We start from the raw sequence: 213987 nt of genomic DNA, 5'->3' as shown, positions 1-213987 counted from the left end.
AGAGACTGTAGAAAGCCCAATGATGGTAATGTCTGAGTCAAAGAGGAGGGAGACATGGGAGACCAAGAGTCCCTATTAGATGCCTGAGTCAGGTCAAGAAACAGACAGGAATATCTTTATGGGAAAAAGTTCAGAAAGAGTCTATGAAAGAAAGTCTAGTCAGTATAGCTCTAGGAAACAGTTGACCACACCCAGTCTGTATATAAAGGAGGGTTTTTGGGTAAAGAGGTGTGGAGTTTCAACATTCGTCATGGTGGAGGACTCAGATCTGGAGTTCCAGAACTGCCGTGCTGAGAAACTGCTGTGGCTCCTTTAAGTCATGCAGAGATGCCAATGAGAAAGAAAAGAAACCTGGAGATCTGTAAGGGCATGTGTGTGATTTATGGACCTTATCTGAAGGAAGAATGTGCTAATTAGCTCTGCCTCTTGGCTAACAGCAGTTTGTTATCTCTTGGCCAATTTGAGCAGGGCTTCTGCCAACGTGAACTGATAAATCTCTCCTGTCTGTACAAAGCATTTTTAACTACTGTATATAAAAGTGTTTGAATTGAATCCTTTGTGGGCGTTTCTTTGTTTTGATCCAGTAGTCCCAAAGCAGAACAGATTGAGTGGTATATAACATTCACCCCCTTATTTGGATGACATTAGAAAACAAAACCAGGCAACAAGGGGCTTGTTCCTATGTCGTATTTTTTTCCACTGGATGAGACACTCAACAGGTGTTGCATTCTCTTGGAATAAGTACACTTGAAACATGTTGGCAGAATGTTCCAAATCGATCTATTTCACTCAGAACTGTAAACAAAAACATTTTTGTCTATGCACAGCCCTACCCCCTCCGTACTGCAGGCTCACCCAACTGCACCCAGTTTAAAACACTCACTTTTCAACCTGAGTTAAAATGTATTTTAGGGGTTTTTTTCCCTCCCCATCTGGCTCAGAACTCGGGAAGCAAATTATGCTGAACCTTCAGCCTTCTTAACTCAGCACTTTTGGTTACCTCCTCTCAACCTTTGCTCCTGCAAAAATGCTAAAGGTTGAAAAAAAAATCAATTATTTTTGCAATACGAAACTTTTAATCTTGACACTTTCTCGGTAAAGACAGGACATTAATACCTCTCCTTAATCTTTCCCCCTACCCCCGGACTTTGATGATAACAAATGAAGCAACGACTGTACTAGATAAAAAAGAAAGAGGAGGAGGGAACAAAAATGTAATTTTAACTAACTCTACAAAATGAAGGCTTCACGGTCAGTCAGTGGTAGAGCTGTTAGATTATGCCTGAAAAAATATTAAATTCTGGGACAGAGGAGAGGGTATCACTGAGGGTATCAATTTTTGTCTCCGGATCCATACTGTTTCTTCATGTCCACCTCCAGTATTTGAAAGAAATAGCAGTCTATGTGCAAAATCAATATCCATCAATAAAGTATACCATCCAGAAAGGCTCAAAGCAACAAACCAATCTTACTTTTCTTCCCTTTTTCCAGTCTGACACAGGGGTTTATAGCCCGCCCCCCCCCCCCAAAGTCAGCTGGCTTTTTCTCCCATTGGCATCAGTTAAATGAAACTGTCCCAATGTATGGCATGACTCAAATATCAAGTCCGGCCAAGCTTTTGTTTGGGAAGGTGATCTCAAAAATGGCATGCTTTCTTTTTTAAAAAGAAAGAGATAAAAGGGGTGGGTGGGTGTTAAAGAGGATTTAAAAATGGTTTCCTTGGCAAAAGGCGGCGGATCGTAGGACTGGGAGAACTTTGCCAGATCTTGTAGGTGCAAAGAAGAACTTGAGATGCTTAGATGAACGGCAACGATTTGAGTTCAACCTAACTTTGAACACGTCCCTAAGAAAGATGGGATTTACAGACGGATTTAAAGCTCTGCATGCATCATAAATCCCCTTTTCCTAGTCACTGTTTGGTGGGAATCGTAGCTAGAAGCGAGAGGTTGCCATCTTCCTTCGGGTCCTGGTGACTATCACGAGAAGAAAATTTCCGGTCATCTGAAAAGGGATATTTGAATATATAACGAAACTAACCTCCCCACCCCCACCCCGGTTCCATTTGTGTAAGAGTTGTTATTTGTCCTCTTTGTGCATCAACTCAATGGCCAAGGTGTTGCATTTGTCTTTGGGGGCCTCAAGTGGATTAATTAAAATGAAACTTGAAATGAAAGTTCCCAGAGCCAAAGGGGTTAAATTCGGATGCCCACTGGTGTTGATGTCCTGATTGTTGATTCTCCGGATCTAAAGGATCCTCGCCAGAGTCAAATTTCTGTCGCATTTCTAGAAGGTGAGGAAGGAAATAAGAGAATAACAGAATTGAAAAGGGACCTTGGAGATCTTCTAGTCCAACCCCCCTACTCACGGTGGAGAGCCTATGCCTGTTCTGACCTAGGCTTTCCCCAAACCACGAAGCAGACTCCTTGTCCTATCAAAAAAAAAACCCTTTCATTAAGTTACTGCAAATTCTTTTTATTCATATCCAGCAAAGTCTTTCAAGGGTAAATTTACAGTCACAGACCTTAACTATCTTGGAGAACTGTTAGGCCAATATCTTCAAAGCTTGGCAAGGAGTCTCTGAGAGTCACAAACCAATTGTCTCCTGCAAACTTCCCTCACCTTTCACTCCTCTTTTATTCCCTATGGGAGGGGCCATTCATTCTCCACTTGTGGCCTTACTCCCAAATTAACCCATGTTGCTCAGCTGTCCCCTTCGTCTGGCAACTCTGTACATGCACACACTAGGAAGATGCTCCAGCTGTTCCTCTGCCTCACTGATGTCTGACTCCAAAGGCAACTGATAACTGTCAGAGTGCCCTGGCCCCATCTCTGCCTATGATGCAGAGCATTCATCAGAGTCTTCCTCTGACTCCAGGATTGGCCTATGTTCTTCCTTGACCTCCTCACTGTTCGAATCTGCTGCCAGATCTGCTGGCTGCTAGTGGACCAAAACAACAGTTTCAGACAAGTAGTTGTCTAACTGTCCCTTAAAAACCTCCAGTGATGGAGCACACAACAACAACCAGCTGAGCAGATGTTAGGGGTGGATGGGAAGACCAGGCTCCAGAAGATGAACTTAGTTTGATATTGTCAGCTCTCAACCTGATGAGACAGTTCTACTTTGTTGTAAGGCTATATCAGGGGGTCAAATTCAAGGGTTGTGGTCCGGATCCGGCCCATGGAGTGCTTAGATTTGGCCCATGGGGCCATCCTGGAAACAGACGTACGGAGCCTCTGCCAGCTAAAACAGAGCTTGGGAGGGCTGTGAGTGGCGCTTCCAGGCTCTGTTTTCATTGGCAGAGGATTGCAGGAGGCCGTCGAAGACAAATACGGAGCTTGGGAGCCCCTTTTCTCTGCTAGAGTGCTTGGGCCACCATAGGTGCACCCAACACGAGTGATGTTGAGTTGGCCACTCCCCTGCCTTCCTACCCAAGGTCAAACGCAACCCTGATGCAGCCCTCAATGAAATAAGAGTCTGAAACCCCTGGGCTACATTAATGGAATTGTTGTAAGTCTGAAAATACAAACCTCCCACCATCGGCTTTAACAATTAGGGAGGGTCCTTTTTAAGCTTCTTTCTTTGCCCATTAAGCCGTTGTGGATTCTTCCTGCTCTTATCTGATCCTTCCCTAGGCAGCATCTTTCCTCCTTTCCCATGAGGTCATCTCCACAAACCATTATAGATATTTACCATACCTACTGGTAGATTTTTGTCTGCTTTTTTCTGCTCTCATCCCAAAGCTGCTTTTGACTTTTTTTTGGGGGGGGGGGGGGCTCGAAGACGTTTCTCATTCAAGAAACTTCCTGAGTTCTGACTGAATGCAGGGCAATGAATGCTGTATGCTCCATCATTTGAGCTTTATTAAGAAAATATGAGAACATTGCTTTGGCTTCAAATCCCCCCACTTCTGAAATAAAGGAATAAGAAGGCAATAAGTTCATGCATTACCTGGATCTGTCAGGACCTCTTTAGCAGCTGCAATGTCGATGAATTTTTTCTCAGCTTCCTTTTTCTCATCTTCTGACTGAAAGTTGTCCGGGTGCCACTGTTGAGCCAGCTTTCGGTATGCTTTGATTATCTCTTGCTTGTTGGCGTTCCTGGGGAGGGGGGCAGAAGATAAGGGGCCTGTTTAGCATAAGGGAGATCTAAAGCATCACCCCTTGAGGGCCAAAATTTAGCTCTTTGTTATGAATAATACCCAGGAGAAGTTCCATTTGTCATCCTTCTGCTGATGAGGAATATGGTTGGCAGGGAGAATGGCAGGTTGCAGGAGGCAAATTAAAAAAGAAGCAAGCGAAATTACTCCTTTTGCCAACAGTATGTTCACAATGCTGTAATTATTGGAAATTTATATTCATACACATACATCTATTTTTAACTACACTCCCATAATTGAGTTTAGAGCCCAAAAGGTGTTTTTTTCCTCCCCTTCCTTCAATTTCCTGAATGGTGATGTAGTAGTTAGAGTACAGTGTGCAGGTTACTTCTGCTGACTGCCGGCTGCTTGCAATTTGGCAGTTCGAATCTCACCAGGCTCAAGGTTGACTCAGCCTTCCGTCCTTCCGAGATCAGTAAAATGAGGACCCAGATTGTTGGGGGTGATATGCTAGTACTGTAAGCCACATAGAGAGGTCTGAAAAGCACTGTAAGGCGGTATTCAAGTATTAATACTATTGCTTCTTACCCAATATATATAGTCCAAGATGGGGAACTTACAGCGCTTCCAAAAGTTGTGAACTACAATTCCCAGCAACCAGCAAGATCAGAAATGGATGTTTGGGAGTTATAGTTCAGCAGCAGCAGGGGCAAGTGCAATGGCTTAGCAGTTAAAGATGCTGAGCAAATTTGAGATTGAGAGACCTAAGTGCCATGTGATGGGATGCGCTTCCATCCTCGCCCCAGCTCCTGCTCACCTAGCAGTTTGAAGGCAGGCAATTGCGAGTAGATAAATAGCTACCACTTCAGTGGAAACAGCATTCTATGCATGTCGGCGTATATTTATGCTGCCACGTAAGCATAGAAGTGTCTTCGGACAATGCTGGTTCTCAACTAAGAAACAGAAATTGAGGACCATTCCCTAAATTCAAACACGATTGGACGGGGGAAATCTTTACTTTTAGTTCAGAGGTATTTGAGAAGTTCTCATTCATACAGGACTCTGCAATTCTAAATCATAATGTGGTCCACTTCTTTGGGGCTATATTTGAACTTACCAGTTGTGGCTTGGGTGAGAACAGGCTGTTGTGGCTTAGTCAACAAGCTATGTTTTTTTAAAAAAAGGCTTTGACTGAACGTGTTGTTCATTAATGTCAATAGATTCTTATTATTATTATTTCCTTGTAGAAAGAAGCTTTGAGGTGACAAAAGTGCGGCAGCTGTTCTGGCTTCCCAAAATCATTAAACCAGGACTTCAACCTTCATGGTTATAGAACAGTGCAGCTTTTAATGTTCTATTCCAGGGGAATTCCTCTCAGCAGTTTTAATCCTGGATTGTGAAAGACATTGGATGCCAAAGATGAACCTGCTCACCTCTGAATTCCAAGAATTTTGTAATAGTTCCTCTTCTTGGACTGCTTCAGCAGTTTCTGTGCCCTCTCGAGTCCGTCTTTTAATTCCTCGTTTTCAGAATCAAATTCTTTTGCTTCTTGATAATCTTCAATAGCTGGAGATTTAAAAAAAAGGCTAGTTTTGATTATTTCACCATGGAAGCTCCTTTCTCCCCAGCTTTGACTATTTGGTCAAAGATTTTTATATTATCCAGTTAAATGGAAATATGCAGCCTCCATCTACAAGTAGCAAATACTCTGCAGGTTATTAGCTATTCTCCAAAAATAGGCAGGGGCAGGACTCATATTTTAGACACTCTGTGGGACCTAACTGGTCACTGGGATTCGTGCGGCAGAAGGCGATCCCAGAGATATTCTGGTCCGATGCCATGAAGGGCTTTATAGGTCATGACCAACACTTTGAATTGTGACCGGAAACTGATCGGCAAGCAATGCAGACTGCAGAGTGTTGGTGTAACATGGGCATATTTAGGGAAGCCCATGATTGCTCTTGCAGCTGCATTCTGCACGATCTGAAGTTTTCGAACACTTTTCAGAGGTAGCCCCATGTAGAGAGCGTTACAGTAGTCAAGCCTCGAGGTGATGAGGGCATGAGTGACTGTGAGCAGTGACTCCCGGTCCAAATAGGGCCGCAACTGGTGCACCAGGTGAACCTGGGCAAACGCCCCCCTCGCCACAGCTGAAAGATGTTTCTCTAATGTGAGCTGTGGATCGAGGAGGACGCCCAAGTTGCGGACCCTCTCTGAGGGGGTCAATGATTTCCACCCCCCCCCCCCCCAGGGTGATGGACGGACAGATGAGATTGTCCCTGAGAGGCAAAACCCACAGCCACTCCATCTTATCAGGGTTGAGTTTGAGTCTGTTGACACCCATCCAGACCCTAACAGCCTCCAGGCACTGGCAGATCACATCCACTGCTTCATTGATTGGACATGAGTTTAAAGTTGCCGACCCCTGGGGCTAGTCATACACTTTAAGAAAGGAGACTGTGGGGCATCACTTTGGAAAAGTCTTGCCAAAAATCTGGTAGAGACTTGTCCAGGCAGTTCCTGAGAAGTAAACATGACTGAATGGAAGAAGAAGAAGAAGAAAAAGCAAGGTTGTTAGCACTGGGATGGAAGGAGGAAGGAATGGATCTTCATGTAGTAGTAGCAATGAGTTGTCTCGGATGCTGACCTTTCTCAAATTCTTCATTAAGGATGAAGGCCTCTGCTCGGTCGCGCAGGATGAATATATTTCTGGGATCAAGTTGATGGGCTTCGCTACAGAGATCTATTGCTTCGGCAGTCCGTTTGCTCTGCAACAGGAGGTAAAGTGTATTTTTTAATCAGGACAATCTGGTCTACCCAAATATTGGACGAGCATACTGTTTACCCTTTTGCCTTTCGGCCCCAATCCAGGAGCCTTTGCAGGTAGTTGCTTTCGCAACAAACTATTTTTTTCTGTTGAATTTATATTTTACCGGCAATGAAATAAAAGGAGACTACTATAGATCTATTTCAAGCTAGTATTTAGCCCGGATTCGAATCCCAGAAGGCTAGAGATAACAGTGAGAGCTAAATAAACAAGAGCTCCCTTTATTTCTTAGTTTGTAAATATAAATTTAACAGGAGGTAAATGAGAAGTGCAATGTGTGGTGCTCTTTTGTTGACTAACACATTCGCACATCCCTTCCTGGACCTGATCATTTGTTCCAATCTACCTCCTGCTCTCACAATGGGGCTCTAATAACATGCCCTTGGGTTAATTCTACTTGCCATATTTGTCGCTCCATAAGACTCCCACTTTTAGCCTCCGTGCCTCCATTAAAGTCGCCAAAGGCTGAAGGGTGGGGGCCAGCGAAAGGCCGAAAGGTGGGTACTGGCGAAAGTCATGAAAGGCCAAAAGTGTGGGGGCCAACAGGTAGGCGGGGCTTCAGCAATATTCACTCCATAAGACACAGACATTGCCACTCACTTTTGGAAGACAAAAAAGGTGTGTCTTATCGAGCGAAAAATCTGATAATTGATCATTTTAAAGAAATGCATAAGACTTCCCATATAATAATAATAATAATAATAATAATAATAATAATAACAACAACAACAACAACAACAACAACAACAACAACAACAACAACAGAGTTGGAAGAGACCATGGAGGTCTTCTAGTCCAACCCTCTGCTTGGACAGGAGACCCCACACTACTTCAGACAAATGGTTATCCAACATCTTTTTAATGTTGGAGCATTCACAACTTCTGGAAGCAAGCCATTCCATTAATCAATTGTTTTAACTGTCAGGAATTTTCAACTTAGTTCTAAGTTGTTTCTCTCCTTGATTAGTTTCCACTCATTGCTTCTTGTCCAACCCTCAGGTGCTTTGGAGAATAGCCTGATTCCCTCTTCTTTGTGGCAACCCCTCCAATATTGGACGACTGCTGTCATGTTTCCCCTGGTCCTTTTCATTAAACTAGCCATTCCCAGTTCCTGCAACCATTCTTCATGTTTTATCCTCCAGTCCCCAAATCATCTTAGTTGCTCTTCTCTGCACTCTTTCTAGAGGCTCAACATCCTTTTTACATTGTGGTGACCAAAACTGAATGCAGTATTCCAAGTTGCTTCTCTCCTTGTTTAGTTTCTACCCAAGACATTATAAAGTGGTATTAACATTTCATGTGATCTTTATTCTATCCCTCTGTTCATGCAGCCTAGACCTGTGTTGGCTTTTTTGGCACCCGATGACCCTGGAGGTCCCTTCCAACTCTATGATTCTATGAACACAACACATGACCTCTAGTACAGCCACAGGGAAAAGCCCTACTGAGCTTCTAATGGGCTGGAAACTCCACTCTGTCCTTGACAGATTACACCCAAGTTACTCAAATGAGAAGGAAAGTTTCAATATGGTGAAAATAAAAATATTGGAAACAAATGATCCAGTATATACTCACAATAACCAGGGGTGGGGCTACTGCTCGCACCAGGGGTGGGGGAATGCAGTGCGGTAGCAAAAACGGAGCTCCACCCCAGAGCACCCATTTTGCACTTAAAGATGTTGCAAGAAAATGCAAGGCATCCTGCATAAGTCACATCCACAGTGTGGTAGTAAAAAAATTGGTAGCCCTTCACTGACTATAACCAATAAAGAGCTGAAATCTCACTGCCAGGCTCCTGCCTCTTCAGTATCTGAACTCAATCACAGCTGCATCCAACCTCTTTGCAATGTGGTCAGATGAATGAATAAGGCTGATTTAAAGTGGAGTGCAAGCCTCATAGAAATCTTTGCAGGTGCTATTGGGTGGGTGGGTGGGGAATGGCCTCAATTTTGTTCAGTTTGAAATCCTTTCAAGATTTTTTCTTTGCAGGCTTCACAGGATGATGATGATAATAAATGTCCACTAGGACTCTAAGATCCCGCTCAGTTACTACTATTGAACAAGGTGCCACATATACGTGCAAATCCCAAGATTTTTGTTTTAAACAAACACAGTGGTTGTAAGGCAGTTTCCCAAAGAGGAAGCTGGTTAATCAACAGGCACCCAAACCCAGATTCCTTTCAAAGGAGTTCCCTGGATTTAGCTTTACCTTGGATAAACAGTGGCAGATCCGTTCTTTCGCTTTTATGGTGTAGATCTCTACATTGGGTTCAGTATTCATAGTGGCTTTGTACTTCTCGATAGCCTCTGCGTACCTGTTATTAGAGAACAATAGAGAAGAAACGAGGTTGGACACAGGACACAGCTAGTGAACGTTAATCCAGCAATAGCATTTAGACTTACAAACCGCCTTCTGCTGCACGAATCCCAGTGACCACTTAGGTCCCACAGAGTGGGCCTTCTCCGGGTCCCGTCAAATAAACAATGTCGTTTGGTGGGACCCAGGGGAAGAGCCTTCTCTGTGGCAGCCCCGGCCCTTTGGAACCAACTCCCCACAGAGATTAGAATTGCCCCCACCCTCCTCGCCTTTCGTAAACTTCTTAAAACCCACCTCTGCCGTCAGGCATGGGGGAACTGAGATATTCTTTCCCCCAGGCCTTTACAATTTACGCATGGTATGTCTGTATGTATGTTTGGTTTTTATAATAAGGGTTTTTTTAGTATTGGATTGGATTGTTACATGCTGTTTTTATCATTGTTGTTAGCCACCCCAAGTCTACGGAGAGGGACGGCATACAAATCCGATAAATAAATAAATAAATAAATAAATAAAAATTAAAAAAAAACCAGCACTTTAGAGAGCAGGGGTGTCAAATTCAGTTTAGAGAGCAGGGATACAGCAATGGCATTTAGACTTACATACCGCCCCACAGCACTTTAGAGAGCCCGCGAGGTGCTTAGATCTGGCACTCCGGACTACCCTGGAATCAGCAAAGCACAGGCCCGTGGACGTGGCCCTCCCAGGCTCCATTTTCGGCTGCGACAGCCTCCTGCAGCCCTCTGCCAAAGAAAACGGAGCTTGGAGGGGTCTGTGCGCGGCAGAGTTTTTGCTGACAGAGCACACACCAAACACAACCTGATGCGGCCCTCAATGAAATTGAGTTTGACACCCCTGCTTTAGAACGCTCTTGGAGTGATTTACACATCGCAAACTTTTTTTTCTGCATCCCTACAATTTGGGACGTAAAAGAGGTGGGCATTCTTTTGGCCCATTCCTGGGAGGCAGGTACAGTCCATTGTGTCTAAGTCAGTTGTGTGGCTTTTGTGTTGTTTGTGTGTGAAGTGTGAAAATTGGTTTTTGAGCTTATATGGCCATGACCATCAAGCCATGTCTTCCAAGCCAAACCCACAGAACCAGTAAGGAATTTTTTTTAGATTTCACCACTGGGTTAAGGCCAGTGAAGGGCTACAAAATTTTTTACTACCACGCTGTGCAGGTGGCTTATGCATTTTCTTTCAACATCTTTCAGTGCAAATTGGGCGTTCTGGGGTGGAGCTCCATTTTCACAAACCCACTGCGTTACCTCCTGTCCGGGCAGTAGCCCACTTTTGATTAAGGCCCAAGTCAGCTTAGACAGGGGCATCCAAGCAAACATAAAACCCAGGATGGGAAGATCACCTCTGAGCTTTGATGTGCTCCTCAGCAGATTCCAGCTGCTTGGTTAGCTTCTTCACTTGCTTGTAGTGGGAAAAACAGTTCTTGTCATCTTGATCCAACTTCAAGCACTCCCTTACTTGGCTGTGGAAAAAGGTTGAGAATGAGAACTGAAAGGGGGAAGATGTTTAAAGCCCTCCAGGCAGGGAAACTGAGGCAGAGAAAAGCCTTCTGCTAAAGGAGTCTTTTAGCTGAATAATGTCCAAGAAGGGATAGCTGTATTCCAGTATCTGAAGGGCCACCATAAAGAAGGGGATCAATTTATTTTTCAAAGCATCACAGGGCACAATAAGAAACAATACACAGAAAGAAATTAAGGAGGAAACAACATGGATTTAAGGAGAAACTTCCTAACAGTGAGGACGATTAACCAGTTCTGGGTGCTTCATCTTTGAGGTTCTGGGTGCTTCATCTTTGGAGGCTTTTAAGAAGAGACTGGACATCCACTCCAAGCTCTATTGTGAATTAAAGCTCAGAAGAAGGAAGATAAGCAGACAACTCAAAGAAATTGAAGCCATAACAGAATAATGGAGTTGGAAAAGACCTTGGAGGTCTTCTATGGTCCAACCTCCTGCTCAGGCCAGAAACTCTATACCATTCCAGACAAATGGCTGTCCAAGCTCTTCTTAAAAACTTCCAGTGTTGGAGTACCCAGAACTTCTTAAGATATTATTAAAAACATAGAAAAAAATATCCTCTGTGGAAGCACAATCCATCTTTCTAATAATATAGCCATTTTGAAGGCCCCCACACTACCAGATTCCCAAGCAAAAGGGTGACCAAAAGGGCAGGAGACAATCAGAATCCGGATAAAATGGTGCAGCAAAGATGACATATAGCTAGTCCTCAATTTAAAACCATTTGTTTAGCGACTGTTGTAAATGACGCCATCATTAATAAAAAGTAACTGCAGCATTCCCATGGTCTTGTGATCAAAATTCCAGCACTTGCCAACTGGCATGTACTTATGACTGTTGCGTTGTCCCGGGGTCATGTGATCATCATTTTTAAACTTCCCAGCTGGTTTCCAACAAGCAAAGCCCGAGAGAGGGAAATCTGATTCACTTAATGACTACACAATTCACTGAACAACTGCAGTGGCGTAGAAATGGGGCACAACTCACTTCCTGCCTAGAAAAGAAAGTTTAGGTCTCAATTGTAGTCATAAGTCAAGGATTACCTGTATATATTTTAAAGTCGGGGAAAGAAACTACATTAGATCTGTTGATTTGCCAATAGTTTCTGTACAGGCTCAACTTACGACCACAATTGAGCCCAAAATTTATGTTGTTAAGGGAGACATTTGTTAAGCGAGTTTTGCTCTGTTCTACGACCTTTCTTGCTTCAGGTGTTAAGAGAATAGCCTGGTTGTTAAGTGAATCTGGCTTTCCCCTTTCACTTTGCTTGTCAGAAGGTCACGAAAGGGATCGTGTAACCCCAGGACACAGAAATGGCCATAAATATGAACCAATTGCCTACCATCTGAATTTTGATCAAGTGACCATGGAGTTGCTGGAATGGTTTTTAAACTGTGAGAAACGGTTGCAAGTCACTTTTTTTTAGTGCTGTTGTAAATTTGAATGGTCACTAAGCAAACTGTTGTAACTGTTGAGGACTACATGTACTGTGAGATGTCATAAACTCAACCCCACCTGTCTTTATCCCCTGGGATGGTATGTAACTGACAAGAATATGGACATGTTTGGAAAGGAAAACATATAGGTTCATGGTACACTGACTCAACCTTCCAAATTTTGAAATATAAAATATAATATAAAATATTAATAGTAGAAACCTTCAAATTTCTAGGTTCTATCACATCTCAAAAGAGCACCTAACATCAAAAACGTCATCAAAAAAGCACAACAAAGAACATTCTTTCTGTGTCAACTCAGGAAGCTCAAACTGCCCAAAGAGCTGCTGATACAGTTCTACAGAGGAATCATTGAGTCTATTATTAGTACGTATTATTATTAGCATTATTATTATTAGTATTATTGTTGTTGTTGTTAGCATTGTGAAAAACGTACATTAATCTAGACAATACACTGTCCACAATATGTATGTATGTATGTATGTGTAACATATTTTGCTGATAATGAAAATTATATACAGGCCAAAATAGTGCTAACCTAGTCTCCCTTAATTTTAAGAAATTCAGCAAAAATAAAAGAATACGGGTATGTCTGGGAAAGAAACCCAGTTTATTCATGGTACACTGACTTGGGCTCCCAAATTATGGTAAGCCATCATGTGACTTCCCTAATTTGGGTTTGGTGTGTGTGAAGGAATGCAGATTTGGCCTTGAGAACAGGGAAGAAATAGCCCTGCCATCAAAGGGGAAGTTTCAGAAAGGATGAGTCAGTCTGTGTGAGGAGGAGAAGAAACTCAAGATGACCTCGCCTTGAGTTTATTTGGCATTCAAAAGGAGCGGAGGAAAAAACCCCCAAAACCCCTTTTGGTAGGCTGTGAAAAGGCTGTTTTTCTAGCCTATATCAACGAAAAGCATTCTGGGAATTTTGGCTGCAGACCTGGCCTTCTTTGAAAGGCTAATAGAATGCTATGGTGGCTCGCAAACCACATTTTAGAGCGTCACATCCAATCAACTTTTTCTCATCATGTACATTTATACATCCGAACTCGACTGTGTTTTTTCTGGGTCATACAACATATGTAGATATATTCTTTCTGTTTTTTTCTCTCTCTCTTTTTCTTTCCTTTTTTCTTTCTTTTCTTTCTCTCTTCTTCCTTCCTTTTCTCTCTCTTTTCCTTTTCTTTTTCTCCTTCCTTCCTTCCCTTCTTCTCTCTTTCCCTCCTTCCTATTTATACACACATACATACATACTTTTTTCATGTTTATGTGTAGTGTATATAGAAGGTAGCGATTAATGTATGCTGATTAGCATACATTTAAAGTGACAATAATGTTATTCTAAGTCTAACTATGACTTATGCTATTTTTTTTTTTGCTTAATTTATTGAAGTCTTAAAGCAGTGGTTCTCCGGAGTGGCCTGAGACCCGTTCAGAGGGTCCGCGCATAAAAGCAAACCCTTTTTTCGAGGTCCTCTTATGATTTTTGACAAGTAAAGGGGTCCTAATATTAAAGGCTTGAGAAAGGTAAAGATAAAGGTTCCCCTCACATATGCATGCTAGTCATCCCCAACTCTAGAGGGCGATGCTCATCTCTGTTTCAAAATTGAAGAGCTAGCGTTGTCCGAAGACATCTCCATGGTCATGTGGCCAGCTTGGGGTCATTAGATTCTAACCCCCTGGCCAATGAATGTATAGTGGGCTTGTTTGAATGGACATGTGTGTGTGCTAATAGGCTTTTTTAGTTTTTAAAATGTAATTCTTAATTTTATAATCATATTTTGATGTATACTGTTTTTATATGTTGTAAGCTGCCCCGAGTCTTCGGAGAGGGACGGCGTATAAATTTAATAAATAATAATAATAATAACCTTTCTGATCGACAAGCTCAGCGTCTTAGCCACTGACTGACTTAAATAAGCAATTGAAAAATTTAGGCATTCCTTTTGTGGCTTCGGACAGACCATGGAGTGATGCCCGCACTTTATTTACAGAGTCTTCCTTTAACAAACACCCTTGGGACCAGCATCTTGGTTGTTAAGTGAAGCAGTCACTGAATGAAACCACAACTGTGCTTATGACCTTATCTCAGCTCCCCCTCTCCCAGTTTTCCTTTAACAAACATCCTTGGGACCAGCAACTTGGTTGTTAAGTGAAGCAGTCACTGAATGAAACCACAAATGTGCTTATGACCTTATCTCATCTCCCCCTTCTCTCATTGTAAAAATGGGGGAGGGGGAGGTTGTTAACAGGTTGTTAAATGCAAGGATTGATTATAAAGGTTCCCCCCCCCCCCCACATCACCTTTGTAACTCTGAATGGTCGGTAAATGAGACAGCGGGTAAATAAAGACTAACTGTACTAAGTTAAGATGACTAAATTCACCTTCCTTCTGTCAGATCTGTGTTGCTTTTCTCATTCATCACGGAAAGGGCTGTGGCCAATTTCATACAGATATCCTCAACTTACATCCATTCATCTAGTGACCGTTGGGAGTGACAACAATGCTGAAAAAAAGTGACTCATGAATGGCTTTCATGCTTATGACTTAGGCTTATGACTTAGGCAGCCTCCCCAGGGTCACCTGATCAAAATTCACACCTTTGGAAACTGGCATGTACTTAGGACGGTTGCATTGTCTTGGGGTCATGTGAAACACCCTATGTAACAGGGGTGGGGTCTAACTTACCTTGCTGCCAGTTCACTTCCGCCTGCACTGCTTGGCCATGTGCGCATGCACAGTGCCAAAAACTTAGCTTCTGCGCATACACAGAAGCAAAAACCAACCAAGAAAAGGGGGAGGGGGAAGGCCAAAACTAAAATGGCGATGCATGTGCAGTGCTGAAAACTTGGCTTCTTGCACATGCACAAAAAGTAGCAAAAAAAACTGGGAGGAACCCACCTCGGAAATTGGGGTGGGTGGGGGAGCTTAATAACAATATGATTCGCTTAACGACTCTGGAAACACAATTGTAAAATGGGGGGCAAAAGACACTTAACCACCACCTTGCTTAGTAGAATAAATTTTGGCCTCAATTGTAGTCTACCCCAGCACTCATTTGAAAAATGGAAAGTGGGAGGCAAATTGCTTCCGTTTGCACATTGCATTCCAACCTTGGGATGCTGGCGGTCTCTGGAAGAGCATTGTTGGCGTTGTCGGTGATGTGTGTGTTGCCCACATGCTACGTATGCATACCCAGAAGCGTGTGTGAGCATGTGTGTGCGCACACGCACACACACACAAACAAACACACCATTGCATTTGACATGGCTGACTCACGTTAAAGACTCCTCATGTTCTCCCAATTTGTAATAGAGCTTGCTGAGTTTAAGGAAGGCGGCCCTGTTGTCATTCCGTAGCTTGGTGGTGGGCTTCAAGTCCATGATAGCTTTGTTGTAGTCCCCAAGATGAAGGTAGCACTCAGAGCGCAGCTCTTTGGGTTCTGGATGCCAAGGGGAGATCTGAAAGAAAACCGGCAATGGTTTTTTGTTTTTTAAAAAAATATTTTTATTAAATTTTTATTACAACAAACAAACAAACAAAAAATCTTAAAGAAAAAGTGCCCAACACCAATAAACCCCACCACCATTTAGGGGGTTAAATTATTTACAATAAATTTCAATTTCTTCCTTGGCTCCGGTTTACATTTCTTTACATACAAAAAGTGATTGGAATTTATTTTTCACATTGTCGTCACAAATTCTACTTAAGATATAATTTTTCACCTTATTCCATCGTGCCATCAGCTTCTCCAATTTATTTCCATCAAAGTTATTTAATCTTATTTCCATAATTTCGAAGTGGATGTGGTCCACCATATACCAGGACCAATTCTGGATTGTCCATTTATTGCTATCCTTCCACCCTAATACCACTACTGCTTGAGCGCTTTCCAAAGCTGCTGTTTTAACCGGCAGTGGTTTTACCTGCCTCGTTATGGTAACATTAATAGCATCGCTGGAAGGGATCTTGAAGATCTTCTAGCCCCGGGGTGTCAAACTCGATTTTACAGGTCCATCTCATACTGGGCACCCCCTTTTTTAAAACTATTACCATCTGTCAGACGGTGCAGGACAATAAGAACAAGGACAAATAGGCTGACAAACAGTTTGTATCCCAGGGCAATAACCATACTGCACAGTGTGATTTTAATGCACTATCAGGGGTTTTTAATTCAATTGTGTGGAATGTGAAGGATGCACACTTTTGTTTTTTATGTGCAATGTACACTGAAGATGGCATTTAATTTCACAATGACGCTAAACTAAACAAAACAAAACAAAACCAGACCAAGTTAGCTTAGAGAAGATGAATTAAGAAGGTACCTCAATGACTCGGTCTAGAAAACTGACTGCTCCTAGATAGTTTTTTTTCTGAAAGGCAGTCTGAGCTTCTTGCATGGAAAATTCTTGCTCAGTGACCCTGGACAGCTGGTTCCGGGCTTCTGCATCATCCGGATTGCTCTTAAGCTGGGAAAAATGTTTGATTTTAATTTTTTAAAATTAAATAGAAAAAGGTTATGTGATACGTAGCATATAAGAAGGATGCACATTGTTTGCATTCCTTTATGGCATATGTTAAAAGAAAAATGCTCAGTTCAAACAGATCTGGACAGCGGTTTGTTTATTTAGCAGTGTATTCTATTCCACCCAGTTCCAGAGACGCTGGGTAGCCAGCGGAATAATCCAATAGAAACTTGTAAAACAATGATAAACATGGCACAAACGAGGATGGGATCAAAGAAGAAATGTCTGAAATGCATAAGGTAGAAAAACAATCGTCATTCTAGCTCTTAAGTCTGCAAACTTTTTTCATTTAGAAACCAAGGCTTTCTTGCTACAGGAAAACATTGGGGTTTGGGTACCTTATGGATTTCAAGCTGCTGAATATTCCACAGGAATAAGCATTTAAAATCCCCCCAGCCCCACTTGAGATGTCGAGAGAATGACAGAGCACCATGTATGATACATCAAAATGGGATGGGTAGATTCCAACACACGGTATATTTGTGGCTGAAGAAACACTCAGATTATCTAGTGCAGAGGTTGGCAACCTTAAACATTCAAAGAGCCATTTGGACCCATTTCCCGCAGAAAAGAAAACACCGGGAGCCACAATACACTTCCCGTTCCTGCCTATTTGCTGAGAGGCTGTTCTGAAACTTTTATTTTCTTGGATTTATCCATGGTTGGCCTAACGGGGCTGAAAAAGCTCAATAAATCATGTACCAGCGGTATCACACATTGGTGGTTATGACACATATTTTGAAAAACAGGAAGCCGCAGCAGAGGGATTAAAGAGCCACATGCGGCTCCAGAGCTGCGGGTTGCTAACCCGATCTAGTGGGCTGATAATCTTGGCCACCCCTCCTTCCCTATTTTAAAGATATATTTTCTGTAATTTATTTATTTTATTTATTGGATTTGTATGCCTCCCCTCTCCGCAGACTCGGGGTGGTTAACAACAGTAATAAAACAGTATATGACAATAATCCAATACTAAAAACAGTTAAAAACCCATTATATAAAAACCAAACATACATACAGAAATACCATGCATAAAATTGTAAAGGCCTAGGGGGGAAAATGTATCTCAATTCCCCCATGCCTGGCGGCAGAGGTGGGTTTTAAGCAGCTTACGAAAGGCAAGGAGGGTGGGGGCAATTCTAATCTCTGGGGGGAGTTGGTTCCAGAGGGCCGGGGCCGCCACAGAGAAGGCTCTTCCCCTAGCTCCCGCCAAGCGACATTGTTTGGTTGACAGGACCCAGAGAAGACCCACTTTGTGGGACCTAACTGGTCGCTGGGATTCGTGCAGCAGAAGGCGGTCCCTGAGGTAATCTGGTCCGGTGCCATGAAGGGCTTTATAGGTCATAACCAACACTTTGAATTGTGACCGGAAACTGATCGGCAACCAATGCAGACTGCGGAGTGTTGGAGTGATATGGGCATACTTAGAGAAGCCCATAGTTGCTCTCGCAGCTGCATTCTGCACGATCTGAAGTTTCCAAACACTTTTCAAAGGTAGCCCCATGTAGAGAGCGTTACTGTAGTCGAGCCTCGAGGTGATGAGGGCATGAGTGACTGTGAGCAGTGACTCCCGGTCCAAATAGGGCCGCAACTGGTGCACCAGGCGAACCTGGGCAAACGCCCCCCTCGCCACAGCTGAAAGATGTTTCTCTAATGTGAGCTGTGGATCGAGGAGGACGCCCAAGTTGCGGACCCTCTCTGAGGGGGTCAATAATTCCCCCACCCAGGGTAATGGATGGACAGATAGAATTGTCCCTAAAGAGCCACATGCAGCTCCAGAGCTGCAGGTTGCTAACCAGATTTAGTGGGCTGATAATCCTGGCCACCCCTCCTTCCCTATTTTAAAGATATATTTCCTGTAAAACCCTGATTTTAATCCAAAAACCCAGGCTGTCAGCCAACCATGTTGTTCACTAACCAAATTTTTGCCACTAAGGAATGGTAGCAAAAGAATGACACTTGCATATCTTTAAACCCTACACAGCCAGGGATGGAATATGAAGGTGATTCATCAAAGGTTCTTGAAATAGGTATTTTCCTTACCACAGCTTCAAAGTCTTGTTTTGCTTCCTGGGTATAGCCTTGTTTCAGAAGGATATTGCCTCTCTGAAGCCGGGCCTGTGGAAGTGGAGATGATCAATTCCTTCAGAGCCAACCAATTTCCCCAAATTAGAACACAGTCTGTTCCCCTCCCCCCCTCTTAAAGACCAGTCCAGCACCTTGGGAAAATCCCATTTTCCCTTAAGAGTCCCTTTTCTACTTAATGAAAGCTTGGACAGAGGTTGAAAGTAAGAAGAACTTACCGCAAGGAAATCTGGCTTCAGTTCAATAGCTTTGGAGAGATCCGGCAATGCTGATTTAAACTTGCCCATCGCCAGGTAAATGGTGGCCCGTTTGTAATAGGTAAGGTAATTTTTCGGATCGATTTCTGAGGGGAGGAAAACAAATCGGCCATATATCAGTGTCAGCTGCTACTTCACACTTGCTTGTGCTTCGGTGACATTTTGTGACTCAGAGGAGAGTGGATTTGGGGGGGCGGGGGGCGGTGGCGAATGCTTGGGAAAAGTGAAAGCAACTGCTCTATGTCCAGGAGAACTGTTTTTAGTATTGGATTATTATTATATGCTGTTTTATTATTGCTGTTAGCCGCCCCGAGTCTCTGGAGAGGGGCGGCATACAAATCCAATAAATAAATAAATAAAATAAATAAATAAATAAATGCTACTTCAAGGCAGTGTTCCCTCTAATTTTTTGGGGGGCTGGGCGGAAAAGTATAGTGTCTGAGCGGCAGTCCCTTCGGGACTGGGCGGCACAGAAATAATAAATAAATAAATAAACAAACAAACAAACAAACAAACAAATAAAACCCCCACCCTGTTTTGCCTCAGAGAATTTCAAAATAAAATACTGTTCTGTGTGTCTATAACAGTGAGCTCATAATAGGGCAACTCTATCAATATCAAAATGCCACTTAAATAGTTGAGCTAGTTTCAAACTAGATTTTGATTTTCTTTCTCTCTTCCTTACTCCCATTCTTTTCCTTCCTCTCTTTTTTCTATCTGTTTCTCTCTCTTCCTCTCTCTCTCCTTCCCTCTCACTTGTTCCCTCTCGGCTTCTGGGCAGGTTTGGAAAACTCTGAGTTGATGATGATTTTTAAGTGAGCGATTGCTCACTGCTCAGCTTAGAGGGAACTATGCCTCCAGGTCACCTTTCTGGGAGAAGAAGGCAGCTGCACACCAAAGTTGAAGTGACAGTTCTGAAAACATTTTAGTTGAAACTTGATTGGTCAATGGGGTGTCTGTGTGTGCCAACAATAGGAGACAGTGCCTGTCACCGCCACGTCCCTCCCTCCCTTGACTGCCACAGAAAGAGCGGCTCACAGCCTCCGCGCAGGCAGCCCGGAGGAGCTGAGCCAGTCCTTTTTTTTAATGATTATTTTTTTAATTGAATGTTTTAACACATAAAGCATAAACAAACATAAACAAATAGTAGACATATTGTAAAATACACCATATTAAGAGTTTGTGGTAATTTGTGCATTTTGAAATAAAGTTGTTTTTACATTGCCTTTTCTACATCGTCCCTTTTTATTTTGTCTGGTTATTCTGTTTCCATTTTTTTCCATTTGTATAATTTTCTCCATATGGTATAATATTCATTTCCCTGTTTATATTGCAATTCCAATGTAATTTTATTCATTTTTGCGCATGTAATATCTTTCTGATTACCATCCGTCTTTTTTCCAGTTTTGTGCAAAACTCAATCTTGCCGATGTAAGTACGTGGATTATTAAATATAAATTTGCCTTTTTGTGATGCCCACTGACAATACCTGTAGGTATATTCCCGGTTTTAGTTCTAGTTTATAATTTAAAATTTCTTTCAATTTCTAATCAAGGCCCAAATTTTTACTGCTTCTGGGCACGTCCACCACATATGGTAGTACGTGTCATGTGGTGTTTCGCATTTCCAACATTCACTGTTTAAATTATTGCAGATAAGTCTTGCTGGGGCATAATGCTACTGGTAGAACATCTTATAAAGATTTTCTTTATAAGGTATAGATATTGCCAGTTTGAAATTTAATTTATAACGTTGCTCCCAATCTTCTAATTGTATGTTGTAACCAAAGTTGGCCATCCATTCCATCACGTTTTCTTTCACAGATTCTTCTATATTCTCAAAATTTAATAAATAATTATACATTCTAGTAATATTTTTTTTTTCTGGATCTATTAAAATTTTGTCTATTGTATTTAAGAACTGAGCCGGTCCTGCGAGGATGCACGTAGTCACCTCTCACTTGCTCTCTGTCTCCTGGTCAAAAGAATTCCCAGGACCAACTCCTGGCCTGGAGAGCAAGAGCAAGCCCCTTTGGCTCTACCTCCTTCGCTCGTCTCCCACCACCCCTTCGCTTTAAAACATACTCCTGTCTGCACGGAGGCAGGAAACCACTCTTTCTACAGGAGAGAGACATCTTATATGTCTGCTGCCTCTCGGGGCTAGAGTCAAAAAAAGGGTGTGTGGGACGAAGTCTCTGTGAGCGAGGGGTGGCTGTGAGGGCAGCTAGAGCAAAGGTGGGGGTTAGGAGCTGTGTGTCCTCCCAGTAGGAGGTGGGAAAGGTTTGATAGTCACCTTCCTGATGGGGCTCCAAAGCTGAGGGGCGATGGAGCAAACCCTGAACAGCTGACAGCATGGCTTTCACCCATCTGCTTCTGGGTACAGACAGCACTTGACTTACCTTCCTGGTGAGGCTCGGAGACCGCCCAGCATGCCCATCCACTGGCTCTCCAGGCAGTGCCACTTTCTCCCTGCCCCAAGAGCCCCGCCGGCTCGGAGACTGCGTTCTAGGATGGCACATGATAGGGGATATAGTTGCCGCCACCTCCACCCTTCTTGCCTTTCCGGCTTCAGCTCCGGGACCTTTGTGGGCCGGGAAGCGTCAGGGCGAGCACCTATGGAGCTCCGCTGGCCTCAAGGGTCCTCTGTCCTCCGGGATGGTAGGGGCCTTGACGGGGTAGGGAGAAAGTGGCGGCTGTCTGGAGAGCTGACGGATGGGTGTGCCGGGCGGTCTCCGAGCCTCGGCAGGAAAGTAAGCCGAGCACTGTCCAGAGCACTTTCTTCCTTCTCCCGCTGCCAAGAAGAAAGAAAGAGAAAAAAAGAAATAAGATTGGACCACTTCCCAAAACAGCACAATGGCAAACCGGAAGTGCGTTTTTTCAAACTTCCGGTTTGTCCACTGGGCATTTTTTTTCACCTACCAGGCTTTAGAAAGGTCTGTGTGAATGCACAGGGGGGCAGCGTGTCTCGGGGTGCGAGCATGCACGGTGGGAGGGGAGGTCTGTGGGCATGTCACTCATGCTAGCACCCCCACCCCGCTTTTGGCATGTGAACCAAAAACGGTTTGCCATCACTGCTCTATGGCAAGGGGCAGTTTTTCCAGTCAGTTCCACAACTGATAGGGCTTTTCGTTAGGATAGGTAGAGGAAAAAAGACTCTATGGTGGGGGAACCGGACTTCTGGTTGGCTTCAGAATTGAACAGGGAGCTTCCGGTTAGGCCTTTGTGGCTCTTTGAGAGTTTAAGGTTACTCCTACTAAGAGATCTGTCAGTGCCTTTTAGCAGCTTCTTACCCCAGAGAAATTAGACAGTGCCCCAATACAACTCTTTTTTCCAAGAGGCAGCTGGCTTCTTGAACTGATATTGCAAGGCTGGTACTCACCCACTGCCGAATGGTAGTGTGAGAGGGCTTCGGCCAGCTGCCCAGCAGCCAGTAGCTTCCGACCCATTTCCAGATGGCTGTCAATCTCGGCTTGCCCGGCAGCCAACAAACCTGGCAAGGATGAAGTCATTCAGGATACCAAGAGTTAGAATAGTGTTTCTCAGTGATGGCAATTTCAAGATGTCTGGACTTTAACATCCCTGCCAATAGCATGCTGATACAGAATTCTGAGAGTGAAGGCTTCTTATGGTAGCTGGGAAATTTTAGGAGCTGAAGTCCTCATATGCTGGCTGGGGAATACTGGGAGCTGAAGTCTGCTGGCTGGGGTAGTTGAAGTCCACACAAATTAAAATGAGCCGGGGTGGCGCAGCAGGTAGAGTGCTGTACTGCAGGCCACTGTAGCTGACTGTAGATCTGAAGGTCAGCGGTTCAAATCTCATCACTGGCTCAAGGTTGACATCCTTCCGAGGTGGGTAAAATGAGGACCCGAATTGTGGGGGCAATAGCCTTGCTCTGTTAAAAAGTGCTATTGCTAACATGTTGTAAGCCGCCCTGAGTCTAAGGAGAAGGGCGGCATAAAAATCGAATGAATGAATGAATGAATGAATGAATAAATAAAATGGCTGAGGAATTCTAACCTAGATCCTTGGTTCTTAGCAAGCTGGTGATACAACAAATTATTTTGCAAATACTAAACATGGCACCTCACGTATGTATGTATGTATGTATGTATGTATGTATGTATGTATGTATGTATTTATTTCTCTCCCTCCCCTCTCTCCCTCCCTGAGGAATCTCTTTCCTTTGAAAGTGACTCTGGGTGCCTCATCTGTAGTAGAAACTAATTACTAAAATAAGAGAATAAAAGCAGCGACATTAGGGACAAAAGCAGGCTTAACATTACTGTATTGGGTTTGTACACTGTCTTTCTCCAGTACTTGTGGAAAAAGACTGGCTTAATTAACTTTAGTGAGATTGAGGCCACATGGATTTCGGAAGGATGCTACTGAAAGGATGAAAAAGCACCATATTTTTAATTTTCAGATTGCTGCTCTTCCATGAAAACCAAAGAGCTCCTGTCCTTTTTCGACTAACTGAGCAAAATTTGAAAAGCTAGGAAATAATACTCAAATGTGCTCAAATCCCGAAAACCATTGGCTATAATGTGAACATACCTTTCATACTACAGTATTTGTTTTTTCTACCTTCTCCTGCATTTGCTCCCCACACTTCTGCCTTTCTGTTTTAGAAGTCCACTGAAACTTTAGATCAAGTTTCTAAAGTTTCTAATTTGGATTATTCTATTTAACTTGACTATAATAAATTAGATGTGTATAGTTATAACATCTTTGCTGCTTTTAAATGTAAAATATTTACCTGCTTGCTTTCCCTCTACCAAGGGTATTCTCCCGTATAGGTTTTGATGTGTCTAAGTTATGATTTGGTTTAGTGAACATTTATTTATTTCCCCCCTTCCTGGGTTTTTAAATAATAACTACAGGTAGACCTCGACTTATGAACATACAGTACTGTATTTCTTTTGCTACATGAGACATTTTTTTAGTGCCGTTCTAACTTAGAATGGTCACAAAATGAACTGTTGCAAGTCAAGGACTACTTGCATAAGGATGGTCGAACAGAATCAGAGGTCAGTCTCTTCAGGCAGAGAGATCATTGAGGACTAGTAACATGCTAAGGTTTAAATGGAAGAAATCAAAGGAGGAGGGTTGGGGAAGCTGAGACGAAGCCAGCCAATCACGTTGGCCAAGGGGAGGGTCTCTCAAGGAATGGCAGGGCTGAGCTTGTCAATGTAAAGGGGTATTGGGAGCAAAAAAAGATTGACAGGAAACGACTGTGGCAACAAAGGGCGGGGCCAATGGCAACTCGGTTGCTAAGGTCAAAAAGAAACGGAGGTGGGCTCCGGTTACTATGGTTACCTGGCAACTGTAGATCCAGCAAGACGCAGAGCAACGAAGCGGCCCACAGTAGCCTCTTTTCACAGTTGCCCGGACCGAGCCCGGGACCCTCCGCGTTTCGGCCAAGCAGCCCCAGGCTGCGCCACACCGGCTGCTGCTCGGACTCCATGTCCCGGCTCCGGAATCCGCTCACTTCCGCATCCGTGTTCAGGTTGCTGACAGTTCTTTCCGGCACGCTGGTCGTCTCTTTATTGTTCGAGTGCCGCTCTAGGATGATCATTCTCTCTCGTCGGCACCCAACGGCCGTCCATAGGGTGGGAGGGAAGATGGGAAAGGAAGAATGGAGCCTGCTCGCCAATCAACGCCCTCTTCTTGGAGAGCCGTAGAACTTCCCTGGCCAATCAAGAGCCAGGCTAGGCGCGGCGGAGATTCGGAAGGCGGTGCTTCTTTGCGGGGAAAATTTGCAGAATTCGAAACGAGGTGAGATTTTTTCCCCAATCTTGTGGTGCGAAAAAAAGTGGAATTCCTGATTGAATGGCGGGGCTCTTGTTATTTGCAAGGGCTTTTGCAAAGTGGAGGAGGGGGAATTACCGTATGCATTGCTTTAATTAACAGCCAATGATCATATTTTAAGGGTGCCTTATTGTTTCCAGCAAGGGCAGAGGAATAGCACTTGATGCAAAATGTAGTTCCTGAGCCTGTGCAGAGCGCCACTCCCGTCTTCTCTTCAAGACGCTTCCATTAAAAGCCAGTCATGTAATCAGAAAAGGATTAGGAGCCACTAGAGATCATTCTTAACCATGCACAGTATAAATAATTAAATAAGACGTGCAGTTCTTTTAAAGTTGGCCGTTCATATTTCCCTCTTTTTAAACAATATAAATTAAAAAAAAACCTTTTTCTTGGAGTTATCAGTTAAATCAACCAAGAGTTGAAAGGCCATAGTGCCACTACTGGAATGAGGGTTCTGTGTGCTCTTTTAAGTTTTAAATTATTCTTTTAAGTTTTAAATTATTATGGAATGAATGGGAAACAAATAATTCACCATGCATAACCATAGCTCTCCTTTGCTGTTCTTTAAAACAGCCCCCATCTTCCACCTGGGATCACATGACAGCTTTCTGGAGCTTCCCTGTAGTCTGGGGGCGGGGTGGGGCAGGACAGAGATCATGGTTTTAAACTTTAAAAAATATAAATTCAGCCTCACGGTGAGCTACATGACAAATTAAACAAATATTTTTTTTAAAAAAAATTAAAATAGTGGCTGCATTTGTGTCTATCCACACATCATATAATCAAATCTGAAGTCAGTTCCCTCGATTTTCGCAGCTTAGAACTTCGCAAATAGCCTATACCATGGTTTTTCAAAAAATATTAATTAAAAAATACTTTGCGGGGTTTTTTTCTATACCACAGTTTTTCCCGCCGGATGACATCATACGTCATCGCCAAACTAATAATTTTTGCAAATAAATGACAAAAGAAATAATTATTGTTAATAAATTATTGTGTTTATAAATATCAGGATCACTAAGTGTATTATTCAATGGTGAGTAACAGTAATAATGGTGAGTAAATGGTTGTTAAGGGAATGGGAAATGGTAATTTAGGGGTTTAAAATGTTAAGGAAAGGCTGTTGTGATACTGTTCATAGCTAAAAATGGTGTATTTACTTCCGCATCTCTACTTCGCGGAAATTCGACTTTCGCGGGCGGTTTCGGAACGCATCCCCCGTGGAAATTGTGGGAGAACACTGTAATCCACGGTGTGATCAGGACACAGCTTGCTTTAGATCTTATAAAACTACATAATGTTTAATTTTTTGTTTCTTTTTCACATTTCATGAAGGAAGGAGAAGATTGGAGGGAAGGTGAACAACGTGAATAGGGCTTTAACGATCATCCTGCATTTAATTTTGGATCATCTCAGTGTTCCAATATTTGAGGGGCTGGCACCCAGAGGAGGGGTTTGAGCACTCCAAAGTGCTAAAGGAATAATGGATGGAAACTGGCCAAGGAGAGATTCATCCTGGAAATAAGGAATTGTTTTCTGAGCGTGAGAACAATGAACCCATGGCACAACTTGCTTTCAGAAGTTATGGGAGCTTAAGAGACTGGACTGTCAGAAATGGTGTAGAGTCTCTTGCTTGGGTGGGTAGGGGTTGGACTAGACACTAGATGGCCTATAACATCCCTTCCAACTCTGTTAATGTGTTAACAATCCCTTTCGTTCTCAGAGAATGTGACAAGGGTGCCTGATGGAGCCTGATTCCAAGAGACTGAAGAGAGCGGAGCCCAATGGTGCCTCTGCTTGGGAAGTACAGCCTGTACTTTCGGAGCAGGAATCTCGGGATGTCATGCTCATGCCTGTCTATGCCGCCCCTGTGCTGGATAAGAAAGAGACCTGTCGCCTGATGAAAGAAGTCTCTGCCATCTACCCGTTGAGTGACTACCCTCATTTGAAGCGTATCCGGGCCTGTCTTTCCGCAGGCAGCCCCCACCCGCTGGAGATGATCTTGTGCCTTGCAGGCCTCAACGGAGAGCAGGACGGCTTGCGATCTCTCGGTGAACTCTTTCCCAGCGGCGAAGTAGACCTCTGTGGCTTGGGGAAACCTTTCTTGGCCCACGTGCCGGCTTATGCGCCTTTGACTCGCCCCCAGTATGAAGAAGCTGCGTCGCACTGGCCTGTCTCCTTCCACGAAAACAAGCGCATCAGCCAAGCTCTGAAAGGCTGTCTTTTCTGCTCCCTGGAGAAAGATCGCATGCAGGGTTACATGGAGTTGGCCATCCAAGCGGCCCAGCAGGGAGCCAGGCAGGGTATGGAGCCTGTAGGCGCTGCGGTGGTGGACCCGGCCACTGAACGAATCCTTGCTGTTGGTCACGACTGTAGAGAGGGCTCCAACCCACTTCTCCATGCTGCGATGGTCTGCATTGACTTGGTGGCTCACAGCCACGGAGGGGGAGCTTATAGCTTCAAAGATTACCCTGCTTGCACATTTCTTCCTGGGGACAATACCTCCCAGCCGCCGCCTTCTCTTGACGATGGCCTTCCGTACATTTGCACTGGGTACGACATGTACTTAACTCGGGAACCGTGCATAATGTGCGCCATGGCGCTGGTGCACTCCCGCATCCAGCGGGTGTTCTACGGGGTGCCGTCTTCTCACGGGGCGCTGGGCACAACGCACCACATCCACAGCAGGAAGGATCTCAACCACCGCTATGAAGTCTTCCGAGGTATTCTGGAAAATCAGTGCAAACGCTTGGCACGGCTTTCGGATCACAAGGAATCATCGTGAGAGAGACGATGGTGGGAAGGTTCTTACTTCTGATGATTCCAGGGATGGTATTTTGCAGGGATCCCCAAATTTTAAGATTTATGGACTTCCAACTTCCATAGCTGGCTGGAGAATTCTAGGAATTTAAAGTCCACAAGGCTTAAAGTTGTCAAGTATATACCTCTGGTATATACTCTGGTATATTGCTTATTTTTCAAAGAAACTATATTGGAAGGATGGTTTTGTGTTTGTGGTATAGTTTGTTTGTAGCCCTTGACTTATAACCATTTGTTTAGTGATGGTTCGAAGTTAAAAACGGCACTGAAAAAAAGTGTGGGAAAAGTGTTTTCACACTTACGACCGTGGTTAAATCCTCTTGGTTACAGACACTTGCCAACACATTCATGTTAATGACGGTTGCAGGATCATAGAGGTCTTGAGGTCACGTGATCCCCTTTTGCCACCTTCAGACAAACTAACAAAGACAATGGGAAAAGCCAGATTCACTTAACGACCGTGTTACTAGCGATGGCACTGATTCGCTTAACGGTGGTAAGAAAGGTCATAAAAATGGGGCCAAACTCACTTAACAACAGTCTCAGTTTGTGACAAATCTTGGGGACGGTTATGGTCATAAGTCAGGGACTACCTGTAAAAGATTGGGTCTTAAGCTGCTGAAAGAGCCAAAATATAGGCCGCCATAATGTATAATGCATAAAGCCAATTTGTTCTAGTCAATAAAGCACCAGGTTAGAAACTGGGAGACTGTGAGTTTTAGTTCTGTCTTGGCTATAAAAGCCAGGTAGTGGACTGTCCCTCTCTTTCATCCCAACCTACAGGGCTGTTGTAGAGAAAACAAAAATAGGAAGGAGTATTGGATTGGTTCACTGGCTTCAGTTATTGGCAAAAATTATAAAGATGGGATACAAATAAAAATAAAAATAAACATGATCATAGCAATGCTAAAATAGGACAGGATTTTGCAAGGCCTTGAATCTACGGTGGAATTGTTATTGTTTTTATTTTGCTTTCGATGCATAACAAACGGTGGTTTTGTTAACCATAAATATAAATTGTAAGTAAAGTCTTTCTATCCTTGTCCATTTTTTGTTGGTACGCAATTAAAAAATTATGTTAAATTTTTATCATTGCCTATTTTTGGTGAGCTGAGAACCAATTGCTCTATTTTCCCTAAAAAATATCACTTCGCTGTTTTGAAACGATCGGCTATTTTGTGAGATTTATTAACCACACCACCCAAGACCTACTCGTACGTAACTGCTGCTACTCACCCAATACAGATATGTGCCTGCTTGCTTTAATTCAATAATTGCAATGACCTGGGATGACACTGTTGGGATTGTATAACCAACAGTGCTGGTGTTTTCCATTTTTCCCAGGACAATCTCTCCGGTATAAGCCGGAGTTGTAGAGCTATTTATTTTGCTTTCTGCTTTTATTATTATTAGTGTCAAATATATTTTAAAACAGACAAATAAATACCAACAAAAGACAGACAAAGGAAAAACAACAACAATAACAAAAAACAAAAAAAATTGATATCAGCAAACATTCAGTATTTCTGCATTGCTACATCAGATATGTCATTAAATCCTATAATATACATATTAATTACAGTAATATTTGTATTATTTCGTACAATCACAAAGTCCCTATTCAAATCATTCATATTTACATATTTCTTTATTTTACTAATCGTTATATATCTTTTGTGATCTTTTTATTTCTATTTCTTAACTCAATCCATTTGTGCCATTTTACTGTGTTCGGAAACTTCAGATTGTGCAGAACGCGGCTGCGAGAGCCATCATGGAGCTTCCCAGATTCGCCCACGTTTCTACAACACTCCGTGTCTTCCATTGTCTGCCGATCAGTTTCCGGTCACAATTCAAAGTGTTGGTTATGACCTTTAAAGCCCTACATGGCATTGGACCAGAGTACCTCCGGAACCACCTGCTACCGCATGAATCCCAGCGACCGATAAGGTCCCATAGAGTCAGCCTTCTCCGGGTCATGTCTACTAAACAATGTTGTTTGGCGGGCCCCGGGGGAAGAGCCTTCTCTGTGGCGGCCCCGGCCCTCTGGAATCAACTCTCCCCGGAGATTAGAACTGCCAGCACCCTCCTTTCGTAAACTACTCAAGACCCACCTATACCGCCAGGCATGGGGGAGTTGAGACACCTTTCCCCCAGGCTTTTTATATTTTATGTTTGGTATGTATGTGTTATTTGGTTTTTAAATATGATAGGGTTTTATATCCTTCTTTTTAATATTAGATTTGTTTTGCTAAAATATTGTTTTTTATTATTGTGAGCTGCCCCGATTCTTCGGAGAGGGGTGGCATACAAATCTAATAAATATTATTATCATTACTCATATTTTATGATACTCAGAATCTTTTTGGCCCCTTAATTCAAGCAGACCAGCACTGACTGGGTCGACCATGTCATCGTGATGTCACTTGCGGATCGCTACTGGTTTGGGCAAACCGATAGGAACCAGGAAGAACCCACCCCATGATTTTCTTTCTTGGTTAGAAAATAAACAAAATGATAAAGCAAGAAGGCAAAGATTAAAACCAATTATTTAAAAATAAAACATGAAACAATTAGGGCAGCTGATAGGGAAGTCCAAGAAAACCGATAAATCTAATTTGCTGACACCAGGACAGAATAACCTTCCCACCATTAAGTAAATATTTAACCCAAGTATTTAATATTTAAATATTTAACCAAAATGTTTGATGCAGGTAGTTCTTGACTTATGACAACAGTTGAGGCCAAAATTTCCATTGGTTTTTTTTTATAATTTTTTTTTTAATTGGTTAAGGTAGTGAAGTGAGTGACCCTATTTCACGATCTTTCTTGCCACGGTTGTTATGTGAATCATTGCAGCTCACCCCAGGTAGTAACATGGTTGGGAAATGAATCGAGCTTCCCCATTGACTTTGCTTGTTAGAAGGTTTGAAAAAGTGATCACATGACCCCAAGACCCTGCAACTGTCATAAATACATGCCAGTTGCCAGGCCTCTGAATTTTGATCCTGTGACCATTGGGGAGCCATTCCTTGGCGCTAAGTGTGACAACCGCCATCTTTTCCAAAGCTGTTGTAATTTCGAATGGTCACTAAGCGAATCGTTGTAAGTGGAAGACTACCTGTAATTCAGCGCACTCATTTTGAAAACATAGATGCATTTCATGTCAATGAGCGATAGAGCGGAATCCATAATTCACACCTTTCTTCCTATTTCTTTCCCAAATGAGCTTCTTGCTTTAAAAAAAGGCTATTTATTTATTCTGCGCAGCAGCAGCAGCGGGGATTCGTCGCAAATGTGTGCCTTCATAGCGAGATATGTACATCTCTTGTATAGTTACAATGGGTCAATCTTAGTTGCTCAGTCAAAAGTCCTGTTTCCTGTTCTTTTTCCTTTTAATTATTATTAATATTATATTGATGGTCTTTGACTGTAAATTAAAAAAATATTGTTATTGTTATTGTTATTGTTTTATCTATCTATCTATCTATCTATCTATCTATCTATCTATCTATCTATCTATTTATTTATTTGACTTCTATGCTGCCCAACACCGAAGAACTTGGGGCGGCTTACCATAAACAATACAACTACAATACAATACAAAAAGAAGTCAAATATAAAATCTAAAACAATAAAACCCTCATTTAAAAAACCCTTCATAGAACTGTCAAAACAACCTGCATACATACCATTCATACCATCTGGCCATAATGGCTGTTAATTCATGGCTCCCATGTCTGCCGGCAAAGCCAGGTCTTTGTGGCCTTATGGAAGGCCAGTAGGGTGGGAGCAGTATGGACATCGGGGGGGGGTGGTGTTTGATTCTATAGAGCCGGGGCCACAAGAGAGAAGGCCCTCCCCCGCGGGCCTTTCTTTGTAAATAAAATTAGAAAGTTAAAGAAAACACTGCAACCAATTATTTGAAAATTAAACAAGAAATAATTATGGCGGCTGATGAAATAATAGGGAAGTCCCAAGAAAAGGGAGGCAAACAGATAAATCTAATTTGCCAACAGTGGCACACAATGACCTTCTCTCCATTAAGTAAATATTTAACTGAAGTATTTCATATTTAACTTAATATTTAACCAAAATATATCATATCTGGGAGCTGAAGTCCATGTATCTTAAAGTTGCTCTGTTCCAGAGACGCTTGGTTTTGGTATTTGTGAATTAGAATCCTATATGCCTCTCCCCATTTATGGTCCTCGACTTACAACCATTTGTTTAGGGACTGAAGTTAATCACGGTTTTTCATATTTAACAACCATTGCAATATCCTCACGGTCCCTTGGTCAAAATTAAGACGCTTCGGCAACTGACTTGGTTTATGACTGTTTCAGTATCCCGGAGTCACGTGACTCCCCTTCTCATGACCTTCTGACAAGCCAAGTCAATGGAGAAGTTGGATTCACATAACTCCCCTGTGTGACTAACTTAACAACTGCAGCAATTCACTTAACAATGGCGGCAGGAAAGGTCGTAAAATGAGGGCAAACTCAGCTGTCTCACTTATTGACAGAAATGTTGGGCTCAATTGCAGTCGTTAAATTGAGGACCACTTGCAACGGTAACTCCTCGGCAGTGAAGGGCTGCAAACCTTTTTACTACCACACTGGGCATGGCTTGTTTTGTGGGTGTGGCTTGCTGGCCATGTGACCAAGTGGGAGTCGCTTGATCATGTGACCGAGGTGGCTTAAAGGTCATATGACTGGCTTAAAGATGGTCAACTTCACATCAGTCACATCAAGGGTTTGAGTTTGGGTTTTCCTCGCCTGAAAGAGATACCATTTCCCTATCGATTTACTATTACTGAACATCCAAAAAATACTATTTAATTCTACGTATATATGCCATATGTGTACATACATATTACACACAGCCACACAAAAATATACATTATCCACTATATAAACTGTATGTATATGTATACACACACACACGCATGCACAGCTCTACTAAAATTATACACATTCAAGTTCAAACTCATTTACCGCAATAGGAAAAACATACTCAGAGCCCAGAAGGGAAAAAAAGAAAAAAAATTCAAAATTTTTCTGCCAGTTCTGCATATATGACTGTACCGGTAGGAGCCTATCACTGCTCTTCCGCCTTTTAAAATTTTGTTCAGGGTCTTTGTCAGGGATTGGAAGAATTCCTTCTCAAAGTCTTTAGCACAGTTCCTTCTTCAAAATTGGCCCCTTTAAAAGACTAGTGGACTTCAAGTCCCAGAATTCCCCAAGCCTGCATGGCTGACTCCCTAGAATTGCTGGCTGGGGAATTCTGGGAGTTGAAGTGCACAAGTCTTAAAGGTGGCCAAGTTTGGAGCAACCCCTACCCCCTTTACTTTATAACAGAGGTCTTCAAAGCTGGCGACTTTAAGACTTGTGGACTTCAACTCCCAGAATTCTCCAGCCAGCATTTTAAAATTGCTTTGGGTAGCTATGCTGGCTGGAGAATTCTGGGAGTTGAAGTCCACAAATTGTAAAGTTGCCAAGTTTGGAGACCCCTGCTTTATAACATTAAGAAGTAGAACGTGGCTCTATTGGGAAAGCTGAACGTTACCTTTTAAAGAGTTAAGAAAGGATTTCTTACAGGAAGCAGAGTGGCGCAGCGGAAGCGTGCTGGGCCCATAACCCAGAGGTCGATGGATCGAAACCATCCTCTGCTAAATGTAATTTTTTTTCCTTCTCCTTCCCCAAAGGGAAATAAAATTAAATTGCAAAGCTGGCGACCTTTGGATACTAACCTCATTTTTTTTTTTGGCAAAACTCGCCTTCCCCGCCCCGCTTGGATTCCAGAAAATACTGTATAGGAAGCGAACTCTTTAGATGATGCAAAATCTTTATCTGTCAATCATCCTGACTTGTGAACCTTAAAGCCTGCTAATTCAGGATAGGAGAGATTTAGCTTGAATTGCCAATTTAAGGTTTAACAGAAGAAGAAAAAACCCCGGGGGAGAGGGAAAGCTAGCTGGGTTTTAAGGAAGGGTGGGGAAGATGGGAATTGTAGTACCAGGTTTCTGGGTTGCAGATTTGAAAAAGGCGGAGCCTGGTTAAAAAGAAAAAAAGTGGGCATTTTATAATCAATTGGATGATTCCTCAAGGATTTCAAAGACTTCGTTGCAGAGGTTGGAAAAGCTAATTAAGATAAAGGCGTAAACCAATGTTTTATGGAGAAGGGTGAAAAAAAAAAAAAATTCACCGCCCGAACAGGGACTTGAACCCTGGACCCTCAGATTAAAAGTCTGATGCTCTACCGACTGAGCTATCCGGGCTCTTGACAAAGGTGGATTTCTGCACTCCTGTAGTGTAACTCAAACTCCCGATGTATTTTCACCCTCCCGCTTTTTATTTTTTAAGGCAATAGAATACATTAGAATAGAATAGGAAAAATGACAGGGCAGGAAAGAATAGAATAGAATAGGATTCTTTATTGGCCAGGTGTGATTGGGCAACACAAAGAATTTGTATTTGGTGCATGTACATGAAGAGAATTAAATACATTCATGAAGAATAAAAAAGTACAACACTTAGTGATAATCAAAGTTATTAGTAAGCTATCAAATCATACTAGGAAACAAAAACAATATAAATTGAAAGATACAAGCAACAGTAATATAGCAATAGTAATATTGTAATAACTGGGAAGGAATAATAATAATAATAATAATAATAATAATAATAATAATAATAATAATAATAATAATAATAATTTATTAGATGTGTATGCTGCCCCTCTCTGAAGACTCCGAATACATAATAATAAGGAAGATAAGAACAATAGTAATACAGTCTTAGTAAGTGCAACAAAGAGGCTTGGCGAAATGGTGGTAGGTTACTCCTATTATGGCTGATGGCTATGTCCTGTGTTAGATTTTTTGGGGGGTGAGGGGCTGCCTGCTCTAATTCTTGCTTTCGTTAGCTGTTGAAATTGCTGGAAAGGGTTTTAAAATATCCTGTCTTGAATGGACTTCTGCTGGTGGTATTTGCTTTGCTTATGAATGGAGCCATCTGGATAGTTGGCTTCCTTTTTAAAAATAAGCTCTTTATCTCCTTAGGTGCTGTGGGCTATTAAGAAAGACTGGGAGCTGCTTTCTGCTTCTAAGAACATGTTTCTCCATTTCTGCTTTGGGGAAATATAATATTCTGCCTCTTAGTAGTTACCCAAAATATTTCATGCTTCTAGTGCTTTGGAGAGTAAATTGACCTCATTGTAGCAGCTCTGGAAAAGGATCTTCTCTTGTAGCAAATACAAGGCATTCTAATATTGAGATAAAAGGCAAAGCTTTTAGTTTCCACTTTAAATTCGAGAGCGAATAAAACTTAATTGAACTTTAAAAATACTAAAAGCTTCTTTTGCAGGCTTTATTATAATTCTGCAGCAAGAAAGCTGAAAGGTAGCTAGGACAACTCTGGATGAAAATCAGAGGGTTCAAGGAATCCGGATTGAATAACGGAAGACAATTATACAATGTCATTTAATATTTAGGATTACAGTACAGTATATCGAAACAAACAAGTTTGGGACGCACCAAAAATTTCCCGTTCAGGATTACAATTCGACTCGATTGGATTCATTAAGAGGCTAAACCAACTACTTCCATAGGTGGCCGGTTAGCTCAGTTGGTTAGAGCGTGGTGCTAATAACGCCAAGGTCGCGGGTTCGATCCCCGTACGGGCCAACGAGTATTTTTCTTTTTAGAAACGATGAAAAAGCCAAGTAAAGAAATTGAAAATTGGTTATGAAAGATTGCTTGCTAAAACAGGGTTTCAAGTTTCAAAATTCAAAATTTTAAGCATAGCAGGCAGCGGGCCAGATTTCTTCTGTTGAAGCACCCAAATTTTTGCAGATGTTTTTAACAGATTAATACAGCTGGAATTTGGAAGGAACGTTGTAGGTCATCTAGTCCAGGGGCAGATTCTCATTACCGCCACTACCTGTATGTATATATGTATAAACATGTGATACATATATGTATATGTATATGTGTATATGTGTATATGTGTATATGTGTATATGTGTGTGTATGTATGTGTGTGTGTATATACGTATATGTGTGTATATGTGTGCATACATATATGTGTGCATGTGTGTATGCATGTATGTGTACATGTATGTATGTATGTATGTATGTATGCATGCCATTTGTGGCCAGCTTTTAAGTGCCTAATACACCTTAGCTAATTTACATGACAAATGTTTATATGACCTTGTTTATTCCTTTCCCTAATAGTATCAAACTGAATATAGACCTCACAGCTTATGGATTGTAAGTTTAGTAGTACTGACAATGCATAATCGATAGACTGGGTTTTATCACGGATTTTATCTGTTATTTATCATTTTATCCTACAACTTTTGGCTGTGTCTTCACTGAGTGTTGTTATTTGTTTTGGTCTATGGCTGTAACAATAAATTTGATTTGATTTGAATCACCAGCTCTGCACTGTGCGCAACGCTTCTGTTCTCCTGCATGCGCATGGGTGCATTCCAGCATGTTTTTGCTTCTGCACATGGGCAGGAAGCAAAATATCACCAGGGGATGCACACGTGTGATTTTGGCAAAAAAATTTTTGCTTCCCCGCATATGCAAAAGCAAAAAATCACTGAAATCACTCTATTATTATTATTATTATTATTATTATTATTATTATTATTATTATTATTATTATCATCATCATCATCATCATCATCATCATCATCAATCATCATCATCATCACCACCACCACCACCATTATTATTATTATTATTATTATTATTATTATTATTATTATTATGTCAATACAACACAGCAAACGAGATCACTATGTTGGATTTCATATTTCATCACTGGTCAGGTGCTTCCCAAGCACCTAGGACTGCGTGATGTAGGGGCGAATTATGTGTGCCGATCCCAGCAAAGCGGCCTTTTGCAATTGACAGGTGGAGATTTTGTCAATTCCGATGGTTTTCAAATGTCCGCTGAGATCCTTTGGCACTGCACCCAGCGTACCAAGTACCACTGCGATCACTTTCACTAGCTTTTGCCAGAGATGTTGCAGCTCGATTTTTAGATCTTCGTATTTCACTAATTTCTCTAGCTGCTTCTCCTCAATTCTGCTGTCCCCTGGGATTGCGATGTCGATGATCCATACTTTCTTTTTCTCCACAATTACGATGTCTGGTGTGTTATGTTCCAATTATTATTATCATTATCATTATCATCATCATCATCATTATTATTATTATTATTATTATTATTATTATTATTATTATTATTATTTAGATTTGTATGCCGCCCTTCTCCAAAGACTCAGAGTGGCTCACAGGATACAAAAGCAACAGAACAACAAATCTAATTCATTAAAAATTACTATTAAAATCCCATATATAATAAAATCAGTCAGCCGATTCATTCACAACCACACATTACATCTCGTAAACAGAGGAAGGGGGATTGATCTAATTACCCCATGCCTGGCAACATAAATGAGCCTTGAGGCTCTTAAGGAAGGCGAGGAGGGTGGGGGTAGTGCAAATCTCTGGAGGGAGCTGATTCCAGAGGGCCGGGGCCACCACAGAGAAGGGTCTTCCCCTGGGCCACGCAGACGACATTGTCTAGCTGATGGGACCCGGAGAAGGCTAACTCTGTGGGACCTGATTAGTCGCTGGGATTCATGTGGCAGAAGGCAGTCCCGTAAGTAATCTGGTCAATGTAGGTTGGCGGGACTGTGGGGGAGGGCCTTTTCTGTTGCTGCCCCAGCTCTATGTAACCAACTGCCCCCCTCGATGTTCGCACTGCTCCCATTTTACTGGCTTTTCGAAAAGCTGTTAAAACCTGGCTTATGTTGACGGGCCTGAGGTTTATGAACTTTAACACCAGACGTGCCCGAATCATGTTTGTTTGGTATGGTTGTTTTTTAGATTGTTTTTTGGGAGCGGTTTATAATTTGTTAGGGTCATAGGGTTTTACTTATTGTTGTTGTTCGACTTCTGTTTTTATTATTGTACCATTGTATTGCTGCCCTGAATCCTAGGGGATTGGGTGGCGTAGAAGTCTAATAAATTAAATTAAAATAAATATACCAAAGTATCAGGTAATTTAATATATGTTGTGGTTAGCTCTGGCCCAGCTCCTGCCCCAAGGACTGTGGGTGTGGGGGGAGACATCCACATGCTGTAGGCCTGTTTTGCCCCCGGTGGAATCTGATGATGAAGGCTCCTCTGACCAAGAAGACATGAGTGACAGGGAGGAGGAGAGTGTGGCAGACAGCTCAGAAGGAGATTAATTATCTAGCTCCTCCTTGGATTCAGAACAAGAGTTAATGATACAGTCACGCATGAGGAGAGAGATGCATAGGCAGCAACAACTGAGAGATTATTATCAAAGAAAATGAGGCCACCTGTGGTTGGGTGGGGCTGTGGTAATTAGTGAGGCTGCTATAAATAGCAGCCTGTGGGTTTGGCCATTGTGGAGGATTATCTGATCGTTGTGTTTCGTGACTGCTTTACTGACTTTGACCTTTTGTGTGCTGATTTTTCCCGCTTTGAAACTAAATCAGAGCAAAGTGTGTGTCACTTTGTGAAAGACGAAGGACTGTGAATTGCCTCACAGCTGCAAGCTAAGTATCACAGAACTGATAAGGGACTTGTACAAATTACCAGTTTGTTTGGAGACTAGTGCTCTTTGCTATACCAAAAGAGGGCTTAGGTTAAGTGACTTTTCATTATAAAGAACATTGTTTTGAATTTTCAAACGTGTGTGTGTCTGAAATTTGTACCTGTGAATTTTTGGGAGGATTCTACTAGAGAGCCCGACAGAACAATATATATACTGTACTATTATTTATGTACATTTAGTCTAGTCCAGGGGTCAGCAACCTGTATGTAGTTCTCTCATCCTACTGCCAATGTTATGCTCCTATTCTTTCCCATAATTCTTCCTATTTTTCCCAATTGTATATTGTATCCAAAGTTTATTTCCCATCCACCATTTTTTCCTTAAATCAGTGATGGCGAACCTATGGCATGTGTGGCATAGGTGGTGCCCGGAGCCATATCTGAGGGTATGCAAAGTGTTGTTCTGTAGACCCGGGAAGAGTTCAAAGATAAGCAGAGATCATTGTAGGAGCGAAAGAAGCCAACTTTATTTCTACCAGCGAAACAATCCATCAATCAAACCCAACTTATTATTCCACCCAGTTTTTTTTAATAGGGATGTTATCGCTATGCCCAGTATTACATGATGTGGTAATTCATATAAAATGAACAGTACAGCCTCCATAATGTTACAAATGCAAGGGCAAACTCTAGGAAAGTCTTGGCAGCAGGCTTTGAGGTGTCAGCAAATGCACTCGGGTTACATTTTGCTACAAGCTAGAATTTCCCCAGGCTAGATTTTCCCCAGGCTACAATTTGCCCAGAGCTCCATGTTTGTAAAGCCTAGAGTTCAAAACTCATGCTAACTTATGCTAATAGCTTAATGTGGCTTCGTGTCACACCTGGGCTTGCCCAACCATGTGATCTTAGACCTATACAAGGAATACTAAATTGCTCTGTCAGGGGTGGGCAATTAATTTTGCCATAGGGCCGCATGAGAAATTGGGATGGTTTTAGAGGGCCGGACTAATATAATTAACTCAGTTCTACCCAATACTGTATATTATTGGGTAGAACTGAGTCTTCGGAGAGGGGCGGCATACAAATCTAATAAATTATTATTATTATTATTAATATAATAATCATTTTATTTATTTATTAGATTTATATGCCGCCCCTCTCCGTAGACTTGGGGCGGCTAACAACAATAGTAAGACAATATAAACGAATCTAATATTTAAGTTAATTTAAAAACCCTAATTTAAAGAGATCAATCATACATACAGACATACCACGCATACATTTTATAAGCCAAGGGGGGGAGGGAATATCTCAGTTCCCACCATGCCTGACGACAGAGGTGGGTTTTAAGGAGCTTACGAAAGGCAAGGAGGGTGAGGGCAACTCGGATATCTGATATCACAATCTCCCTCTTCCTGCTTGTTATACCTCTAGCTATGCAGCCAAGCATTCTACTTGCTTTCCCTACTGCCTGACTGCAATCTTCACCCATTTTGAGACTGTCAGAAATCACTACCCCTAAATCCTTCTGAAGTTTTTGCTAACACAGAATTGCCAATACGATACTCAGATGAATCTTGCTATCGTGTACCCCCGATTCTTTTCATCAAATCAGAAATACCCCAATTCTGCAAACTCTTTGTATGGTTTAACCTCCAGTCCCCCCCCACCCCGATAATCCTTCCTGCGCTATGGACATAAGAATCCTGGTAGCTAGCAGCTCTTTCGGTGATACGGTGGACGGCTCTTAAAAGAGCCTTTGGGTCTTTCTCTCCTCGTGCCCCGCTTTTACTTGGAGCTGGTGTACTTGGTGACGGCCTTGGTGCCCTCGGAGACGGCGTGCTTGGCCAGCTCGCCGGGCAGCAGGAGTCGGACGGCCGTCTGGATCTCCCGGGAGGTGATGGTGGAGCGCTTGTTGTAGTGAGCCAGGCGGGAAGCCTCGGCCGCGATGCGCTCAAAGATGTCGTTGACGAAGGAGTTCATGATGCTCATGGCCTTGGAGGAGATGCCGGTGTCCGGGTGGACCTGCTTCAGCACTTTGTAGACATAGATGGAGTAGCTCTCCTTACGGGTCTTTCTGCGCTTCTTGTCTCCTTTCTTCTGCGTCTTCGTCACGGCTTTCTTCGAACCCTTCTTGGGCGCGGGAGCGGATTTAGCTGGATCAGGCATACTTGGTTGTAGATCTGCTAGAACGAAAGCACCTGAGGTTAACGGAAGCCAGCTTTCTATTTATAAGGAACCATATGCAAATGAAGTCTAAAATGCTCCCCTTACTATTGGCTAACATGCGCTTTCTTTTGATTGGGCAAAACCAAGAGTTTTACAAGCGGTGTTACTCCCATTGGCTGACCGCTAGGCACCGCCTCCCCACTCTCTCCCCATTGAGTAGTTTAAGCAGACGTCTTTATGTGATTGGCTAGTCTGGGGAGCTCTGACTTCATTGGAACTTTGGAGATTCAAGCGGACCAATGAAAAATAAGCACTCGCAAGACCTTGAAAAAGTATATAAAGGGCAGGACCCGGCGGGTTTTTCATTCAGCGACTTCAACAAGGGCTTTTTTTTGGAAAGTATTCCAAACTTCAATCAATTGATTCAGGATGTCTGGACGCGGCAAGCAAGGAGGCAAAGTCAGGGCTAAGGCCAAGACCCGATCTTCCCGTGCCGGGCTGCAGTTCCCCGTGGGCCGCGTGCACCGTCTGCTCCGCAAGGGCAACTACGCCGAGAGAGTGGGAGCCGGGGCACCCGTCTACCTGGCGGCGGTGCTAGAGTACCTGACGGCCGAAATCCTGGAGCTGGCGGGCAACGCGGCGCGGGACAACAAGAAGACGCGCATCATCCCGCGCCACTTGCAGCTGGCCATCCGCAACGACGAGGAGCTGAACAAGCTGCTGGGCAAAGTCACCATCGCCCAGGGCGGCGTCTTGCCCAACATCCAGGCCGTCCTGCTGCCCAAGAAGACCGAGAGCCACAAGGCCAAAGGGAAGTAGAAGCCTGCAGGCTCCCTCGCTGCCCACCACGACGACACCCAAAGGCTCTTTTAAGAGCCACCCACCTTTTCCTGGAAAGAGCTGGGGAAACATTTTTTGAGGGGTGGTTGGGTAGAATTTTAAAAGTCGAGATCTGGTTCCCCTGGCAATAATACAATTTAGAGCAGAGATCTTCAGACTGGGCAACTCTTAGAATTCTCTAGTCCAGTCTGAAAATTGCCAAGTTGGGGGGCCCTGATTTAAATGAAAAAGCTGAATTTTGGTTCAGAAATGTCGCTTCGTTTTTTTCTTTTTTGTGTGCCAAGTGAAATAATTTAGCTTGCTACTTATTGTCTGAAGATTTACGGACACTTCAATTTTCCAATTGTGTTTAAAATAAATCAACTTTTTCCTTGTTTCCCATTATTTGGGTCATAATTATCCCAAAGGTCCTTCCCACTCTGCCAAGAGGCAACTGGACTTTCTCGTTTGTCTTCGAAGACGTTTCTTTGACCAGCTAACCTTGCAAGGAATAGAAATCCATCCATTCCCCCCCAACATCCAGTCCAGAGCTGAATAAATTTATTGGATGAAAGGCGAAACATCTTCAAAGAGAGAAGCAGAAAGTCCAATTGCTTCTTGGGGAAAACAAACCCAAAAGCCACCTTCCGAATTAATAAAGTTAAAAAGCCATTCATTTAATCATTTCTTTGGCTTTATTCTGAGACAAACTCGATCGCCCAGAAGTTTAACGATTGATATTCCCCCACTTCACCAAATTTAGCTGATCTTATATTTTTAATGGTTCCTTTAATATGATTTGATTGCTTTTTTTGTGCCCGGACTATCATTAAGTCTTGTACCTTATTCTTGGCGAACTTTTCTTTTATATGCAGAACATATATAAAAAAGCAAAGACAAATTCCTTGTGTATCTAATCACACTTGGGCAATCAAATTCTACGCTATTATTACAATACGTGGTGTCATAATTTGCCACAACCGGGAGGATAGATGAAGTAATTAAAGCCTTAAAAAGCGTCTCAAAAATGTGTGAATTCAACCCATTGTCAAAGCGAACTTAAACGAGTTTGACAAAGCGCTCAAAACGCGCTTTTCGAACCAATTCGCCCAGTTTAGTAAGCAAAGCCCGGGGGATACAACTTTTTGCAACCGATCGGAAGTTTTTGGTTGCAACTTTTCGACGATAGCATTTTAAATCATTTCTTAAAAGCGTAATGAGCTTTCAGTTTCTTTGAGAAGGGAAAAGCGCTGGTTTGAATACGCTTGAAAACTTTCCACCCCTTGTTTCAAAATCGTCAATTTGGCGCTTACTCAAAGGAGGAATGCCATTGGCTCCCGTCCAGCCGGCGCGGGAGTTTTTGAAAAAGAAATTTGAGCCAGTTGCTTGCAAAGCGCGGGAGTTTTGGAAGGGGGGGGGTTTTAAATAAATACACCCCGGGTTAGGACAAATGCACGAAGGAGGGAGGGAGGGGAATGGGTCGGCTATCCTTCACTGATCAAAAGAGGCATTTTGAAAATATTTTGGGGTGACATACAATTTAAAAAAGGAAAGATAGCTTTAAAAATTCAGCAGTTTTAAGATGTGTGGACTCCAATTCTGGGAGTTGGAATCCGTGAATCAAAGTGGCTGAAGATGAAAAATGTAAGAGGTAATACAGATCCCTCTGCCCAGGATTTGCACCAAAATAGAATAGAATAGAATTTTATTGGCCAAGTGTGATTGGACACACAAGGAATTTGTCTTGGTGCACATGCTCTCAGTGTACATAAAAGAAAAGATAAGTTCGTCAAGAATCATAAGGCACAATACTTAATGATAGGGTATAAATAAGCAATCCAATCATAATAGGAACCAGTCAGTATAACTTGTAAGGATACAAGCCACAAAGTTAAGTCATACAATCATTTGTGGGAGGAGATGGATGATGGGAAGAGAAAATTAATAGTAGTGCAGACTTAGTAAATAGTTTGACAGTGTTGATGTTATAAAATGTACTATTACTGCTTTTCTTTCCTATTGAATCCTATGATAGTTAAGTTTCAGATATCAATACCTTGGCTTGCTACCTATTCATTTGGATTGATTTGGTTAAAGGTACAGTATTTTAAAAGCTAAGAGCCTGATGAACTAGCGTCCCTCTATTTCTTGTGCTGTCGACAACCCTGTGAGGTAGACTGGACTGATATCCAATCGAGCCAAAATCCACCCAGGGGTCCTGATAGTGGACTTGCATTTGGGGCCTTTCTGATTCTTTTGATTGACATTTTAAAATTATTTCTTTTGATATTAGAAAAGCTGTAGCTCCTGGGTCTTTTTGAAATGAGATGGGCAGCAACTAAAAACCATAAAGAAAATTTATTTATTTATTTAATTGGATTTGTGGCCCATAATATTCATTATGGGCCACAAAATGGTTTTTAGTTCCTTAAAGAATGCCTCGATGGATTTCAATCCAAGACAAACTGACTTTTAATTTGTTCTTTCAAAGCTCTCAACAGTTTTTTCTCTCTCTGTGTCATATATGTGGGTATGTGCATAGTTTTGTATTTATTTATTTATTTATTTAGTCATGTTTACGGAGTGTACATTAGAGGTGGAGATGCTTCAAGAACTAGATGCAGTGAGATTGCATTTTAACATATGCTAATTAGTGTACCTTCCAAATGACAATAAAGTTATATTATTCTAAATTCATTAATATTGATTGTTGCTATTCATTGTCCCCTTGTCTTCCCTTCTTCTCTTCCCTTTTTCTGTTCTTCTTACACTTTCCCTTGTATTAGAATACTTTCCAGATAATTAAGACTTTGCACACTAGATTCAAAGTTAAGATAATTTCAACCTGGTCTTTTGCATCACAGCTTTGAGTTGATTCCTAATTTCATCTTTCCAATTCTTCTTTGCCCCTGATTTTTTTAAAAAAAGACATCTGTAGTTGATGACTTAGACGAGAGAATAGAAGGGGAACTTACCAAGTTTATGAATGGTGCTGAAATGGCAAGAATAGCCAACATGCTTAGATGATAGATAGACCTTGACAGAATTGATCACTGGGCCCTATCTAACAAATTGAAATTCAGTGTGGAGAAAAGTCAAGTCTTGCACTTAGGCAAGAAAAATCAAAATTGCACACATAGACTGGATGAAATCAGGCTTAATAGCAGTAACTGTGAGATGGATTTTGGAGTCTTATTGGACTATGAGCCAGCAATGTGCTGCAACTGCCAAAAAAGCCAACATAGTTCTAACCTGCATAAATAGAAGGAGAGACTTAAGATCACATGAAGTGTTAATAGGTTAAAGCACGTGAACGGTTGCAGAAACTGGGCATGGATATAGTCTAGTGAAGAGAAGGACCAGGGGAACCATGATAGCTGTTTTCCAATATTTGAGGGGGTTTTACAGAGAGGAAGGAGTCAAGATATTTTTCAAACGACCTGAAGGCCAGACGAGGAATAATGGATGGAAGCTGAATAAGGAGCGATTCAACCTAGAAATAAGGAATTTTGGAATTTATGAAATAAGGAGGAAGCCCTGCATAGCTTTAGATCAGGCTATTAACAGGACTGTCTTCTGCCACATGACTCCCAGCAGTCAACTAGAGCCCACAGAATTGGTCTTCTCCAGGTCCCATTGGTGAGACAATGCTGATTGGTGGGGCCACGGGGTAGGGTCTTCTCTGTGGTGGCTCCAGCTCCATGGAATCAACTCCCTCATACTGAATGAGCTATTTTTTGGGGTTTTTTTTTTTCTTAAATTGCTTATTTTACTATTGCTGTTTATTCTTATTGTTTTTATCCTGTAATTACTAATTTTATTATGCTTGTAAGTTGCCCAGTGTCCGCAAGGAGTTTGGCAGCTTAAAAGTTCAATAAATAATTAAATAAAATTAATAAAATTTCTGTTCCATTGGAATCAACCAATTGAACAGAAGTTGCCTTCAGAAATTGTGTGAGTTTCATCACTGGAAGCTTCCAATAAAAGAATCTGAACTGCCAGGTGTAAAAAGTTATAGGATCTCCCACTTGGGTGGGGGGGTGGACTAGATGACCCACACGGTCCCTTTCATCCCTGTTAATCTGGACATTGCTTCCATTATAACGACACTACCACCTGTGAACTGCCCACAAAACAATAAAAAGGACAGGAACTTCCAAATATAAATCAATTAAAAAGCTTGAGGGAGGGGGGTTGGACTAGATGACCTGCAAGGTCCCTTCCAACTTTGTTAGTTACTTCTGTTACTGTCATTTGTGAGTGCAAAAGCTGAGAAATAAACGCCACCAAGGCGGAGGAATCAACGTCCTCCCAAAAGCAGCTTAATTAACCTCTTTGCTTCCAAAAAAATAGAACACATCCTCCAGGTTAAGGATGTCGCCCTCTTGCAGCATGTGCCTTCTTAGCGCAGTAGGCAGCGCGTCAGTCTCATAATCTGAAGGTCCTGAGTTCGATCCTCAGAGAGGGCAGAGTTTTTTTCCTTTTAAAGAAGGGTGCGTGTTGAATCTTTCTCTTTTTTTTAATTAATTTTTTAAAAAATATTATTTTAAAATTTTATTATTTTTAAAATGAATAAAACAAAATGTTTTATTTTTATTTATTTTTATTATTTTTTTATTTTTATTATTTATTTTAATTTAATTTTATTTATTTTATTTTTTTAAAATGAAATAAAATAACTTGCGTTGGGGGGGGATTGCAGGACACAGGTCCAGTCTTCTAAAAGCGAGTTTTGCAAGTTTTGGATTGGGGGGTGGGTGGGTAGGAAGGGGTTGCTGAGAGACACACAAGCACACACACACACACACACACACTTATTGATTGGGGATCTTGTCCAGGCTTTTGCAATTTGGCTGCAAATAGAAATGAGAAAAAGATGCAGCTGCTTCTTTTAGATCAGGAAGTCTCCAATCTTGGCATCCACTTTGTGGACTTCAAATCCCAGAATTCCTGAGCCAAGCCAAGCTGGCCAAGGAATTTTAGGAGTTTGAAATCCACAAATCTAAATCCTTATTAACTTCTCGCTGCAATGCACTGACCAATGCATCTCCTGCGGAGTAAAGATATGTAAACCAGCTAGGCTCCCAACTGCCCGGCTAGCTCAGTCGGTAGAGCATGAGACTCTTAATCTCAGGGTCGTGGGTTCGAGCCCCACGTTGGGCGCTACTGCTTTTTGGGATTATATTACATATATTTTGCTTTGCTTTCTGAAACTAGCAGTCGTTTTCCTCTGTTTTTAAATAGCGACCTTCAAATGTGTTCTAAAACAACAACAAAAAACCCCCCAGACTTTATCCAGGACAGGTCGCAGAATAAATAAATTGTGTTCTCTGCAATTATCAGGCACCAGCGATTGTTTTACAAAACGGGAACTTCATCTTTTTGAAGGTGGAGTGTTCAGAAACGGAAGGCAAGAGCTAAAACTGGGTCGGGAATGAGTTGCAAACAAAATAATAGTAATTTTTTAAAAAATACTCCAGGATCTATGGATGGAGATTAAACAAACAAACAAAATGTATTAGCAGAGGATGGTTTCGATCCATCGACCTCTGGGTTATGGGCCCAGCACGCTTCCGCTGCGCCACTCTGCTGGATGCAGAGGGTTTTTTTCTGTTGAAACCCTTCAAATGAAGCTGTTTCTTCCTGAGATTATCTAAAAAGAGAGAAAAAAGGCTTTTTTTACCTCTGAAATTCCTGAAAGGAAATAGCTTCGATTGCTCTCCTTACAGAGGTGAGGTATTCAGAGGAAAATCAGGATGGAGAGAGGTTTGGGATGGGAATATGACCAAGCTGCTTCCCCCTTTTCCATATATTAATGTATGTCAATTAGTGTACATTCAAAGTGACAATAAAGTTTCTTCTGTTTTGTTCTACTCTCATTCTGTTTTGCTCTGCTCTTTTCCTCTCCTCTCCTTTATTATACCATTCCTATCCCATCCCATCCCCTATTCTTATAATTCTAATTCTATTCTGCACCTCTTCTTGTCAATATTATGTATCCATACATTGATTTTAAAAGACCCTGTCAGATTGAATATTGATTGATTGATTAATTGATTGGACTTTATCCTGCCCCTCTCCGAGGACTTGAGACAACTTACAATATATGAAAAAAAATACAATTCTAAAATCCAATAAAACTAAAACAGTCTAAAACCCCAAATTTAATCTAAAAACAGTCATATTCAGTCCACTAACATACTTTCCATTCAGCATACATTCATTCATAGGCAGGGGCTGTAAATATTAGTGTCCCCAAGCCTGTCAGGACAGATGCAAGAAATTATTTATTTATTTATTGGATGCGTGCCACATCTACCGGCACGTGACCCTAGCCATTACCCTAGCTCAGGGGTAAGCAAAGTTGGCTTTTCAATGACATGTGGACTTCAACTCCCAGAATTCCTGAAACAATCATGCTAGCTCAGGAATCCTGGGAGTTGAAGTCCACACGTCATTGAAGAGCCATCTTTGCCTACCCCTGCCCTAGCTCAATTCCAGCGTGCATGTGCGTGGCGGCCAACTGTTTTTCGGCTTACATGGAGGCACTGGAAGGGCATTTTCAGCTTCTGGATTGTCTCTGGGAGGATGGGAGAGGATGTTTTTGCCCTCCTCAGGCTCCAAAAAAGCCTGGGTAGGGTGAAAAGCTGTTTCTGGCCTCCAGAGGGCCTCTGGGGAAGTGAGGGAGGCCATTTTCGCCCTCTCCAGGTGTTGAATTATGAGTGTGGGCAATCATGCAGGCGTGATAGCACATACACACACAGTTTTGGCACCCGATATAAAAAAAGGTTCGCCATCACTGCCCTACACCCCTTTCTTGATCCTCTTGACAGCTGTTTTTCTAAAAATATTGCTATTTAAACTCTCCTCTCCTTATTTCCTCTCCATTCTTCCCTCCTTTATTTTTCTTTTCTTTTCTTTCTTATTTTCTCTCTCCCCCTTTTTCTTTTTCCCTTCCTTCCTTCCTTCCTTCCTTCCTTCCTTCCTTCCTTCCTTCCTTCCTTCCTTCCTTCCTTCCTTCCTTCTGCCTGCTCTCCTGCCTGCCTGCTTTTCCTTTCTTCCTTTCTCTCTCTCTCTCTCTCTCTTTCTAATAAAAAATAAAATAAAATTTCTCACTTAGCAACCGAAATTTTGGGCCCAATTCTGGGCTATCTATTTCATTGATCATATCTCAAAGATGTTATGGCTAGGATGTTGATTTAATAGGAAGGGATAAATAATGGTAGATAGGTCAGTTAATTTAAAATTGTCTAATGTCACTTATAATCTCCACTGCTTCTGCCATTGTCTTGCATGTATATAAGCCCTGGTTTACTTTTGCTTAGGTGATCTCAGTAAAGTATTACAAAGGCTTTGCTGGGGATCCAGAATGCAGTGTATTATTGCTGGTAGGCATTGTTGGAAGAAATATCCTTCTGGGTTCAGTTCCAAGTGGGGGTAAAGACACTGCTTTCATGGAAGTTGCTTGGAAAGAGGATTTAATGTTGATCAGGAGCATGTGACATGAGTTCCTGAACAGAAAAGGTGGATTTAACCGAATGGGGGGAAATTTGCAACATACTGTACTGTAAATTACAAATTAACCATGGCAATATCCTACAAGGAAAACTTGTATAAAATGTTCTATTAATGGCATCTTCCTCTGGTGCGAATGGCCAGAATGTTTCCAAAGCTTTCAACTAAATGTTGAAAATGCAATATGGTTATTATTATGTCAATACAACACAGCAAACGAGATCACTATGCTGGATTTCCTATTTCATCACCAGTTGGGCGCTTCCCAAGCACCTAGGACTGTGTGATGTAGAGGCGAATTATGTTTGCCGATCCCAGTAAAGTGGCTTTTTGCAATTGACAGATGCAGATTTTGTCAATTCCGATGATTTTCAAATATCTGCTGAGATCCTTTGGCACTGCGCCCAGTGTGCCAAGTACCACTGGGACCACTTGCACTGCAGCTCGATTTTTAGATCTTTGTACTGTATTTCACTAATTTCTCTAACTGCTTCTCCTCAATTCTGCTGTCCTCTGGGATTGCGATGTCAATGATCCATACTTTCTTTTTCTCCACAATCAGGATGTCTGGTGTGTTATGCTTCAGAATTCGGTCAGTCTGAAGTCAGAAGTCCCACAGTAGTTTTGCTTGCTCATTTCCGACCACTTTTTCGGACTTATGATCCCTCCAGTTCTTTGCCACTGGTAAATGGTAGTTCCGGCACAAGTTCCAGTGGATCATCTGTGCCACAACATCATGTCTATGCTTGTAGTCAGTCTGTGCAATCTTTTTGCAGCAGCTGAGTATGTGATTGACTGTTTCATCTGTTTCTTTACAGAGTCTGCACTTTGGATCGTCTGTTGATTTTTCTATTCTGGCTTTGACAGCATTTGTTCTAATGGCCTGTTCTTGTGCCACCAGTATTAGTCCTTCTGTCTCCTTTTTGAGTGTTCCACTTGTAAGCAATGACCAGTTTTCTTTATCTACTTTGCCTTCAATCATCTCCAAGAACTGACCATGCAATGCTTTGTTCCGCCAACTGTCCATACGACATTGAGTTACAGTTTTTCTATACTGGTCCTTGGTTTGCTTCACCTTGAGAAGCTTCCTATTGTTGACCTCTATCAGCACTGACTCTTTGCTCTCCTTCACATAGTCAGCTAATGCATGTTTTTCTTCTTCCACTGTCTGCTTCACTTGCAAAAGTCCTCGCCCGCCTATTTTCCTTGGTAATTACAGCCTGTGCATTATTTTTGAGTCTGCATGTTCTTGTTTCCATAATTGGTACATCCGTCTTTGATATCCATGTTTTTCAGGCTCCAAGTTGTAATAACACTTCATGATTGTGCGATTCTCTGACATTGAGAATTTCTGCTGCTTTTTGATTTGTAAGCTTTTTTTGTTTTGTTCCTGTAGCTCATTTGTCGATGGCTGCCCAGGTTTCACAGCAGCCACGACGGTCCTTTTTATCCTGGGCGACGACCGAGCCAGTATGGACTTCTTTTTGTTTTGTCTCTCCATTAGTTTAAATGGGTTAGGTACATTTAGTCCGGCTCCTCTGCAAGGTTAGACCTACCAGTAGTTTACACTACTGCCGGCACAGCTCTCAGCTTATTATTATTATTATTATTATTATTATTATTATTATTATTAATTAGATTTGTATGCCGCCCCGGTCCGACAACTCGGAGCGGCTCACAACCCCCCCCAGTACAAATCCAATATTTAAAAAACAGTTTAAAACCCTTAACATAAAAACAATCATACATCTCATGCAGACCATACAAAAAGTGGAAACGTCCCAGGGAAGTCAATTTCCCCATGCCTGACAGCAGAGGTGGGTTTTGAGGAGTTTGCAAAAGGCAAGGAGGGTGGGGGCAGTCCTAATCTTCAGGGGGAGTTGATTCCAGAGGATCGGGGCCGCCACAGAGAAGGCTCTTCCCCTGGGTCCCACCAGACGACATTGTTTCGTCGATGGGACCTGGAGAAGGCCAACTCTGTGGAACCTAACCAGTCGCTGGGATTCGTGCGGCAGAAGGCGGTCCCAGAGATATTCTGGTCCAATGCCATGAAGGGCTTTATAGGTCATAACCAACACTTTGAATTGTGACTGGAAACTGATCGGCAACCAATGCTGACTGCGGAGTGTTGGTGTAACATGGGCGTATCTAGGAAAGCCCATGATTGCTCTCACAGCTGCATTCTGCACGATTTGAAGTTTCCGAACACTCTTCAGAGGTAGCCCCATGTAGAGAGCTTTATAGGTTATAGGAACTTACTATCACTCACTATAGTGGACTTGTCCCAAAGTGAATTCTTTTTGATAAAGATAAAAAATTGTCTTAAACAAAGCACAGCACAAACTATTTCCTCGAAACCAGAGCTTTTTCTTCTGGGCATCTTTTTTAAAGAGAATATTATAAATGAGGAAAATTATGTAATTTTAAATCTCTTAACAGCGGCCAGAATACTATATAACCAAAATTGGAAAATGGATTCAACTCCACCTACCCTAAATTTTGTCAATAAAGTAGAGGGGCGGCATACAAATCTAATAAATAATAATAATAATAATAATAATAATAATAATAATAATAATAGTGTGTGGAATTGACCAAAATGTCTTTGGAACTCCAAAATAAAATTTGGGAGAGGTAGTATAATTGATGGTACAAAATAATAATCTCAAATTATAAAAACTATAAAATGTGATTTAACACAACATAAAGAAGAATTAATCTCTTATCCCCCCACATGAACTGGAAGGAACTGAGTGGAAATATGTACATTTTAGAAATTAACCAACAAATAAATAGATTTGAGCAATCTACTTGTTGTTGAACTGACACAAAGCAAAAAATGAAAGAAAAAGTTGTCTGAAATCTATACAAATAATGTTTCAATATAACTAAATAAAACTTGAATTGCACCAATGGTGACATGAATATCTAATTTTACAAAACAAGTAACAAGTAAATAATTTTAAGTAATTTATTTGATGTTGAATTGACACAAAGGATAGAATGAAAGTAAGTTATCTGAAATGTATACAAATAATGCTTAATAGAATTAAATAAGTGTATTAACCTAAACAAAAATACCATGTATACTAAGGGCATATAAAATAATTATATGCTATCGATTGTCTGTAAAGGATTAGGGTCAACAGGATGGTTGACATTAATGTTGAATGTCTTAGATATACACATTTATGAATATGTATGTATGCATGCATGTATGTATGTATGTATGTATGTATGCATGCATGCATGTATATAGACATATACACACATGACAAGACAAAGTCAGACATACAGACACAAAAATGTAAATATAGTTGTACATACAGATACACACACACACATGTGTGTATACATACACACGTGTGTGTGTATATCTGTATGTACAACTATATTTACATTTTTGTGTCTGTATGTCTGACTTTGTCTTTTTAATAAAGACCAATAAAGACTATTTAAAAAAAGAAAATAGCTGCACATATGTATCCAATTAGTATTTGCTTGTCCCAAATTTAATCTTGTTCTTCTATTTCTTGTGTATTAAATGTTCCCTAGTGTTTAGTTCAGGCCTCCATATAATTACATAGATTTTGGGGGTGAAGATGCATCCCAGTAAACCAGCACCGGAAGACAGGATAGAGAAGATCTCCACAGCCACCATGTACTTCCCTTTGGTGCTCAGGTAGGTGGGGACAAAGGTCAGCCAAACGCTGCAGAAAACTAACATGCTGAAAGTAATGAACTTGGCTTCATTGAAACTGTCTGGTAACTTCCTGGCCAGGAAGGCTACAGTGAAGCTGAGAAGAGCCAAGAGGCCCATGTAGCCCAAAACACAGTAAAACATGATGAATGAACCTTCATGACATTCCACTATGATTTCTCCATGGAGTGTCACCATGTCCAAATCTGGAAATGGAGGAGAAGTACTCAGCCAAAATATACAAATACCTAGTTGAATGAAGGAGCAGAACCAGATAATAGAATAGGCCAACTTTTGCCCCACCCATTTGTGGAATAGGCTTCCTGGCTTTGATGCTAGGAATGCTATAATGACCGTGATGGTTTTGGCCAATATAGAAGAGATTGCAATAGAGAAGATGATGCCGAATGTTGTTTGTCGGAGGAGGCAGGTTGTCTTGTTGGCCTTTCCAATAAAGAGAAGTGTGCAGAGGAAACAGATAAAGAGAGAGATAAGTAGAAAGTAGGTGAGGCTGCGATTGTTGGCTTTAACAATGGGAGTGTCCCGTTGCTTAATGAAGATTGCAAGGACAAGAACTGTGGAAAATGAAAAGAGAAGAGACAGAGACACCAGAGTAATGCCCAGTGTCTCTTCAAAGGAGAGGAAATTCATTGTCCTTGGAATGCATTCATCATGAGCTTGGTTTGGAAACTGATCCTCTGGACAACAGTCACAATTCTCCATATCTGAAAAGAAGAGTTTTTGAATGGAATCAAACTTGTCCCAAGTTTTAGAATTGCTTGTCTGGAATATCCCTACAATCTGATCATTTCCTAAAACCAGCAGTGGGCTACTAGCCGGAGCGCTAAATTGCACTCGTCGCCACGGCTCATAAATATTTGCGGGGCCAGCACGATTTTGCTTCTCCACAGGTGCATCTGTGTTTTGGCATGCACGGAAGCAAAACAGGGGCGCACCTGCGGCTCCATGTGCGATTATCCATCCATCCTTTTGTTTGCCTGCCTATCTATGTATCTATGTATCTATGTATCTATGTATCTATGTATCTATCTATCTATCTATCTATCTATCTACCTACCTACCTACCTACCTACCTATCTATCTATCTATCTATCTATCTATCTATCTATCTATCTATCTACCTACCTACCTACCTACCTACCTACCTACCTATAATCTATCTTTCCATCTATATCATCTATCTATCTTTTAAATGTCTAGTGACTATTAAAACAAACATTTTCAGTGTTTGATTTTGTTATTCAAGCTAGGGCATGAAGAACAAGCTGGCTTGAAGTGCACCAATGAAGCAAGAAATAATATAGAAGATATTATTTTTATCCAGCTGCAGAAATAAATTTTCAGACAAAGTTCCATTGAGATGTTATGAATCTTACCCATTTGTCTGGATATCATATTTTCAGGACACAGAGCACAATCATAGCAGCAAAATTTCCGCCCTTCTATCTTGTTCTTTATTTTTCCAGGAGGACAAGGCTTATTACATAATGAGAGAGGTGGTAGCTATCCCCAAACAAAGAAAATAGTATTAACCTTTTTAAAATAAAAAAATCCTTTCTTAGATATTTTTTCAGAGGGTTGAAAAAATATTTACAAACTATTACATCCTGGTTATGAACTGTTTCAACTTCTCTTTTCAAGATGCCACTATAGGACATTGTATACTGAAACAACTAAACCCAAAGACAAACAGCTAAACCTTCCCACCCCCTCATGCCACATTCTGCTAAACACCTAATTCCAACAGTACTGTCTTATGCTTAATGTTATTTATCCATTTAGTAGGGCTGTATTGTTATTACAATAATTAGGCGGGGCCTAGGGGAAGAGCCTTCTCCGTGGTGGCCCCAGCCCTCTGGAATGAATTCACTCTGGAGATATGTACCTCACCCACCTTCCTGGTCTTTCGCAAAGCTTTAAAAACCTACCTCTGCTGACGGACATGGTGGCCATGAGTGATGAGATTGTCTCCAGCCGATACTATGTGCAATTGCATTGGATGAATGCATATACAGTAACTGTATATGTGGTTTTTAAAAATACTCTGATTACTCTGTTGCTGAAGTCAGATTTTCCGCAGTAGAGTTTTGAGCAGTTTGCATTAAATTTGAATTGATTGTGTGCACATGTATTGTCATGGTTGAAGCTGATGAAATCATTGACAGGTAGGACGTTGTGGTAAATGATTTTGCATTTTATAATGTAGATGAGCCAGGATGGCGCAATGATTAGAATGCAGCACTGCAGGCTACTTCAGAGAACTGCTAGCTGTAGTTCAGCAGTTCAAATCTCAGGGCTGGCTCAAGGTTGACTCAGCCTTCCATCCATCCGAGGTGGGTAAAATGAGGACCCAGATTGTTGGGGGCAATATGCTGATACTGTAAACCTCTTAGAGAGGGCTGTGAAAGCACTATAAAGTGGTATATACCGTATTTTTCGCTCCATAAGACGCAGTTTTTTTCCTCCCAAAGTAGGATGAAAAATCAGCCTCGTCTTATGGAGCGAAGATGCAGGCAGGGAGGGGGGGGAGGCTGCGAATTCGGAAGCGCCATCCCGCTGGCTGGCTGGCTAGCTGCTGCCTGGCCCACCGTTCCCCGTAAGCTACGCCCGTGAGCAGGCGTGCACCCCCAAATACACCCGAGCGCCCTTTTCCACGGGCGCGTGCTCCCCATCCCCCTGCCAGCCCGCGGGGAGGTGGGCGGGGGCGGGGAGGTGTGGCAATAGGAGTAAAGGGAGCTGCGGCCGCCCCTGCCTCCCCACGGTGCCTCCGGCCAAATGCGCCCCTGGCTTCTCCACGCTGCCCTATTGCCCGCCCGATCCGCCTCCTCTGCCACCTCCTGCGTTGGGGCGCGATCTGCCTCCTCTCCTCCGCTGCCTCCTCCTGCCTTGGGGCGCAATCTGCCCCCTCTCCAACGTCGCTGCCTTCTGCCTTGGGGCGCGATTCGCCCCCTCTCCTCCTCCGCCGCCGCCTTCTGCCTTGGGGCGCGATTCGCCCCCTCTCCTCCTCCGCCGCCCCCTGCCTTGGGTGAGCAATCCGGGAGTCTGGGACAGGGTGGCTTTACGCCATGAAGAGAAAACGGCCGACTTTTCCCTGCTGCCGGAGCCGTTTCCTCTTCATGGCGCAAAGCCACACAGTCCCGGACTCCGGGATTGCTCGCCCAAGGCAGGAAGCGGCGGAGGAGGAGAGGGGGCGGATCGCGCCCCAAGGCAGAAGGCGGCGGCGGCGGAGGAGAGGGGGCGAATCGCGCCCCAAGGCAGAAGGCAGCCATCTGCCCAGACAGAAAGGAAACAAGAGAGAGAAAGTGAGAAGAAGAGAGAGAAAGAGGGGGAGAGAGAGAGAAAGAGAGAGGGGGAGAGAGAGAAAGAGAGGGAGAGGGAGAAAGAGAGTGGGAGAGGGGGGAGAGAGGGGGAGAGGGGGGAGAGATAGCAAGAGAGAGAGAAAGAGAGAGGGAAAGGGGGAGAGAGGGGGGAGAGAAAGAGAGAGGGAGGGAGAGAGAGGAGATAAAGAAAGAGGAGAGAGAGAAAGGAAGAGAAAGAAAGAAAGAGGGATAGAAAGAGAGAGAGAGTGAGAGATGCTCAGTGAGCCTTTCTTTGAAGTTGCCTTTCTTTCTTTCCTTCTTTCTTTTTCTCTCTTGCTCTCTTGCTCTTTCATTCTTTTTTCTTTCTCTTGCTTTCTTTCTCTCCTTCCTTCCCTCATTCCATTTCTTTCATTCCCCCTCTCTATTTTTATTACTCTTTCATTTTCTTTCTTTCTCTCTTTCTTGCTTTCTTTCTTGCTCTTTTTCTTTCTCTCCTTTACCTTCCCTTCCTCTATTTCTTCTTTTCTTTCTCCTTCCTACCTTCTTCCCTCCCTCCCTTCAGTCCTTCCTCTCTTACTCTCCCCTTTCATAAGTTTCCTTGCTTCCTTCCTCTGTTCCTGTCCCTTCCCCCTTTCTTTCTTTCTTTCTTTCTTTCTTTCTTTCTTTCTTTCCTTCCTTCCTTTCCTCCCTCCATTTCTTGCTTTCCTTTTCCTTCCTCCCTTCTTCCCTCCCTCACTCCCTTCTTTCACTCCTTCCTCTCTTCCTCTCCCCTTTTTGGCTCAAAATATTTTTTTTCTATTTTCCTCCTCTAAAATCTAGGTGCGTCTTATCAGCAGGTGCGTCTTATAGAGCGAAAAATACGGTAAGTCTAAATGCTATTGCTATTTTGTGAACTACATTTAGATCAGATCGAAGGCGATGAAGTTCTAGGCTATCTAAGTCCAAAATTTCATGTCTGGTGGAATAAGGTATTCTGTTGTGAGCAGAAGAGTGGAGAAGCCTTCTTGTGAAATATTTTTGGACTTTCTTGAGTGCATTGATATCTGATATGCAGGGCGGGTTCCAGATGGATGAGCTGTATTCAAGTCTAGCAAATGTTTTTCATGTTCTGGTTAGTAGATTAATATTGCCAGAGAAGAAGCTACCCAGGATTAGATAAAAACTCTTAGTGTCTTTTTGGCAATGTTGTTACAGTGGGCTCTGGCACTTAGGTTATTAGGTATGAGAACTTCAAGGTCCTTGACTGAGTGAGGGTCATCTATAAGGTTGTGTCCTCCATTTGTGTTCAGATTCTTTTTGCCGATGTGTAAGACAGAGCATTTATTGGTTGACATTTGAAGTTGCCAGTTGTTTGACCATTGTTATTTATATAACATTATATAATATATAATATTATTGTTATGGTACCTGAGTGAATTCATGATGCCACTGGATTTTGTCCTGATGAATGAGGAAAGATTTTCTTGGAGGTGCTTGTGGATCTATTTCTCCAACCAGGATGTTGACGTAAGAGCTATTTGGAAATGTGACCAGGTTTACAATGTCAAGTCCAGCTTGCAAAGCACCATCCTTATTTAATTTAATTTCATCTCCAGCATTGTTATTGAAGGAAATTCTCTGCAGAAATGGGTGGAGCTTGCAGAAGAAACAGCTTAACTGTTAAACAGAAACTGATATGCTTCCTAGTAGCTTCACACAATACTTAAAAAAAAAAAATTGGAGCCTTTCCTCACCAGAATTAAAAAAGGATGTAGGAGTGCAGTCACATTAGACCATATTCCACATTCAATACTAAAATATTAACCTTAACCCTAGAGGAATATAAGGCTTAAAGAGAAACTTCTCAGTGCTCAAAAATAACACCCATTTTTAAAATTTGGTGTCTTTATGAAGGACTGTAGCCGTTTGATTGTAATTACGGAATCATAATCTATGCTAGGTACTAAAATCTGTTCTAACGCTCCATGATTTTCCTCACTGATGTTTAAATATTTAGATAGCTCCCCTATCTTATGATTTGTTGACTCATTAACAGAATAATAGAATTGGAAGGGAGCCTGGAGCTCTTCTAGTTCAACAAATTGATTTTCAAATCTATTCCTAAAAAACCTCCAGTGTTGGAGCACCCACAACTTCTGGAAGCAAGTTGTTCCATTGATGAATTGTTCCAACTGTCAGTAAATTTCTCCTTAGTTCTAGGTTGGTTCTCTCCTTGTTTAGTTTCCATCCATTTCTTCTTCAGGCAATTTGGAAAATAGGTTGACCCACTCTGTTCTTTGTGGAAGCCCATTAATGAATCCTGCATTGAGCAGGGGGTTAGACCCGATGACCCTGAAGGTCCCTTCCAACTCTATGATTCTGTCATGTCACCTTAGTCCTCCTTTTCGTTAGACTAGACCAGGGGTCGGCACTCTTAAACATTGAAAGAGCTACAAAAGTCCTAACTGGAAGTCCTTCCCCCCATTCAATTCTAGAGCTGACTGGAAATCTGTTTCCCCCATCATAGAGTCTCCTCTTAGCACAATATCCTTTTCCCTCTGCTGACTGGAAATCCGGTTCCCCCACCATAGAGACTCCTCCTAGAGTGGTATCCTTTTTCCTCTGCCTACCCTAACCAAAAGCCCTATAACTGTGGAGACAACTGGTGACAAGAAGGCACAGCAGATGGGTGAAAGAGCGACATGCGGCTCGAGAGCTACAGGTTGCTGAACCCTGGATTAGACCTACCCAATTCCTGCAACCTTAATTCATATTTTTAGCCTCCAGTCCCCTAATAATCTCTGTTGCTTTTCTCTTTCTTTCCCTAAGTCCGTCCACTCTGCTGCAATCATGAATAATATTAAAAAAAATACTTTGATAAAGAAAAATCTTACCTGCCAGGCTTCTATTATCTTTGATAGCACATGATTCCTGTCCTTTTGTGTATTCTGAAGTGTCATAATTGTGTGGGCAGCATGTAAGGCTTGAACCAAAGCATAGACAGCATTGTAGATACTGTAACTATGGCTAAGCATACTGGTTTCAAAGAATGGCGCAAGAAGGTCATCCAATCTTTCTTCGCCAGTACATTCCCCATCTTCAGGAACATCTTTATTTGATATTGAGCAGCCAAAAGCTTCCTTCCAAACATCTCTAATAAAGCCATCTTGACTTGCCCTGGAAGGCATGACAGCCTGTATATATTGTCGGAAACCTGGAAGTTCCTTTTTGCTAATTGAGAAGGAAATGGCCCCATGGAACATTTGCATATTGACAGATTTTTGTAAGGAATGTAACGTGAAATCATTTTGGGCCATTGTGATCCACACTTTCCGTGTGGAAATTTCCTGTGGAAAATCAGAAGTTGTCAGAGGAAAATATTTGGTCACCAGTAGTGTAGAGGCCAGCCACATAAAGACTATATTTTCTCCATGTATAATCACCGCATTTGCAGTTTTCTCTGTGAACACAGCGACGTGACTCACCGTTCGTTCAACCATTGTTGTGAGTTCATAAAAATGGAAATTTCTGTCAACCCTATCAGTGAATTCGGAGCAGATTTTGTTTCGAGAGAGCATTGGTTCCAGAGTTTCTATGAAATGTTCTCCATGTTTGTCATCGACAATGACAAATCCTACCCATTTCCATTCAAAATACAGAAGGAGCTGAACCAAACCCTGGTACTGGAGAGCTTCGTCGGGGGCCATGCGATAAAAAGGGGGGAAATGCCATTCATCAGTTGCTGCCAATTCAAATGAGCCATATGAAATCTAAAGGAAAGAAAGGAGAAATGAGTAAAAGAGAGAATGACAGAGAAAGATATATTCCTTTTTTATTGATTGAAACCACTTTATTTTTAAAAAAATGGATGCTCAATATTCATTTTGTTTAAATCTCTCTCTCTCTCTCTCTCTCTCTCTCTGTGTATGTGTGTGTGTGTGTGTATGTAACATTTTTTGCTGATAATGAAAAGGAACGGAGACTAGCATAGATCTATTTCAAGCTATTTAGCTCTCATCAGCTAGCCATACCCTTACCGGGATTTAAATTTGGGGAGTATCTTTAATCTCTAGACCAGTGTTTCCCAACCTTGGCAACTTGAAGATATTTGGACTTCAACTCCCAGAATTCCCCAGCCAGCGAACGCTGCCTGAGGAATTCTGGGAGTTGAAGTCCAGATATCTTCAAGTTGCCAAGGTTGGGAACACTGCTCTAGATCACAGGTTCTCCTTCCCTCAGCTTGTACTAAGGGAGAGTTATATGTTTTTTCCCCTGTCAAAATACACTGGTATACCTAAATATATATGGAGGGTGGAGAGGATAAATGATAAGGGTGTGTGTGTACATATACACACACATACAGTACATATATACATACATACATACCCTCATCAGCTAGACATACCTTTATGGGATTTGAACTTGTAGCCTTCTGCATGCAAGGCAGGATATTAACCTCTTAGCCATAAGCTCGCATCCGAATCAGATTTTGTCTAACTGATGAGGCCATAACAAGGCCGAAATAGATCTAGCCTCCCTTCCTTTTCACTTATCAGTAAAAATATGTACCCATATAAAATTATAGTTTGTCAAGGATAAAAAAAAAATCTGCCTTGGAATGGCCCTTGCGTGAGACCAAGAGGCAAAAGGCAAACAAAGGTGCTTCCTCTCATATTTGGGAATATTAGGGTTATTTCGACAGAAAACAACTCTCTCTCTCCCTCTCTCTCTCTCTGTATGAGGCAAAAAGTAAGCTGTGATGCTCCTTCAATATACCAGGGTGACTGGACAAATATCACTCATAACCCTTCCCTGGTACAAGCTGATACAGGGGATGAGCCCGTAGCCTAGAGGCTAAGGCCACTGCCTTATAAGGCAGTACCTCAGGTTCAAATTCCAGTAAAGGTGTGGCTACCTGACGAAGGCAAATAAGTCTGAAATAGATCTATAGTAGTCTCCCTTTTCATATCTTTTTTCTTAAAGGTAGTCTAAGTACAGGTAGCCCTTGACTTACAACAGTGGCTTAGTGACTGTTCGAAGTTACAACGGCATTGAAAAAAATGACTTATGACCGTGTTTCACACTTACGATAATTGCAGCATCCCCATGGTCACATGATACAAATCCAATTGCTTGGGAACTGACTCAAATTAACGCCCATTGTAGCATCCTGGGGTCATGAGATTACCTTTGGCAACATTGTGACAAGCGAAACCAATGGGAAAACCAAATTCTCTTAACAGCCCGGTTTGTAATCTAACAACTGCAGTGTTTCACTTAACAAATGTGGCAAGAAAGGCCATCAGTGGAGCAAAATTCATCTAATAAACATTTCACAGCAGTATAAGTGTTTGTAAGTTGAGGACTACTTGCATTTGAATTTAAAGAGTTAAACTGTTCAGGTCAATATATCTTCCACATGTTGTCTTATAAAACCCAGATGTTTGTGCACATTGTGCTTAAAATGTATGAATTGAAAGATCAGTGAGGCAGTTAATGATAGGTATCAAAAGCCTTCAGGTTTAAACAACTATGCACTTAAATTCTGGATATCTTTATTATTCTTACAGAAATCAGTGATATATATTGAAGAGAAGCATGGATTAATTAAAGCCCACCCTTAACCCTAATTTCTTTACACTCTAATTTCTTTACTAGTAAATCATCAACTTGCTTCTTGAAGGGGAATTCAAAAGCAGATCATGTGTGTGATTTTCCTAACTTTGACATCTTTAGTTATGGCTCCAACCTGTGGGATCTTGAAAAGCTGCAAAATTTCTGCCACGCGTGTGGAAATTTCAGAGCTCATCCCTCCAATGATTCCCACAATTTTCTTTTCAGTCCCACAAATATAGTTGGGGACAATTTTATGTAACTTAAAAAGCAGGTCCAGAGTGGTACGATAGGTCATTAGTGCATCAGAGTAGCTGTCATAGATGTGGAATCCAAGAGTGATGTTGGGCAAGATGTGAGGATCCTTGTTGATCTCTTTCACGGCAAATGCTAAAGCCAAGAGATGTTGGTAGAACTTTGTGATCACACTGTAAATAAAGTGACTTGCTTCAAAATAGTATTGTGTTATGCATTACGCCACTAAGGAAAAGATATCTAATCAGTGAAGGGCTACCAAAATTTTTACTACCACGCTGTGGGCATGGCTTATGCATTTTCTTTCAACCTCTTTCAGTGCAAATTGGGTGCTCTGGGGTGGAGCTCCATTGTCCCGTTGCTTAACGAAGATTATAAACACCAAAACTGTAGCTAGGGAATAGAGATAGATTAGATTAAAATCAGGTAAGGGAATGGTTTCTTACAATGGGAGGTCAACAGATTCCTCAAAAGGATGTCTCTTGAAATTAATTTCAGGGAACAAGTAATGGATGTGGGACATCAATCCACCAACAAGAAGTTCTCCATCCTGATACCATTCCTGTGGAATTTTAAGGGCTTCCTCTCCAGTGCACTTAGAAAGTTGTACCTTCATAGCCAATTCTGGAAGCAGTAATATGGCAATAATAGCCAACATTCCTGCTCATTTGATCTAACCTGTACTGCTATTCGCAGAAGCCTTGATTCAAACAGGATGCTATAGACAATGAAACAACTGCTTGATATCTTAAGAATATGTCATGCTTTAAAATTGATCTGATCCTGTGTCTTAACCTCACCTATGTCTGAATGTCTCAATGCTCAAAATTGTGAAAGAGCAGAGTTGCTCTCAACTCTATTACTGTACCTAATTTTTCACTCTTTCTTAACTCGCAGTTTAAAGGATCAGCAGAAATCCTTGGCTACCATAATATGGTCACCCAGCGCTGAATTTCATTTGCCTTACACAAATTCTCACAATACAGTTGAACTGTACTGTTGAACTGTTGAATCAGTGATCTATCATATTTGTGTGAAGTCATATATCTCACATATATGAAAAAAGGGAGCTAGTCTAATTTATTGAAATCAAAGAGAATCTATCAGCTGCTGAATTGACTTGCCACTGGCTGATCAACAGTTTAAAAATATTAGCACAAAAGCCACAATGGCTATATATCTATATATCTGTATGCTATGAAAAGCAAATAGATACAAAATCTTAAGAATGCATTTGATGGCAACAGTTCTCTAATTGACCTTGCAATGCTTGGGGAACACCTTTTGAGAAATGGCCTTCATCAGAGAACAATATGTTGGAGATATATATCTGGTCTGGGATTTGCCTGATAATTCCTTCAGAAGCATCTTGAGAGCCACTGGAGGATTGATTTGGTGGTTTAATCATAGTGCCTGTGTTAACTAGAGATAGGGCAACTTTGCTCATGGAAATGCTGAAGCAAACATATTTGTAAGATGCCACAGGTAGAGTTTTCCATATGCTTTGAGGAACTAATCTTGAGATTTATAATTACGCAGAGGGGCCTGTGGAATCAAAAAAGAGGAGAAAGATAAAACTTTTCTGCTGTAGTTCACATACAGTAGCAGTCAAAATTAGTTTTACCTGCACCTTTAGTAAGCCAACATAATTTGGAATTGTTTTTAATTTCTTTCTTCAGTATCTATTTGCATTATTTGGTCAGCAGATGCCATGAGATAGTAAAGATCGATCAAGGTGGGAAGTCATAATGCTGCTAAGCTAGGCTGTCCATTTTTTAAGAGGGGGATACCTCACACATGTGGGATCCAAAGTTCTTGACAAGAGAGGATATAATTAGATAGAAAGGCAGTCTAGATGCATCTCCCCATAACATCTGAGAAGTCAAATCAGAGGTGGTGTTCTGCCGGTTCAGACCAGTTTGCCCCGGCACTATTTCGTCCTTTTTAGGTACCAAATTTTTTGGATTATAAGATCTGCTGGAATATAAGATGCACCTTAGTTTTTAGGGAGGAAAAATAGGAAAAAAGTACCTACCAAGTATTCTTCTGATCAACTTAGTCTGATCAACTTCAGCACATTATTTTATCCCCTGATTAGGGCTGAAAAAAAATTCTATGGATGGAGTAGCAATGAAAACAAGCCTGCAAACTTAGGGCTGGAAAAAAAATTCTTCAGACTAGCAATGAAAAATACTGCAAGCTGTGAAGATTGTTAGCACCTCGATAGAGCTGAAAAAAACTTTTTTGAAGGAAGTAGCAATGAACACAAACCTACAAGCTAGGAAGAGCCCAGAAGATTATTAGCACCTCTTTAGGGCTGGGGAAAAAAAGCTTTGGGGTATAAGATGCACCCATATTTTCAGTCTCTTTTAGGGAGGAAAAAGGTGTATCTTACACTCCAAAAAATACAGTATATTTTTAAGCTTGGGTGCATATGAGAAGGTTTTTAAGCTTGCACTTGCTCAAATTTGTGAACTGATAGGGAAGGTAAGTATCACCGCTGAGTCGAATAGCTTCTTTCAGAAGATAATGTGTGGAACAAGGCAGAACCGTTTGCAATGGTTCTCAGAAGGTTTGGGGTACTGCAAAAACAATCTTCCATTCTTTTGTCAAGATCCAACTTGATAATTGGGAATGGAAATAGGAATTCTAGTATATTTAGATGGTTCCAGAAATATTCTGATGGCAGTGTAGAAGATTAGTATCCCATTCCTCTCCTAGAAGAATGAAATATTCTAGAAAATATTAAAAAGGCAGAATATTATTGTCAACGAGCCAAATAGCATCTGAGAAATAAATCATATTCCACTCCTGTGCTTTTACACAAGGTTCGATTTATTAGCTTCGCCATGTTGGATTCGTGGCCGTCATCTCACATCCCCACACCCACAAGTGCAATCACGTGGGCCAATCCTGTGCAGGGATTCACTGGCTTCTTCATTTGTTCAGTTGACCTTGGACTCTGTGTAAGGAATGTGTGGAGGTTATCAATGTCTCTCTCACCCCTCCTGTTTCCCTATCGCTGCTAACTGTGGCAGGTCCAAAGCCTCTAACTTCACATAATGGCTTTGGACCTGACAATTATATTTCCCTGGATGAGAAAAGGAGAAACATGTTTTTAAAGACAAAGGGCAGCTCCCTGCAACTCCTGCCCCCAGCAGACATTTGGTGCCCATTGAGGAGGACTGGGCCAGCCTATCTACAAGACAAAAGCCCTTTAGCTCCAGGAGGATGGGATTAAGACATGACCCTCCAGGACGTTATAGGATTATCTAGCAGCAGGGCTCATTGCATTGTGATATCGCCTGGGGACATTACATTAGCCCAAGGTTCAACCAAACTTGGTTCAGACAAATATAACTCCACCTGGGAGCCTGACTACAGCCAATAGAATACATATTCTTGCACAGGAACAGTAAGTTCAAGTGAAAAACCCAATTTGGAAATACTTGTCCACAGGGATATATTTCTTTCTTACACTAAAAGATCCCTCCTATCAAGAGCTGTCCATTAACATAATTTCCCAAAAGTACCATTCAGCTGGCAAACTTTCTGGATTGAGTTGAGGGTCATGCAGAGAGTTCGGTAGTATATATATACCTTTGGAGAAAAACCCAATTAGTCAATGCTTTTAAAGAAGACAGAAAAATCACTCAAGAATCTAATGAATCTTGAGGTTTATTTACAGACTGTTCTTTCTAATGTCTAATTTGAAAGTGACCTAGTTCTCTCCTCTCCCCAATCTGAGAATTGATATGTGAAACATTGAAAACTCCCCCCCAAAGCCCAATGAGAGCATACAGAGAATTGCTTGCCTTGAAAAAAATTAAAGCACTTATATCCCCCCAAAAAACCCACCACCATCTACTGTGAAAGAAAGACAAATTTATTCATACTTTATTAGTTACATGGCTAACATGTCACCTAACAGATTTACTTTTGAGTTTGGACAGAAAAAATCAATGTGGTTCCATCAGATTACTTATATCTGAGAAATACTCTATATACACATCCAATTAGTATTTGCTGGTAAAAAAAAAGATCTTGTTCTTTTTTCTATTTCTTGTATGTTAATTGCTCTCTAGTGTTGAGCTCAGGTCTAAATATAATTATATAGATTTTGGGGATGAAGATGCATCCCAGTAAACCAACACCAGAAGACAGGATAGAGAAGATCTCCACAGCCACCACATACTTCCCTTTGGTGCTCAGATAGGTGGGGACAAAGGTCAGCCAAACATTGCAGAAAACCAACATGCTGAACGTGATGAACTTGGCTTCATTGAAACTGTCTGGTAACTTCCTGGCTAGGAAGGCCACAGTGAAGCTGAGAAGAGCCAAGAGGCCCATGTAGCCTAAGACACAGTAAAACATGATGATGGAACCTTCGTGACATTCAGCTATCATTTCTCCATAGAGTGTCTGCATGTTTAAATCTGGAAATGGGGGAGAGGTACCCAGCCAAACAATACAAATAACTACTTGAATGAAGGAGCAGAACCAGATAATAGAATAGGCCAACTTTTGCCCCACCCACTTGTGAAAGAGGCTTCCTGGCTTTGATGCTAGGAAAGCTACAACAACAGTGATGGTTTTGGCTAATATAGAAGAGATTGCAATAGAGAAGGTAATGCCAAAATTTGTTTGTCGGAGGAGGCATGTCATCCTACTGGGTTGTCCAATGAACAGAAGTGAGCAGAGGAAACAGAGAAAGAGGGAGATAAGTAGAAGGTAGGTGAGGTTGCGATTGTTGGCTTTGACAATGGGAGTGTCCCGTTGCTTAACGAAGATTATAAACACCAAAACTGTAGCTAGGGAAAAAAGAAGAGATAAAGAAACCAGAGTAACGCCCAGTGTCTCTTCAAAGGAGAGAAAATGCAGTGTTTTTGGAATGCACTCATCCTGAGCCTCATTTGGAAATTGATCCTCTGGGCAACCATCACAATTCTCTGTGTCTAAAAAGAAGAGAAGAGTTTATGAACAGACTTTAGTTTTTCATAATTGCTTTTCTGGATTTACCTGCAATGTGTTTTCTAAAATCTTTTGTAACTCTCTATTCAACCTAGATTGTAATAATGAGTACTGAAGGTCAAGACAATTTAGATTTTTCTACATATCAATGTTGTTGGAGTTTTATAGCATTTCCACTGATGAAGTGGATAAGGCCATGGGAGCTCTTAGCTCCACCACCTGTTTATTGGACCCATGTTCCTTCTAACTGGTTCTGGCCAGCAACTAGATGACACAGAACTGGGTCCAGGAGATTGTCAATGATTCTTTTGGGGGACTGGTCCATTCTGGCTTTCTGCAAGGAAGCATCTGTCCCCTCCTTAAAAAGTCTTCCCTGGACCCAGCTGTACTTAACAACTATCATCCTGTCTCCAACCTTCCCTTTATAGGGAAGGTTGTTGAGAAGGTGGTATAGCTCCAGCTCCAATGGTCTTTGGATGAAGCCAATTATCTGGCCCTCAACAGTCAGGGGTGGATGGATGTTAACAGGCTCAGACTCAACCGTGACAAGACGGAGTGGCTGTGGCTTCTGCCTCCCAAGGACACTCTATCTGTCCATCCATTACTTGGGGGGGGGAATTTGGCCCCCTCAGAGAGGGTCCACAACAGAGTCTGCCTTCTCCAGGTCCCATCAACTAGGCAATGTTGCTTGGTGGAGGCTAGGGGAAGAGCTTTCTCTGTATTGGCCTCAGCCTTCTGGAATCAGCTACCCACAGAGATTTGTACTGCCCCCACCCTCCTCGTCTTCTGTGATCCTTGGATGAAGCTGATTATCTGGGCCCTCAACAATCAGGATTCAGGCCCAGCTACAGTATGCAAATTGCTTTGGTCGTGCTAACGGATGATCTCTTGCTGCATTTTACTGACACAAACTAAATGTAAACTGCTGCAAACTGGACTGCAGAAAATATGACTTCAGCAATAGAGTGATTAACGCCTGGAACACACTACCAAACTCTGTGGTTTATTCCCCAAACCCTAAAACCTTTAACCTTAGATTGTCTACCGTTGACCTCTCCCCGTTTTTAAGAGGTTCGTAAGGGGCATGCATAATAAGCGGACCGTTGTGCCTACCCTCTCTGTCCTACTGTCCTACTGTCCTATTATCTTCTTCTTTTATCTTTTAACTAATACATGCTTAATGAAATAAATAAAAATGAATAAAATAAAACAATTACTTAGTGGAAGACTACAGACACAAAAGAAAATTAAATCTAAGAGAGGATATAATTTTTAAAATATAGAATGACTGGACATTTTATTGGCAACATCTTGAAAAGGCCTTTTTTAAATGCTGAAAACATTGGACTCTTTATTAGGAAAAAGCGAAAGAAAATTATTTGAAGAAATGGGAACGCTGTTAGATTAAGTGTCATGTTGAAATTTTAGATGATGATGCCAACAACTGGTGAAGGAAAGGGAAATATACCATATTTTTATAAGGCTGGGAAGACCTTGGGATAATCTCTAACACTGAGTGGTGGTATATTGCTTTATGACTAAGGAGGCAAAAATTCTGAGACTCCTGAAGATTGCTAATTAGAATGGTTCATAAACACCTGGAACTATTATTGGAATCCAAGGGCTTGCGAGGTGACTAATGAAGACAAGGGAAAATCTGTAAGTAGTAATATGATTGGTGGAGGACTATAAAAAATTATAAATATCACATACTTCAAGAATGACTCTAGGACTGAGTGAATAGTTTTAAGGCAGGCTCTTTGATGTAACAGACAACTCAGAATGTGGGATTTTGATAGATTTGTGAGTAATTTTTGGATGTATTAAAATAAGATAAAATGCTTCAACAGGAAATAAAAAGCATATTTCAAAAAGAACTCGCATCGATGTTTAGTCATCACTCTGCTAAACAAATAATTCCCTCAATGGTATCAAACTATTAACTAAGTCTGCACTACTATTATTACTAGTTTTTCTCATCCTTCCTGTCACCCATTTCCTCCCACTTATGACTGTATGACTGTAACTTGTTGCTTGTATTCTTACAATTTTATTAATATTGATTGTTTCTTCATTGCTTATTTGACCACTATGACAATCATTAACCTCATGATTCTTGACAAATGTATATTTTCTTTTATGTATACTGAGAGTATATGCACTAAAGACAAATTCCTTATGTGTCCAATCACACTTGGCCAATAAAAAATTCTATTCCATTCCATTCCATTCTACCCCACTCCACTCTACTCTAAAGTATCTATGAAACTATAACAAAGAACCTCTTGAAATGGTCGTTCAACCCCCAAAGGGGTCCCAACCCCCAGGTTGAGAACCTCCCAATATAAAACATGTTTGTTTGTTTGTTTGTTTGTTTGTTTGTTGATTGATTGATTGATTGATTGATTGATTGTTAGAGTTGAAAGGGACCATGAAGGCCATCGAGTTCAACCCCCTGCCCAAGCAGGAACCCTATAGTACACAAGTCAAGTGGCAGTTCAATCTTCTCTTAAAAATGTCCAGAGTGTTGGAGTTCACAGCGTCCGCTGGTAGGTTAAGATCAGCAGTTCTGTATAATGTTGCTAGAAAGATGTGAGTACAACTAATGGAAGGTGATAAAAATTGTCAATTTTATTACTATTATTGGATATCAAAATTAATACCCAGAAGTCATACTGTTCATGTACTTAATATTTGTATACATTTAAAAAACTTACATAAAAACAAAATACAGGAAGTAATAAATAGAAGAGATTCTTGTTAACTGGGATATAGGCCGGTTCCATTGGAATGCCATGAATCTTACCCATTTGTCTGGATATCATCTTTTCTGGACACGGAGCACAAGCATAGCAGCAAAATTTCCGCCCTTCAATCTTCTTCTTTCTTTTTCCAGGAGGACATGGGTCATTACATAATGAGGGAGGAGGGATCTTTCCCAAATAATGAAAGAAGTCAGGATTAACCTTTTGCTTATGTTTTTTTCCCTAACAGCCAATGAATAAGAACAAGGCTGTTGATAGTCACTTTTGCCATGTAAGAGACAATAAAAATTCCAAAATGTTATCAGAGCCAGGGACATAACTGAAGTTGCATTTTATTTGTATTTTATCTAACTGAAATTTAATTAATGAAATGCTTTTTAATTAATGAAATTTACTTTTACATCTAAATGTGGATTATTTTTCCTATTCTTTTCCAGTCAAGGCTCTGGTTACTATCTTTAAACCCAGGAAGACATAAGGCCCGATTATATCATGGGCTACCTGTTCCACTGATCATTGTCATAGGGTTGGCACACTTCAAGTCCCATTAATTAAACAATGTCATTTATAGGGACTATGAAAAAGGTATATTTTCTGAATAGAATACAATAGAATCAGGGATGAAATGCTCCTGATTTGCTTGTGTCTATCAGTCATTGGAGAGCCGGTAGTGAAGAGAGTGTAAGGCTCCACCCACCTGCCTGGATGTTGCCATTTTTACCCTCTGCACATGCACAGAATGCTTTGCACATGTGCAGAGGGTAAAAGAACCCAAATGGTGGCATCCAGGTGGGTGGGCAGAGCCTCGCACTCTCTTTACGACCGGCTCTCTGATAACTGATAGACACGAGCGAACCAGGAGTGCTTTACCCCAGAATAGAATAGAAGAGAAGTGAAGGGGCCTTGGTGGTCTTCCCTTTCAGCCCCTGCTCAAGCAGGAGTGTCATGGCACAACATATAGCATATTTTTCAGATTATAAGACACACCGGTGTATAAAACACACCAAGATTTCAAAGAGGTAAGTAAGAAAAAAAGTTTTTGTCCTTTCCGCTTCCAGGAACACTCTGCAAGACTCCAAATCCTCTGTGTACCCCATTCTTTTTACATAAATGCTTCCATTCTGAGAAAAATGTCTCCCTTTCATCCATTTTTTCAAAAAATGGGGCACGCAGGGTGTTTGGGCAGCCTGCAGAGTGCTCCTGGGGGCTGGAAAAAGCAAAAGTAAAAAAGTTACTCGCCGCCCTGAGTCGCTTTGAGAAGGGCAGCATAGAAGTCAAATACATAAATGAACAAATAAATAAATAATTATAATAATAATAAATATAATAATAAATATAATAATAAATACAATGAATATAATAAATATAAATATAATAATAATAATAATAATAATAATAATAATAAAATAAAATAAAATAATAAAATAAAATAAAATAAAATAAAATAAATAAAATAAATAAAATAAATAAAATAAATAAAATAAATAAAATAAATAAAATAAATAAAATAAATAAAATAAATAAAATAAATAAAATAAATAAAATAAATAAAATAAATAAAATAAATAAAATAAATAAAATAAATACAATAAAATAAAATAAAATAAAATAAAATAAAATAAAACCCGCTCATGTTTTTGTGAAAAACAGCTTGTACTTTGCCTTTTTTTTTTGTAAAATTGAGTGGGCACAGGGTTTGGGAGGCTTGCAGAGTCCTCCCAGGGGAGGGAGAAGGGGAAAAACACCCCCCTTTTTGCAAAAAACCCACTGTTTTCTGCCCATTTTTTGCACAAAAACAGGAGTATTTTTGCCTTCCCCTAGCCCCTAGGAGCACTCTGCAGGCCTCACAATATCTCTGCCCACCCCATTTTTGGGCATTTCACAAAAATAGGACATGGGGGTGGGGCTTCTGGAGGCCAAAAATGTGTATAAGACACACCAAAATGTCTACCCTCTTTTGGGTAACTTTATACTGTTGTTGCTCTGTAGCACCATCCAGTGTCTAGAGAAACAAATATGCCCAAACTCTATTGTTTTGATCTGACACTGTCCATTTACCCATCAGCCCGCACTCTCAAATCAAGCTATACACTATTTTGTGTGACTTAAATGGTATCTTTGTTTTGTTCCTTATTTTTAAATACTTTTAACAATTGATAAAATGTACAGAATGACTGTCCGTCCATCCATCCACCTACCTACCCACCCGTCCATCCATCCATCCATCCATCCATCCATCCATCCATCATCTATGTGTTTGATAAAATGCCCAGAATGACTGTCCCTCCCTCCCTCCCTCCTCCACCCACCCACCCACCCACCCATCTACATCCATCTATCCATCATCTATGTGTTTGATAAAATGCCCAGAATGATTGTCTGTCCGTCCATCCATCCATCCATCATCTATGTGTCTCTGTCTCTTGTGTCTGTCTGTTTATTTTTCTCATGTCCATTTTTCTGTCATCTGCCTTTCTGTCTATTTTAAACTGTATAATCTTTCTCTATCTCTCATCTACCTATCTATTAACCGCCATCTGTGCAAGCGCCGGGCATGTGAGACTCAGCTTCTGCGCATCTGCAGCAGCCTAATCTTGCCGCCCCAGCCAGCAGCAACAGTGCCACCTGATAGGTGGGCCCAGATAGTGCAGCGGGCATGGGGTACCTCTGCCACCGCCGCCGCTGCTGCTGCTGGGGCCTTCCAGAGGCCATGCGGCTGGGTCCTGCAAGGCGAGGCAGCAGTAGCAGGCAGTCCCAGCCAGGAGCCACCAGCAGGAAGAAATCCTCCAGGAAGGTTAGCAGCTTGTCAGGGAGACTCTTGTAGGTGGGTGACTGGGGCGCAATAGGTGGCTCCACCAAGAGCAGCATGGTGCTGGCTTGGCCGCCTTATGTGCAGCTCAGAGCGGGAACGGGCCGTCCCCACTCTGGCTGCAGTGGGGTTGTTTGAGCTGGCAGGGTGGCAGGTGCATCTCATGGCCGAGCAGCTCGGTGAAGCGGCCAATGTAGTGGATGGCCAGGTGCAGTTTCTCAATCTTGGTCAGGCTCTGGCTGGCCTGCACCACCGAGGCAGGCATGTAGTGGCGCAGTGCGTTCATGGGCCAGGTGCTGCATGCGGAGCTTCTAATGCTGGCTGGTGCTCTGCCGCTGCTAGGCGCCTGTCCCACCTGCCCTCCAGGCCTACCCACCTACCTGGCAAGGAGCTACAGCAATCCAGGGAGGAGACTGGTGAGGTGCTGCTGGAGCCCAGGCCACCTTCGGCTGGGCACAGGCAGCAGGAGGGCTGCAGGAAAGCAGGGCTAAGGTAAGGAGAGGGCAGCTGCTGTGATTGCTGGAGGCCACGGCTGGGGCACTTTGGGTCTGGGCTCGGTGGAGAGTAGCATGCTGCTGAGCTGGGCCTCCAGTGCTGTGATTTTGGCCATGATTCACTTGGCTGCCCTGAGAGATGCCTGCTGTGGTGCAAGAGAGTACAGCCCTGAGGACAGAGCTCGGGTTGGCCGCTGCTGTTGCTGTAGCTGTAGCTTTGCTCGGCATTTTCTTGCCTCCAATGCAGAAGGAGCAAAATACCAAGTGAAGCTCCAGCAACAGTGGCGGCCAGCCTGAGCTCAGCTATGCAGCTGTACTCTCCCACGCTGCAGCAGGCATCTCTCAGGGTGTCAATAGGGCAGCTGAGTGAGTTGTACCATCGCTGTGGCGAGAAATGCTTGCTGTGCCATGGGGGATCACAGCTGCACGGCCAGAACTTTGGGGGGACACACACCGCTGTTCAGTTGCTTGACATTTCCTTGCTTCTGTGCTTGCTCAGAAGCAAGGAAATACTGAAAATTGGCAAAATGGTACACACACGCTTTGGCCGCTGTGTATACGCAGGAAGTTGAAGGGTGCACACACATTCATGCACACATGCACCCCACCACACTGGAGCATTCAAGTAGGGCCGCCAATGGCTGCCTTTTACTGATCAGAGCCATATTATTGTTATGGTACCTGACTGAATCCAGGATGCCACTGGATTTTGTCTTGATGAATTTGGAAGGCTCCTCCTTCCAGATCTAATCCCCCAACTGGGTTGTTGATATAGGAATTGTTTGGGAAAGTAACCAAATTTACAATGTCAAATCCAGCTTCTAGTGCTCCATCTTCACTGAATTTAATTTCATCTCCAGCACTGTTGTTGAAGAAAATTCTCTGCAGAAATGAATGGAGCTTGCAGAAGAAAAAGGAATACGATTGAAAGGACACAGATTTGCTTCCAAAATGTCTTCCAACAACACTGCTTTTAAGTTTGGAATCTTTCTTCCACAGGAATAAAGAAAAGTATAGAGGACTGAAACACTGTAGTTGCATTGGCCTTTTTTTCAGTGACATTTCAGAAAGGTATTTGGATAAGAGCAAGAAGAAATTATGGGAAGAAATTCTATAGAATTTCGAGGTGGGTAAAATGAGGACCCAGATTGTGGGGGCAATATGCTGGCTCTGTTAAAAAGTGTTATTGCTAACATGTTGTAAGCCACCCTGAGTCTAAGGAGAAGGGCGGCATAAAAATCAATCAATCAATCAATCAATCAATCAATCAATCAATCAATCAAACAAACAAACAAACAAACAAACAAACAAACAAATGTTATTAGGGCTTTAAAAGAAATTTTAGCTAAATTAATTGGATTTTAGATATTCATTAATTGGATTTCTATGCCGCCCCTCTCCGAGGACTCCAAGATATGTATATTGTATATTGTTTTAGCAGTCCCGAGTCCTCAGAGAGGGGTGACATATACATCCACTAAACCAACCAACCAACCAACCAACCAACCAACCAACCAACCAACCAACCAACCAACCAACAAACAAACAAACAACTCGGTAGTTAAAGTCGTATTTCCTACAGTCAAGTTTGGAGCAGATTACTTTGAGTTTATATCTGTGTCTGTGTATTGTTGTGGTTGAAGCTGAGGTAGTTGTTGTCAGGAAGGATGTTGTAGCAGATGATTTTATGGGCTATGCTTAGATCGTGTTTAAGGTGATGTAGTTCTAAGCTTTCTAAGCCTAGGAGGGCTCTTCTCATAAAGTATCTCTGGATGTTTTCTAATATTTATGTCTGAAAGGTGGTGTGGGTTCCAGACAGATGAGCTGTATTCAAGGATTGGTCTGGAGAAAGTTTTGTATTCTCTGGTTAGTAGCATAATATTACCAGAGAAGAAGCTACGTAGGATTAGATTAACAACTCTTGAAGCCTTTTTGGCGATGTTGTTGCAGTGAGTAATGTTTGCAATATTGCCCACTGCAACAACATATTGCAAATATTTTACAAAATATTGCAATAATTTTTCAAAAATATTTTACAAAAAATATTAAAATAAATATTTTAATAAAATGTTTTAGCTAAAATATTGTATTAAATTATTTAATACAAATATTTTATTTTAAATATTTTAATAAAAATATTAAAAATATTTTACAAAATATTGTAATAGTATTTGTATTGCATGAATCTTGAAGAAAGATGAACATCAGTGATGTTTAGATAGATGGTCTACAATGATCTCCTGACTCATTAAGTCTTGGAACTCTGTTGTAATCAACATTTCAAAAGAGTCTTGACAAAAGGAAATCTTACCTGCCAGGCTTCCACAATCTTTGATCGCCCTTGATCACTGTCCTTTTGTATCTTCTGATAAGTCCTCACTGTTTGAGCAGCTTGTAAAGCCTGAGCCACAGCATAGATTGCATTATAGATACTGTAACTATGACCAAGTATTCTGGTTTCGAAGAAGGGTGCAATAAGGTCCTCTACTCTTTCCTCTCCAGAACATTTCTCAAATTGGTAAACATCATGATTTGGTGGTGAACAGCAAAAAGCTTGGCTCCAGAAATCTTTAATAAAGCCATCTTGACTTGCCCCAGATGGTGTGACAGCCTGTATAAATGGTTGGAAACCTGGAAGTTCTTTTTTGCTAATTGAGAAGGAAATAGTCCCATGGAATGTTTGCATATCCACAGCTCTTTGTAAGGAAAATAATGTGAAATCATTTTGTGCCATTGTTATCCACATTTTCCGTGTGGAAATTTTCAGTGAAGAATCAAAAGGCGTTGGGAGATAAAATTCGGTGGCTTGTAGAATAGAGGCCAGCCATGAAAAGACAGTATTTTCTCCATGTACAATAACTGCATTTGCTGTTCTCTGTGTGAACAAAGTAATGTGCCTCATACAATGTTCAGCCAAATCTAATATAGTTGTAAAATATAAATTTCTATCAATTCTTTCTGTGAATTCGGAGCAGATTTTATTTTGCGAGAGCCTAGGTTCCAGAGTTTGCAGGAAACATTCTCCATGTTTATCATCTGTAATGACAAGTCCTACCCATTTCCATCCAAAGTACAGGAGGAGCTGGACTAAACCCTCATATTGAAGATCTTCCTTGGGGGCCATGCGATAAAAAGGAGGGAAGTGAGATTCATCAGTTACTGCCTGTTGAAATGAGCCATAGGAAATCTAAAAAAAATAAGAAAAAGAAAGGAGGAACAAGAGAAATTGATAAAGAGAATGGATGGATTTTATTGATTTAAACAAAGATATTATTCAAAATATGGCTGTTTAAAATATAGATATGGTTCAGAAATCGATAATGCTAATGATAATAACAACAATATCAACAACAATAAAAATAACAACAACAACATAATTGTGATGCATTTTTAAATGTCCAGTTGACTGAGTTTCATGTTTAATGAATAAAATAAATAATGATGATATGATGTTGATAACAACAACAAACAACAACAACAACAACAATAATAATTTGAAGTCATCTTCTTGAAGATAACCTAAGCATTTGAATTTAAAGAATCAAATATTTCGGTGCTTCCTAAGTCAATATTTCTTCTGCCAGTATATCTTGTGTTCCCCATCTTTAATATTAAGCCTACATATTTGTTCACATTATCCTTAAATTGTATGAATTAAAATCAACTGGCAGTTAATGACAGCTAGCAAAAGCCTGCAGGTTCAAACAACTAAAATTATGTATGTCACCATTCATCTTACTGAAAACAGCAATATACTGAAGAGAAACAAAGTTCATCCTTTCCCCTAACTTCTTTACTGCTCTTTAATACATCTCTTTATTGACATATCTTGTTACTGATAAAGCAACATGTTGCTTCTTGAAGGGGAATTCAACAGCAGACAATCTGGGTGATTGTCTTGTCTTTGAGATCTTTAGTTATGGCTCCAACCTGTGGGATCTTGAAAAGCTGCAAAATTTCTGCCATGCGTGTGGAAGTTTCAGGGCTCATCCCTCCAATGATTCCCATAACTTTCTTTTCAATCCCACAGATATAGTTGGGGACAATTTTATGCAACTTAAAAAGCAGGTCCAGAGTGGTACGATAGGTCATTAGTGTATCAGAGTAGCTGTCATAGATGTGGAATCCTAGAGTGATGTTAGGCAAGATGTGAGGATCCTTGTTTATCTCTTTCACAGCAAACACTAAAGCCAAGACGTGCTGATAGAACTTGGTTACCACACTGTAAAAAAGTCACTTGTTTCAAAGAAGAACTCTACTATGCATTGCATACTAAGTAAGGCATGTCCAGTGATAAAAATATGATGAGAAAGACCCAAAGAACTATGCTGAGTCTCATAATTTTATGATTCAAGGGTCATATCCAATATTAAGTGGTTTGTTTGCTCATATCCTTTAATATATACTTAAACAAATAACCCCAAAAGGATGCAATGGAAAATGATAAAGGACTTGATTGAATAAAAAAGTAAGGCATTCCCTTGGAATAATTGGAGGAACTGTGAAAAACTTTAGAGAACAAAGACAGGATAACATTCTAGAAACATCTGTATAGTTGTCATGTAGAAGAGACCTACAGAAGAAATCCCATTTTTCTGCCCTTAAAAAGGAGAGACTTCATGTAATTATGTTAAACTTTCCATTCAAATTTTGGCCCCAGTTCCATAATGTCCCCCATCCCCCCAAAAGAGGATTTCCTGCCTGAGCAGGGGTTGGACTAGAAGCTCTTCAAGATACCTTCCCACCAGCAGTGGGTTGCTCCCAGTTTGGACCTGTCCTTATAGCTGGTAGCGCTGGGTGGCAGGAGGCTCTGCCCACCCAAATGGGATGCTCCTGCACATGTGTAGAAGTGTCGATCAAACACATGTGAACCAGTGGTGAAATATTTTACAACCTACCACTTCTTCACATTCTGTGATTCTGTTAAAACATTCATCTTATAATGAAACCAATTCCTTTACAATCAGCTCAAGAGCGTCCAGTGTTGTAAAAACCAAACATTATGCTCCTTCATATGCAACAAAATAATGGATTGTAGGAATCATTAAATACTCCATAAGAAAACTCTGAAGAGAAGATAGATTACAAAATTGGAGGAAAGAGAATGGGTTCATTATTTAAAAAATGAGAATCTGATTTGAGTGGAACTTATTTATATTACAGGGGGAACTCAGTGAGGAGAAAAGTATAGCTGATGACCATCGCCACATGTTTAGAAATTTATTTTTTCTTCAACGGTCAACTCTATTTGTTCTTAAAAGGAGATGGCAATTTCTATTTGCAAAGCTTTGTGTTACAGCTTTGCATTTTGATTTCAAAGATTGTGATCATTTTAAAATAGGACAGGTGGATCACCTAAGTAATACATGAAAAAATAGAGACACACCATTAATAACTAGTAACAGAGAGTCTTGGGGGTGCAGTGGTTAGAGTACAGTACTGCAAGCTACTTCCGCTGATCACTGGCTGCCAGCAGTTTGGCAGATCGAATCTCAGTAGGCTCAAGGTTGACTCAGCCTCCCCTCCTTCCAAAGTAGGTAAAATGAGGATCTAGATTGTTGGGGGCAATATGCTTACTCTCTGTAAACTGCTTAGAGAGGGCTGTAAAGCACAGTGAAGTGGTATATAAGCCTAAATGCTAATGCTATTGCTATACTATTACCACAAGGTTTTGGAAATGATTTTTCATTCCACAGTCAATGCCTATATTTTAGATATTATAATGCCTATTAGATTATGGTGAATTAGTTGGAAGTTGGAAGATATTTCAGTTCTCAAGAGAATAACATCTTGTTCTGGTGCAGGAATCATAGACACAAAGACATGATTTCTTAAGCAAAGCTTGTCTGAGTTAGGAAGAAATCTCTCTGAGCTGAGCAGCTCCTGTGTTCAGAAGTTCTCTTGCATTTATTTTTTATAACATTTTTGTCTACAAGTATAAAAGATTAACATTACTATTTTAGTAACAATGCTAAATGGTTAATGTACTACATATAATATACAAATAGATCATGTCAAAGTGTGTTTACTAACTAAACAGAAGAGCTGATTGAATAAGTAGGTTACTTAGTTCAATATCAATCAGAAGGGCATTCCTTATTCTTGGCAAATATTGATAATCAACATACATTCTGATCTATCAGATTTTGGTTTAATTAGAAAAAGGGTTGTTGAATTAACAAATAATTCCTATTTACCAAGCTGCTGTTAACCTCTCTGTTTTACAAAGATGGAAAGAAAAGAACAGGTTTAGACTGAAATAAGCTAAGAGAGCGATTTCTTACAATGGGAAGTTAACCGATTCTTCAGAAGGATGTTTATCGAAAGCAACTTTGGGAAACATGTAGTGAATAAAGGACAGCAATCCACCAATGAGAAGGTCTCCATCCTGATACCATTCTTCTGGAATTTGAATGGCTTCGTCTCCAGTGCACTCAAGAGGCTGTACCTTCAGGGCTAATTCTGGAAACAGGAAAATGACAATAATCCCCAACATTCCTGCTGATTTGGCTTCTCCTGTATTACTTTTGCCAGCAGCTTTGTTTCAAACAGGATACTATAGATAGTGAAAGAAATGCTACTTTTGTTGAGATCTGTCTTACAAATATGTCGTGCTTCATTCATTGATCTGATCCATTCTTTTCGGGCCTCCCTTATGTCTGGATACTCAAAGTGTAAAGGACACAGTTGACCATTGAGTCTAATAGCTAATTATTAGCCTCTTTTTTCATTTGTAATTCAAAAGAGCACCAGCTATGAGAATTTCAATGGTTTTGTACAATTACTCCAAGATGGTGATCAGTGTATATTTCACCTGTGTGGAGTAATGTAGTAAGTTTCATATAGAGAAATCTGGAATAGTCTGTCAACTCTGGAATTGAGTAGGTATTGGCCTGATTGGCAGTCTAAAAATATTGGCATAAAATCCACAAGAAATATATATTTATGCTATACTGACCTGTCATGATTGGGGAACACTTCAACCAGTTTTGAGCAAAGGTCCTTAGCAGGGAACAATATATTGGAGAGAAATATATATCTACTCTATGATTTGCCCCTGCTGGTTCTTTCAGAAGCATCTTGAGAGCCACTGGAGGATTAATCTGGTGTCTTAATCATCATGTCTGTGATATCTGGAGAGATATCTGGAGCAAAACATGTTTGTGAGCGGAGACCTTTTTCTGCTTGCTCTTGGGGATTGAGGAACTGCACTTGAGGTCTATCATTTGGCTGAGTGGTCAGAGTTATATACATGAAATTTATGGCCATATACGTTCACTTAATCAATCAATCAATCAATCAATCAATCATCAATCAATCAATTACCTCTCACACACAAACACACAAAGAGGCTAAATGTAGGCTCCTAGTCTTTCACATATTGTTGTAGTAAAATGGTTGCCTTTACTACCAAATGAATGAGACGCTGCTAATATATACTGTATGAACTGCTGAAAACATGCAGAACAATCTGGACTGACCCAAAGTGGCGACAAGGACTAGACTTCAGGAAAAATCTCTGGCTTAGAAACCAAATTGTTTCTATTCACTGATCATAAGCCCAAAATAGTATGACTAGTGGTAGGAAGGGATAAATCATATAATGGTCACTCAGATGGATTTCTTTAAAATGTCTATGGAGAGTCTCAGTCATCCAGGTCATAGCTGTTTTTTCACAAGGTATGTGGATTGTATAACAACGACAACAACAATTATGCAACGAGTTGACTTGGGTGACATCTGTGAAAAAAATCAGGGGCTCAGGCCTGAAAATTTATTTATTTATTTATTTATTTATTTATTTATTTATTCATTCATTCATTCATTCATTCATTCATTCATTCATTCATACCTCTATGCTTCCCAATGCCGAATGTCTCTCCTAATGTGCCACTCAGACACTATACTTTTCCGCCCATACCAAAAATTTTTTAGAGGGAACATTGAATTTGAGATCCAGATCAGCTGAACTGGTAGCGACCCACTGGTGATGTCATGGTGAGTGCTGGTCTGGAACTCTTTTTTTGACTAGAGAGGCATTCAGGAAAGCCTTGCTGGCTGCAGGAAAATGGGCCGAGGTATGCGAAGCGTGGTTGCAACGATCTACAGGTAAGTAGTAGGGCAGCTCCACTTCCGTTTTGCTCACTTCCGATTGGCCTGTTTTCACTGTCCCCAGGCTTTAGGAGCCTTTCCTGAAAGAGGAAAACAGCCCAATGGACCTACTGGAAGTCCGGAAGCTTCAGTGAAGCCTGTATGCATGCAGTGAGAGGGCAGAACAGGGGGTTGTGCGCATGCGTGGGGGGCAGCATGGGGGTTGTGTGCATGCAGAGGGGAAAGCATTGTTATGGGTGTGGGCACATGCATGCATACAATCACAACCAGATTACCTTCGGGACCGTCTCCTGTCTTATAATCCCAGTAGTTGCTCAGATGCCATAGAGTTGCCCTTCTCCACATCCCATCCGCCACACAATGCTAGCCGGCTGGGCTGAGGGAAAAGGCCTTCTTTGTGGTGGTTCTGGGCCTCTGGAATCAACTCCCTCCCTGAGATATGCACTGCCCCCATCATCCTAGCCTTTCGAAAGGCTTTAAAAACATGCCTTTGCCAGCAGGACTGGGGCCATTAATATTTTGCTTTCAGCCGGTAATATCTTAGTGGTATTGAATGGCTTTCTTCATTGAAGGGTTTTAAAAAAGATTTTGTATTTGTTTTATCCTGTACGCTGCCCTGAGTCCACTGAAGAAGGGTAGCTTATAAATTTGAATAGTTTAAATAAATAAATAAATTTCATTGAGGGCCACATCAGAGCTGTGGTTCACCTCAAGGGGTATGTGGGTAGGTGTGGCCAACTGGGTGGACATGGCCAACTTGACGCCACTACCCAAACTTCTGTCATGTTTTCTCTTCACACTTGGTACACCAGGCTGAAATCACACTGGCTTGCTGTTTCCTCTTCACATTGGGTAGACTAGACTGAAGCCTTGCTGGACCAATGTTTCTTCTTATGTGAGGTAGCCTGGGCTAAAGTGATGTGGGCTGCCCCTTACATTTTCCTTTACATTTTGCATTGCGGTCTGAATCTGGCCCACAAATCTTGAATTTGACACCCCTGATCTAGTGAGAATCAATAACATTACAGTGGAAGGGTCTTTCTAAAATATTCCAACATCATATATAAGTTTCACTGTTTCAGCCTTTTTCTGTATTGTGCCTTTACACTTTAAAAGGACAAAGGTACTTAACAGTAATGGGGAACCTTTTTTCCCTTGTGTGCCAAAATCTTGAGGTTTATTTACAGATTGTTCTTTTTAATGTCTATTTTGGTAGGGATCTAGTTCTTTTTTTTACTGTAAGAATTGGTATGTGAAACATTGAAAACTCCCCCCCCCAAAATCCAATAAAATCTTATATAGAACTGCTAGCCTGAAAAAAATTAAAGCATTTATATCCCTCCCCCCACATAAACACCACCATCTATTGTGAAAGAAAGTAAAATTTATTCATACTTTATTAGCTACATGGCTAACATGTCACCTAACAGATTTACTTTTGAGTTTGGACAGAGAAAAATCAATGTGGTTCCATCAGATTACTTATATCTGAGAAATATTCTATGTACACATCCAATTAGTATTTGCTGGTAAAAAAAATAGATCTTGTTCTTTTTTCTATTTCTTGTGTGTTAATTGCTCTCTTGTGTTGAGGTCAGGTCTAAATATAATTATATAGATTTTAGGGATGAAGATGCATCCCAGTAAACCAGCACTGGAAGACAGAATAGAGAAGATCTCCACAGCCACCACATACTTCCCTTTGGTGCTCAGATAGGTGGGGACAAAGGTCAGCCAAACATTGCAGAAAACCAACATGCTGAATGTGATGAACTTGGCTTCATTGAAACTGTCTGGTAACTTCCTGGCTAGGAAGGCCACAGTGAAGCTAAGAAGAGCCAAGAGGCCCATGTAGCCCAAGACACAGTAAAACATGATGATGGAGCCTTCATGACATTCAACTATCATTTCTCCATAGAGTGTCTGCATGTCTACATCTGGAAATGGGGGAGAGGTACCCAGCCAAACAATACAAATAACTACTTGAATGAAGGAGCAGAACCAGATAATAAAATAGGCCAACTTTTGCCCCACCCATTTGCGGAATAGACTTCCTGGCTTTGATGCTAGGAATGCTACAACAACAGTAATGGTTTTGGCTAATATAGAAGAAATCGCAATAGAGAAGGTGATGCCAAAGTTTGTTTGTCGGAGGAGGCAGGTCGCCTTATTGGGTTGTCCTATGAACAGAAATGAACAGAGGAAACATAGAAAGAGAGAGGCAAGTAGAATGTAGGTAAGGTTGCGATTGTTGGCTTTGACAATGGGTGTGTTGCGTTGCTTAACGAAGATTATAAACACCAAAACTGTAGCTAGGGAAAAAAGAAGAGACAAAGAAACCAGAGTAACGCCCAGTGTCTCTTCAAAGGAGAGAAAATGCAGTGTCTTTGGAATGCACTCATTATGAGCCTCATTTGGAAATTGATCTTCTGGGCAACCATCACAATTTTCTGTGTCTAAAAAGAAGAGAAGAGTTTATAAACAGACTTAAGCTTTTCATAATTACTTTTCTGGATTTACCTGCCATGCTTTTCTGGATTTACCTACAATGTAAGTTTTTTTCTAAAGCCTTTTATAACTCTCTATTAAACCTAGATTGTAAAAATGAGAACAGTGGACAATTAAGATTTTTCTACACATCAATGTTTTTGGAGTGCACTAGGTTTTATAGCATTTCCACTGATGAAGTGGACAAGTCCATGGGAGCTGGGAGCTCCGCCACCTCTTTATAAGTAGAAGAAATCAGAAATTGGGGATTACTACAATGGATATTGTTATATAAAGTGGTTTTCAACCTTTCTAATGCTGTGATCCCTTAATACAGCTCCTCATATTGTGGTGATCCCCATCATAGGTCTAGTGCCAATTCTCCCAACAGAGCTTTAAACTGATTGGCAAGAAAGTCAGAGGGACACCCCCTGTTTGGTCATATTGTAAAAATGTGTTCCAAGGTGCCAGAATAGAAGCTTTAGTTCCTAACACCCCGTGAAATTTGTCTTTTCCCATGGTCTTAGGCTATCCCTCTGAAACGGCCATTCAACCTCCAAAGAGGTCCCAACCCCCAGGTGGAGAACCTCTCAATATAGAACATATTAAAATAACCAGTTCTGTACGGTGTTGTTAGAAAAATGTGAATATGACTAATGGAAGGTGATAAAAATTGTCAAGTTTTATTATTATTATTTGGTATCAAAAATAATACTCAGAAGTCATATTGTTCATGTACTTAATATTTGTATACATTTAAAAAACTTATACAAGAACAAATTCAGGGAGCAATAAATTGAAGCGATTCTTGTTAACTGGGATATAGGCTGGTTCCATTGGAATGCCATGAATCTTACCCATTTGTTTGGATATCATCTTTTCTGGACAGGGAGCACAAGCGTAGCAGCAAAATTTCTGCCCTTCGATCTTCTTCTTTCTTTTTCCAGGTGGACATGGGTCATTACATAATGAGGGAGGAGGGATCTTCCACAAATAATGAAAGAAGTCAGTATTAACCTTTTGCTTATTTTTTCCCCTAACAGCCAATGAATAAGAACAAGGCTGTTGATCATCATTTTTGCCATGTAAAAGACAATTCAACTTCCAAAAGGTTATCAGAGTCAGGGACAGAACTGAAGTTGCATTTGATTTGTCTTTTATATAACTGAAGTTTAATTAATGAAATGCAGCCCACATTTACATCTAAATGTGGATTCTTTTTCCTATTCTTTTCCAGTCAAGGCTCTGGTTACTACCTTTAACCCAGGAAGTCATAAGGCCTGATTACATCATAGACTACCTGTTTGACTGATTGAATCACTATCATAGGGTTGGCACAATTTAAGTCCCATTAATTAAACAATGCCATTTATAGAGACCCTGGAAGGGTATCTTTTCTGAATAGATTAGAATAGAATTGAATCAGGGGTTAAATGCTCCTGATTTGTTTGTGTCTATCAGTCATCGGAGAGCCAGTAGTGAACAGAGTGTAAGGCTCTATCCACCTGCCTAGATGGTGCCATTTTTACCCTCTGCACATGCACAGAACACTTTGCCCATGTGCAAAGGGAACTGAAATGGTGGCCTCCAGGTGGGTGGGCCGAGGCTTGTGCTCTCTTTGCGACTGGCTATCTGATAACTGATAGACATGAGCGAACCAGGAGCATTTTACCCCAGAATAGAATAGAAGAGAAGAGAAGAGAAGAGAAGAGAAAGGGACCTTGGTGGTCTTCTCTTGCAGCCCCTACTCAAGCAGGAGTGTCATGGCACAACATATACCGTATTTTTCAGATTATAAGACACACCAAGATTTCAAAGGGGTAAGTAAGTATTTTTTTTTTTGTCTTTTCCACTTTCAGGAGCACTCTGCAAACCACTAAATGCTCTGTGCAGCCCATTTCTTTGCAAAAATGGACCCATTTTGTGAAAAACATCACTTTTCACCTATTTTTTCAACAAATGGGGTATGCAGAGTGTTTGGGCAGCCTGCAGAGCGCTCCTAGGGGCTGGGAACGGCAAAAATGCCCATATTTTTTATGAAAAACAGCCCGTTTGTTATCTTTTTAAAAAAATTAAAATGGGGTGGACAGTGTGTTTGGGAGGCCTGCAGAGTACTCCCAGGGAGGGGGGAGGCAAAAACATCTCCCTTTTGCAAATTATTTGCAAAAACTGGTATTTTTGCCTCTCCCCCAGCCCCTAGGAGCACTCTGCAGGCTTCCCAAACTCTCTGCTCATCCCATTTTTGTGAAAAACGTGCCTATTTTTAGCAAAAATGGGACATGGGGGTGGGGCTACTGGAGGCCAAAAATGTGTATGAGATATACCAACATGTCCACCCTACTCTGAGAAATACGATAATTTTATACTGTTGTGCTGTATCGCCATCCAGTGGGTAGAGAAACAAATATGCCCCAACTCTATTTTGATCTGACTGCCCATTTATCCATCAGCCTGCACTCTCAAATCAAGTTATACACAGCATTTTCTCAACCATCTGTGTTCTTCTGACTTATTATGGTGTCTTTGTTTTGTTCCTTATTTTTAAATACTTTTAACAATTGATAAAATACCCAGAATATCCATCCATCCATCCATCCATCCATCCATCCATCCATCATCTATATATTTCTGTCTTTGTCTCTGCCTGTTGTCCTTGTCTCTCTGTCTGTTTGTCTTTCTCATCTGTCTGTCTCTCTCATCTGTCAGTCTGTCTATTTCAAACTCTGTAATCTCTCTCTCCCCACCCTCATCTACCTATCTATTAAATTCTGAAGTATACAATTGTCTTTCAGAGCCATATTATTGTTATGGCACCTGACTGAATCCAGGATGCCACTGTATCTTGTCCTGATGAATATGGAAGGTTCCTCCTTCCAGATCTAATCCTCCAACTGGGATGTTGATATATGAATTGTTTGGAAACGTAACCAAATTTACAATGTCAAATCCAGCTTCTAGTGCTCCATCTTCATTGAATTTAATTTCATCTCCAGCACTGTTGTTGAAGAAAATTCTCTGCAGAAATGAGTGGAGCTTGCAGAAGAAAAATAAATAAGACTTAAAGGGACACAGATTTGCTTCCAAAATTTTTTCAAACAATACTGCATTTTAAGTTTGGAATCTTTCTTCCAAAGGAATAAAAAAAGTATAGAGGACTGAAATACTGTAGTTATATTGGACTTTTTGTAAGTGACAATTTGTAAAAGAGCAAGACGAAGTTATGAGAAGAAAATCTATAGAGAAATATGTTAAAGACCAGTTTTGTTGATGTGGAAGGAGGAAAACGTTGACATATAAGGGGAGACGATGGTACCCTTAGTGGGCCAGTTTATTTTATTTATTTATTTTATTTATTTTTGTCAAGTATGCATTGGTAGTATACAAACAATAACAGAGAAACATTAGGACAGGGACGATAGACATGCTGGTGCACATTCATGTCCCTTACTGACCTCTTAGGAATCAGGTGAGGTCAAAAGTGGATAGTCTAAGGGTAAAGTTTGGGGGTTAGGTGAAGATACTAACTACAGAGTTTGGTAGAGGGTTCCATGTATTTATTCCTGGATGAGGAGGCCGACCTGGCTTTTGTGACTGAGAACTGACTGGGCCCAGAGGGAGGGGTTCCTCTCTCTGAAATGTGCCCAGCTGGGTTTCAGGTGTGGCACTAGCCAGACCCCAGGGAAGGGGGGGGAGGTATGGCTATTATAGCCAAGACGACCTTTAGCCTACGCAGACTTGTTGCCCTTGAGATTGCAGGTTGTGAGTCCCTCTTTGTGAGGGTGGATCTAGGGTACAGATGGGCTTGTTGCTTATCTACCTGCCTCTCAACTGCATGCCAAAAGCCCTGCCTGTGCTACTTGAGGAGATAGCTGGGTTGGTGGTGGAGTTCCGCAGAGTCATTGTGTTGGGGGATTTAAATCTACCATCACTCGGTGAATCCACTAGGTTAGCGGTAGGGTATTCTGTTGCGAGTGGAGGAGTGGAGGGCTCTTCTCGTAAAGTATCTCTTAATATTTTCTAAAGTATTTATGTCCGAATAAAGATGAGCAGTATTTGTGGATTGGTCTGGTGAAAGTTTTATATGTTCTGGTTAGTAGAGTGATATTACTGGAGAAGAAACTATGTAGGATTAGGTTAACAACTCTTGAAGCCTTTTGGCGATGTTGTTGCAGTGGGTAGTATTTGCAATCAAGGAGAACATTTCAAAAGAGCATTGACAAAAATAAATCTTACCTGCCAGGCTTCTACTATCTTTGATTGCCCTTGATCACTGTCCTTTTGTATCTTCTGATAGATCCTCACTGTTTGAGCAGCTTGTAAAGCCTGAGCCACAGCATAGATTGCATTATAGATACTGTAACTATGACCAAGTATTCTGGTTTCGAAGAAGGGTGCAATAAGGTCCTCTACTCTTTCCTCTCCAGAACATTTCTCAAATTGGTAAACATCATGATTTGGTGGTGAACAGCAAAAAGCTTGGCTCCAGAAATCTTTAATAAAGCCATCTTGACTTGCCCCAGATGGTGTGACAGCCTGTATAAATGGTTGGAAACCTGGAAGTTCTTTTTTGCTAATTGAGAAGGAAATAGCCCCATGGAATGTTTGCATATCCACAGCTCTTTGTAAGGAAAATAATGTGAAATCACTTTGGGCCATTGTGATCCACATTTTCCGTGTGGAAATTTTCTGTGAAGAATCAAAAGGTATTGGGAGATAAAATTCGGTGCCTTGTATAATAGAGGCCAGCCATGAAAAGACAGTATTTTCTCCATGTACAATAACTGCATTTGCTGTTCTCTGTGTGAACAAAGTAATGTGCCTCATACAATGATCAGCCAAATCTAATATATCTGAAGAATATAAATTTCTATCAATTCTTTCTGTGAATTCGGAGCAGATTTTATTCTGTGAGAGCCTGGGTTCCAGAGTTTGCAGGAAACATTCTCCATGTTTATCATCTATAATGACAAGTCCTACCCATTTCCATCCAAAGTATAGGAGGAGCTGGACTAAACCCTCATATTGAAGATCTTCCTTGGGGGCCATGCAATAAAAAGGAGGGAAATGAAATTCATCAGTTACTGCCTGTTGAAGTGAGCCATAGGAAATCTAAAAATAAGAAAAAGAAAAAGAAAGGAGGAACAAAAGAAAGAGAAATTGATAAAGAGATGGATGGATTTTATTGATTTAAGCAAAGGTATTTTTCAAAATATGGCTGTTTAATAATATATATATCTCAATAGGGAGATATCTCAATAGGGAGATATCCTTTCTGAAACTTGTCTTTCTGTCCATCAATAATAATAATAATAATAATAATAATAATAATAATAATAATCTGAAGTTATCATCTTGAAGATAACCTAAGCATTTGAATTTAAAGAATCAAATCTTCCACTGATTCCTACATCAATATTTCTTCTGCCAGTACATCTGGTGCTCCCCATATTTAATATTAAGCCCACATATTTGTTCACATTACCCTTGAAATGTGTGAATTAAAATCAATGGGCAGTTAATGACAGTTAGCATAAGCCTGCAGGTTCAAACAACTAAAATTTCATTTCATTTCATCTCATTTATTAGATTTGTATGCCGCCCCTCTCCGTAGACTCGGGGCGGGTCACAGCAATAATAAAACAATGTACAATAGCAAATCTAATATTTAAAAATATCTAAACCCCCCTTATTTAAAAACAAGACATACACACAAACATACCATATATAAATTATATAGGCCTGGGGGAGATATCTCAATTCCCCCATACTTGGCGGCAGAGGTGGGTTTTAAGGAATTTACGAAAGGCAAGGAGGGTGGGTGCAATCCTAATCTCTGGGGAAGGCTGGTTCCAAAGGGTCGGGACCACCACAGAGAAGGCTCTTCCCCTGGGTCCCACCAGATGACATTGCTTAGTCGATGGGACCTGGAGAAGGCCAACTCTGTGGGACCTAACTGGTCGCTGGGATTTGTGCGGCAGAAGGCGGTCCTAGAGATATTCTGGTTCGATGCCATGAAGGGCTTTGTAGGTCATAACCAACACTTTGAATTGTGACCGAAAACTGATCGGCAACCAATGCAGAGTGCGGAGTGTTGGTGTAACATGGGCATACCTCAGGAAGCCCATGATTGCTCCCGCACCTGCATTCTGCATGATCTGAAGTTTCCAAACACTCTTCAAAGGTAGCTCCATATAGAGAGCATTACAGTAGTCGAACCTTGAGGTGATGAGGGCATGGGTGACTGTGAGCAGTGACTCCCGGTCCAGGTAGGGCTGCAACTGGTGCACCAGGCGAACCTGGGCAAACACCCCCCTCACCACACCTGAAAGATGGTTCTCTAATGTAAGCTGTGGATCGAGGAGGATGCCCAAGTTACGGAGCCTCTCTGAGGGGGTCAGTAATTCCCCCCCCCCAGGGTAATGGATGGACAGATGGAATTGTCCTTGCGAGGCAAAATCCATAGCCACTCCATCTTATCAAGGTTGAGTTTGAGTCTGTTGACACCCACCCAGACCCTAACAGCCTCCAGGCACTGGGACATCACTTCCACTGCTTTGTTGACTGGACATGGGATGGAGATGTACAACTGGGTATCATCAGCGTACTGATGACACCTCACCCCATGCCCCTGGATGATCTCACCCAGTGGTTTCATGTAGATATTAAATAGCAGGGGGGAGAGGACCGACCCCTGAGGCACCCCACAATGGAGAAGCCTAGAGGTTGACCTCTGATCCCCCACCCACTGTGACCAACCAGAGAGGTAGGAAGAGAACCACTGAAGGACAGTGCCTCCCACTCTCAACCTCTCCAGCCGGCGCAGAAGGATACCATGGCCAATGGTATCAAAAGCCTCTGAGAGGTCGAGAAGCACCAGGATAGGATAAACCCTTGTCCCAGGCCCGCCAGAGATCATCCATCAACACGACCAAAGCAGGTTCCGTGCTATAGCTGGGCCTGAATCCTGACTGCTAGGGGCCTAGATAATTGCCTTCTTCCAAGGACCGCTGCACCTGGAGTGCCACCACCTTCTCAACAACCTTCCCCATAAAGGGAAGGTTGGAGACTGGACAATAGATGTTGAGAATGTCTGGGTCCAGGGAAGGCTTCTTGAGGAGGGGGCGCACAAGTGCCTCCTTGTAGGGAGCTGTAAAGGACCCCCTTCCCAAAGAAGCATTGACAATCTCATGGACCCAGCTCCATGTCACCTCCCTGCTGGCCGAAATCAGCCAGGAGGGACATGGTTCCAGTAAACAGGTGGCGGAACAAACAGCTTCAATGGCCTTGTCCACTTCATCAGGTGTCACCAGATTTAACTTTTCCCAGACAGGTGGACAAGTCGACAGAGAGGGGCGGCATACAAATATAAATAATAATAATAATAATAATAATAATAATAATAATAATAATAATAGTACGGGCCCCAGTCACCTCGACTGACTTGTTGTCACTCGACTCTGTTATCCAATCGGAGTTGAGTTCTGCTCGGATCCGAGCAATTTTATCAGCGAAAAATGTGTTAAAGTCCTTGTCACTACTCTTTAAGGGCTCCCCAACTCCCCCCTGGTTAAGAAGGGAGCGGGTCACCTTAAACAGAGCGGCTGGACGAGATTCCACTGATGCAATCAAGGCGGCATGATATGCGCATCTTGCCGCATTGAGCACCACTTTGTAAGACTTAATATGAGCTCTTACAAGTGTTTGATCAAATTCAGACTTACTCTTCCTCCATCGCTTCTCTAGATGTCTCTTCTGGCATTTCAACTCTTGGAGTTCCTCGTTGAATCATGGAGCTCTACGGGGTCTAGTGCCGTGGAGAGGTTGCAATGGCGCAATCAAAGAGCCTCCACTGCAGCCTTGTTCCAGGCTTCAGCAAGAGACTCTGCCGAAATGTGGATGTGTGCATTTGGAATAACCCCAAGCGCCCTCTGAAAGCCCTCTGGGTCCATCAGGCCTCTGGAGAGGAACCATCTAGTCAGTTCTGCCTCCCTGCAGGGAAGGATTGGAGCCAGGAAGTCAAGCTGCAATAGAAAATGGTCTGACCATGACAAAGGCAACACTTCTAAGCCCCTTAATCTCAGACCATTGCTCAATTGCTCAGAGAGGAATACCATGTCGGGGGTGTGCCCCCCCCTCGTGAGTTGGACCCTGTACTACCTGAGTCAGGTCCATGGTTCTCATGGTAGCCATGAACTCCTGTGCTAGCCCAGAGGTTTCACCGAGTGACGGTAGGTTAAAGTCCCCCAAGACAATAAGTCTGGGGAATCCTACTGCCAACCCAGCTACCTCCTCAAGCACCACAGGCAGGACTGTTGACATGCAGCTGGGAGGCAGGTTCGTGAGCAACAAGCCCACCTGAACCCCTAAGTCCAACTTCAAAAGGAGGGACTCACAGCCCACAATCTCTGGAGCAATGAGTCTATGCAGGCAAAGGCTCTCTCTGGCTATAATAGCCACTCCTCCCCCTCTTCCCCGAGGTCAAGGCTTATGCCATACCTGAAACCCGGCTGGACAAATTTCAGAGAGAGGAACTCCTCCCTCCAGGCCCAGCCAGGTTTCAGTCACACATGCAAGGTCGACTGCCTCATCCAGGATCAAATCTCAGATGAGGAGAGCTTTATTCACCACTGACCTAGCATTGAGTAGCAGCAGCCTGAGCCCAGGGCCACAGTTACACTCGTCACCAGTACCCTGGGTTGAGGTCATGGAGCTGGAACAAGGGATCACTATTAAGCAGTGATCTCTCCTTCCCCTGGAATGGCTAGCTCCTGTATGTCACCATTCATCTTATTGAAAACAGCGATATACTGAAGAGAAACACAATCCACACTTTTCCCTAACTTCTTTAATGCTCTTTAATTTCTTTACATCTCTTTAGTGATGTATCTCTTTACCGATAAACCATCAAGTTGCTTCAAAAGCAGACAATCTGCATAATTGTCTTGTCTTTGAGATCTTTAGTTATGGCTCCAACCTGTGGGATCTTGAAAAGCTGCAAAATTTCTGCCATGCGTGTGGAAGTTTCAGGGCTCATCCCTCCAATGATTCCCATAACTTTCTTTTCAGTCCCACAGATATAGTTGGGGACAATTTTATGCAACTTAAAAAGCAGGTCCAGAGTGGTACGATAGGTCATAAGTGCATCAGAGTAGCTGTCATAAATGTGGAATCCTAGAGTGATGTTGGGCAAGATATGAGGATCCTTGTTTATCTCTTTCACAGCAAACACTAAACCCAAGACGTGTTGATAGAACTTGGTTACCACACTGTAAAAAAGTCACTTGTTTCAAAGAAGAACTGTGCCATGGGTTGCATATTAAGTAAGGCATATCCAGTGACAAAAATACAAAAGAACTATGCTGAATCTCTTAGAACTGTAGTGCTGGTGGCAGGAGGCTCTGCCCACCCAACTGGGAATCTCCTGTGCATGTGCAGAAGTTTTCACTCAAGTGCACGTGAACTAGTGGCGAAATAATTTACAACACTCCACTTCTTCACACTTTGTGAGTCCATGTGGAGTGAGTGGCATATAAATGCAGTACACAAACAAACAAACAAACAAACAAATAAAAAACATTCATCTTATAATGAAAACAAGTCCTTTACAGCTCATGAGTGTCCAGTGTTGTAAAAACTAAACATTTGCTCCTTCATATACAACAAAATAATGGATTGTAGGAATCATTAAATGCACCATAAGAAAACTCTGGAGAGAAGATAGATTACAAAATTGGAGGACAGAGAATGGGTTCATTTTTAAAAAAATGAGAATCTGAGATGTGTGGAACTTATTTATATTACAGGGGGAACACTGAGGAGAAAAGTATATCTGATATCCATTGCCACATATTTAGAAATTTATTTTTCCTTCCACAGTGAACTCTTTCTGTTCTTAAAAGGAGATGGCAAACAGGAAAGGTCCTATTTCTATTTGCAAAGTTTTGTGTTACAGCTTTGCATTTTTATTTCAAAGATTGTGATCATTTTAAAATAGGACAGATGGATCCCTAACACCTAAGTGATACATGAAAAAATAGAGACACAGTATTAATAACTAGTAATAGAGAGTCTTGGTGGTGCTGTGGTTAGAGTGCAGTACTGCAAGCTACTTCTACTGATCATTGGCTGTCAGCAGTTTGGCAGATCGAATCACAGTAGGCTCAAGGTTGACTCAGCCTTACGTCTTTGCAAGGTCAATAAGATGAAGACCCAGATTGTTGGGGGCAATATGATTACTCTCTGTAAACCGCTTAGAGAGACTGTAAAGCACTGTGAAGCAGTATATAATTCTAAATGCTATTGCTATAGTGTTACCCCAAGGTTTTGGAAATGATTTTTTATTCCACAGTTAATGCCTATATTTTAGATATTATAGTGCTTATTTGATTATGGTGAATTAGGGTTGTTTTTCCTCCAAGTTGGAAGGTATTTCAGTTCTCAAGAGAATAACTGCTTGTTCTGGTGTAGGAATCATAGACACAGAAACATGATTTCTTGAGCAAAGTTTGTCTGAGTTAGGAAGAAATCTCTCTGAGCTGAGCAGCTCCCGTGTTCAGAAGTTCTCTGCCTCTCTCAGACTTGCATTTATTTTTTATAACAATTTTTTTTGTCTACAAGTATAAAATATTAACATTACTATTTTAGTAACAATGCTAAATGATTAATGTACAACATATAATATACAAATAGATCATGTCAAAGTGTGATTACTAACTAAACAGAAGAGTGTTTAACTTTTACCCTAGACAAACAGAAGAGTTTTAATTAACTTAGATAAATAGAAGCTGAGTAAATAATCATTTCCTTAAGCTGATATAAGTAGGTTGTTTAGTTCAATATCAACCAGAAAAGCATTCCTCATTGATAATCAACCCATATTATTGTTTATCAGATTTTGGTTTAAATAGAAAAGGGGTTGTTGAATTAACAAATAATTCCTATTTACCAAGCTGCTGTTAAGAATACGTCTATGATATATTTATATTCATTAACAGATGATGATGGAACCTCTCTGTTTTACCAAGATGGAAAGAAAAGAACAGAGCGATTTCTTACAATGGGAAGTTAACCGATTCTTCAGAAGGATGTTTATCGAAAGCAACTTTGGGAAACATGTAGTGAATAAAGGACAGCAATCCACCAATGAGAAGGTCTCCATCCTGAAGCCATTCATGTGGAATATGAATAGCTTTGTCTCCAGTGCACTCAAGTGGCTGTACTTTCATGGCCAATTCTGGAAACAGTAAAATGACAATAATCCCCCACATTCCTGCTGATTTGGTTTCTCCCGTATTACTTTTGCCAGCAGCCTTGATTCAAACAGGATACTATAGATAGTGAAAGAAATGTTACTTTTGTTGAGATCTGTCTTACAAATATGTTGTGCTTCATTTATTGATCTGATCCATTCTCTTCAGCCTCCCTTATGTCTGGATGCTCAAAGTGTAAAGGACAGAGATGACCTTTGAGTCTAATACCCAATTATTAGCCTCTTTTTTTCATTTTCAATTTAAAAGAGAATCAGCTATTAGAATTTCAGTGGTCTTGTACAATTACTCCAATATGGTGATCAATGTATATTTCACCTGTGTGGAGTAATGTAGTAAGTTTCATATAGAGAAATCTGGAATAGTTTGTCAACTCTGGAATTGAGTAGGTATTGGCTGATTGGCAGTCTAAAAATATTAGTACAAAGTCCATAAGAAATATATATTTATGCTATACTGACCTGTCATGATTGGGGAACACTTCAATCAGTTTTGAGCAAAGATCCTTAGCAGGGAACAATATATTGAAGAGAAATAGATATCTTTTCTGACATTTGCCCTTGCTGGTTCTTTCAGAAGCATCCTGAGAGGAGGATTAACCTGATGACTTAATCATCATGTCTGTGATATCTGGAGAGATACCTGGAGCAAAACATGTTTGTGAGTGCTTGCTCTTGAGAATTGAGGAACTGCACTTGAAGTCTATTATTTGGCTGAGTGGCCTATTGCTCAGAGTTATATACATGAAATTTATGGCCAACCAACCAAAGCAACCAACCAACCACCAACCAACCATCAATCTCCTCTCACATACAAACACAAAACAAGGTTAAATGTAGGCCCCTAATCTTTTACATATTGTGGTAGCAAAATGGTTGCATTCACTATCTAATATATGAGATGCAGCTAAGACATTGAGTCCTTTGGGATTGGGCGGCATAGAAGTCAAATTTATTAAACAAGCAAACAAACAAATAAAAACAAAAACAAAAAAACAATATAATGTATATATGCCTTGCAAGAAAACATGCAGAATAAGCTGGACTGGCCCAAAATGGCAACAGAGAGTATACTTCAGGAGAAGCCTGTGGCTTAGAAAACCAAATTTCTATTTGGTTCTATTTTGTTTTTATTCACTGATCATAGGCCCAAAATAGTATGACTAGTGGTAGGAAGGGATAAATCATATTATGGTTACTTGGATGGATTTCTTTAAAATGTTTATGGAGATTCTCCGTTATCCTGGTCATAATTGCTTTTTCACAAGGTAAGTGGATTCTATAACAGCAACAACAACAACCACCACAACAACAACAACGAGTTGGAAAGGACTTTGGAGGTCTTCTAATCTACCCTGCTGCTTAGGCAAAAATCCCTACAGTACTTCAGACAAATGGTTATCCAACATCTTCTTAAAAACCTCCAGTGTTGGAGCATTCATAAATTCTGGAGGCAAGCTGTTACACTGATTAATTGCTCTAACTTTCAGGAAATTTCTCCTTAGTTCAGAGTTGCTTCTCTCCTTTATTAGTTTCCACCCATTGCTTCTTGTTCTACTCTCAGATGCTTTGGAGAATAGTTTGACTTGTTCTTCTTAGTGGTAATTCCTGAGAGATTGGGACGCTGCTATTATCTCTCGCCTAGTCCTAAACATACCCAGTTTCTGCAACCATTCTTCATTTGTTTTAGCTTCCAATCCCCTAATCATCTTAGTTGCTGTTCTCTGCACTCTTTCTAGAGTCTCAATGTTTTAACATTGTGGCAACCAAAACTGAATGCAGTATTCCAAGTGTGGCCTTATCAAAGCATCAAAAACTAGTATTAACAATTCACGTGATCTTGATTCTATCCCTTTCTTAAGGCAGCCTAGAACTGTGTTGCCTTTTTGACAGCTGCAGCAGCTGTCAAAAAATCCAACACAGTTCTAGGCTGCTGGCTCATATTTAAGTGGTTGCCCACTAGTACTCCAAAATCCCTCTTATTACTGTTGAGCAAGGTATCACATGTAGTGTAGAGTTTCCTGTCTAAGCAGAGGTTTGGACTACAAAACCTCCAAGGTTCCTTCCAACTCTGTTGTTGTTGTTGTTGTTGTTGTTGTTGTTGTTGTTATTATTATTATTATTATTATTATTATTATTATTATTATTATTATTATATAGACAGTGCCTGTGCATTTTGTTTTTCTTGCCTGAATGTAGAACCTTACTTTTTTCACCATTGAATTTCATTTTGTTAGATAGTGCCCAATGTTCAAGTATGTCAAGATCCTTCTGTATCTTCTGGAGAGTTTGTGTCATCAGCAAATTTGATGAGTTTGTTTGAGGTTGAAAAAGATGTTTCACTTTTCCTCCAAGAACTTTCATTAGTTCTGACTATATGGTGTAGAAAAACATTCCAGTTGCCTTTTGAAAAAGTATCTTTGATGTTTCTTTAAAATATTCCAATGTCAACTATAATTTCTTCTGCTGCCACCCTATATAATCCAGTAACTGAATTTAAACATGCCTGGGATAAACATATATCCATCCTAAGATAATATACAGGAAATAGTATAAAGGCAGACTAGATGGACCATGAGGTCTTTTTCTGCCGTCAATCGTCTATGTTTCTATGTTTCTATATAAGCCCTGGTTTACTATTGATTATGTATGCTCAGCAAAACGTCAAAAGCTTTGCTAGGGATGCAAAATATACTGTGTTATTGCTTGCAGGCATGTAAATAAAAAAAAGTTTTATCATCAAAGTGGTTTTGTAGCTTTTACCTGTACCTAAATTTGCTATCTCACCCTTTTCTAATCTATGTGACAAAGCTATAAAAAGTCAAAGAATTCCTCTGGATATACAGTACTTATTTTCACCTAGGCAAAGAAATCTTTATGTGTATGTAAAGCTTCATGGCATCAAGAATTGCCCATTAAAATAATTGTTCAAATGGTATCATGCATCTCCCAATTTAGTTGGGAATGATGTAAAATTTCATAATGACTGTATTTCAGCTTCATTGGCAAACATTAATTTATCAGTGGTTTAAAATAGGTTGGGAAGTCAGTCAAGAGTCTTCCAAGAATCTCTAAGTTTGTTCTTTGTGTTCCTTCTGATGTCTATCTTGATATTAACCCAGTTGTGGAATGTGCAATGGAAAAGATTAATTAAATCATATAGAAAATTGTTTGATGAAAAATTAATATATCCTATTGCTCCAAAAATACATAATCCTCAAAGACTTCTGAGAGGAAAGACAAATTAAGTCAAATATGTATGTACAAACACAAAAACAGAATTCCAAGTAGTATTTGCTTATTCAAAATGGAATCTTGTTCCTTTTTTATTTCTTATATGTTAATTGCTCTCTAGTGTTGAGCTCAGGCCTCAGTATAATTATATAGATTTTGGGGGTGAAGATGCATCCCAGTAAACCAACACCAGAAGACAGGATAGAGAAGATCTCCACAGCCACCATATACTTCCCTTTGGTGCTCAGATAGGTGGGGACAAAGGTCAACCAAACACTGCAGAAAACCAACATACTGAAAGTAATGAACTTGGCTTCATTGAAACTGTCTGGTAACTTCCTGGCTAAGAAGGCCACAGTGAAGCTGAGAAGAGCCAAGAGGCCCATGTAGCACAAGACACAGTAAAACATGATGATGGAGCCTTCGTGGCATTCAACTATCATTTCTCCATAGAGTGTCTGCATGTCTACATCTGGAAATGGGGGATAAGTACCCAGCCAAACAATACAAATAACTACTTGAATGAAGGAGCAGAACCAGATAATAGAATAGGCCAACTTTTGCCCCACCCATATGTGGAAGAGGCTTCCTGGCTTTGATGCTAGGAATGCTACAACAACAGTGATTGTTTTGGCTAATATAGCAGAGATTGCAATAGAGAAAATGATGCCAAATGTTGTTTGTCGGAGGAGGCAGGTTGTCTTATTGGGCTGTCCAATGAACAGAAGTGAACAGAGGAAACATAGAAAGAGAGAGGCAAGTAGAAGGTATGTAAGGTTGCGATTGTTGGCTTTTACAATGGGAGTGTCGCGTTGTTTCATGAAAATTATAAACACCAAAGCTGTAACCAGAGAAAAAAGAAGAGAGAGAAACACCAGAGTAATGCCCAGTGGTTCTTCAAAGCAGAGGAAAGTCATTGTCTTTGGAATGCATTCATCATGAGCTTCATTTGGAAACTGAAACTTTGGACAACTGTCACAATTCTCCAAATCTGTAAAGAGGAAAATAATTTCTGAACAGAACCTAATTTTTACCAAGTTTTAGAATTGCTTTTCTGGATTTTTTTCTCCAATGTATTTTCTAAAACATTTTGTAACACTTAGGCCTTCAGAAATTTCATTAGTTGGTTAATTGACCAGTATATAGCAGAGTGATATGTTGACCTAGAGTTGGAGCTCTCACCTCACAATTAGGAGGTTGTGATTTCAATGCTAGGAAGAGGCAGGTATTTTTCTCTCTGGGAACAATGAGAATATATCTGCTGAACAAAGCTCCTCATTGATGACAGGAAGGGCACCTGACCATTAAATGCTCAGCTAGCTCTATTCAATTGCCCAGACTTCAACCTGCAGGGGATTATGAGGTCACTAAATGATGATGATTAGTTGATCAGAAAATACAATAAAACACAATGAAAAATAAAAGGAGGAGAGATAAAAGGCAAAAAGGGAGTGTTGAGTAGAAAGAGGAAATGCATTGACTTTCATCTCTTTTTAGAGGATAATAACATTACTGTATCTTCATATAACAGCTGTAATAACATTACAGATGCAACTTTTATTCTTAAACTGTACATTTCTCCAACACTCTGAGGCCTGCATTGGTTGCCAATTGGTTTCCAGACCCAATTCAAAATGTTGACTATGACCTATAAAGCCCTTCATGGCATGGGAGAAGAATACCTCCGAGACTGCCTTCTGCCACATGAATCCCAGCAACCAGTCAGGTCCCACAGAGTTGGCCTCCTCCAGGTTCCATCGACCAGACAGTGTCATTTGGCAAGACCCAGGGGAGAGCCTTCTCTGTGGGGGGCCCGGCCCTCTGGAATCAGCTCCCCCTGGAGATTTGTACGGTCCCCACCCGCCTTACCTTCCACAAGAGTCTGAAGACTCACTTATGCCGCCTGGCCTGGGGCCATTAGATCTTTGCATTAGATTAGAATGCGTGAGAGAATGTGGAGTGAATGGAATGATTGGGTTTTTTTGGGGGGGAAGGGGTTAGATTCTTAGTTAATTGGATTATATTATGCATTGTATATTTTATATGTTGTGAGCCGCCCCAAGTCCTCGGAGAGGGGCGGCATAGAAAATAAACAAACAAACAAACAAATAAAGGAATGAATGAATGAATGAATGAATAAATAGCACCAAGGTCGCAAACACCTTTTCACCCTCTGAGTATGCATAGAAGGCTTTGCGCATGCTTTGAGGTTTAAAAATGAAAATTGCGCCCACATAAAAGAAATGAGTACTGAAGGGAAAAAGTATTTACATTTTCCTATATCACAATCAGAGGAGATATTTAGTCAGTTTGGACCACTTTTGGATGAACTGGTATTAGTGACCTGTGGGTTGAGGTGAGCCCATAGATCACTAATACCTTCCTTACTAGAATGCAGATGTACACATGCATTCAGGCAGTGGGATGCATGCGTGTGGCCAGTGAGAAGAACAGGGTAGCGACGGAAGTGACAGGCATTCTTCAGGCTTCTTTTTTCAGCCTGGAGGTTTGGGTAGTTTTTGGTGTACTCCATTGTTTGCCAGCGTGCATGCATGGCTTCAACCTATTGCCAGACCGAGCCAGGAGAATAACCTGCTGTGCCAGAGGGATGGTGTCACAGTGGAACTGCTAGGGTGGCAGCTGGACTGCAATGTCTTTTTAAGATACTCTGATGTTTGTGTGTGTGTGTGGGGAATGAAAGACCATAGAGGGACAAGCCGTGAGAGCTGCCTTTTTTACCGGTTAGAAACATAGAAACATAGAAGACTGACGGCAGAAAAAGACCTCATGATCCATCTAGTCTGCCCTTATACTATTTCCTGTATTTTATCTTACAATGGATATATGTTTATCCCAGGCATGTTTAAATTCAGTTACTGTGGATTTACCAACCACGTCTGCTGGAAGTTTGTTCCAAGGATCTACTACTCTTTCAGTGAAATAATATTTTCTCACATTGCTTTTGATCTTTCCCCCAACTAACTTCAGATTGTGTCCCCTTGTTCTTGTGTCCACTTTCCTATTAAAAACACTTCCCTCCAGAACCTTATTTAACCCTTTAACATATTTAAATGTTTCGATCATGTCCCCCCTTTTCCTTCTGTCCTCCAGACTATACAGATTGAGTTCATTAAGTCTTTCCTGATACGTTTTATGCTTAAGACCTTCCACCATTCTTGTAGCCTGTCTTTGGACCCGTTCAATTTTGTCAATATCTTTTTGTAGGTGAGGTTCTCTGGGTATGGCTTGATGGGCAGCCAAAATTTTTACTGCCAAACTGTGGGTGTGGCTTATTTTGTTTGTGTGGCTTAATAGTCATGTAACTGGGTAGGAGTGGCTTGCCAGCTATGTGATCAGGTGGGAATGGCTTGAATGATCATCATCGTTCAAGTAAACTGTTAAGTCCTCGACTTATAACCTTACTAGTGCCACTTTGACAATGTGTTTTGTTTTTCCTGTGCTCTCTCCCCCCCCACCTCAGGCTGGATAGATGGGCGAATGGGTGCTGCCAGAAACATAAATGCTGTCAGTGCCGCTTCCACCCATGCCTTCTGCTTGCACCTCAGGCAGGAGGTGGCCACATGGAACTGGAGGGGAGCTGGGCAGGAGAGAGGGAAGCTCGTCCGAGGTCAGGAAGGAGGAAAGAGGAAAAAAGCAAGGAGCACAGATGCAGCAGCAGCAGTAGGGGAAAAAAAGGAGAGCTGAGCTGAGATCAGTAATCCAGGAAGTGACAGCCTCCGATCAGCTGGAGCCGCACACACATCTTCATTTCCGCCAGTGGAACTGTGTTCCAACCCATCCTGCCTGCTGCTCACCCCTGTTTATGGGTATGGCTTGGTGGAATGACATAAAGTTGGCTACGCACACTAGACCTTGCTGTGAGCTACATCCAGTTGACCATGCCCCCACTCAGTCACATGACCCCCACCAAGCCATACCCACCATGCCAAACCCACAGATCTGGTAATAAAAAAATGTGAATCCCAGCACAGTATATGTTGTACCTCACTCAATCATTTAAATTGGACAATCATTTAAATATGAGCCAGCAGTGTGTTGCAGCTGCCAAAAAAGTCAACATAGTTCTAGGCTGCATGAACAGAGAGATAGAATCAACACAAAGTGTTAATACCACTTTATAATGCCTTGATAAGGCCACACCATGATGTAAAAAAACAACATTGAGACTCTAGAAAAAGTTCAGAGAAGAGCAACAAAGATGGTTAGGGGACTGGAGGCTAAAACATATGAAGAACAGTTACAGGAACTGGGTATGTCTAGCTTAATGAAAAGAAGAACTAGGGGAGACTTGATAGCAGTGTTCCAATATCTCAGGGGTTGCCACAAAGAAGGAGTCAAACTATTCCCCAAAGCATCTGAGGGTGAAACAAGAAGCAATGGTGAAATTAAATGAGGAGAGAAGCAACTTAGAACTAAGTTCCTGACAGTTAGAACAATTAATATCTGGAGCAGCTTTCTTCCAGAAGTTGTGAATGCTCCAAATACTGGAAGTTTTTAAGAAGACATTGGATAATCATTTGTCTGAAGTTGTGTTTTCTCCATAAGCAGGGGGTTGGACTAGAAGACCTCCAAGCTTCCTTCCAACTCTGTCATTCTAACTCAGCAATTCTAACTAAATAAAGCGAACAAATTCCCCCCATTAATATATATATATATTTTAGTACAAATAATCCATTTTCCATTAAACAGTGGATCTGGGTACAAATGTGTTTGCAATAATAGTTAAAATTTACAATCATATTCATTATTTAATCTATTCTTAGCTTAATACCAACCAATACATTAATAATCTTCTTAGATTATTTAACTCTATTAGCTATTTTCTCTATTATACTCATCTACTTTTATTTGTAATTTTTATATTTATCTGCTATCCATCTATAAAATGTTTCCCATATTGCATAATAACTGGTTTATTCTTTCTCTTTAATAGAAAGCAAATGATATTGAAGAGATTCTTATTAACTGAAGACAGAAATGAACTTTCAGGCATAGGTCCATTGTGATGTTATAAATCTTACCTGTTTGTCTGGATATCGTATTTTCAGGACATGGAGCACAATCATAGCAGCAAAATTTCCGCCCTTCAATCTTGTTTTTTATTTTTCCAGGAGGACAAGGCTTATTACATAAGGAGGGAGGAGGTAGCTGTCTCCAAATAAACAAAGAGATCAATATAGAAACATAGAAGATTGATGGCGGAAAAAGAACTCAGGGTCCATCTAATCTGCCCTTATACTATTTCCTGTATTTTACCTTAGGATAGATATATGTTCATCACAGCATGTTTAAATTCAGTTACTGTGGATTTACCAACCACGTCTGCTGGAAGTTTGTTCCAAGCATCTATTACTCTTTCAGTCAAATAATATTTTCTCACGTTACTTCTAAACTTTCCCCGAACTAACCTCAGATTGTGCTCCCTTGTTCTTCTGTTCACTTTCCTATTAAAAACACCTCTCTCCTGAACCTTATTTAACCTTTTAGCATATTTAAATGTTTTGATCATGTCCCCCCTTTCCCTTCTGTCCTCCAAACTATACAGATTGAGTTCATTAAGTCTTTCCTGATAAGTTTTATGCTTAAGACTTTCCACCATTTTTGTAGCCCATCTTTGGACCCCTTCAATTTTATCAATATCTTTTTGTAGGCGATGTCTCGAGAAACTGAACACAGTATTCCAAATGTGGTCTCACCAGTGCTCTATACAGAGGGATGATAATCTCCCTCTTATTGCTTGTTATACCTCTAGCTATGCAGTCAAGTATTCTACTTGCTTTCCCTACTGCCTGATAACACTGTTAACCCATTTTGAGACTGTCAGAAATAACTACCCTTAAATCCTTCTGTTCTGAAGTTTTTGCTAGCACAGATTGAGTGCTAGCAAAATACGATACTCAGATTGAGGATTCCTTTTGCCCAAGTGCGTTATTTTACATTTGGAAACATTAAACTGTGGTCAATATACATTTTTGCTTACAGTCAATTAATAAGAACAAAACTGTTGACAGTCAGTGCTGCTATGAAGCCGACTCAGTTTAACCTCAAAAAATATCAGATCCAGGCAGGAATACAACTCCTTGCTTGAGCAGTGTGAAGCTATCTCTAGCATTCAGCCTACTCCCAGCCACACCCTTAGGCATGTGGTGTTGGGACTCACAACCCATGACCTGGAACCGGAAATTGCATATGCGAGGGTATTTAATTTAATTTAATTTAATTTATTTAACTTCTAAGCTGGTGTACAGTCACGACTTTAGCAACTGAGTGGTCAATGACTGGAATTCACTACCTGACACTGTAATTTTGTCACCAACCCCCCAAAATTTTACCCTTAGACTGTCCACTGTTGACCTCACCTGATTCTTAAGAGGTCAGTAAGGTATGCACATATTGTGAGTTGGACTAAGGAGATATTTATTATTTATTTATTTTATTTATTTATTATTTAGATTTGTATGCCGCCCCTCTCCGCGGACTCTTGAGACTAATCAGGTTGGCCATGCCCACCTTGTCACATGACCAAGCCACACTTCACCAAGCCATGTCCACCAAGCCAAGCCTACAGAACCAGTAGGGAAAAATTTTGGATTTCACCACTACTTTGAATAGATCTGAGAGTTTGAGGTTCTTAATTGTTTATTTCACAGGAAGAAAATATTAAATATATCATTGAAACTTGACCACATATAAGTTCCTTTTCGGAATGAAAGTTAAGATATCAATACTTCCTTCATTTGGGCATGTTATTGTAATTGCTCCAGTCAGTGAGAGTAGAGCAAAAGTTGGAAATTCTAAATAATTAGAATGTTCACCATTAAACAATCCAATAATACATTTGTTTTTGGACATATTTGACAGAGATTGTTTGAAATGTAATTGGACCTATGCATTAATTGTTATCAAAGGGCCAAAAGAAAGTCTAGGCATGAGAAAAGGAGCATATATGAAATTGTTCCTTTAGTCCATATTGTGGTACCTGAGTGAATTCATGATGCCAATGGATTTTATCTTGATGAATGAGGAACATTCTTCCTGGATGAGCTTGCGGATCCATTCCTCCAACTGGGATGTTGATGTAAGATTTGTTTGGGAAAGTAATCAAATTTACAATGTCAAATCCAGCTTCGAGGGCTCCATCTTCACTGAATTTAATTTCATCTCCAGCATTGTTGTTGAAAGAAATTGCCTGCAGAGATGAGTGGAGCTTGCAGAAAAAACACCAAAACTGTTTAGAGAGAAAACAATATGCTTCCTAATGGCCTCATGCAACAGCCTCTTTTTAAATTTGGACACTTTCCTCACCAGGAATAAAGAAATATACTGTAGTTTACAGCAGTTTAATTGTTATTATTGAACCATATTCCACATTGGACATTAAAATATCTTTTGGTACTCAGTAATTTTCTTTTAGACATAAAGTAACTTTATTGTCTCTTTGAATGTACACTAATTGGCATTCAATAAAATGAAATTTCATTGCATAGAGCTCTCAAAAGGCCACCACTTTCAATAGATACTACATAAGCATGGCAAAATAAATAAAAACAAAATTATGATATACCTACATATATTATATGACACAGAGATTTGGTGTTTTTAGACAGCTAGAATAAGAAGAAACAATCAGAAGAATACAGTACTGATTTGAACTAATCATTTTAAAAAGTTGGAAAACAACAAGAAGCAATCAGAAGAATACAATACTGACTTGAACTAATCAAGGAGAGATCCAACCTAGGAGAAATATCCAAACAGAACAATTAATCAGTGGAATGACTTTCCTCCAGATGTTGTGGATGTTCCAACATTGAAGGTCATGGACAACCACACAATGTCTGAAATGTTGTAAAGTCTACTGCTTGAGCAAGGTGGTTGGAGTAAAAGACCTCCAAAATCCCTTCCAATTCTTTCTTTCTTTCTTTCTTTCTTTCCTTTCTCTTTCTTTCTTTCCTTCCTTCCTTGTTTGCCAATCAAGTATAGGATAGTAGTTTATATAAACATAACATAGAAAGTAATGATGAAAGAAGAGAATAGGACAGAAGGACAGGGACAGTAGGCACAATGGTGCGCTTATGCATGCCCCTTGTAGACCTCTTAGAAAAGGGGAGAGGTCAACTGTAGACAATCTAAGATTGAATATTTTGGGGTTTCTGTTATTTACACAGAGAACTAGACAGGCAGAAGAAGGTTAAAAAGACTAGTTGAGTTGGTGTGGAAAGAGGGGAAAAGCTGAGATGTGTAGGCAAAGGACAATAGCTCCCATGGGTAAATATTTCCAATGCATGAATGTCGAACAAAGGTTAATGTTTATGGCCTTTAAATAATTGACCTACAATGATCCATATAGTTTTTAAGTCCTGGCACTTTGTTTTAACCATGGAGAATCTTTTTAAAAAGTGCCAAGAAGAAGAAATCTTACCTTCCAGGCTTCTATTATCTTTGATTGTATTTGATCCATGTCCTTTTGTGCATTGTGATGTGTCCTAATTACACGAGCATCATGTAAGGCTTGAGCCACAGCATAGATGGCATTGTAGATACTGTAACTATGGCTAAGCACACTGGTTTCAAAGAAGGGTGCTGGAAGATCCTCCAGTCTTTCTTCTCCAGTACATTCCCCATCTTCAGGAGCATCTTTATTTGGTATTGAGCAGCTAAAAGCTTGGTTCCAAAAATCTCTCATAAAGCCATCTTGATTTTCCCCAGAAGGGGTGACAGCCTGTATGTATTGTTGGAAACCTGGAAGTTCTTTTTTGATAATTGAGAAGGAAATTGCTCCATGGAATATTTGCATATCAAGCTCCCTTTGGAAGGTATGTAATGTGAAATCATTTTGAGCCATTGTGATCCACACTTTTCTTGCAGAATATTTCTGTGAAGTATCAAGAGCCGTTGGAAGAAAAATTGGAGTCAGTAGTAGAGTAGAGGCCAGCCACATAAAGACTATATTTTCTCCATGTATAATAACTGCATTTGTTGTTTTGTTTGTGAACAAAGTAATGTGCCTTACACATCGTTCAACCAAACCTATTCCATCATAAAAATGGAAATTTCTGTCAACCCTTTCAGTGAATTCAGAGCAGATTTTATTTTGTGAGAGCCTGGGTTCTATAATTTGGATGAAATGTTCTCCATGTTTGTCATCTGCAATGACAAATCCTACCCATTTCCATCCAAAGTACAGGAGGAGCTGGACTAAACCCTCATACTGGAGATCTTCCTTGGGGGCCATGCGATAAAAAGGGGGGAACCGATATTCATCAGTTGCTACCAATTGAAATGAGCCATATGAAATCTAGAGAAAAAAGAAAAAAAGGAAGAAAGGAAAAATAAGAGAAAGATAGGGAATAGTAAAGTCCATTGCACCTACCATCTCTGTCCTATTGTCCTATTGTCTTCTATCATTACTTTTCATCATTACTTTTCTAATGTTTTATTTATACAAATTACCATACTATAATTGTTTGACAATATATATTATATATATTATATATTATATATATAAAATAAATAGTGAAAGCATCAATGGATACATTGTATTTTTATTTATTTAAACCATTTTAAAAATATGGTAGTTTAATATTTTAATTTAGTTTAGAGTTTTCCACAAAAGGGAAAGTCTCTTTTAATATATCTTTGTTTCTGCCTTTGTCTCTCTCTCTCTCCAAACACACACACACACACACACACACACCTATGTCTATGTCTGTCTGTCTATCATCTATCTACTGTATTTTTCGGTTTATAAGATGCACCATTTTCCTCTCTAAAAGAATCTGAAATTTGGGTGTGTCTTATACTCTGAATGTAGCATTTTTTTTCAGTCATAACTAGTTACTAATGATCTTCCCAGCTCTTACCTTGCAGACTCTTTCATTGTTTCTCTCTGTGAATAATGTTTTCCAAGTCCTAAGTCTTTGCAGGGTTTTTTTCATTGCTCTAACTTGCTCAGAGTAAGTTTCTTTCCAGCCCTAACCAGGTGCTAACGATGTTCCCAGCTCTTACCCTCTTGCAAGCTTTCATTATTACTCTCTGCAAATAATGTTTTCCAAGCCCGGTCTTTGATTTTTTTCATTCTCTACTTGCTCCAAATGTTTCTTTCCAGCCCTAACCAGGTGCTAACAATGTTACCAGCTTGCAAGCTCTTTCATTGTTACTCTCTGCAAAGAAGAATGTTTTTAAAGCCCTAAATTTTTGCAGGTTTTTTTTCCATTGCTCTACTTGCTCAGATTGTTTCTTTCCAGGTCCTAATGATGTTCCCAGTTCTTACTGGCTTGCCAGCCTATTGCTTGTTACTTGTTACTCTCTCAGAATATAAATTTTAAGCCCTTAATCAGGGGATAAAATAATGTGCTGAAGCTGACCAGACTAAGGATGCTATCCAGAGAAATACCTGGTAAGCAGATTATTTTTCCTGTTTTCCTCCCCCAAAACTAAGGTGTATCTTATATTTCGGTGCGTCTTATACTCCGAAACATACGGTATTTATTTATCATCTGTTTATCAATCATCTATCAATATCTATCTATCAATAAATTATCAATAATCAATCAATAATCTATCTATCTATCATCTATCTATCTATCTATCTATCTATCTATCTATCTATCTATCTATCTATCTTTGTATGTGTCTATCTATCTGTCTGTCTGTCTGTCCGTCCGTCCATCTGTCCGTCCGTCCACCCACCCACCCACCCATCTATTTATTGTATCACAGCCCTTTTCGTTGAAGCTAAACGAATAAATTTTTTTAATACATCCTAGTCTACATTTCTTCCATATTAAAACAAAATGCTTTTATACATTATGCTTAAAATATACATATTGAAATTTCTGAGGCAGTTAATGGTAGCCAGAATAATCACAAATATTCAAACAAATACTGTAAGTGTGGATTCTATTTTACAACTTCTCAAAGCAGTTATATATTGAAATGAATGTATTTTACACTTTTCCCCTAAATTTATATCTTTTTACTTATAAATTATAAAATTGCTCTTTCGTGGGAAAACCAAGAGCTGATAATCTGTATGTAAATACTAATCCCACAATTCCTCCCATCCTAATCTATGCATCCAACCTGTGGAATCTTGAAAAGCTGCAAAATTTCTGCCATGCGTATGGATGTTTCAGGGCTCATCCCTCCGATGATCCCCACAATTTTCTTTTCAGTCCCACAGATATAGTTGGGGACAATTTTATGCAACTTAAAAAGCAGATCCAGAGTGGTACGATAGGTCATTAGTGCAGCTGAGTAGCTGTCATAGATGTGGAATCCAAGAGTGATGTTGGGCAAGATGTGAGGATCCTTGTTGATCTCTTTCACAGCAAACACTAAAGCCAAGATGTGTTGGTAGAACTTTGTTATCACACTGCAAATAAAGTAAGTAGCTTCAAAAGAGAATTTTACTATATATTATGCTACTAGAATAGTACAATACAGTATAGTATAGTATAGAACAGTCCAACATCCTGCTCAAACACAAAACCTATATCATTTCTGACATATGGTTGTTCAATCTCTTCTTAAAAACTTTCAATATTGGGGCACTCACAACTTCTGGAGGCACTAACCAATTGTTCTAACTGTCAGGAAATTTCTCCATAGTTCTAGGTTGGTTCTCTTCTTGATTAGATTCTCTCCATTGTTTCTTGTCTTGCCTTCTGGAGTTTGGAGAATACCTTGACTTCTTCTTTCTGACAACCCCTTAGATATTGGAACATTGCTATCATGTCATTCCCCATCTTTCTTTTTATTTAAAAAATACCTCATAAAGAAAAGAAAATGACATGCAATATGTTTTGATTTTGATTTTTCTAGACTGCCTTTGTATTGCGTATATTAGAGACATTATGGAATTTTCACAATTTGACTCTTAAAATTCTAGATTCACATATTTACATAAAATATTTAATTGTACACCTAACAGTTTCTTCAACTGTGATAGACCAATACAAAGGAAAGGAAAGGAAAGGTCATCTACATAATAGTAAGATATTTCAGATTAATTGGAGGAACTATGAAAGACTTTACAGAGGGATTTCATTTCTGAAATATTTGAACAGTTGTTATGTAAAAAAAGGTCCAAAGGTTTGGGAATTTTATAAACCTTCATATTAGTTGAAACATCACCTTATCATTATAATTAGCTCCTGCTCAATCAGATTAAGCACATTCAATGTTGTAAAAACCAAGGTTTTAGAAATAATCTTTTATTCCAGAGTCAATGCATTGCTGGTTCTAATGGTCTAAGAAAAGGTTGAGGATAGAAAAAGACATTTTTACAATATTATAGAGCCTTTTATGTTATGGTGAATTAGTTCTTTCCCACCTGTAACTGGGAAAAGATTTATTGTCTGGTCGATCATCTTTTGGTTAAGTTAGAAAATAAGATGTTGAAGAATAAAACATTTCTATTCATCAAGGCTTTGTAAACAATACTTGTATATTCTTTAGCACATATTACTGTTTTACAGAGATGGAAAGAAGAAATCAGGATTAGATTAAAATCAGGCTTGAGAGTGATTTCTTACAATGGGATGTTAACAGATTCCTCAGATGGATGTTTATTGAAAATAATTTTGGGAAACATGTAGTGAACATGGGACATCAATCCACCAATGAGAAATTCACCTTCCTGGTACCATTCCTGTGGAATTTGAATGGCTTCATTTCCAGTGCACTTAAGAGGTTTTGCCGTCATGGCCAATTCTGGAAGCAACAATATGGCAATAATTCCCAACATTCTTGCTCATTTGGTTTCTCCTTGGTTGTTGTTGCCAGAAGCCTCGATTCAAACAGGATGCTACAGACAGCAGAATAACTGCTACTTACATTTAGATCTGTCTTGAAAATATATCATGCCTCAATAATTGATATGGCCCTTTTTCTTAATCATCACTTAAGTATGGAGGCTCTTGATCTGAATGCCTGGTCTCTTACTTCACTAGCCCTTTAAGGTATTTTTCACAGGGGTGGTAGAATAGAGAAACAATCAATAATCTGATAAATATTAGCAGAGAATTAACTATATATTTGTGCTATGAGCAGGAAATAAATTACAAAATCCTGTGGGAACACTATGCAGGATATCTTTTATCTTATTGACCCTATGATGGTTTGGGAACACTTCAAACAGGTTTGAGGAGTGACCCTCAGGTGGGAATGATATATGGAAGGTTTTTATCTAGTCTTTGATTTGCCCCTACTATTTCCTGAGAGACATCTTGAGAGTCTCAGGGGGATTGATTGATCTGATAATTTAATCATAATGTTTGTTATAACTGGAGAGTTGATAACTTCGCTTGTAGAAATGCTGAAGATGGATACTGTTTGTGAAATGCCACAGGGAATTTTTTCCACTTACTTTTGGAGCTTGAGGAATTGAGCTCTGTAATTTGGCTCAGTGACCTATTGCCCAGAATTATGTATATGAAATTTATGGCCATGTATTCGTTCAATCAATCAACCAGCCAACCAACCAACTAACCAACAAATTTACTTCTCACACAAAACCACACAAAGAGACAAATTTTAGACTTCTAATATTTCACATATTGTGGTAGTAAAATGATTGCATTCACTACCAATATATGAGATGCCCCCAATACATAGAAACTGCAGGAACCACCCATGGAAGACAATATTCAGGGTATTGACAGAAGCAAGACTTAATCAGAAATATGTGCAGGGGTGGGTTCTAAGTTACCTCACTGCCAGGTCACTTCCTCCTGTGCCTCGTGGCCTCCCCTTAACAGCACATGCATGCTCGGTGCAAAAAAATCCAAATATTTTTTAAAAGCCAAAAACAAGGCTGTGACGCATGTGCAGTGCAGAAAACTATTCAAAATAAATTATTTTTTAAAAAAATTAAAAAGAGATGGTGATACTCATGGACTAGTATCAACCAAACCGGTTCTGCGATGTCATCATGATTTCCCCAGAGAGTGATTACCAGTTTGGGTAAACCAGTCCAAACTGGGAGGAACCCATCTCTGCTCCAGTTCCTCTCTATTAAGCAATGACATCTGGTGAGATAGGCAGCAACATACTTTCTCTTTTGTAGTACCAGCCTTATACAACAGATTCCCACCATGCCTCAATACTACTTTTACAGAAGGGCACAAAGAGTTGGCTTTCCTCCAACTACGGGATCAGGAACTTACTGATTAGTGTGGTTTTTATTGTGGGACAGTGATGGCATCTTAGTTATTGTGATAATTATTTATTTATTTATTATTTATTTATTTAATTTTGTCCAATACACAATAATACACAATGAGGGTAGTAGAGGGCACCTTCAAAGGAAAAAAAAAGAAAATTAGAGAAGGAATAGAAGAGAGAGTATAAGATAAGATAAATCAAAGAGAGAATAAAAGAAAGATAAATGGATAGAAGAGAAGATATATGGTATATAGGAGAGACAATAGGACAGGGGTCAGAAGGCACTCTAGTGCACTTATGCATGCTCCTTCCTGATCTGTTAGGAATCTGGAGAGGTCAACCGTGGACAGTCCAAGGGCAAAATGTTGGGGGTTAGGTGATGATACTACAGAGTCCAGTAATGAGTTCCACACTTCAACAACTCTATTACTAAAGTCATTTTTTTTACAGCCAAGTTTGGAGCAGTTAATATTGAGCTTGAATCTGTTATGTGCTCTAGTGTTGTTGTAGTTGAAGCTGAAGTAGTCATTGACAGGCAGGACGTTGCAGCATATGATCTTTGGTATGTCCCAATTTATTGGAGGATAGCTCTGCCCACTGGAGAAGGGGTGTTGGTATACACTGATATGCCCTTTCTCATGGGCAGAGCTATTCTCCAAGGCCCACCCTGATCTAGGGCCAGCAGTGGTACATGATTTTTGGACTAAAAGTCTGGAGTTAGTATGTAAAATCCTTATTTCTCTCATCGAAGAAGGGTGGTCTTGGAGGGTCCTCTCCTTTTGTACTATCGATTCAGTCCTTATTACGTTATTGGAACCTTGCTTAGCATTTTGTTGATAGAATTGTTGTTGGAATTGTGTATTTATTTTCTTTGGTTCTGTATACTATATTTGTATTAATTTGGGTATTTCTGAGAAAGGTACGAGTTCGGTTTTAGGGGTTTTACGTTCCATCAATTTATGGTGCAGTGTTTCTACATTTTCATTATGTTTGGAAAAGAAAGGAAGTGTCTAATTTTACTTTTCACTAGATTTTTAATGTATTTTTTCTGTTTGAGCCATTTGTACCAACTTTCCTATATTTTGTAAAATTCAGATTTATTTTTTTCCTGTAGCTCCAAAGTCATTTTAGTCATTTCTGCACACTCAAGGACCTTAATTATGAAGTTTAAAGTTGTGGGGGCTGTTTTGGTTTTCCAATTTTGTGCATATAGTAATCTTGCCACCATTATAATGTGAAAGATTAAGTATTTAGCGTCATTTTAAAATTTCTGCCTTCCAATACCAAGAAGGGAAAGTTAAGGTTTAAAAAGGATTGTCTGTGCCACAATTTGCTCTAGATAGCTTTTGATTTTGTGCTACTCTTCTTGACTTATTAGCTCCAACTTCTCTCTACTATTTGATTCCTCCTCCATCCCTGTTAGTTGGTCATACACATCTTGGACCTTGTCTAGGTTATCCACTTTAATTTTCTTGCCTTCCCAAGTAATTATTATTCCTTCTAAGATGTTTCTTTTATTTAGGAAGGACATCAAAAATAGATAGTATCTCCTTTATTCACGGACCCATCTTTGGACTTATTTCAAAGTGATAACTTCTTTCTCTTTATATATCAATGATTCTTCTCTCGTAATTTTGGATATGTTGTCTCAGACCTTTTTCCTTGCAAATCTGAGGTGTACTTTCTAGAGTAGGTGATGGCGTTTAGTCCAACTCATTTACAATTTCTTGCTTATCTCTCTGTAAGGCAGTGGTTCTCAACCTTTTTAAGGCAGCGACCCCTTAAAACTGTTCCTCGTGTTGTGGTGACCCCAAACCATAAGTCTAGTGCCAATTCTCTCAACAGAGCTTTGAGCTGATTGGCAGGAAGGTCAGAGGGATGCCCCCACTGTAAATGCCTGATTGGTCAGATTGTAAAAATATGTTCCAAGATGCCAGAACAGAAGCTTTAGTTCCTAATACCAGGGGAAATAGTCATTCGACCCCCAAAAGGGTCCCGCCCCCCATGTTGAGAACCACTGCTGTAGGGTCTCAGCTATAATTTCTGCATTTATTTATTTATTTGTTTGTTTGTTTGTCTAGATTTATAGGCCACCCAACTCCTTACGGACTCCTTATGGATTATTCCCCCCAAGTCTTCTTCCTTGGTTCCCATCACATTTTGGAACCACAAATAGAGGTAATATCAGTCAATCTCTAGATGTATCAAAGAATTTTCAAAATCCTTATTTACTGTTGACAGTTATTGGCCCATCCATCAATTGGCAACCAATGCAGTCCGCGAAGTTTTGGAGAGACATGGGTATATCAAGGGAGACCATGACAGCTCACATGGCTGCATTCTCCACGATTTGAAGAGAGCATTGCAGTAGTAATCATGTATGTATGTATGTATGTATGTATGTATGTATGTATGTATGTATGTATGTATGTATTTATTTATTTATTTATTTATTTATTTATTTATTTATTTATTTATTTATTTATTTATTTATTTATTGGGATTTATAGGCCAACCAACTCCTTACAGACTCCTTATGGATTATTACCTCCACGTCTTCTTCCTTCGCTTCCATCACATTTTGGAACCACAAATAGAGGGAATATCGGTCAATCTATTGATGTATCAAAGACTTTCCAAAATCCTTATTTACTGATGACATTTTTTGGTCCATTCATTGCCATTTTATTTCTGTTTTGTTAGCCTTTGTTTCCACCAATTTTATATGCTGTTCATTTTTTTGGATTGTTTCTTAATCAAACAAATCTTATTGTCAAATTTCTGAATATTTGTTTTTAAGTCTACATGATTCTTTGATATCGCTTCCTGTAGCTTCACCATAGTTTCCTGCATCATTACTAGTGTGGAGTTCATTGTTTGTATTACAGATGTAGCTTTTTTTGAAAGTCAACATCTTTTTTATTAATCATTGACTGGCTGTCACTATAGTGGGGTTAGATGTTGCTTTCCCCCCTGCTCTTAGTGATCTTGTAGTGATAGTAGTCATTTCCTTTATTATTCCATTTTGTTCCACCAAAAATTTTTAAATCCTCCCCCAGATCACCAATAATTTTTATGCTACTGGTGTTTTCCCCCTTCTAAGTTACTTTCTCTATATCTATAAACTTAAATATGACTATATACAACTTTCATTAATGAATGTAGCTTAAATGTAATTTAAGTTGTATAAATCCTAAAAATATTGCTAATCAATTTTATGTAGTTTCCTATTTGTTATTCACTATTTTCTATTCCCCCCTCAATATTATAATATCTATCTAAAATCCAATTAATATGTTTAAAGTTTAGTTGTAAATGACAATGTGGTAAATATTCCAAATGTAATATACTTAATCTCCAATAAATATTGACTATATTATAAATAGATATCCTTAAAATATCATGTGTTCAATATAATCTATACAATAATTAATTATATTAATACAACTGTAGATATATATTTTAAATAAGAAGTTTAAATAAGAAGTTAATAGTATAAATGTTATAATCTATAGAGAAGAGGGAATAGAAGAAAAAAGAAAAGAAAGCAATTTTGCATAAATGTGCAATATTATCACATCAATCAACAATTTAACTATTAATTATTCAAAAACAAGCTCTGTACCACTTCTCCAATTGTATAAATATTAAACTTCAAGGTTATTCCAAGTTTGTAATGTTACTGTCTCATTTCCAGCTCCGTCTCCATCAGACCTTTTGCTTAGTCATTACTACCAGTATTCTGCTCCTTCATTTTTTATCCTCACTTCCTAATCTCTTAACTTTCACTCGTGGACTCTGGATTGTTTTGGACTTTCACCTTCAGTTGGTCCTGAGATTAGGTTTGTGTCTACTACACTGCATTCTCTCTTCTCTCAATTAACTTATTCATCCTTAGTTGTCTCGACTCGGGCAGTCTCTAAGCTCCCTGGTGTTTTTTCCAGTTTAAATCACCTCCATCTGGCCTCTACCTGGATCACTGGCTGTCTAACTACATGTTCCACCCTCATCTTTTTTTCCCAGGCATTGTTCACCATCTCTCTCCATACCATATCTCTCACACACTCGCTGTCAATCTCACCTTCTATCCAAGTCCTTCTTTTTATTTTTTCTCTCTATTGCCAATTGTTCTTCTAGTTTCTTGCTTTTCTCTCACAATCACAGCTAGGTTTCCCCTGGAGCTTCTTTCTTTGCCAAAATTTTTGAAACCACTCATTTTGACAGTTCTGTCCACAATGAATATAGGATGCCCATACTGTTTGAGTCAGGCATAGACTGCTTACATAATTCTTCTACCAATACTCTTGTGACTAGTTACGGCTTAGGATTTACCATGTCAAAATAACATGACAGAATGTTTTCACACCAGATTAAAGAAGGTGCCCTTCATTCCAGTGGGTTGTTGCTCTCCACCTCTCTGTTTCTCAGGATGCCCCTGTGTTTCACAAAATCCAACAAATTTTTTGTGCCTCAAAAAGTTTCCAAGCACAAAGAAAAGCAGAATCAAATGGCAGGTATCATCCTTCTCCCTCTGCACTTCCCCAATGTCACCACTGGAGGTCCTAGTCTGTTTTTTTTCCTAATGTCTGTCATGGTAGTGACTGTGTTGTTTTCTTATTACTATTCTAAAACCCAATGAAGAAATTTAATTAAATCATATGGAAAATTGTTTGATGAAAAATTAATATATCCTATTTTCTCCCCAAACACACAATCCATAAAGAATTCTAAAGGGAAAGACAAAGTCAATCAAAGAACATATACACACATATAAACACACACATAAATTGCTTGTTCAAAATTCAATCTTGTTCTTTTTCTATTTTTTATGTATTAAATGCGCTCTAGTGTTGAGTTCAGGCCTCAGTATAATTATATAGATTTTGGGGGTGAAGATGCATCCCAGTAAACCAACACCAGAAGACAGGATAGAGAAGATCTCCACAGCCACCATGTACTTTCCTTTGGTGCTCAGATAAGTGGGGACAAAGGTCAACCAAACACTGCAAAAAACCAACATGCTGAATGTAATGAACTTGGCTTCATTGAAACTATCTGGTAACTTCCTGGCTAGGAATGCTACAGTGAAGCTGAGAAGAGCCAAGAGGCCCATGTAGCCCAAAACACAGTAAAACATGATGATGGAGCCTTCATGGCATTCAACTATTATTTCTCCAAAGATTGTTTCCATGTCCAAATTGGGAAATGGAGGAGAGGTACTCAACCAACCAACACAAATAATTACTTGAATGAAGGAGCAAAACCAGATAATAGAATAGGCAAATTTTTGTCCTACCCACTTGTGGAAAAGGCTTCCTGGCTTTGAGGCTAGGAATGCTACAACAACAGTGATAGTTTTGGCTAATATAGAAGAAATTGCAATAGAAAAGATGATGCCAAATGCTGTTTGTCGGAGGAGGCAGGTTGCCTTATTGGGCTGTCCAATGAACAGAAGTGAGCAGAGGAAACAGAGAAAGAGGGAAACAAGTAGAAGGTAGGTAATGTTGCGATTGTTGGCTTTGACAATGGGAGTGTCCTGTTGTTTAATGAAAATCGCAAGGACAAGAACTGTGGAGAAGGAAAAGAGAAGAGACAGAGACATTATAGTAATGCCCAGTGGTTCTTCAAAGGAGAGGAAATTCATTGCCTTTGGAATGCACTCATCATGCGCTTGGTTTGGAAATTGATCCTTTGGACATCTGTCACAATTCTCCTTATCTGGAAAAAAAGAGAAATGAGTTTTTGAACAGAATCAAAGTTTTCCCAAGTTTCAGAATTGATTCCAGGATCTCCCTCCAAAGTATTTTCTAAAAAATTTGTAACTCTTGGGACAGTTTTTTGCAACCCTCTGCCAGTGAAAATGAAGCTTGGGAGGGCTGAGGGCACGTGCTCTGTTATTGCTGGCAGAGGCACTGCAGGTCAGTCATTTGCTTTTTCTAGAGTGGTCCCATTGGCCAGATCGAAAGCACCCCACAGGTGGATCTATCCCCCAGGCCTTGAGTTTGACACCCCTGACCTACATGAAAGAAATGAATACTGAGAAGAAAAACTATTTAGATTTTTGTACATCATAATTGATGATTTGAGTGAACTAGATTGAGTAGCATTTCTGAGCAAGAGAAGAGCATGCCACATTTTCTAACCAATTGCCATCTTGTGGGAAAAAAAAGGAGAAGCTTTAGATCTGGAAAATAGTCAGAATCACTAGGGGATAGGAGAATGGGAAGTGTCCCAGGGGTAAAATGCTCCCAATTCACTCATGCCTGTCAGTCGTCAGAGAACTGGTCATGAAGGCAGTTTGAGGCTCTGCCCATCTACCTGCAGGCCGCCATTTTAGTTATTTTACCCTCTGCGCATGCACAAAGCATTCTGTGAATGTGCAGAGGGTAAAAGAACCCAAATGGCAGCATCCAGGTGGCCTGAGCCTCACATTGCCTTTGCGACTGGCTCTTTGATGACCGACAGGCATAAGCAAACTGGGAGAAGTGTCCTATTTCATGACTGATTGCTTTATGTGAGGTGCCCTGTTATTTCACTTTGATTCCACCTTCTTTTCCCCTAACTTGAAATGTATCAATAAAGCAAGCAAATAATATTGAAGAGATTCTTGTTATCTGGGATACAGGCTACAGAAATTAACTTTTAGGCATAGGTCCATAGTGATGCTATCTTACCTATTTGTCTGGATATCATATTTTCAGGACACAGAGCACAAGCATAGCAGCAAAATTTCTCCCCTTCGATCTTGTTCTTTATTTTTCCAAGAGGACATGGCTCATTACATAATGAGAGAGGTGGTAGCTATCCCAAAATAAATAAAAAGAGGTCAGTATTTTTTGTGTGTGTCAAAGCCAATGTACAAAAACAAGACTGTTGACAGTCAGTCCTACCATAAAACACACAAGTTAACCTTGGAAAGGTTGCTGAAACCAGGAACATAATTGAAGTTGTATTTCTTTTTTTAAAAAAAATATTAAAGAATATATAATACAAAAAAGCACATACAAATATATACACAAAAAAAAGTTAGAGAGATACCTTGCTCTATCTTTCTTTCCTTATTATGTTTTATAAATAAACAATAAAATATTCAGTTTGCGGTTTTCCATATTGATATTTCTCATGCTCTCCTAAATTAACTGTATATTTCTTAAGAACTAAAAAGAATACAAATATATGAAAGCTATATCTTTCAATTCAAGGACTGTAACATCTCAAAAAACAAATATATATATTTGTATCCCAGATAACAAGAATATATCTACAATATATATATATATATATATATATATATATATATATATATATATATATATATATATATATATATATATTTGTTTTCGTAGATTTTCACGGGTACAGGTATTTTCACGGGAAGAAACCTGAATATACCAAGACTGTCATATATATATATATATATATGTAGATTGTTCTGAAAATTGTTACGAAAACAAATATATATATATATATATATATATATATATATATATATATATATATGTGTGTGTGTGTGTGTGTGTGTGTGTGTGTGTGTGTGTGTGTGTGTGTGTGTAGATTGTTCTGAGTTCGGGTTTTGCCCAGTGTAATATTTTGAGTGTCTATGCGATGTTTCGGTGAAATCACATTCACCATCATCAGGCTGAAGTTTTAAGCTTCGTGCTGTTGTAAATATGTAAATATTCCATATTTACAACAGCACGAAGCTTAAAACTTCAGCCTGATGATGGTGAATGTGATTTCACCAAAACGTCGCATAGACACTCAAAATATTACATGGGGCAAATTTTAATGTGTGCACTAGTAGGTATAGAATCCTTTTTCCAGTTTTGAGCATAACAATTTTTTGCGACAGTAGTCAGATGTATAATTAGGCATTTATCATCTTTTTTAATATTCATATTGATCATTCCCAATATGAGTGTTTCTGTTTCAAATTTAATTTCTATTGCAGTAATTTATTTTATCCATTTCCATATTTTTTTCCATATTTGTTTGCTTTTTAAATAACCCATAGAACATAAGGGGGGAGAAATAAGGAAACTAAAAAATAATGGTGGGTTAAGCATGCTAAAACAGTGAAGAAAAACATTTGGGAACTAGGAGGATTTTTTTTCTTGGAAGATTTAAAAGAAGATGTGGTTTTGGAATGATGCCCTATTTTAAAAGGAAAAAAATGTTGATACTTGAACTGGAAGCTGTCTCTGCTTTACTATAATTGATATTGCATATACTGGATTTATAAACATAAAATAATGAAATTAAGCATAGAATAATAAAGAGGGTATAACTTTTCCCTTTGTTGGACAAAAAACACAGATTAAACTTTATTGTAAAAATGACACCAACTGGAAATAAAGATGTGGAAAGCATACCCCAGGATATTAAGACTATTGTAAATAAGCAGCATGTGAGTATGAAAGAAATACTTCAAGTTATGGATTGTATAGAACTAAAACTGGAAAATATAATGGAAAAAATAACAAATACTGTTCAGACTAATGAGGAAAATATGGAGAACCATGGAAGAATGAAAGAAACAGAGGAACCAAGAAATAAGCAACAAGAAAGAAAAATACAACAAAAGGAGGATTGAAACACAGAGGGAGAAAAAGGTAACAGAGCAAAAGGGGAGGATCTCTGGTAAAGGAAAGATAAGCAAGGAAAAGAAAGCTAGAAGGGGAAATAAAGAAAAAAACTAGAAAAAAGGAAAGCAATATTAAACAAGGGAAAAAGAGAGGAAAGAAAGATAGCGACTATAGCAAAAAAATGAAGTTAAAGATAGAAATTAGAGAGCTAAAAGAAATATGAGTGAGACAACCAAAAAAGAAAATGAAAAGCTGATTAAAACATTGGAGCAGGGTAAAAGAGAAGGGATAAAATAAAAATAAAAATGTGTATGTTTAATTAGTAGTAATATTTTCGAATATAAGCTTGATAATAGAAAATATGAAGATTGAAAATATGTAACTTTTAAATATGTTTTGTATGAAGAAAAGAAAACTAATACATTTGAAGATAAGTTTGAAGATAAAAAACATGTGAAAATGAAGTTACATGTGTTGGGATATGAATAAATTGCTTACTATAATAAGGATAACATATATATATATATGAATAACAGGTAGAAATGAAGTTATAAAATAAGAAGAAAAGATGAAGATTGAAAATCAGAAGAAAATATAATGTGGAATAGGTAAAATACTTTTTGAATATAAGTCTGATAATAGAAATTATGAATGTAACATAAGTAACTTAAATATGTTTTGTATGGAAAAAAAGGAAAGTAATATCTTTGAATATAGGTTTGATGATAGAAAATTAATTTACTAGTATTATATGAGTGAGGAAACAATGTTCATTGTAATAAAGATTATATATATATGAATAATATATTGAAATGAAATTATAAAATAATTTAAGAAAAGATGAAGATTGAAAAATAGAAGAAAATATAAAGATTGAAATATGTAATTCTGAAATAATAATAATAATAGTATTATTATTATTATTATTATTATTATTATTATTATTATTATTATTTAGTCTTGTATGCCACCCCTCTCCAGAGACCCAGGAGGCTCAAAAAATACAGTACAAAATATATTTTGAAATGTATTTGCATGGGATGTAGTAGATTACTAATGATTAGTAATGATGTGGAAAAGACAATAAAGAAATTATAAAACGATCAGCCAGTTGCTTGGAACAGCTCCCATCCTACAGCAATACCTTCAACATCTTCAAACCACGAGAAATCTCTGGCAGCATTAGTTATATCATCGAAATTTGACCACGTATGAGATTGATTGGAATGTATTTGGGGCTGATAAGTTAGCTGTTATCAATGGTCTAAAGCTATGGACAATTCTGGAAGTTGAAATCCACATGTCTTAAATTTGCCAAGTTTGGGAACCACTGGTATAAAGAAAAGGCTAGATGTGAGAAAAGGAGCATATACAAAATTGTTCTTTTAGTCCATAATATTGTACCTGAGTGAATCCATGATGCCACCTGATTTTATCTTGATGAATGAAGAAGGTTTTTCCTGCAGGAGCTTGTGGATCTAGTTCTCCAACTGGGATGTTGATATAAGAGTTGTTTGGGAATGTAATCAAATTTACAATGTCAAATCCAGCATCTAGTGCTCCATCTTCATTTAATTTAATTTCATCTCCAGCATTGTTGTTGAAGGAAATTCTCTGCAGAAATGAGTGTATCTTGCAGAAGAAATCGTAATTGTTTTAGAGAAACCAATATGCTTCCTAATGGCCTGACACAATACTTTCTTTTTAAAATTTGGAGCTTTTGCTCACCATGAATAAAAAGTATGGAGGATTGAAGCAGTTTAATTGTTATAATTGGACCATATTCCACATTCAATGTTAAAATATATTTTGGTTATTTTTTGGGGGGGGACATTATATAGAAAGTTGGAAATAGTAAGAAGAAGCAATAAGAAGAATACAGTATTGACTTGAACTAGTCAAAGAGAGAACCAAGCAGAAAATAGAACTAAGGACAAATTTCCTAACCATTTGAACAATTACTTAGGGGAACGACTTGCCTCCAGATGTAATGGATGCTCCAACACTGGAGGTTTTTAAAGAAGAGATTGGGCAACAATTATCTTACTTCAGGGTACAAATATATATGTAGTTTCTAAAACCATTATGTTTATAGTCAGGGCTGTTCAGATGAGAATACGTATTATAGAACATATTGGGGTGGCATGCAAAGGAGATGAATTCACTTAAGAATATTTTATATCAGTACCTTACATTTGTTTAATATAATCCTTTGCATGAGCTATATTCTCATGTTTTACTACTCAATTTTAGCATATTATACTGCATTTTAACTTATTTATCCAAATTCCCTTTATTTTATCCAATTTTATTGTATTTTAACCAGTCACAGTTTTATGACGACTGATGTGTTCCCTTTTTTTGCTTTGATATGGTCGATTGCCTAATCAAATAAAGTTGATTGTTGTTGTTGGGCAACCATTTATCTAAGCAGTGTGTTGGACTAGAAAAACTCCAAAGAAGATCTTCACACTCTCTTAGTCTTTTATTCTGTTATTTATGCAGAGAAATAGCCAGGCAGAAGAATTATTATTATTATTTATTAGATTTGTATGCCGCCCCTCTCCGTAGACTCGGGGCGGCTCACAGCATACAATAAAACAATTCATGACAAATCTAATAGATTTTTTAAAAATAATTTAAAACCCCCATTATTAAACCAGACATACACACAGACATACAATACATAAATTGCATAGGCCCGGGCACTGTTCACTGTAAGCTGCACGCGTACGCACGCACGCAGCCCAAAATACCCCCCGCACACCCTTTTCCACGGGCATTGGACCAGAGCACCTCCAGAACCGCCTCCTACCACATGAATCCCAGCAACCGATAAGGTTCCACAGAGTTGGCCTTCTCTGGGTCCCATAAACTAAAAAATGTCGTTTGGCAGGCCCCAGGGGAAGAGCCTTCTCTGTGGCGGCCCTGGCCCTCTGGAACCAACTCCCCCGGAGATTAGAACTGCCCTCACCGTCCCTGTCTTTCATAAACTACTCAAGACTCACTTATACCGCCAGGCATGGGGGAGTTGAGACACCTTTCCCCCAGGCTTTTTTATACTTTGTTTTATGTTTGGTATGAATGTGCTGTTTGGTTTTTTTAAAATAATGATAGGGTTTTATATGTTTTTTAATATTAGATTTGTTCCAATACTATATTGTTTTTATTACTGTTGTGAGCCGCCCCGAGTCTTCGGAGAGGGGCGGCATGCAAATCTAATAAATAATAATAATAATAAAAAATAAATAAATAGAAGGGGGGAGAGGACCAACCCCTGAGGTACCCCACAAGGGTGAGACCTAGAGGTCGACCTCTGACCCCCCACTAACACCGACTGCGACCGACCAGTGAGGTCGGAGGAGAATCACTGAAGAACAGTGCCTCCCACTCCCAACCCCTCCAGCCGGCGCAGAAGGATACCATGGTTGATGGTATCAAAAGCTGCTGAGAGGTCAAGAAACACCAGGACAGAGGATAAACCCCTGTCCTGGGCCCGCCAGAGATCAACCATCAATGCGACCAAAGCAGTTTCTGTGCTGTAGCCAGGCCTGAATCCTGACCGCTGAGGGCCTAGATAATCAGCTTCTTCCAAGGGCCGTTGGAATTGGAGTGCCACCACCTTCTCAACAACCTTCCCCATAAAGGGAAGGTTGGAGACTGGCCGATAGTTGTTAAGAATGGCTGGGTCCAGGGAAAGCTTTTTGGGGAGGGGGTGCACAAGTGCCTCCTTGTAGGGATCCAGAAAGGACCCCCTCCCCAAAGAAGCGTTGACAATCTCCTGGACCCAGCTCCGTATCACCTCCCTGCTGGTGGAGACCAGCCAGGAGGGACACGGATCCAGTAAGCAGGTGACAGAACTCACAGCTCCAATGGCCTTGTCCACTTCATCAAATGTCACCAGATCAAACTCTTCCCAGACAGATGGACAAGTACGGGCCCCAGTCACCTCGACTGACTCATTGTCAGTTGACTCTGTTATCCAATTGGAGTCAAGGTCTGCCCGGATCCGAGCGTTAAAGACCAGTTGAGTTGGTGTCAAAAGAAGGAAAAGCTGAGATATGCAGGCAAAGGACAATATCTTCAGTGGATCAACATTTCTAATTCCACTCAGTGAAGCAGTGATGTGCTGGTGTCTGGAGGCTGTTAGGGTTTGGATGAGTGTTAACAGACTCAGACTCAAACCTGACAAGAGGGAGTGGCCATGGGTTCTGCCTCCCAAGGACATTCTCCTCTGTCCATCCATTACTCTGGGGGGAGGATTCTGACCTCCTCATAGAGGGTACGCAACATGGGCATCCTCCTCGATCCACAGCTAACTTTAAATCATCATCTTTCAGCTATGGTGAGAGGGGCGTTTGCCCAGATTTACCTTGTGCAACTGCGGCCCTATTTGGACAAGGAGTCTCTGCTCACAGTTGCTCATGCCCTTATCACCTCGAGGATCGACTACTGCAATGCTCTCTACATGTTACTACCTCTGAAGAGTGTTCGGAAACTTCAAATTGTGCAAAATGCAGCTGCGAGAGCAGTCTCTAGGCATGCCCATATTTCTCCAACACTCTGCGGACTGCATTGGTTGCCAATTGGTTTCCGGACACAATACGATCTATAAATTGCAAAAATTATATACTGTAATGTAACTTAAAATTAATGGTATCCTTTTTTCTGTACACGTGATTGGAGAAGAAAAATAAAACAAAAATTTACACACACCCCCAAAAAAAGATCTATAAAGCCCTACATGGCATCAGGCCAGATTACTTGCGGGACCGCTTTATGAGTTCCAGTGACTGATTAGGTCCCATAGAGTTGGCCTTCTCCAGGTAACATCAGCCAGACAATGTGGCTTGGTAGGGCCTAGGGGAAGAATCATCCCCCTGGAGATTCACACTGCTCACACACTTCTTGCCTTCCGTAAGAGTCTTAAGACTCATCTATGTAGCAAGGCTTGGGGCAATTAGGTCTCAGCCCTCTGGCCAACGAAATGAGATATATTTTGTATCATTGAAATGGTATGATTATTTTTAAATATTGGATTTTTAGATTGTAATTTTAGATTTAATTAGATTTGCCGTTGTATTATATTGTTACATTATATGCCTTTAGCTGTCCCGAGTCCTCAGAGAAGGCCGGCATACAAATCTAATGAATGAATGAATGAATGAATGAATGAATGAATAAATAAATAAATAAATAAATAAATAATGTATGAATGTTGAATTAAGATGAACATGATCTTTAGATAGCTGACCTACAATGATCAGTAGACTCTTTGTCATGCCCCCATCTAGGGATGGGCCAAGCCCTGGAATGGTGGGAAAGTAGCTCCATTACTGCCGGGCTTGCACACATACACCGTGCACATGCAACTGGCCCAATTCTGGTAAAAATTACTAGTTTTTTGCTTCTGCACATGTGCGGAAGCAAAGAAACCAGCACTTTTTGCCCAAATCTCGCTGCCGGAAGGACGTCTACATGGGATTTCAGCTGCTGCACATGCATAGCAGCCAAAGCTCACTATGGCACCTAAAGCGGCAGCATGGCCTGTTCGCTGCTCTCACAGGGCGATGGCACCCCGAACGAGTCATGGCCTTTGGGAGCAGCAGCACTGTGCTCCTGAAGGCCCTGACTTGCTCGGGGCACCATCACTGTATCGAGAGATGCCTACGGCATGAGAGATAATAGAGCAAGTTGTGCAGCTGGGTCTCCGGGTCACCCGGCCTCCCCCCCATGCCCCATGCCATCTTCTCGGCACAGTGAGGGAGAAGCCATTATGCAAGCACCAAAGTGAAAGGTAAGGCAGCTGGTGGAGCACTCGGGTAGGTTGTAGCAGAGCCGCTACTCATGGCAGGGCAGACGGCGGCTGGGCAAATGGACCAGGCAGGTGGTGGGGATAACTCACCTGATTTTTGCTGTTTTCAGCTTTTTTGCTTATGCAAATTCGTGGAAGCAAAAAAAGCCAGAAATTGTGCGTCCTCACACAAATTTAGCTTCTGCACATGTGCAGAAGCTGAATCCCATGCCATGCATGTGTGCACATGCTGCAGATGCTCCCAGCCCATTCCGGTGGCACCAGGAATGGTGGCCCATCATTTCCCCCATCAGACCGTGTGGAGGAGGATGAGCTGAAACAAGAACTGACAATGAGTAGCTCTCTTGGCCTTGGAGAAAACTGGGGAATGGAAGAGTCAGTCCAGGCAAGATTGTTTGGAATTAGCAAGGCCTCAAGGCAGGGAAGAGCAGATATCAGCCAAGGAGCATAGACCAGCCCCTTCTGATGCAAGGGCTTGGACAGTGCAGAGGAAGCGGGTTCAGCTCAGATAGAGGAGGCCACCCATGAGGATAGTGCCCAGCTTCACTAGGCTGGGGAATGGGAAATAAGGAGATTATATGGGGAGGGGCATTTGTCGGGAACAAACACTGACCTCCTGGTGTGTTTTGTGCCGATGTTTGAACTTGCCAAGATCCTTGTATTCCTTTGTGGTATTTTGGACTGAGTATCTTGTTTCTTTTGCTCCCTGAACTCTTTCTTTGTTCTTGTTTTGCTAGATAAATTTGGGATTTATTGCCATGCAGCATTGAAGCAGACAGTCCTGGACTGGACTAATTGCTCCAGAGGCTCTTTGAATTTTATTTGGGGGAGATTTGGAGCACTAAAAGGGTTGGTTTGAACTGCCAGCTGTATGTGTTATCTCTGTGCTATGCTCCATGTTGTCACAGTCTTAAGTCCTGGCACTCTGTTTTAACCATGGAGAATCTTTAGAAAGAGAAGTGAGAAGGAGGAAATCTTACCTGCCAGGCTTCTACAATTTTTGGTCGTATTTGATCCATGTACTTTTGTATATTTTGATGTGTCCTAAATGCATGAGCAGCATGTAAGGCTTGAGCCACAGCATAGGCAGCATTATAGATACTGTAACTATGACTAATCATGCTGATTTCAAAGAAGGGTGCTGGAAGGTCCTCCAGTCTTTCTTCTCCAGTACATTCCCCATCTTCAGGAGCATCTTTATTTGGTATTGAGCAGCTAAAAGCTTGGATCCAAAAATCTCTTATAAAGCCATCCTGATTTGTCCCAGAGGGAGTGATAGCCTGTACATATTGATGGAAACCTGGAAGTTCTTTTTTGGCAATTGAGATGGAAATTGCTCCATGAAACCTTTGCAAATCAATCTCCCTTTGGAAGGTATGTAGCGTGAAATCATTTTGTGCCATTGTGATCCACACTCTTTGTAGGGAATGTTTCTGTACAGTATCAAGAGCTGTTGGAAGAAAATTTGAAGTCACTAGTATAACAGAGACCAGCCACATAAAGACTGTATATTCTCCATGTAGAATAACTACATTTGCTGTTTTCTCTGTGAATACATTAATGTGACTTACAATTCGGTCAATCATGTCCAATAATTCATAAAAATTGAAATTTCTGTCAATTCTTTCAGTGAATTCGGAGCAGATTTTGTTTTGTGAGAACATGGGTTCCATAATTTGTATGAAATGTTCTCCATGTTTGTCATCTGTAATGACGAATCCTACCCATTTCCATCCAAAGTACAGGAGGAGCTGGACTAAACCGTCATACTGGAGATTTTCATTGGGGGCCATGCGATAAAAAGGGGGAAAACGAGATTCATCAGTCGCTACCAATTGAAATGAGCCATACGAAATCTAAAGAAAAGAGGAATAAAAAAAGGAAAAGGAGAGGAATATTAAAGTAAGTGAATGTATCAATTGATGCATTCCATTTTTATGGATTTTTAATCACTTTATTTTTCACAATGTGGATATTTTATATTTTAATTTAGTTTAGAGATACAGTCTACTTACCTATCTATTACATCACATCACATCACATCATATATTCATGTCATATCATGCCATATATCATGTCTGTCTGTCTGTCTGTCTGTCTGTCTGTCTGTCTGTCTGTCTGTCTCTATCTATCTATCTATCTATCTATCTATCTATCTATCATCTACCATATTTTTCAGTGAATAAGATGCTGGGCAGGTGAGGTGGGGGCATGCAGCAGCAGTTGAGGAGAAGTGAGCGGGCATCCCATCGGCTCTCTGTGCACCTAGCTGAGTGAGAAGGACTGCAAGGCAGCCCTCATTGTCCACCAGAAGAGGGCTTGCCTCCATCAGCCTCCACCCAATCTTCTGCCTACAGGGTGCCTTTGGGGGGTCACAGCGAGGCAGGTGAGGTGGGGGTGCATGACAGCAGCTGAGAAACAGGCGGGTGTCCCCTAAGTGCTCTGCAGACCCTAAAACTGTCTGCTTTGGACAGGCGTTTTGGCTTGTCTGCTCAAAAAGGCTTTGGAGAAAGCCAGAGGGAAAGAGAAGGGAGGGAAGTGTGTGTGTGTGTGTGTGTGTGTGTGTGAGAGAGATAAGATGGGGAAGCACCTTCTGCGAGAGACCAGCATCTGGTCCTGAAGGACATTTTCCCTACATTCATCTCTCACGGGAAAGCCTTGTCCCAACTGGGGGGCGGTGCCCGGGTTAACATCCTAGAGGGGTGGTGTGTGTGTGTGTGGTCTTTGGGTGGATCCACCCCTTTACTTTCTCTTCCCCCCTCCACAAAAGCACAAACTGGGCTTTCAGGTTTTAGCAAACCAAGAAAGAAATCTGGGTAGGTGGCTGGGGGTAGGTGGGTGGAGTGTCACCAGTCATCTCTCATGACTGGTGAAGGACTTCTAGGAGTTGAAGTCCACTAGTTTTAAAACTGTCAAGTTTGAAGACCCCTGAGTTAGGGGTTAAAAGTGCAAGGGTCTTCAAACCTGGTAAGATTAAGGCTTGTGAGCTTCAACTCCCATTCCTAAGGTAGCATGACTGGTGGAGAAATTCTGGGAGTTAAAGTCTGCAAGCTTGAAGCCCTTGAAGCTGTCAAATTTGAAGTTTGTAAAAAGTGTATATGGTTTTAAAAAGTATACATGGTTGTAAAAAGTATTCTGTTGCACTGGTATTTTATTAAACAATATATTACTACACCATTTGGTTCAGAATACTTTTTTCCTTGTTTTCCTCCTCTAAAATCTGAGTGCGTCTTATATACCAGTGCGGTTTATACACCGAAAAATACGGTATCTATCTATCTATCTATCTATCTATCTATCTATCTATCTATCTATCTATCTATCTACCTACCTACCTACCTACCTACCTACCTACCTACCCACCCTCTCACCCATCTACCTAAGTATGTATGTATGTATTTACGTACGTATCCATCTACAGTATCTATCAAGCAATATGGCGAAAGCAGAATTACTTAAACTCATTTTTTGCACCTGTCTTTACACTAAGGGGAAAAACAGCCCAACCTAACAAAAAACATCACCATAAAAAACAGATTAGGATCACAAATTAAACTGTGGGGGGGAATTCAGTGAGCGGCTGCCCACTTTAGATGAGTTAAAATCACCAGGACCAGATGGATTACACCCCAATGTTTTCAAGAAACTGGCAGATGTGATCTCAGAACCATTGTATTACATTTTTCAAAGACCCTAGAGCACTGGGGAATTACCAGACGACTTATAAAGAACTGATGCAGTTCCCATCTTCAAAATAGAAAAAAATAGATCCAGGAAACTACAGATCTCTCAACCTGTCCTCCACATCTGTCAATATTGTGGAAAAGATAATTAAGCACGAATCAGTGAACAGCTAGAGGCAAACAAAGTAATAATCAAAATCCAACATGGATTTTTAAAAATGCCCAAAATTCGAGGCTGAATTAACAGAGGGATAGAATCAAGATTATGTGAAGTGTTAATATTAGTTTATAATGCCTTTGTAAGGCAACACTTGCAATATTGCATTTGGTTTTGATTGCTATGATGTGAAAAGATGTTGAGAATCTAGGAAGAGTGCACAGAAGAGAGTAAAGATGATTAGGGGACTGGAGGCTAAAATATAAAGAAAGAAAGAAGTTTCTAAGAAGACATTGGACAACCATTTATCTGAAATGGTGTTGGGTTTCCTGCCTAAGCAATGAGTTGGACTAGAAAATCTCCAAGGTTCCCTAAAACTCTTCTCTTCTTTCTCTTCTCTTCTCTTCCATTCCACGCCACTCCACGCCACTCCATTCCATTCCATTCCATTCCATTTTCCGCTCTTTTTCTCATACAATAGCTAAAGTAATCAAGATTTTAAATTCATTCTAGGTCAACATTTTTTCATCAGTTGTCCTCCACATTTTAAAATATTAAAACAACATGCTTGTGTAAATTATGCTTAAAATATACCGATTGAAATCAGTGAGGAAGTTAATGGTAGCCTCAATAATCATGAAGATTCAAACAAATATGCTCTAAAATTGTCTAAGAGTGGATTCATATTACAACTTCTACAGCCATATACACAAATGAAACTTAAACAAACTCTATATATTATACTACATCTATATCTACATGTTTTCACAAATAAACCGTGAAATTGCTCTGTGATGCAAAAATCAAGAGCTGATAAATTTTGTGATAGTAGTAATGCTACAATTCTATCCATCCTAATCTATGGCTCTAACCTGTGGAATCTTGAAAAGCTGCAAAATTTCTGCCATGCGTATGGAAGTTTCAGGGCTCATCCCTCCAATGATTCCCACAATTTTCTTTTCAGTCCCACAAATATAGTTGGGGACTATTTTATGCAACTTAAAAAGAAAATCCAGAGTAGTACGATAGGTCATTTGAGAATCAGAGTAGCTGTCATAGATGTGGAATCCAAGAGTGATGTTGGGCAAGATGTGAGGATCCTTGTTGATCTCTTTCACAGCAAACACTAAAGCCAAAATGTGTTGGTAGAACTTTGTCACCACACTGCAAATAAAGCGACTTATTTCAAAAGAGAATTTTACTATGCATTATGCCACCAGAGCATAATTGCAACATTGCACTGCGAACCAGAGCGTACAAAACATTTGTTAGACCAATTCTGGAATACAGCTCACCAGTCTGGAATGTACATTGGATATCAGACGTTAATACATTCAAGAGAGTCCAGAAATATTTCACCAGAAGAGTTCTTCACTCCTCTGCTCGCAACAGAATTCCTACTTCACCTTTAACCACAGCAATACATGAACACTTACTAGATTCAAACTAGATGTAAACTGCCCTAAACTCGACTGCAGAAAATACTTCAGCAATAGAGTGATCTATTGGAATGCAATGCACTACCTGATTTATTCCCCAAACCCCAAAAAGTTTAACCTTAGATTGTCTATATTTGACCTCTACCTGTTTCTAAGAGGTCTGGTGTGTGTGTGTGTGCATAGGTGTACCACTGTGCCTACCATCCCTATCGTACTGTCCTTTTTACTCATGTTATGTTTGACAAACAAACAAACAAATAACAGAAGAGAAAGGAATAGAACAGAATAGAACAACCGAGTGGAAAGGAACTTTGGTGTTCTTCTATTCCAATTCACTGTCAAGCAGGAAATCTACACCATTTCAGACAAATTATTGTTCAATTTCTTCTTAAAAACCTCCAGTATTGAAGCACCCAAAACTTCTGGAGACAAATTGTTTCACTGACTAATTTTTCTGACTATCAAGAAATTTCTCCTTAGTACTTGTTTGATTCTCTCCACTGCTTCTTTTTCTGTCTTCAGATATTTTGGAGAATTGGTTGGGCCCCCGTTCTCACTGGCAGTCCCTTAGATATTGGAACATTACTGTCATGTTATTCCCAGACCTTCTTTTCACTAAAAAAGATATCGAGCAAGGAAATGAAAACATGAAATATCTTTCATGTTTTGCTTTCATCTACTGACCTTGAGTTGTGTACACTAGAGATATTTTGATATTTTCACAATTTGTTTCTTAACATTCAAGATTCATATATTCACAACTAAAATATATATGTATAATTAAAAATATTTAGGAGTTACTTAAACTGGGATAGATCATGCAAGTTAAAAGAAGGCTCTTCTACATTGCAGAGTACAAAGTATTGAGCTATCTCAGATTAATAGGAGGAAGTATGAAAGACTTTAAAGAAGGATTCTATTTCTGAAATATCTGAATAATTGTTAGGTAAATGAGGACTACAGAAGGATTCCTATTTTTCCTGTCCTTTAAAAAGAGAGATTATTCTCATTTTACATCTCCATGCAGGTTTTAGTCCTCTGTAAACTTTAATCTATTGTCATTTTATTATAATAAGGTCTTCATAATCTGATCAACGGATTCACACTGTATATCGGACATTAATACAATTGAGTGAGCCCAGACATAATTCACAAGAAAAATACTCCATTCCTCTTTTCAAAGTATAACCCCTTATGCCACTAGGCTTGAAATTTTGGGCTTGGACAATGCCGCCTATGGTCTGACCTAAGCATAGTACACATAATTGTCTGCTACAATATCTTCCCAGTCAATGACTATGTCAGCTTCAACCTCAACAATACACAGGCAAACAATAGATACAAACTCAAAGTTAACTGCTCCAAACACGATTACAGAAAATAGGACTTCAGCAACAGAGTGGTCAATGCTTGGAATGCTCTACCTGACTCTGTTGTTACATCCTCAAAGCCCTGCAGCTTCAACTTTCTATCATGGATTCCATCCCATTCCCAAGAGGTTGGTAAGGGTGTGTACATAAGCACATCAGCTTGCCTATCATCCCTGCTCTACTGTACTATTTATTTGTATTCATTCCTTGTTTGTGTCCATGTGTCTACCTGTTATCTAATACTGTACATGATTGACAAACTAAAATAGAAATAAAATAATGGCATTGAGTGTGGTAAAAATTAAATATTTTACTGTTTGAAACAACACAAAACATTGGATTGTAGAAGAAGTGCCTCGAACTTTGAAGTGAAAAAAAAAAGGAAATTGGTTGATTTTTTTTCATGAGAATCTGAGTTAAATGGAAGAAATAAATGGGTAAATATTCCAAGGTGTGTGTGTGTGTGTGTGTGTGTGTGTGTGAGTGATGAGGAAATTAAAGCTGAAGAACATAGCCATATATTTAGAAATTCATGTTTCCTTCCATAGTAAACTATTTCTCCTCTAATAATGTAAGATTGTGAGTAAAGAAAAAAAGATATAGGTGAATTGAAAGGACAAAAATACTCAGAATACAATGATATATGGACAAAATAGACTAAAAAATAAAAAGACTTAAGAGACAATGTGGGAAATAGATGTAAACTCTATAAATAGGAATAGGCAATGTATAAATAATGTAAACTTAATAACAATGTATGCATATGCAAGATGTAGATCTGTATAGAAATGTTATGATGCTTAGAATTGTAAAATTAATAAAGAAATAAAAAAAGATTGTGAGTAGAGAAGCCCATATCTCTATTATTGTTGTGAACGTTTGTGTTTGAGCTTTGGATTGCTCTTTCAAAGTTCATAAAGCTGCTCTGTGATCTTTCTGAAATAGGAGAGGTGGAACTCAAACATCTAATCCAGTGTTTCTCAATGATGTTGTCACAGGGGGTCTACAAAAACTTTAAATCTTGAGTTAAGTCTTAGGGCTTCGAGGCCATGATCCATGGTGTTTAAAAGAGATCCATGGTGAAGAAAAGATTGAAAACAATGATCTAATCAATATATTAAAAAAAGAAAGAAATGGAGATGTAGAATTAGTGTTGCCCTAAAGTTTTGAAAATTATTATTTTTATTGCCAGGTCAATGTATTGCTGGTTTAATGGTCTAAAGAAAAGTTGACATATTTAATATATTTAATATAGAGCCTTTTATGTTATGATGAATTAGTGCCTTTTTTCTCCAAGTGGGAAGAGGCTCTAATTCTCAATGAAGTTGATTGTCCTTTGATTAAGTTAGAAAATAAGATGTTGAATTAACAAAACATTTCTATTTATCAAGCCTTTGTAAAAGATTTGCCCATCATACATTTATATTCTTTAACACACAATGATATAATCTTTCTGATTTACAGAGATAGAAACAAGGGAGCAGGATTAGATTAGAATCAGTTGTGAGAGGGTGATTTCTTACAAAGGGATGTTGACCGACTCCTCAGATGGATGTCTATTGAAAATAATTTGGGGGAATATGTAGTGAACATGAGACATCAATCCCCCAATTAAAATTTCTCCTTCTTGGTACCACTCCTGTGGAATTTGAATGGCTTCATCTCCAGTGCACTTAAGAGTCTGTATTTTCCTAGACAATTCTGGAAGCACCAATATGGCAATAACACCCAACATTCCTTTTCATTTGGTCTTTCTTATATTCCTGTTGCCTGAAGTCCTGATTCAAATATAATTAATATTATCAATAGTAGAAAAACTGCTAGTTATAGAGAGAGATCTCTTAAGAATCTGTCATGCTTCGATTATGGATGTGATCCCTTTTCTTAATCCTCACTTATGTCTGGATGTTCTTGATCTGAATATCTGATTGTAAGACAATATATTTTCTTGGTCATCCAGCTGTGATGTTTTAGAAGAATTTCAATGATGTTATACAGATCTTCCAATATGGTTGTCCTGGTATCTCTCACAGAGGACTAAACTTGGAGGCTGAGAGAATGGAGGAAGTTCCACTTATTGAAATTTAGTAGAAACTGTCAGATATGGAAATAATCAGTAATCTAATAATATTAGCAGGACATCCAGAAGGAACATACATTTATACTATGGGCAGGAAATGTTACAAAATCCAATTTAGGGCACCTTTTTTCTTATTGACCCTATAATGGTTGGGGAACACTTCAACCAATTTTGGCCCTCATTTGTGAATCATATATTGAAGATTTTAATCTATTCTTTTATTTTCCTCTGCTATTTCCTGAGATGCAGCTTGAAAGCCACAGGAGAATTGATCTGGCATTTTAATCATAGTGTTTGTTATAACTGGAGAGTTGGTAACTTCTTCTTATGGAAATGCTAAAGAGAACATGTTTTTGAAATGCCACAGAAAACATGTTCCATTTACTCTTGGAAGATGAGGAATTAAGCATGAGGTTTATGATTTCACAGTGGCCTTCTATTGAAGATTATGCATATAAGATGGAGGAATATATCAATTGTCTACATCACTCAATCCAAAATACACACACACAAGCATGCAGAGAGCAAGGCCTCCGATTTTAGATTTACAATATTTGACCTTACTGTGGGAGTAAAATGGCTGAATTTATTACTAAATCTATGAGTTTTCTTCTTATATTTCTGAACTGCTGAAAGTGCCCTTGTAAGAATAACAAAATAACAGAGTTGGAAGGAACCTAGGAGGTCTTCTAGTCTAACCCCCTGCTCAAGCAGGAGAACCTATATCAGGAGTGTCAAATTCAAGGGCCACGGGCTGGATCTATTTGACAGTGTACTTAAATTTGGCTCTTGGGATTGCTGTGGAAATAGAGAAGGACCAGGCCCTGGAATATTACTATATTTTTTGGTGTATAAGATTTTTACTGCAAAAAAGTGTGTCAAAAACTGGATGTGTTTTGCACATTAAAGTCGCTACTTGTGAGAAGCTCAGGTAGCGTCCAGACAGAGCAGAGCAACTCGCTGGTTCACATCCAGCTAGTTGCTGCCCCATCCCCATCTACACTCTTTCAGTAAAATAATATTTTCTCATGTTGCTTTTGATCTTTTCCCCAACTAATTTCGGATTGTGTCCCCTTGTTCTTGTATTCACTTTCCTATTAAAAACACTTCCCTCCTGAACTTATTTAACCCTTTGACATATTTAAATGTTTCGATCATGTCCCCCCTTTTCCTTCTGTCCTCCACACTATACAGATTGAGTTTATTTATTTTATTTATTTATTTTATTTGTCAAACAAGTATAGTATTATAGTACATATTGACATAACATAACATAACATAAGTAGAACATAGTAATAGAAAGGATAATATGAGAGTAGGACGGGGACATTAGGCACATAAGTGCACTTATGCATGCCCCTTACAGACCTCTTAGAAAAGGGGAGAGGTCAATTGTAGATAATGTAAGGTTGGGGAAAGCAACAACAGAGTCAGGTAATGAGTTCCAGGCAGTGACCACTCTATTGCTGAAATCGTATTTTCTGCAGTCAAGTTTGGAGTGATTTACATTCAGTTTGTATCTATTACGTGCTCTTGTGTTGTTGTTGTTAAAGGTGCAGTAGTCACTGACAGGGAGTACATTATGATGTATGATTTTATGAACAACAGTTAAATCAGTTTGGAGATGACGTAGTTGTAAATTTTCTAGATTTAGTATTTGAAGTCTGGAGGAGTAGGGTAATTTGGTATGTGAGGAGGAGTGAAGGACTCTTCTTGTGAAGTATTTTTGGACTCCTTTGATTGTATTAATATCTGATATGCAGTGTGGATTTCACACAGGTGAACTATATTCTAGAATAGGTCTGACGAATGTTTTGTATGCTCTGGTTAATAAATCAGTGTTTCTAGAGAAGAAGCTATGTAAGATTAAGTTTATAATTCTTAATGTTTTTTTGGCAATGCTGTTACAGTGGGCTCTAGCACCTAGGTCACTGGAAATGAGTACTCCAAGGTCTTTGACTGAGTGAGGGTCTGCTGTTAGTTCAGTTTTACCAAGTATGTATTTAGTATTTGGATTCTTTTTACCAATGTGTAGGATGGAGCATTTGTTGGTAGAAATTTGAAGTTGCCAGTTGTTAGACCATTCAGCTACATGGTCAAGGTCCTTTTGAAGGGTAGAAGTATTATCAGTGGTATTAAATAGTTTAACATCATCAGCAAAGAGAACACAATTGCTTGTCAGGTTGTCACAGAGATCGTTTATGTAGAGTATAAAGAGAGTAAGTCCTAAAACACTGCCTTGTGGGACACCACTGTTAACTGGAGCAGGATTAGATATGGCATTGCCTATTTTGACCACTTGTTGTCTGTTAGACAGGAACGCTGAAATCCAATCATGCAGAGATCCAGAGATGCCATAGGATTTTAGTTTCAGAAGAAGTTTGTCATGAACTACTGAGTCAAAGGCTTTACAAAAGTCTATATAGATTGCATCTATTGATCTATCCTGATCAAGTTGGGTAGTCCATATGTTTTTACAGTGTAAGAGTTGTAGATTGCAGGATAATTTTTTTCTGAAACTGAATTGTTTGTTGGAAAGTAGGTTATTAGTTTCAAGATGAAGTGTAATAGATTGGTTTATGATGGATTCTATGACTTTGCAAGTGACACAAGTCAGGGAGATTGGTCTGTAGTTTTCAACATTGCTTGGATCACCTTTTTTGAAGATAGGGATGATTGTGGCTAGAGACCAGAGTTTAGGTAGAGAGCTAGTTGTAGAAGATATTTTGAAAATTATGCTTAGGGGTTCAGCCAGGGTTGAGGAGAGCTTTTTTTAAGAAGTATGCACATAGACCATCTGGTCCAATAGAAAGGGAAGGTTTTAGGTTGTGTGATGATTTTTTAACATTTTCCTCTGTAAATTCAATTTGTATTAGATCAATTTATTCATGGACCCAACAAAGCATACAGGACAAATCTAATACATTTAAAAAGTAAATATTGGGATTTATAGGCCACCCAACTCCTTACAGACTCCTTATGGAGTATTCCCCCGAAGTCTTCTTCCTTCGTTTCCATCACATTTTGGAACCATAAATAGAGAGAATATCAGTCAATCTCTCATGCTCTTAGTGATGATGTAGTGATCATATTCATTTCTTTATTATTCTATTTTGTTCCACCAGAACTTTATAAATCTTCCTCCAGATCACCAATAATTTTTATGCTACTGATGTTTTCCCCCTTCTAAGGTACTTTCTCTATATCTATAAGCTTAAATATGAATATATATAACTTTCATTAATGAATGTAGCTTAAATGTAATTTAAGTTGTATAAATCCTATAAATATTGCTGATCAATTTTATGTAGTTTCCTATTTGTAATTCACTCTTTTCTATTCCCCCTTCAATATTACAATATCTATCTAAAATCCAATTAATATGTTTAAAGTTACTAGTTATAAATGTCAATGTGGTTAATATTCCAAATGTAATATACTTAATCTCCAATAAATATTGACTATATTATATATAATATGTTCAATATAATCTATACAATAATTAATTATTTTAATACAACTGTAGATATATATTTTAAATAAGAAGTTTAAATAAGAAATTAATAGTATACATTTGAGAAGAGGGTATAGAAGAAAAAAGAAAGGAAAGCAATTTTGCATAAATGTGCAATATTATCCAATCAATCAACAATGTAACAATTAATTATTCAAAAACAAGCTCTGTACCACTTCTCCAATTGTATAAATATTAAAGTTCAAAGTTATATGAAGTTTTCAATGTTACTGTCTCATTTCCAGCTCCGTCTCCATCAGACCTTTTGCTTAGTCATTACCAGCACTATTCTGCTCCTTCATTTTCTGTCCCCACTTCCTAATCTCTTAACTTTCACTCGTGGACTTTCACCTTCAGTTGGTCCTGAGATTAGGTTTGTGTCTACCACACTGCATTCTCTCTTCTCTCAATAAACCTATTCATCCTTAGTTGTCTCCACTCAGGCAGTTTTTTTTATTACTATTCTAAAACCCAATGAAGAAACTTAATTAAATCATATGGAAAATGTTTGATGAAAAATTAATAAATCCTATTTTCTCCCCAAACAGACAATCCGTAAAAAATTCTAAGGGGAAAGACAAAGCCAATCAAATATGGTATGTATATAGATACTTAAACACACATATATACACACACATAAACACACACATAAATTGCTTGTTCAAAATTCAATCTTTTTCTTTTTCTATTTCTTATGTATTAAATGCTCTCTAGTGTTGAGTTCAGGCCTCAGTATAATTATATAGATTTTGGGGGTGAAGATGCATCCCAGTAAACCAACACCAGAAGACAGGATAGAGAAGATCTCCACAGCCACCATGTACTTTCCTTTGGTGCTCAGATAAGTGGGGACAAAGGTCAACCAAACACTGCAGAAAACCAACATGCTGAATGTAATGAACTTGGCTTCATTGAAACTATCTGGTAACTTCCTGGCTAGGAACGCCACAGTGAAGCTGAGAAGAGCCAAGAGGCCCATGTAGCCCAAAACACAGTAAAACATGATGATGGAGCCTTCATGGCATTCAACTATGATTTCTCCAAAGATTGTCTCCATGTCCAAATTTGGAAATGGAGGAGAGGTACTCAACCAACCAATACAAATAATTACTTGAATGAAGGAGCAAAACCAGATAATAGAATAGGCCAATTTTTGCCCCACCCATTTGTGGAAAAGGCTTCCTGGCTTTGAGGCTAGGAATGCTACAACAACAGTGATAGTTTTGGCTAATATAGAAGAAATTGCAATAGAAAAGGTGATGCCAAATGTTGTTTGTCGGAGGAGGCAGGTTGCCTTATTGGGCTGTCCAATGAACAGAAGTGAGCAGAGGAAACAGAGAAAGAGGGAAACAAGTAGAAGGTAGGTAATGTTGCGATTGTTGGCTTTGACAATGGGAGTGTCCTGTTGTTTAATGAAAATCGCAAGGACAAGAACTGTGGAGAAGGAAAAGAGGAGAGACAGAGACATTATAGTAATGCCCAGTAGTTCTTCAAAGGAGAGGAAATTCATTGCCTTTGGAATGCACTCATCATGCGCTTGGTTTGGAAATTGATCCTTTGGACATCTGTCACAATTCTCCATATCTGGAAAAAAAGAGAAATGAGTTTTTGAACAGAATCAAAGTTTTCCCAAGTTTCAGAATTGATTCCAGGATCTCCCTCCAAAGTATTTTCTAAAAAGTTTGTAACTCTTGGGATTTCAAATCTTTTTATTAGTGGAGTGGAATATAAAATGAAAATGAAAATAAATATAATGGGAAACTAGGAGAGAAAAAAGGTAAAAAGAGAGTGTCTGGTAGACGTGGAAAAAGGAAAAAACCCATTCTGTCTCTTTTTAGCACAGTAGAAGATAATACCATTATTTCCTCAGCTCTTTGCTCTTACACATTTGTATCTATTAGCCATTTCTATAAAAATGAACTTATCTAATCAACAAAGCAAAAACCAAAATTTCATTTTTTTAATACAAGCTACTAAATCTAGAAGTCTTTTCCAAATAGAAACAAAATTAACCATCTCTATGTTTTTTTCATATTTTCCTATTATCATTACGGCATTTTAGTTCTTTTACCCTCTGACATGCACAAAGCATTCTGTGAATGTGAAGAGGGTAAAAGAATCCAAATGGCAGCATCCAGGTGGCCTGAGCCTCACATTGCCTTTGTGACTGGCTCTCTGATGACCAAAAGGCATGAGCGACTGATTGCTTTATGTGAGGTGCCCTGTTATTTCACTTTGATTCCACCTTCTTGCCCCCTAACTTGAGATGCATCAATAAAGCAAGCAAATAATATTGAAGAGATTCTTGTTATCTTGGTACAGGCTACAGAAATTAACCTTTAGGCATAGGCCCATTGTGATGCTATCAATCTTACCTATTTGTCTGGATATCATATTTTCAGGACACACAGCGCAAGCATAGCAGCAAAATTTCTGCCCTTCAATCTTGTTCTTTATTTTTCCAAGAGGACATGGCTCATTACATAATGAGAGAGGTGGTAGCTATCCCAAAATAAATAAAAAGAGGTCCTTATTTTTTGTGTGTGTCAAAGCCAATGTACAAAAACAAGACTGTTGACAGTCAGTCTTGCCATAAAACTCATAAGTTAACCTTGGAAAGGTTACTGAAACCAGGAACATAATTGAAGTTGTATTTCTTTTAAAAAAATTATTAAAGAATACACAATACAAAAAAGTAAATTCAAATATATACCACATAAAAAAGTTAGAGAGATACCTTGCACTCTCTTTATTTCTTTATTATGTTTTATAAATAAACAATATAATATTCAGTTTGATTTTTCCATATTGATGTTTTTCATGCTCTCCTAAATTAACTCTATAATTCTTAAGAGCTAAAAGGAATACAAATATATGAAACCTATATCTTTCAATTCAAGAACTGTAACAAAAGGACATCACAAAAAACAAAAAATAAAAAATATATAGATTTTCACAAATTTTGTAGATATATTTTTTCATCTCCTATACATAGATCATTTAATGGATCTTAATGATCCAGGCTTAACCAATTTTAGCCTATGTATATTATGGCATGTCTGGGTTAAGGAAAAAAGGTTTTGGTTTTGATTTTGATTTTGAGATACTTCCTCTTTGTGATGTGAACAAACTAGTTGTTTCCAATTCTTTTTATTTTTTGTAACCAATTACACCATTTATCCAAAACTTTATAGAAGACTGTGTCTTCTCTGTCTTTAATATGCATAGTTAACCTATTCATTTCAGCCAATTCCATTATTTTATTTGTAATGTGTGCATTAGTAGGCATAGAATCCTTTTTCCAGTTTTGAGCATAACAAATTTTTGCAACAGTAGTCAGATGTATAAGTAGGTATTTATCATCTTTTTTTAATATTCATATCGACCATTCCCAATATGAGTATTTCTGGTTCAAATTTAATCTCTATTGCAGTAATTTCTTTTATCCATTTCCATATTTTTTTCCAAATTTGTCTAGCTTCCCCACAGGTCCACCACATATGGAAAGATGTACCTAACTCGTCTTTACACTTCCAACAATTTGGAGATGTTCCTTGATAAATTTTTGCCAGTCTAAGTGGTGTAAAATGCTAATGATTCAAAGAGTTTCCCATTTATCCAGATCAATCGTATGGCCTACATTTTGGGCCCATTTAATCATAACCTCTTTAACTGACTCTTCCTCCATTTTATTTTTTGTATTTTGTATTTTGTATTTCATTTATTTTTAGTTTAGTTGAAATATAATTGACGAAATACAGCCCACATTTATAGTCAGACCTTGAATATTTTCCACATTGTTCCTTATTCAATGTGCTGGTTGCTACTTACAAAGTCTTGCATGGCATAGGGCCTGATTACATGATACATTACCCATCTTGCACAGTTACGTGCCTGTCAGATTTAATCTGGCAGAGTTAGAACATTCCTGGTTCAGTCAATTATACTATGCCATTTATTGGGAGTGTGGAAGTGTATATTCAGAAAATATAAAGATTAAAATATGTAATTTTGAAATAATAATAATAATAATAATAACAATAATAACAATAACAACAACAACAACAACAACAACAATAATAATAATAATAATAATAATAATAATAATAATAATAATAACAATTAGACTTGTATGCCATCCCTCTCCATAGACCCGGGGTAGCTCACAAAATACAGTTCAAAATATACTTTGAAATATATTTGTATGGGATGTAGTAGATTAGTAATGATTAGTAATGATGTGGAAAAGAGAATAAAGAAATTATAAAATAATTTGGAACAGCTCACATCCCGCAGCAATATCTTCAACATCATCAAACCACGAGAAATCTCTGACAGCATTAATTATATCATTGAAATTTGATCACATATGCGTTCTTTCTTGGGAATGAAGGTTTAGATATCAATACTTTCTTCAGTTCGGCAGGTCCACATCTGGGCATGTTACTGTGGGCCTACAGTTTACTGAGAATAAATTTCTGTGCACAGGTTGGAATTAGAATGTCTGTCATTAAACTGTCTAATAATACATTTGTTTTTACCATCTTTGACAGAGACTGATTTGAATGTAATTGGGGCTGATGAGTTAGTTGTTATCAATGGTCTAAAGCTATGCTGGCTGGAGAATTCTGGGAGTTGAAGTCCACAAGTCTTAAAGTTGACAAGTTTTGGAACCACTGCTTTAAAGAAAAGGCTAGATGTGAGACAAGGAGCATATGCAACACTGTTCTTTTAGTCCGTAATATTGTACCTTAGTGAATCCATGATGCCACCTGATTTTATCTTGATGAATGAAGAAGGTTTTTCCTGGAGGAGCTTGTGGATCTATTTCTCCAACTGGGATGTTGATATAAGAGTTGTTTGGGAAAGTAATCAAATTTACAATGTCAAATCCAGCATCTAGTGCTCCATCTTCATTTAATTTAATTTCATCTCCAGCATTGTTGTTGAAGGAAATTCTCTGCAGAAATGAGTGTATCTTGCAGAAGAAATCGTAATTGTTTTAGAGAAACCAATATGCTTCCTAATGGCCTGACACAATACTTTCTTTTTTAAATTTGGAGCTTTTGTTCACCACGAATAAAAAGTATGGAGGATTGAAGCAGTTTAATTGTTATAATTGGACCATATTCCACATTCAATGTTAAAATATATTTTGGTTATTTTTTTTGGTATTATATAGAAAGTTGGAAATAGTAAGAAGTAGCAATAAGAAGAATACAGTATTGACTTGAACTAGTCAAAGAGAGAACCAAGGAGAAAATAGAATTAAGGACAAATTTCCTAACCATTTGAACAATTACTTAGGGGAACGACTTGCCTCCAGATGTAATGGGTGCTGCAACACTGGAGGTTTTTAAAGAAGAGATTGGGCAATCATTTATCTAAGCAGTGTGTTGGAGTAGAAGAACTCCAAAGAAAATCTTCAAACTTTCTTAGTCTGTTATTCTGTTATTTATGCAGCGAAATAGACAGGCAGAAGAATGTTAAAGACCAGTTGAGTTGGTGTCAAAAGAAGGAAAAGCTGAGATGTGCAGGCAAAGGACAATATCTTCAGTGGATCAGCATTTCTAATTCCACTCAGTGAAGCAGTGGGAGTGATGTGCTAGTGTCTGGAGGTCGTTAGGGTCTTTACAGACTCAGACAAACAATTTGGATTCAGAAAGAAATTATCCTGCAACCTACAACTACTTCACTGCAAAAACATATGGACTACCCAGCTAGATCAAGGAAAATCCATTGATTTATATTGACTTTTGCAAGGCCTTCAACTCAGTGGTCCATGACAAACTACTCCTAAAACTTAAATCCTATGGCATCTCAGGATTCCTCCACAGTTGGATTACTGCATTCCTGTCAAACAGGCAACAAGTTGTCAAAATTGGAAGCGCCATTTCCACCACCGTCCCTGTCAAAAGTGGCATTCCCCAGGGCAGCATGCTTGGTCCTACTCTCTTCATTCTCTACATCAACGACCTCTGCGATCACATCACAAGCAACTGTGTTATTTTTGCCGATGATGTAAAACTTTTCAACACCACGGACAACACATCTACCCTCCAAAAAGACCTCAACTTTGTCTCAAATTGGTCTAACACCTCGCAACTTCAAATATCAACCAACAAATGCTCTACCCTCCACATTGACAAAAAGAACCCGAGCCTCATATATAAATTGAATAAATAAAATCTCACAGCCAACCCCCCACTCAGTAAAAGACCTTGGAATTCTAATATCAAATGACCTAAGTGCCAAAGCCCACTGCAACAATATCGCCAAAAAGGCTTCTAGAGTTGTTAACCTTATTCTTCGCAGCTTCTGCTCTGGCAATCTCACATTACTCACCAGAGCCTACAAAACTTTTGCCAGACCCATCCTTGAATACAGCTCATCTGCCTGGAATCCATACCACATCTTGGACATAAACACCCTTGAAAATGTCCAAAGATACTTCACCAGAAGAGCCCTTCACTCCTCCACTCGAAATAGAATACTCTACGAAAATACTGGGTCTAGAAAGCTTAGAACTACAACGCCTAAAACACCATCTAAGTATTGCCCACAAGATCATATGCTGCAACATCCTACCTGTCAATGACTACTTCAGCTTCAACCGCAACAACACAAGAGCACGCAACAGATTCAAACTTAATGTTAACCACTCCAAACTTGACTGTAAAAAATATGACTTTAACAGTCGAGTTATCGAAGCGTGGAACTCATTACTGGACCCAGTAGTGTCAACCCCTAACCCCCAACATTTTTCCTTTAGACTATCCACGATTGACCTCTCCAGGTTTCTAAGAGATCAGTAAGGGGCGTACATAAGTGCACCAGTGTGCCTTTCGTCCCCTGTCCAATTGTCTCTCCTTTATCTCATACATCTTTTCTTCCTTTCATATATCTTCTCTATTTTATATCTTTTCTTCTATTCTTTTCTTTATATATATTACTACATGTCTATTCTCTTCAATGTGTATTGGACAAACAAACAAACAAACAAACAAACAAACAAACAAACAGACTGAACTGCGACAAAATGGAGTGGCTATGGGTTCTGCCTCCCAAGGACATTCCCCTCTTTCCGTCCATTACTCTATTACTCTGGGGATTTTGATCCGCTCAGAGAGGGTATGCAACTTGGGCATCCTTTTCAATCCATAGCTAACTTTGAATCATAATTTTTCAGCTATGGTAAGAGGGGCGTTTATCCAGGTTTACCTGGTGCACCAGTTGCGGCCCTATTTGGACAAGGAGCCTCTGCTCAGAGTTGCTCATGCCCTTATCACCTCAAAGGTCGACTACTGCAGTGCTCTCTACATGGTACTATCTCTGAAGAGTGTTTGGAAACTTCAAATTGTGTAAAATGCAGCTGTGAGTGCAGTCATGGTGCTCCTTGGGCAGGCCCATATTTCTCCAACACTCCACGGACGGCATTGGTTGCCGATTAGTTTCCAGACACAATACCAATTGTTGGTAATGACCTATAAAGCCCTACATGGCATCAGGCCAGATTACATGCGGGACCCTCTAATCAACCCCCCTTGGAGATACACACTGCCCCCATACTTCTTACTTTCCATAAGAGTCTTAAGACTCACCTATGTTGCAAGGCTTGGGGCAATTAGGTCTCAGCCCCCTGGCCAACAAAATGAGATATATGTTGCATCATTGAACTGGCATGATTGTTTTTAAATATTGAATTTTTAGATTGTAATTTTAAATCTAATTAGATTTGTCATTGTATTATATTGTTACATTATATGCCGTTAGCCGCTCCGAGTCCTTAGATAATGACGGCATACAAATCTAATAAATGAATGAATGAATGAATGAATAAATAAACAAATAAATAAATAAATAATGTATGAATGTTGAATTAAGATGAACATGATCGTTAGATAGTTGACCTACAATGATCAGTAGCCCCTATCTAGGGATGGGCCAAACCCTGGAATGGTGGGAACACTGTTCTGCTGGCAGAAATGGAGCACTTAACATAAGTCCATTACTGCTGGCCTTGCACACATGTGCTATGCACATGCAACTGGTCCAATTCTGGTAAAAATTACTGGGTTTTTGCTTCTGCACATGCGAGGAAGCAAAGAAATTGGCAATTTTTGCCCAAATCTCATTGCCGGAAGGACATCTACATGGGATTTCAGCTGCTGAACATGCATAGCAGCCAAAGCTCACTGTTGCAAGTAGTGCGGCAGAGTGGCCTGCTCTCTGCTCTCCCAGGGCGATGGCACCCCGAGCATGTCATGGCCTTTGGGAGCAGCAGCACTGTGTTCCTGAAGGGCCTGACTTGCTCCAGGCACCATCACTGCATCAATAGGGTTGATATTCCTGGAGGCATCTGTTATATGTTATATGGCGGTAGGGAAAGCAAGGAGAATGCTTGGCTGCATAGCTAGAGGTATAACAAGCAAGAAGAAGGAGGTTGTGATCCTACTGTATAGAACGCTGGTGAGACCATATTTGGAATACTGTGTTCAGTTCTGAAGACCTCATCTACAAAAAGATTTTGATAAAATTGAATGGGTCCAAAGACGGGCTACAAGAATGGTGGAAGGTCTTAAGCATAAAACCTATCAGGAAAGACTTAATGAACTCAATCTGTATAGTCTGGAGGACAGAAGGGAAAGGGGGGACATGTTCGAAACATTTAAATATGTTAAAGGGTTAAATAAGGTTCAGGAGGGGTGTTTTTAATAGGAAAGTGAACACAAGAACAAGGAAACACAATCTGAGGCGAGCTGGGGGAAAGATCAGAAGCAATGTGAGAAAATATAATTTTACCAAAAGAGTTTTAGATGCTTGGAACAAACTTCCAGCAGACATGGTTGGTAAATCCACAGTAACTTAATTTAAACATGCCTGGGATAAACATATATCCATCCTAAGATAAAATACAAGAAATAGTATAAGGAACCGTGAATTCTTTTTCTGCCGTCAATCTTCTATGTTTCTATGTTTCTTTCGAGCAATGCCTGCGGCATGGGAGAGAATAGAGCAGGCTGTGTGGCTGGATCTTGGGGCCACTCGGCCTCCCCCGTATGCCACTTGCCATCTTCTCAGCACAGTGAAAGAGAAGCCATTATGCAGGGCAGACGGCGGCCAGACAAATGGGCCAAGCAGGTGGTGATGATAACTCGCCTGATTTAGTTGTTTTCAGTTTTTTTGCTTGTGCACATTTGTGGAAGCAAAAAAAGCCAGAAATTGTGTGTCCTCACACAAATTCGGCTTCTGCACATGCGCAGAAGCTGAATCCCATGCCGTGCACATGTGCACATGCTGCACATGCTGCACACGCTCCCAGCCCATTCTGGTGGCACCGGGAATGGTGGCCCATTGCTGCCCCATCAGACTCTGTGGAGGAGGATGAGCTGAAACAAGAACTGACAATGAGTAGCTCTGTTGGCCTTGGAGAAAACTGGAGAAGGGCAGAATCAGTCCAGGCAAGGTTAGTTGGATTTAGCAAGGCCTGAAGGCAGGGAAGAGCAGATATCAGCCAAGGAGCATAGACCAGCCCCTTCTGATGCAAGGGCTTGGACAGTGCAGAGGAAGTGGGTTCAGCTCAGATGGAGGAGGCCGCCCATGAGGATAGTGCCCAGCTTCACTAGGCTGGGGAATGGGAAATAAGGAGATGCTATAGGGAGGGACATTTGTCGGGAACAAACACTGACTTCCTGGAGTATTTTGTGCCGATATTTGAACTTGCCAAGATCCTTGTATTCCTGTGTGGCATTTTGGACTGATTATCTTGTTTCTTTTGCTCCCTGAACTCCTTGCTTTGTTCTTGTTTTTCTAGATAAATTTGGGATTTATTGCCATGCAGCCTTGATGCAGACAGTACTGGGCTGGATTAATTGCTCCTTGAGGCTGTTTGAGTATTATATGTGGGAGATTTGGAGCACTAAAAGGGTTGGTTTGAACTGCCAGCTGTATGTGTTATCTCTGTGCTATGCTCCATGTCATGACAGTCTTAAGTCCTGGCACTCTGTTTTAACTATGGAAAATCTTTTGAAAGAGAAGTGAGAAGGAGGAAATCTTACCTGCCAGTCTTCTACAATCTTTGGCCGTATTTGATCCATGTCCTTGTCCTTTTGTATATTTTGATGTGTCGTAAATGCATGAGCAGCATGTAAGGCTTGAGCCATAGCATAGGCGGCATTGTAGATACTGTAACTATGACTAATCATGCTGATTTCAAAGAAGGGTGCTGGAAGGTCCTCCAGTCTTTCTTCTCCAGAACATTCCCCAGCTTCAGGAGCATCTTTATTTGGTATTGAACATCTAAAAGCTTGGATCCAAAAATCTCTTATGAAGCCATCCTGATTTGCCCCAGAGGGAGTGATAGCCTGTACATATTGTTGGAAACCTGGAAGTTCTTTTTTGGCAATTGAGATGGAAATTGCTCCATGAAATGTTTGCATATCAATCTCTCTTTGGAAGGTATGTAATGTGAAATCATTTTGTGCCATTGTGATCCACACTTTTTGTAGGGAAGGTTTCTGTTCAGTATCAAGAGCTGTTGGAACAAAACACGAAGTCACTAGTATAACAGAGACCAGCCACATAAATACTGTATATTCTCCATGTAGAATAATTACATTTGCTGTTTTCTCTGTGAATACATTAACATGATTTACAATTCGTTCAATTATGTCCATAGGATCATATAAATTGAAATTTCTGTCAATTCTTTCAGTGAATTCAGAGCAGATTTTGTTTTGTGAGAACATGGGTTCCATAATTTGTATGAAATGTTCTCCATGTTTGTCATCTGTAATGACAAATCCTATCCATTTCCATCCAAAGTACAGGAGGAGCTGGACTAAACTCTCATACTGGAGATCTTCATTAGGGGCCATGCGATAAAAAGGGGGGAAACCAGATTCATCACTTGCTACCAATTGAAATGAGCCATATGAAATCTAAAGGAAAGAAAAGTGGAATAGGAAAAGGAAAAGGAGAGGAATAATAAAGTAACTGAATGTACCGGTTGATGCATTCTATTTTTATAGATTTTTAATCACTTTATCTTTCACAATATGGTCTTTGGAGAATTTTCGGGGAGGGGCTGCATACAAATCTAATAAATTATTATTATTAATTATTATTATTTAATATTTTAATTTAATTTACAGAAACAACCCAGTTGCCTATCTGTCATATCATATCACATCACATCACATCACATCACATCATATACCATACCATACCACACCACACCACACCACACCACACCACATCACATCACATCACATCATATCATATCATATCATATCATATACCATGCTTTTCGTTTCATCTATCTGTCTCTGTCTGTCTGTCTGTCTGTCTATCATCTATCTATCTATCTATCTATCTATCTATCTATCTATCTATCCATTCATCCATCTATTCACTTAAATTCATTTTTTTGCACCTGTCTTTACACTAAGGTAAAGAACACTCAAACCTACCAAGACAGATATCATTACATTCTTTATCAACATGAAAAAATTAATGAACCAGAGAAATATTGTGGATATAATTTACCTGCACTTCAGTAAGGCATTTGATAAAGTAGACTATAATGTTTGTAAGACAGAATCACTGCCAGATGGATTCATAACTAGCTGACCAACTGCACTCAATGTGTAGTCCTCAATGGAACTGCATCTATATGGAGAGATATATGCAGTGGGGTACCCCAAGGCTCTGTTTTAGGCCCAGTACTCTTCTTCAATAATTTGGAAGAGGAGATAAATAGGGAACTAATCAAATTTGCAGATAAAAATCAAGCTGGCAGGAATAGTCAACATTCCAGAAAATAAGCTTAACTTAGCAAGACTTTAGTAAGGCATTTGATAAAGTAGACCATAACCTACTACTAGATAAAGTAGAAAAATGTGGTTTAGACTGCAACACCACAAAATGGATTCAAAACTAGATAAACAACCTCATTCAACATGCAGTGCTCAATGGAACTGCATCTACATGGAGGGAGGTATGCAATGGAGTATCCCAAGGGTCTGTTTTAGGCCCAGTACTTTTCAACATCTTCATCAATTACTTAGACAAGGGAATAACGTCAATCTGGCAGGAATAGCCAACATTCCAGGAAATAAGCTTAAGACACAGAAGGATTTTGAGAGATTTTGGGATATTTAAACATTGGGCGTATCTATCAAATGTTGCAGGAACTGGACAGGGCTAGTCTAGCAATGAGAAGTACCAGAAGAGACATAATAGCAGTGTTTCAATATCTGAGGGGCTGCCACAGAGAGAAGGAGGTCAGGATGTTTTTCATAGCACCAGAGGGCCAGACCAGGAATAACAGATGGAATCTGACCAAAGTGAGATTCAACCAGAAATAAGGAGGAACTTTCTGACCATTAGAGCTATCAACCAGTAGAACAGCTTGCCTGTGGAGGTTGTCAGCACTCCAACACTTGAGAATTTCAAGGGGAGATTGGACTGCCATTTATCTGAAATGGCATGGGGTGTCCTGCTTAAGCAAGGGGCTAGATATGATGACTTACAAGGTACTTTCCAACTCAAATAAATAAATAAATAAATAAAATGAGATTCAATGGTGAAAAATGTAAGGTTCTACATTTAGGCAAGAAAAACAAAATGCACAGGTACAGTAACCGTGGTACCTTGCTGAATAGTAGTAACTTTGAGATGAATCTTGGACTCCTACTGGACAATCTTTTAAATATTAGCCACCAGTGTGTTGCAAGTGCCAAAAATGCCAACACAATTTGAGGCTGAATTAAGAGAGGGATAGAGTCAAGAATTAATTAATAACGGTTTATAATGCCTTTGTAAGGCAATACTTGGAATATTGCATCTGGTTTTGGTTGCTATGATATAAAAGAAGTTGACACTCAAGGAAGATTGTGGAGAGGGGCAACATGTGCAATTAATAAATAATAAATAAAATAAATTGTAGAGAAGAGCAATAAAGATGATTAGGGGCTGGACTGTAAAACATAAAGAATGCTTGCTGGAATTGAGTATGTCTAGTTTAATGAAAAGAAGAACTATGGTTTATGTGATAGCAATGTTGCAGTATCTCAGGGGTTACTACAGAGAAGATGGAGTCAGGATAATTTCCAAAGCATCTGAGGATAGGACAAGAAACAATGGGTGGAAACTAATTAAGGAGAGAATCAATTTCCTGACAATTCCACAGAGAAGTTGTGAAGGTTCCAACACTGGATATTTTTAAGAAGACATTGGACAACCATTTGTCTGAAATGATGTTGGTTTTTTTGCTTAAGCAGGGGATTGGACTAGAAAATCTCCAGGGTCCCCACAAACTCTGCTATTCTGTCCTCTTCTCTTCTCTTCTATTCTATTCTATTCTGTTCCCAGCCCTTTTTCTTGTACAATAGCTAATGTAATCAAGATTTTAAATTCATTCTAGGTCAACATTTTTTTTTCATAAGTTGTCCTCCACATTTTTAAATATTAAAACAATATGTTGGTGTAGATTATGCTTAAAATAAACAGATTGAAATCAGTGAGGCAGTTAATGGTAGCCTGAATAATCATGAAGTTTTAAAGAAATATGATTTAAAATTCTCTAACAGTGGATTCATATTATAACTTCCACAGCCATATACACAAATGAAACTTAATCAAACTCTATATTTTATACTACATCTATATCTACATGTTTTGACAAATAAACCATGAAATTGCTCTGTGATGCAAAAATCAAGAGCTGATAAATAGTGTTCTAGTAGTAATGCTATAATTCTATTCATCCTAATCTATGGCTCTGACCTGTGGAATCTTGAAAAGCTGCAAAATTTCTGCCATGCGTATGGATGTTTCAGGACTCATCCCTCCAATGATTCCCACAATTTTTCTTTGAGTCCCACAAATATAGTTGGGGACTATTTTATGCAGCTTAAAAAGAAGATCCAGAGTAGTACGATAGGTCATTTGAGAATCAGAATAGCTGTCATAGATGTGGAATCCAAGAGTGATATTGGGCAAGATGTGAGGATCCTTGTTGATCTCTTTCACAGCAAACACTAAAGCCAAGATGTGTTGGTAGAACTTTGTCACCACACTGCAAATAAAGTGACTTATTTCAAAAGAGAATTTTACTATGCATTATGCCACCAGAGCATAATATATATAAGAAACATATAAGTCTGACGGCAGAAAAAGACCTCATGGTCCATCTAGTCTGCCCTTATACTATTTTCTGTATTTTATCTTAGGATGGATCTATGTTTATCCCAGGCATCAGTTACTGTGGATTTATCTACCACGTCTGCTGGAAGTTTGTTCCAAGGATCTACTACTCTTTCAGTAAAATAATATTTTCTCATGTTGCTTTTGATCTTTCCCCCAACTAACTTCAGATTGTGTCCCCTTGTTCTTGTGTTCACTTTCCTATTAAAAACACTTCCCTCCTGGACCTTATTTACCGTATTTTTCGCTCTATAAGACGCACCTGCTGATAAGATGCACCTAGATTTTAGAGGAGGAAAATAGAAAAAAAATATTTTGAGCCAAAAAGTAGGCTAAAATATTTATTACAATAACACTGCCCTAGGGGAATTGGGAAAATATACAAACAAGCAACAACAAATAAATAGCTCTAAATATTTTAGAATCCAAAGAAAGGAGAAGGCTGCATTCTCCTCGAAGAGCGTTAGCTTTACGGGCTAATCTCCCAAATACGTCGTGGGAGGGGGAAGAGGAGGCATAATAGGTGGGGGGCTGGGCTGCTGGTGACCGAAGCCTGGATACTCTCTCGTTCAGGCTCTGCTTGGCTGCGGTGGCCAAGCTTGGGAAACGGGAAAGCCAAGAGCGCCCAGCCATGAGGAGTGCGGGAAGGGAAAGTTAATAAGGTTACCCAAAACAACTGAAGTGAGAACGGCAGCAGCTGTTGTCGCTTCCCCTTGGCTGCCGCATCTCTCCGCCGACCGGCTGCGAGCGACTGACTGGGTTTTGGGTCTTCTAGACCTCCCCGCCTCCGCCGCATTCGGAGCCCGAGAGGGGGAAAGAGAAGAATGGAGAGAGAGCCGCACGCCGGAGGCGGACGCCGCTGCCGCCTCAACAGCAGCCACGGGAGGGGAGTCGCTGGAGCTGCCCCCGGACTTTTCACCAAGGCCAATGCCGCCAGCCCACATGCCCGCCTCTCCCCGCGGCGGCGGCGGCGGCGGTAGTGCTGCCCATTTTTTCGAGGGGAAAAGACGTCGGCTGAGGGGTGCCTGGTGCTTCCCGGCGAGGAGGAGGAGGAGCTGGGCTCCGGAGGGGCGCACGGGGAAGGGCTTGAGCCGCCGCCTTCTCCTTTCCTGCTGCGTCGGTGGCTTCCCTCGCAAAAGGCTGCGCCCGGTGCCGGCTGTTTGCCCCGCGGCTCTCTCGCCTCAGCGAGGGATAAGCAGCACGCGAGGCTGCGGCGAGAAACAACAGCAGCAGGAAAGGAGAAGGCGGCGGCTCAAGCCCTTCCCCGTGCGCCCCTCCGGAGCCCAGCTCCTCCTCCTCCTCGCCGGGAAGCACCGGGCACCCCTCAGCCGACGTCTTTTCCCCTCAAAAAAATGAGGCTTTCCGCCTTACGCCCTGCCTGATCCCACACTTTCCACCCGCAAAGATCAGCCTAGAGGCTTCGCCCTTCCCGCCCGCTCCCCCGGGAAAGAAAAAGCAGCCTGGCTCCCTTTTCCCTGGCCCTTACCTTCACAGCTCAGGCAGCGCTGGACTCCCCGCAGGGGAGTTCTACCGTATATCGCCGCCCCCCTCTGCTCCAGCGCCTCCCCCCTCCCTGCCTGCATCTTCGCTCCATAAGACGCGGCTGATTTTTCATCCTACTTTGGGAGGAAAAAAACTGCGTCTTATGGAGCGAAAAATACAGTAACTCTTTAATATATTTAAATGTTTCAATCATGTCCCCTCTTTTCCTTCTGTCCTCCAGACTATACAGATTGAGTTCATTAAGTCTTTCCTGATACGTTTTATGCTTAAGACTTTCCATCATTCTTGTAGCCCGTCTTTGGACCTGTTCAATTTTGTCAATATCTTTTTGTAGGTGAGGTCTCCAGAACTGAACACAGTATTCCAAATGTGGTCTCACCAGCATTCTATATAGCGGGATCATAATCTCCCTCTTCCTGCTTGTTATACCTCTAGCTATGCAGCCAAGCATCCTACTTGCTTTCCCTACCGCCTGACTGCACTGTTCACCCATTTTGAGACTGTCAGAAATCACTACCCCTAAATCCTTTTCTTCTGAAGTTTTTGCTAACACAGAACTGCCAATACAATACTCAGATTGAGGATTCCTTTTCCCCAAGTGCATTATTTTACATTTGGAAACATTAAACTGCAGTTTCCATTGCTTTGACCATTTATCTAGTAAAGCTAAATCATTTACCATATTACAGACCGCTCCAGGAATATCAATCCTATTGCACACTTTAGAGTCATCGGCAAATAGGCAAACCTTCCCTACCAAACCTTCCCCTATGTCACTCACAAACATATTAAAAAGAATAGGACCCAGAACAGACCCTTGTGGCACACCGCTTGTAACCTGACTCTGCTCAGAATACTCGCCGTTAACAATAACTCTCTGATGTCTACGCTTCAGCCAGCTGCAAATCCATTGAACTATCCAGGGATTAAGTCCAATCTTCACTAATTTATCTATCAGCTCTTTATGTGGAACCATATCAAAGGCTTTGCTGAAGTCCAGGTAGGCAATATCCACGGCACCACCTTCATAATTGTAACATTGCACTGCTAACCAGAGCGTAAAAAACATTTGTAAGACCAATTTTAGAATACAGCTCACCAGTCTGGAACCTACATTGGATATCAGACATTAATACAATTGAGAGTCCAGAAATATTTCACAAGAAGAGTCCTTCACTCATCCGCTTGCAAGAGAATATCTTATTTTACCAAACTTGAAACACTGCAATTAGACAATTTATAACTATGTTGTCTCTAATCTGATCTATCTGTAATTTATGAAATCATATACCAAAATGTCCTTCCTGTTAATGATTACTTCACCTTCAACTGCAGCAATACACAAGCACTTAAGCGATTCAAACTAAATGTAAACCGTTCTAAACTCGACTGCAGAAATTATGACTTCAGCAATATAGTGATCAATGCCTTGAATGCACTACCTGATTTCTTCCTCAAACCTCAAAAACTTTAACTTTAGATTGTCTACAGTTGACCTCTCCCCATTTCTAAGAAGTCTGTAAGGGGCGTGCATAAGAGCACCATTGTGGCTACCGTCCATGTCTACTGTCCTATTGTCCTTTTTACCCATGTTATGTTTGACAAACAAACAAACAAACAAACAAACAAACAAATAATAGAACAGAAAGGAACAGAACAGAACAGAATAGAACAACAGAATAGAAAGGAACTTTGGTGTTCTTCTATTCCAATTCACTGTCAAGCAGGAAATCTACACCATTTCAGACAAATTATTGTTCAATTTCTTCTTAAAAACCTCCAGTGTTGAAGCACCCATAACTTCTGGAGACAAATTGTTTCACTGACTAATTGTTCTGACTATCAAGAAATTTCTCCTTAGTACTTGTTTGATTCTCTCCACTGCTTCTTTTTCTGTCTTCATATATTTTGGAGATTTGGTTGGGCCCCCTGTTCTCACTGGCAGTCCCTTAGATATTGGAACATTACTGTCATGTCATTCCCAGTCCTTCTTTTCACTAAAAAAGATATCGAGCAAGGAAATGAAAACATGAAATATCTTTCATGTTTTGCTTTCATCTACCGACCTTGTGTTGTGTATACTAGAGATATTTTGATATTTTCACATTTTGTTTCTTAACATTCAAGATTCATATATCTACAACTAAAATATATGTACAATTAAAAATATTTAGTAGCTACTTAAACTGTGATAGACCATGCAAGTTAAAAGAAGGCTACATAGCAGAGTACAAAGTGTTTCAGATTAATAGGAGGAAGTATAAAAGACTTTTAAAAAGGATTCAATTTCTGAAATATTTGAATAGTTATTAGGTAAATGAGGTCTACAGAACGATTTCTATTTTTCGGGGCCTTTGAAAAGAGAGATTATTTTCATCTTAAATCTGCAAGCAGGTTGTAGTCCCCTGGGTTTTTGTCCTCTGTAAACTTCAATCTATTGACATTTTATTACAATAAAGTCTTCATAATCTGATCAACAGATTCACATTGTATATCGGACATTAATACAATTAAGTGAGCCCAGATCTATTTCACAGGAAGAATACTCCATTCCTCTGCTCAAAGTAGAATCCCTTTTGCCACCAGGCTCGAAATTTTGGGCTTGGACAATGCTGCCTATAGTCTGGCCTAGGCATAGTACACATAATTGTCTGCTACAATATTCTCCCGGTCAAAGACTATGTCAGCTTCAATCTCAACCACACAGGGGCAAACAATAGATACAAACTCAAAGAAAACTGTTCCAAACTTGATTACAGAAAATAGGACTTCATCAACAGAGTGGTCAATGCCCGCAGTGCTCTACCTGACTCTACCTGACTCTGTTGTTACATCCTCAAACCCTCACAGCTTCAATTTTCTACCATGGACTCCACCCCATTCCCAAGAGGTTCGTAAGGGGTGTGTGCATAAGTACACTAGCTTGCCTACCGTCCCCATTTATTTGTACTCATTCCTTGTTCATGTCCATGTTTATACCTGCTATCTAATACTGTACATGATTGACAAACTAAAACAAAAATAAAATAAAATAAAATAATGGCATTGAATGTTGTAAAAACTAAACATTTTACTGTTTGAAACAACACAAAACATTGAATTGTAGTAAACTTTAAATCCTCCAGAAGAAGTGCCTCAAACATTGAAGAGAAAAAATGGAAATGGGTTGATTTTTCCATGAGAATCTGAGTTGAATGGAACAGAATTATGGGTAAATATTCCAGGGGGTATGTGTGTCTCAGTGATGAGGAAATTAAAGCTGAAGAATATAGCCATATATTTAGAAATTCATGTTTCCTTCATTTCACCTTCCATAGTAAATTGTTTCTCCTCTAATAATTTAAGATTGTGAGTAGAGGAAAAAAATATATGACTGTGCTGAGATGGACATATTAACAGGTGAACTGAAAAGAGAAAAGGACTCAGAATACAACGATATATGGACAAAATGTACGACTGGACTAAAAAATAAAAAGACATAAGAGACAATGAGAGACAAAGACGTAAACTCTATAAATATGAATAAGCAGTGCATAAACAATGTAAACTTAATAAGAATGTATGCATATGCAAGATGTAGATCCGTATAGAAATATTATGATGTTTAGAATTGTAAAATTAATAAGGGAATTTTAAAAAGATGATGAGTAGAGAAACCCATGTCTCTATTGTTGCTGTGAACGTTCGTGTTTGAGCTTTGGATTGCTCTTTCAATGTTCATAAGGTGCTCTGTAATCTTTCTGAAATAGGAGAGGTGGAACTCAAACATCTAATCCAGTGTTTCTCAATGATGTTGTCACAGGGGGTCTACAAAAATTAAATCTTTAGTTAAGTCTTAGGGCTCCATGGCCATGATCCACAGTGTTTAAAAGAGGTCTGTGGTGAAGAAAAGATTGAAAACAATGATCTAATCAATACATTAAAAAAAAATAGAGACACGGTATTAGTGTTGCCTGAAAGTTTTCAAAATTATTATTATTTATTGCCCAGTCAAAGCATTGAGTATAGAAAAAGACATATTTAATATAGAGCCTTTTATGTTATGGTGAATTAGTGCTTTTTTCTCCAAGCAGGAAGAGGTTCCAGTTCTCAATGCAGTATCTGGTTGATTGTCCTTTGATTATGTTAGGAAATAAGAAGTGGAATTAACAAAACATTTCTACTCATCAAGCTTTTGTAAAAGATTTCCCCACCATACATTTATATTATTTAATACACAATGATATAATCTTTCTGATTTATAGAGATGGAAAGAAGAGAACAGGATAGGATTAGAATCAGTTGTGAGAGGGTGATTTCTTACAAAGGGATGTTGACCGACTCCTCAGATGGATGTCTATTGAAAATAATTTTGGGTAATATGTAGTGAACATGAGACATCAATCCACCAATTAAAATTTCTCCTTTTTGGTACCACTCCTGTGGAATTTGAATGGCTTCATCTCCAGTGCACTTAAGAGGCTGTACCTTCCTAGATAATTCTGGAAGCACCAATATGGCAATAACACCCAACATTTCTCTTCAATTGGACTTTCTTGTCTTGCTGTTGCCTGAAGTTCTGATTCAAATATAATTAATATTATCAATAGCAGAAAAACTTCTAGTTATGTTGAGATGTCTCTTAAGAATCTGTCATTGCTAGATTATGGATGTGATCACTTTTCTTAATTCTCACTTATGTCTGGATGTTCTTGATCTGAATATCTGATTGTAAGTCTCTTTCTTTGCTAGTAAAGGAAGGAAGGAAGGAATTTAAGGAAGGATAAGAAGTTTGCCAACACAATATTTTTTCTTGATCCTTCAGCTATGAAATTTTAACAGAATTTCAATGATGTTATACAGATCTTCCAATATGGTCGTCCTGGTATCTCTCACAAAGGATTAAACTTGCAGGCTGAGAGAATGGAGGAAGTTCCCATTATTGAAATTTAGAAGAACCTGTCAGCTGTGGAAAAAATCATTGATCTAATAATATTAGCAGGACACCCAGAAGGAACATACATTTATACTATGGGCAGGAAATTTTACAAAATCCTGGGAACCCAATTTAGGGCACCTTTTTTCTTATTGACCCTATAATGGTTGGAGAACACTTCAAACACCTTTGACCCTCATTTGTGAATCATATATTGAAGATTTTAATCTATTTTTTTATTTTCCTCTGCTATTTTCTGAGACTCAGCTTTAGAGCCACAGGAGAATTGATTTGGTAATTTAATCACAGTGTTTGTTATAACTGGAGAGTTGGTAACTCCTTCTTGTAGAAATGCAAAAGAGAATATGTTTTTGAAATGCCATAGAAAGCATGTTCCATTTACTCATGGAAGAGGATGAGGGTTTATGATTTGACAGTGGCCTGCTATTGAAGATTATGTATATAAAATGGAGGAATATATCAATTGTCTACATCACTCAATCACATAAGCAAGCATACAGAGAGCAAGGCATCCAATTTTAAATTTACAATATTTGACCTTAGTAATATAATTTGTGGGCAACCTCAGGGCCACCTTCTTTCTCTGCCTTTCCTTTTTCTGTGTAATCGGAAGCCTCAAGTTGTTACTACTGGTCACAGTGGCCAGAGACCGATAGTGCTACAGAGTGCATGGCCTTCCATCACACGGGATTATTGTGAAAAAGGTGATGCCTGCCACATATCGGATTGCTAGGTAAAAGCTGGCGGGTGGCTGCTGTTGCCTCCTCCTGCTACTCTGCATCCCCGTTCACGCTCCAGCAAATTTAATTTGTGGGCAACCACAGGGCTGCCTTCCGCAGCTATATTTTTTTAAAGTTCGGAATTCGGTTCGGGTTTGGGTTTGGGGTTCAGTGACGTCACCCGAATTGTTTGCAAAGTTCATCCAAATCAGCCGAACTTCATCACTAGCCCTTACTGTTGTTGTAAAAATGGCTGGATTTATTACTGAATCTATGAGTTTTCCTCTTATGCATCTGAACTGCTAAAAGTGCCCTTTTAACAAAATAACAGAGTTGCAAGGGACCAAGAGGTCTTCTAGTCTAACTCCCTGCTCAAGCAGAAGACCCTATATCAAGGGTGTCAAATTGAAGGCCCAAGGGCTGGATCCAGCCTGCAGGGTACTTAAAGTTTGCCCCTGGGGTTGCCCTGGAAATAGCAAAGAACCAATCCCTGGAATATTACATCTACTACAGTAGATGTAATATTCCAAGTGTGATTTTACAAAGAAAACATTCACAGGAAGCTGAACTGACTAAGTGTGGTGAGCACAAGAAGATATAGTCAGGAAGCTGTGGCTCAAAAATGCCAAATTGTTTTACTCTCTATCCATATTTCAAAGATAATATGGCTTGTTGACCTGGCAAGAAGACATAAAAAATATTATGGTCACATTATTGATTATTTATTTATTTATTTATTTTATTTTATTTTATTTTATTTTATTTTATTTTATTTTATTTTATTTTATTTTATTTTATTTTATTTTATTTTATTTTATTTTATTTTATTTGTATGCCGCCCCTCTCCGTAGACTCAGGGCGGCTAACAACAATAATAAAAACAGCATATAACAAATCTAATATTTAAATTACTCAAAACCCTTATTAAAAACCAAACATACACAGAAACATACCATGCATAAATTGTATAGGCTTAGGGGGAAGGTATATCTCAATTCCCCCATGCCTGACGACAGAGGTGGGTTTTAAGGAGCTTACGAAAGTTGAGAAGGGTGCGGGCAATTCTGATCTCTCAGGGGAGTTGGTTCCAGAGGACCGGGGCCGCCACAGAGAAGGCTCTTCCCCTGGGCCCCACCAAACGACATTGTTAAGTTGACGGGACCCGGAAAAGGCCCACTCTGTGGGACCTAACTGGTCACTGGGATTCGTGCGGCAGAAGGCGGTCCCAGAGATATTCTGGTCCGATGCCATGAAGGGCCTTATAGGTCATAACCAACACTTTGAATTGTGACCGGAAACTGATCGGCAACCAATGCAGACTGCGGAGTGATGGTGTAACATGGGCATATTTAGGGAAGCCCATGATTGCTCTCGCAGCTGCATTCTACACAATCAGAAGTTTCCGCACACTCTTCAAAGGTAGCCCCATGTAGAGAGTGTTAGAGTAGTCAAGCCTCGAGGTGATAAGGGCATGAGTGACTGTGAGCAGTGACTCCCAGTCCAAATAGGGCCGCAACTGGTGCACCAGGCGAACCTTGGCAAACACCCCTCTTGCCACAGCTGAAATATGTTTCTCTAATGTGAGCTGTGGATCCAAGTTGCAGACCCTCTCTGAGGGGGTCAGTGATCCCCCCAGGGTGATGGATGGACAGATGGAATTGTCCTTGGGAGGCAAAACCCACAGCCACTCTGTCTTATCAGGGTTGAGTTTGAGTCTGTTGACACCCGTCCAGACCCCAACAGCCTCCAGGCACTGGCACATCACATCCACTGCTTCGTTGACTGGACATGGGGTGGAGATGTACAACTGGGTATCATCTGCATACTGAGGATACCTCACCCCATACCTTTGGATGATCTCGGCCAGCGGTTTCATGTATATATTAAATAGCAGGGGGGAGAGGACTGACCCCTGAGGCACTGCACAAGGGAGAAGCGTAGAGGTCGACCTCTGACCCCCCACTAACACCAACTGCAACCGACCGAAGAGGTAGGAGGAAAACCACTGAAGGACAGTACCTCCCACTCCCAACCTCTCCAGCCGGCACAGAAAGATACCATGGTCGATGGTATCAAAAACCGCTGAGAGGTCGAGAAGCACCAGGACAGAGGATAAATCCCTGTCCTGGGCCCGCCAGAGATCATCCATCAATGCGACCAAAGCAGTTTCCAAGCTGTAGCTGGGCCTAAAACCTGACTACTGAGGACCTAGATAATCAGCTTCTTCCAAGGACTGCTGGAGTTGGAGCACCACCACCTTCTCAACAACCTTCCCCATAAAGGGAAGGTTGGAAACTTGCTGGTAGTTGTTAGGAATGGCTGGGTCCAGGGAAGGCTTCTTGAGGAGGGGGCACACAAGTGCCTCCTTGTAGGGATCTGGAAAGGACCCCCTCCCCAAAGAAGCATTGACAATCTCCTGGACCCAGCACCGTGTCCTCTCCCTGCTGGCCGAAACCAGCCAGGAGGGACATGGATCCAGTAAGCAGGTGGCGGAACTCACAGAACCAATGGCCTTGTCCACTTCATCAGGTGTCACCAGATCAAACTCTTCCCAGACAGATGGACAAGCACGATCCCAGTCACTTCGACTGACTCATTGTCAGTCGACTCTGTTATCCAATTGGAGTTGAGGTCTCTAAAATATTACAGTGTCATGTATAATTCCCATTGTATCTACCTTTTCTTTTTGGGTGCCTTTATTATTTAGTGGGCCAAAGATCTATAAGGTTTGGTTGGCTTTTGTCATAATGCATTGAGAAAATTTTTAAAAGCTCCATATTGAATTATAACAGAATTGAAAACTCCACCGCTAACACCCGGACGTGATGAATTAATTACTTAATTAACCCATTCCTCTCCTTAATATTTCTTCCCTGACACTTGTTCTTTTCATCTCTGTAATTGTCTGAAATGAGGATTTAACCATCGATTATCTGTCTCTCTTTCACTGGAGTCTGAACTCATAGAAACATCCTGTGATTGGTCCCCCTCTTCTTCTTCTGCCCGTAAATCAGGACCTGCCACTAATTCATAAACACTATCTGAATCAGAATTTGCGAAATCCACAAACTGAACAGGATTATACACAACAGTAAGAAGGCATAAAAAAATATTATGGTCACATAATGGTCTCTAAAATATTACAGTGTCATGTATAATTTCCATTGTATCTACCTTTTCTTTTTGGGTGTTTTTATTATTTAGTGGGCCAAAGATCTATAAGGTTTGCTTTGCTTTTGCTCATAATGCATTCAGCAAGTTTTTAAAAGCTTTGTTGGAGGTCCATAAAATACAATATTATTGTAGAAGAGCAGGAAGAGCTTGTGGAGTGGTGGAGTTCAGTGCGTCATCAGCTTAGAGTTGTTACCTTCCCACAAACTGTCAACATGCAACCCCTTTTGAATTCTATTGACCATTATCTTGCACCAATTAACTGTTGAACTTTGTGCACTAAATTCATGTGTATAGGTTTGAGCAACAAATCTTTTGACTTGTAACTTAATAAACCCCATTTGACATTTTTAGCTTGTAAACTTGTAAATACAATTGTGTAGTATCTCCAAAGCAGGGGTGGGTTTTAACTTACCTTGCTGCCAGTTTGTTTCCTCCCATGCCATGTTTTACATTGGTTGGCTGACTGAGCCACCATACAATTATTGGCCCTCCCAGAAAGTAATATATCTTGACAATATGAAAACTAAACCAGAGACACTAAGGCTTAAAGGATAAAACAGACAAAGAAAAAATATGGAATCTTCCTTCCTTCCTTCCTTCCTTCCTTCCTTCCTTCCTTCCTTCCTTCCTTCCTTCCTTCCTTCTTCCCCCCTTCCCTCCCTCCCTCCATCCATCCATCCTAGCATATGAGATGTCATAATCAGCCAGAGATGTAGTAATCAGGGGCTCTATAACTCTTTTCTTCCCCACCGTTCCAATTATTCTAATTTTCACTTGTATGTTATATATTTACAAGTTCAGTTCAAGAAACAAATGTTCAGTTGATCTTGAGGTTGGTTCACAATCTAATCTTCCTAATGTCTATCTTGATATTGACAGAAATTTTCCTTACAACTAGAATTAGTTTCTAAAACATTAAGAACCCAGATAGAACAATTTAATTATCTCATATGGAAAATTCCTTGTCTTCTCCCCAAATATCTCTGACTCTGAAGAATTCTAAGGTCAAAATTTAGTGGAATTTGTTTCTACTTGATTACCTGCATGAGTAAATTGTATATGAAAATAAAATTTTAGTGTGTACTAATGGAGCTGCGAGAGAAATATTGAAAGTAATTGTTTGAGACATGCCCATCTCCATCACACAACTTATTCATTGATGGATAAGAGGGTGGTTCTACATGATGATCCAATTAATATTTGCTTATTCAAAATCTGATCTTGTTCTTCTATTTCTTATGTACTAAATGTTCTCTAGTGTTGAGCTCAGGTCTCAATATAATTATATAGATTTTGGGGGTAAAGATGCATCCCAGTAAACCAGCACTGGAAGACAAGATAGAAAAGATCTCCACACCCACCATGTACTTCCCTTTGGTGCTCAGGTAGGTGGGGACAAAGGTTAGCCAAACGCTGCAGAAAACCAACATGCTGAAAGTAATGAACTTGGCTTCATTGAAACTGTCTGGTAACTTCCTAGCCAGGAATGCCACAGTAAAGCTGAGAAAAGCCAAGAGGCCCATGTACCCCAAAACACAGTAAAACATGATGAATGAACCTTCATGACATTCAACTATGATTTCTCCATGGAGTGTCACCATGTCTAAATTTGGAAATGGAGGAGAAGTACTCAGCCAAAATATACAAATACCTAGTTGAATGAAGGAGCAGAACCAGATAATAGAATAGGCCAACTTTTGCCCCACCCATTTGTGGAATAGGCTTCCTGGCTTTGATGCTAGGAATGCTACAACAACAGTGATGGTTTTGGCCAAAATAGAAGATATTGCAATAGAGAAGATGATGCCAAATGTTGTTTGTCGAAGGAGACAGGTCACCTTGTTAGGCTTTCCAATGAACAGAAGTGTGCAGAGGAAACAGATAAAAAGAGAGATAAGTAGAAAGTAGGTGAGGTTGCGGTTGTTGGCTTTGACAATGGGAGTGTCCCATTGCTTAATGAAGATTGTGAATACCAAAGCTGTAACCAGGGAAAAAAGAAGAGACAGAAACCCTAGAGAAATGCCCAGCGGCTCTTCAAAGGAGAGGAAATTCAGTGTCTTTGGAATGCACTCATCATGAGATTCATTTGGAAATTGATCCTCTGGGCAAAGGTCACAATTCTCCATGTCTAAAAAGAAGAAAATGAAAGAAAGAAGATTTAGAAGAAAACTGAATCAAACTTTTCCTAAGTTTCACAATTGCTTTTCTAGATTTTCTTGCACAGTAGAAATTTCATAAAACATTTAAAAACTTTCTATTCCGCTATATGTAAAAAATGAATATGGAAATTATTTATATTTTCCTATATTACAATCCTTTTGGTTTATTGGAGTACATTAAATTTATAGCATTTTTGAGCAAACGAATGGCATGCCACATTTTCTAAATATCTATCATCTAGTGGAAAAGGGAAAGAAGAAGCTTTAGATCCTGGAAAACAGGCTGCAGCACTCAGGAATAGGAGAACTGGAAGCAGTGGTAAGATTCAAATTTTTAACCAACCAGTATTGCAGGTCTGGACAGCTGGTCCTGTGACTGAGTGAGCATGGATATTTGCATAGGGACTACTCAGAAGGCTGAAAAAAGTGAATTATAATTAGTCCTCATATTTATGACTTGTAATCATTTATGCCTGTTGCAGCATTCTTTAACAACTGTGTCACTCATTTCACAACTGTGGGTGCTTCATGTGACTGGGTGGGCATGGCCAACTCGACATGACTTACATCCAGGGGTACATTTCCTTGCCTGGTCTCTGATGACCACGAGGATGCGGCAACAGTTGCAAATGTAAAAAATGGATATAACACTTTTTTCAAACAGGAATGAGAAAAATTGAAACACCAGCTGTGGCTGATTATAACTAACTCAAAAAATATATATCCAAAAACAATACTAGATAGTGCTGTTCTCCAAAATTGATATCTTTGACAGCCAGAAGATGAATCAAAAGTTAAAAATTTAACAAAAAGAAACACAGTTTCCAAATCTAATTCACTCACAGCAACAAATGTTTATCTTAAAGTCAAAGTTCCAAAGGAGAAAAAAATATTTATTTTTAAAAAGGCACCCTTTGGATCATTTCCCTGTCACCATCAGGAATACAATTAATAGCCACCTTATCTCCCCCTCCCTTTTCCACAAAGCTTTTCTGCTGTTAATGAAAAAACTCTCCACACCAGCCCCTTCCCTGTCTTTTTCTTCCAGTCCCACACTCTTGGTAATCAGAAAATAATTTCCTCACCCAGATGACTACAATATTCACACTGTCTCTAAAGAAATTTCACCGCCAGGATTAATGGCAACAGCTGTTGGTCGGGAATGTGATGTGGTTGTCTATAGGGTCTGTAATCATCCACGCAGCTAATCACAAATGTCCCCCTTCTCCCTCCCTCCTCCAGAGTGATTTTGACCCAAATTGGATCCCCAAAAGGCTGCAGTTCAGCACTTCCTGTGGAGAGCTATCACTGGAAGCATCTGTCTTGTTCAGGCATTGACTCTGCCCATTCAGATTTAAGGGAATATCACATGCCCCCCAGAAAGATAGTAAAAAATCAGTGCCAAATTTGCCTCCTGCCTCTTGGAAGTACACCCCTAAAGGATAGTGGCAAGAACCACTAAAGCAGTGAAGGAAGACCTCCTTCCCAGATAGAAAAGGCACTTGAGATAAGCCTAATTAAAAAGAAAGCAATTAGCACTAGAATGAAGCAAAGGAGCAAACATAGTAGCTGTTGTTTGTTAAACCAATTACCAGAACAAATAGATGCTTCTTTCCCTTTAAGAAAGTCAAGCAAAGAGGAAGAAGCCTGGAGAGGGGTGGCATATAAATCCAATTAATAAAATAAATAAATAAAAATAATAAAAATAATATCAGCAAAGGAAAAGCATGTTGCAATTCATTACAGGATTAACCCTGTAAAGTGGAAAAAATAAAAGGAGATTTCTTTTAACAACCAGTTCTCCAAACCGCTTAGAAAGTTAACAGTTGGTTCTAGTGGACTGCTGAGATCTGGCAAAATTCCACCTCTGACCGGAAGTGTCCTATATGATGCGTGTTTGCTTCATGGAAAGTGTCCTAATATTTGAATTAGATTCAACATCAAAAACAGAGAGATGAGCAACAGGACTTTTCTTCTTTTTCCTGCCTTAAGATGCATCAATAAAACAACAATAACATTGAAGAGATTATTTTCAATTAGGTTGCAGAAATGAATTTTCAGACAAATCTCCATTTGGGTGCTATGAATCTCACCTACTTGTCTGGATACCATCTTTTCTGGACATGGAGCACAAGCATAACAGCAAAATTCCTTCACTTCAATCTTCTCCTTTCTTTTTCCAAGAGGACATGGCTCATTACATAATGAGACAGGAGGCAGCTATCCCCAAAAAACAGAAAAGGTCAGTATTTGTTTGCTTGTTTGTTAGCTTGCTTGTTTGTGTGTCTGTCTGTCTGTCTTTCTGTCCATCATCCCATCCATCCCATCCATCCATCCATCCATCTGTCCACCCATCCATTAGTTTATCTATCTATCTATCTATCTATCTATCTATCTATCTATCTATCTATCTATCTATCTATCTATCTATCTATCTATCTATCTATCTATCTATCCATCCATCCTCTATCCACGGCCTACGTTTTAATGGTCCCTCCGACGTCGGGCGCCCCCACCATTTGGTGCCATAGCGTCTCAGGAACAGATTTAGTGACGAAGGTCCAGTTGTCCTGCTCAGCCTTCTCAATGGTGCTCACCCTTCTCGATGGTACCTCCACGATGAAAAACCGCCAGAAAAACATTATGGAGCAGCAGGGCAGCAGGATCTTGTCTGCCTGGAACCCACACATTATCTATCTATCTATCTATCTATCTATCTATCTATCTATCTATCTATCTATCTATCTATCTATCTATCTATCAGATTCTTATGCTGCCCTTCTCTTGGTACTCAGGGAAGCTCACAGTATATTGGACATTAACACGATTGAGAGGGTTCAGAGGTATTTAATGAGAAGAGTACTCCATTCCTCTACTCACAATAGAATTTCCTATGCCATAAGACTTTAAATTTTGGGCTGGGTCAGTCTGAAATTGTGCTGCCTGTGATTTGATCTAAGCATAATACACAAAATTGTCTGCTATATTGTTTTGCCTTTCAATGACTTCTTCAGCTTCAACCACAATAATACACAGGCAAACAATTGATGCAAATTCTAGATAAACTGCTTCAAACTCTATTGCAGGAAATATGAATTCAGCAGCAGAGTGGTTAGTGCCTGGAATGCTCTATCTGAATCCATTATTACAGCCTCAAAACCTCACAGCTTCAATCATAAACTGTCTGCTGTGGACTTCACCCCATTAAGATGTCAATAAAGGGGACCAGCGTGCCTACAGTCTCTGAATTGTTGTCCCCATTTATTTGTATTTATTTACTTCATTCATATTTATGTTCAAAGCTATTCTTTTTATCTTCTACATGTTTGACAAACTAAATAAAAAATAAATTAAAAATGTAATTGGATCCTAGGAGGTGCTGTCTATGGATGAAAATTAAAGCTTGACACATGAAAAGCACCATATATGAAATTGGGTCTTTTAGTTGATTATGGTACCTGAGTGAATTCATGATGCCACTGGATTTTGTCTGGATGTATGTGGAAGGTTTTTCCAGGAGGAGCTCGCTGGTCCATTTCCCCAACTGGGATGTTGATATAGGAGTTGTTTGGGAAAGTAACCAAATTTACAATGTCAAACCCAGCTTCTAGGGTTCCTTCTTCATTTAATGTAATTTCATCTCCAGCATTATTGTTGAAGGAAATTCTCTGCAGAAATGAGTGGAGCTTTAAGAAGAAACAGCATAACTGTTAAAGAGAAACCAATATGCTTCCTAATGGCCTCATACAATACTTTCTCTTTAAAATTGCGAGAGCAGTCATGGGCTTACCTAGGTATGCCCATGTTTCACCAACACTCCGCAGTCTGCATTGGTTGCCGATCAACTTCCGGTCACAATTCAAAGTGTTGGTTATGATCTTTAAAGCCCTTCATGGCACTGGACCAGAATATCTCCGAGACCGCCTGCTGCCGCACGAATCCCAGCGACCGATTAGGTCCCACAGAGTAGGCCTTCTCCGGGTCCCGTCAACTAAACAATGTCGGTTGGCGGGCCCCAGGGGAAGAGCCTTCTCTGTGGCGGCCCCGGCCCTCTGGAATCAACTCCCCCTGGAGATTAGAACTGCCCCTACTCTCCTTGCCTTTCGTAAGCTCCTTAAGACCCACCTCTGTCGCCAGGCATGGGGGAACTGAAACATCTCCCCCAGGCAGATACAATTTATGAATGGTATGTTTGTATGTATGTGTGTTTAGAAAATGGGGTCTTTTAAATATTTTTAAACAGTAATTTAGATTTGTTGTAGATTGTTTTTTCACTTTGTTGTGAGCCGCCCCGAGTCTGCGGAGAGGGGCGGCATACAAATCTAAATAATAAATAAATAAATAAATAAATAAATAAATAAATAAATAAATAAATAAATAAATAAAATTGGATACTGTGCTCACCAGGATGAAAAAGGTATGTAGGACTTCAGCTATATTGGAGCACATTCAATATTCAGTACTAAACTATCTTTTGGTAGTCAGTCATTTGTTTGGTGACATTTCAATAAAGTATCTTGAAAATGGAAAGAAGAAGCAATGCAAAGAAAATCTAGTGTAAGGAATACAAAGGTAGAACCTAAAGGTCTTTTTCAAAAGGCAACAGGGCTTTCCTCATTTTTGCTTGAAGATGTTTCACTTCTCATCCACAAAGATTCTTCTGTTCTTGGATGTGAAGTGAAATGTCTTCAAACAAAAAGAAAGAAAGTCCAGTTGCCTTTTGAAAAAGCATCTTTGGGACAACCAGGACCTGGATGACTGAAAATCTCCATAGATATTTAGAAAGGCAGAAGGTTAAAGAATGGGTGAATTGGTGTGGAAAGAGGGGAAATCGGAGATGTTTAGCCAAAGAACAATAGCTTCAAAGGGTAAACATTTGTATTGCAGGAATGTCGAATAAAGATGAAGATCTGTGATCTTTAGATAACTGACCTACAGTGAGCTGTAGAGTCTTTTTGTCCTGGCACTCTGTTTTAACCATGGAGAATATATTTAAAAAGCACCAAGAAAGAGGAAACCTTACCTGCCAGCTTTCTATAATCATTGATCGCATTTGATTCATGTCCTTCTTTATGTTCTGATGTGTCCTAATTGTGTGAGCAGCTTGTAGGGCTTGAGCCACAGCATAGACGGCATTGTAGATACTGTAACTATGGCTAAGTGTGCTGGTTTCAAAGAAGGGTGCTGGAAGGTCCTCCAGTCTTTCTTCTCCAGTACATTCCCCAACCTCAGGAGCATCTTTATTTGGTATTGAGCAGCCAAAAGCTTGGTTCCAAAAATCACGTATAAAGCCATCTTGATTTGTCCCAGAAGGGGTGACAGCCTGTATGTATTGTTGGAATCCTGGAAGTTCTTTTTTGATAATTGAGAAGGAAATTGCCCCATGGAATATTTTCATGCGAAGCTCCCTTTGCAAAAAATGTAATGTGAAATCATTTTGTGCCATCATGATCCACACTTTTCTTGTATTAAGTTTTTGTGTCGTATTAAAAGCTGTTGAATCAACAATTGGGGTCACTAGTAGAGTAGAGGCCAGCCACATAAATACTATATTTTCTCCATGTACAATAAATACATTTGCTTTTTTGTCTATGAACAAAATAGCGTGCCTCACACATTGTTCAACCAACTCAAATTGGTCATAAAAATGGAAATTTCTCTCAACCCTTTGAATGAATTCAGAGCAGATTTTATTTTGTGAGAGCATGGGTTCCATAATTTGGATGAAATGTTCCCCATGTTTGTCATCTGCAATTACAAATCCTACCCATTTCCATCGAAAGTACAAAAGGAGTTGTATTAAACCCTTGTACTGGAGAGCTTCATCAGGGGCCATGCGATAAAAAGAGGGAAAACGTGATTCATCAGTTGCTACCAATTGAAATGAACCATATGAAATCTAAAGGAAAGAAAGGAGGAATAAAAGAAAGAGAGGGAATTATTCTCTCTCTCTCCCCCTTCCCTCCCCACTCTCATTTGTCTGTCTGTCCGTCCGTCCGTCCGTCCGTCCGTCCCTCCCTCCCTCCCTCCCTCCCTCCATCCATCCATCCATCCATCCATCTATCCATTCATCTATTTATCTCTTTCAGCTATTCATCATGTATCGTGATGCTGACTTAATCAAGGGTTTAATTCATCCTAGGTTAATATATTAGCCCAAGGTTAATACACCAACCATTTTCTTTGTAGCTAACAGAATCAAGATTTGTAATTCATCCTAGGCTAATACATTCCATATACTGTCTTCTACATTTTTAAATATTGAAAAAAATATGCTTATATACATTATATTAATATTTTCCCTTAATAAAAATTGAGATTCTCTGTTCTGTTTCTGGTATCTCTAAATTCTGTAATTCTGTCATCTGTCTGTTTGTCCTTCTGTCTGTCTGTCTGTCTCTCTCATCTGTTCCTTATAGCTAACTGAAACAAGGGTTTTAATTGTTCTATTTGTCCCCCCACATTTTCAAATATTAAACTAATATGCTTGTGTACATTATGATTAAAATATACAAATTGAAATCAGTGAGGCAGTTAATGTTAATCCCAATAATCATGAAGATTCAAATGTGCTCTCAAATTCTTTAATTGTGGATTCAACCTGTGGGATCTTGAAAAGCTGCAGGATTTCTGCCATGCGTATGGATATTTCAGGGCTCATCCCTCCGATGACTCCCACAATTCTCTTTTTGGTCCCACAAATATAGTTAGGGACAATTTTATGCAACTTAAAAAGCAGATCCAGAGTGGTACGATAGATCATTAGCGCATCAGAATAGCTGTCATAAATGTGGAATCCAAGAGTGACATTGGGTAAGATGTGGGGATCCTTGTTGATCTCTTCCAAGGCAAACACTAAAGCCAAGATGTGTTGGTAGAACTTTGTTATCACACTGTAAGTAAAGTTATTGTTTCAAAAAAGAATTATGCTATGCATTATGCTACTAAAGAGAGATCCAGTGAGAGAGAAAAAAAATCTTACGTAATATATGTATATGTAATAGGCTCAGACTCAATCCCAACAAGATGGAGAGGCTGTGGGTTTTGCCTCCCAGGGTCAATTCCAACTGTCCATCCATCACCCTGGGGGGAGTCTTTACCCCCCTCAGAGAGGGTCCACAACTTGGGCGTCCTCCTCGATCCACAGCTGAATTTAGAAGACTATATCTCGGCTGTGGCGAAGGGAGCATTCGCATGGGCATTCCTTGTGCACCAGTTGCGGCCCTATCTGGATAGGGAATCACTTCTCACAGTCATTCATGCCTTTATCATCTCAAGGTTCGATAACTGCAATGCTCTCTTCTTGGGGCTGCCTCTGAAGAGTGTTCGAAGACTGCAAATTGTGCAAAATGCAGCCGCACTATAATGGGGCTACCAAGATCTGCCCCCATCTCAATATCACTCATTGAGCTGCACTGATTGCCAATTGGTCTTCAGGTGCAATTCAAACTAGTGGTTATGACCTATAAAGTCCTATGTGGCTTAGGACCACATTATCTTCGGCACCATCTTCTGACTCATGTATCCCAGTGGCCGGTTAGGTGCCACAGAGTCGGCCTTCTCCAGGTCCCATCTTCCCTGTGGTGGCCCCAGCCCTCTGGAATGAACTCCCTCCGGAGATACGTATCGCCCCCCTCCCCCCTGGTCTTTCGTAAAGCTTTGAAGACCCACCTCTGCCAGTGGACATGGGGGCCGTGAGTGAGGAGATTGTCTCCAGCCAACATTATGAATGTTTGAATCTGATTAGTGTGTATGTCTCTATATGGGGTTTTAACACTTTTAGCAATCTATATCAGTCTTTTAAAGTAAATTAGATTTCTTATATATATTGTTGTATTTATGATATTGTATGCCACCCTGAGTCGCTGTGAGAAGAGCGGCATATAAATCTAATAAATAAATAATTAATAAATAATAAACATGTTTCAATTTTGCTTTTCTAGATTCCCCTTTTGTTGTGCATATTAGAGATATTGCTTAATATCTAAAATCTCTCTCTTAAAATTCAACATTCATAGATTTATATAAAGCATTTAATTTAATTTAATCGTGAACAGATAGTTAAACTCTGATAGACCCATACAAATTAAAGGAAGAGTTATTTACATAGTTAAGTATAAAGTAATGTTATCTCAGATTAATAGGAGGAATTTTGATAGAATTTACGGAAGGATTTAATTCCTGAAATATGTGAATAGCTCTCATGAAAGTCTACAGAAGAATTCCCATTTCTTCCACTCCTTCGAAAAGAGATTTTATTTTGGTAAAATTCCATGTAAGCTTTAATCCTCTTTTAACTTTCATCCATTAGATCCATTAGAAAACATTCACCTTATAAAAATAACTAACTTCTGCGTGATCAGATCAAGGGTAATGAGTGTTACAAATACTAAACATTTTGTTCTTTGAAATGAGACAAAATGTTGGATAGCAGTAAACATTAAATCTTCCAGAGGTTCACTGAAGAGAGAAAAAAAGGACCTAATTTATGAGAATATATTACTGAAGATCTTATGATGAGGAATGTAGAGCTGAAGAACATAGCCATATATTTAGAAATTCATGTTTCCTTCCACATTAACTCTTTCTGTTCTAAGAGTTTAAGAGAAGACTGTGAGTGGAAGAACCCAAATTTCTACTGCTGCTCTGAACTTTTGTGTTTGGGCTTAGGATTGCTTTTTCAAAGATGGCAAGATGATCTGTGATCTTTTTGAAATTGGACCTAAACTATCTAATTCTGGGCTGTCAAACTCAAATGCATCACGGTTGTGTTTGAACTTATGGGGCCAGGGTGGGCATGGCCAGGGTGGGTGTGGTCAGCTCAATGTCAGTCATGTCAGGGGTGCCTGTGGCTAACAAAGTTTTTGAGCTCTGTTTTCACTGGCAGAAGCACTGCAGGCCAGTCTCTAATTATCTCCAGGGAAGCTTCATGGGCCAGATCTATGTACTCTGCAGGTCAGATCTTTAGTTTGACACCCTTAATCTGATCAATGAAAAAATAGAGACATAGTATTAATAATTAATCTCTCCCCATGGTTTTGGAAATTATTATTTATTTCAAAGTCAATGTATTGTTGGCTCTAATGATCTAAGGAAACCATGAGTGTAGAAAATGATATATTTAAATTATTATAGAGTTTTTAATGTTATAGTGAATTAGAATTGGTGCTTTTCTCCAACTGGAAAAAAGGTTTGAATTTTCAGCTCAATGTCAGCGTCACCTCATCCTGGCCTATTGTCCTTTTAACTGAAATTAAAATACTGGATGTAGAATGAATACATTATTTCCATTTATTAAGCTGCTGTTAAGGCTATGCCCATCAAACGATGATATTTTGTAACATATATTGATTGAACCTCTGTGTTTTACAGAAATGGTAAGAACAGAGCAGGATTATATTATAAACAGGTAAGAGAGTGATTTCTTACTATGAGATGTCAATTGAATACATAGAAGGATGTTTCTTGAACTTAATTTCAGGCAACATGTTATGAACTTGGGACATCAATCCGCCAATGATAACTTCTCCCTCCTGGTACCATTCATGAGGAATTTTAAGAGCTTCATCTCCAGTGCACTTTAAAAGTTGTACCTTTGTGGCCAGCTGTAGAAGCAGTAATATGGCAATAATGCACAACATTCCTACTCATTTGGTTCCTTCTGTACTGCTGTTGCCAAAATTCAAGATTCAAACTGATGCTATAGAGAGTGGAAAAACTGCCATCCAAATTTAGATCTGACTTACAAATTTGTCATATTTCAATAATTGATTCCTTTTCTTACTTATGTTTCCAGGATCAACGTGTGAAAGGACAGAGTTGCTCTTGATTCAAATACTTGATTTTGGAGTTTTTTCTTCACTGGCAATTTAAGAAAACATTTGAAGACCTTAGTAATCACAATATTTTCTCTTGGTCCTCTAACTGTGAGGCTTTTGCAGAATTTCAATTGTCTTATAGAATTCCTCCAACATGGTTATCCTCGTAGATCTTGCATGTGTGGGGCTAAGGAGCAGATCCCATTTACTCAGACATAATAGAATCTATCACCTGTGAAATTAATCGGCAGTCTAAATGTACTATACTGTATATATATATTGAGATATTTCCTTCCCCCTAGGCTTATAAAGTTTATGCTTGGTATGTCTGTATGTATGATTGGTTTCTTAAATTAGGGTTTTTTAATTTAACTTAAACTTAAATATTAGATTTGTTTATATTGTCTTATAAATAAATAAATAAATAAATAAGCGATAATAACAACAAATAAGTACAAAATCCTGAGAATGTAATTTATGGCAGTAATCTTGTTACTTATCCTGTGCTGGTTGTGGACACTTCAACCATTTTTGAGGAATGGCCCTCAGTATGGAATGATATATTGAAAGTTTATATCTCTTCCAGTATTTCCTCTTGATATTTCTTTCTGAAGCAGATTGAGAGCCACTGGAGGATTGACCTGTTAATTTAATTGTAGTGTTTCTTATAACTAGAGAGATGATAACTTTGTTAGTGGAAATGATGGAAGAAACATGTTTGTGAAATGCCACGGAAACTTTTTTTTTTAATTAAGAAGCTATGGTATGGTCTATATTTTGGCAAAGTTGCTTTTTGTCCAAGATTATGCATAAAAGATGCGTGGTGCATTCTCTTAACATATTATTTTTTTTCCCAATATTTTTATTAATTTTCTTAAAATAACATACAGACTTACAAACATTTAACATAGACTGTGGGGATGTACCATCCCCGCTTTTCTTAAAAGTATAAATGCAGATACAAAAAAAGGAACACATAATTAAATGCGTAATTCAATGCTACTAATACAAAAATATCTAATAAGGAAAAGATGATATTGTAGAAAAAAGAAAAGTAATTATAACTAGTATAAAGTCAAACAATCTTGTCGATTCTATGTATATAAACTAAATCTAATATTAATCTCAATAAAAAGAAAAGAAAGATTTATACCAAAGTATAGATACTTTGGTATAGATACTCTCTTAACATATTAAACGAACACTTAATCACACAAACCCAGCTATATGAATCAGGCTGCTTTACCTTATCACGATTTTGTCCACTATATTCTCTTATCTCCTCCTTTTAAAATCTTAGTTGCAAACACCACAAAAAGGTGGGGGTTATTTCTAGAGCTAATTGTTTTTATTTAGGCAATGAAATATTGATTTATGTATATAAAGAGGTCAGAGTACCCTGGGCTCATCTGCACACTAGAGAATTCCAATGGTTTCTTTTCCCATTTCAGTGGTCAGGCCACAGTGCTTTGCCAGACCGGCTCTGAGTGGAGGTCTGAAAATCTCTCGAGTGGTGGAGATCCCCAAACATCAACAAGGGAGCCCCACAGAGTAACGGTGACCACCGATGCCAGTACACTGGGATGGTGCACCCACTCAGATTCATCAATGCCACAGGGCACCTGGTCCTCGGAGAAGATGATGCACAGTATCAATCTGCTGGAACTTCATGCAGTCGCCCTTGCAGTCAGACACTTCAGATCCCAATTGGCAAGCTAGCACATCCTGGTCCTGATAGACAACGTAACCACCAAGGCCCATATTAAAGGGCAAGAGGGGACTATGCCCAAACAGCTAATGGCAGAGGCAAGGATCTGGGCTTCTGGGAGGAGAGGCATCCACTGTCTCTGATAGCGAAACATATCTCCGCTATTGCTCTAGGGTGAGCAATTTTATGGCAGAATAATTTGTTAATTTGTTAATTTGTTAATTTGTTAATTTGTTAATTTGTTAATTTGTTAATTTGTTAATTTGTTAATTTGTTAATTTGTTAATTTGTTAATTTGTTAATTTGTTAATTTGTTAATTTGTTTTAATTTGTTAATTTGTTTTAATTTGTTTTAATTTGTTTTAATTTGTTTTAATTTGTTTTAATTTGTTAATTTGTTAATTTGTTAATTTGTGTATGCATTTATTTATTTATTCATTCATTCATTCAATTTTTTTATGCCTCCCTTCTCCTTAGACTCAGGGCAGCTTACAACATGTAAACAAAAGCACTTTTTAACAGATCCAGGATATTGCCCCCACAATCCAGGTCCTCATTTTACCCACCTCGGAAGGATGGGAGGCTGAGTCAATCTTGAGCTGGTGATGATATTTGAACCGCTGACCTACAGATCTACAGTCAGATTTAGTGGCCTGCAGTACTGCACTCTACCCACTGTGCCAGCTCGGCTCACCTGATGATAAATTCTTGTGCTGATTATTTGAACTTTGTTTTGTATTTTGTTGTTAGAGATTTTATCTTCAAGTCAAAAAGGGGGCTGTGAAAATATTTACTGACCCCTCGCATCCTGGATATAAACTGTTTCAACTCCTACCCTCAAAATGTCACTACAGAACACTGCACACCAAGAAAACTAGACACAAGAACAGTTTCCCCCCTGAATGCCATCACTTCACTAAACAAATAATTTCCTCAACACTGTCAAACTATTTACTAAGTCTGCACTACTATTACAGTGGAACCTTGTGATACGAACTCCTTGTCATATGAACTTTTCGAGATACAAACCTGGGGTTCGGAATTTTTTTGCCTCTTCTTATGAACTTTTTTTGCCTTACAAACCTGCTGCCTCTGCTGGGATGCCCCACCTCCGGACTTCCGTTGCAAGTGAAGCGCCCATTTTTGCGATCCTGGGATTCCCCTGAGGCGCTCCCCCATGGGAAATCCCACCTCCTGACTTCCACGTTTTTGCGATGCTGTAGGGAAATCCCAGGAGGGGAATCCCAGGATCACAAAAACGGGCGCTCCGCTGGGCACTGCCACCTGGCTGTCACCTTCCAAAACAGCCGGGGGCTTCTCAGCATTCTCCTGAATGCCAAACCTGAAAAGCTCGCCAAAAGTTCAGGTTTGGCGTTCGGGATAACGCCGAGAAGTGCTCAGCTGTTTTGGAAGGTGACAGCCAGGTGGCAGTGCCCAGCGGAGCGCCCGTTTTTGTGATCCTGGGATTCCCCTCCTGGGATTTCCCTACAGCATCGCAAAAACACGGAAGTCAGGAGGTGGGATTTCCAATGGAATCCAGGAAGTGATCACCTTGGCATCCTTAGCAACCTGCCAGTGATGTCAAGGCTCCACCTCCGGAATCTCTTCATGGGAGGGATTCCCCAGCTCCTTCAAAGGGAGGTCTTCATGTAAACATTGTTATTTTTATGAAAAAGGACACCGTAGCGGCGCTGCAAGCAAAGGGTGGTCCTTTCACATAAAAATAAACAGAACTTTAGGATGTGTTTTTGAGCAGAACAGCAGGGTTAAGGGTTACTCTGCACATACCTTAACATACCCAATATATGTTTGAAATGTTTGCACATTGGATTACTTTTTTATTTATGTTTATGAAGATGGCTGTATATATAGATCCAGTTAAATATCTGATAGATAATAAGGTCTAAGAATAGTTACCTATTTCTTATGTACTAAATGCTCTCTAGTGTTGAGCTCAGGCCTAAATATAATTATATAGAATTTAGGGATGAAGATGCATCCCAGTAAGCCAGCACTGGAAGACAGGATAGAGAAGATCTCCACAGCCACCATGTACTTCCCTTTGGTACTCAGGTAGGTGGGGACAAAGGTCAGCCAAACACTGCAGAAGACCAACATGCTGAAAGTAATGAATTTGGCTTCATTGAAGCTATCTGGCAACTTCCTGGCTAGGAAGGCCACAATGAAGCTGAGAAGTGCCAAGAGGCCCATATAAATTAAGACACAGTAAAACATTGTGTTGGAACCTTCATGACACTCTACTATAATTTCTCCATGGAGTGTTGCCATGTCCAAATCTGCAAATGGAGGAGAAGTACCCAGCCAAGCAATACAAATAATTACTTGAATGAAGGAGCAGAACCAAATAATAGAATAGGCCAACTTTTGTCCCACCCATTTGTGGAATAGGCTTCCTGGTTTTGATGCTAGGAATGCTACAATGACTGTGATGGTTTTGGCCAAAATAGAAGAAATAGCAACAGTAAAGATGATGCCAAATGTTGTTTGTCGGATGAGGCAAGTCATCCTGTTGGGTTGTCCAATGAACAGAAGTGAGCAGAGGAAACAGAGAAACAGGGAGATAAGTAGCAGGTAGGTGAGATTGCGATTGTTGGCTTTGACAATGGGAGTGTCTTGTTTCTTAATGAAGATTATAAACACCAAAGCTGTAACCAGCGAAAAAAGAAGAGACAGAGACACCAGAGTAATGCCCAGTGGCTCTTCAAAGGAGAGGAAATTCAGTGTCTTTGGAATGCACTCGTCATGAGCCTCATTTGGAAATTGATTCTCTGGGCAATGGTCACAATTCTCCATATCTGAAAAGAAGAAAATAACTTCTGAACAGAATCACATTTTTCCTAAGTTTCAGGATTGCTTTCCTTGTAAGGCCCATGTTTTCTTCATTCTTTTGTAGCTCTCTATTCAATCTACTTGTAAAAAAGAGCATTGGAGGAAAAAAATTAAACTATTTAGATGTTCCTACATTTTAATCATTTTGGCCTAGGTTTGGGAGCATTTCTGACCAAGAGAATAGCATGCCACATTTTCTAAATGTGTGTTGTGAAGTGGAAAAGACAAAGAAGAAATTTTAGATCTTGGAAAATAGTAGAGGAAATATTCTGTTGGATGACTGCTTGTTTCATATAAGGTTTCCCCATCATTTTAGTTAGATTCAACCTCAAGGATAGAGAGATGGCCTACAGGACATCACTGATATCTCTTTCTTTTCTTGCTTTGCACTAATACAGCAAGAAATAAGTTTAAAGAAATTCTTGTTAAGTAGGAGACAGGTTGCAGAAACAAACTTTCAGGCATGAGTCTATTTGAATGCTATGAATCTTACCCATTTGTTTGGATATCATCTTTTCTGGACACCAAGCACAAGCATAGCAACAAAATTTATGCCCTTCAATCTTGTCCTTTCTTTTTCCAAGGGGACAGGGATCATTACATAAAGAGAGAGGAGGTAGCTATTCCCAAATAAAAAAAGGGGTGAGTATTAACCTTTTGCTTTGTCTTTGTCTTACAATCAATAAATATAAATGAGACTCTTGATAGTCATATCATGAAACAGACAATTTAAAATGAAAAAGTTGTCAGAACCAAAAACCTGAATGAAGTCATATTTCATTTATCTTTAGTTTAGCTGAAGTTTAATTAATGAAACACAGCCCACTGTAAGTAGATGGCCAGGCTGAGACTGAGGGAGAGGTCAAATACATCATCATTTTGGAGTTTCCTTACTGCCCTTGCATTCTGGAAGGGATCTTGTAGGTCATCTAGTCCAATCCCCCACTAAGTTAGTTAGTTAGTTAGTTAGTTAGTTAGTTAGTTAGTTAGTTAGTTAGTTAGTTAGTTCGTTCGTTCGTTCGTTAAATAAATAAGTAAGTAAGTAAGTAAACAAACAAACAAACAAACAAACAAGTAAGCAAGCAAGTAAATAAATAAAATAAAATAAAGCAAGAGATCACGTATCATTTCTGACAAATGGCAGTCCGAACTCTTCTTCAAAGTATCAAGTGATAAAGTTCCCACAACTTCCAAGGGCAAGCTGTTCCATTGGTTGATTGTTCACACTGTAAGAAAGTTCCTCCTTATTTCTAGATTGAACCTCTCCTTGATCAGTTTCCATTCATTTTTCCTTGTCTGGCCTTCAGATGCTTTGTCTCCCTTGGTCCTTCTCTTCAATGCCCAATTCCATGCCCAATTCCTGCAACCACTCTTCATACATTTTAGTCTCCAGTCCCCTGATAATTCTGGTTACACTTCTCTGCACCTTTCCATAGTCTCAACATAATGAAACCTTACACAGCACTAAACAACATCTGCCTACCCCATGTTCTTGAGAAGGCTTTGAATCTCATGGCAATTTATGAAAGTAGTCCATAACATTGATGTCAGTTTTGGAAGTCATTACTTACTTACTTACTCACTCACTCACTCACTCACTCACTCACTCACTCACTCACTCACTCACTCATTTACTTATTTGGATTTCTATGAGTCTTCTCATAGAAGACTCATAGAATAAGTCTTCTATGGGTCTTCTCCGTAGACCCAGGGCGGCTTACAAAGTGGGAGCAATACAAATAGACATATAAGAAAACCAAATTAATTAAAACTAATCTAAAATCCCAATTATTTAATTAAAGAAACTATCACTCACATTCATTCCATTTATACTCATATATGTATGGCCATAACAAAGTGCCAGTCCTCAACAGCCTCAGGCCTGCTGGCAAAGATGGATTTTTAAGGACTTACAGAAGGACAGAAGGGTGTGGACAGTGCAAATTTCTGAAGGGAGTTGATTCAAAAGGGCTAGGGCTGCTACAGGAAAGGCTCTATCCCTAGGCCCCTCCAGGTGACATTGCCTACCTGATGGGATCTTGAGCAGTCAATTCTGTGGGATCTGACTGGTCGCTGGGATTCATGAGGCAGAATATGGTCTGTTATGTTTGCTTCAACTGCCACATATTCTAGTGGGGTAATTGGGACGGGTTTTTTCAGGGGGGGGGAGTAGTAGAAACTTAATTATAACAAAATTCTTTACTCAAGTTCAAATGCCTACACGTGCATGGAGACTGTATCCAGTTGAATGTGAAGATTTGATTGGACCATGTGATAAACTTGTGGGTATGTGTGGGGAAACCCTGGAAGCTTTCAGATTTGGGTTTCCCCAGATGTGCCAACATGACATCTATAATAAATTGTAACATTGAAGAACTTCTAGCCTCAGAGTTTTATTTCATTGAGGGTGTTTCCTGGAACCCTGACATTTGAGGGTCAGAACTGAGCTGGGAACATGAAGTTGTTCTTGTTTGCTTTACAGAAAGAAGAATAAGTGTTGCTTCTCTCAGTATCAAATATATCATTGAAATGTGGCTATATAGGCTTAGATATCAATGCTTCCTTCAGTTGGACAATCAAATATCTCGGCATTGAACTGTGGTTCTCACATTAAAGTGAGAGCAAATTTCTCTGCCCAGTTTAGAATCATTAAATAATGGGAAGGTCCATCATTAAGCAGTAATGCAGTTCATCTGCTTTTGCACACCTTTGATAAATTGAAATTTAATTGGGACCTCGGGACTAGTTGCTCTCTATGTGCTAAAGAAAAGGCTAGAAGGGTGAAAAGCAACATATATGATTTGGGTCTTTTAGTCCATGTTATAGTACCTGAGTGAATTCATGATGCCACTGGATTTTGTCTGGATTTATGTGGAAGGTTTTTCCCAAAGGAGCTTGTGGATCAATTCCCCCAATGGGGATGTTGATGTAGGAGTTGTTTGGAAAAGTGATCAGGTTTACAATGTCAAATCCAGCTTGTAACGCTCCATCTTTATTTAATTTAATTTCATCTCTAGCATTGTTGTTGAAGGAAATTCTCTGCAGAAATGGGTGGAGCTTGCAGAAGAAAAAAAGAAAGGGTTAAAGAGAACATGGAACTTAGTAAAACAAAGTTTATTTATTTATTTATTTATTTATTTATTTTATTTTGTCCAATACACAATGAGGGTTTTAGTGGGTATATATCAATATACACATAGTAAAATACATAATGAAGGTTATAGAGGAGATACTCATAGTAAAATATATCTAAGAAATAATAGAAAAGAAGACATAGGAATAGAATATATCAATGAAAGAATAGAAGAAGAGATATAGGAATAGAGGAAAGGTATAAGTGATATAGGAGAGCAATAGGACAGGGGACGGAAGGCACTCTAGTGCACTTGTACTCGCCCCTTACTGACCTCTTAGGAATCTGGATAGGTCAACCATAGATAATCTAAAGGTAAAGTGTTGGGGGTTCGGGGATGACACTATGGAGTCCGGTAATGAGTTCCACGCTTCGACAACTCGGTTACTGAAGTCATATTTTTTACAGTCAAGTTTGGAGCGGTTAATATTAAGTTTAAATCTGTTGTGTGCTCTTGTGTTGTTGTGGTTGAAGCTGAAGTAGTCGCCGACAGGCAGGACGTTGCAACATATGATCTTGTGGGCAATACTTAGATCTTGTTTAAGGCGTCTTAGTTCTAAACTTTCTAGGCCCAGGATTGAAAGTCTAGTCCCATAGGGTATTCTATTTCGAGTGGAGGAGTGAAGGGCTCTTCTGGTGAAGTATCTTTGGACATTTTCAAGGGTGTTAATGTCTGAGATGCGATATGGGTTCCAAACAGATGAGCTGTATTTGAGGATGGGTCTGGCAAAAGTTTTGTAAGCTCTGGTAAGTAGTGTGAGATTGCCAGAACAGAAGCTACGTAGGATTAGGTTTACAACTCTTGAAGCCTTCTTGGCTATATTGTTGCAGTGGGCTTTGGCACTTAAATCTTTTGTTATTAGTATACCAAGGTCTTTAACTGAGTGGGGATTATCTGTGATAATTTGATTATTCAGTTCGTATTTGGAGTTCAGATTCTTCTTCTTCATAGTTGGAAGATACCTTGGAGTTCCTCTTCTGGAAAGCCTCCAGGGATGGAACACCAACAACCTCTGAAGACAAGCCATTTGGTTAATTGTTCTCACCCCTAGGAAATTTCTCCTTAGTTCTAAGTTGCTTTTCTCCTTGAAAAGTTTCCATCCATTGATTCTTGTCTTGTCTTCTGGTGCTTTGGATACTAAAATGACCCTCTCATCCTTGTGACAGTCCCTTTAATATAAAAACACTTCTATCATACCTCCTTTAGCCTTTCTTTCATTGGTTTAGCTATCCCCAATTCCTGCAACTATTCTTCATATATCCCCCTAATCATCTTTGTTGATCTTCTCTTTTTTCCCCATAGAAATAGATATGTTTTCTAGTCCCCCCAAACAATAACCCTCACCAAATTTGAATTGCTTCCTCACCCAAGAATGAAAGAGTATGAAGCACTAAAAGAATTTAATTGAATTATTGGACCATATTACATGTGAGATACTGAAAAAATGATGCCCAGTGATATTCTTCACTGATAATTCAGAAAATTAGATGGAAAAGACTAAGAAGAAGCAAGGAGAAGAAAATCTAGTGCACAGAACTAGAAAGGCAGAGGACATTTGTTTAGATCTGGTAAGAGAGAAAAGAGAAAAATTTGAGTACATAGGTAAGGGATTATATCGTTTGGCGGGACCCAGGGGAAGAGCCTTCTCTGTGGCAGCCCCGACCCTTTGGAACCAACTCCCCCCAGATATCAGAGTTGCCCCCACCCTCTTTGCCTTTTGTAAGCTCCTTAAAACCCACCTCTGTTGTCAGGCATGGGGGAATTGAGACTCTTCCTCCCCCTGGGCTTATAAAATTTATGCATGGTATGATAGTATGTATGATTGGTTTCTAAACTGGGGTTTTAAATTAACTTAAATATTAGATTTGTTTACATTGTATTATTATTGCTGTTAGCCGCCCCGAGTCTGCGGAGAGGGGTGGCATACAAATCTGATTAATAAATAAAATAAATAAAATAAATAAAATAAATAAAATAAATAAAATAAATAAAATAAATAAAATAAATAAAATAAATAAAATAAATAAAATAAATAAAATAAATAAAATAAATGAATAAAATGAATAAAATGAATAAAATGAATAAAATGAATAAAATGAATAAAATGAATAAAATGAATAAAATAAATAAAATAAATAAAATAAATAGAATAAAATGAATAAAATGAATAAAATGAATAAAATAAATAAAATAAATAAAATAAATAAAATAAATAAAATAAATAAAATAAATAAAATAAATAAAATAAATAAAATAAATAAAATAAATAAAATAAATAAAATAAATAAAATAAATAAAATAAATAAAATAAATAAAATAAATAAAATAAATAAAATAAATAAAATAAATAAAATAAATAAATTATAGGGGTTAGAAGAATCTTTTAAAAGAGAATTGAGAAAGTGGAACTCTTACCTGCCATGCTTCTATAATCTTTGCTAGCATTTGACCCCCGATCTTTCGTCTCTTCTGATGTGTCCTAACTGTGTGAGCAGCTTGTAAGGCTTGAGCCACAGCATACACAGCATTGTAGATACTGTAGCTATGACCAAGTATGCTGGTTTCAAAGAAGGGTGCTGGAAGGTCCTCCAGTCTTTGCTCTCCAATACATTCCTCATCTTGAGAAGCACCATTATTTGGTGGTATGCAGTCAAAAGCTTGGTGCCAGAAATCTTTAATAAAGCCATCTTCTTTTGTCCCAGATGGGGTGACAGCCTGTACAAATTGTTGGAAACCTGGAAGGGTTTCTTTGCTAATTGAGAAGGAAATTGCTCCATGGAACATTTGCATATCAAGAGCCTTTTGTAAGGAATGTAATGTGAAGTCATTTTGGGCCATCATGATCCACACTTTTCTTGTACAAAGTGTCTCTGAAGAATTGAAAGTGGTTGAGAAAATCACTGGGGTCACTAGTAGAGTAGAAGCCAGCCACATGAAGACTATATTTTCTCCATATATAACAATGGCATTTGCTATTTTCTCTGTGAACAAGGTAACGTGCCGCACAGCTTCCTCAATTATTCCAGATAATTCATAAAAATGAAAATTTCTCTCAACCCTTTCAGTGAATTCAGAACAGATTTTGTTTTGTGAGAGCATGGGTTCCAGATTTTGTATGAAATGTTCTCCATGTTCATCATCTACAATGACAAGTCCTATCCACTTCCATCCAAAGTACAGAAAGAGCTGGATCAAACCTTCATACTGGGGAGCTTCATCAGGGGCCATGCGATAAAAGGGGGGGAAACGTGATCCACCAGTCACTGCCAATTGAAATGAACCATAAGCAATCTAAACAACCCCCCAAAAAAGACAGGAAAGATGAGTGATCTATGTCTCTATCTTTATCTTATCCACTTAATTCAGGTGTCAAGGTTTCAGGTAGCATCCAAACTAAATCAGAGTCCAAGTCAAAGTATTCCTCAAAGTTCCAATTTTTTGGTGGAGAAATACTGGCCCCTACACTGGGAAACCCAAATCTGAGTTTCCCACCCAGTTGAAAGTCCACATCCCTTGTCCCCCAACGACAAATATGTCATGTGACTCACGCTGCCCACTCAGATTATGCCAGCATGATAAGTCCTCCTTCTGCTTCCACCCAGGTGGTGGGCATTGGATAGCCTTGAACCACTCAAAAGAATGCTTGGTGGCTGCATCTGCTCCCTCATGAAAATCATCCCTCCCAAATTCCCATAAACACCAGGCCTTCTATAGATAGTGCAGCAAGCCATTAATTTATCACCAACTTCTGCACTGGCTGGACATCAGGCCTTTTTGTTGTAGCTAAACTAAAGGTTTGAATTTTAATAAACAAAACTTTTAATTTTTTCTCAGGTTAACTATTCTTCCATATATTGTCTTTCCCATCTGTCAATATAAAACCCACACATTTGTTCACATTATGTTGAAAATATATGCATTGAACCCAGTGAGGCAGTTGATAAGTTACATGACACACACAAACTAAAATTCTGTATCTGTAGATTCATATTGTAATGGCTGAAAGCAGCCATCTACTGAAGCAGATTTGATATTAATCACATTCTGCACCTTATATAGTTTCTAATCTAATTCTACATCTCTTCACTGATGAACCATGAAATTGTTCCTTGAGGGGAAAATATAGAGCTGATATCTGTATGATAGTAATTTCACAAATCCATCCATCTTAATCTAGGACAATTTGCCACCATCATCACCCCTACCAAATCACTGCAGGACAAACTTGCTGTGGGATATCTTAATGCAAGATAATGGTACTCTAGAACCACTCCCTGATTAATATTATTATTAATATTAATATTATTATTATTATTAATAATAGTCATCTCATGCTGAGTTGCCTTGTAATGAGTTGTCTTGCAGTATGTTGGCCATAGCAAATTGGTGAAGGCAAGTTGACTACAATGAGTTGACCATGGCAAATTGTCGCATTCCTCCTAATCTATCGCTCCAACCTGTGGGATCTTGAAAACCTGCAGAGTTTCTGCCATGCATATGGATGTTTCAGGGCTCATCCCTCCAATGATTCCCACAACTTTCTTTTCAGTTCCACAAATATAGTTGGGGACAATTTTATGCAATTTGAAAAGCAGGTCCAGAATGGTACGATAGGTCATTTGAGAATCAGAATAGCTATCATAGATGTGAAATCCAAGAGTGACGTTGGGCAAGATGTGAAGATCTTTGTTGATCTCTTTCACGGCAAACACTAAAGCCAAGAGATGTTGGTAGAACTTTGTCACCACACTGAAAATAAAAAGAATAGCTTAAAAGAGAATTGTGATTGCATTACGCTATTGAAGACAAGATAAATCTATTGTGATATTGCTTTCCTAGACTACCTTTGCATTGTATGTATGGGGGATATTGTATTGTTGAATCTTCTCAGTTTGTCTCTTATGATTCAAATTCAAGTCCAATTCTCCTTGTTAATTCCTGCACAATCTGTCCAATTCTATTTAATGTTATAAAAACTAAACATTTTGCTCTTTGTAAAGAAAATTGCATGGGATCGTAGTAATCATTAAATCTTACAGAGTATGTGTCTCACAACTCTGAAGAAATTACTGAGCTAGAAAATAAATGGAACGGGTTGATTTTTCAGTGACAATCTGAGCTGAGTGTAACTAATTTATGAGTAAATCTTCCAGAGGCTCACAGTGATGATGAAAGTAGAGCTGAGTAACACAGCTATATATTTAGAAATTTGTGTTTCTTCCCACAGAAAAACGTTTCTGCTGTAAGAGCTTCAGAGAAGATTGTGAGTAGAAGAATTCATGTTTCTGCTCTTCTGGTTAATTTTTGTGTTTCCCCTTCATTCAAATATTGTAAAAACCCTGTGATATTTTGAAACAGGGCAGGTAGACCTCAAAAGTCTTATCGATACATTAAAAAGTACATACATAATTAATAATGAATAGCATTGCTGGATTTAATGGTCTAAGGAAAGGTTGAGGATAGAAAAGGATGCATCTAAACTATTATAGTGCCTTTTATGTTAAAGTGAATTATGGCTGGTGTGTTTTTTTCTCTATCCAGGAAGAGGGTTAGTTCTCAATAGAATAGCTGCTTGTCCTAGTATATTCGCTTTGCATTAATAATAAAATAGGAGGATGTTGAGTTAATAAATCACTTCTATTTATTAAGCTGTAATAAAGGCTATTCCCATCATACATTTAGAATCATTATCAAATGATGACTCAACCTTTCTGTTTTACAGAGATGGAAAGGAGAGAGCAGGATTAGATTAAGATCAAGTAAAAGTGTGATTTCTTACAATGGGATGTTAACCGATTCCTCAGAAGGATGTTTATTGAAAATAACTTGGGGGAACAAGTAATGGAAATGGGACATCAATCCACCAATGATAAGTTCTCCCTCTTGGTACCATTCCTGGGGAATTTGAATGGCTTTATTTCCAGTGCACTTAAGAGGTTGTACCTTCATGGTCAATTCTGGAAACAGTAAGATAGCAATAATCCCCAACATTCCTTCTCATTTAACTTCTACTATAGTGGTGTTGTCAGAAATCTTGATTCAAAGAAGATGTCAACAGAACAACTGCTAGCTGTATTAAGATCTGTTTTAAGAATATGTCATGCCTCAGTAATTGATGTGTTCCTAAGTTTCTTCTATGTCTGAGTGCCTAAATACTCAAAGTGTGGCTGAATAGAGTTGCTCTTGATTTGAATTCCTGATTTTTAGGCTCTTTCTTCACTTATATTTTAAAAAAAGCATCAGAAGACTATATCTATCACCATATATTCTCTTGATCCTCATGCCTTGTGAATTTTGCAGAATTTTAATAGTCTTATTTGTTTCCTCTAAGATGGTTTTCCTTGTGTATCTTACATGTGTAGGACCATGTAAGCAGCCCCATTTGTTGAAGTCTGTCAGAATTTGGACAAAAGATCAATAATCATTGGCTGATCAACAATCTAAAAATATTTTTTGTCACATGAACAGCAAACAGCCCCTAACTTTTGGCAGCAGTTCTCTTACTGACTCAGTAATGGCTGTAAAACACTTTAATCACTTTGGACGAATGGTTCTCAGATCGGAACAATATATTGGAGTTTATATCTATTCTGCAGTTTGCTACTAATATTTCCTTCAGAAGTATCTTGAGAGCCACTAGAGGATTGAACTGGTGACTTAATCATAGTGTCTGTGATAACTAGGCATGGTTAATCTACCTCTGAAACAAACATGTTTGCAATTTGTCGCAGGAAGCCTTCTCAATTTGCTGTGGGGGTTTGATGAACTGGTGATGAGGTCCATAACTGGACAGAGGGATCTGTTGAATGGAATTTGGAAGCTTCCCTCATGGTCAATCATCCTTACATCACTTTCCAATTAGATTAATTCCATGCATTCCATGCATTGGCACCAGTGGGGTTTTTACTTACCTTCCTCACTATTTCAGATTGTAATGGAAGTGTAAGTTTTGCACTTGTTTGCCAAACAAAAAGGGTTTTGTACATCCCTTCCTGGAAATGACCCTCTGCATATGCACAGAAGCCTTTGCACATGTGCAGATTTTTTTGCAATCTATACCAATCAGAGGACTGGTTCAGTAGAGTGGACCACTGGTCATTGCTGGCAGTTTGGTTAGCAGTGCCAAATTTCTGCTATTAGTTCTTTTTTTTAAAAAAAATGTTTATTGAATATATACATTAAAAACAGGGTACAGAAAAGTAAAGGGAATATATATAATGTACATTCTAGCAATTATAGTTTACTTATATAGTACGCATAAGTGGGTAAGGAGAGAAGAAGAAGGGGAGGGGGTTGGGGAAGAAGGGAAAGAGATACGAGGGGAGGAGGGATAGGAAATTAGAGCAAAAAAGAGTAGTAAGAGGAGTGTAGAGGGCCAGCGTTAGAGCTATTAGTTCTAAAGAACTAGTCCAAACTGCAGCAACCCACCACTGATGGCCACAATAAACACAAAATACTCACAACCAATGTTCCCTCTAATTTTTTTTCGGTGTTGGCGGAAAAGTATAGTGTCTGAGCGACAGTCCCTTTGGGATTGGGCGGCATAGAAGTATAAATGTATAAATGTATGTATGTATGTATGTATGTATGTATGTATGTATAAATAAATAAATAAACAAACAAATAAATAAATAAATAAATAAATAAATAAGAAAAAAATTCCCTTCTTTTTTTATTAAAAGAAATTAATAATAAAACAAAACCAAAATATATTACTATTATTACTATCTTCTCCTCTTTTTCCATCCCTGTCTCCTCCCCCCCTTGTGTGTGTGTGTGTGTGTGTGTGTGTGTCAACTCTTGAACCATTTCCAATAACAGGTGAGCTATTGGAAATGGTTCAAGAGTTAACACACACACACAGCTGGGTTTTTTCCCCCTCTGTTATTATTTGGGTGCTTTTTACCATATGCTTTAAATCAAGAGTCATTTCTCTTTCTATCTCTCTCTAAGTGTTAGTCAAGATTTAGGGGTCCTGATTGATTACTTTTATGGTGAACTCCAAAGCCAAAACATGTTGGTAGAACTTACTCACCATACTGCAAATAAAGTGATTTGGCTGATGGAAGAACCTCTTGTAGGTTTTCAACAATGTACATAAATAGAATGTCACAAAATGTATAAATGAAGAGAAGGAGAAAAAAGAAGTATTGACAGCTTGGAAAGGAAGGAAAAAAGAATGAAATGGAAAGGAAAAAAGAGACCAAAACTATGCTAAATGAAAGAAAATGAAACTTTGGAAGTTCTGATTACCAAACATTCCTCTTGCAAAATGTCTTATGCCATCATGCTGGCTGTGGAATTTGGAGAGTTGATGTCCACACATCTTAAAGTTGCCATGTTTATTATACCTTGGGTACTATACTTTGAACAAGGTTTTAGTTGTCCACAAATGGTTTGTGCTTTAAATAAATGGAAGAATCAATAATATCTATCTTCCTTGACTTGAAATACTAAACTTCCGGTTAAAGAAAAGATAGAGTTAGCTAGTAGATAAATGTATGTAAATGCATTTGTTCTTCTACACCTCTCCAAACAGCCATTGGTTTTATCGTGGCTTGTTTCACAATATAATTTCAGCATGTAGCCCATATTTCCGGGACCGTCTTCTGCCGCACGAATCCCAGCGACCAGTTAGGTCCCACAAAGTTGGCCTTCTCCGGGTCCCGACGATTAAACAATGTCATTTGCCGGGACCCAGGCGAAGAGCCTTCTCTGTGGCGGCCCCGACCCTCTGGAACCAACTCCCCCCAGATATAAGAGTAGCCCCCACCCTCCTTGCCTTTCTTAAACTCCTTAAAACACACCTCTGTCGTCAGGCATGGGGGAATTGAGATATTCCCTTCCCCCTAGGCTTATAAAATTTATGCATGGTATGTCTGTATGTATGATTGGTTTCTTAAATTGGGGTTTTTGACATTATTTTTGATATTAGATTTGTGCATATTGTCTTTTTACTGTTGTTAGACGCCCCGAGGCTACGGAGAGGGGCAGCATACAAATCTAATAAATAAATAAATAAACAAACAAACAAACAAACAAACAAACAAATCTTCTAATTTGGGTCTTTCTGTTGAGAATGATTTCACTAGACTGGAAGTGAATGAAAGTTGATAATCCACTACATATGAAATGATCTTAATTTAAGAGAGAATGGAGAGAGCTTCACTTCAGATAGTGTTTTCCCCCACCCCAGTTTGTAATGCTTTTTGGTGGAGGGATTAAACAAAATGTATTTATTTTATTTATCATATTTATTGGTTGCCCATCTTACCATGAGGTAATGCCATGATAATTTAACTTACACTAATCTATCTACTTCTCTAAATTTGCTTTATGTAAAGAGTGTGGTATGAGCAGGTGGTGGTTCCTGTTTACCTCCACTACCAGTGAGTCTCCTCATCTTTTCATGAAAAATATCCCCTTCAAGTTATATAGCCAAAATAGAATAAGATTGGCCAAGAAAAGATTAAGGATTCTTCTATTCCTGTTTATTTTATGTTATGTTGAAACTACAGAACTATTCACAGGGCAAAGTGCTTGGCTGAATTGCTAGCACGTTTTCCATGGTTATTTTCAAGTTTAATAACTGTGTCAGAAGGGGATGGTTAATGAGCCTCAGTTGAGCTTGGTTCCTCCCTGCCTGCAGGCCTTGCTAATTCCAAACAGTCTGTCCTGTCCTGACATTGTCTAGTCAATAGCACCTGGAGAAGACTGGGGCTCAAGACTGGGGCTCAAGGCGGTCCCATAAATAATCTGGTCCAATGCCATGTAGGACTTTATAGGTCATGACCAACAGGCAAAACATTCAGTTTTGAGTGAACCCAAATCTTTTACAAAGGGTTGAAAGAGCATTTTAAGTCATATGTGATGATTATCCACACATCAGAATAACTGAATAACAGAGTTGGAAAGGACCTTGGAGGTTTTCTAGTCCAGCCCTCTCTGCAAGCAGGAAACCCTATACCATTCTGGACAAATGGTTTTCCAATCTCTTCTCCAAAGCCTCTAGTGTTGGAGCACCAGGGGTGGGCTACTGCCCAGGCATGGGGGAACACAGTGGGGTAGTGAAAATGGAGCTCCACCCCAGAGCACTCAATTTGCACTGAAATATGTTGAAAGAAAATGCAGGGCATCCTGCATAAGCCACGGCAACAGTGTGGTAGTAGAAATTTTGGTAGCCCTTCACTGTGGAGCACCCACAACTTCTGGAAGCAAGTCATTCCACTGATTAATTGTTCTGTCAGGAAATTTCACCTTTATTTTAGGTTTGCACTCTGATCCAAGTGACACAATCCAGTCAGTACCTTCCATCCTCCCCTGCCATCACAACAGATACAGTTTCTTGGATGAGAAATGAAACATTTTATTCTTCTTCCTCAAGGAAAAAAACTAGTCTAATTGTCTTTTGAAAAAGCACATTTGGGATTCAGTATTCTTCTTCTTCTATTTCTTATGTATTAAATGCTCTCTAGTGTTGAGCTCAGGCCTCCATATAATTATATAAATTTTGGGGATGAAGATGCATCCCAGTAAACCAGCACTAGAAGACAGAATAGAAAAGATCTCCACAGCCACCATGTACTTCCCTTTGGTGCTCAGGTAGGTAGGGACAAAGGTCAGCCAAACGCTGCAGAAAACCAGCATGCTGAAAGTAATGAACTTGGCTTCATTGAAACTGTCTGGTAACTTCCTGGCTAGGAAGGCCACAGTGAAGCTGAGAAGAGCTAAGAAGCCCAAATAGCCCAAGACACAGTAAAACATGGTGATGGAGCCTTCGTGACATTCCACTATGATTTCTCCATGGAGTGTCTCCATGTCCAAATCTGGAAACGGGGGAGAAATTCCCAGCCAGGTTGCACAAATACCTGCTTGAATTAAGGAACAAGACCAGATAATAGAATAGGCCAACTTCTGCCCCACCCATTTGTGGAATAGGTTTCCTGGCTTTGAGGCTAGGAATGCTATGATGACTGTGATGGTTTTGGCCAAAATAGAAGAAATGGCAACAGAGAAGATGATGCCAAATGTCATTTGTCGGAAGAGGCAGGTTGACTTATTGGGCTGCCCAATGAACAGAATTGAACAAAGGAAACAAAGGAAGAGAGATATAAGGAGAACATAGGTGAGGTTATGATTGTTGGCTTTGACAATGGGAGTATCCCTTTGCTTAATGAAGATTGCAAGGACAAGACTTGTAGTGAGAGAGAAAAAAAGATCCAAAGCAGTGAAAGTAATTCCCAAAGATTCTTCAAAAGTCAGAAAGTTCAGTTTCTTTGGAATGCATTGTACCCGAGCTTCATTTGGAAAATGATCCTTGGAGCAACTCTTACAATTTTCCATATCTGGAAATAGAAGAAAATAAGATTATTTGGAAAGAACGCCAGTCATCTTTTGGACTGGAAGTTACTTTATCTTCTGGTATTCTGGAATGTATTTCAAATACTATGAAAAAGATATATCACCATAGTGATAGTTATAGTCCATATCAATTTTGCCCACCCATGGTCTAGAGTAGGTCTTCTCGCAAGATGCTTCCTATACGTGCTTCCTCATGAGATTTGCTTCCTGTGCATCAGCACTGGTAGCAGTGGTAAGTTGAACCCCCACCTGTTTGCAACCCTTAATTGCCAGCTTGCTTTCCTAAGACTTCAGCCACGTTTGATCCTTTCTTCATGATCCACATGGTCTCTGGGTTACAATAGTAAATGGGACTCCTGAGATCAAAATAGGACAACTTGCTGTAGGAAATTTGCTTTGGTCATCTCAGCATGGGACAATTCACCATGATCAATTCATCATGGACAATTCATCATGGCCAACTTGACATGGGACAATTCATTGTAGGACAATGCAACAATTCAATTCAATTATTTAAAATAATTTAAAAATTATGTTAAATTTGTCACTCAGATTTCATTTTGTCCCTATCCTTCCATCCTTTCTTTAATAGTTCCAGTCCCAATTTTTTTAAAAATCTCAGTGTAAATCTTGTTCTGCAGTGAGTTGGCCAGCAAATTTGTAGGAATGAGTTGGCCATGATGATATGCCCTGATGAAATAGACCCCCAAGTGATTATCACGGATAAATGCTGCATTTATGAGACGTTGTGCTTTACGATGGCATCACTTAGTCATATCAATCCCAGTCCCAATTATCATTTCAAAATTAGGACTACCTGTACCAATTACATGGTCACAAGGAATCCACCATAATGGTCCTATCTGAAATTCTTCACTCTCCTTTTCATGGTACCTTCGTTCTGGAACCGGCAATTTTTAATGGATATCCATCTCTTGCTTTAGCATGCACACAAGTACAGACACACCCATGATTACTCACATTAAAAATTCTAATGCCCATGTGCATTTAAAAATAAATTGATTGCTATATTTGGTAGTATACTGAACACAACGTACTTGGGTGTTGCCATACAGTAGCTAACAATGACAGTTGTAAAGACTGTATCTTTAAGGAAATATTACTGGTTGGCCATAAGAGGGCGCCAACACTGTTCCCTTTGCGGGGGAGTTACTTTGTTAGAGATATATTTGCCATGATCTGTATTCTTGCTAAGTGCATGGTTTGTAAACTGTTAGAGTATTATATTGTTGATTCTGTATATTTGTAAATAGTAATATTGTTGTATATACATTGATACTAAGTCTGAGTCATTGTCTGGCTAACCCACATTTCCTACACCACAACAACTCTGCTTAATGTGTGTTGGAGGTTTCGTACTGAGACATTCTAACAGTATTATTGTAAGTTATAATTAAAAATAAATATTAAGATGCACTGTAAAATGTGTGATTATGATAAAATAATATGATGGCAGTTTTGTTTTTATCTTGTTTTTCCTACCCTTCTGACTTGAGATCATTCTTTCTGGACATGGAGCACAATCATAGCAGCAAAACATTTTCCCTTCCTTCTTTTTCTTTCGGTATCCAGGTGGACAAGGGTCATTGCATAAGGAAAGAGGTGGCATCTATTTTAAAAAGGGAAGGAACCACTGTTAGGAATACAGTCTTAAAATTTACTTTATGGTAAATGAATTTCCAGTATTTGACATTTATAAACATGAAGATGGACAAGCTCTCGGGGAGCAATTGAGACATAAAGATGGTGATAATACTGGGGAACAATTTGTAATACAATTTCTGCTCATGGCCTATCTAGTCTGCACTTATACTATTTCCTGTATTTTATCTTAGGATGGATATATGTTTATCCCAGGCATGTTTAAATTCAGTTACTGTGGATTTACCAACCACGTCTGCTGGAAGTTTGTTCCAAGGATCTACTACTCTTTCAGTAAAATAATATTTTCTCATGTTGCTTTTGATCTTTCCCCCAACTAAGTTCAGATTGTGTCCCCTTGTTCTTGTGTTCACTTTCCTATTAAAAACACTTCCCTCCTGAATCTTATTTAACCCTTTAACATATTTAAATTTGATTTCTGAGCTTTTTTTATAGGTATGCTGGTTTCAAAACTATAGTTAGTTTTCTTCTACCACTCAAGTTTTTTTTCTCTACACCTTATACATATAATATAGTTAATTAGGCAACACGAGGATCAAATTGGTCTGTTCTGGGTCCTATTCTTTTTAATATGTTTGTGAGTGACATAGGGGAAGGTTTGGTAGGGAAGGTTTGCCTATTTGCCGATGACTCTAAAGTGTGCAATAGGGTTGATATTCCTGGAGGGGTCTGTAATATGGTAAATGATTTAGCGTTACTAGATAAATGGTCAAAGCAATGGAAACTGCAGTTTAATGTTTCCAAATGTAAAATAATGCACTTGGGGAAAAGGAATCCTAAATCTGAGTATTGCATTGGCAGTTCTGTGTTAGCAAAAACTTCAGAAGAGAAGGATTTAGGGGTAGTGATTTCTGACAGTCTCAAAATGGGTGAGCAGTGTGGTCGGGCAGTAGGAAAGGCAAGTAGGATGCTTGGCTGCATAGCTAGAGGTATAACAAGCAGGAAGAGGGAGATTGTGATCCCCTTATATAGAGCGCTGGTGAGACCACATTTGGAGTACTGTGTTCAGTTCTGGAGACCTCACCTACAAAAAGATATTGACAAAATTGAACGGGTCCAAAGACGGGCTACAAGAATGGTGGAAGGTCTGAAGTATAAAACGTATCAGGAAAGACTTAATGAACTCAATCTGTATAGTCTGGAAGACAGAAGGAAAAGGGGAGACATGATCGAAACATTTAAATATGTTAAAGGGTTAAATAGGGTTCAGGAGGGAAGTGTTTTTAACAGGAAAGTGAACACAAGAACAAGGGGACACAATCTGAAGTTAGTTGGGGGAAAGATCAAAGGCAACATGAGAAAGTATTATTTTACTGAAAGAGTAGTAGATCCTTGGAACAAACTTCCAGCAGACGTGGTTGGTAAATCCACAGTAACCGAATTTAAACATGCCTGGGATAAACATATATCCATTGTAAGATAAAATACAGGAAATAGTAAAAGGGCAGACTAGATGGACCATGGGGTCTTTTTCTGCCGTCAGTCTTCTATGTTTCTATGTTTCTAAATTGTATTTTTTACATAGTTATCTTGCTAACTTCCCAGAAAATGGTGCAGTCAGTGATGAGCATGGTGAACAATTCCACCAAGATTTGAAGGTCATGGAGGCACAGTATCAAGATAGATGGGATGTAAATATGATGGCTGAATATTTTTGGAGCATCACACAAGAATGTCCACAGATTAAACATTCCAGAAAAAGCTACAAGCAATTTTTTTTACCATAAATATATATAATTACTGTTTGATAAAAAACCAACTCTGAATTTTACAAAATATTGGAAAGTTGGCACAATTGGCTCAAACAGAAAAAATACATTAGAAAACCTAACGGAAAAATAATAATAGACACTTCATCCTTTCTTATCCAAACATAATGAAAATATAGAAACACTGCACCACAATTTGATAGAACATTAAACCCCTAAAAATGAACCCGTACCTTCCTCAGAAATACCTAAAACGAATACAAATACAGTATTCTATTATTGGAGCATCAAGCGAGAATGTCCACATTTTAATAACACTCCAGAAAAAGCTATAAGTTAAATTTTTTAGCTTAATTACTATTTGATAAAAAAACAACTATTTGTATGAACACAATTTTCCTTGCAGTAACTATTATAGCCTACATATGAATAAAATTATTCTTTGTAAACAGTATATTTGGTAAGTTTTTACTTTTCCTTATATGCGCAATTTTAATGACTTTTGAGGGTATCCTGTAGCTTAAAAAGTTGACATGATAGAAAAAAACTGGTTATTTTTGGATCGAGAGGCCAAAAGTTAGTTGAAAACAAGTCACACATTTAAGACAATGAAATTGTTGTTCCCAAGTGTAATTTAGTGATTGGAATTGGGATTGGTGACTCGATCATTAAGCAAAGCAATTATTAAGAGAAAAGTCCCATGAGATGGTTGTGGTTATGTTTTTATCTCCATTTTCCTTTGTTTTACAGCATCAAAAGGATATGAATCCTAATAGATGGTGAGCCCTAACAGTAGGGAAGGTTTCTGGAACTGGAGTCAGATAAAGTCAGATAAAAGGGCAAATCTACCCCATTTCCTTGCCACTGGGAATGCTCCCAGTACTGGAATGATTTGCAAGAAGAGAATTAATATTTGTATTTACTGTACATTCATTCATAGAAACATAGAAGGTTGATGGATGAAAAAGACCTCATGGCCCATCTAGTCTGCACTTATACTATTTCCTATATTTTATCTTAGGATGGATATATGTTTATCCCAGGCATTTTTAAATTCAGTTACTGTGGATTTACCAACCACGTCTGCTGGAAGTTTGTTCCAAGGATCTGCTACTCTTTCAGTAAAATAATATTTTCTCATGTTGCTTTTGATCTTTCCCCCAACTAACTTCAGATTGTGTCCCCTTGTTCTTGTGTTCACTTTCCTATTAAAAACACTTCCCTCCTGGACCTTATTTAACCCTTTAACATATTTAAATGTTTCGATCATGTCCCCCCTTTTCCTTTTGTCCTCCAGACTATACAGATTGAGTTCATTAAGTCTTTCCTGATAAGCTTTATGCTTAAGACCTTCCACCATCCTCGTAGCCCATCTTTGGACCCGCTCAATTTTGTCAATATCTTTTTGTAGATGAGGATATTGACAAAATTGAATGGGTCCAAAGACGGGCTACAAGAATGGCGGAAAGTCTTAAGCATAAAGCCTATCAGGAAAGACTTAATCAACTCAATCTTCAAGAGAAAAGGATTGCAAGAAAGTAAGGAGCCACACAAGAGATAATATAAATCTACTGTAATTAGACCTATTGTCCGTTGAGTCATCTTTTCCAAGACACTTTGAAGTGACTTTGGGAAAGAATTCTTATTTAAAACTATATCTATCACGTGTTGATTTGTAGCAACTGGGAAGTCTAAACATTTGGCACAGTTTATGTATGAATTTTATCACTGAAGATTGACACCCACCTGAGTTAATTTTTTGTTCCATTGGATTTGATCTTTCTTAATCATGAAGGTTTTCGGTGGAGGATCCAGCTCCCCAACTTGGACTTTTATGTAAGATTTATTTGGGAATGTGACCAAGTTTATAATGTCAAACCCAGCTACTAATTCACCCTGTTGATTGAATGTAATTTCATCTCTAGCACTGTTGTTGAATGAAATCATCTGCAGAAATGAATGTAGCTAATAAGAGATAGAGTGGGGTATGGTATGGAAAGAAGTAAAAAAAGTATTATGAAAGAGCTGTTATTTCCAATAATTTATCTGGATGGATTAATATTTTCTACCAATAAAAGAGAAAAATTGAAGAAAAAAAGTTGTTAATGAATAGCATCTAGTGGTTTAGGTACTACTTATGGAAATGAAAAGCGAACTGTTAAGTCAGCTGTATTGAGCTGTAAGGGAATGCAATGCTTTGCTTATTGTTAAATAAGAAAAATATTCAGGTTGGAATTCAATTCTTTAAATCAGATAGAGAGCAATATTGTAATTTTATTTTTATGTATATGTGAGAAGAGGCTGACAAAATATTACTGCTCATAAATATATCAGTTGTGACATATGTCATGTAATTTCTCTACTACAGTGATGGCAGACCTTTTTCCCCCTTGGGTGCAGAAAGCATGCACCCATGCATGTGTATGCTCACACCCATAATTCAATGCCCTCGCTCTCCACCCCAATGCATGAACGCATGGCCATCCCACACTGCCCTGTCCCCATGCATGATGGCCCCTGCTCCCCTGTTTCCCAACTTCCAGTGGACTTGGTAGGTCTGCTCTTCATCCTCCTTAGGTACCAGAGGCCTCTGTACATACCAAAATCAGCTAGAGTTTAACTAGGACAATGGCTTGTGTGCTGACAGATGTGGCTCCCCATGCCACCTGTGACACGTGTGCCATGGGTTCGCCATCACAGCTGTACCACAAAACTATCAGATCTCAATTGTTTAAGGAAAATAACGTTTCCTAGTGTGCCCAATCACACGTGCCAATAAAGAATTTTATTCTGTTCTGTTCTGCTCTACTCCTGTAACTACAGGATAACAGGCTTAATGCTTTCAACACCAAACAGGTACTCCTTGGATTATTATCATTTATTCAATGACAATTCTAAATTACAAAGGTGCTGAATAAAGGGGACTTATGGAGTTCTGCTTAGTGGCTAAAATGTTACAGTGAGCTATGATCATGTGATCACAATTTCTATCATTCCCTACCAACTTCCAAACAAGATCAATGGATAAGCTAGCAAAAATTCAGTAGAGGTGGGTTCCTTCCAGTTCAGATAGTAGCAACCCACTGGTGATATCTCAATGATGTCACAGAACTGGTTCTGTCCATGGACACTGCCATCTTTTTAAAAAAGAAGATTGAATTTTTTTTTGGTACTTTTCTTTTGCACATGTGCAGAAGTCAAGTTTTCAGCACTGCACATGCGTTGCCATCTTGTTTTAGGTTTTATTTATTTATTTTATTTTTGGGGCACTGCGCCTCAACTGAGCTGCTAGCTCCCCTGCCCCATCTCCAGAGCCTGCCACAGGCCCCCAACTATGGTGGCAGCAGGGAAGGCATACCAGTGCCCATGAGCAACCTGTGCTTGGTGCAGTTTTGGAGCTTTTTAAGGAGGAGGACCACACTTTGGCCCCAGCCATGTGCTTTATGGCCTGGGCTATTGCAATAATGTTTCACTCCAAGCAGCCTGGGTTTGAAAACACATGGCTGAAGCCAAAGAACAGCTCTCCTCCTTAACAAACTCCAAAACTGCTCCAGGCATTGCTTCCTAATGGGTGCTGAAAGTATCAACTTTCATCCTGGCTATTTCTCTATGCCTGGATTTCCAGATTGGTCCCCAAGGCACTGTGCTGGGTTATTGTACTATTGTTTTTAAGCGATAATATTTGTATATTGATTTTTATTAAAGGTATATGGGATGTATGTTTTCTATGCTATTGATGAGAGGGGAAAAATAAAAAACTTTTACTAGAAAAAATTTGTCAGTTTGGCGTGGTTTAGAGTCTAATTTTTTTTTTTTTTGGCGTGGGCAGAAAAGTATAGTGTCTGAGTGGTAGTCCTTTCGGGACTGGGCAGCATAGAAGTCTAAGTAAGTAAGTAAGTAAGTAAGTAAGTAAGTAAGTAAGTAAGTAAGTAAGTAAGTAAGTAAGTAAATAAATAAGAAAAAAATCCCTTCTTTTTTATTAAAAGAAATTAATAATAAAACAAAACCAAAATCTATTACTATTAAAACTAAAACAACCAGCATATTTTGCCTCAGAGAATTTCAAAATAAAATACTATGTGTCTATAACAGTGACCTCAGAATGGGGCAACTCTGCTAAGTGTCAAAATGCCACTTAAATAGTTGAGTTTGTTTCAAACTAGACTTTGATTTTCTTTCTCTTTCTCTCTCTTTCTCTCTCCCTTCCTTTCTTTACTTCTCTCTTCCACTTTTTTCTTTCTTTCTCTCTCTTCCTTCCTCTCTTCCCTCTTTCCCTCTCACTCTCTTTCTTTCTCTCTTCCTCCCTCCCTCCCTTTATATTTCTCTCTTCCTTCCTTCCTCTCTTCCTCCCTTTCTCTCTCCCTCTCCATCTTTCTCCCTTTTCTCTCTCTTCCTTCCTTCCCTCCCTCCCCTACTTCCTTCCTCTCCTCTTCTCTTTCCCTCCCTCTCTTTTCCTCCTCTTTCCTTTCTTTCTCTCCACTTCTCTCTCTCTTCGCTTTTCCAGTGGGCACCAGCTCTGTGCCCTCCCCTTGGCCCTGCCTCCCGCTGCTGCCGCGCAACTCACCTCAGTAGAAGCCTTGACGCTTGAAAGCAGGCTCGGGGCTCTCGGCATCAGCGGCCACCACGGCATCATTGCTGAAGTTGTTGTTGCAGTGGCTGCCCTGCAATGGCCAGCAAAGCCAGCTGCCCAGGAAAGCGGTGCAAGAAAGCAGCGCGTTTGAAAAGTGCACCGCTTTCACGGGCAGCCGGCTTTGCTGGCCAGCAGGGGGCTTTGCTGGCCAGTGCGGCGGCAGGGGAGGAGGCAGAGTTCAGGGCCGAGTAGGCCAAGCCTGGGCCCATCGCCCCTGGCTCCAGGGGGCAGCCCCCAGCATAGTGACGGGAGAGGAGGCCAATGCCTTCTCCGATGCCGCGTGGGGAGGTATCAGAGCTGGGGCAGCCTCGGCCCTGGCCGCTGACGCCGAAGCAGGGAGGTGAGGGGAAGGTCCTCTGTGTGGGAATTTAAAATTACCGCATTGAGTGCTAAAAACCAGCGCGCTATAGCGCACTGCGCACCTTAGAGGGAACACTGCGCCCTGCCCAAAGTACATATGAGAGTTCTGAGGGCAGATTAGAGGCCTATCATTCCATCAATGCAGGTGATTCAATCAGGAAGCCTCTTTGGCTCTTAGGGCAAGCAGATGGATGGAACACCCTTTGCCCCATTAACTGGGACAATTGCATTAACTGGGACAATTCCTACTCCCTTCACAGCTGGAATTCAGGTGATTAGTAAGGGCATTCAGCTGAAGGGGCAAGCAACAGCTGAGCTGATGCCCTGGGCTGCCTTCAACCCAAGTGTTCTTGCACTTGGGGAGCTCAATCAGGGAGATTGACAGACTTTGAATCCAGATGTTAAGCAATGTGAGATAAAAAAAGGCACACATCCTTGGCTCGGGACTAAGTCAAAAGAAGGGGAACCTGAGGCACAAGGGTTGTTTATACTTTTTTCAGATTCAGTCCTGATTGTCTAAGGGTGATGTCTTCCCACACTTGGGGGTTAGCACATGGTTTCAGGTTATACAGCTTCTGGTTCCAATTGTCACAATAACCCAAGGCCAACCTATAATCTCAGAATAAATACTGCAATCAAATATGAAAACCTGTAATGAGATATTTAATATTGTAACATTCTATTGTATCAATGGAGAGAATTTCAGCATATTTTACCTGCCAAGGGTGTACGCTCTGGAATGACTCCTTGGTTTCTTCCCTCCTAACTCTGTGCTTCAACCTAGATGTCTGAGCAGCATGTAAGGCATGTGCCAAAGCATGAACTGCATTGTAAATGCTGTAGCTGTGGCCAGTCATGCTCATTTCAAAATAAAATGCAGAGAGATCTTCCAGTCTCTCCTCCCCAGTACATGCCTCGCCAATGTTTCTCACTTGGCCAGAATTAGGAATATAGCAATCAAATGCTTGCTCCCAGAAATGTTTGATAAAGCTGTTTCCCTTTGAATCAGCAAGCTTGATCTTCTGAAGAAATGTCTGGAAGCCCAGAATCTGTTTGGAGTGAATTGAAAAAGAAAGAGCACCATGGAACCTCTGGATATCAAGTCCTTTATGAATAGTATGCAATGTGAAATCTATCTGTGCAGTTGTGATCCATACTTTTCCTGTAGAGATTTTCTCTTCATGATCAGCATCTGTTGGCAACATTGTGGTCATTTCAAAAGATGCCAACCATATAAAGGCTATAGTTTCCCCATATACAATGATTACATTGGCTTTTTTCTCTGTAAGTATATCAATACGACTCACTATTTGGTTCACCATTTGTAGAAAGTCATCAAAATGCATAATTGGATCGAGTCTCTCAGAAAACTCTAAACAGATTCTATTCTGCAAAAGCTTTTGCTCCAGAGTCTTTGAGAAACGTTCTCCAGCTTCATCATCTATGGTGATGAGTCCTACCCATTTCCACCTGAAATACAGAAGGAGCTGGACTAAACCTTCATACTGAAGGTTTTCATTTGGGGCCATGCGGTAGAAGGAAGGGAAATGTGATTCGATAGCGACTTCAGATTCAAACGACCCATAAGAAATCTAGAGGAAGAAAAGAATAAAACATGAGAATGAGAAAGGAACACAACAGGTATAGTTAGGTTTAAGTATTGCCCACAAGATCATATGCTGCAACGTCCTTCCGGTCAACGACTACTTCAGCTTCAACCGCAACAACACAAGAGCACACAACAGATTCAAACTTAATATTAACCGCTCCAAACTTGACTGTAAAAAATATGACTTTAACAATCGAGTTGTCGAAGCGTGGAACTCATTACCAGACTCAATAGTGTCAACTCCCAACCCCCAACACTTCTCCTTTAGACTCTCCATGATTGACCTCTCCAGGTTCCTAAGAGGCCAGTAAGGGGCATATATAAGTGCACTGATGTGCCTATCATCCCCTGTCCAATTGTCTTTCCTTATCTCATATATCATATATATTCTCTATCTATCTATCTATCTATCTATCTATCTATCTATCTATCTATCTATCTATCTATCTATCTATCTATCTATCTAATATATATATATATATATATATATATATATATATATATATATATATACACAGTGATCCCCCGCTCGTTGCGAGGGTTCCGTTCCAGGACCCCCCGCAACGAGCGGGTTTTTGCGAAGTAGCGCTGCGGAAGTAAAAACATCATCTGCGCATGTGCAGATGGTGTTTTTACTCCCGCAGCGCTAGCAAGGAGCCGAAGATTGGGGGCGGCGCGGCTGTTTTAAAATGTCGCAGCCGGCATGGGGGGCTTCCTAGCAGCCCCCCAAACCCGGGTTGGGGGTCCGGGGGGTGCTGGCAAGCCCCCCATGCTGGCGGCAACATTTTAAAACAGCCGCGCCGCGCTGGCTGTTGGCGCTTTTGAGCTGAGTCCCGGAGCGAATTCGCTCCGGGACTCAGCTCAAAAGCGCCGACAGCCAGCGCCAGCGAACGGCTTCTCCGTGCTGGCTGTCGCCGCTTTCGAGCTGAGTCCCGGAGTGAATTCGCTCCGGGACTCAGCTCAAAAGCGCCGACAGCCAGCGCCAGCGAACGGCTTCTCCGCGCTGGCTGTCGCCGCTTTCGAGCTGAGTCCCGGAGCGAATTCGCTCCGGGACTCAGCTCAAAAGCGCCAACAGCCAGCGCCAGCGAACAGCTTCTCCGTGCTGGCTGTCGCCGCTTTCGAGCTGAGTCCTGGAGCGAATTCGCTTCAGGACTCAGCTCGAAAGCGGCGAGAATGAACGGCGTGGGCGGGCGAAGGGCGGGCGGCAGCGAGGAGTTTGCGTGGGCGGTGGGGAAACTTCTTGCTGATGCCCACTGCTCGCCCTCCCGCCAGCAAGAGGGGGAAGACCCAGGGAAGCCGCCCAGCAGCTGATCTGCCGGGCGCCATCTACGCATGCGTGCCCATAGAAAAAAAGGGCACACATGCGCAGATGGTGTTTTGACTTCCGGGTTGAAAAATCGCAAATTACCCTGTTCGCAATGGTCGGGGACGCAATAACCGGGGTATTACTGTATATGTCACATGTTTAAGCTGAATTTGAAAATTAATATTCTCTCCTTATCTCTTATATGATATATATTCTCTCCCTCCCATCTACTTCTCTTCTTTTTTACTTTCTATCGCTATATATATTACTTAATGTCTATTCTCTTCCATATATATTGTATATTGGACAAAGAATAAATTAAAAAATAAATAATAAATAAATAAATAAATAAATACTTTATAGGAGAAGAGATGGGGCTCAGGTTTGAAATGAGGGGACTTTGGTACTCTCTTTATTTATTTATTTATTTATTTAATTTATTTGTCAAACAAGTATAGTACAGTGGAACCCCGACATAAGAGCTGCTCTACTTAAGAGCAACTCGAGATAAGAGCTGGGAGGGGAGAGATATTTTTGTTCTACTTACAAGCCCAAATTCGAGATACAAGCGCCAAGGAGCTGTCTCCTGAAGCCAAACGCTAACTTCCGCGTTCGGCTTCAGGAGACAGCTGCGAAGCGGCGCGCGTGTTTTAAAAGGTTGCAGCCGGCCTGGGTGGCTCGGGGGGGTGCTTGCAGCTTTCTTTCTTGCTCTTTTTCTTTCTCTCTTTTACCTTCCCTTCCTCTATTTCTTCTTTTCTTTCTCCTTCCCACCTTCTTCCCTCCCTCCCTCCCTTCACTCATTCCTCTCTTACTCTCCCCTTTCATAAGTTTCCTTGCTTCCTTCCTCTGTTCCTGTCCTTTCTTTCTTTCTTTCTTTCTTTCTTTCTTGCTCTTTTTCTTTCTCTCTTTTACCTTCCCTTCCTCTATTTCTTCTTTTCTTTCTCCTTCCCACCTTCTTCCCTCCCTCCCTCCCTTCACTCATTCCTCTCTTACTCTCCCCTTTCATAAGTTTCCTTGCTTCCTTCCTCTGTTCCTGTCCCTTCCCTCTTTCCTTCCTTCCTTCCCACCCTCCGTCCATTCATTCACCCATTCCTCTCTTGATCACTTAAAGCCGGTCCCTGGTGCAAAAAGGGTTGGGGACCTCTGTCCTACAGGATTGGGTGGCAGAGAAGTTGAACATATGTAAATTTAAAAGTTTAAGAAAATTTACAAGTTAAGTGAAAGAAACTTCATTATTCATTTATATGTACATGTACATTTCTTCATTAAAAACATGTCTTTCTGCATAATTTAGACTAACTTTGTGAGTTTTTTGAGGGCTGGAACCAATTAAAATTATTTACATTAATTCCTATGGGGAAAAGTCGTTCGAGATAAGAGCTGCTCGACTTAAGAGCCCAGGTCCGGAACGAATTAAACTCGTATCTCGAGGTACCACTGTATTATAATACATATTAACATAACATAACATAAGTAGAACGTAGTAATAGAAAGAATAATAAGACAGTAGGACAGGGACATTAGGCACATAAGTGCACTTATGCACACCCCTTACAGGCCTCTTAGAAAAGGGGAGATGTCAATTGTAGATATTGTAAGGTTGAAGATTTTGGGATTAGGTGAAGCAACAATAGAATCAGGTAATGAGTTCCAGGCAGTGACCACTCTATTGCTGAAATCGTATTTTCTGCAGTCAAGTTTGGAGCGATGTACATTCTATTATGTGCTCTTGTGTTGTTGTTGTTAAAGGTGAAGTAGTCACTGACAGGGAGTACATTATGATGTATGATTTTATGAACAACAGTTAAATCAGTTCGGAGACGGCGTAGTTGTAAATATTCTCTGTGATTAGTTGTTTTCTTGTAGAGGTTTCATTACCCAAACTACCATAATTTTTGGCATATAAGATGCACCTTTCCTCCCCTAAAAGTGAGTGAAATTTTGGATGTGTTTTATACCCCAAATGTAGCCCTGCCCTGCCTCTGAAATGGAGGTTTCAGAGGCTAAAACCACCTGTGGAACTTTCATTTCAGAGGCTTCTTTTCAGCCTTTGAGACCTCCATTTGAGATGCTGGGTGAAGCTACAATTAGTGGTTGTATATTTAATTACAGTTTTATTTATTCTTGCAGATGAATCCCAAACATAATTTACATAAACATATACTTTTGTATCTGTTTCAGGACTTCTGTTCAATGGATTTTATGCTAATAGTGATGCAACCAACAGGTCTAGAATAAATGAAATCCCATTTAAAACAAATAACACACACACACACACACACACAGCCAAGAACAAGAAACCCTCCAAAAATCATTTATTTCAACTTTTTGTATTCATCTTTATTAAGGAACAATTTTCATTTTATTTGTCCCACTGAAATAAGGTAAAAAAGCAGATCTTTTTAAAAAAATTGTTGTACCACATGATTCTTGACAAATGTATATTTTATTTTATGTACATTGAGAGCATATGCACCAAGAAAAATTCCTTGTGTGTCCAATCACACTTGGCAATAAAAAATTCTATTCTATTCTAAAATCTATGTAAATTTTTGATTTAAGAGCATAGACAACGTATTTTCCCGTCATGATTAAGTTACCTTTTCTATTTAGTCACAACCCAGATGATTTATTACTGAAAGTAGTATTCAGATTTAATCTTTTATAGATGATGTTCACTGGAATCAAGTTAATTATGATTTTTTTTACAAAAATAAAGAAGTCCATATTGCAGCCACAGTTTCTGGATATATAACTATGTACTTAACATACTACAGATAATATTTGCATGGGTAATAATACTAGAATTCCACATTTGCACCTTATTTTAAAATCATTGGGATGATTATAAGAATCAGCAAAATGAGGTGGGCAGATCCAATGTCTCAGTGAGATGAACATTTCCCTTGGCACCTCTGAGGGAAACTCCACTCTCCAGCTGATTTGAGATCCAGATTTAGATTGGAACTGCTCTGTTAATAGCTTCCCAACCATCAGCTAGTGAGAGTTGATTGGAATTGCCATTAGCTGAGGGTGCCCATGCTGGAAGTATGGAGAAAAGAATATAGTGATATCATCTGGGTGAGAAACTTTTTAAAGTGCTTGATCTGGATGAGATTTGTGAGAGGAAATAGATGAAAGGTGGAAGTCTGTAAAATAAAAAGCTGCTAAAGAGGAGCTGCAGAAAGGGGAAAAGGCTTCTTTAGCTCCTAGACTGATTTTAATGGCAGGGAGAGCAGAACGCGGAGAGAAGGCTCGATTCTAGATTGACTGGAAAAATGATTTGATAAAGAGTCAACTTTTAATCTGGATGTGAAGTTCTGATTTTTTTATATTAATATGAATATTGGCTCTTTTCCTTTTATGATTTATTTATTAATTGGATTTGTAGCAAATGAAAATGCAAAGCCCAGGACAGAAAATGACAGAAATAGCAGCACAAGAAGACAAGGTCAACCCAATGGAATTAAAGAATTCCTGAATCAAGCTTTACATGAATATCTTAAAGAAAGCCTTAAAGAAAGAATTGACAAGGTGGAAGAGAGTATGGATAAAATGAAAGAGGAATTGAAATAAATGAAGGGTTTAATGGAAAAAATGAACAACGCTGCAGAAAAGTGAAGGGAAAGTTGAAGTAAATGAGAAGAAGATGAAATAAATGGATGATCAACTGACAAAATCAGACAAAGACAGGAAAGAATAATTATAACTTTAGTGCTGGATCATTCTGAATATTATCTACATTTCCAAATAGAAAAGAGGGGAGAAAATTTAGCTGAGATAATAGCAGAAATTTTGGCAGAAGTGATGGAAGAAAGCAAAGAAAATTGTTGAATGATATTGTTAAAATATACAGAAATCACATCAGATATGCAATGAGGTGTAAACTAACTGGAAAGGTTCACATAAAATTCATAAAGAAGACATTGAGAACAGAGCTTTTACAAAAATTAAGAAATACAACTTTTGATACAAATTGCAAGCATTTTTGATGACTTGGTATTTATGTTAGAAGAACCATTAAAGATAGGTCCAAAATTAATGCAACAGATTGAATAATATGGAGAAGTGGCAGGATTAAAAATGAATAAGGATAAAACAAAACTTTTAGTGAAAAATAGGACAGAAAAATAAAAGAGGGCATTAATTTGGAAAATTAAACATACAGATTAGAAAAAATATATAAAATATTTAGGAATTCAGGTGTTAGTAAGATGCATAACAATCAAGGAAAATTATTTTAAATTAAAGAAACAAATTGAGATAGATTGGAAAAATAGAAATAATCTTCGATTATAATTGATAGGTAAGTAAGAATAGAGAAAACTTACTTCAAAGAAATTAATAAAATCATTTTGAAATTTGTTTGGCAAGGAAAAAGAGTGAAGGTAAGTATACAAATGTTACAAGATGCAAAAATTAAAGGTGGATTTGTATTTCTGAATTGGCAACTATATTATTATGCATAGTATTGCCTTGGATGAGATAATGGATTTTGTTAAGAAATACAAGACTTTGGAGGGACATGACTTACACAAAGGATGGCACATACATATATGGTATGGGAGAAATAAAATACATAGCTATTTCCAGAAACAAGGAATTTAGAAGGGACACCAATAATTTAAAGATGTATAGGACTATGTTATCAGTCTATTAAATACAAGACAAATTAGGTTTAGAATCACTCAGGCAAAGGTTAAGAGGGAGAAGGAGAAAGTAGAGAAAGTAGGGAGAAGAGAAGGAGTGGCGGGAAGTAGGATGGAGGAGAGAAGGAATAAGAAGGTAGAAGGAAGAGATGGAGATAGAGGGGTGGAAGAGGAAAGAAAAAAAGAAAACCGACTGATAAACAATAGCATAAAATAGTTGCCAAAATTGGATATTGATTCATGATTGATTGGATAAAAATGTATAATTATGTATGTTATTGATGTGTCTTAAGGTATATGCATTGATGTACATATGGAAACTGTGGAGAAATATATTTTTTAAAAGAATCAGCAAACCAAGAGAATGATGTATGAGTGGTACTTCAATTGATACATTAGATCCTACCTGTGGAATTTTATAAAGGTGAAAAATATCTGCTATGCATGAAGATGTTTCAGAGCTCAATCCTCCAATGATACCTATGACTTTTCTTTTAGTATGACATATGTAATTGGGGACAATCGTATGCAATTTGAAGAGCAGATCCATACAACTTTGATAAGTAATTTTTGATTCAGAATAGCTGTCATAGATGTGGAATCCAAGAGAAACATTTGGCAAAATCTGTTGATTCTCATTGAGTTCTTTAATGGCAAACACTAAGGCCAAGATGTGTTGGTAGAACTTTGTCACCATGCTGAAAATAAAGCAACTTGCCTTCATAAAATAGTTCTACCATGTTTTATCTCTCAGAATGTGATAGGAAGAGCCCATTCTAACAAACACAGTTTTGAGGTGTTTCAACTGGAATAAGGGATTTCCCGTTAAGGTTGCATTTCCTGGAATCCATATAAACTTCTACATTTTAATTGAGTACTAGACATTTTATTGTCCGTTATGCTCTTTGAGATTGGCTCTCTCTCCTTTTTTTGGCACCTGTTTCATTACCCAATCTAGGCAATATCATCAGTGCTAGTCCAGGACAAGGGCTACATCTGATGATGTTACCTAGTTTGGATAATGAAACCTCTGTAAGAAAACAACCAAGCTCAGAAAGCACCAAAACCCATCTTTTAATACCGAGCTTCAAATATTCTCCTTTATTGGTATTTTATTTTCCATTTGTCATATGGAATCTAATTTTAGATGCCATTGATAAAGAGAAATTTAATTAATTGGGAACAAATGGAGAGCAAGAGATGAAATTGATCAACTGCATAAATTCTACTTTAAAAATCTGGATAAGCTAGAAAAGAGAGATGGCACCAATCTTTAAAGATGTAAATTTGTCTTGTTAGAAGAGAGATTGTCTCTGTGTTAACCTTTTCTCATTAAAAATTGAGAATCTCTGTTCAGTCTCTGGTAGTCCATAAATGTTGTCAATCTGTCTGTCTGAATGTCTGTCTGTGTCTGTCTGCCTGCCTGCCTGCCTGTCTGTCCGTCCGTCCGTCCGTCCATCCATTCCTAAACTAATCTATCTATCTCTAAATGCAGATAAAATAGAACTGAAGTGTTCTTGGTGCTCTCTGAGATACAAATTAATGGTATGATAGAACCATCTAAAAGATAGTGTAACTAGAAATTTTAATCAAGATGAAACATTAGATTAATATATATTAGGACAGGAAACAAATACTTACAGTGAAATTTGAATCAACTCCTGAGAAGGATTTTGGGTGAAAGAAAATGTAGGGAATAGATAATGAATATGTGACACCATTCCACCAATGAGGAGGTCACCTGCCTGGTCCCATTCATGCTGAATATAAAGGCCATCAATTCTAGTGCATTTAACTGTTTGTATTTTACTTGCTCTGTGGAACAGCAGCATGATCATTATCACCAACCATTGGGCAATAATTCTACCAAATCTTGTATCTTTCAAACTATAGGGAAGCACCATTTCTGATACTCTCTGGATCCTATCTTTAGATAAGATGGTTTTATTAGCCAAAATGCTTCTTAAAAGACTCACTACATAAAGAGACTGAAAGGATCAATGTCCCTGGTGACTATTCTGGCCAAATGTGGCTGTTCTTCATCTCCATTGAAGACTTCATTCCTAAATGTTTTGTTCAGGTAAAAGCCACTAGAGTTTTGATGTGGCCAACTAATTGCAGTATTTCTGTAGGGAATTTAGGGAATTTCCTAACTTAAGGGAAATTAAGATTTGATGCCTTCTGTAGCAAAACCACTGAAGTAAACATGTTTATTGATAGAACATTGAAAGGATTTTGCTTACTGAATTATTACAACCATGTGTGAATAAACAATAGTGAGATCTTGGATGGGTAAAACGACAGATTATTATGGGTCAGGGTGCCATAAAGAACTTGTTTGCTCCTTGGCAAACAAGTTCTTTAATTTCTTCAATGTCTGTTGGCACTCTAAAATCCAATTTATGGCATTGTCATGATCATGGTCATTGCAGACCCCACCTGTTTTCAATAGTTCCATAACAGGTAGGGTGATTTCAGCAAATGAGGGAATGAACTGTTGGTAGAAGTTTGTGAATCCCAGGAAGTCCTGAAGCTGCTTTGATATGTAGTCACTGCCAGTCTAGGGCTGCTGTGATTTTGGCTAGATCCATATTCCCTTCCTCATTTGGCACTAACTGAGCCAGGCAGTCCAGGCGGGTCTTATGGAATTCACATTTTGACATCTTTGCCTACAGTTAAGCCAGTTTGATATGTTCAAAGATCAAAATGTCATCCAACTACACAAGGAATGCTTTGTATGGGTGCTCATTCTGCCATCACCATATTTCACTATTGGGATGAGTAGTTCCTGGTTTCCTCCAGATGTAAAATTTAGGATTGAGTTCCAAACAGTTCAATCTTGGTTTCATTAGACCAGAGAATCTGGTTCCTAACCATCTGAGAGACATTCAGGTGGGGTTTTTTTTAGAAATTCCAAGTTGCTTTTCATATGTTTTGCACTTAGGAGAAACTTCCATCTAGCGACACTGCCATAATGTCCAGATCCAAGGAGGGTTGCAGTGATAGTTATCCTTCTGGAATTCTGTCCCAGCTCCACACAGGATCTCTGGAGCTCAGTCAGAGTGACCATTGGATTTTTAAAATCGCACCTGTCTAACTAAGATTTTTCTTTCTTTCCTGATTATTCAGTTTCCAAGTGACCAGCTTTTGGAAAAATCCTGGTTGTGCCAAACTTACTCCATTTGAGAATTTTGGAATTCATTGTACTCTTAGGAACATTCAGTGCAACAGAAATTTCATTGTACTGGGCAGGAGGCAGGGGGCACATGCTTCACTTTGGCCTAGCCAATACAATTGCAGCAGACACACATGTGCACAGGAGACATGCACAAACCCAGATCACTTCATCCTGGCTTGTTCATGTGTGCCCACATCCTGTGTATATCTGTGTTGCAAGGATGGTGTGGGCATCCAAATCCTGTGACCATGCATGCCCACCAGGATTCCAAGTAACACCCCAACAGAATCAAAACAGCTTCCTCAAAGCACAGATTTATTAGGCACATTATATTGGCACATCTGGAAAAAACCCGAATCTAAAATCCCACTGGGTTTCCCCCTAGTAAAAAGTTACATTTTTCCTCTTCCTGCCCCTTCAGTCTATCACATGGCCCAATCAGGTCATAGTCCAAAGTTCATTAGACTCACTCCTCACCTCTTTACATTCGATGGAACCATCCTTGGTTCACAGAGGAAAGAATTTTATGTTGGTTACAAAGTCCTTATTATCTCTACCACTCCTTCCTATTCCCACAGCTTGCGCAGTCACCAAATGGCTCCAGGGCTGATACAAGGATG

General features: G+C 39.6%; 13 protein-coding genes and 6 non-coding genes across 20 annotated transcripts; 6 read left to right on the top strand and 13 right to left on the bottom strand.

Moving 5' to 3' along the window:
- Positions 1–1056: 1056 nt before the first annotated feature.
- On the bottom strand, positions 1057–24708 carry LOC139154392 (dnaJ homolog subfamily C member 3-like). Its single transcript, XM_070728936.1, has 12 exons — positions 24415–24708; positions 22478–22588; positions 19061–19185; positions 18801–18875; positions 16557–16700; positions 15511–15692; positions 10604–10723; positions 9134–9239; positions 6745–6865; positions 5531–5663; positions 3950–4098; positions 1057–2283 (listed from the first exon to the last, which is right to left on the bottom strand). The coding sequence occupies exons 1-12, from the start codon at positions 24671–24673 to the stop codon at positions 2147–2149; spliced, it is 1662 nt and encodes a 553-aa protein (XP_070585037.1). The 5' UTR covers positions 24674–24708; the 3' UTR covers positions 1057–2146.
- Positions 24709–24814: 106 nt separating this feature from the next.
- On the top strand, positions 24815–29537 carry ADAT3 (adenosine deaminase tRNA specific 3). 2 transcript variants are annotated; one of them, XM_070728938.1, is made up of 3 exons: positions 24815–24873; positions 26630–27702; positions 29471–29537. In XM_070728938.1, exon 2 carries the CDS (start codon positions 26651–26653, stop codon positions 27689–27691), a length of 1041 nt encoding a protein of 346 aa, XP_070585039.1. In that variant the 5' UTR covers positions 24815–24873; positions 26630–26650; the 3' UTR covers positions 27692–27702; positions 29471–29537. The 2 variants fall into 2 exon arrangements, with proteins under 2 accessions (XP_070585039.1, XP_070585038.1); XM_070728937.1 differs by lacking the exon at positions 29471–29537 and having other exon boundaries at positions 26630–28890.
- Positions 29538–33328: 3791 nt separating this feature from the next.
- TRNAM-CAU (transfer RNA methionine (anticodon CAU)) lies at positions 33329–33400 on the top strand. Its single transcript has one exon. It is a non-coding gene; the product is annotated as a tRNA-Met (tRNA).
- A 533-nt stretch (positions 33401–33933) lies between these two features.
- On the bottom strand, positions 33934–34006 carry TRNAK-UUU (transfer RNA lysine (anticodon UUU)). The gene has a single exon. It is a non-coding gene; the product is annotated as a tRNA-Lys (tRNA).
- Positions 34007–35339: 1333 nt separating this feature from the next.
- TRNAI-AAU (transfer RNA isoleucine (anticodon AAU)) lies at positions 35340–35413 on the top strand. The gene has a single exon. It is a non-coding gene; the product is annotated as a tRNA-Ile (tRNA).
- Positions 35414–40072: 4659 nt separating this feature from the next.
- Positions 40073–40515, bottom strand: LOC139154935 (histone H2B 8-like). Its single transcript, XM_070730054.1, has one exon. It carries the CDS (start codon positions 40499–40501, stop codon positions 40121–40123), a length of 381 nt encoding a protein of 126 aa, XP_070586155.1. The 5' UTR covers positions 40502–40515; the 3' UTR covers positions 40073–40120.
- Positions 40516–40882: 367 nt separating this feature from the next.
- Positions 40883–41602, top strand: LOC139154861 (histone H2A.J). Its single transcript, XM_070729891.1, has one exon. The coding sequence runs from the start codon at positions 40931–40933 to the stop codon at positions 41318–41320; it is 390 nt and encodes a 129-aa protein (XP_070585992.1). The 5' UTR covers positions 40883–40930; the 3' UTR covers positions 41321–41602.
- A 4114-nt stretch (positions 41603–45716) lies between these two features.
- Positions 45717–45789, top strand: TRNAM-CAU (transfer RNA methionine (anticodon CAU)). The gene has a single exon. It is a non-coding gene; the product is annotated as a tRNA-Met (tRNA).
- Positions 45790–46410: 621 nt separating this feature from the next.
- Positions 46411–46483, top strand: TRNAK-CUU (transfer RNA lysine (anticodon CUU)). Its single transcript has one exon. It is a non-coding gene; the product is annotated as a tRNA-Lys (tRNA).
- A 356-nt stretch (positions 46484–46839) lies between these two features.
- TRNAM-CAU (transfer RNA methionine (anticodon CAU)) lies at positions 46840–46911 on the bottom strand. The gene has a single exon. It is a non-coding gene; the product is annotated as a tRNA-Met (tRNA).
- Positions 46912–52361: 5450 nt separating this feature from the next.
- On the bottom strand, positions 52362–62360 carry LOC139153792 (vomeronasal type-2 receptor 26-like). The gene is made up of 6 exons (XM_070728205.1): positions 62149–62360; positions 61584–61875; positions 58729–59604; positions 57263–57490; positions 53933–54059; positions 52362–53260 (listed from the first exon to the last, which is right to left on the bottom strand). Exons 1-6 carry the CDS (start codon positions 62358–62360, stop codon positions 52362–52364), a joined length of 2634 nt encoding a protein of 877 aa, XP_070584306.1.
- A 3398-nt stretch (positions 62361–65758) lies between these two features.
- Positions 65759–79237, bottom strand: LOC139153689 (vomeronasal type-2 receptor 26-like). The gene is made up of 6 exons (XM_070727952.1): positions 79026–79237; positions 76672–76963; positions 75053–75928; positions 73423–73641; positions 69480–69606; positions 65759–66657 (listed from the first exon to the last, which is right to left on the bottom strand). The coding sequence occupies exons 1-6, from the start codon at positions 79235–79237 to the stop codon at positions 65759–65761; spliced, it is 2625 nt and encodes an 874-aa protein (XP_070584053.1).
- Positions 79238–82410: 3173 nt separating this feature from the next.
- On the bottom strand, positions 82411–94607 carry LOC139153684 (vomeronasal type-2 receptor 26-like). Its single transcript, XM_070727945.1, has 6 exons — positions 94396–94607; positions 92315–92606; positions 87574–88449; positions 86155–86373; positions 84198–84324; positions 82411–83309 (listed from the first exon to the last, which is right to left on the bottom strand). Exons 1-6 carry the CDS (start codon positions 94605–94607, stop codon positions 82411–82413), a joined length of 2625 nt encoding a protein of 874 aa, XP_070584046.1.
- Positions 94608–97932: 3325 nt separating this feature from the next.
- LOC139153688 (vomeronasal type-2 receptor 26-like) lies at positions 97933–110612 on the bottom strand. The gene is made up of 6 exons (XM_070727951.1): positions 110401–110612; positions 108947–109238; positions 106284–107159; positions 104841–105068; positions 102883–103009; positions 97933–98831 (listed from the first exon to the last, which is right to left on the bottom strand). The coding sequence occupies exons 1-6, from the start codon at positions 110610–110612 to the stop codon at positions 97933–97935; spliced, it is 2634 nt and encodes an 877-aa protein (XP_070584052.1).
- Positions 110613–116849: 6237 nt separating this feature from the next.
- Positions 116850–134814, bottom strand: LOC139154427 (vomeronasal type-2 receptor 26-like). Its single transcript, XM_070729020.1, has 6 exons — positions 134603–134814; positions 131143–131434; positions 127411–128286; positions 122020–122247; positions 118705–118831; positions 116850–117748 (listed from the first exon to the last, which is right to left on the bottom strand). Exons 1-6 carry the CDS (start codon positions 134812–134814, stop codon positions 116850–116852), a joined length of 2634 nt encoding a protein of 877 aa, XP_070585121.1.
- Positions 134815–139358: 4544 nt separating this feature from the next.
- LOC139154434 (vomeronasal type-2 receptor 26-like) lies at positions 139359–158899 on the bottom strand. The gene is made up of 6 exons (XM_070729046.1): positions 158688–158899; positions 152462–152753; positions 148732–149613; positions 143424–143651; positions 141049–141175; positions 139359–140257 (listed from the first exon to the last, which is right to left on the bottom strand). Exons 1-6 carry the CDS (start codon positions 158897–158899, stop codon positions 139359–139361), a joined length of 2640 nt encoding a protein of 879 aa, XP_070585147.1.
- Positions 158900–164442: 5543 nt separating this feature from the next.
- LOC139153791 (vomeronasal type-2 receptor 26-like) lies at positions 164443–175013 on the bottom strand. Its single transcript, XM_070728204.1, has 6 exons — positions 174802–175013; positions 171974–172265; positions 170396–171271; positions 168831–169058; positions 167466–167592; positions 164443–165341 (listed from the first exon to the last, which is right to left on the bottom strand). The coding sequence occupies exons 1-6, from the start codon at positions 175011–175013 to the stop codon at positions 164443–164445; spliced, it is 2634 nt and encodes an 877-aa protein (XP_070584305.1).
- Positions 175014–178815: 3802 nt separating this feature from the next.
- On the bottom strand, positions 178816–188873 carry LOC139153436 (vomeronasal type-2 receptor 26-like). Its single transcript, XM_070727349.1, has 6 exons — positions 188662–188873; positions 187340–187631; positions 185298–186173; positions 182578–182805; positions 180242–180368; positions 178816–179714 (listed from the first exon to the last, which is right to left on the bottom strand). Exons 1-6 carry the CDS (start codon positions 188871–188873, stop codon positions 178816–178818), a joined length of 2634 nt encoding a protein of 877 aa, XP_070583450.1.
- Positions 188874–193328: 4455 nt separating this feature from the next.
- Positions 193329–204154, bottom strand: LOC139153052 (vomeronasal type-2 receptor 26-like). Its single transcript, XM_070726577.1, has 4 exons — positions 203342–204154; positions 199382–199600; positions 195747–195873; positions 193329–194227 (listed from the first exon to the last, which is right to left on the bottom strand). The coding sequence occupies exons 1-4, from the start codon at positions 204152–204154 to the stop codon at positions 193329–193331; spliced, it is 2058 nt and encodes a 685-aa protein (XP_070582678.1).
- Positions 204155–213987: the final 9833 nt, after the last annotated feature.

Source organism: Erythrolamprus reginae, chromosome Z, assembly GCF_031021105.1.
Source record: "Erythrolamprus reginae isolate rEryReg1 chromosome Z, rEryReg1.hap1, whole genome shotgun sequence".
Lineage (NCBI taxonomy): Eukaryota > Metazoa > Chordata > Lepidosauria > Squamata > Dipsadidae > Erythrolamprus > Erythrolamprus reginae.
Note: the sequence above shows the minus strand (reverse complement) of the source record. Positions and strands in the feature narration are given on the sequence as shown.

What these genes read in the sequence shown, in the direction of transcription:
- LOC139153689 (XM_070727952.1), bottom strand. Translation starts at nt 79,237, where the DNA reads ATGTTGGGGATTATTGTCATTTTCCTGTTTCCAGAATTAGCCCTGAAG. An exon ending in GAATCGGTTAACTTCCCATT is followed by an intron (nt 76,964 to 79,025) that starts GTAAGAAATCGC and finishes ACTTTTTTACAG; the next exon opens with TGTGGTAACCAAGTTCTATC. An exon ending in GATGATATCCAGACAAATGG is followed by an intron (nt 66,658 to 69,479) that starts GTAAGATTCATG and finishes TCTTCTTTTTAG; the next exon opens with ACACAGAGAATTGTGATGGT.
- LOC139153791 (XM_070728204.1), bottom strand. Translation starts at nt 175,013, where the DNA reads ATGTTGTGCATTATTGCCATATTACTGCTTCTACAGCTGGCCACAAAG. An exon ending in AGCTTTTCAAGATCCCACAG is followed by an intron (nt 171,272 to 171,973) that starts GTTGAATCCACA and finishes TCTTTCCTTTAG; the next exon opens with ATTTCATATGGTTCATTTCA. An exon ending in TGATTATAGAAAGCTGGCAG is followed by an intron (nt 169,059 to 170,395) that starts GTAAGGTTTCCT and finishes TTCTTCTTAAAG; the next exon opens with CTCCACTCATTTCTGCAGAG.
- LOC139153684 (XM_070727945.1), bottom strand. Translation starts at nt 94,607, where the DNA reads ATGTGGGGGATTATTGTCATTTTACTGTTTCCAGAATTGGCCATGAAA. An exon ending in AGCTTTTCAAGATCCCACAG is followed by an intron (nt 88,450 to 92,314) that starts GTTGGAGCCATA and finishes TCTTATTTTTAG; the next exon opens with ATTTCCTATGGCTCACTTCA. An exon ending in AGATAGTAGAAGCCTGGCAG is followed by an intron (nt 86,374 to 87,573) that starts GTAAGATTTATT and finishes TTCTTCTGCAAG; the next exon opens with CTCCACTCATTTCTGCAGAG.
- LOC139154861 (XM_070729891.1), top strand. Translation starts at nt 40,931, where the DNA reads ATGTCTGGACGCGGCAAGCAAGGAGGCAAAGTCAGGGCTAAGGCCAAG.
- LOC139154392 (XM_070728936.1), bottom strand. Translation starts at nt 24,673, where the DNA reads ATGATCATCCTAGAGCGGCACTCGAACAATAAAGAGACGACCAGCGTG. An exon ending in AACAAGACTTTGAAGCTGTG is followed by an intron (nt 16,701 to 18,800) that starts GTAAGGAAAATA and finishes CATTTTTCCCAG; the next exon opens with CTTAAGAGCAATCCGGATGA. An exon ending in TCTGCCACTGTTTATCCAAG is followed by an intron (nt 6,866 to 9,133) that starts GTAAAGCTAAAT and finishes CTCCTGTTGCAG; the next exon opens with AGCAAACGGACTGCCGAAGC.
- LOC139153052 (XM_070726577.1), bottom strand. Translation starts at nt 204,154, where the DNA reads ATGGCCCCAAATGAAAACCTTCAGTATGAAGGTTTAGTCCAGCTCCTT. An exon ending in GGAACAAAAAATTAACTCAG is followed by an intron (nt 195,874 to 199,381) that starts GTGGGTGTCAAT and finishes TTTTTAAAATAG; the next exon opens with ATGCCACCTCTTTCCTTATG. An exon ending in AATGATCTCAAGTCAGAAGG is followed by an intron (nt 194,228 to 195,746) that starts GTAGGAAAAACA and finishes TTCTATTTCCAG; the next exon opens with ATATGGAAAATTGTAAGAGT.
- LOC139154434 (XM_070729046.1), bottom strand. Translation starts at nt 158,899, where the DNA reads ATGTTGGGTGTTATTGCCATATTGGTGCTTCCAGAATTATCTAGGAAG. An exon ending in AGCTTTTCAAGATTCCACAG is followed by an intron (nt 149,614 to 152,461) that starts GTCAGAGCCATA and finishes TCTTTCCTTTAG; the next exon opens with ATTTCATATGGCTCATTTCA. An exon ending in AGATTGTAGAAGACTGGCAG is followed by an intron (nt 143,652 to 148,731) that starts GTAAGATTTCCT and finishes TTCTTCTGCAAG; the next exon opens with ATACACTCATTTCTGCAGAG.
- LOC139153792 (XM_070728205.1), bottom strand. Translation starts at nt 62,360, where the DNA reads ATGTTGGCTATTATTGCCATATTACTGCTTCCAGAATTGGCTATGAAG. An exon ending in AGATAATAGAAGCCTGGCAG is followed by an intron (nt 57,491 to 58,728) that starts GTAAGATTTTTC and finishes TTCTTCTGCAAG; the next exon opens with CTCCACCCATTTCTGCAGAG. An exon ending in TATGATATCCAGACAAATGG is followed by an intron (nt 53,261 to 53,932) that starts GTAAGATTCATA and finishes TCTTCTTTTCAG; the next exon opens with ATATGGAGAATTGTGACTGT.
- LOC139154935 (XM_070730054.1), bottom strand. Translation starts at nt 40,501, where the DNA reads ATGCCTGATCCAGCTAAATCCGCTCCCGCGCCCAAGAAGGGTTCGAAG.
- ADAT3 (XM_070728938.1), top strand. Translation starts at nt 26,651, where the DNA reads ATGGAGCCTGATTCCAAGAGACTGAAGAGAGCGGAGCCCAATGGTGCC.
- LOC139153688 (XM_070727951.1), bottom strand. Translation starts at nt 110,612, where the DNA reads ATGTTGGGAATTATTGCCATATTGTTGCTTCCAGAATTGGCCATGACG. An exon ending in AGCTTTTCAAGATTCCACAG is followed by an intron (nt 107,160 to 108,946) that starts GTTGGATGCATA and finishes TTTTTTCTCTAG; the next exon opens with ATTTCATATGGCTCATTTCA. An exon ending in TACGATATCCAGACAAACAG is followed by an intron (nt 98,832 to 102,882) that starts GTAAGATTTATA and finishes TCCTCTTTACAG; the next exon opens with ATTTGGAGAATTGTGACAGT.
- LOC139153436 (XM_070727349.1), bottom strand. Translation starts at nt 188,873, where the DNA reads ATGTTGGGGATTATTGCTATCTTACTGTTTCCAGAATTGACCATGAAG. An exon ending in GAATCGGTTAACATCCCATT is followed by an intron (nt 187,632 to 188,661) that starts GTAAGAAATCAC and finishes TTTTATTTTCAG; the next exon opens with TGTGGTGACAAAGTTCTACC. An exon ending in GGCATCATGAATTCACTCAG is followed by an intron (nt 180,369 to 182,577) that starts GTACTATAACAT and finishes ATTTGGGAATAG; the next exon opens with CTACCTCCTCTCTCTTTATG.
- LOC139154427 (XM_070729020.1), bottom strand. Translation starts at nt 134,814, where the DNA reads ATGTTGGGTGTTATTGCCATATTGGTGCTTCCAGAATTGTCTAGGAAA. An exon ending in AGCTTTTCAAGATTCCACAG is followed by an intron (nt 128,287 to 131,142) that starts GTTAGAGCCATA and finishes TCTTTTCTTTAG; the next exon opens with ATTTCGTATGGCTCATTTCA. An exon ending in TATGATATCCAGACAAATAG is followed by an intron (nt 117,749 to 118,704) that starts GTAAGATAGCAT and finishes CTTTTTTTCCAG; the next exon opens with ATAAGGAGAATTGTGACAGA.